This window comes from Lepisosteus platostomus, chromosome 9 (genome assembly GCF_059453375.1).
Source record: "Lepisosteus platostomus isolate fLepPlt1 chromosome 9, fLepPlt1.hap1, whole genome shotgun sequence".
Classification (NCBI taxonomy): Eukaryota; Metazoa; Chordata; class Actinopteri; order Semionotiformes; family Lepisosteidae; genus Lepisosteus; species Lepisosteus platostomus.
The window spans coordinates 7,149,330-7,359,144 of NC_142619.1; the positions used below are offsets into that span (position 1 = coordinate 7,149,330).

Consider the following 209,815-nt stretch of genomic DNA (forward strand, 5'->3'; position numbering starts at 1 on the left):
TCGGTAGAATATTTTTTGGGAACAAGGGTCAACAGGATAGAGGTAAAGAAAGGTGGCAGTCAATGTGTAAAGCTATAATTGTCAGTCATACAGTATCATGTATGTGATCTGTTTAGTATTGCTTTAAATAACATCTACCACTTTTATCAAATGCAATGCTTTCTATCATAAGCAAGGCTCTCACACTGTTGCACAATTCGGCCCCAGCTGAGCCAACAATAATGAGCCCTACATCTCTGGCGTAATGTGACAGTATTAGCCCCAGACAGCAGCTGGTCTATAGGAACAGCTAAGAGTAGAGTTGGACAGGAAACACACACTAATTTAATGAGAATGAGTTTTGTAGCTTTATTTCCAAATGTTGACGTTTTTTAAAATGCTATGAAACTCTATACTTACGAAAACATTTTGTATGGATTTCTTGGAAAGGAAACATCCTATAGGCAGACAAATTGAAACATTAAAAAGAACATTTCTTTCTTTTCTCATTCAACTTTATTTGACTTGCTTTTAAACCAGAAGTTGAAGTGAAATATTTGCAAAGGGTGTTCGTTTTTAGATCATTCCCAGTGAACCTCAGATTTAATCTAAACCATGAGATAGATCAATAAAGTGGTTCAGTGCAGCCTTTACAACTAAACACGCTGGCACATTACAATTCCATCACCAGTTTCAGTTGTCTCTCCTTCGACATTCATTTCCATATTACATTTAGCTAAAGCCCTCCTTGATCGGTCGATAAATAACACTGACAGGTAGGGCAATTAAAATACCATTCATTATGTTGTCTTTCGTATGTGAAAATATATATATTTTAAAATCTGTAAAACAAAAAATGATATTCAGTAGGTTGTCCTGGTAAGTCTTATTCATTTGCTAAAAATATTTTCAGTAGGGTAGACCAAAGCTCCATGATTTGTAACAGATTCAGAAGAGATGGCAGGACAAAGTGGTTTTAAAACAGAAAAGTTTCAGACAGAGAATTAAAATCCATCCTTTCAGGTTTCTTTCTGTAGCCCAGGAAACTTTTTTTTCTGGGCACTCCCAGCACTGCATATCCTCACATGCAATTGTGTAAAAATTGAATTAAACCAACAAAAGAAAAAAAAAACTATAAAACTAAAAAAAATTAGTCCATGCAATTTGTCTGGTGTTCGCTTTCATAACTAAAATAATCCAGAGAAATTTGAAAATTCAAATTAGTTATCAAAATGTAAATGCTTCATTTTTGTTAAATGTTCCATGTCTTATTTCTGGTTCCATTTATCCTTTTGTGGAAAACAATGTCCAGGCATTTTAAGAAAATGTGATTCCACTGAGGTCAACAGCAGCAGGTTGCCATGGCATTCGAGTGTAAAAGAGGAGCCATATCTGTCCCACAATGCCTCAGTCTTTGACAAGCCTGTAGATGTGATGCTGAGCACCATGTTCACTGGTGGATACTTCAAACACATAGGCGATGCAAAGTAGTGTCTCCTGTGTGTCTCTGTTTGTCACTACCTGGAAACAAGTACAGTTCATTACTCTACTGTGTACTGACAAAAACACTGTCAGAAAACTACACATGGGAAAAAGATTTTTCAATCTTCAATCTTCTTTATATGATACAAAACATGAACCACTGTGTGTTAAACATGCTTATTGCCTCATGTCTTTTAATAATGCATTCTGTGTGCTGCAGTTAACACTGCAGTTAATTTTTTTGTACTACTTTATTATACTACGTGTTTGCAAACATGGTTTGTTTTAACCAGGCCAGTGTAATATCACGTAATATATTCTAAACTGCTCAATGCCTTATTAATGCATTGTTTACTGGTTCAATACAATATACAAATGCAGACAGCCAATACATTTAGCAGCAAGTTCGCACTGAATTACTGAAAAAAAGTTAGAGCAAAGAACTTAACTATTGGAATTCACTTTAAGCAGTTCTTTCAATATACACTACTTCAAAAAACAAATGAAGCACTAAAAAAGAGAAAAGGGCAATCTAGACAGAATATTGCGCATCGGCGTTTCTGAGCAATGTGTAAACAGAGTTGCTGAGTGCTAACAATCTCTTGTGTTTCCGTCATGATAAAACTGATTAAAACATGCTGGTGCTGTCTGGGGTTACAAACCTGTAGGATAGTGAAGTTCTCCAGCACACTGTTCATCATGTATTTCTCCGGAAGGTGCTTCAGCTTATGGATAAAGTTGATCATGTATTCACAAAGAGGAGAGCGATGGATCCGAAACACATAGCGTCCATTTTCAAACCGCGCATACTCTGTCTGCCGGGACAAAACATGAAGATGGAGGCTACATTTAGGAAAGATTACAGCAAGGGCTTTGGACAAGAGTATCATGGACAGGCAAAGCTGCAGTGAGTAGAGAATGTGCTCTAAGGGTTCTAAAAGTGCTCTGAACGTTCTGATGTGAAAAACACAAAAGGTTTTAATAAATCTAGACACGAAGTTTAGAATATAAATGACTCCTCTCTTCAGTGCTGTCATCCATCCACCCAGACATTTTTGTATCGCTTTATCCAATACAGGGTTGCAGGGTAGCTGGAGTCTCCCAACGAAAGCGAGACTGGATACCCCACGGATGGGACATCAGTCCATCTCAGGGCATACACAGACACACGCATGCACACGAGGGAAAGTTTTCCCACAAACCAATTAACCTACCAGCGGGCTATGAGAGGAAACTGGAGCACCCAGAGGAAACCCATGCCAAAACATGGAGAATACACACACTCCTTGCAGATAGCACTGCAGGAAATCGAACCCGGGCCCCCAGCACTGCAAGGCAGCAATGCTTACCACTGCAATACCGTGCTGCCAAGTGTCGTCGTGAAAAACTGAAATGCATTTCTTTTTTGACATATGTTGTTATATAATTCTGATTGTGAGGCACAATGTGCTATATAGTGAACATACATACAGGTAACATGCCATACTTAACCCCATTTGCCCCTTCTAATTCAATATCACTTTTGTCATTTCCTCCTTCCTTTGTCAATATCTGCAGAGCAATATAAACAATTCTCAAATCATACATCAGATATTTTTGCAAAAGCCAAAGGAATGGTTAAGGATTAATATACAGTACTAAGAGCTGCCAAAAGCAGTGCAAGTTAAGCATGGAGGCTAGATTGATTCCAGACTGTGCAGCTAGGAGGGGTCGGAAGAACAGTCTAAAAAAAGGAGTTTTGCACAGATCGCTCCGTCACGGTTCTTGCATGGACCCCTAGATCACGAGAATCAACGGCGATTCACGTGACAAAATCAAGTGCCTACAGAGTCTAGGAGAGCTGATATTAGCAGTGAAAGTGATCTGAGTGACACTTAAGGTTTGCTTTCATTCTGATTACCCACTTGAGTTGTTGGTTTTTTTAATTAATCATGGGAGCTAATATATTTGGTGTGACAAGCCAGGATAGCTGGACTATGACTAGAGTTCTGTAAATATGTGTGGATGTGTCTTGTATGTGATAGAGCTGTTACTGAGGGATTTAGGAGTCTCATCAAGAATAGTTTAAAGGTGGTGGATTTGTAAACTAATTCTGATTGCACAGACATTCAATTCCTAGTGTACTGCATTTCAGACACAGCTTGTGTCACAGCTAAGTATGTTTATCTATACAGTGGCTATCAAACGTATTCACACACATTTAGGTGTGCCATGGTAGGGAGTGCATTTATATGAAACTGCTTGTATTCTGTTTTATATTCCTAATTAATTTAGGAGGATCTGTAGATCATATATTTTCACTATGATGTTTATATAAAGTTTTGTCTTGAACAATGGCAAAAAGATCCAAATAAATACATTTTGAATCCGTAACACAACAGATGTGAAAAACTCCAAACCCTCTCTATAAATTCACATTCACCATGCCAATCCAAACTGTTTCCATAACTACTTTTTTCTGTTTTCCACCAACAACGAAATTTCACGGAATCTTACAAAATTAGACATCATGTGAGTATTTGCGTGTGTGCTGTAGATGAGCGCTTTTCACAGAGCTGTCAGAGAACCTGTATGTACATTAGAGTCTAGTAACAGCTTGCTCTGAAGAGCCCCATGCCAGCAGGTTTTGTAGATCACTATTAGATAGCAACATTTTAAAGATATGGATCAATTTCAATTAAACATCCGATGAGTTAAGTAATTTAGAGATCATCTGGAACTAAAATGTACTGTAAATACTTTCTAGCCCTCAAGGACCAAAGTTGTCTTAATTGAACTAATTACTTACTTTAATACTTCTTTGATACTTTACCTACAAAACAAGACTGACTGGACAGTGTTGAAGATCCATGGTCAAACTTGTTCTACTTAGAAAACAGGCTGTTTCAGAGATTAAAAATAGATGGTTTTGCCCTCAGGTATTAAACACTAAATGTTGTTTTTTTTCTCTCGTTCTAGTTAGTGAAGACAGCAAGGAGGTGTCCGGAGGATGAAATGGTGGAGAAATGGATCATACTGTACTTTTCCTTTCACAGTTAATCTGAATCAGAACAGTAATGAGCTGGAATGATGCAGTCCTGTTCTCCATTACCCCCAATTGAAAAAACTAAACAAAATTATTCAATTAATAATATTTACATACCTGATTTTTTATTAATGTTTGTTTTGCAAGCAAATGTCTACAAAATATCTAGACAGAAAATATTACATACATTTAATAAAGAGCAGAAAGAAGGTATATTTCACTGATAGCAAAGCTTGGAACCCCTAAGCAAGGTGAAGTTAAGGTTCACTCCAGTACAGCAGTTCTGTGTTACTTTAAATGGAGAATACTCTTCTTTTCCTTCTGTCTGTTCTCTTTTGCAGCTCACTGAACAAACACACCTACCTGCTGGTTCCTGAGCACAGTTGCCCTGTTCTCCTTACCTCCACTTTTTCCACCACTTGCTTGCCAAAGGAGCACACTTTGGTTGAAGAGGTGATGATCATGTTTTCTGAGCTCTCGTACTGACTAGAAACGCCGTAGAAGGAGCCACTGTCATCTTGGATGTTCATGCTCAGATCGGCCTGCAGAATTGCAAAAAGAACAGAGCAAAAATGCATCTTAATCCCAGTTTACAGCTGCATTTTTACAAGATTTAAAGCTTTTGATCTTTGCATCAAAGAAGCCAAGGTATGGCTAAATCTATCGGCCTTTCCTTTCCAATAATACACAGTTTCTTACATTATGCAGTAGATAATAATGGACTTCAGACTTCAATGATGTTCTAATGTTTTTAACAATCACATCCTCTGCAGATGCAGTTGCTTCATCACTTGCAGGAAGTAATGAAAGGATTAATTAAGAAATCAGACTGGATCAGATGCCAAGTTATGTGCAATTAAATATTATTTCTACATATATTGCATATGATTATATATTATTTATACTTTTATTTTTTTTTTAAGAGAAACTTTGCAAGGGGAATTGATCAAAGTTATCAAACTCCAAAATAGAGGACATCTGCCAAAGAAACAAGCACAATGTTTTACACAAAAAGTAGTGGCACAGGCAACCAAGACAATGCTGGTTCTGATAACGTCAGATGACTTCCTCTTAATGGAGAGCCCGTTCTTCTCCATGGTTACATTAAGTGGTGTATGCCAAAAACATGCAGACTGAATATGAAAGACTAATGCTCAGAAGCAAGGCTTACAGTAAATTAACATTTTGACCCACCCTACTCGTACCAAAAACAGTCAACAGGATCTATAAGCCAAATCAATACATACAAAACATGAGCAAAATCAAAGAGTTTTCAATAATATCACAAAAAGATGTATATCAAACAATAAATGTGGAAAAAATATGTATTTAAAAATCTTTCAAAACAATGGTAACAACGGATAATAAATAATATACTTTTGTCTGTTTTGAAATAAAAATAGCATTAATGCAAATAATGTTATACCAAAAATATTGGCAATGATTCACGAATTTGAATAATATGACCTGTGACATCCAGATTAATAAGGAAACATTAGAAATACAGCACAAACTCTCACCATTACACTTTATAGTAATATGTAAAAGGCAATATATCCTCACTGGGATACAGAACAATGATACATATTCTTGAGTGCTATTCCAATATTATCAAGAGGCTAGCACTCAGGAATATGTACTCCAGTTGCCTTCACACTGACATAGGTTAGCACTGGTATACCCATATGGCTCTCAGACCTTATCCAGGCTTTGTCTCCAGATGCTTCTACTACAATTTATTGCAGACCTGGCCTATTAGCCAGGTGGTGTCATCTGGGGCATTAGTAACATTATAGTCAGGTTTTACCTTTTCCCCTCAGTTATCTTCTTTAATAAAGGCCCTTTAAATCACTTGCTGGCTCCCTTTATTTCCTTTTCATCTTTACTACCAGATAATTTGCTCATTTGTCTTGATTTCTGTAGCCCGTTAACTTCCTATGACCCAGGCCACCCCTCTTTAATAGAAGGGCTTCAATGCCCTGCAAGGGAATTCATCCGATTACAATCAAAACCCCACGATTAGTAAATTGAATCACCTAGGCCAGCCCCTGTGTAACAATTTACAATAGCTGGCAGAAATCCAATTCTCTCAACACTTCTAAGGTGCAAGACGATCTGCTAAAACAGGGCCAGTGGCAACTCTGCAGATGGAAGGTAGAAAATGAAATTCAATACAGAATGCCATCACTTTCCAGGTCGGTCAGCAACCTGTCACTATCACCATGCCAACCCACACCTCAGGACCCCAGAGGGCAGACCTGTGACTTGCCCGTGTTAAAACAATTGTTTTCTTTTTGTTTTGAAAAAGCGCGTTTCACAAGATTTGCTTTATCAAACTCCTGAATGTATCAGAGGTTCTGAAAATAAAAATGAAAGAAAAACTAAACTGTCATTTATTAAATGTACTTCTGTCCAGTTAATTGAAATAAAAAGAACAAACCTAAAATAATTCAGTATTTTTTTAACGATGGTATATTCTCATTTAAACAAACTGGCAAGTTAATTGGCTTCTGAGACAACAGACCCTAGGTGTGAGTCTGTGTCTGTGTGTCTGCCCTGTGATGGACTGGTGTCCCATCCAGGGTGTACCCTGCCTTGCACCTGGGATAGGCTCTGGGTCCCTTGTGACCATGAATTGGAAGAAGCAGTAAGCAATGGACAGATGGATGTTAGATTCAATTTTACAATGTATTACAATGACTTCATTTAGAATATTGTGTTCAGCAATGGTCATCACACAACAAAATTGGTATTATATCCTTATAAAATGTTCAAAGAGGTTTATGGATAATTCTTGGGCTCAAGGAATGATCTTCAAAAAAGATCTAGATCTCTTCAGCCTTGAATAAAGGAGACTGAGAGATTTGTACTACACATAAATACAATTATACAGGTGTGTAGATAGAGTTAATCCAGGGGACCATTCAAGACTCAGAAGTGAAACTAGGTAGGTCAAATGAAGGGGAATGAATTTGAATGAACAAGAAGAAAAGCTTTGTCACTCAAAGAGCCATGGGTATCTATAAAATTATATAACAATACATGTTCTAGGAGGGATCTGCATCATTATCACCTGTCCCCTTCCCTTCATTACATATGTGAGACATATTTGGGTCAACATGTTCAGTGTTCAGTGTGTGGTCATGTGTTTGGTGCGAGTGAAGTTTTATTTAATCTCTGACCCAGGGAAAAGTGTGGTGTGGACGGTTGAGGAGAGAATGCAGGCTCGAGAATGTGCCCGTTATTCTTGATTCTTTTTTTTCTTCTTCTGGTTTGGTCAGCTAGTTTTGGTTTTTGTTTTATCAATAAAGTTTGATAATTGGCCAGTGAAAGCTCTGTTGTCCTTTACATGAATGCCTGAAACATTTTACCGAACCAACGATTTTACACATACTATAGTGTCTATTGTTCATCATTTCCACTGTAATGTAAAATGTGAATGTACTTGTGTCTTGTATGTATTGTAATGTCTTCATGTTCCACACATCTGTACTGTACTGTGAGCACATATTGGGACTGCGTTTTTGTGTCTCCCCATGTTTTATTTATTGTCCAATGTAATGTAAGGAAATGTAATTGTTAATGCTCCTTTTGCACCTGTGTGATTTTTGTGTTGAGCAGGTTGCAAATGTGCCAAGGCACATTCCTGTACCTGAAACATATTGGTGAATAAAAGTGATTCTGATTCTTGCCTACTGTCTTTTGTTCCCCTATGCCTTATTTATTTGCTTCTTGGCTTTCCCTCTCTCCCTCTCACCTGAAGAAGGCTTCATAGCCGAAATGTTGTTTCTTTTCGTTACCTATCACCATGGAATGAACCTTTACCTCTTCCATATCACAATACATATAACTAAAAATATATATATATAGGTTTGCTTCCATTGAAAACTCAGAGAATAAAAGTTTACTGTTATTTAAGGAAGGTTACTTTAAATATAAAATATTACGATCATAATACGATCACCATTCAATAGCTATCACACATGTGTCTTCAATAGAATATCTTTGTTAATGTTAATGGTTGTTAATAATTTAAAAATGTTATTTCAACTCTGATAATATGATGAAAAAAGCCTAGTGATATCCCTCACTTTAAGAGATTGTTGTCTGCTTACTTATTTGGAGTGTAGCTAGTGTAACTTATTAGGAGTGTAGCTAGTCTATAGCTAGATTAGGAGTGGTGCGAGGACATGACACAGGAGTCGAGACAGGAACCTCTATATAAGTAGGCCGGTGGCTGGCCTTTTGTACAGTGTGTGTCCCTGTTCCCCCTTACTGTGCTTGTTCAGGGCCTGGGTCCTATAAATAAGTGTGCGTGTAGGAAGAGTTCAGTCTGAGAGCAGTGGGACAGGTGTCTGAGCTCGAGTTTCCCTCTCAAAGAGCAGCCCTCCCATTCTCCCCTCGGCTACATTCTGATCCAATACGCACATCGTGCTCCTCAACATTGTAGTGATGGGGAATGTGAGCCCACCAGACCTTGGGATACCACACAGCACGGCTTAAAAAAGCTGCCAGTCAAGCGCACTGTGACATCCCCATGACAACGGAAAACCGAGGTGTCAATTCTCTACCCCCACAAGTAAAGAAATAGAGTATTACGTAAACTGTACTAGTTCTTGACCTCACTTAAACACAGTAAAATACATTACTGCCCGCACTCAAAGCTCTTCTTTCAATATGCTTCATGCAATTACCTCAAACCTGTATTTCTGCATATAAAGAGTACAAACTATCCACATGCTGTAACCTCCATTATTCTATATTCTATATTCTATATTACCAGCTGTAGAAAAACGTGCCCCAAAAACAGAAAAAATAGCTTAAAACTTATAATTTTCAGATTTAGCTGAGTTGTAAACCAGACACACAAATGTTGACCTCTTATAGCTTTATGCCATCTACTTGTTAAGCATTGCTTTATTTTTTTTTTCTCAACTCAGTTTAATGTTAGTTGTCATGCAGTTCTTGGTAATTCTAGTTCTGTGTTTGATGGAAATATGTCATAATGAATTGTAAATTACCTAAAAAGGTTATTTTAATATATAAACCAATTTTATATTTAACTACTGTCTTGAATTAGGGCAGCACAGAGGTAAGCACTGCTGCCTCACAGCACTGGCCACTGGATTCAATTCATGGGTGGCTATCTAGTGGAGTTTGTATGGTCTCCCTGAATTTGCATGGGATTCTTCCCAAAGTCCAAAGACATACTGGTAGGATAATTTGTTTCTGGTATGCATGTGTTTTTGAACAGTATGTGTGTGCCCTGCGATGGACTGGTGTTCTGTCCAGGGTGTATCCTGCCTTGAGCTCATTGCTTGCTGGGATAGGCTCTGGCTCTCCCAAAACCTGCATTGGATAAAGTGGATGTATGGAATTACTACTGCCTGCAATGTCTTTTAACGTTTGTTAAAAAACAGTCTACAGATCAGTCTAATCTACTTGTTCATAGCAATATCTTTTTCTTATTTATGACAGACTCAAAAGCTCACTGAGACTTCCAGCTTAAACCTTTGGAAGAATTCAGAATTGGACCCTCAACACCTAAACATGAAAGAGGAGGGACATCCATTTTCAATTCATCTGTGGCAAAACGTGTATTTAATGAAACAAACAAACTCACCCAAAATTTGACCAAGAAGAACGCATTGGAGGGTCCCTTCTCAAACAGCTCTTTGAGGCCTCCTTTCTTCTCTGGGAATTTATCATAAATCTGCCGGATGTCAACAGCTTCCAGGTAAGGGTCACTGAACGTTGGGTTGGACTGGCCAATGTGGACAAACAAATGCTTGTTGTACTAGAAAATACAAGGGAGAAGGCACTTTGTTTCAGAAACTGTCATGGAGCTGTCAGAGGAAATAACAAATCACAGAAAAAAACAAAACAAATTGTAGTCTTGGTTGTTCATTTGATAAAGTTTAGCTTCTTTTTATAAGACAAATATTTGGGTAAGTCAAGAGTGTTTTTATGTACATGGTAAAGAACACCCTTGAAGAAGGCTCCACAGCCCAAACATTGTGTTTCTTTTCTTTTCTTTACTTGCTCCGAGTAAAGAAGTGGTTATGGATTAATACATGGGCACAACCCTGAATTACAGTAAAACACCAACCTAATGTATAACATTTCATGTGACTTAAATATGGCACTTGGATACCTGATCAGTTCTTAACATCTCTATGCTCTGCATGAAAAATGCTGACCTGAACCAGAGGCTGTGCTGGCTGTGAATATATAGAAGCGTGTACCATAGTTTGTAAAGATGTACATATGATTAATGTCTGCTGCAATCACATTTACTGTTGTAATGACAGGAGTCCCTCAGCAACTTTTCTCATCTTCAAAGTATTTGAAGAAAAGCAAGTATAAACGAATGACTGGCCTTTTTGCATCAAAGGAAAAAAAGAACATTGTCATAATTTTAATCATGACATCTATTTAATTATTACATTATTTTACATTATATACAGTATAATATTACATTATAATATAAATTATTACATTGTTTTAATTTTAATTATTTATATTATTTCAACAGTCCGTGTATTGGAATAATACATCATTTGTAGTCAACTGTACAATAAAAAATGCTATAATGTATAATCCCCAAAATACATGCGCTGTCAGGGCGACAGGTTCACCTTAGGTGACTCACACAACTCAATGGAACACGAGTGGGTGAACAACAGAATGCTATCCCTGTTGTCTGCTGACCATAAGGTCCTCAGTAAGGATTAGCACCTAAATAATGTCTGGCTGTGGATGTGGATGTTTTGCCCATTATGCCTCCCAGCATGTAGGGGCAGCAACATCCTGTTGCTGTTTCCGTAACATTAGTTTTTTACAGGACAGGGTTGTTAGCCTTGGGCCCAACCTCCAACATGGAGGACCTGGCGCCCAACGTGGGACACGAACCCTGAGATTATGGGTCTCATGCTCTACCAACAGAGCTAGTCGGGGCCTCAATGTCTGGCTGTGTTATAAAATAAATACCCCAACACCAGCAGTACTGAGTGTTTTTCCTTAGAATCAGCCAGGCTTTTCATCAATGGTCACTTCCTCAGAACAACATAGAGGCAAAAAGCGGGGCATGTTATACTTTGCTATTCACTGCGATTAAATCAGTGAGCTAAGAAAATCATTTTACAATGAAAACCAGACATCGAGGCCTTCAAAGGTATCTCTTTTGCCATACACCATGAAATTCAGTTCAGTTCAGTTTATTTGTCATGCAAATAAGCATTTCATTGCACCTGTGCATATGATAAATAAACTGAACTGAATTCCATAAAATACAAAGGACTCATTTTAAAAAATGCCAACACAATAGCTTCTGGGCTCTAGCTTGGTAGTCCATTTCATGAAATAATAATTTCCTTGTGTTGTAAAATATTTGCATAAAACTGATGCAAAATGGACACTTAAAAACACTCCCTGCTCTCTGCTTGTTGAGATTAATTTGGATTGACAACTGGAATCAGCTTTCTCCTTCAAACTGCAAAACTTCAGTCAAGTCTTCCTTTCGTATGTTATGCTATGTTTTAGCAAATCTATGAGGCCTTTACTTTTCATTTTGCCACAGTGAAACTTATCTAAATTCGATCACTCAGCCCTCCTACACAGAAAGAGGAGAGACAAACAGCAGTACACTATCTCTGTGAAGGTTCGCATTCAGGAGAGAGTGCCTCAGTCAGTTGGGCAGGGGTCCATGTGTGGCTTAATGGAGGTAGCTGGCACATTTTCAATGTATGAAAGTAAAATAAGCCTATGATACTTAACTGACCCCATCAGAGGCCAGCTGAAGGTCTGTACATTGAACTGATCTCTTTCCAGATCTCAGACATACCATGTGTCTGCTGACCACATTTGAACAATATCAATAACAATATCCTTATCAGTGGCTTAACTAGCCTCACTGTCCTTTAAGAGAAGACAGGCAAGGGTCTACCTGTTTGACTTTTCTATTTAAAAAGCATTCTTCTATTTGCTCTTCTTAATTATTTTAATATAAACCAATATAACAACCATGACACCATGAAACCATGATTGTAAAATGCTGTAATGAATGTTACCTTAAACATAAGCTCCAAAACATAAACCATATCTTTCAATGTGGATCTAGTGCATGCCTACTGGATTATACTGTAGGTGGCTCAGGCTAATCTTGCCTAGGGTATTGTTGTAACAGAAAGAATAAGGTTCTGGATCCCGAGATGAAGTAAAACAGATGAGTTTCTTGCATGCAAGGAACAATAAAGCCGAAGTGTCTTGTTTCCCGCACGAAACAACAAAACCGAAGTATTGTTCGATGTGCCAGTACAAACTTTTAGGTTATATAGTCCTTCCTTGCTGCTTCGGACGTCATTTGGTGTTATGGTAAGGGGGGGGTGGTCATGGTATTTGGCCAGTTAAGAGACCCTGGCCAAATGGTCAGTTTAAGATTATGCCCCCAGGGGGTTCCTTGCTCGCATCTGGAATCCTTATCAGTTAACCCCCTTTCCTGCCATAAACCCCTGTTGCTTAGAAGTCTAATTTTCAGGCAGAACTGACTTAAGTTAACCCTTTTTACATCTTGTCTCTTACTTCAGTATCTAGGGCAGTGGTTCCCAAACATTTTGAACAAAGTACCACCCCTGATCAAACCAAAGCATCAAAATACCACCTACAAGTCATCTTCTCATAGGAACCCCAGAAAATCTCAATGACCAATATGAGTGTGCGCACACACACACATATAATAAAAATAGCACTGAGCACTTTTCGTCCTGTACGTGTATGATTATGTCATGGGAGAGCGAAAGCGGGCGTCAATACCAGTGTCTTTACTCAGTCTGTGCAGTGCAGAAGCATTCCCTCGAAAGGCTCCCTATTCTGTTTCTAGTTTTCCTACCCTCAAACACAATGTCAAAGTGAAAGTACAAATTCACAACAGAACTAAAAATTAAATTTCCATGTTTTCGAAGTGGCAGAGAAGACTGGGAAGCTGAATGTTTGGTGTGGAAGCCTGGTACTTTTGCCTCTGTGGCAAATAAAGGTGTACTTGACTTGCAAGCTCACGTTGACTCAGGTAAACACAAAAGGGCAAATCGAGGAGAGAGTTCCTCAACCAAATTAACAGATTCTTTTGTAAAATCTGGCAGCAAAACAGAGGATACTGTTATTGAGGGGGACTTGTGCATTTCACACAGTTAAACATCATCACAGTTCCTTTACCAATGAACATAAGACGTGGGATATTTTGAAAAGCCTCTCCATCCCGACCCCCTTCCCAGATAAGGCAATATTAAAGTTCCTCAGGGTGTCCTCTTTTTTTGATGTTCAAATATGGTAACCCTAGTGGCTGATGTACAATCCTCTTCATTCTCAACAGGTGTGCGTGATCTATCAGACATGGCGTCAGTACTCTTGGCGTCTATTCCTTTCAGCCATGACATAATACTTGATTATGGCGAGGTATTCGTTTTCGATCACTTGTTCTGTTGGCGATTGTGGCGCAAAGCTGTCTCTCTGAAAGCTCGAGAGGAGTATGAACACTCAAATATTAGCGCGTACTGTATCGACGTAGCCAAGTACAGTATGTCAGCTGCGTATCTGACACAAAAACTAACTTGATTAAAATTGAAAATATGAAAACCCGTCTCAAGCTTTCTGAAACCAATTAGGTCAATTACAGGTGAAAAATGTACCTAATTTTTAATTATTCAATTTTTCAATTCCCAATTTTTCAGTGCACACAACACATTTCCAGGGTCATCTTGCGTCACCTGTGGGCGCTCCGTCCCACAGTTCGAGAACCACTGATCTAGGGAGTTCTTTTATCAAACTTCTAATCGTCAAGGAGCCTCTGCTTACTGTGTCAGGGTCTTGTTGATGCTCCAGGAAAGCGGAGAATTCCAACATGCGGAGTTTGCGGCTTCCGATGCTGCGACCCTGCCAGGAGGGTGCAGCAGGGGATGCTGTGAGGCCTACTGTGCTCTCATACCCTGTGAAGACAGAACGCTGGCATGAGAGGTAGGTTCAGAAAAGATAAGAGACTCGCATCTGAACTACATTCCCCAGCAGGCTGTGAGAAATGACCTGTCATCCTCAGTCAGCCAGCCAATTGTATTGTGCCAACGGGTCATGTGACTAAGGATGACGGGTTATTCCCCTTCTGGGGAATGTAGTTCAGACAGAAGTCTTCATCTCGTCTGAACCTACCGTCCTCTCACAGGCTTTACATCAAACAGGAAACTGAAGGATAAGACATTGATTAAAAGATGTCCTCTACCTACCAGCTGAGGCAAAATACAGGTGTTGTAAGGTTTTACTTCTACAGAGACCTTGAAAATAATGCTTTAAAGGTGTGTTTCACGAGCAAGTAAAATTCAAAACAAATACAAAAAAAGAAAATCATGTAAACTAAAATCCCTAAAATTTTGGAATTAATAAATGAACTACTGGTCATTTAAAAATATACAGTCTTTTACTGTTACATGCGATTCACTTAAGAAGAAAGGAAAAAAGAATGCAGATGTGCTGTCCGGTGAAAAAAAAAATGAAGAAAATGGCAGAAACAAATGGGCACTCTGTTTCAAAACGAAAGGGAGCCTTGCAAGCATCTCAACGAGCGATAATTTCATCATACTTTGTAAAAATTATCTTGTCAAAAGTCTTTACCTGTTATTGTAGGTGGCCCAGTTCCTTGAATGGTGTAGTTATGTTGTGAGAAAGGCTTGACACTGGAAAAACAAGTTAAAATACTGCATGAGCCTTGCTTCAAATGATAATGCTCCCCCCTCTCTCTAAATGTAAAAGCCTAAATGTCTAAATGACCATATTGAATGAGAATGCAACATGTGTCTGTTGTCCAAAGCCTCTCACATTTGTACCCAAATAACACAACTGAACATTTAACTGAAGTAGCTCGCTCAAGAGAACAACATCAGTGTCCTTGAGCTGTCGGCAGAACATTGTCACACTGTGCCAGGATGAACTGGGCATTCCAGACCAATATAGACTCTGGACACAGGGAATAACAGTGTTTCAGAGAAGCTTTTTTTTAATTGTAATTGCAAACTATACTGCATATGCCCCCTGTCCTTTCACATCTCTTCTCTCTGTCTCACTCGCAAGTCAGGTGTCCAGCCCCTCCGAGTAAGGACAACTGGTGGCCAGGGGGTATTAGGGGTCTCTCTCTGTTCCCCTCCCTCTCCACCAAGTCTGGAGTTCACTTGATATCTAAGTCTGGCATCTCAGGGATGTTTATCAGATGTAAACTTCTGGAAGCTGCTGTATAATATTCTGCTCTGAATAAAAGGCACAAATGTTTGCATGTCTGCTCCTTGCTTAGCATATTGACCGGCAGATTTATGTGCCACACAACTTTATGAACTAGGTTAAAACTTTATTTGAAATTTGTTTTCTATCAGTTTCTCACTGTGTGAAACGTTTGTACATGAGGAAAATAATGGAGAGAAGACTCTCTCTTATCTATGATACTTATCTATGTGCCTGTCGCTACTGTGAACCCAAAAGTACCTGTACTGGTTTCCTGAAAGACAGAAATGTATCAGAAACTGGTCTATCTGCTCATTGGCTTGGGGGAATATATTTAGGCAGTCACCCTCTGATGATTTCAATCATGTTATTGATTTTTAAAGGTTATGCGTGTAAAAACCTAAAAAAAACAAACAAAATATCCACAGCACAAATTTCACCTACTCTTCAGAAGCTGTTGGTTGTCCTGGTAGTGCTCCATGCCAAAACTAAAATGGAAATAAATTTCCATCATTAGCTTATGTGCAAAAACATGCAAAAATGACACATAAGACCTATCAGGTGCTAAGTAATTGCAAAAGGGTCACTTTTTGGCTGTGGACTCTGTACAAAATGCTTAGTGCCCAGCTTCCATTTTAATTTTTTGTGCTTAAAGATACAGTATGTATTTTACCTTTGACACAGATCTGTCTTTTGAGCAACTGAAGACACAGATTTGACTTTTAAAAAAAAAGTTTTGTGCCCAACCTTGAACATATTTAATCCTATGATTGAAACTGTACACATCTAAGTTTTCCTTCAAAACTATAATCTCGAGGTATTGAGACCTCTGTACCCCCACATTCACTTAAACAGCTTAATATATTTAGTACGGTATATGGTATATTTTGCAATAAGCCACAACAGATTGGTCCTGTCATTTTATTTAAAAAAACTGCAGATTGCAGAAACTGGGATTTAATTGCTCAGTAGTGATTTCTGTTTGCCAACCCACTGTTGAATACATCTACACAGAAATCCCAAAAGAACAATGTCAATTATTCAAGCTCTGCAGATGCCACAGAAGTCCATTTGATTAATTATTTTATTTAATCATTTCACAAAACAGTCACCGCCCCAAGACTCAGACAAGGTCAAAATATCAGGGCTGCAGTGTCTCTGTAACTGCACTGATCTCCAAGTTGACAAAAATGACAAATCCTGTTTGCATGTAAAGCAATTGTGACCAAAATTTCCCAAGAGGTGTTGTGCTGCTGGCCAAGTGTTTTTGATTGGATTTTGGAGCTTACTTTGGCCAGGAAGTATTAATATTTGCTAATAGTAATATACAGTATATACTCATTAATAATTGATCAGCATTTTGAAAGAAAATAAAGTAGATCCATCCATCCGTTTTCTAACTGCTTCATCCAGTTCAGGGTCATGGGGTATCCAGAGCCTATTCCGGCAAGCAACACGTGTAAGTTAGCGTATATATCCTGGAGGGGACGCCGGTGTCTGGGTCAGACACACAGACACTCACACCAGAGCGAATTTTCCCACGAGCCAATTAATCTCCCAGTATATCTTTGGACTGTGGGAGGAAACCCACACAAACCTGAGGAGAACATACAAACTCCACACAGACAGCAACTCAGGTCTGAAATTGAACTCGGAGCCACAGTGCTACGATACAGCAATGCTAATGACTGTGCCGCCCAAGAAAATAGATGACAGGCAGTATTTTAATGTTACTCAAGGTAACACTTGGGACACATCAGAACAGCACTGCCTCTTCTATTGTCCTAGTCCCGCCACAGTAGCAGTATACTCTATGAACCTAGAGATCATGGCACACAGGCTCTGTAGTATTCCCTTAGGCCAACTTCTCAGTTATGTGCCACGCCGAACATAAACAGGGTTTCCTGGTTCCACTCCAGGACCAGGGTTGCTCACTCCTTTTTTTTATTTTCACACTGGCGCCTCATTGCCTCAGTGCAGAACCGATAGTCTTCCGAGCGATCAGGAACGCTCACCCCAGTTGCAGCGGGGTAAGCCGGATGGGGCAGCCCCTGCAATGTTATTTTATTCTGGAAGGCAGAGGCAGAGATGATCTGGGCAGAGGACATGGTGGCCATGCTCTGTAGAGCCTTGTCCTTGGCTGCCTGGTCCTGCAAAAAGCCATAAAGAGCCAAGAGTAAGAGCAAGGGCATTGTATCACCGGCTGGGTGGCCACTGAACATGGAGTGATTTAGCTTAGGGGTCCATTATAGAACACAGCACACATTGGCCAAAATACGAGGAACCTCCATCAAATCAATACACTCAGTAGCAGTAAATAATAATAATAATTAATAATAATAATGCCTTACACTTATATAGCACTTTTCTAGACACTTCCCTCCACCAATGTGCAGCATCCACCTGGATGATGCTCCAGGACCCTCACCACACACCAGCTATCAGTGGGGAGGAGAACAGAGTGATGAAGCTGATTTATAGATGGGGATTTTTAAGGGGCCATGATTGGTAAGGGCCAATGGGAAATTTTGGCCAGGATGCCGTGGTAAAACCCCTACTTTTCACAAGAAACACCTTGGGATTTTTAATGACCACAGAGAGTCGGGACCTCGGTTTTACGTCTCATCCGAAGGACGGCACCTGTTTACATTATAGCTCATCATCACTATACTGGGGCATTAGGACCCACACAGACCGCAAAGTGAGCCTCCCCTGCTGGCCCCACTAACACCTCTTCCAGCAGCAACCTTAGTTTTTCCCAGGAGGTCTCCCATCCATGTACTGACCAGGCTCACACCTGCTGAGCTTCAGTGGGTTGCCAGTTGTGAGTTGTAGGGTGATATAGCTACTGGCACGAAAGGTGTGGACTTGAGGAGCACTAAACAGACTTCCATCACCTACCGGAACACAAACCCCAGATCTCAATCCTATTGAAAATTAGTGATATGGGCAGGTCAGCTCTACCTTCATCACAACCTCAAGTGAAATCCCCGTGCAAGAAGAAAGGGATGGAATTGGACTACAAAAATTTCAGACCCTTGTGAGGTACATGCCACATCCTCTTCCATCTGTTCTTATTGATTGAAGAGGGCCAATACATTATTGGTGGGGGGGGTGACCTGATATTTTTGTCATGTAGTGCAACCAGTGTAACCCACCACTTTGCTGTAAAGGAAATGGCTACAATCAGAGCTGTGACCTGTTGCATATTGATTGCTGTGTTAAATAACACATTGAATGTCTTAAATAGTGAAAGAATTAACGTAACACACCAAATACAGTGCAATATTGCTCTGTTACCTTTTTACAAAATAATAAAATGTGACAGGTTTTACCCAATATTGCAGAAAGTGAAGCACTGGACTTCACCCTACAGTGTTTTCTATAACATGTAATTAGTTACAGTTAATTCAATCTGGAAATAAATATTCATTAATGAAATGCCAGGAAATACCTGGTGTTTGAAATACCTGGTGTCGTGAAATACTAAGAGTTGTGACCAGAGTCATAATTCTTGGCCTCTTGGCTGAACAGGGTGCAATGAATAATAGGAATAAATCAAATTATCACTTTTAGTCGGTACACTGACAAAAATATACATAAATGATGCCATCGTCTAAATATTAGCTTTCAGGATAGCCATTTTGATCAGACCTTAGGATTATGCAAACGACAAAGTTGCTAGATGTTTTTCTGGTGTTTAGTTATGCTTATATAATGTCTATGACCGAGTGTCCTGCTTTATTATGAACAGAGACGGCTAAAAAAGGCAAAAGGAATTGTGGGTCACAGCACATCAGGGCAATTTCACAGAAAATCACTTCAATGACTCCATAAAACAGAAAGGCACATTTTTATTCAGAAATAGAATTCGCCACTTGTGGTGAATGTTTTACTTTGTGTTACGTTATACTGCAAGCAGATCTAGCACTGTAGCTCTTTGTGGTGCACGCATTGCTCAAGGCACACGACATTGATGCAAGTTGAAGAACGTAGCCATTCTTCCCAGTCTCATCAGCTATGCTTCCCACAAGGCACCACAGACTGTAAATCCTGTGGTGGGATGTTCAAGAGAACACTGTGAACTGAAGAAAGCCGCCAGCGTTTACCTTAAGCTTAACTTGGATTTCCCTGGCCTTCCGTCGAGCCAGCACCTGAATGTGACTAGACACCTGGATGACAAAGACACAGAGGGGACACAGAAAGGCAAGTTAAAAAAAGTCACATGATTCAGTCCGAGCTCAGTCCAACCCTGGAATCATTTCTGACACGAATGATTGGGAGAAACACTAGTTGAAAAGGTTACAAAAATACAACATTGAGATTCTGCGGTACACTCTGCCGTAACAAAACTGGGACGTAGAAGCAAAAACAGGGGGAAGCTGTTTTTGTCCTGGAAGCAACGCTATTATTAGATCCTGGCTCCCCTTATCTCTCATGGCAAGTAGATAACGGAGTTGATACACATTAGGGAGCATTCCACTCAGTCACACTCTTTTGATGATTGTATTTTATTCTGTCCATTTGTTCTGAAATGTGATGTATTACAGAGCCAGACCAACAACCTTGCATTCATCACTGTATCACAGCACACAATACATTCTTATCTGTTTAATAATCAATTTGCTCAAAATCCACTGTCATATTTCAGGTACGTGCCATGTACAACATAAATAATGCAAAAGCAGAATGTAATAAAAGTTAGAATATCATTTGAAAATGAAAGCTATGGAACATTATAACAATATATTCCCAACCAAAATGCTAAAGCTGATAGCATGCATGGACACACATTCAAATACTGATAGCCTTTACTTAACTCTTCCTTCTTTGGTGCCTATTTCAGCATGCAAATTTTATTTTGTAACTTGAGAAGAGTATCACTGCTGTGACTTTTTTCATGCATTCCTCAATGCAGGCAGCGTTGAGCTCATTAAACTGGAGAGACTTTTTGGCTGTTTTAGCTTCCTGCTTAAGATGGATACCTGTCTGATGGAGGCTATGAGCACATAAGATTCAAACCTGTCATAACACTATGGTGTCACACAACAGGGTGGGTTCAGGCTTTTCTAGAGTTGCATTGTCCTCAGACATGTATTGGATATACTATCATGGGCAGTAAGTACCTTTGTTTTAATGAGACCCAGTGTCCTTTCTATGAACGCTCATTCTTTTGAAAGCAAAGGTATTAAATCTACAGCCAATTTCCATACACATTCACAAAATCAGGCCTGCTTAGAGTTCCTCAATCAGTTCCTCAATCTTGATTCTTGTTTTTCAGAAACATATTTCCTAACCCTTTTGAGCTGTTGCCTGGTGTGCCACAGAGGAGGGGGCTGAAATTCCTTCCCTAAGGCGCTTGTAAACAGGGGAACGGGAGGAACGGGAGAAAGTCAGTTGGGACACTCAGTATTCATGACAATCAGTCTGCACAGCTGTGAGTATGGATCCCTTCATTTTTTGGTAAATTCCCAACAAGCTTTCAAAAGTTTAATTGGTGTCACATGCTACTGAATTGCAAACCTTTAGTAACGGCCAGTTTTTTTATTCATGACGTTATTTGGATTATATCAATTGACTGTTAAATGCCCCAGCGCCTTTACCACGTCTGTGTGAAGGCCTTTCCTACATAAAAAGCAAATGTTAATGAAGATTTCCCTATTTTTTTGTATACTTGTGCACCGGGGTAGACACATTATCCAATGAATAACCAATACTAGTATAACACATGCATTTGCTCTAGATGCGCAGTTTAACAAACGAATCACTTCGAAACGGAAGATGATACTTCATTCCCTTCTCACCTGTTTCCTTGTTCGGGTTTTTCCTGTTCGCAGCTTTATGTATCTTGCTATCAGCTCATTTCGCCCTGAAAGTGCAAATGGAAAATATTTTAAACAAAATAAAGCAGTTCAGGATACTAGACTGGATATTAGATAGACTGCATGTGGCAAATTAAATTTTCCTCATTAACAAACAAAATGATGTATTTTTATAGCCAGGGCTTTATGGTGATGCTATACTGTATGGCTCAAAAATGTGAAAAGCATATTCAGGAATTTTCCTTTGACTTCCCAGACTCCGATTACCACTTGAATGGTTTTCAGTGTTGTATTCTACTTGCCAATATGTTCTATAAAATGCAAAACAATTTCCCAAAAACCAACAAAGCAAAATAAATTTAAAAGATGTGACTTAACTTCCCCATAAAATCAGGACTGGAAAGATGATTCCACTGGCATATATCAGTCAGACTGAGTTCATATTTCTGAGCTGTAAGCTTTTTTAATGCAGTAAACACCAGGTGTCCCATATTTCATTCTTGTTATTGTTTGCAAATACACTTACATAGACAGACAAAATGATTCAAAAGAGTACATTTGCTTTTCTGCGCCCTCAGTATAAATTCTTCAAAGATTCTAGTCCCTAAGAATCAAATCAGTAATGGTTTGAGCTTCTAAGCAAAGAGGGTCATATTTTTCTAACCCAGGGAACCTATAAAAAGGATCTTGGACATGCGTCTACAAATACGGAAATCTTTATTAGCAATTCTAGCATCACTTAAATGCTCTTCTTTTTCTAACGCTTTTCAGACAAACGTTGGTCGCCGCTGTGTGGAATTAAAAATGTTTGTCGAAGAGAGCTCCCCGGCCAGGAGAAACTGACAAGAGACGTCAGGGGATGAGTTTTCTCACAGAGATCATTTGGTCCAAACGAGGACGCTGCTGACAGATGGGTCACATTGGCGGAGCAGGTGAGTGGCCGGCTCTCTGCTATGCGATCCCCCCGGGTTCAGCTCTCCTCAAAGGAGCCACGCTGGAGCTTACGCCGATGAAGGCCCTGGTGCTGAAAGGGCCGTGGCAGCTGCCTGTGTGTCAATGTTTATAGAATATGCCTTTAACGGGGGCAGTAAATCTTCGGCTTGTTCCTCCGTCAGGACTCGGGTTTCAAAGGGGGGGTGGGGGTTCAGTGTGACAGTCATGTTGCCTTCTTCCCTCCCACCATGAGGGGGTTCGAGGTGTGTGTGTAGACCTCTTAAACAAGCCCCAGTTCCCTCAGCCCAAAGTGCCGGGGACCAATATTAAACTGCCTGCAAACTAAGGTCTAGTCCCTACCATTGTTTCTTCAACCTGTAATGCACAACCTTCAGTAACTATATTAACTATAATAACCCCTCTGCTCTTCTTAGTACCACCATCCACGGTCTCCTCCATATATTCTAATTGTGTTTTATCTTGTGTATTCTTCTTATTTATTGTTGTTGTCATCCTGTAAAACGCTTTGAGAAGCCACCTTTAAAGGCGCTATAGAAGACGTCTGTATTACCAAGTTGACCTCCCTAAACTCTTACTGGTAGCAAATATAGCAGCACATTACTTTCATAGTTTGGCTGTGTTTAAACCTTGCCTTTTTGTACCATGTTTTCCCACAGTATGAATCATGATTTACCATACCTTATTCAGCTTTGTTGTGCATCAATTGTACTCTACTACAAGAAACTAATAATAAAGTTTATTTTATATAGCACATTTAAAGGTGGCTTCTCACAGAGCTTAAAACAAAGGTAAGACTCTTCTGATCTCCATCTAACCACAGGGATTGCCATTAAGCAGTAACGTGAAGGCTTCTCAGTCATCTCCAGCTAGTACAATCCTGCACAATTCTCAGAGATCTTTACACACTCCAGTCTTTAACTAGATCAGTCACTCAGGGGCACTAAGCCCGTTTTCTTTACTGTAAGGATATTGATGGGGCATTTTTCTCTGACAATGTGTCTATCAAGGTACTATGTTTTCGAATCTGTTATTCAAATAGAACTTCAGATTTAGGCTCATTATTGATGATGAAATAGTTGATAGTGGCTTCTGGTCTCTTAAGAGGTTAAGAGACCTTCCACTTAACGTATCACATTAGCCTTAACCGTCTTCTTCAGTTCTATACCAGATTCTCAGATGAGAGGTCATTTTCACTTCAATTTCCTCTCATAGAAAAAATCAGCTACTTCAAAACATCATTTAACTGAGCGTAACAATGACAGATTTCCAGTACAGTACCTATGGTTTGAGGGCACTGGGAATTTTTTTGTTCAAACTTACATTTTCAGTTGTTACACTCTCTACTGTTCTATGGTGCTATGACCCTCTGATTTACAAAAGTACTGCACTTTGAATCAAGATCAGACTTAGCTAAACTACTAAAATTGTATAATTTAAAGAAAGAAGCACTTTCTGAAAGTCAGGAATTTGTGTTGTGTTGTATTGGTAGACCTCTTTTGTTTAAAAAAAATTGGATCTGGCAAAATAGTATTTCTCCAAATTGAGAATCTCCATGCTGTTTTTAAAACCGGCTTTACAACTATCAACCTTGTAGTGCTTGTGGGAGAACAAAGACCTGTAGACATGTACAGTATCTCCAAAATAACCACCTGTCAGTACCATTCATCTTTTAAAAAGCTACAAGCCTCACAGTCCTGTATAGGATATTTAGCGATGAATGGAGGAGGAATGCATCTCTCACTGATGACACTGTGAGCTTGCCAGCACACTCCAGTCAACTAATGATATGCCCATCTTGAATCAGTGATATCTGGGCCATAGGTCTCAACCTGTGTTCTGCAGGAGCGCCGTTTGATCTACTTAGTGAGACATTGGCTTATAGAGAGCGCAATCAAGCTTCGTTGTTTTAAGCAAAGGCATGTTTCCCATTTTACTTTTAGATGCATTTATTATGTCTCCATCTACCTGCAAAAGCCAGAAGGGCAAAGAAAATCCGCAATTGCGAGCTTTGTATTTTTTGTTTTCCCACTTTAACAACTAAGCAGCATTAAATGTGAAAAATTGTCAGTTTCAAAACAAATTCACTTTAAAATGTAGTGTTTAAAAACACTGTCCCGTTGCAGGTTTTTAATAACTCCATACTCTGAGTTATTGACAAACCTTTTGTAAGTTGAGATTTATTACATGGGAGCATTTTTATTATCTGAATGCTGTGCCCCCCGAGATTAGGTAGTGATGGGATGTACTAAACTGGGAATTGCAGTAAACAGCAAACAGGCTGTTCCATTTCCTACAGGGTTCGCTGTATGAAGATCATACTGTCATACCAGACAGTGCTATTTCAAATATAGTCACGAGATTCTCATATCAGCAAAGGGCAAAGGCTTCATAAAATATCTAATCATTTTAAATGTTCCTTTATACTCCTGTTTTTATTATATGCATGACTTGGGTCATGTTTCCGCATGTTAATTATTTTAGCAAGTGTAAAACTTATCATGATTCATGAGAAAACTTACTATAGTAATATCTAGGCATTACTAGCCTTTAATGCCTTAAATACACCTTATAGCCTTTCTCATATTCTTGTGATCTACTGTCTAAATTACATATATGAAGTGAACACACTGTTAAAGCAAAGGGTTGGACCTCTTATACAAGATACAATGATCCACTATACAATGAGGTTTCCTTCTCACACGGTAAAACAAATGAGCCACACATTGCTAACCCACGTCATCTTTTAAGTGACAAATTAGTTACGGATAAGCATTGTTCCTTATGCAAAATTTAGTAACTAGTAACTTTGCATAAAATAATAATAATAATAACACTTAAAATGTGTGTGTGTGCTTCTCATCTAAAAAACATGTATTATATTGGACTTTCTATATATGAAACAAAATGAAGGGCATCAATTTATTTTGTGATTTGAAGGGATAACTCTCTTCCAAGAGACAAACTGATCTCCTTAATCTAGACAGTGCATGTCCAAAATCTGGACATCCTAAACTGGGATACCCCCATGCAATGACAACAAATGGCTGATCGCCACCTGGGACAGATTTCAGATTAATTGTGCAAGCTCTCGTGACTATCAGTGATGACTCTGTCCCAGGAGTCTCCTGGCTTGTGGTGACAACATTCATGGCCACTCCTCTCCTCCAAATGGCTTAGAGCTTCCACATACCGGAGGATTCCGTATTGTTTTAAGTGTGTCAAAAGATAAATAATTCGTACAGAGGATGAGGAAAAGGAACTTCCATACTTTCCCCATACTTTTACTGGGGCTGATGGCAGTTTGGGGCTTCTAACTCTAGGGAGTGAATATCCATCCTTTTTTCCAATCCAGCATCAAGTGGGAGATGGAGCCTATGCCAGCAAGCAACGGGCACAAGCCAGGATACACCCTGGATAGGATGCCAGTCCATCACGGGGCACACACAGACAGACACGCACACACGAACACCAAGGCCAATTTTCCAGAACCCACTTAACCTTCCAGTATGTTTTTGGACTGTGGGAGGAAGCTGGATCACCCAGAGGAAACCTACACAAACGTGGGGAGAATATACAAACTCCACGCAGACAGTACCCCAGATCCAGGACTGAACCCAGTACCCTAGCAGTATATAGCAGCAATACGAACCACTGCACTACTGTGCTGCCCTGGTGAGAGCACATAATAAAAAATTAAAGATCTTAAAAATGTGTATACCACTGAGTGGCTGCTTTGGTGTGAGTGGAGACATTTATAAAGTGACAAAGGCAGTAGAACTTGACAAAATATCATGCACTAGAAACATTGTGAAGGCAATCAAAGCTACACCATTCAGACTTCCTGACAAGAGAACAGCAGATCTGAAGACACTCACTTTTTTGGCTAGTTTTCAGTACATTACTTTGACAACACTGTAAAGTCCACTGCCTATCATGATGTTTGGGTCTAGAAATGTCTTATTGAAACACAATTGTTCTTCCACTTTCATGTGACATCAGTTTTAACTGGAAATCTTGGAATGTTTGGCAGCTTATGGCCATCTCTCTGTAAAACTGTGGCAGAACACAATACATATTTCACTTTTACTTCAGTTTATTAGAATGAACAAAAAAAAACTTTACAGATACTTTATTCTGTGGCTTCTGTAATTCATCCACATTGAGAATCCAGCTTTATAGACCTATAGAACAAAAATAAGTACTGTCATTTAATATTTGTTTTAAGGATTTAGTTAAAAATGATCTTTGATGGATACTGCCTCTGCATAATAGAGACTAAAGCCAAGAGTAGGTTATTAATAACACTAACAATAAAAATACTAACAATAACAATAACCTTTTATATAGTTCCATTAAAATATCAAAGAGCTTAACAATACATGAAATTAAACACAAATTAAAAATTAAAGCAAAAAGGTTAATGAAACCAAGTGAAAATTTCTCATATGAACAGAACAATCCCTTTCAGTTATTGGCTGACTCACTAACAGTAAACTACAGTGCATTGCGACCCTTGACTTTACTTAATCTGCAAGATTTTATTTGAAAACATGCCGGAATTTTTAACGATACTGCTTAATCATGGGACTCCTGGCATTGTTCACAGATGTCGAATTTCACCACACGTACCCTTCGCGTAAGAGCAGGGCGCTTTGTCTTTTCACTATAGAAGGACATTTTAATTAGTCCTAACAGACACCTCATGAAACAGAGAGAGACAGACAGGGCATGTAGAACGCTCAGCCCCCACCCCCACCCCCCAAAACCCCTGACACATCACACCCCCGGTCCAGGGCACCGAAAGGTCACCGATCTGTCTTGCAGGGGCTGCTTTGCTCAGGCAGTGTCACGCGAAGGTAGCGCACTCGCATCAGGCTGTAATAAATCTCCTTCCCTGCAGCAGTTCTCTCTGGCCCTTTGCATCACTGCCGCTGTCCTCCCCAACACATTCCAGGCATTCCTGCCCGCTGACTGTACAGTGCATCTGCTGCGCTCAGAAAGGACAGCTAAAAGCAAAAGGGAACACAAAACCCCACTGGATGCCCTCTAAAGCACACACAGTCTTGAGTGTGTGTAGAAAGCATGTGCCTTCCCCCCCCCAGTCATAAGTGAAACATCACATAAAATGTGTCTGTGCAATAATGCACAAAACGGCTGTGGGGCGGCGTGATTCTCTCAGCTAAGTGCCAATGAAGCTTAAGTGTATGTATCCATCTATCCATTTTCTTACCGCTTTATCCAATACAGGTGGATCCTATCCCCGCAAGCAATGGGAGCAAGGCAGGATACACACTGGACGAGATACCATGCCATCGCAAAGCACACACAGACACATACACTCCCACCAGGACTACTTGTTCTACAAGTTTTCCACCAGTATGTCTTCGAACTGTGGGAGGAAACCAGAGCACCCGGAGGAAACCCACACGAACAGGAGAGAACATGCAAACTCCACACAGACAGCACCCCAGGAATTGAACCCAATACTGTGGCGGAAATGTTAACAACAGCTCCACTGTGCTGCCCTAGTGTGTATATATTATTTTTAATTTTAAATGACCAATTAATTTTCTAATACTTAACTTGCATGTTATCATCATTATGCGTCACAGATAATACTTATTTCATCTGCTCCTTTAATACTGTGGGAGTATTATTATTAGAATTATTAATCTGCTCATGATTCACAGTTTTAAGATTATTCTATATGTTGTCAGAACAAGAAATAATGCTTATCAAATGTTTCCAAACAATTCACTTGTCCAACTTGGTTCAAAATCTGTTTTTTTTTAATACGAGAGGAAAGACGAATAAGAAAGCTATTAGTTATCGCACATTTTCCTAGTCTGTGCTATAGTTACTGCATAAAAAACATCTGAAGCAGGTGTTTCTTGTACGCTTATTTACATATGCAAACAATGTACAGCGATATAAAGAGGATGTAATATTTCATTCTGCTGAAATCCCTCAAGAACACTCAGTTGAACAAATTTCTTCAAGCTGCCCACCACTGAAACCACTAATGAAATCTTGGTATTATAATGAGGTGTAATTATCAGTGCTGATGATGTTGACAGATGTTTGACTGCCACAGCTAAATGTTTCAGTGAGGATGAGTCCAGATGAAATCACTATAATGCCATAATCCTCATCTTTGTCAAAAGACGTTGGAGAAAAATTAAAGAGATTTTGAAGTGTCTTGTAAGAATGCGTAAGACTGCTATTCTTTGCAATATTACAAAAGCGGTACAAATTACTATTGTTATGACACACATATTTGGACAATTATTTTCTCATCTCATCAACTGAATTGCTAAAGGACAAATGCTAAATCCTCTTTTATTCCCCCCAATTCTTTTCTTTTTTAGCCAGTCATAAAGTGGTACATGCTGATCAGCAAAATCCCTGGTAGTTTATTGCTAACCTTTATTGATGGGAATCACGGCCATTATTGCAAAACCCTAGGGGCTGTGAATGTACGAGACTGAACTACAGTGTCAAGCCTATTGATAACCACTGCAGCATAGAAGAACATGACCAGTGCAATTCTAGATTGCCATTGACATTATTCACGAAAGGAGGTATTAGGATATTAACGCAGACCTCAAATCATTCAAGGAGAGCCAGGACAAGACAATGGAAAAACTATAAAGACAGGAACGGTCTTAAAAAGCACAAAAATACTTGTAAAAACAGAATACATTAAGTTCATATTGAGAATGTGCTCATGGTGGATGGCCTAACAGTTGCGAAATCGCTGAAGACTATCACAGTTGGAATCTGCGGCCCATTTTTCATAAAATAATAACACCCTGTTATGAGTAACAAAGCCTTTATTGCTATAGCTTATCCATATTAATGCTTAAGCTCTGACAGATGCACATCTGCTGCCCATACGGTTTCCCACACCACATGCTCCTATCTCTCTGGGTAGAAAACAAAGGTCACATTTACTGAGAAGGAATCTGTTGGCTCCCTGTGATTTCCCCTCAGATACCAGTGAAGCGGCTCCTGACAAGCCCATTTTAAATATCCAGCTATTTCGCTCCCCAGTGTTATCGGCAGCCAGCTATCTGCTTCCTCTCTGGCTCTGACTTTAATTTCATTACCTTTCGGATTGCCTGGCAACTTCAGCAGTGATGAGGAGGCATGCTGGAGGAGCCTTAAGCATCCGTGAGAAAGAGCTCCGATAAGGGCCTGGAGCTCTGCACTCACCTGCTTGGCAGTTTAAGGAATTATGTTTACTTGGTGTGTTTTTTTTATCCATCTGTTTTCCCTATTAACAGCAGCTTGTTTGTCTGAAAATAAAATTGGCATTTTTATCCCCGGTATTCCTCCAACCCCACTTAGGAGCCAGTGACTGTCAATCAACTCAGCCTGCAGTTATGAATGTTCTACTAGCACAAGACTGATGAAAACAACATCTATCGTCTATGCCAAAATATGGACATCCAACCCACTCACCCCACCCCAAACAGAGACCTACACTACCACAGCAGGGTGGGTGGAGGATTAATGCAGCTCTCGTCGACAGCTCACAGATATCCAGCAAGTCACAGGGGTCCCTGAAACATAGCCAACCCACCAGGAACAATTTCTATGTGATTCGTTCACATCAGCATCGTCCAAAAATCCAAAAACCTAAAAAGCCCACTTGACCCATCTAGCCCACTTGCCCATTTGGTAGTTAGTAATTAATTAATCTCACTTTATCACACCTGTCTGGGTAGCTTGTTCCATAGTCCCACAACTCTTTGAGTAAAGATATGCCTCCTGATCTTGATTCTAAAAACGTCTGCTTGTTTTCAATTTATGTTCTCTGCTCCATGTTTCACTGTTCATTCTGAAGAGATCTGCTGGGTTGAGTTTGTCAGTGCCTCTGAGGATTATAAGCACTTGTACCATGTCCCCTCTTAAACCTCTCTATTCAGAGCTAAAGGGGTTTTGTTTCTTCATCTTGTCGGTGTAGCATATTTCCTTAAGTTGCAAAATGTACCTGGTTGCTCTACTCTGGACAGATACCAAAGCAGCAATATCTTTTCAATAACACGGCGAACAAAATTGTGAATATACTGTACAGCAAAGAAAGAGCAAGTTCACGAGTGGCAAAATCACAAAGTAATGCAAGGTAAAATATCCATCATCTGCAATAAAACAATTATTGTATGGAAAGATGCAGAACTCTGTGTTCAAAAAGGAGAAACACAGAACCTGACAAATGTTTAATTGTCACTAAAACGTCTGACAACATCTGGCAGACGAACTGATAAAAAGAAACGGGCTGTGGGAGTTCAGTGGGACCTGCAGGCCTGGAATATGTCAGATTCCAGCTGAGGCTCTGTCACTGGCTAAGTGGGACCAGAAAGTACCAGTGGATAATGGCAAACTGACTTGAACGCTGCCAGGGCTTGAGAGTGGAATCAGCTGTGGCACTCAGAGCTTACCGTACAACAGCAGTCCCGTCTTAACAAGTTAACAGCAAGAGGTGCATCTAACTCCTGGCTGGCAATTAAGCTTTGCAGTTTCCGTTTCCCAGCTTGTGAAAAACACTAGGTGGATTTTCTGAGAGGATTTGTGTGTGCCATCTCTCAAAGGTTTTCATGGCAGAATGAAACAGCCATTCCAAATTGTCTGGGACAATATAAGAGTGAAAACAATTACTGATTGCAAATTCAGAAATATGTACACAAATGAAAATATCTATAATGGGAAATGAGTTTACAATAATAATAATAATAATAATAATAATAATAATAATAATAAAATACTCCACTCAAAGCGCTTTACAAGTAATGGGAACTCCCCTCCACCACCACCAATATTCAAATGTTTGGGTTATTTGTAATTTTCCCATAACCTAAAACATATCGCTAATATACTTAAAAACGGAGCACTGAAAGGGATTGAGATGAAGTTCTCAGACATGTGAATGTTTTACTAGACATACTCCACCTACAGTACCCTACTTGCACACCAACATGAATTTCCAAATTCAAACTACAGTATAAACACGTAAATTTAACAAGTAGCAAAATGTGAACATACAAAGTATGTGAACTACTACATAGGAACTTGTTTGATAATATATCCGCATCATTCAAACAATTCATGTTTTAAAAGTTCACAATAATGTTTTATAAAAAAACTGGTAATAAGTCAGACGGCAAACGTTTAGACTTCATTAAAATAATCCAAACTACTACACAGTACTGTATATCTAATAACATATATATGAACAATCCTAAAGAAACATTATATATATGAACCTAATGAAATTCTAATACAAGTAACATGTATGTTTTTTGACTGTTGTTGCCTGGAAATTGTTTTGATGAAGCAAAAATGAGGACATTCAGCCCATCCTAGTGTGTTTGATTGCTAGCATCTCAGCAACCTGTGGAGTTCAGCTGTTTTCTTGATAGAAGCAACGGCATCAACTTGTCAAAAACTGTCTGGGCAGCTGGTTAGCTTGATCCAGGCTTCTACAACCCTTTGCGTAAAAACGTTTTTAGTTTTAAACGCACTTGTCCATAGTTTCCATTTGTGTCTGCTGGCTTGTGTTTCATTGTTGACAGCCGTCCAGTGCACCAAAAAGAAAGTCATATCTTGTTTCAGTGCATAGAACAGATGGTCCAGCCGTTTGAAAAATCTCCAGAACAAAAAAATACAAAACAGATTTTTACAGGTTTGAATAGCTTAAAAATGCTGTGGTAAAAGTGTTTTAATGCCATAATTCAGAGTGCAGAGGGGTTCCCATAATGCTGGGAAACAGAGACAGGTGAGTTACAAGGCAGACACGGACAGACCGAGCGAATAACAGAGAGATGGAGGGCAGACAGGGAGCTCGTAGAGCAAAGTGAGGGGGAGGGGAAGTTGAGGGGAGCCGGTGAATCACAGAAATAGCAGGAGGCTGAAAAGACACACAACAGGGACAGGTGCAAAGCGAGGAACAGATACAGCACAAGACATGACAAGTACCTTGGTGTTTATTTGCTTCACCCTCCCCCAACCAAACACTCAAAGGGTAAATGTCTATTCTGGTTTAGAGTTACACCCAGTGCTGCCTTGAACCGAGTTCGAACCACATACCATTCCTCAATGAGCCTCTACTCTTCACCAGGGTTCACCCTGCTGTAACCCTTGAGTGGGGTGTGTGAGCAGGCTGTTCAAAGGCCTACCCCATTGCAGAATGTCACACCTGCCTGGCACTTCACTGCCATCATTACTACAGGCTTTATAAGGTTGGAGGAATTACTAAGGGCTAGGTCTGATCTGGCCTTGAGCTCCAAAGTCACAGTGAAGGATAGAAAACAAGTGGTTTTGTACCATCTTTCTTACAGGCTCATGCTGGCTCAGATTGTTGTGTTTGTCTCATTTTTAAAAGGATCGAACCTTTTAAAAGCCACTGAAAGGTGCAGTACTTTTGCAAAACCTCTGCTTTTGTCACTTCTGTCGGTTCAGAAGTACTGTCAAGTACTGCAATTGGAACCGAGGGGCTCAAAAATGCTTGCAAATGTTCTTTACTAGCTAGACCAGGAATTTAGGAACCAGTGACACTGTCTTCCTTAACCTGTGACTTGGTTGACATTATCTGTACAGTGTATCTCCTGTGGTGTCACTCTGTTATTGAACATTAGTGTTAATATACTGTAGTTTAAACTTGGAAACTTAGACAAGAAAAGTGAGGAGACTACATAAATTAGACTGATTGCGGCCTCTAAATAAAAAAGGACACATCAATTGAACACATTTTAAAGAAGGAAGTTTCTATTTTATGAATCTGCACCAAGACACGTCTACCATGACATAACAAGGCAGTTTGAATGGCTCCTAAAATGTGATCTGATCATCATCTAAGTCATAATAATAAATAGTCTTATTTAACAAACAACACATACAACATTTTACACTGTCATATCTTTATTGAATAATCAAGGTAAGAGATGGAAAAAGTATGTGAACCCTTATATTTACTAACTAGTGGAGTTAAGAGGTATTTTGGCCCATTCCTTTATACAAAACTGTTTCAGTTCATGTATATTTTTGGGATGTCTTGCTTGAAGATGATGCTTGCTTGAATTTTATGACTTAGATGAAGATCAGATCAGATTTTAGGAGCCATTAATGCAAAAATCCAGATATATCCAAAGGGTTCACAAACTCACAACTGTAACTGCGAAGTCAAGTGAGATCTTGTACTACATACGCAGTTGTAGGTGTTTTTGTTCCTGATGAAAGCACCTAATAATCACGGGTTGCACTGAACAGAGTCAGGTGATCTTGCTGGCCAATTCATTTACTCGGACACCTTTTGCTGAAGATAAGTTGAAATGTAAGCCGATGTTAGCTCCAGAAAAAATTAGCATTGAATGGAATACCTCTTCTCACTACCTAAAAGCAATGAAGACGCTGTTCTGGATCGAATAGAGATCAATCCTCTCCCTGTACACTGCATTGCACCCAAACCACAAGAAGACTATAAGTATAACAAGACCTGTAACTGTGGTTATTCAGATAATACTCTGCCTTGCAACATACAAAAAGCTATGACCAGCACCACAATCTCACAATCCACTAATGAGCAATTCCTTACTCAATTCCTTGTTATGCTGACTGATAATTGAAGCTGACTGCATTGTAGTCTTAAATCTTACTTACAGTGGTTACCTATAATGTGTTTTTCCTTCACTTTGTAACTATCAATATTAGTTTCATCCAGCTATCTGATTGCTCTCAACCACGAGCAGAATCAGTTTAATGGTACTGTATACTACACCTTTTCTTATGAGTTAAACATACCATCACAATTTATATAACTATGTAATTAATTGTTACCTTAGATAAAGAAGTCAGCTAGATACATTTTTCAGACGTCATAAAGAAACTTAACGATCACAACTTGACTGAAAGTCAATTTAATACTAACAAGAGTTCCAGTAGAAGTCAACATAGCTTTGCAGAATACCATAAAATTCACCAGATTCATAAGATGCAGAAGAAGCAGTAAATTGAAGATTATTGAATAAAACACATTACAAATTTAAACTTGCTTCAGCTTCAAGACAACTATAGCAGACAATGAAGAACAGGAATCTTTTTTCTAAGAAATTGCTTGACACAGCCTCATCTTGGGTACTAACTAGACCTGCATAGTTGGCTAAAATTAACATCTCCTACAGTCTTAGTCTGTTCTATTCAACCTAATTATAGTACAATACTTTAGACAAGTAACAGCAGTGATAGTGTTTATCATGCAATCTTATTTAAGTCTCAAGCACCCAATTTCCATTCTAAGCCAAGGAAAATGCATTATACGCAGTAAACTTTTCTGGAAAAATAATACTTCTATATCAATGGAATTCTGCTGAACACAAGGAGTAACTAACTAGCCAGCATCTATATCACCCTGCAACTCACAACTGGCAACCTCCTGAAGCTCAGCAGGTGTGAGCTTGGCAAGTACCTGAATGGGAAACTCCTGGGAAAGCTAAGACTGCAGCTGGAAGAGGTGTTAGTGGGGCCAGTAGGGAGATTCACTCACTCTGCGGTCGGTGGGGTCCTAATGTCCCCAGTATAGCGACGGGAACACTACACTGTTAAAAGGCTTTACTGTGGATGTGACATTAAAATCGAGTCCCTGACTCTCCGTGGTTGTTAAAAACTAATAATTTACACACAACATTAATATGCTTTTTTTTCTTTACTTTTTTTTCCATGCATTTTTCTTACCTATCAATACATACATTCCTAATTATTATTTTCTTAAACCTTTACTATTTGATTGTAATTTACCATATGTAGTTTTTTTTCTTCTCATGTTAACTGATTGCTTCAAGGCATTTAGCTATGTTCACAAAAGTGTTAAAATGTCACGTCTGTTTAAGGTCAATGCCTAATGTGTGTATTTCACTTAATACGATGAAAAGCACATAGCCTAGTACATAATGGAATTGCTATCAGGTTTTACTCGGTGGAGGTGGTTCACATTATTTGGGGCATACTGTATAAACCCAGCTGTGCATTGTGACTTTGGGGACTACCTCTTGAAAATCTTTTGTGTTTTATAGAGAATAAGGGTAATATCCCCTCCTGTAGGGAATGTGATCCTAAATGATATCAAGTTAACATTTTCTGTGTAATACTTTTTTTCCATATAATCTGGAATAATTGTAGTAAAACGTTTTTTACTCATTCTGTCTTTCTGGCATTTCTGGCATTCTGGCTTGACCTCGGTCCTCACTTTTGAATCCAGAGAAGAGAAATGAATCTTTAATCTTAAAAAAGAGGAAATTATACTAAAGAGTCAATTTTAATTTCACCTCAACATTTTACCTTACACAGCATAAGCCTGCACACAATAATTTAGCATTTTGAACACCGACCTCTAAATAAAGATACCATCAACATACCTTTTTCGAAAAACATTGGAGGAATGTTCAGTGGAAAGCGACATTGTGTATACTTCAGGGAAATAAAAAATACCATTGAACTTTTCCTCTTTTATAGTGAACTAGATAAAGGGAAAGATTAATTTCCAGACACGAGGCATGCTGCTCATATTTTATTGTTGTAACATACACCTGTGCAGAGTGAACACAGTGACAGGGACATAATCTTTGATATAATAACCCGTTACTTTACACGGCTTGAAATAAAAATCGTTAACCTCAGGGCAGTGTTAAACAATTATTTGAATACACACCAGGAGCTCCAGGATGACTTTCACTGAGGCTATTACCACTAAAACACAAAAAAGCAGCACTATGTAGGATGCGATGAAAGAAGGACACCGATTCTCTTGGCCACAGTAGAAACAAAGCAACTATTAGAACAGCAGCCCACTAACAGTCCAACGAGGTCTTTAAACATGTGGAGTTTCTTTACACGAAGTGATGTGGGAGCTTTTAACAAGAAAGATGGCTCTCTCTCAAAATGGCTGGATGAGATTCTCAGGTCAGGTTCTTTCTAGCAACCAAACAAGCTAGATGGGTTGAATGTCTTCCCCTCATTTGTAATCTTGCTGAAGTACTGCCTATATTCTCAATTTTGGTGTTCCCAAGCTAGACGTTTTCTTTCCCCCAAATAAAACACTTGTGCCATCGTGAACCGACACATTTTTTATGACCCCCAAGAGAAATGACACACCTGGCAGGCGTTAACTTGCAATAATCCAGATTCTATGGGTAAAGAGCGTAGAATTCATCACCATTCCCTTGTGGAAGGACATTCTCCCCTCCTTAAAATCCAGCTCGCTGAGGATAGACACGCCGTCTCCTAACATCTCAAACTAACTTCAAACGCAAACTCCAGTACAACGACCCTATCCATGGGGAATCTGCGCCTGAAGTATGCTGCGGTCTGCGTTTATGATAGAGTTTAGACAGTATGGCTGCAACCTCTCCAGGCATCTGAGTAACACATGCTGACCATAAAGTCTGAACCACTTTGAACCATAAGATTATAAAAAGACATACAGCACCTCACAACTTCATTGCTCCTTGATACACAGTACATGGTGCTCAGTAAAGATTTTAATCTCAATTTAAAGCAGTTTATTAAGAATAAACCTTTGGCGGCTCAATGAATTTTGTAGAGAAGAAAGCAGATGAGCATGAAACTCTTCCATCCACTGCTTCAGATACACAACTGGCCCTTAACATCCATGCTGCTGAAGACCATCCAAATAAACTCAAAGCACTTAGAACAAGGACGTGCAATCGACTGGAATGGCAGAAACCAGGGCTGTCTGAACTTGTATGAGACACATTCTTAGGGAGCAATCCCTACCAGTAGTGAAGATGTGAGGGTACAGGCCTCACAGTCTGCCTCAACCAAGATATTAGGTGAACTATGTCGTTACAAAGCCACACACCTGTGTGCGGCATAAGGGTCATGGCGTACCGTACATCTTGCCCTCGTCGGAGAGGATGATCTTGCGGCGGCCGCAGGGGGGGTAGATGGCCAGGGCCTCCTGGAAGCTCTGCTCGATGTCGGGGCTCCATACCCCCTCTGCGTCATTCTCCAGGGGCTTGTCGAGCGACTCGTTCAGCTCCTCGCTGTTCCCCCCGGGAGAGGGGGCTTGGACCCAGTCTGCCGACGTGGTGCCGCTGGGATGGGGGGAGGGTGACGTGATGAGGGTGGAGGTGATGGGGAGGAGGGGCGGGGGTAGGTGAGGGTGGTAGAGATTTGAGGTGGGGATGGGCAGGCACTGGAGTTCCTGGGGAGATCAGAAAGAGGGTTATGTGTTTTTTTTTATCAAACTTTAATCCAACAGAAAAAAAAGACTTACATGTAGCTGATATGACTTTTTTATTACTATACCATCCAGATGACAAAAGAAAACTACTGGCTCTGCTTCACTGGATGGAAACACACTGCAGACATGCCCGTATTACAAAGATTTCAAGGCCTGCCTGTTTCTTCTAAAACTGATTTGATTTTAAAATTGCGTTCTTCAAGGAGCAGACCCATTACATCTCCTTCCTACTGTACATACTGCATGTGCTTTCCCAATGACTTCTGGTCATTTGAAACAGATCATGGACAAAATCTGAGGAGTGTAACTCAGCGAACCTGAGACAGAAATGACTTTTTTTTTAGGTGAGAAAAGTAATTTACTAGGCTTTAAGTTTAGGTTTAAAAAGGTAAAACCTAAAGGTTAATGGTTTTTTCTCATCTTTAAATCCAATCTGATTCTGAGAACATGCTATTTAAATAGAGGCTTTAAAATAGAGGATTCAACCAGACATCCACTTATTATCCTGTCATAAACAGACAAGGATAATATAGTTCATAAAAGTGGTAATGAAGAAGATGTTCACTGCATCCTAAATTACAAATCTACTTCTCTAATTTCTATCAATGATGTAGATTCTATTAGTACAGTACTTAATAAGTAATCTAGTTAATTTAGCAGGAAAGAAAATAGATAGAGAAGTAAACAGCTTGTAGAAACTGCAAAGGGAATTCAAAATGATTTAGACAAACCTCAAGACAAAGCAGACAACTGTTACACGCAGGTAGCAGAAACAAGTTATAAATTTAAGATGGGATACTTGGGAATGAGCCGAAAGAAGCTACCTTAGATGTATGAAAAATACTTAGATGTTTATACTGAAACTTCATTGTCAGCATTCTTCCAGCTTTTTACTACAGTAAATAGATATTGTTTACAATAAAATATGCATCATACCTAATTGTAATCTGCCTGGAGGGTCATCTGTCCTCTAGTTTTCATTTAATTCTGGAGTCTTTATGACTTAATTGGAAACAATTGTTCACTTAATTGTGATTAACTGTCACTTCACTACAGACACAATCACTTAATTGTGAACAATTGTTCACAACAATTGTTTGTGAATTGGGCAGTGAGGTGGCTCTGTGGCTAAGGATCTGCGACTGTGGTTGGAAGGTTGCTGGTTCACATCCCACGGCCGGCAGAGGAATCCTATTCCATTGGGCCCCTGAGCAAGGCCCTTAACCCCAACTGCTCCAGGGGCGCCGTATAAATGGCTGACCCTACGCTCTGACCCCAAGCTTCTCTCCCCGTCTGTGTGTCTCATGGAGAGCAAGTTAGGGTATGTGAAAAGACAAATTCCTGATACAAGAAATTGTATATGGCCAATAAAGTGATCTTATCTTGCTCTCTTTAAGCTGTTTCCAATTTTTTTTTACTCATTGAGAATGACAAGTTACCAAAATAAAAACTGGATGACAGCAGGACGCCAGGACCAGAAGTTAATATCATTGGCAAATGCTGCAGTTTTAATACAATACTACTGTAAATATTTATAACATTGGCAGCATAGCTCCTTCACAAATACTTAACTTCGAAAGGGGTGGTGTAGTACTTGTCCTGATGTGCTGGTCATGATTTCTTTTTGCCTATTTGTATGCAGATGAGATGGAGGGGTTAATGGTCCTAGAACAACAGAGTAAGGGGAGGGACAGCCAGAGCAGTGAGTCAGACCTCTGGCAGAGTGCGTCATGTCTGAGCGCAATCAACAATTGGTAATCAACCCTTTTCCTCTCAGCACACTCATCTCAGTGCTTCCCGTAAAGCCGGACAGACAGTGCTGTGTTAACTTCAGTTCAGTTGCCCATTTGTTCTCTGCAACAGGGACACAAAGAGACTATTCATTTTGTAGTGGATTTAGCCGAGTGCAGTACTGCTGCGCTGGAGCAAGGAGTTGGCATTCGCAGACGTTTAGAGACTGCAACATCAATCTGTGGCATCAATTCGATTTTGAAATTATAGCTAGTTTATTGTGATAACATCGAAAATGATTAACTGCACTTGAAAACATTGATGTTATGGGAAACCAATCTTCTAAAGGAAATTCCCATAACTTGTGTGTTATTTCAGCATTACTAAATTCCAAGCCTGCTCTATTTAATTAAAACAGTGACCATGAGGCTTGATTGATAATTTATGATAGGATAACGATTTGTCCAAGCAGGATTTGTCATTCTAAAAACTGAAAGCCCAGACACGTCCCTAGTTCAATGGTCATGACTGATTCTTTAGGGAGACCAAAAACATTGAGCACAAATGTCTGGCTTCCCTGATTTACCATGTACATGGCTGGGTTTTTTTTTATCTGGACCCAAGAACTACTTCATTTTGGACCCTGGGAACATCAGAAAAGGAGTGCGCTTTCCCTTAACAATATTGGAGGGTGGGATTTGCTCTGTACAGATTCTACTGCACTGAATCCAATCCATTTATAATAATTTCTAGTCTTTGGGATTCCATCCTTTGTCAATAGCTTGATCTGGAAAGGAGATCTACTAAACAAATGAATCTAAAAATAATAGAACTTGGAATCCAGTTGAAATTATAAAAAATATTTTTGGAAGTTGTCTGTTAGAATTCTTAGAATGTTTAAGAATGTTTGGCAGCAAGAACAACAGAAATGGAAGATACTCCAACATGGAAAACACAGAAAGAGCAACATCAAATTGTTCACTCAGTCAATTAAAACTTCACTCAGTTTTTGCATCCACGCTAGATTCAAATATGGAAACAGAAAGAGTTTTTTTAGAAAACCTTTCGGAACAAGCGGACAGAAATGTTAACTATTCCCTTTTAGCGTCTCTTTACTAATCCATTTTGTTTTTCATCTTGGCTTTGAGACTTGGACTAGGACTCTTTGAGACTCCTCTCCTGAAGCTTCCCTTAGAATTTAGTCTGCTACTTGAATCATTAGCTTCCACAGGCAAGGGGCCTAGGTATATGGGGCCTACTCCAACATTCCTTGGTGACCCTAAAAAGCACACTTATCTTCCAGAAGTACTTAAAGACAACAGCAGCTAAGGTCAAATCGGGGAACAATCTGATCTCCAAACTTGCTGGCACTGCTACTACCACCCTCCAGACCTCAGTCTTTGCACTGTCTTTCTCAGACGCATAATACTATACCCGCATCTGGTCAAGATCACCACACATTCACAGAGTAGACACCCAGCTGGATGTCACCATGCACATCATCACTGGAACCCTTCACTGCACCTTTCTCCGGGCTCCTGGTCCTAGCAAACAATAGTCTAATGACTCACAGTCACCCACAAAATGCTCAAAATATCCAAAACACCCTTCATCTGTGCCACTGCTCCAGGAGATATTTAATCTAACAAAGACACCTCTGCCATCAGGAAACCCAATCTGGAAAAACCCTCCCCAATAACATTTCAATGCAGACTCCACCTGGGCTCAAGAATGGGAATCACTGGACATAACAATCAAGCACCTCATCGCATGCCCAACTGCACAACCTCCTGGCTTTCACCTTCCAAGGAAAGAGTGGTCAACTCAGAACTGCTCTGTGACTGGCCATGGTTCATACCTTGCCAAGCTCTACAGATGAGGCATCAGCGTAAGCATCTATGCTCCTGTGGGATGGAGCAAACTACACACCACATCCTAGAGGATTGCCCAACCCCCAGACTCAGAGGAGGACTACGCACCCTCAACACAGCCCAACAAGAAGCTACAGGCTCAGGAACTTGTATTTGCTAAATAAGCTATTCCACTGAAACAATTTTCTTTATGCCACTGTTTGACAAGCCTCTCTTTGACGACATTCAGTCTCTGTTCCTGTGTGATCCAGGAACACCTTTATTCAACTAGATCCAAATTGAAATCATATGTATGCTGAACCATATAAACCCCACTGGACTGCTGCAGTACAGAAGGACAATGCTAGCAAGCCAGGAGAGAAGAAGAAAAACATCTAAATATGACCTTGAATGAATGAGTAATACAAATCTATTTAAATAAAAAAAAATCATTGTAAATAACCACTGTGTAAAGAGTTTGTAAGGGTATTCTTTCATTCAAGATGTGCTTTGTATTCTACTCTGTGCCTTTTCCGATCATCATTCAACAAACCTGAAAACGGACTGAATTCAAGTGAAATGGGTTTGAAAACCAGACATTTTTCACTTGGGATTTCAAAAATAATACAGCGCTTCTATTCTGCAGTGCAACACATAATCATTAACAAGGCGTGCTTATTCAAAATATACTGTATATACATTTTTACAGGACACACTTGATTTTCCTGAAATGTCTAGAGGAAAAAAAAAACACTTTTCAGCTTTACTTTACCTGTGGCAGGAAGTCACTGCCACAATCCGCCACTTAAAAGAAAGAAAGATGGAATAAATACAATATCTTACATAAGCATTAAAAACACGTCAGGTTCAGGGACACATTTTGTTTTACTTTACTATGATGGTGACACTGAAGACATTTAACGGCTTGTGCAATAAACTTTCTAACTGCAAATACTGCAGTATTCTAATAACTACGACTGCTGAAGCCCGGAATTTTTTCACTTTGCACTGACAAGAAGAAAGTTCATTTAAAACTTTTAATTACAATTATGTTTCAAAGCCTACTTGCTTATAAACCAAAAAACATGCACAGAACCATGGACTTGCAGAGGAAGACAAAAGATCTCCATGAACAGTTTATCACACGATCAACAATATACGTATTTATAAAAATATTTGATTCCCACTTCATTATTTTGTTAGAGTGAATATAAGAAGGCTTTTTTTTTCCCCCCATGCACAGGACGGCATGATGGTGTGACATTCAATATACAGTTGCATTGTTGCCTTAGAGTTTCAGGTTCCTGGATTCAAGTTCATCTATGGCAGTGGATACCCATTCTGGGTCTGGTGAACTGCGTGTTCCCAGCTCTTAAACATCTTAACCGTTGGATTTTATACATGAAAAAAGCCCCAAATTTGTGATAAGAAACAAAATGCAAATATTCCAATGAAGCAATTTCTTAGATCAATTAAAGGCTTCAGTTATCTAATGAATGTAGATAACTACATTTGAATGTAGATATGAATGAATTAATCAATGTACATAACTACATAATCTTAAAAAAAAAACAGGGGGCAGAGCGATGGCACTGTGGCTAAGGATCTGCGCCTGTGGCTTGAAGGCTGCCAGTTCAAATCCCGTGGCTGGCAGAGGAATCCTACTCCGCTGGGCCCCTGAGCAAGACCCTTAACCCCAACTGCTCCAGGGGTGCTGTACAATGGCTGACCCTGCGCTCTGACCCCAGGCCCCCTATCTGTGTGTCTGTGTGTCTCATGGAGAGCAAGCTGGGGTATGTGAAAAGACAAATTCCTAATGCAAGAAATTGTACAGGGCGAATTAATTGATCTTATCTTAATGTGGGAAGGTGTGTGGGGCACCAGTGGTTCACAATCCCAGGCTTTTACATTTTACCTTGCACCAACGTTCACCGGGATAAGTGGATGGATGGAAAGTATCTACCTCTAAATTAAAGTGACAAAATCGGGACTTATTATTTCCCCCAAAGAAATGTTGTTTAGCCAACATAAACATTTTGCAATATTTAAACATTACAAATTGGAGTTGCAGCATATAGTGAAGTAATTAATGAAGTGCAGAACAGAAGAATTAAACAAACGAGAAAAACCTAATGCAAGTAGATATTTTATGATTCATTCTTTGGCAACATCCTGTTTAGTTCATTGATTCATCCTGTTTGGCAACAGTACTCAAAGCAAATTTACCAACTTTTCACTTCCAGGTAACAACATTTTTTCTAAGTAATAAGCCCCAGATTTATGACTAGAAACAAAATACAAATATTCCAATGAAGATCAATCAAGGCTTCAATTATGTAATGATAATAATCCAGTCTTTTAAAAAGACAAATGTTCAAGCCGTACACTTAATCTAAACCTATGATAACATTCAGTAATCGTGTTTCAAAGACTTCATTTTCACAACTTTTAAAGTTGAATGGGAAGTTGCAAGATCATATAATAATTGGTTGGAATGTGTCGCGGATCATTTGCAAATATTTTTTGAAAAAGAACTGCAAGGAAAGTTTGTACCTTTACGCAAATACATCTTCAAGAACTGCGCTATAAAGGCAAGAAAACAGAATCTGGGACCCTTGTAGCTGAAAGGGCATGAAAGAGATTTCAGAACAAAAGTAAAAGAAAAGAGAAAAATACTCTTTTCATAATTGGAGTGTCTCTCAGCTGTCCTCACTTCTCTGTCCAAGGCACCTTCCACCTGTTGTAAGCGCCGGAAAATACAGCCTAACTGGCAACCAGATTCATAAAAAGGAAAACCACAGGGGACCTTCCAGACAGTTAACGACCAACGCGCCACTAAGGCCTTCCCAAAAATATACTCTGTCTCTTTCTCAGGTTGCTATACGATACTCCCAGTGTAAGCAATAGTAGGCTTGACTGTAAAACTGTAAAACTCAACTTTGAAGCACTAGCACGGTTCCTTTTATAACAGCTTTGTAAGGCAGAATTCTCTCACACTGCAGATGTATGTTACTGGAGCTTAGTTCTAAGCTCTTCGGCATTTAGAATTAGCTCTTTCCACTTTCCATTTGTTTAGAATTTGTTTTGTTCTGACAACAGGAGGCAGTTCCTTGCCTAAAGGATTGTGAGAGTATAGGACAAGCTGCCCAGTCATGCCGTTGAAGAGAATACCCTGGTTCCCTTTAGGAAACAGTTACTGCTACTAATTACCAACTAGCAAACGGGCTAGAACAGCCATTGCTTGTAAGTATTCTAATATATTAAATTCCCAGGAAGTCTCCATTGATTGACATTAAGAGAAAAGTAGTTCAGGTGGGTAGCTGCGTCAGCATGTGTGGGCTGCAAAGGAACAAGTTAAAGGTTTATTCCATGCTGAAAAGAGAAGAAAGAAAACACAATGTTTGGGCTGTGGAGTCTTGCCACCAGAAGAAGGCTCCACAGCCCGAAACGTTGTTTTTCCTTTCTTCTCTTTTCAGCATGGAATAAACCTATTACTTGTTCCATTAAGAGAAAAATGCACATCAAAAATGGAGCAACTCTTAAACTGTGACAAAAAAGTCAAATCTGGGAATCTTACAGTACACAGTACACAGGAAAGAATTTAAGATGATCATTTACCATTTAGTAATGCATCGTGTAACTCATTCAAGCCAGATCTCATTATATAACCTTCTTAGAGATCTACAGGTTTGATCCCTTGCCCCACACAAAATGGTTTAAGGCCACACAGGAAAAAGAAATGCAAAGTTTAGACAACTAAAAGAAAATGGAACATGACGACTCTGTGCTCCCAGTGAACACACCTTTCCACACAGTGATGTGTGGCCACTGTTGGAAACAATACAAGCTGTACATCTGTAATTTATGCCATACATCAGGTTTCATATGGTGTCTTGTAGAATCCTCTCTTTCCTGAAATAAGCCTGGAAACACTCTTCTCTGTGCCCTGGATGCCACATGTCATCCAATATCATCCTCCAGATGTTCAATGGGGCTTAGGTCTTGGCAATTACAGTATAGCCCTCACATTCTCATCTTGCAAGAAAGCTGCTGTTACATTAGCAACATGAGGACGGGCAGAATGAGTTCAAAGGCAGGGAAACAGGTGAGGTCCCAGGGCGTGATCAACATAGCGCCATTCAGTCAGGTTGCCATCAATCACCACAAATGGAGTTCTGCAGAAACTAGACACCCCTGGGCAAACCCTTCACACTCGGGCCCTCCCATCAATCTTGGCAAGGTGTCAGGGCTCATCATCACTGCCGGATCGTGATCTGTCATTGACGGGTCTATGTCTGACTTTCACATCTTGCCAGGTAAAGAAATAAATGTCAGCTGTGCTCAACCCAGATGACAAGGGACAGTGAGTCAGTTTAAGGCAACCTGATGGCACAAAATTGTTGTTGTTTTCCTGATCTTCCAAGTTCTGTTGTTCTTACAGAAATTTCACCAAGGATGACATTCACAACAGGATAAATCACCTTATCACCTGTGACCACAAATCTTTCACCCCGGTATATCAATATAAACAGAAAGTAATGGATAATCAAAATAACACCGAAAAACAAAAACATAATAAAAGACGAGAAACAAACATATACTTAATTTTTCTGAAAGCACACATGCGTAAATAAGGTGCTAAGTTTCTTGTGATATTCTATGCATTATGAAACAGTGTCACAATACTCACTCCTGCCCTCAAGGTATGAAGAAATACATCTCCCTCTAACACACACACAGCATTTTTTTTTCTATTTTATTGTTCTAGATCTCTGTGCCTGTTGCTGTCAGAGAAGCCCTTACCCCCTCCAGTTCAGATCTAAACTTAAAGCACATCTGTTCTCTCGGACTTTCCCTAAACGTGTTGCACTTATCCTAACCACCGAAATATTTGCTCCATTAACCGGTTCCAAACAATGAAATTTCAAATTTGAAAAAATCAGGGTTGTTTCTTTTCTTTTATACATTGATTATTTTAGCTAACCTAAAACGTTGTATATAAGTGCTAGATTTTTTTTTTCCTGCAACACCTTTTTTCTGCGTTCAGTAGATCAGTAGATATTTCATTATTACTGGTTCGTGCTTCCCAAATAACTCTTCTACTTCCATCTTTGCTGTGAAATGGTGTTCAACATACAATGAGCTCGTTAAACATAAAATGTATTGCTGATTCAAACTGAATTCAACTGATTCAACATAAGCAGTGAGTTTAAGTGGCTTTCCAAATGCCTTAATCCCCAGAGTTCCTTGCTAATATTGTTAAATATTTAAATGGACACATTCATTGTCAGATTAAATCAGCTTTCATTCTGTAATCTCTCTTTTTATTATAAACATAAGTGAGAATACAGACACCAGCTGCTTCCCAATTCCTGTCTGCGAGAGCCACAGACCAACATGTTCCACGGGTTTCTCCGAATCCCTAGGAACACAGTACCTCAGGAATTGTTAAGGAAGTGTTAAAATCAGTCATCTTAAGCAAATACTTAGTTTAGAACATGGGGACTCAATAAGAAACCCCGTGGTCCATAAGGACCAAACACAAACACAGATTTGTGGTATATAATCTAATTTATACTTGCCAGTAAAAAAAACAAACCTTAACTGCCTCAGCACTCTCAAGAAAACAAAATATGAAAATTGATCAGCCGTATTCCTTCAAGAGGATTCACAGCAAACTATTTATATTCACAGTTAACAGCTTTCTTATCCACAATATGTTTGTGGTAGATAAGATAATACCGTGGGATAAGTACTCAACAGAAGTTCCAGTAGTACTAATACTTATAGTTGCTTATTGACATCGTTACAATTAATACATTGTTCACCACTTTAATACTATTTTTGAAATACACGTGCGCTATGTGCATTTCGATGCAAGACACTTTTAAGGGAAGCGTGATTTTTAAAGTTTTAAAGTACTTTCAAATTCTGTTATTAGTTCAGTTCATCCACTTGGAGCAATCGAAGTTTGTAAACCAGGCCTCCATCTAAATTTTACCAATGAGTTTCCCGTAAAAAGACTTTAGATCTTTCATTTAATAAACTTAAATCAACATACGCTGCCTTTTTCAATATAACAATCGCTACTGGAAAATTCAGCCATAAAGCATTAGGTTTACGTTTACTCATTTGGTAAAATTTTACGAGAACGAAAACCCGAATAAAATTTTAAAAATACGATAATCACGTTTTTAGAGATTAGACCTCTAGTCATCAGTGGTTATAACAGAATCTCGGTTGTTTTCAAAATATACGGAAATCAAAATAACGCATGTTACGATTTGTACTGTGTGATATTACAACAAGACTTCTTCCGAAGCTGTTACTGTTGTGAGCTTTGTTTCCAGCTCAGTAATGTGGCCCATGTTACAACAATGTTACGTTTTTCCACTTTATTTATGAAAGTCACTTTTCTGGAAAATATTTACTTTTTGTACAATCAGTTTGCTTTCAAAACAAGGTTTGCAACTCTTTCCCACCTGCGAACACAATGCTTTTATTTATGCCTCAGAATCAGAAACAAAAACATGATGCAAAATAAACTATTAGCTATCTCTGTGTAAACTGTTACTAGTACAAACAGGTTTTACTAAAAATATTTTTTTTGTTTAAGAAATTAAGTTTAAAATAATAATTATTACTATCTCTGCTCTACATAATTGTAATAAGGAGAAATAATTTATTTTTGTATCACAAAGGAAGCCTGTACAGCAAAATATTCCAAGATTGTACCCACCTGTAGACGAATAACTTAACTACACTTGGACGATAGCACAGTCAGCTGATTTCTTTCAAGATATTTTCATGTGGTGTCCAGTTTTGCGCTCCTTTCAGATACAAGATGTAGAAATAGATTCTGTGCATCTAAAAAAATATATATACAATTATTTGATAAAGAAGCAACACTTCTATAAACACGCACGAAAGCAATTTGCATTGTTTTTATTAGCATCGCATGTTGGTTAAAGTGCGTGTCGATGACGTTTCGAGCTTTCTTGCAGTTCCGGCATAAACGTAACGAGTACATAGGAAAGGAATCACAAGGATTCGTCCAAAAATGTAAAAAATGTCAAAGACCCGAGATTTCTTGGAGAGCGAGAAGAAAAAAAACAGAGAGCTAATTGCGAAATGAGTGAAGTTTGTGAGGCATTTGTAAGTGCTTCTTTCACACTTTTAATAGAGTTAGTACTGAAACAAACAATGGGTTTAATGAAGATCAATGACAATAAAAACTTTTGAGAAAACTCACCTGTTGAAACTTAAGAACAAAGAGCTGGGAGCTGCCAGGTAAAATTGATTTGGGGGTATAGATTTTGAATGGAATAGCGGAGTTTTGTCTCCCCCCCCCCCCTTCCTATGTCGTTTGGAGCGCAATGAAGGTTGGAATTTCAGGAATTAGCTCTGGTATGGAATGAAGCTGGAGAGAAAGGCAGAGGGGAGAGGAAAGAGAGAGAGAGAAGCAGGATCGACCGGTAGCACGTAATGCAGAAGGGAGGTTTGCGAGGGGAGGTCTCCGGGATCTCAAAAGGAAAAAGAGATCGTGGCCGGCAGGGGGAAAAAAAAGGAAATTACATGAAGAAAAACAGACAAGGCTGGGAGGGATTGTCATAGGTGGATAAAGTAAACACATCCTGCTACTGAGAAACAATTGCATCAATTGAATACAGAGAAAAACAAATGAATTTAATTCAGGCCCTGTGGAATAATTCCTACCCTCTGGACTGAAAAAAAAATCTCAAAGTGTTATAACCGCCTGAGAGGAAACCCCTAATTTATTTTATTGATGGTTTAATAATGGCTAGTTATAATAATGTTTTCATAAGTAAATGAAAAAAAACGTTAAAATACGCTTCTTCTCTTCCAGTTTTCGATTTCCAGCAAATCGAAGATCATTTTTCCGCTTCAATCTCAGCATTTCGGAAAGCCATGACGTAGCAATTTCTTTCGTATTTTTACTAGGAGGTCGCCCTAGGGGAGTAATCTATGAAGCCGCCTAGTGGACAGTATTTGAAACTACCCCCAAAACAAGATAAAATTCATAGCATATTGAGATAAATCCCAGAAAGAACAGGCACAAAGAAAAAAAATATATAAAAAGCGGAAATGTTTATTGGGTGCGGTAATTATTTTGCAAATAAGTGGTAGAGTAATGATGATAGATCTACAATAAGTCAACGTTAAAAAAACATTATACTTGTATTTGTGAATTACACCTGAAGGGGGAAGTCTTCTCATTTTTATACGTTCCGAATTAATATGTATTAATGATTGCATAGCGGCAGAATGCATATCAGCGAAATGTTATGGTTAATTGTTTTGAAAGTAATTTTCAGGTTATATTTAAAAAAGGAATGTTCATTACCTGTAAGAATGAAATCAGAATGTTTTTGCCAGCAGCTATATCACCCTGCAACTCACAACTGGCAACCCACTGAAGCTCAGCAGGTGTGCGCCTGGTCAGTACCTGGATGGGAGACCTCCTGGGAAAAACTAAGGTTCTCCTGGAAGAGGTGTTAGTGGGGCCAGCAGGGGGCGCTCGCCCTGCGGTCTATGTGCCCCAGTATAGCGACGGGGACACTATACTGTAAACAGGCGCTATCCTACGGATGAGACATAAAACCGAGGTCCTGACTCTCTGTGGTCATTAAAAATCCCAGGGCGTCTCTCGAAAAGAATAGGGGTGGACAGATTTCCCATTGGCCCTTACCAATCATGGCCTCCTAATAATCCCCATCTGTGAATTGTCTGATAGCTGATGTGTGGTGAGCGTTCTGGCGCACTATGGCTACCATCGCATCATACAGGTGGGGCTGCACACTGGTGGTGGGGAGGCTGAGCCTCAGTGGGCTGCCAGTTGTGAGTTACATAGTGATATGGCTGCTGGCTATTAAAAGAGGCAAAACGGCCTCAGCTGTCTCCAATGAATGCAGTAAATGTGTTTAATGTCGATGTGAGTAGATGTGCTTATGAAGCTTTCATTAAGCTCAGTCATTTTGTTTGGGTCATGTTGTGTATTACAGTGAAATTGGATGGACAGCTTGGACAGTGGGAGTAATGTCACTCACTGTGAATTGAGAAAGGCTTTTATTTGCAATCCATATGTGGTTTCCTCTGGGTGCTCTGGTTTCCTCCCACAGTCCAAAGACATAATGGCTGGTTAATTGGTTTTTAGGAAAACTGGCTCTTTTGTGAATGTGTGTGTGTGTTTGTGCATGTGTGTGCTCTGTAAGGGACTGGTACCCTGTACCTGCCTTGTGCCTGTGGCGTGCTACAGTAGGATAGGCTTCAGCTCCTCGACAACCCTGGATTCAATATAGCATTAAGAAAATGGCTTGATGGATCTATAGAATGTCTGGGGGAATGAGAATTCCCAGTAGGGGAACATTGGTCATCAAGGGTTTTAAAATGTACTGTAGCAATGGTCCGACAATGGATGTTAATTGTGCAGGCACTAATTTAAAAAATGTTTTAGTCCCAGAAAGAGAACGCTATGAGGGTATTTGATTCAAATGTTAAAAACCTTCAAATGTATTGCCAAAGCAATCCAAATGACTTCAAGCAAAGGGTTGGCAAGAGAATGCGACAGCACCTGGTGATGTTTATTATTATTACCCATAATATCAATATTCATAATAATAACTTACACTTATATAGTGTTATTATATAATAATAATACTTACTCTCATGGCACTTTACAGGTAATGGGGACTCCCCTCCACCACCACCAGTATGCAGCCCCCACCTGGATGATGCAACAGCAGCCAAAGTCGCCAATATACTCCCCGCACATCAGCTATCAGTGGGGAGGAGAACAGTGATGAAGCCAATTCATATATTAGGGATTATTAGGAGGCCATGAGCCCTAAAAGCCAGGGAAATTTGGTTGACAACCCCTACTGTTTTTGTGAAATGCCCCAGGATTTTAATTGACAGGGAGAGTCAGGACCTCAGTTTTACGTCTCATTCGAAGGAAAGATTTTTTTAGACCTGTTTACTGTTTTTTTTTTTTACAGTTCAGTGTCCTCAACGGTATACTGGGACATTTGGAAACCACAGACTGCAGGGTGAGCGCAGGATGCTGGCATAATGCTGTTGAAGCTGATGTCCTGTTAATGACGCCCACATCACTTGCAAGAAACAAAAAGATCTACGGCTCAAACAGCCTGCACTCAGCAGTACCCTTTTTTATGTTCTATATTGTACAATAGTAAAGGAGCTATTTCAGGAATAATCCCTTGAGTTGCAACTGACTGTCAGTTACCCCCTGTAATTAGTGGGTTAAACCAGAGGCCAAACGGACGTGACATAGACATGGGTTTCTATGACCGCATAAGCAAAAGCCTTTGATCCCCAATTGGACTTAGAGACGTCTGTCATCACTAAGATGTCATCTGATTGATTGCACATCCGCATGATCTTTTTAAAATTGTTTTGTATAAATGTCCTATTTTTTTAAAATGGGGGGCTCTAAACTTTAAAGCCGAGTTCACCGGGAGTTACAAAAAATGAGCAAATAACACATTTATTTTGTATTTCTCTCGCCTCTCATGAAGTAGATTCAAAACAATGTATCAGCAGGTCCGTATTGTAAAGACAGAATTGAAACTAGCAAAGGATTCTTTTTTTTTTTCTCAACCATTCTTGAGAAACATTATCCACATCGTGGTTTGGTTCTAGTTTTTATATCAAAAGGTTTTCGCATTCAAAGATTATAATGAGAGATCCATAGTGGTAGAGCCCCTGGAAATGGAAAGAATTGCATGACATTTATGATGAAATCTGATTATTTAATTTAAACTGCACGTCATTTAAAGATATACATGGATTTATGATTAAATTTTTCAACCCTGTGATTGCTTGTTTCTGAGAACCTTAGATTGTATCGTACAATGTTTGTTTTTTTTACCTGTAAGGAATAATACTTCACCTCCATTCTTCTAAATTTAAAAATTCTCCTGCAATGAAAAATTATCCTACAATGTTAATAAAGAGAACCACAGATGTGAACAGCCTTATAGTACAGTACAATAAAAAAAGTGCTCTGAAACAAAGCCATGAATGCAGACTTTTCCATGGTCAACACCTTTCTTTTTAAAAATTGGTTTATTTGATACAGTTTCTTTGCTCCTTAAAATCAAATTAGGTTTAAAAGAAATCTAGTGGTCTTTCAAAATAGGCAATAACTGGCAAATAGTCATACAAAGTAAGTCTTAGGGAGCTGACACCCCCGTCTCTACAGCTTATTCATTCTGAAAAAAAATCATTTAACCTTCTTTAAGTCAACCACACGCTCCACTTTTTCTAGAAGTTTCTAGGCATTTCTAAAACATGTCTTTAAAAAGCATACTGCAACACTGTTCATACTTGTCCTTCCACCTCAATCCCTTTGGTACATTCTCAAAAATATCAGATACACTGTCCTTTGTTTAGACATAGTGGTACAGTCCATTGCCTAGTCAGAGTGGTCTTCCTTCCAAATATGCGCTAAGACTTGATAAATAAAAGCTCATAAGTTTCTTTGTGAGAAATTACAATAAATGTTTTTTTTTTAAATGGACAGAAAAAAAAATGTCAAAAAGGTAACATAAATTAAATTGTAGCCTCCTGTTGCAGAAGAAGTTGTACAATGTTAAAAAGTAAAATCCCGTTTAGTAGAAAAATGCTATACATGAGCCCGCTTTTGCGAAACGGTAAACTCTTTGATTCAGATCAAGGAACTTCCCAGTGGTTCGGAGAAGGAGGACGGCTGTCAGAGGTGATGTCGAAGGTGGAATGATGAGCAAGTCAATATTCAGTGCAAGCTGTTGAACTGCAACAGCCTCACACTGCACAGTGAAGTCTGGCTCGTTGATGGAGACAGGGATCATATACTGGAGACCTGAAATTAGGACCATATTGACAATTTGAGGCTGTGATCTAGATTACACTTGGAGAGCTTTCATATCCGAGATGTTAGTCTGTAATCTTTGTGATACTCCTAGAGATTTCTTCGGCTTCATCCCACTGTAGAAGTTGTATACAAGTGTGACAGCAGAAAGGCTCTAACAGTGTATTCTGAGTTTCCCCAGGAGGGCTGCAGTAGAAGGGCTGTCTCTTTCCTCCATGTCTCATTCGGTACTCAACACATCCCATCACAGGACACAAGCCTGTTGTTTCATTGCCAGTGTCTCCACAGCCATATATCGAAACCAGATGATTGTAATTCGTCAGGCTGCTTCCCAATTAAATTTACAGATGAAAAACAAATCCACAATCGAGAAATATGAAGGATCCATACATATAAATATCTATTTGTCCCCAATTCGTCATCATTTTTTGGACAGGAACTTCATTTTGTTACCTAGAAATACAAGAAGAAAATAAAGAGATTATTGTATCGGCATACACAATCAATTCCAACGAATTTTGTGAATGTATTACTGTGGTTCTTCGTAAACACCTGATAATTCATAAAACAATATAAATGTGCACAAAAACATACATTTTCAAACAGCAGTCTTGTTTTGTAATTTTGGATTGTGCTACATAACCTTTAACCATTCCAAACGTTGCACATTATACTTTCGTTAAAAATGTTTTTTTTAGGTTTATTATGGATGAGTACTTTAAAAAATAGCCCAGACCTATGATACATATTGATACATATTTATACATATTTAACCCTTTACATTTAATTTTAATATATCATTTGAAATATTAACTATTTGAAATCTGTGATTTTCCCAGCTTCAACAGATAACTAGGCACAGCTGGTTCCAAATTTACTCATATCTTTGACATTTCTTCCGACGATATAATTTGCCAAAAAAAGCAAGTGTTTGGTCAGTATTTGTTTCAGAAATGAAAATTTGGAAAACATTAAGGCTACTTGTACTGGAAACTACAAAATCAAATCAAAAACACTTGCATATATTTCATACAATGGACAAAATGGTCATTGTACCAAAAGACTTGAGTTTTGAAACTGCTTATTTTAGATCATACAGCGATTTTCTTTTGTGGCATTTTTCAGGTTATTTTAAAATGGTACCAAACTTGAGCTTTTAAGAAGGGGGTGTACATAACCACAACCGAAATTCCACTGGTACACACAACCATGATTCCTCAGTCTCCAGGCAACCACCCACTCAGCTTGTTACTCCACCAGTTACCATAGTAACACAATCAGGATGGAGATCACTACCACCTGAATGTAATGAATCTATTAATTACCTTGTTCATCAGCGGATATTTAATCCCCCTGAAGACAATACCCCTCACTCTGCCATAGAGTTCCACTTGTGCCTTTGCATGCGTTTCCCCCGGAGTTTTAGCTTGTTTCTATGTTACTCAGATTTCGGTTCTTGGATTGTCCCTTATTCCCGATTGCTGACACTATGACAATGGTTTGCGGCCCGTGTCCCGAACTTGACTGGCTCTCAGACGACCCTCGGAAGTTCCCTGTAAGTTGCCCTCTTAATATTCACAGGTCTACCCCTCGACAGTTATTTTTTTTCCCAGGCAAAGTTCACTTTGGTTTTTGTCCCCGTTGAACACCACCCCCTGTCTCAAGACTGTAGCTCCTCTGCCACTGAGTGCAACATTACAGGCAGAACAAGTTATTTGAATAAAACATGATGTTATACTTTGGGAATCATGTTCTAATAAGGGCTTGAGGAGCAGAGAATAGAAAACAGCATAGAAGGAGTGGTTATGGCTCTGTACTTAGAACTGGAAGGTTGGGGGTGCAAAACCTAGGTGGGATACTAGTGTCATACCTTTGGACAGTGGACCGCACTCTTATTGATTTAGTAAAATATCAAGCTGTATAAAGGGTCTAATATACTGTATAAAGTACTTTGGACAAAGAACTCAATTTTTTACAGAAGGGATGGTATTCATTTTCATCATGAGCTTTTATCTTATTATGCTAACTGTACCACTAGTGAGCGCAGGACCAATGAGCTTAACCTGGTACGTAAGGATGACAGATTTTTACGAGCAGTGGAATAACCACACAGCTTTTGCTCTGCAACAATGCCAAGCCCGAGTTTCTCTCTTACTAAAGAAGTGATCTTTAGATTTTTTGTTATTATGTAATTAGCATAACGAACCACTACTGCTAATTAGGAGTTTGAACTGCTTCCTCACCTAGACCTTTGAGAAATTTATTGACTCCACTCTGCTCACTCCCTGGCAGGGAATCCAGATAGTCCTGTGCCCGCACCTCGAACAGGCCTGGAAAGAGAGACATAGCGTTCTGTGAAAGATGGATGAGCCAAAATTGTCTTAATTTTAAGACTACACAGTATTTGGTAGAGCATTTAACTAAGCCGACAAGGTGTTCAGATACACCAATTAAAGTATTACTTAATTAGTAGTTGCTAACATATCTAGACTGTATGATAGTAGTTAATTGATCTGGGGATCTCATCTCAAGCCATTTCTTGAAGGAAGTCATAGTATTGGCTTCTACCACATGCCTTGGTAGCTTGTTCCACACTCCCACAACCCTTTGGGTAAAGAAGTGCCTCCTGTTCTGGATTTTAAATCCAGTTCCATGTAGTTTCCATTTGTTTCCTCTGGTTTGTATTTCACTGTTCATTCTGAAGAAGTTCTTGGTGTTGTGACTTTGTCAATGCCTTTGAGGATTTATACTTGTATCAGGCTTCCTGGTAGTAGTATTTTAAGTTCAGGACTGAAAAGGTTCAGTTCTTGAAACATGTTGGTGGAGAACATTCCTTTAAGTCCCAGAATGCATCTGGTTGCTATTCTCTGGACTGGTTCCAAAGCAGTCTTTGTTTAATCTGGTGACCAAGATTGTACACAATACTCTAAAAGAGGCCTTTATACAATTTTAATACTTTATCCCATGATTTGAATTCTATACTTCACAACCAGAGTAGACCTCTCATTTTTTCACCAAGGTTTGAGCTGATTATTTCTAGTGTAAATTATGACACATTCAAATAAAATGTTATTAAATCAACAAAATAAAAATATTTCCTACAGATTTCTCTCTGTGTTGTCAATCTGGTCTATGTTGCACTTTTGCATTTTATTCAATCACTTTTAAGAGTTACTGTCCCTTCTTACTAATAGCTCTACAGAGTAATATTAATATAATATTTTTTTAAAGAATAAGACCTGCATTTTATATCCACTGATTCAAGTTAACAAGTATTCAACCACGTTGTTGAAGCCAATATTTTGGCTTCTTTCAAGATGCAGCTGGTTAAGGTCCTCAAATCAATTACCAAACAGGCTAGATAAAAGTTGAATGGCCACCTGATGTTTGTAACCTTTCCAATTAAATTACATGATTCTAGATGTTTTGTTTCCCCACACGATCTTTCTTCTGAGTGGGAAAATTGAGACAATTTTCAATTCAAACAACCTTCAGTTCAAATCAAATTTCCATCCATCCATTTTCCCAATGCCTCATCCAATTCAGGGTGACAGGGCAGCTGGAGTCTATTCCAGAAAGCACTGGGCACAAGGAAGGATACACCCTGGGCAGGACACCAGTAGGGCACACAGACACAGACACACACACTCACACCAGAGCCAGTTTTCCCAGAAGCCAATTAACCCAACACCATGTCTCTGGACTGTGGGAGGAAACCACAGCACCCAGAGGAAACCCACATGAACACATGGAGAACATACAAACTCCACGCAGACAGAATCCCAGGTCCAGAAGTGGAGCCAGCCCCCTAGCGCTGCTAGGCAACCATTTCTTGCTGTGTTTTCCTGACTCTTTGTTTCCTGCCGGGCCTACCTCGCAGGCCCTGGCGCCTCAGCTCCCGCTCTTGGATGAAGCCAGTGAACATCTGCGTCTCCATGAAGACCTCCAGGAAACGCCGCAGGCTCTTGGAGGAGATGGCTTTGCGGAAGGCCTCCCGCTGGAAGGTGGTGGCCTCGTCCTCCCGTTCAGCCACGCTCAGGAAGAGTGGGTAGTGACCCATCATTTCCACAAAGAAACGCACAAAGGCCTCAGACACCACCGTGCTAAGAGAGCTGGAGTCTGATTGGGAAGAGGGATCAAATTGAAAGTCACACTTAGTAAATTTTTAAGTTAGTTCACACTTAGTGTTTATTTTTTTTAAGAAGTTCAAGTAGGGAGATGTGTCAGCATGCCAAGGATCAGGTAACGGTTTATTCAATGCTGAAAGGAAAAGAAAAGATTCACAATGTTTCAGCCGTGGAGTCTTTTTCAGGTGACACTTTCAGCATGGAATAAACCTTAAACTGTTTATTTTTTAAGTTTGTTAAAAATCTGCATTGCAATTCCGTTAGCTGCTGTAAATTTAAATACTCAAAGTGGGTTGCTAGCCTAGATTTACAGTGAAACTGGATTGAAAGGATACATTTCACTTCTAAAACAAAATTTAATAACCAACAATTTTGTTGAGGAAAAGAGAATTTCCTCCCAGTACAATTCTACATTTTTCTCTGGATTTTATGTCAGAATGTAAAGGCCAAGAAAATTATGCAAAAACGGCTTTGAAAGATGGTCAGGTATTTAATACAAATACTCACCATTTGAGGTCTCACATGCTAGTTCTTTCCTCTTTTCTAGAACATGCTCAAGAGCTGCTTGGAGTTTGTGAGGTAAAATAGAGTCTTCATCATCCATCTGAGAGAAAGATAAAAGAAAAGGCCTAGAATGAGTTATCAGGTAGACTGTATTTTGAATGGATTTCAAGCTTAACATTTCTTGAGATCAGCAATCTCTCACCAGCTGATTGTATTAACCAATTTTGAGGTGGACAAAAGTCCTGATCAAAAACAGTAAAAGAATTCTCTACTGTTGACTCAACATAAATTGTGTGTTCAGTCCAAGAAAATTCTGAACAGCTTTACTTAGAATGAGTCTAGTAAAATCATATTTTAAAAAAGAATTTCTCTGAAAAAATGATTTTGTAAAGTGTTTTTGGAGATTTTTCAGATAAGTAATATATTTTATATACTGCTCCAGCACCTACACGTTTGAGAGTAACAGTCATAATTTCGTACTTTAAAGTAAATTAGGAGTAAGAAATTCGAAAAAATTGTAATATGAGAATAGAACTTGTAAATAAAATATATTACTGCTAAAACAGAACTCTTCGAATCATGTTCTTTTTTCCCCTTTTCAGTGAGACACAATTGACCGAACTATACACTAGCAAAAAGATTGTAAACTGTTATAGGAACATAAATTACTATTTGACTGACTTTGCTTTTGTGATTTGCTGATAAAAAATCTAGATATTTCCTTGCAAAATTCCAATTTGGTTTTAAGTGTTCAAAAACCATCTTTACCTAAATAAGTTCTGTGTACAAATCTACATCAAGTGAAGCCTCTCCAGCAGTTTCATTTACTAAAGGGCCACCTCTTTATTGCCAACAACCATTTTAGTGTTTATGGAATTGAAAATACTGACTTATCTTGTTCCAGGTGGCTGCTTTAGTAAAAAAGGACTGTTTGCCTGACAAATGTGAAACAGCTATGCATGTGACATGGGAGCAGGTGTCTGTTCAGATGTATTGGCTGTGACTCAAGCAAGAGTGAATCACACACAAGGCCAGCCTACCTGTCTGAGGAAGCGATTGTTACCAAGGTCAACCACCAAAACCTGGGAATTAGAACAGTAGGAAAGATTATGTAATTTCCTGCGAGTGAATGAACTCAGCCCTTTTCCTGTGCTTAATGCCCATCTTGGCCATTGTTTTGAGGAGGAAAGAGCCAAGGACCTTTGATGTCTAAAGTAAATCACTATGGTACACAATGCCTTTAGCTGGAAGATCACATAAAAGGAAAGAACCAACGCCTTTTATCTTACACACAACATGTGAACATAACGCAATTCATTATTTGTATTCTTTATGTAGAATACCCCACTCTCCACAATAACTAAAATTGAAAATCAATGTGTCAAAGAGAATCCTGGGATATATGTGAAACGTCTGTAAATATTTTGGAAATACTGGAGTAGGGTTAAAAGACAAAGAATTATACCATCCAATTGTAATTTCAGCTCCATTTGCAACTGTACTTGTACCACTGTGCACACTAATTATAAAGGTGGTTATGTGCCTACTTATACAGTCAGCAAGAAACAAGAGCTGTCAGTTTAGAGCTGCAGAAATAATAACTGTGTTTACATTAAAAACATCTTGGAAATGGAATGTGCACAGTGCAAAAACAGTACTTCCGGACAGCAGGAGACATTTCTTTTTTTCCCTGAGAGGGAAGAGTGGGCCTCTGGTCAACTCTGTACAAAAAAAGACACTGCTGACCTGGCAAGACTTCAAAGAACAGTGACCAGACTAAAGCCAAGTTTTATAGGAATGTTACACACATACAGGTTAAAGGAAAGGCTCCTCTTTCAGTCTTGAATGCAGGAGATTGTGACAAGTTCCCAGGAAAACTCAAAAGAGAGCAAGTCAACCCAATGGAACATCCATTGCTCAGCAATGAGACAGAGAACCGGAGGTACAAGTGGAAGTTATGTGGAAGTGTATTAAGGGTTAAAAACAGGAAGCTCTTCTTTAAATAATGTGTGGTGGGTGTTTGGCAGGAAGCCATTTCCAGACATGTTGCTAAAGCTTATTCCCTGGGATCCTTCAAGAAGCAGCAGGATGAGGAAGAATAGGCTGCTCTCGTCTCGCTTGTAACCCTTTCTTACATTGTGAAGACGTGACTCACCTCCTCAATGGGCAGCTCTTTGAGTCTGGGCAGGGAGCTGGAGAGCAAGCCCACGATGAATGGGGTGGGCGTGCAGACGATGTCGATCATGGAGGGCGGCAGCACTGGGATGTAGGTGTGCTGCCAGGCGAAGGGGTAGAGCAGGGCCACCATCGCATGGCAGCACTGGGACAGCGTGCTGCAAAAGAGAGGGAGTGACAATGGTGTCACCGTCAGCCAGTCGGGGTCACTCTCACCGCATGAGGACACTGGGAGAATTTAATTTCCACATTAAGTCAAGCAGCACAGAGGTTGATAAGGAGTTTCGGTTATAATGACAGTTTTGCCCAGTATTTTATCATGACGGCTGCATTTTTTGGGGTAGGTTGTTCTTATTTTCACTGTGGGTCAACTACTGACAGATTTCCTCCTCCGTAATGAAATAGTAAGTGCACGAGGTTTGCCGCGAGACAAAAGTGCTGGTTGCGATTTCTAAGTATCTTTAGCAATGCGGATTTTAGCACGCATGTCCAAAGGCTTTTCTGTACAACTCATCCATTGTGTGTCTGGGCAGGGGCAACATTGACATTGACCTGTTTTTGGACTAAACATTAAACTCTCTGCTTACATCTGTTTTTTCCCCCGTTTACAACCGATTTTTGTGTAATATATGCTAGGGACTTGTGCAATATATTTTTAGATTTATAATGTGCAATACAACTTTTTGTGTACTGTTCTGTTTTTTGTATATTCTGTACCGTGAGCAACTTTTTTTTAAGTGCACTTCTCACTGACTGTACTGACGGTACTGGATGTATTGTTCTGTTGTATTATTTCGTTACACTGTTGCTGTGTTGACTCTGCTAAGCTGCTGTTGCACTGCAATTTCCCTCAGAGGATCAATAAAGTGTCTATCTTTTCTCATAAGGCATTCAACCAGTGAAACCTCAAACCTCCTTCCAACAGGGGTCACTCTAGTCATGCTAAGCAATCCATTAATTTGTCACTATGCTTGCAATATCTGAGGAAGGCCATCTCTATATGACAAGTGAAAAACCACAGTTTATCCACATACTGTACTTAAGCCAAGATGCGTTCCACTACATTTCTAACATTACTAGGTTAGCGGGTAAACATGCTCCACGTTTAAATGTAACCTGATAATGCTGAAGTCTACACCACAACTGAATGTTTCTTTATTTAGAAACTAACTGATGTATATTTCAATCTAAAATCAATAAAGCAACAAACATTTTTTTGCAACAGTACAACAAATGGCAGAAAAGATGGGCAACATATTTTAATAGGAAATGTGATCACCTGTATAACGCGAGAGGCAGATTTCAAAAAGAGCGTGGAGTGTGTTACATTCTTGCTATGGCTTTCATAACCCAGCATTCATGTGCAGTATTACAACTATTTGGCATAGTTATGCATAGTTCCTTTCTCAGAATATTGCAATTCAGTCGCATTGTATTAGTACACCCATCATTCTGAAGGGAGGGGAGGTTTGAAAACTCTTGATGAAAACCACATGCACACACAGCTGTACATTTAGGTTTTTGCCTTTCACCCCAGAAGGTGGCAGCATGCTACCAATCCATAATAAAAAAAACTATTCATTTGTGATCAGTGAGAGGACAGAGCACACGGTAGAACACTATCTCGCAGGATGCATAGACAATTTAGAAGTCTCAATTAGCTACACGAGAATGTTTTTGGAATGTGGATGGGGTCTGCTGCATCAACTGAAAATTCACCATGCAAACTCCACACACAGAAGGGACCATCATCTAGAATCTAGAGCCCAGGACCCAGAGCAATAAAATCCAAAACAAATTCAGAGAAGTGAATTAAATCCTAAATTTTGCAGAAGACCTGATTGATATTATTATTATCTAGCACCAAATAAATAAATAAACAACTTTAAATAAGAAGTCACTGAAAACACCTTAAGATCCATGAAGCGAGTACAGAATAGGTCTCATATCCAGGTAGTATTCAGTTTTTAAGGTAGACTTGAGAAGGCAAGGTCCCCAATTTACAGTATGTATCTGGAAAGGTATATGACTAAAATTAAATGTCTTTAAATTTGCTAAAAATCTCTTCTAAATGCAGCAAAGCTCTGAGATTCTTCTAGGGCACATTGTTTTAATGTCACAGAACGAAACGACACATGATGATGTCATGTGAGTCCAAGTGCAAATTCAAGGAATTCATTTTCCAGTTTTTCAGCCGACTGCCAAGAAGGCAGATCCACAGTCAGCCACTGCCCTGGCCCTTGGCCACTAGGCCTCAGAGCCACTTCACAAACCATCTCTCTGGCTTCTGTGTGGTTTTTCCAAAATGATTGTTCCCACGGCAACTCCAAAAACACAACAGCATTCTTTCCTAGCTCACCCGGCAGAAGTAAGAAAAAAACAAAAAAGGACCCTAAAAACTGCCGGTCATTTCTTACGTTTTATGATAGTGTCACATTCTTTCCTGTTTTGCACAAGTCTGTAACAAACAGCCAAAGGGCTTATTCTTTGAAGGAGAAAAAAATGATTGCACTGATCCAGCAGTCCGGAATTTATTTTCTTTATCTAATATTTGTTTTTTTCATTACTGTCACCCACTACGTTAGGCTTAAGATGCATCCCGCCATCTGTTAAGATCATTCAGCTTTGCATTAAGGCATTTTTCATGTTTAACCGCATGTGTAAAATGTCCCCTGCTATACAATGCAATTGCCCTACAAACTGCGAGTTGCCAGGGATAAAAGCATCAGCCAAGTTAAATAATATCATACGGCTTAGCTGCAGCCAAACTGCCTCCACATCTGGACTGCAGAATGTTCTGCACACATTAAACCAGGAGAAATGCTGAATTCTTAGAAAATCCCGTTTCTGGCATTCTGACACACATGATAACAGGAAATGGCATTGCTAATAATGTGTGGAATTTGCCCTTTTCGTAAAATGTACATGATGCAAAACAATCCTTGAATATCATTGAGTTGAATATCATTGAATCCCAGTGAAACTGAGCCTGACACTTTCTCACAAACTGAAATTCACATACCGTATAAAGTGAATGTCAAGCTCTTCCTAAACTGACAATAGAATTTCGCATCAGACAAAACTATGATGAAAACATTGTTTTTTTTATTGTTTATGAAATTAAGTGAAATTAAGTAAAATTCCTCTTATTTTAATATATTGCACAGACTTTCTTTTAAACTGTCAGAGAAATTCCCAGATTAAACAATTCACATTGACCAGCTGGTCTAACAAGGTCAAATAAAACAGCTTTAGACTGAATAATCTTTAAAAAAATGTGTTGTAATACAAATCCACCAAAATTAGAAGCGTGGTTCATTCTGGATAATTCCTGTAACAAAGAGCATTAAAAACTTCTTAACTTCCTCTGCAGACACACAAGTGAACAAAAATATGTTTCTGCTTCACATTTATCCTTCTCTTGCCTGAACCAATGCTTGTCTTAAAACCATGGCCCAGGCACATACACCTCAGTCCCTAAAACTGAATTAAAAGGGTTCTCTAGTCCCCTGGGGGACCCCACACCTCACCTCAGCTTGTCCGCGGTGAAAATGACCCTCCTCTCCAATAGCAAGGAAGCAAAGACCCGAATCAAGAGGCGAAGCTGTAGTGAGGAGAACAGGCATTCAAAATCCACGTGTTCCAGACGCGAGTCTGAGGGTCGACACAGCTCAATAACCTGAGGACAGGGCAAAGCACAGCAGATTCACTAACCCCCTGGCACAAGCTGTCTAATGCAAGCTGAAATGCAAAGGATTAGTGTCACAGAAGCATGGAATAGGTTTATGATGAGAATCAATGTTGTTGTAATTAGTTGTAGGCAATACCTCTTTTATTTACGTTAAAGTTTCGGTCACTCTGTATTTCGTTTTCATGTGTCTTTATGTAGGTTTCAGTAGTGGGCTAACCTGTTACCCTTTCTTTAAAATAAACCTTAACTCCTTACTCATTTACTGTATGTCAAAAGACCACAAAGGATCATGGAAGCATGGAATAGGCTTATGATGATAATTGGTGTTGTTATAGTAAGGTGTAGGCAAGACCTCTTTCATTGATGTTAGGTTTTCAGTTGCCTTGTATTGCAACTCACAACTGGCAACCTACTGAAGCTCAGCATGTGTGTAAAAATAGGGCTGTTACCCCGGTGTCCTGGCCAACTTTCCCATTGGCCCTTACCAATCATGTCTTCCTAATAATCCCCATCTCTGAGTTGGCTTCATCATTCTGTTCTCCTCCCCAATAATATTATTATTATTTTTATTATTAATAAAAAAATAATAATAATAGATTTTTGTATTTCTTTATGTAGCAGTTCTCCTTTTAAGGTTTCATTACTGGACTATACTGTTACCCTTTATGTAAAATGAACCCTAAACCTTTACTCACTCACATCAAACAAATAAAGGGTTACATTTTTATCCCAGACCGTGCGCTTTAATGTTTGTAGTAAAAAGAATTACACTTGACGAACCTTTTAATTAATACAGATATATAGGAATGGCCAGTTGGTTTTCTACAAAACGTTCCAGAAATTGGCTAGGTTGCAAGAACCAGCCTCTTTTAACTCAATATACAGTACTGTATCCACACACAGAACCCCACACAAGAAAAAGCAAAGATATGAATAAGATGTGTGCAGATGCTGCTCACAATTGTGCCTGGGTGGTTCGGACTGAGTGCAGAGATCACTGTTGATATCAGTCATGACATGGCTATAGGCTCTCACTGACAAAGATGTCTGGCCTTGACATTATTTTTGACAAAGGTCACAAGCTCCATTTTGGAGCACAAGGGCACACACCTCAGTTCCAGAGCCCGGCAGGAAGTTCTTGACAGTAATGGTCCTGCCAGGGGCAGGGAATGGAGCCTCCATGATGCTTCTCATGAAGGGCTGCACGAGGGCAGGAGAAATCGCCCGTCGCTTCTCCACCTCATCCAAGATCTGTTGTGAAAGAGCAGCACAGACACCTCAGCTCTGGACAGTGGGACACAGCACAAGCCACCCTCCTGCAGAGCAGTCTGAAAAGAACTATGCTACAGCCCTGGGGAGAAACTGGATTTCTCTATTTCCTCTGCGGGTGTTCACTATTACCATACTCTATTGTTATAACAAGCGACTCCCTTTCATAAATGCAATCTAAGCTCTTCCCAGCAACCTAAATTTGTAGCTCATTACAAATTAAACACCAAAACAGAACAAAATGACACAAGATAATGATACTAAAAAGGATGTTACATTTTGGTAATAATTCCTTATTGAATATTTAAGCACTATAGTCCTTTAATGAGTACTGATGTTATAAAAAACACTGTGGTTTAGAAACTCATTCTTTCTGCTTGTACACCGCAATTAACCCCAAAAAACTTCGGGGTAGTTATAGAAAACATGATTTGAAAATTCTGTTTTTCAGTGTGGACTTTATCTTTTCTAGTTGCTTTGGTTTTTTTGTTTTTTTTTTGGGGGGGGGGGTGTTTACCACAATCAAGCATTTATAATCTCAATAAGAGTTACCATGATATTAAAGTGGAAATACCTATGCAATTATTGCCCCTGCTTGACTTAGGTTTGTCCAAAAAAAACACACCAGTAGACACCCTAAAGCAAATAATTCCTATTATTCAACTGATTGTTCCAGTAAAGGAAATAAAGTATTTGAGTGTGTGCTTTCTAAATATTTTAGACAAATAAATTAAATGACAAATGCTTTCACCTCATGCAATTGATGCTATCATGCTTGTTGGTTTTGGAGTTGTGGAGGTGTGAATATGTTATTATACATTAATGGATTACAATATTGATCCAGTCCTAGACAGACCAATCAAAGACCAGCATTTTCCCCTCCGATTTCTGGGGGATACGACCTGCACTGCAGACAGTCATGGAAACTGCCATTACCTTTGAAAAGAGGTCAAAACACCCCAGCCGGCTCACAATACAGTACACCTCAGGCAGACGCCTTCCCTTTCCACTGGGCTGCAATGACAACAGAGCACAAGGGTGACCTCATCTGAGATAGTGAAGACATAATACATCACAAGATGCACATGGTGCTATGATGACATCATACCTAGGTCACTGGGCACAATACCACAAGCATTATGATGTACATTCTAGGACTCAGCATTTTTCAACATACAGTCTGGATTGAATTCTTCCAATGCAAAGGATTGTTTAAGTAAAAGAAAGAAATGTAAGTTTGTGTTTGCTTTCTAAATTTGAAATGAAAGGCAGTAAGCCTGGTCCTTCAGAAAGGGAAATCTTTTCATGCCTCTTGGTTTTGGATGGCTGGATGTACAGTATAAGTCTGTTATTATCTATGAAAGGATACCATTATGGATCCAGTCCCAGACTAACCGATCAGAGCTTTTTTTCTTGCCATTGGCCATTGTATAATCATCAGTAATTTCACCCACAGAAAAATAAAGCAAGTGCTCAGGCTTCTATCAGTCCTATGTCTGTGAGGCTTGGCTAGCAGGAACATTTCTCTAGGCTACTTATTCCACAGATGTATATTGAGGCATACTACTTTTACAGTTTAGTTTTAAGTTAGCAGAAGAGAATTTCAACACAGTACTGGTGTTATATACTCCTGGGAGCATATGTGTGTCTTCATATAAGAATTAAGCAAATGAGATTGAGAGAGTAAAGTTTATTCCACTTAAATCGTAGAAATAAGATGTATATAATTGACACCACTTTTATGTTAGTTTTAATGTAGCTTGCATTACAGCCTCGCTCTTAACAAGCTAAACCAGCTGACTACTGGCTTAAATTGATCAATTAAACAGCTTCTTACAGCTACTCAGATGCTGCTTTGAAACTTTGAAGACACACTTGCCCTCTAGGACCTAGATTGGACTCTCCTGCCCTAGGTTCTGTATGGATGAAGCTGTAGCCCTGTCACATCAGGTTAGGAAAGTTATTCCCCAGCTGTCTGCAGAACTCAGGCAATGTAAATAAAAGAGCAGGAACTATAAGTTTTAAAGAATACACTCACTGTGGCAAGTTTACATGGCAAAGCAGATGATGTGCATCACTACTTCACTCAATTAGAATGAGTCAAATTTTCACTTACCAGTAAACGTCGGCAATATCCAAACCTCCTACTCCCATCCTCACCAGTCAAGACAAAAGAGAACGTTTCGCTGAAAAACCAAGCCAAAACCATTTTACTGGCGTGCACTACCAACTTGGAAGTGGTCAAATTTACTTCTTTTTTTTTTCATTTCTCTCTGGGATATCCTTGTGCCTGCAGTCACTACCAAAATACTGTCACTGGCACAAGAAAATGCATTTTATGAAGATCAGAAGATACAGACAAAACCTCAGGGACAGCTACCTGTCCTTATGGCTGGACTTCAGAATGCATCTCCATGATATGACACAATGCTGTTGCATTGGCATGGATCTGGAGGTGATGGAAGGAGTGAGAACTCCAGGAAACACTGATCTAAAAGTCCCCATTTATACAGTAGAGTGGGTGATTGATAGGAATAGGGGCCAGCCTCCTCCTGAACTTTGATCCTCAACTTTTGTGTATTTAGTTTAACAGGAATTATTAAACTTATTTATGAAAGAAATAAAGTTGACGTGGGTAGCACAGTGTCACAATGGTTAGCGTTGTGTCCTTGCAGCAATGTGTTCAATTCCTGGACTGCTACCTGTGAGGAGTTTGTATTTTTTCCCCAGTGTTTGCACTGGTTTCCTCCAACAGTCCAAAGACATACTGGTAGGCTAATGGACGTCTAGGAAAATTGGTGCGAGTCTGTGTGTGTAAAGTAGAGTAATAGTAGAGGAGTTTATCGCCATACAGTATGTACATATACATTGGAATTTGCGTTGATCTCTCAGGATACTCACAGTACAACAGACAACACGACACAATGTAGACAGTACATTACGAACATAATAAATAATAACATCAGGAACAATAAATATGTTGTGAGACAATAAATATGTAGTACATGGTGCAAAAAGTGCATAGTGCAGACATGCATTGAGTTACGAGGCATTGCAGTGAGTTGTTAAGGATGCAGTCGGTAAAAGCTGATCTTAAAGCCTGGTGCTCCGTGCTTTAATAGTGCGGTACCAGAGTGCAGGAGGGAGAACAGTCCTGTGGCTGGGATAATTGGTATCCTGAATGATGGATTGGGCTTCATTACGACAGAAGATGGTGTGAATCTCACTGATTGATGGTGAATCATATCCTATAATCCTGCCACAACCCTTTGTAGTGCTTCACTGTCGCAGACTGTGTCTGTGTCTGGATGTGCCCTGCAATGGACTGGCGTCTTATCCAGGGTGTACCCTGCTTTGTGCCCGTTGTTTGCTAGAATAAGCTGCAGCTCCCCTGCATTCCCGATTTGGATAATTGGGTTTGAAATTGGATGGGTGGATAAGATCGATGTTCTGAACACTTTTTACTCCTAGTTAACCATATAAATTATTTTCATTCAGATGTTGCCAATGCGCACATGTGCTACTCCTTGGATATCTAAATGATAAGAGAAAAAAATAATCTGAGAACACTGACTTACTTCTAAGAACTTAATGCTAGTAAACATTGATAGTTAACATTTGCAACAGTTATAGAATGATCTGAGCTTACACAACAGACGCATAACACTGGATGTCTACATTTTGCTCAGTATTTCCTTCATACTTGCAGCAGTTTCAATTCCAACCTTTGCTGCCATATTTTCAGAAAAAAAGCCCAAAATAGTCTAATATTGCATATTAAAAAACAATTCCAAAAGTATTTCTTTTGGCCTCTTCTTAATGTTTCCTAAGCCTAGGTCACCCACAGGTTAAGCAATACTGAGTTTAAAGCCATACCATCATCTCAACAAAGAGAACCAAGCCACACTTTGTCAGTCAAGAAAATGAGGCCGGCATTTACAATCTCAACAGTCTCCTCGGGGGAGAGATTATCTTTCCAAACAACTGCATGAAAAGGCATTAAGTAAAAAAAACAGTTTATGATGAATGGCATATTCTGAAAGAGAGGGGAGAATATCATTATTCTGAAAATATTATTTTGGTATGGATGTGTCATGCCTGTACAGGGTTTGTTTTCGTCAGCTGAGATAGTAAGCTCCATATGAATAATATATTTTCTGATACAAAAACAACAAAAGAGGTTTTTAAGCATCATACACTGTAAGTCTCTGTAGGTGAAACTATTTGAGGGCAGGTTGAAATATGTTGTAGCCCTTTAGCAAATGCTTTATAAATAAGTTTTCCTATGTTTATGTAGTTTTAACAATCCAGAATCCAAAAATCACTACATGCAGAATCTGAAGGTACAGGAGATTGTGCTGTAGAATGTAGGTGTGTAAGTGCTGTTATTTATCGCTATTGAGCATTAAACCATAGAATTACATTTAAATAATAAGTGGAATTAATTCTTTTCATTTCTATAACTTGTTTGGGGCAAAGCGGTAGCCCTGTGGCTAAGGATCTGTGCCTGTAGCTGGAAGGTTGCCAGTTCAAATCCGCAGCCGGCAGAGGAATCCTGAGCAAGGCCCTTAACCCCAACTGCTCCCGGGGCAACATACAACGGCAGACCCTGCGCTCTGACCCCAGGCTCTCTCCCTATCTGTGTGTGTGTGTGTCTCATGGAGAGCAAGCTGGGGTATGCGAAAAGATGAATTCCTAATGCAAGAAATTGTATAGGGTTAATAAAGTGATGTTATTATTATTATTATTATCTCAAAAGACACCAAAGCACTTTACGTATAGGAGGGGATCAATGTTTTCCGAGCCTAAAAAACAACATTCACCTTGACATGTGGCTGCCATTATGCATCAGCAGCCCCACTACAAACCCCATGAGGAAATGACTACACCTTAAAGTAAAAGGTGAATTGGGTTGAAGTAAAGAGTGAAGGTTAAAGTAAAGGGGAATTTTAGGTGAGCCAGTTCATGCAAGCCCACAGCGGAAGTTAATCATGTTAGAAACTCTGCTATTACAAACAGTGCCATGGGATCTTAAATGAGCAAAACTATGTCTCCAAGTTCTTGGGATGTATTTTTAAGAAGCACAGTAATTTTATAGCATTTATATTTGGGATCTGCGTGATCCTAGAAATGTTTGGGCAGATACTCAGTGGCAGATTTGTAAAGTGCCCAGAATGCATGTAAAAGGTTCAAAATGGACAATGTAAGCCATGAGGAAATAAAAAAAATGCAAGTATTAATGCTGGATATTTTTGGAAAGAGAAGGAGATGGCTATAAAGACTTTTAACCACAGATTTATTTCACACTTTGTAAAGGCAGCCACAGCTGAGAGAGGGAAGTGTAGAAAAGTAGCTCTAACCTGGCAAAGTTCTCCACTGGCACCCAGTCCTTGGCGTCAGGGAAACAGAACTGAGGGATGACTTTCAATTGGTCCTCAGCCTCCCGCATGAACTTGAAGCTTCGCTCCAGCTGTTAACACAAAAGCAGCTTCCTATGAGTCCAACACTGCCACACACTCACCACTGACACTCCTATACCTCAGAAGCAGCCTTTCTCTCCAGACGCCATCAGGTGAACAGCTGTCTAATGTCACCATACACAAAAATACTATAAACCAAAATTCAGAAAGAAATTTTAGGTATGACCTACTTAAGAAATACATTGTTCAAAGGAATGCATTTGTTCTTGCTAACATTATAATATTTCTTATGTTCGTTACAGTAATAAGTCATTGGTCATATTGATGAAACTTTAAGCATTAAGCAAAACTACTTAAGAAAGCACTAGATCGAATCTCACAACTGACTTTCAAATAGCTCATTGTCAATCTTTAAAGTCCATAGCACCTTTTTTGATAACTGGGTAATAGTATTACATTATCCTGGTGTTATTTTTTATTGGACACATCTCAGGAAACAAAATTGAGTATGTTGTTGAAAACCCATTACTTCTTTACCTTCAGATAAACGTCATTTAAGAACTAGTTGGAGGCGAGTTAAAGTTCTCAACTTAAAGAATCTGAATCCATCTCAGTGTTGGTTTCCCAGCATTTCATTTCATCTATTTTCTCACCCTTTCAATCAACTCAGGGTTGTGGGGGAGCTGGAGCCAATCCCAGCAAGCAGTGGGCACAAGGCAGAATAAACCCTGAACTGTCCATCTCAGGGCACACACAGAAGACACAAACACAGACGCGCACACACTCACACCAGGGCCAATTTTCCCAGAAAACAAGTAACCTATGTAGTATGTTTTTCAACTGGGGGAGGAAAATGGAACACCCAAAGGAAATCTCAGCAGACATCGAGGGGGGGCGGGGCTGGGGTGCCGTTAAGTCGGTGTCGACTCAAGGGGACCCTATGGATAGTTCCCCCATCACTATCCATGGAGTTTTCATGGCAGGATACGGAGGTAGATTGCCAGGCCTTTGATCCGCGCAGATAGTGCTAGTGTTGTTGCCGTTGTCACAGAAACATGATCCTCTGCCGCCAACACTACCTCATACTCCTGCTGCCCAGTATAGGTTATTAAAGAACCTTGCACCCGATGTGGGACACGAACCTACTACACTGAGATTATGAGTCTCATGCTCTACCAACAGAGCTAGTTGGGGCACAGACCTGGGGAGAACATACAAACTCCAAGCAGATAGCACCCCAGCTCCAGAATTGAACCAGGGGTCGCAAGGTGGCAATGGTAACCACTCTGCCATCACTCATGATTATAGATGATAGGTTAAACAGAGTTCCCTTTGTGAATGAGCACGGTACTACATCACTGACAAAATGCCAATGCGCTATTACTGTACACGTCACTACTGTGCAACAGCCCCTTAGCCCCAGCAAACCACTCTCACCTTCAGGGGAAACTGTTGTGTGACCTCAGGCAGGTAGGGCGCTCCAGCCTGCTTCTTGTGGAGCGCCACCACCAGAAAGTACTCAAAGAGCCTGCGCTCCTGTAGCTCCATCAGGTCTCTCTCCAGGGTGCGGTAGCGGCCTGTCTGCTTCAGCATGGACTGCACTGACACCAGGCGCTGGCTGTGAGCTGGGGGAGAGAGAGAAGAGAGGGAGAGGAAGGAGAGTCATCAGAGAGTAGGACAGGGCGGCAATGAAATGGAAAAGAGAGGGTGTGATTGTGACATTGCGTTTAACAGAACAGCTACAGAAGCACTGCACAAACATACACACAGAGAGACACACAGCGCAGCCATGAGCTTAAATTGCCCCCTTGGGGATAAATAAAGTACTGTATTCCGAGTTGAAATGAATAAAGAGGGTCATGTTGTGAACTTCTCTCCAAATGCTATTTTAGTTCTTGAAAGTCTTAAGCAAGAGTTCTCCTGAATTATTACTTTGGGAAGATTTATAACAAACTTAAGTTTTTGAAGTTCTAGTAGGGAGCTGTGTCAGCATGTGCAGGCTGCAAAGGAACGGGTCAAGGTTTATTCCAAGTTGAAAGGAAAAGAAAAGAGAGACAAAGTTTTGGCTGGGGAGCCTTCTTCATACCTGAAGGGCACGCACCTGAAGAAGGCTCCACAGCCTAACGGTTGTGTCTCTTTTCTTTTCCTTTTGGCATGGAATAAACCTTGACCCGTTCTTTACTTATGTTTTCATTCACTTGAGCAAGTAGTTCATTCCATGGAGTCAACTCTGGCTCGGGAAAGCTGCAGTGTATTAATGTTTTTGGTATAAATGATCTCAGAATTCCTTAATTTGGCACATCACCTGGGATCGTGCAAGAGAATTGCTACCCATACCTATAAATTGATTAACTGAAAGTGACTTTTTCTAAACTCTTCGGCACGGTTCTCTAAGACCATGAGTGGCCACTGAGCTTAGACAGAGTGATGCCTATTGAACTGAATTGTCACAAACACAAATCTTTGTACAGAGCAAAATCCAACAAACTTAACTAATATGTTTGTTTTCAAAAACTACAGTTTCACTGCTTTGAAAACAAAGTTAATGGCTGAGTTTAGAGACAATTGGAGGTCACTTACATGTGCAATACTCTGTGGAACAATTGAAAAATAATTTGTTTACTTTATGGTGTTGAAACCACATTGTCCTGTAGGCATCCAAGACTTATACTATGAGACTATTTCCACAGTAGTAGCATTATAGATTTCTTTAAGCTGCTTTTGTTAAGTTTCTCAAGAGCAGGGTGGTTCATTTCTGTGTGCTGACAAGTTCTCACTCGAAGAAAGTAGGCACTATAAAGTAAATCATACTTTCCAGTTTAACTCTGTTTTTACCTGGGTGATGCATGTATTGTGGTTTTGGAGCTAATTCAAAAAAAGTGTAATTAAATCCACTTCTTTTGTTTGTCACCGCTTTCAATCTTACTGTAAAAACAAAACTCACCAGGAACAAAAGCGCTCTTGAACGACAGATCATTTTTCTTACCTTTCAGCTTTTCTTCTGTGTCGCTCTCAGACTCGCTGTTTTCATCCGTTACTGCAAAAGAAAAGTTAATATATGGACAAACAGCAAAAGGATAGATATTCCACAACCATTTCTTTTCGACTGTCATGTTCTAGACACATCAGTGGTTCAGTGGTTGATATTAGGATGCAGATCAAATGCCAAATTCACCCCGAACTAGAATATAAACAGAATTAAAACACTGCTTCGGGGATAGATATTTGACTTTGGCACAGCAGAAAGGCCCCAAAATGCTTGTAGGCCCTCTGGCCCTCCTGCTGCTCTTGCTGAACCGACACATACCTCTGCCAGAGCTAGTCTCCGTGGACTGCGAGACTCTCTTCATGCGTTTCTTCCCTCTGCGGGCCTCAAAAATCCCATTGATCTTCAACACAAGCTGCCAGCAGAGAGACACATCGTGAACATGACACGCATATCCAACGTATCTCAGCTCGATCAAAAAATGTCCTTAACTTCTCTAAAAACCAAGAAAGCCTCTTTTTCTCACGTAAAGATCCCAGCTTTAAATCAATAGCTCAAAACACACTTCTTAAAAAAAATTACGATTTTACAGTATATTTAGAAATATATTCTTTACAGGGCTTGCTTTTCACTGATTAGTCAGTGATGTGACTATACAACTTTCCGGCAGAGATATTTTTCTAAAAACATTTATTGAATTAGGTTATTTTTAAGAGTGGTAACCTAGGAAACACAAGCTATGAAATCTGATCAGAGCCAGCCAGAGATTACTGTAGACCTCCAGTGGCAGGAGTCCACAATACCGCATTGTACCATATTTTCCAAAAGAAATTCACGGTGACTTCAGTTCCCACCTTATTAACATGCATTTAATTAAGCAACTGTTACAAAAGAAGGCAGTTCTGACAAGTTAGACTCCTTAAACCATCGTGCCGTGTTCTGATTTTCGAGGGGAAGTATATGGCATGCCAACATACATTTCAATCACTATGTAACTAGAGGCAAATTATGAATTAGAGGCGAGTTATGGTCAGCAGCCATATCACCCTGCAACTCATGACTGGCAACCCACTGAAGCTCAGAGGGTGTGAGCCTGGTCAGTACCTGGATTGGAGACCTCCTGGGAAAAGCTAAGATTGCTGCTGGAAGAGAGATTAGAGGGGCCAGTAGGGGGTGCTCACCCTGTGGTCTGTGTGGTTCCTAATGCCCCAGTATAGTGATGGGGACACTATACTGTAAACTTTGGATGAGACGAAAAATCAAGGTCCTGACACTCTGTGGTCATTAAAAATCCCAGGGTGTATCTCAAAAAGAGTAGGGGTGTTACGCTAGCATCCTGGCCAAATCTCCCTTTGGCCTTTACCAATCATAGCCTTCTAATAATTCCCATCTCTGAACTGGCTTCATCACTCTTTTCTCCTCCCCACTGATGTGTGGTGAGCATTCTGGGGCACTATGGCTGCTGTTGCATCTTCCAGGTGGGGCTGCACATTGGTGGTGGAGGGGAGTCCCTATTACCTGTAAAGCCCTTTGAGTGAAGTGTCGGGAAAAGCACTATATAAGTGAAAGGGATTATTATTAAAAAATACTTGCTAAGTGTTTGTAAGATTGTGATGAAAAAGTGAGGCAGCACAGTGGCGCACCATTTAGCATTGCTGTCTCGCTGTGCTGAGGCCTTGGGTTCAGTTCTTGGGGAGCTATCAGTGCAGAGTTTCCAAGTTCTCCCCAGGATCACATTAGGTTGCTCCTGGCCTTGGTGTGTGAGTATATTTCAGTGTTTGTCTCTGTGTTTGCCCAGGGGTGAACCCTGCCAGGCTCTGGCTCTCTGTAACCCAGTATTGGATAAACAGGTTAGAGAATGGATGGATGATACAAAAGTAAAGACAATGCTCCTAAAATATAAGCCTTGCAGATCTTACCCCCAAATAGGATAATGATGTTCTTAATTTTCTACATCTCTAGTCCTGTATGCGTCAGCCCCTATTCCCTGTGCGACCCCCCTACCTTTGGGATCTTCCGTCGCCGGCGGTTGTTGGGGTCTCCTGAGAGGCAGGGGGTGTCATCGGGGCTGCTGGGAGTGGAGGGGGGGCTGATTTTGGAGGGCGACACCCCACCGCCATCCCGGTTGATCTTGCGCAGCTCGAGCAGCTTGAAGCTGCGTCGTTCCGAGTTCTGCCTGAAGAACCCGGGTTTGGAGGAGAGCTAGGGAGAGACGTTGAGAGACCATGTCCAGGCGCCGCAGACAAAGCTGACCGTGTTCCTTTCAGAAACAATGTGCAGTTTTCCTTTAACTCCTGTCAGCTGTCTGCTCATGCTTGTGCCAAGCTGGCCTGTTTACTTCCCTATCTCCTTTTTTAAAGAGTGTGGCCTCACTGCAAAACTGTCTTTTCTATGAAGAAACCAAAATTTGGAGATCTGCTGTACAATTGATTAAGCATCTTCTAAAATGTCACTGAAATAAGCTTGTTGTGAGTTCAAGCAACAGTTGACCAATTTATTTTTAGGATTGTATATTAGTTTGTATCAATATGTACCCATGAAATATTGGTGTCCCCATCAATAAAAACCTGGTAATTTAATTTTACTATTAATTAATTGCTAGATTGTGATTTTGCCAGTAATATATTGGGAGTTTATCATTTATAAACTCCCACATTGTAGTCTCGAATATTCAGTATTGCACCATACCCATCTCTTTGTGATGTGATATGATATTGCCAGTACAGTGGTACAGTGATTATCATTGCTGCCTCACAGCGTTGAACCCCTGTGTTTAATTCCCGGGGTGCTGTCTGTGTGGAGTTTGCATGTTCCCTGCTTCTTCGAAGTGCTCCGATTTTCTATCACAGTCCAAACACATGCTAGTAGTTTCATTGGCTTCTGGGAATTTCGGTCCTGGTTGTGAGTGTGTGTTTGTGTCTGTGTGTGCCCTGTGATGGACCAGCATCCGATACAGGGTGTACCCTGCCCTCATGCCCATGACTTGGAAATAAATCTCATTATCCCCTTCAGATTTTATTGATCCACCAATGGATGAAGGCCTCTCCAATAATCTTCCAAAAATGTCTACTACCTTTATATTTTAACAACATGGCTAAAACAAAGAAAGAGTATACTTTCCAGACGTTACCTTTGTGGGCGTGTCTGGAGCTGGTGATGATTGTGTGAGGGGAAGGGGGAACTTGTTTCCGTGGCAGCGGCTCTCCATCTCTATGTCTTCATAGGGATTTTCCTTTGATGGAAGATCTATATAGATGGAAAAAATGCAAACACTTAAGCAATGGAACAGCAGCACTGAAAACGCGAGCAAAAATAGGCTAGGTCTGTCTTGTATTCGTATTTTCACTACTTTTGCATATATTAGTACCATGGAGTACAATTTACTATAACACTGGTGTATACATGGCAAGTATATGTGATATAATCAATACTTCCCTTTTGAAATAGCTTTTGTTATTATTTCTGAGTCTTCACAATTACTGGATAAGGCAATGATTGGTTTTCACTAAAATCAGTTCAGTCTATTTGTCACATGCACAAGTGCAGTACAATGCTTATTGGCATGTATGTTCCAATGCAAGACATTAAGGAAACACCAAGCTAAAACACAGAACAGCAGTGGCAACAACGAAGTTAAATAGCATGCGTGCGTTAAAAGTCAACACAATGTACAAAAGAAAAACAAAACATCAGTGCGAGTCAGTGGTAGAGGCAGAATTCAGTAACCCGACAGCTTGCAGGAAGAAGCAGTCTCTGAATCTGGAGGTACATGCCTTTATGCTACTATAACGATTACCAGAGAGCAGTGGAGAGAACAGTGAGAAACCAGAATGATTGTTATCCTTAGCAATACCTCCTGCCTTCCTGAGACAGCAAGTTGTAAAGATGTCCACAACAGAGGGGAGCTGTACTCCAGTAATGGACTGGGCTGACCTGACCACCTCCTATAATGCCTTTCGGTCAGAAAACAAGTTGCTGCCAAACCACACTGCAATACTACATGTGAGCACACTTTCAGTAGCGCACCTGCAGAATTGTCTGAGGAAGTAAAGGGTGCAATTGCACCTTCTTTGTAGCTCTAGTTACATGCTGGGATCACGTTAAATCGTTAGTGATGAAGGTACCCAGGAACGTGAACCTACTAACCATCTCTACAGCCACCCCACTTATGTGAACAGGGACATGGTCCCCACCCTGCTTTCTGAAATCAATAACTAGCTATTTGGATTTGCCGACATTGAGGGAAAAATTGTTGTCAAGTTACCACTCCACAAGGTTCCTGACCTCATCCCTGTATGTCATCTCATTGTTACTAGTGATTAATGTGTCGTTGGATTCTATACAGTGCAGAGAATATGTCTCAAGTCCACCGAAGGGCACCTAGACCTTTTATCTACAATGAGAAACATTTTGTTTGGCAAAAGAGCAAACTCCAACAGAAGAACCTCATCCCGTCCATCAAGTATGGTGGGAAGACTATCGTAGTTTGTGCTGCTTTTCTGCTTCAGGACCTGGACTGCTTGACATCATTGAAAGAACCATGAATTCAGGGTTGTACAGCAAATTCATAGCCAAAAGTGGGTCACGCAGCAAGATAATGATCCTAAACGTACAAGCAGATCTATAGCAGAATGGCTAAGGAAACAAAATTATGCATTTTGGAGTGGCCAGAGCAAAGTTTAAACCCCACTGCAATGTTATGGCAATATCTAAAGCAAGTTGTTCATGCAAGGAAACCCTCACGTCACAGACCCGAAACAGTTATGCAAGGAAAAGAATGCAAAATTCATATAAAAACAGATATGAGATACATGAAGTCATGTCTGCTCAGTGCTCAATCTTATTGTCTTTGTGCTATACACACACAATGATCTGATTACTGTTTAGGTCTAATAGACACTAGTATGCCGACTAACATTTTCTCAGCCCTGTAGATGTATACTGACAGTCAGCATGGTGGCATGACAGGTAATGCTGCTGTCTCAGTCCACGGTTTGTTCCTCCACTTTATGTGTGGAGTTTGCATGTTCTCTCCGACACCTACATGGGTATACTCCTGATGCTTAAGTTTCCTCCCCCATTCTCAAAACATGCTGGTTTGGTTTACTGGTGTCTCTAAACTATCCTTAGCAGGTATAAATATTCTGATAATGGAAAAATGTAATTGACCCGACATGAAAATACATCTTTGTTCAGCCTCACATAAAATAATACCATACACAACACAGTATCCACAGTCTTTTATATTTTAAAATATTTTCTTTTTGTGAACTGGTCTATAACACACAAGAGGCATTGATTTATTCAAGGTTAAGCAAATATATTAGTGTAGAACAAAAAGCAAAACAGCTCACAACTCCATGGTAACACATTCTCAAACACTGTTATCAATAAACGTATGTACTTGACAGGGATTCTGGGAAATGCAAGCCTGAAAGGTTTTAAAGCTAAACATTTTGGATATGGCCCCCGTTTACCATACAACGGGCATTAAGGAGATAAAAACCCAAACACTCTGAATGCAGAGAAGTACCAGATTCAAATTGATTATGCTGAGTGTGTTGTGAAACTGTAATGGCTTTAACATCTGTCCAGCTATGAAGACTGTGATATACTGTAACAAACCATAAAAAAAACCATGACATGTGAAGCTAAATCATAGTAAAACTTCCACAATACATGCCAGTTCCACAGCACTCAGATTTGTTCGAGTAATTACCATAAGACTGAGCTATACTAAACTTTAGGCGATGCAGTGAACCACACTAATTGTATTTTATTAAATGTAATTAAGATGGCACACCACTGCTTTCTCTGGGGATATTTTCCACTTAGAACCACACTAACTCCGATGTACTGAAGTAAAACAAAAAAAATGAATTCTGTAAGCAAAACAATTTCACTTTTGCTTAAGTTGCTCAGCAGAGACCATTTCTCTGAGGGTTTATAAGGAAGGAGCTTAATATATCAATCACAACAAAAAAATCCCATAAACCCATGGGCTTGGCCTCTGTCTCGAACCCAAGCACACCCCTGTGCACAGACCAATTTGACTTTGAAAGTGAAGCAACAGTGTGAATTTAGACAGTGTCCCGGGTGTGATGGCATAGTCTGATCTAAAATTAACTTAAGTAATGTGTAAAAGGCTCAGGCAGAGAAGAATACCTTAAGGTACCAGACTGCTTGTTACTTCAGGGCACCCCCTCTGCTGTAGACAGTGATAATTATAAGCTGTTTTTAACATAAACTCTAGCCAGACAGCTATTTTCTTTGACCAGGGATAAAAGGAAGACAGCTAGGCTGGTAGTTTGTATTTCAAACCTCCCTCAGTTGTCCGATTTTTTTTTAAAACCACATTTATTGTTTTTGCTGAGAGGGTGACCGTACAGATCATTATATAAATAACAGAAGGGTTTTTTTTGCAAGTACAGAGAAAAAAAAAGAGCATTGAGTACAATTTGTTGAGCATTGGTGAGGTTTCTGAGGTTTGTGAAGTTCAATACATTCTAGAAGTGGGGTAAAAGTGGATAACTTTTGGAAATTGGAAGTGGAAATTGGATGGAAAACAAAATTAACTATAAATCACACCAAGCTACTGTTTCAAATGTATTAGGTGTTGTATACTAAGCACATGCTTCAAAAGATTTCTGTAATGCCACACTGCTGATCTCAAAAATTGGTTCTCTCAGTCCAAGAGAAGAGATACTTTTCAGAAAAACAAGGAGACGTACTTTTACCACCATATTCTAACAAATCATGTCATTTGCAGCTTACAAAAGACACCAAAGTATCTGTGTGGAATTAACTGATTTTTTGGTTAATTTTGGAGCACACAGCTATTCTAAAATTACTTAATACATTCTGAAATGCAGTTTAGTACAATTTATGTTTTTGAAATTTGTGTTGGACCTAAGTTTGGTCTAGATTTCCCCTTCAAGTTCATTGGATGGTATTCCTCTTGCCTGAGGACAACACTTACAAGAGAGTAAGCACCTAAACACTTTTAAAAGCAGGTATTCAAAAATAACATGATGCCTCACAGCCTTATATTAAAGGCTGCATGCAGATTTTATTTAGACATTACCATACACACTTCAAAAAACAATGAAATAAGTTATTATGTATAATATTAATCTAAAACAAGCACACAAACAAGTACAGGCAAATAAAGTTTAAGTAAAAAATATGTTGAATTCTATTCTAAAGTACTATGTCTTTATTTATTTTTTAAATAAACCCCTTTTTGGGATGGGCAACATGATAAATCAAAATTTGATGCTAACTTGGAGGGATAAAATACTTTAGCATAAAAAATCTTAATTTAATGGATCAATAGTAATAAGTTTAAGTAAATACTAAATTTAAGTAAAGTTTACAAACCCTCATTGGACATTCTCACTTTCTCAGATGAAAAATTAAGGTACAGTTAAGGTACAGCCAAGGTACAGTTTTGTCACCATTTTGAAATGATCAAATACTGAGTTAATATGACATCTATATATAGCTGAAATACAATAGATTCCTGATGTCAATGTGATATTAATGAAGAAGAAACATTCCATCAACCCTGATGTTAAGGTACTGAGCAACTTACCCAGGATGTCTTCATAGACATTCTCCTCTGATAAAGTGCGAGTAAGTGACAGCTTGGACTGGGCATACCAATCAACTCTGCATCCTTCTGTAGAGGACTGGAGGACATCCTCAAACTCGTAAGATTTCCTAAATCAATAAAAACACAGAGAGCACAAAAACATACACAAAAGATTAGGCCAAAACAAGGAGACGTGTGGCGATTTAAAGAGGGAATGTGTAAGAATCTTGGAGACTGTAATTTATTTAAATTTACAGAATTAACATTGTTTTCTTTTGATTCGCCATTTCTTGTACAGAAAAAAAAGACAGGCCTGCCTGAAACACCCTTGATCCCTCATCTCTTTAGAACTATTACTCTGTTTCCCTTCCCTGTCTTTTTTAAAGGGAAACTGCAGTCCTAATTTCTCAGACCAGTTATTAAATCTCTGTAACAAAATAAATTCATTGACGGTGTTGAAAAGCTTTACAAAGTTTCGAATTAAGCATAAAATCATGATCTTAGGGAAAGTACTCTAAGTGGCCATGCTGTTGCAAACTCATGATCTCACTATCACTTAGAGCGAGACATGAAGTGGCCCTTCCTGCTCACTAGCCACTGTAATGACTAACGTAATGTGCGAGCGAAGTACAGGTTGTGCAGCAGGCATTTCCCTGCAGAAATGTGATCTGCATGAAGAGTTAACAAGCAGAATTTGCCGGCAAGATTTGTCTCGAAGTCGAGAGCAATATTTCTGTTAGATTGATAGACTTGTATTCACAAGCCCGCTTGGTTACAATGTAATTGTTCACATTACCAGACGTTTTGTTGCCTCGTTCTGCATCACAGAATATGGTGCTGTGCATACCTGGAAATTTTGTCAATTTTGTGATGTAAATTGGAAGTTTTACAAATTACGGAGTACATTTTATTTTTTACAGTTTCCTTGTATAATATAATTTATAGTGGTTTGAAATGCACAGAATCAATGGTGATTTTTTCTAACTCAAAAATATAAAAATAGCATTGCAGTTCCCCTTTAATACTTGAGCAGTGCGCCTCCCACTCTCAGCTTTCCACTCGTTTTAGCACTCACTGTCTGAGCCTCTCTGATCTGGGTTTTGCTTGGCTGTTTCAATAGAAACAACCTGTTTTCCAGAGACAAAGAAGAGCTCTGTGAAAATTTAATGAAATATACTTTGACAGGTCACTTCTTTTCACCTCCACTAAAAATAAAAGTATATTTCCGACTGGCTTAAAACAGTACTTTAAAAAGGCCCAATATTTAAACAGAAATGGGACTGTTTGCTTACGTAAATTCCAAGCTTTTGTTTTCCAGGAGGGAAATTATTTTAAACCTTGGTTCTGCTTCCTAGATCACTTGTAATTACTTGAATGATTGTCAATGTCAGCCATTCCTTAACATGTGGCGAATATGTCCAAGAGCACAGGGCCAAGTAGAAGATACCTATCCATCCCATGGCTTTGCCCCCTGTTGCTATGTTACCTGTTGCTGGCATTACTCCTCTGTCGGTCTGTGCAGGGTCTCCGGCTGACACTAGGCGGAGGACAGGTGGGCAGTGGTGGTGGGGGGACTGAGGGCAATGGGGGCAGGTTCCTTCGTCCTTTCCCAAGCCCCAGGGCAGAGCCTGAAGCTGCCCCCTGTGTGTGGTGCTGGAAGGTCCGCTGAGGTTTGGGGAGAGGATTAATGGAAGGTGCCCCTGGCTCAGTGTATACATTCTCCTGGTCCTGCCTACGTCTTACGCCAGCCCTCACCACGTCCAGTGTCCCAAAAATAGGCTCTGCAGCTCTCCTCTCGGCCTCCTCCTGCTCTTCCTTGGAAGGTGGGCTGAAATAATTGCCAGGCAATACCAGTGGAGGATTGCTGGGGCTCTCCTTCATCGCTTGCTCCAACTTTTTGATGTGGGTCAGAACGGACTTCTTATCCTGGGTGCCTTCTGCGTCTTTCCCACTGTTCCCTCTCTCTAATTTTCCCTCTTTCCCCTTTCCAGGAGCCTCTGGGGATTTAGGCCTAAAATCCCCCAGCTTGCCTGCGTTCTCCTTCCCAGAGTCTTGTCTCTCCCAGCTCACAAACCTCTTATTATCTCCCCTCAGGATATCAACAGTTTTGGTCTCCTTGTTTCGCACAGTTTCGGGCTCCTTCCTAGCCATCAGAGGAGAGGACGCAGAACATTCTTTTTTCCCTTCCCACTGGGATATTTTGTCTCGTATGCTGGCGTTGATTTTGAGACCAGCCACGTTTTTGGGGTGTTTATTGCTGCCAGCCAGTCCGTTCTCATTGGTCCGGGGGTCCATGGCCGTATTCTTTTGGGCAAGCATAGTGCTACGCCCCAGGCTGTCACTTAGGTTGTCCAAGGAGGACAATGGGGTCTTAGTTTCCCCGTCCCGCTGCAGGCCCTGTCTCTGAGGGACTGCAGTCGGAATCTCCCCTATCTTCAATCCGCAGCACTGAAGCCTGCAAGAAGAACAGAAATAACATTACAGAAGCTGCTCATTGGTCCTTTACTCACAAAGGAAGCTGGCCATTGATGGATGTCAGCGGGCGTGGTGTAGATATACAATTGGATACCCTGTTTGTCATGTACTATACAGTAGATCAATAGATGGGAATGTCCAAGTATGATGATCTGGGCAGGAATGTCACTACAGATACCCTGTAGTGATGAATAATAATCTGACTGCACAGCTCTACATTCAACTTGTCCTGGGACTGCCCATCCTGTAGGCTCATTCTGACACTCCAATATTCCCACAGGACAATGCTCATCCATATGTTACCCATTTAATAAAGAGTTTGTTTGCAAGATTAGAAAGTGATAGTTATAGCCTGAATGTCCTACTCGCTAGACTAACATTCCCTTTGGTGGGATGAGCTGGGACATCCTTTTCCAGACACTACAGGAGCAATAGAGCAAAATCTCTCAAGACATCATCTGAAACTGGTACAAAGCATGTAGCAGCCCACACCACTAGATCGGAATTTTCAGAGCAGACCCCTTTTCGATAAGAAATCAGAATGCTGGTTTAGCTGAAAGTTACGTTCAACAAAATGCCAGTGCCAAAAAAGATTTCATCTCCTTTTCCTGATAACGTTTGGAATTTGTTGTGGTCATAAGCGGTACATTGAGTGCTTGTTACTTTTGTTACTCCGTGCCTGTCGCGAAACATCATGCAGTGCACTTTGATGAAGAGTTCTTGTGAAAGCCACAAGAATTTCATAAACAATCTATAGATTTTATTAAGGGTTATTTATAAGTCATTTGCAAACCTATTACCCCACAATTTGTATCTTTACATACTTTATAAAATATATGCCTTATGTGCAATATATTTTAACCTTGGAGCAATGTGGTGAAGCAACTGTATGCTCCATCAGCTTATACCACATTCTTTTTTCAGGAATACTGTCATTTTAATATGAGGTATTGAAATATAATTAATTATATACATTTTTCACCTCTCCTGTCATTTCACAGCTCTGCATGGCACTCAGCCACCAAATACAAGCATTAAAAAGTGAATGCTTTGCCTTATTAGGACCACCACATTGATCATGCACTCTTTAGTTTCCAAATGCAAACTGGCATATTGAACTAAAAAAAAGCAAAATATTGTTTTTTTATGGGGGTTATTTTAAATCATTCATTTACCCATCAGATTGAGACGCTTTGATAACATTGTAACCTTTTTTTACAAAGATCTTGATCCATTACAAAGATACCCTCACTCACACAAAATATCGAGGGTGTGTGACTCTATTATAGCTAGTGACTACAATACTTTCTTTGTTGGATTATTTTTGTTCATTTTCCTGAACACGCAAACAATGGCCTGTAATGTCATACAACAAAAACCTAATTTTAAAGGGGTTCCTGGGCACACCAGAGGAGAAAACTACGTCCCCCTGAACACAGTGCAGAAGAGAGAAACTCCTTGTCAGTTTTTATTTTGTAAAAACAAAAAGTAGCAAGAGAAATTAAAGAAGTGAAAGAGTAATACTGAAAACCTAAATAAATTACTCTTGTGTTTTGCCATGAATACTTTCTTTTCACAAAACAATAGATGACACACATGCTGTTAGTCCCATTTAACCTTATTCACGGAATGAGAAACATTAATTATGGACATAACTGTAGCTTCCTATGGGGTGCATTTGTTGTTTAGTGTCTCCCTTTGTTGGACATTTTTGCCATTTTTGAAAGACAATGGCATTTGGGAGCAGATCAGGTTTATGTGAATTCCCTCTGTGTTTTTGGAACCAGTGTTTATTCAAGACATGATGACCATACTGGATTGGAAATCTAGGTCAAATGCTTCAGCCAAGAAAAAGAGGGGAGGGGACAATTGGGGAGAGAAGGCAATCTTCTTTTCAGCAAAAAAAAGACTGTTTAGTAAAAGAAAAGTCCAGCCCACAAAACAGATGTTGTGGGAAGGCCAACTTTCCCTGTGAGTAAAGGGCCATAACAGGAGAACTACCGGGAGTCGAGGTAGAATGGGCATAGGATTTGAGAGCAGCTTAGAGCCGATACTCAAGAACATTTGAAAAAATGGTCTTTTGCTTGGCCTTTTTAACTCCAATCTAAGCCAACCAAACCAGTCCAAAATTGTGAATTACACACGAAAGATAACATAAAATGGCAATGGAGTTTGGCTAAAGGCTAAATATCAGAATTTCTCCTATAACATGATTTTCATGTCTTTATTTGAATTTGTATTTTGTGTTGGTATTGGCCAGTTTCTTAATGTGAAAACATTACTTTGTAGAAGCTGTGATGTTCCCCTTCTGTCATTTTGTTTACTTTTGCCATATGTTTTCTGTAGGACTCTGCAGTTCTTCACAAAATCCCAAATCTTTCCAAAGCAACAAAGCAGGAAGTGGCAGAAAATTCTCAGTGTCAACCCAGGCTTCTGCACACAGATGAACGTTTTGCTAGTTCGCATTCCCTTGCAGTGATCTCTCTGATGACAATGTCCTGAAGATATTTTTGGAGAAGAAAATTCTATTGCAAATAGGAAAATAACAGAAAAGGCATTCCAGTTAGGAGAAGGACATTTTTTGTCCAATTGGTGTACATTTTTACCAATATAGTAGTTTTTAAGACATATTGGTAGTTATACTGTATGATATCATCATCAGATATCAGTCTTGAAATTTGTACATTTTTTTTCATTCACCCATTTTAAATCCCCTCTCAGATTATGACTGCACCTTTGAATCTGTACGTAATCAAAGAGAAATGTTTCTTTAAAAGAATGGCTTTGGCCCTTATTATCCAACTAAACTCCGCAATTTATTGCGTCAGATGAGTTCAAAGTAAAAATCTGTCTGGAATGCCAGCAGTGTCTCAGTCCCGAATTTGTAGTCTGTGTATCAGCTGAATTCGGAATAGCCCTCTTATGTTGGTCAGCTGAAGGCTGCTGGCTTAGAGTTTAGAGTTCCCAGGGTTTTTGAAATTACAGTAAACAAGGATTTTCTGAAGTCTCCCAAGCCAACGAGTGACATTAGCTGGGCACAGGATGCCAATGCAAGAGCCAAACACAGGAGCTAGAAACCCAGACTCGTTAGGCAGATCTCACTGTTGGGGGTTGACAGCGCCGGACAGCTGAACTACTGTGGTCATGACAAGCCACATTAGAAGCACTGTGTTGGACAAGCTTTCAGCTGCGGTCACAAAGCAGCATGTCAGCGGGCAACACTGGCAGGAAGGATGTCCCCTATGGTTGCAGAGGCGGTACCGTCCAGTGACAAATCCCAGAACTCAGGCACTACTGCAGTGGCTTCCTAATTACAGTGTGTGACAAAGCGAATGTCAGCACAAGAGTGGTGACAATGGTGGGTGGTACAGTGTCTAGCATTGCTGCCTTGCAAATGCTGATACCCTGGGTTCGATTCCAGACCTGGGGCTCTAAACGTGTGGAGCATGCATGATCTCCCTGTGTTTGCATGGGTTTTTGACAGAAAACCCCAGTTTCCTCCTGCAGTCCAGAGAATATTGGGAGGTTAACTGACTTCTGAGAAAATTAGCTCCAGGTGTGATTGTGTCTGTGTTTGTCTTTGTGCGCTCTGCATGGGACGTATCCCATCCACGATATATCCTGTCTTGCACCGGTTGCTTGCCTGGATAGGCTCCAGCTCCACTGTGATTCTGATTTGGATGAAGTGATAAGTAAATGGATAGATGGAGCTAATTACATAGTTACATTGGGTTTCCCACACTGCATTGCAGGTTTCTGCAGTACTAGCAGAAAACCTGCTCTCTCCTGTTACATAAGCTATGAGCAACATATCCTTACACTTATATAGAGCTTTTCTTATTTCTTTTTTAATACATATTTCTTATGTATTCGTTTGTATACATAATAATACATAATATTAGTATGTATTATGTGTATATATTCTGTGTAACAAGGTTACATGTTGCTTCTTTAAATTACTTTAATTATACCTTATATTTCTATAGCGCTTTTCTGGACACTCCACTCAAAGCACCTTATACTGTAGGTAGTGGGGACTCTACTCCACCATTACCAATGTGCAGCCCCACCTGGATGATGCACAATATTAACAAAGTATTAGTATTCGTGTTAACATAATAACATAGTTTAGTAGCATTAATTAGCATTGACAATTTGAGTTGAACAATCAGTGAGAATAACAAAAAACTCGCATGAAAATAAGACTGTTGACACATGCCATTTTCAGGTTCATGTTTTTTTCATGTTTTCAAAATACTACTAAATGTATGCGACGCTAGTTTACATCTTAACACAAAGAAAGCAGGAAAATCATATTAGTTGTGCTGTATACATCATATAGGTTAAAGGAACAAGTAATAGGTTTATTCCATGCTGAAAAAAAGAAGAAAGAGAACACAACGTTTCGGCCGTGGAGCCTTCTTCAGGTGTGTCACACCTGAAGAAGGCTCCACGGCCGAAACGTTGTGTTCTCTTTCTTCTTTTTTTAAGCATGGAATAAACCTATTACTTGTTCCTTTGCAGCCTACGCATGCTGACGCAGCTACCCACCTGAACTACAACCGCCATATAGGTTAAAGGTTGAGCTACTGGGCAGCAATATCCTGACAGCCTTATAGGAGTTTTTCTTATTACTGTAGCTGACACTGTTGGATACTTGGGAATCAATATTTAACCAGAAAACTACTCTTGGCCCATTCAATACATCCATTTTACTCTTGGTTACCTTCATGCTATAGAAACGCAGTTAAACCCAATAAAATACAGTATCCCACAATATGGCCACAATGTGCCATCTCTTTAAAAATCATAAAGAAACTTAACAATAGCATAACATTATACTACTGCAACATATTATAGCTCTTATTTCAGACACTTAGTGCTAGATGATGCAAATTAAGCTAAGAATCTGTTACAAGTCTTAACAGCCTTTATTAGGGACTATTCAAGAAACAGCTTCTTACTTATGGTATTTCCCTAATCAATACCCCTTAAACATCTTCAGATAATTGACTCCTAGTAGTTTCATGGTGAAATTATCTTTATCATTATCGTGGTGCTTTTCAGTTTCTTCAGTCTGATCCCAGAACCTTTCCTAAAAGGCATGGTGTTGTAGTCCTTGCTGCATTCTAGCAAAACCACAAGGAAATAAAGTTCCCTTTGAAAAAAGACCAAACTTAACCGCTATTTCACCTGAATGCACCTCAATCACCTCTAGCACGTCTTCACAATTTCTACCCGAGTTTGTTTACTTCATCATAAAAGGGAGTCTGAGACTGTTGCTTCCTTCTGTCACTGATTTCGCTCAACAAAAATTCGCCACGTACCAGTGCGGGGGAAAAAAAAAATCCCCACTCCTCCCATGCTCACATTGCCCTTACCCGTTCACAGATTGGTAGATGCAATTTTCAGAATCCCGACAGAGCAGTAGCACCCTACCGCCAGTCATGGTGTTAGCAGCAGGCATCGTCAGCACACGCCTATGGGTACAAAACAAAGAGAGAGATATAGGTCAGCCTTACACTTACGGTCATATTTCCCAGCCTGTGTTTAAGGTCTTGGGAAAGAGTATCATTTAAGTACCAATACTGCCACATATTTTGACGTCCTGATGGGTGGTACAGTACAGACACTAAATTGAACCCTATGGAAGGGATGTTGATGTTGCTTTATAGTACTTTACAAGCTACACAAAATATATACAGTGCACAGCCCACATTTACACTCGGGCCAATTTTTCCAGAAGTCAATTAACCTACCTGTATGTAACTGGACTGTGTGAGGTAGCCAGAGAACACAGAGGAGACTCATGCAAACACAGGGAGAACATTCAAAGTCCACAAAGACAGCATCAGGTCAGGAATTGAACCCAGAGTCTCTGCACTGCCATCTAAAGTAAATAATTGCCAATGATGGTTTTCAAACTAATGTGCAAAACCTTACATTTAAAAGCCTACATTATTTCACTTGTACATTAAAATATAAACAACCAAATTCTACCTCAGTTAGGTGCTGGAAAACAATCAATATATTATCAGACCCCACCATAACAGTTACAGTTATGTAAAAGTACAAATGGAAGAAACCTCACAGGATTCAAAACCACACTTTAATTCTGTAAAGAGTGGTTTATAGAACAGCAATTATTATAACAAGTGATGGAAAATGACAGTCAGCATTTGGCAAGCCACATTGATGTGTGAAAAAACACCAAGTCAATCTCAATGTAAATGCATTTTAATAATTGTGGAAAGTCAAGTGCATTATATACATATTAATTCTGAACCACATCCAGCCCTCTGCAGTGCCAGTTGGATAAAATGTTATTTCTCCTTCAAAGCAAAGTTATTCTTCAAACACATGGAAATTGTGACAAGTACAAAGTGCCTCTGACATCAGATTTGTAGATCCAATTAAACTGATGTGATGTGTAACATCACCAATAACCTCTTAAAAAGTTGCTGGGGCACAGTGATGTGTTAAAACCAATATAAAGTGATAAAACAAGATTCCAGAAATGCTCTTACCAGAAGTCAGTACAGAAACTTTAAAGGACACAAAAAAACATATTGGTGTTTCTGATGTTTGAATTTTTTTTTTGAGTCAAATGGAACACATCTGAACTAAATAGGTTTATAGATTGCTTATAAATATATGGCAAAGTGTACTCCTAATTCTTTGAATCTAGAAAGCAAAACAACAGTTTGCATTCTGTAGGCATGGAGTCACTCTTAATGACTCTCAATTCGCATGTTGCATCCAAAAATGCAAAATGGAAAGTGAAGATATACTACTGCTTCTCTTTATGCCAAGTGTTTTTCACAGATTCAACTTTGGGTTGTTGTATAGACATTGTTAGCATGTCAAAATGTTACCCAATCCACAACTTGCAACTGGGCAGTGCAGCAACATCACCTTAATGTTAGACTGTGATTGTGACGATGTTGTAAAGAATTATTTTAAAACTGCAAAATGTACAATTAATGGTGTGACATAATATAGTGGTGTGACATACCAGGACATTTAGAAAATACATCAAAAGCACTGTAAGCAAATGCAAATTGATATACTATCAAATGGTGACATTACTGATCAGTGGTGTGTGAACACTGTAACACTGTAGTTCACTTACAACAACAGAATTATATAAAACTGAAGAGATGGTTTAACAACTATAATCATAGCTGTTATTGTGACAAATGTAGTTTGACAACTATATAACACAATTATAGTGTGACAAATGCCAGCATACACACCCTAATTCCAGCCCTGCAAAAGTATCACCTTATCTTTGTGTGTATTAGGTGGTCTGTCTTTATCTTTCTGAGCCCATCAAAGAATTTAGTATTTTAATAGGATTTCCTTTTCAGGGAACACAACATGGTCCTCTTTGTTCTAGGTTGTTCTTTAATTTGATATACTCAGAAATGTCACTAGATCCTCACATTTACCCTTCATATTTTGTCTTCATTAATCTCCAGACACTAGAGTATTCACCTGATTAGCTCACAATCTTGCTTCTCTAGTAACTTCAACACAATTGGGCATTCAAGTATTCAATCAGATTAATTCTGTTCACCACATTAACCACTCCAACACTTCACAGATACACTTCACTGTACACGAGAACCAGACTCTAACAACCAGCAACTCTTCTGGTCACGAACTTTCAGTGGCTGATCCTGTTTGGCCATGGACTCCACTCTGTATCTACCACGTGTGTTCCTGACAAAGGAGCAGGCAGTTTGCTTTTTTCTATCTCAGCCCTCTGGGCCTTCCACTCAGTGTGCAAGAACTCAGAACTCAACCTGTGCCATTCTCTATCTCCGCTTTGAGGAGAAAGTATGATGCTACCTTGCTACCAACCAATTGCTCCCTCCTAACCCCTACCTGGACAAAGGAGCAAACACTTCGTAAAACAATTTTCCTAACAGCAAATGTACCTTTTAATTGTTTACTTTTATTGAATACGTTCCATGGGGTGACAGTCCAATGTGTTGACTTTATCAATGCTCTTGAGGATTTTGAATACTTGCAATTAGTTATTTTAGCCTGTCAATGGATAACATTCTTTTAGGACTCGTAATGTACAGAGAAAATCATAATACTGGCACACTGAAATGAATTTCTCCTATGCAACAGTAAAATCTGTATTTCAGATGAAAAGATTTAATATGAAACAAAAGCATAGAAATCAGCTTTGTTTCTGGGCATTTTTTTGTATGCAGGTTTAGCCAAGTTAGAACAAAGTTATTTGCTGTGTTGAATCCCGCCACTCCCATTTCAGGTGAGCATAAGTACAGGGAAAAATGGCTGACAAGTGTCTCTAATTGTTCAGGTGTTCCATGTAAGATTGTGAACTTTGAGAATATAAAAGATCTGTGAATATACAGTCTTGGTTCCCAGCTTTGGAGTTCATATTTTGGTACATTCCATTGACTTAGAAGGCATAAACCAAAATGAAGACTACAGAGGTGTATACTCAGGAAAGCAAGCAACTAGGATGAGAGTAAAGAAACTTCCATTTAGATCCATTGAAGAGAGATTGGGCATCTCAAAACCCACAAGACGGAATGTCTTCATGAATAAAGAAATTATACAACTGGTAAATGACCAGATCATCCAAGGAAGACAACAGCAGTTGATGACAGAAAAACTCACTAGAGCTGAAAAGAGAAGAGGTTGCAGACAATCTCAAGTGTCCAGGTGTCTCATTTCACTGTGCGCCGTAGACTTTCACAGGAGAATTACAAGGCTACAACATGCCAACCTCTCAACAGCACCAAAAATAGAAATACCAGCGCAGAATTTGCAAAGAAGTACAAAGATGGGCCTCAGCAGCTCTGGAGTTTTACGGACAAATAAGACACAAGATAAATCTGAAGCTAAGTGATGGAAAGGAAAAAATGTGAACAAAGAGAAAAACATCAAAGGATCCTCAGTAGAAGTGAGAACTTTTGAACTGGCCAAGCCAATCCCCTGATTTGATTCCTATTGATCATGCATGTTATTTGTTTAAGACAAAAACTAGGTCATTTGGTCATTTAAAATTGCAGGTTGCTGCTCAGAAAGAATAGGAGTATTAATAATAATAGTCAACTTGATTTGATATAGCACCTTTAAAGGTGGCTTCTCAAAGCGCTTTACAGAATGACAACAACAATAAATAAAAAGAATACACAAGATAAAACACAATTACAATATACAGAGGAGACCATGGATTGTGGTACAAAGAAAAGCAGAGGGGTGAAGAATGGAAGTAAAGGCTCTTCTAAAGAAGGTTTTGAGTCTGGATTTGAAGGAGTTTAGAGAAGGTGACTCTCTGATATCCTTGGGCAGAGAGTTCCAGAGCTTGGGGGCATAACAGGAGAAGGCCCTGTCACCCACACAATGTAGACGGGCTTGGGGGACAGTTAGGAGACCAGAATAAGAAGAGCGAAGGTTGCCCCGGTGTCCTAGCCACATTTCCCCCTGGCCTTTACCAATCATGGTTTCCTAATAATCCCCATCTAAGAAATGGCTTATTTACTATGTTCTCCTTCCCACTGATAGCTGGAGTGTGGTGAGCATTCTGGCACACTTTGGCTGTTGTCGCATCATCCAGGTTGGTTCTACCACCAGATCATGGTGGGGGGAGGGGAGTCCCCATTACCTGTCATAGGACCCACAAAGAAACAACAGTGGCTGCAGTTAAGGCTAGTCAAAGCATCTCAAACGAAGTTCTCTGGTGATGTGCAGTAGGGTGCAGAAGTGAAGCAGTCGTTGCATGTGACCGAATATTTTACTTAAAAGATTTACACTAGTTTAGTTTGATTTATCGTTATACTTATGTTCAGCAGATATGGGGAGATTGTATACAACAAACGACAATGTTCCCACATGTATGCAAAATTATATCCAGAAGCCAAATCAGAAATGCCACACTTTTGCAAAGATATTAATGTTTTGATCTAAAATCTAACATATATATTTTATTAGTACACAGCATAAATGACAAATGTCATGTATTGTTGCAATACATAAGCTTTTCACTGTATCTGCTTGCTTTTCTCTGGACAGATTCCAGAGCAACCATGTCTTTGTTGTCATATTATGACCAAAATTGTGTAGAATATCCTCAAGGAGATCTTACTAGCGCACTATACATTTACTGTATAATATAACATCCCTTTGGGCGGTGATGCAGTGTTTAGTATTCCTGCCTCACAGAACTGACATACTAGTAGGTGAATTGGGTTGTGGAAAAATCAGCCCTGGTGACGGACTGGCATCCCATCCAGGGTGTACCCTGCCTTGCACCCACTGCTTGCTGGGATAGGCTCCAGCTCCCCCATGTCCCTGAATTGGAAGAAGGGATTAGAAAATGGATGGAAGTATAACATCCCTTGATTAAATTCTATGCTTTGAACAATATATCATTATTATAGATTGTGTTTTCTATTACTTCTTCATGCTGAGTAAAAGTAAATGATGTCAACATAAACTCTTGTCATTTTCATAAGAGCCCTCTTCAAGATTGGTACTTCCTATTTTTTGTAGCTTTTGTTTGTTTTTGTTATTCAAATGTAACATTTTCCACTTGTCTACTTTAAACGTTAACTATCATGTTTGCCCTGTCTTTAATTTTATCTAAATCTTTTGGAATTTAATTTGCTGTTTCTACAATGTTAAATATTGGCATGGTTGCAAACATGACTAATTTCCAAACTTTATCAGAATCTAGATCAGTGAAATTATATATATTAGGAAGAGCAGTGGTCCTAGTACCATGGTACTCCACTAATTATATTAGCAATATTTGAGCATTCTCCCCTCAACTCTGTTTTCTATTAACGAATTCTAAATCCAAAAACACATTTCTCCAAAAGCCTCTCACCTTGGGAAATAACTTGGTAAAATAAGTTATTTTTTAAAGCATACTTGAATCTAGCTAAATAGCCTGTGCTGGAGCATGTCATGTTAACCACATCTAATAATGAATGACCGCAGAACCCATTTTGTTTGACCGAATTCATTAAAATTAATGTACCTTTTCATTCCTTGCATTTTGTTACTGTAGAATAATACTGAAATATATTAAAGAAATGGCATTTTAATTTTATTAAAAAATATAATTTTAACAATGTTTCTTGGCCTCTGCCAATATGAATTGGTGTATCTTTCATTCTTTCTTAGCTAGATGTTAGCTGGGACAGAGCAATTGAAAAGATCATTTTAAAGCAAGACCAAAACTGTTTTGTTATACCCTGGCATGAACTGCAAGGAAATTCTGCTCAATCTTTCTTGGAAATAATTACCTCTGAACACATTGCAGCTGAGTCTCATCTGTGTTAAAAACGCTGAGCTTTGAAATGCTGCAAAGCATTAAGTGCACATTTAAAAAAATAAATTGAAGGCAGTTATTTCTGTAAAATGGCCCTGAGTTTCTTCTTTAATTTCTCATTCTGGGGTAGTTTTACATTTTTGCTGTTAATCAAAACATATTTCCTGGTGTTTTTTTTCCTATTCAACACTTTCTCTTTTTCGATCTTTCTCTTCGCCTCTTCTAAAGAACATGTGAGCAGCCTCTCTTTCTGGATTCTTTCCCAGTGCATCAGATGAGTCAAGAAAACCCCAATCCCTCCCCTCTCACTGCTGATGCTTAACCCTCCTTAAATTTGCCTCAGCCCCCACTGAGAGTGGGGAAAGGGTTGCGTCAGCGCATTAAGGTCCTTTGGGGAAAAAATGGCTTTCAGCTGTGATAGGTCACATGCTCGAGAAAATCGTAAACTTTTCTCTTCTGAGAACGAGAGAGGCTGAACAAATGAAAACCAGAAGACTGCTGTTGAGTGGGGCCTGGAGAATGTACATAACTCCGGATAAATGAAGAAATGTTTTGGAATGCTAGGCTGTGGAGAGGTGGGGGGGGGGGTGGGGGTTTGTTTAGTACCTCTAAGGTACAGAAAGAAAAAGTGCTGGGCCTCAGTTTGGAAGCCTTAGGGTGTGAGCAACTACAATTACAGAAAGAAATGTTTTTTAGGTTGCAGGGTGAATGGCTTTGGTGTGGAAATTCTCATTAGTTACACATGAAGGCAGGAGTATGTGGTAAAAACATTTTTAAAACTGTTTAACGTTAGCAAAGGTACGTATACCTGCAACTCCAACACATCCGACAACTGTTACATATCTCTTCGAAGCCACGTTAGTAGATGACTAGGTTAAAAGCATTAAATATCAAATACTTGAATATTATGGAAGAAAACTGTAGTTTGCGATTCAGGTTTTGGGTTGGAGATTATACAGATTACTAAACTTTGTTTGAGCTGCGGAATGGAAGTTATTGAGTTGGAGCAGCAAAAGAAAATCAGATACAAAGAAAGGGAATGGGAAAGGGTGTGAGCCCGTAATCATGTAAAGCAGTAAATCTGACAACATTGCCATTTTTATTGCTTCTGTTTCTATGGTAACTTCATTTTCCTGTTGAGAATAAGTCCAGTCCTGGCCACCTTTTTGTTAAAACGTACCTTTGTTGCACCATGGCAGAAAAAGAGGGCTGTTTCACACTGAATTAGTGAAGAGGCACCATCTGCTCTGGCCTATACAACCCTTTAGGGCACTTTGACCTCTCTGACCCCTACCTGTCTCACTCTCTTGTTCCCTCTCCCTGAAATCTGATTGGTTTGACAGAGTGTGTAGGTCTTGACAGTAGAATGTTTCAGTGGCCTGATGCAGAGAAACATCCAAAAATTTTGCAAAGTTTTACTGATCTTTTGTGAGTTTTAGCACTGCTTTCAGTAATGCTAGCATTTTTTTTTACCAAGGATAAAAATATAGTTTGTTATTACAGTGACGCACAATGATTTAAACAGTTTTACATAACCAAGGTAAATTCTTTTAAAAGGTAAATTTACTGTTTATTTTTGTTTCAATTCGGTCATTTTCAGATTAGCTAAAGTTATTGGCCAATTCCCTTTAATTAGTAACAAACACCTCAAATTGTAGCTTGCAGATCAAATCAATAGCCGTATAAACCCCAATATAAATCCAAACTTTTCACACAAAACTATAAAAACTGTGCCCTAAATGGGAAAATGTTGAAATTCAAAAATGGACCATATGTGGCCTAAATCAAATGACAAGAAAAGCATGTTATAAAAACAACATAATGCAAAATGATATTAACATTCTGGGGTAGTGCACAATAGATACTGTAAATGTATTCAAAGTAAAAAATGCAAAAATTGGGTAATTCTCATCTTGCCCAAATGGTTGCAAAGGAACCTATTGGCTCCAAACTTCATCAAGCCATTTCTCAGGGGATCCTGCAGAACCTTCAAAGAAACTGGTCTGGAAATTAATATCTATGCATCTAGTTCTTTGTCTGAGACCTGAGTAAGTACTCAAGGCTGTGCATGAGATCTTTCGTCTGGACCTTGTCTGCGTGCGGAGTTCTTTGGTTGTTTTTGTTCCCCTCTATGGACCTATGAACTCATCATTGGCATCTGTGCAAAAGAATTCACTGCACGATAGTGTGGCGGGTTTTGCACTGATCTTCGTTTCTCCAGAAACTTGCAGAGGTCCAACACAAAGGGTTTGTGTGCAAAGATGTGTGGGCGTCTTGAGCCTTCGACCAGCTGCATGCACATCACAAATCCCCCCTGTCCCACAACAGCCACCAGCCACTACAAACAAAGACCAGGTCCAGCACATTAGGCAAATGTAAGATGATATAAATTATAAAGTATTAAGGACATAAGATGCTTCTCTTCTACCATCTACAGTAGCTTGTTTGGTTTTCAGTAGCTTATTGGGCTTAGGATCTTGAAAGAAGCACTTTGCCAACAAAACTGAATTACTTGTTCAAGATACCTACAGCCCTTGGTATAAAACAGTGCTTTGCGTTCTCCGTTTTGAATGCCCTTCTCTGGGTTCTCTAGGTACTTGTTTCCCTTTTGATTCTAAACGCATAACAGAGCACAGAAGATGGAAGAAAAGGAGACCAGACTTTGAGATGTCGAGTTTAAGACAGTGGAAGTGCATCCAGAAATGAGTGGAGAAGAGCTGCAGAGTTGAGCGTTACTAGCATTGAAGCAGAACTACAATGCGCTTTTCATATTTCGGCCTGTGGCTGGAAGGTTGCCGGTTCAAATCCCATGGCCGGCAGAAGAATCCTACTCTGTTGGGCTCCTGAGCAAGGCCCTTAACCCCAGCTGCTCCAGGGGCGCTGTACAATGGCTGAGCCTGCGCTCTGACCCCAAGCTTCTCTCCCTGTCTGTGTGTCTCATGGAGAGCAAGCTGGGGTATGCGAAAAGACACATTTCTAATGCAAGAAACTGTATATGGCTAATAAGGTGATCTTATCTTATCTAACTTGTAAAACCACCAATTTACATAATAAAATAGACAAAATTTCCAGATATGTGCAGCGCCATGTTCTGAGATTGAAGGCAATAAAACTTCTGGTGACATGATGCAGTCTTATTACATTGTAAACAAACAGGCTTCTGAATACACCTCTTTTAATTCAATAGAAATATTACCTTCGATTCTGAGACGGTTTTGCCAACAAATACTAGTTAACTCCGCCTGCAAATCACATTGGAAACTTTCTGCAGTGAAATGTCTGCTGCACAACCTGTACTTATTCACTCGCACATCGCATTACATTGACCAGCAAGCAGGAAGGGCCACTTCATATCGAAATTTGTAGGCAGTCGAATGCGAGTTTGTGTCAACATGGAGACTTAAGAGTGCTTTCACAAAGTTTACGATTTTGTGCTTAAATTTGAAATTTGTGATTTTTTTCTATAATGTCAATGAATTTATTTTGTTACCAAAATTTGATAACTGGCCTGAGAACTTGGGACTACGGTTCCCTATAAGGTGATACAAACAACCATGTTCACAACAGTGGACAGAGAGAAAGAAACAAGTGAGTTTCACCAGGACACCTGGAGGTTGGGAGTGTTGGTAGGATAATTGTATTTAAGGGAGTAGATAGATTGAGAAACATTAGGATAGAGGAGAGAGAGTCCACTGAAAGAGTCCAGTGAAAAGATAAGATAAGATAAGGTTACTTTATTGGCCATATACAATTTCTTGCATTAGGAATTTGTCTTTTCACATACCCCAGCTTGATCTCCATGAGACACACAGAAGCTTGGGGTCAGAGCGCAGGGTCAGCCACTTATACAGCGCCCCTGGAGCAGTTGGGGTTAAGAACCTTGCTGAGGGGTCCAACGGAGTAGGATCCCTCTGCCAGCCACGGGATACGAACCTTAGCCACAGAACTACCTCACTGCCCAAAAAAGAATCAGTAACAGGCAGGAAGGCAGTGTTAGCTGGGTATGTCCTATGAAAGGCAGACTACAGATAGTTGAGCAAGAGTAACACAGACAACTGTTATTGCACAACTACTACACATTATTCCGTTTTTACTATGTAAAAGGTTACAATGGGTGTTATAGAAATAAGTTATTTTTTGTAATGGGCCGATTGCCTTTGAAGTTAGTTTAATGTCTCTTAGCATTATTAATTTATAGTATTCCAAGTGTTAATCATTTTGGTCAAAGGCAAGAGAATGCTGATGTTCATACACAGCAATTTCTGTGGCAGGAACCCAGAGGATCATTATCAACGGTTGTGCACAGTATGGTCAAAACATCCCATTTCACTTTTCCTTTCAGCATTTCTTGCAAGGATGCCAGTAGAAATGAGGTGAAGCTGATATCTTCTAATCAGTCGAGCTCTAGTGCATGCCTTTAGTTAAATCAGCCAATTGCTTTGCCCTTTTTGAAACACCCCTTTCCAAAAATCGTATTTTCATTCCATTCCTTTGGCGTGCTACCAGCTTTGTTTTCAACCACTCTTCATTTCTCACCGCATACGTTATGTTTTTCAGCACCCAAACTTGTGAAAACAAACATCATAAATGAGTGCTGACAACACACTAAGATGAGACAGATAAGAAGGAGTTACAATCTTTGTTCATGTACAGATGACTGAGAGAAAATCAGGTGCATAAGTTATTTCACGAAGAGAAAAATTTAAACTTCTTTTTAATAATACACCACACATTTGGTTATTGAATAATTATAGTTTCCCAGTTTATATTACACAAGTATTCACTGCAACATTTTGTAGCAAAATCCTTTCAATCTAATGAAGCTGCTAATGCCCAGAGCTGCTTATAAAAGAAAGAAAATGCGAGTGAGTACAACACAGTGTATTACATGCTCCTCCTGAATGTTTTGATGTTGTGGCTTTCCAGATTACAATATCTCACAGTCTCTCAGTTCTAACTACAGGCACAGTTTAGACTACTGTAGCTCACTTCGGATTTCATAACCCACTGACTGACTGCTAACCTCCACAATTAAATCATTAACAGTTCTTAAAAAGAAAAAGGTAATACATTTTTCAACCCTTTCATAAAACACATTGCTCTTGCTGCTCACATCTGCATTGAATAAAGATGTCATCTTTCAACACCAGTCCCTAAAGGAATAACTAACAGGATGACTTCACTGTTTCTCAGAAGGGGCATACATCCTGCAAACAAGAAAGTACTGTAATTTTCACATACCTCAGAAATATACTTCAGTTATTATAAGCCCAGGAGCCACACATTATAAACCAGTACACCTCCACACGCTTGTCTGTCATCCTACACAAATTTCTCTTTAGTTTATTTCTCACGATAAGGAGCACCATCTAAAGTAAGAATAGTGATTATACCAGGAGGTTGAGATATGAGTCAGTTCAAAACAGGTTTTGTATGCATTATAATATAAGATGAAAGGATACAAACAAGAGGTTGATCGATCCACCTGGCTCATTTGGGTGGTTTAGAAACTTTTTATTTTAAATTTAAATTTTTAAATTTAAATTTTCATCTAGCGTTTTCTTGCAGGAAACCCAGAGACTCAATCACCTGGCCGAGAAATATGTTTCAGATACTTTGCCTTTAGAAATTTGTATAAGTAGATCCAATCTCCTCTAATACGTCTTTCATTTAGACTAGTTTTCACATCTTTATCCTGTCCTTATATAACAGTCTTAAGGCTAGGAATCTTTCTTCCATTCTGCTTTGAACAGCTAGAATATCCTTTTCTTTTTATGATAACCAAAACTGAACAGAATATATCAGAATAGAACAGAGTCCTATCGGTGCATTGTAAACTTTGAACATAACTTGCCTTTATTTTAATTCCACACCTTTTGTTATATACCCAAACATTATGTTGGCTTTTTCTAATGCTTCCCTTCATCGTCTTAATGAGGACATTCAAGACTCTGCATAGACACCCAGACCCTTATTAAGTGCAGCTTCCTGCACTTGGAATTGCCCACACAAAAAGTGTAGCGTATGTTTCCACCTTGCCTGCCCAGTCCAAAGCTTATCCAGATCTTTCTGTAATTCCCTTATCATGTTTTTCTGTCTGCAACTCCCCTTACTTTTGCATCACCTGCAAATACTGTACATCTAGGTCACCAACTGTAGCAGAATCTAAGTCATTGATATGGCTCAGAAAAAACAATGGTCTTAATGCGCATGTCGACGGTGCTCACATCTGCGCAGTAAGGTTTAATGACCTTTAAAATGACAATTCTTTTTACTCACTAGTTCTCGATCCTTGTGCATACATTCATTTAGAAACCTTTTGCTTTTTTAAAAAACTTTTTTTTTATTATTATTATTAGGGACCTCACCAGATGCTTTTTTTATATCTGTTACTTAATAATGGACCTTTTTTCCCCCCCAAAAAAAGAGTCTTCTGTAAATTCTGTTTAGTTTTTTTTAGAAAGACAAGTTATGATTAACAGGTCTACCTCACAGTGCCGGGTACCAGGGTTCAAACAAACACAGACTCCTGCAGGGGGCTTGTAAGTCCTCCCATGTTCATGTGGGTTCTCTCTGGGTGCTGTGTGTTCCTCCCACAGTCCAAAGACATACTACAGTAGGGTAATTGGCTTCTTGGAAAACCTACCCTAACTGTGAGCATGTGCGTGTCTGTGTGTGCCCTGAGATGGACTGGCGTCCCAACCAGAGGGTGTTCTGACTTGCGTTTGAACCCTGAATTGGATGAAACAGTTAGGAACTGGCTGGATAGACTCTGAAGTTATGGTGGAGTGCATCATCCAAGCTATTCTCCCACCAGGGGGTGAACCACCATGCAGTGGAGATTAGGACTGAAACAAAGTTTTGTGTCACTTCACATCCATCAGACTCTTTGTGGACAGAACAAGGTGTTTTCGTTAAGCAAGATGCATCTCAAATGAAATGTAGCTGTTAGGTTTAAAGAGAAAGACAGGTTTTGTTATGGTCTTGATCCTGTAGCATTAGAGAAAGAGTTCTAGTTTAAACACATTCCTGAAATATTATTTAACAATCCTCAGTGGCATCTCTAGTGGTTTAGAAACCATACAGATTAAAGGTTTGAAACTCAGGCTGTGAGCATGTCACAATGTACTACAAACAAAATCGACGTGGACGAAGTCTATGAATGTTTTGTAACTGTTTTGTCTTTCTATGATCCATACACTGTAAGCAAGGAAAGTGTCTTAAGCAAAGACAGCCTATATACAGTACAGGTGGCCACAAGGAGTGCTGAACGGGTCATAAGTTTAAAACACTTCATTAAATTGAGGCTTCGGGGTTTGCTTATTCAGAACAGGTATATGCTGAGCCCTGTAGTCCAGACATCATTGGTTTGGTTCTAGGCTATGTCATTAGCTGACTATAACCAGGAATCCCCAGGCACTATATTTGTGGTTTGGGTGTGTTTAAATTGGCCTGGGCAACTTCAGCTCACTGTGTATTAGCGACTCCCGTGACCTGCAGGAACATCTGAACTTCTGGTATTGCAAATGTTGTTTAAAGCTCCTTCTGCTTTAGGCTAACTGTGGGGTGTGAAGCAGATGATTCCAAAAAGTGCACATTTTGAAGAAAAACGGGCACAGTTCCCCTTTCCTTGTACAAGGAGGTGGTAAAGTCACATTGAAATTAAATACTAAGGCACAATATTAGGATACATTAAAATGGCAAACACCTTATCACAAAAATAAAACCTTCTTCTGATCACTCATATTTGTTATTATACCATGGCATTCTCAGTGATTAACATTGCTGCCTTGCAGCACTGGAGCCCTAGGTTCAATTCAGAACCTGAGGTGCTATCTGCAAGGAATTTGTATGTTATCACTGTGCTCACACAGGTGCTGTGGTTTGTTCCCACAGTCCATATTGGTAGGTTAGCTTCTGAGAAGGTTGATCCTGGTGCGAGAGTGTGTGTGTGTCTGTGTGTTCACCCTCGCGTCCCACCCAGGGAGTATCCTGCCTTGCACCGGCTGTTTGCCGGGATCGGCTCCGGCTCTCCCGCAAGCCGGAATTAGGAGAAGCGGTTGGAAAACGGATGGACGGACTATGCCGTTGGAAAAAGCTGCATAATGTCTTGTAAAACACAATGAAATCAAACCGCAACTCAAAAATGAATATCTACAGCCAAGTGATATAAATCATCAATGAATTATAAAACCACAGTGAAGAGTGCAATACTCCGCAATACTATGAGAGTCAAAAAGAATGAGTTAGAGATGACTGAAGTGCTAGCCACCAATGTTGTCATGTAGTGTTCTGCGTTAATGTTTAGCTCAGCGCTTTCTTATAGTTTTTGAACTGTTTGATAAAGGATTATTCATTTCTAAAGGGAAAGATTAGTCTTTTTTTTCTCAAATTGAAGGCAGGCAGGCCCCAGCTAGTAAGGATCATTGTGTAGGTTTTCTAAAATTACACCAAGAAAAGTTGGTGTAATTTTGAACGTTGGTCATATAGTACAGGTTTTTGTAGGTTATAGATTTAAATACACATGCTGTATGTGAGCTATTGTTTCCTTAGGGAACCCTAAATATCCTGTATATATTTTAACCCGGCAGGGTTTGGCAAAGAGCTGGTTTTGTTAAAAAAGGAGTGGTTAAGACATAAACAATGGAGTTTTATCTCTCCTCAGCAGAGACTGGTCTTTTCGGTCTGGGGCCCATATTTCCCAAGCAGGTCTCATAGCTGGCTTCTGGAGCCCAGCCAAGCACTGTGTGTGCATGTAGCTCACCTCTCACTGTGGGGATCGATTCTTCCGGCGCTGGCGGATGGTAATCACCACTTTCAGTCAGCTATTGGGAATCACAATCACAATAACATGAAAGCGTGTGGCATCTACACTCAAACCTAGAGGACCTAGCTGGATGCTCCCATGTCCTCCTGTTCTATACCTAAAAAAAAATTTTACGGCTGGTGGTACAGGATTAAGACCTTGCAAACAGGCAAAAGAGCAACTCCGACACACCTGTGAAACTAATAAGCTTCTTTGAGAGATTGAGATCATCAGAAATACTCTGGTGTTGCATAGAGAATGCTGTATAGGCTGAAGGCTGTACAATAACTCAGCTGTAACCCTGCCACTGTTCACACTGATATCACATACTAAGTAATTTACATAATTTTCTTTTTTTTGTAAACAGAAATTTTAAACTATTTTCATTTTGCTAGGAGGTGCCACGTTATATACCATAACTTGTAAACTTCAGCTGACAGTCCCCTAAAATACAGACAATTCCATATTCTCCCCGTCATCAAAGGTTTTTCGCAGCGTTTTGGTGAAGAGACGCAGACAGCAGCAAACGGCTTGGACGTCGCAGCACAGCGAGTGTCCGAGGCAAGACCTCCAGAGCCAAAGCAAAAGACAGGGACGAAAGAAAGAAACATTGGCTCCACTGCACGCAGAGCTAAAGGCAAGCGGGGTTTCTTCTGAGTGTGAGTGAATACTTGATACTGGTGAGGAAGAGGGAGGGTGGCAGCAGAAATGATCCCATCTCCCATCTGGAGCAATGGATCAGGTTTCACTTGCCTACAGTGTAGAGGAGGCTAAAGCTCTCCCCCTCCCCTCTGCCGCCCATACAGCTCTGCATTTTGCTTTTCAATCATCCCCCTACAGGACAATCTGTTACCAATTAGCAAATTGGTTGGAATGGACTGTGCCTGCATCAGCTGATTCACGTGCTCTCATCTGACTTTTTGCCTTCATGGGACTGCTAAGTTAACGAAAGGAAGGAATTACTGAAACTTTCAAAAGAAATCATGGCATTGGAATAGAGAGGAGCACTGACACTGTTTCGGCGAACTGGAAGCTGGGGCAGTATCGAAGACCAAAGATCTCACTACCTCTTTTTTTTTTGCTCGGTTTTCAGCCCCCTTCATTCAGGGTACAGTGGATCATCAATTATACGGCACCCTTGCAGGTTGCTGGATTTAGAAAAAGCCAATCTCATCAAGAGTCTATAGTAGCTTATTTTTGCAGATTCTTTTATATCATTGTTATATCAATAGTTTTTGGAAAGTGTGTGTTATGAAGCATGGAGCATTTAAAAACACACAAAAAGACTACATTTAAATTACAGTATTTCTGAAAGAGTGCTGTATAGTACGCATTATGTCAGCTTGTTTAACACAAAGTAAAATTGAATCGTTTGGTAAGACTGAATTATAAACTTAAATTTAAATTAAGTGTTCTGTGCTTGTCTGAAGGACTGATTCTGACCTTATTTAATGAAAATATGTATCAAAATAAAAAAAATGCATTTGGCTGGGAAATTTTCATCCTGAATTTTCATTGTTCAACCTGTTATCTGGCGTCTAAGCTTTGCTCACTAGCGTAATAAAAAACACAGCATGCATAAAACTTGTGTTTCTCCCATGCAGTGCCCCAGTGGACAGACTGATACTGCCTTATTAGGTTTTGCAGTAAACGCCAAATTACACACTGCTTTTGCCTGCTGTGAAAACTATTCTTAACATCCAGTGTGCTGAAGTGTCACATCTTAGAATCAAATCTGTGTCCTCTTTCTCTTAAACTGTATCCTTCCATCCAAAAAGAAGCATGTATCCGTCTGAGGATGCTAAGATTTGCCATTGTAAATAGCACCAATTTTCTTGCCAAGCAAGATGATGGAGAGCGTGTACGTTTTTGTTTAATGTAACTCACCCAAAATCATCTCAAGATGAAAAAAGGAAGAAGCCGTTTCCATAAGAAAAAGGACTGTTGGCTAACAGAAAATGCTATTTTTCCATTCTATGCTTTTAAAGGCCTAACTGGAAGAAAAATAATATTTAGACTGCTTGGGGTCTGGTTTGCTTCCTCTGTGATCTTCGCCAAGGCCGCCCACTACACCTGAGAACAAGAGCCAGAAAGTTTGTTCAGCTGTTGTGGAGTGGTCGGCCTGTAGGAAGAGGGAAAACCGTACTCAAGAGTCACGGCTCGACTTCAGCCCACCACGGCAGCTCGTCGAGCTCATTGCCTTTCATCCGCCTTCCAAAGTCAACCAGGTCTTCTCAGACCCGGTGGGTCATCTTCCAACACTGGGTGCAGCTCCTGCTCCCCCCACCACAGTACCTTGAGCCTTCACAAGCTGAATAATTCTTCCTTTAGCAAAAGAATCCTGCGTGCTCACCCAGATATATAACAAATGGCACTGAGAGCATAAGGCGGCAACTGTATCTGTCACCCCCAAAGCCTTAGCTTTCTCATCAGCCATATAATACTAGATAAGCAGAATATGCTGAAGAATGTGTTGGCAAACGTTCTTATAACATGCTCTTTTTTGCTTGTTAAAAACTATATAATCTTTATAAAAAGGCATTCACTAGTATCTGAATGATATAAATGAATATTTTGAAGGAACTGGAGATAGCTATGTCACAGGGTATACATACAAGTCTTTCATTGGGAGCTTTGATTAAGGTATACAATAATGCTAATGGGGGAATTAAGAGATAAAGCCTGTAGTCTTCTTCGTTTAAATCATTTAGAAGCCTGAAACATACACATATCTCAAACACACAGCCCGTCCAAAGTTCTTAATATAGCAGTGAACTTCTTTTCAGTGCCTAAGCTCTGTTAAAAACATTCCATCAAACCATTCCTGCAATGTGCTTTCTTCTGATTAAGATGGAATTTCTGCACTACTAGAGCATTATGATCTCATTTGTAGAACCCTAGCTTGGGTGTTTTTCAGCAGCTCTATTTTTTTCTCCGCTAATTCTTTTCTGCACAAGCACATGAATATCACATATCACATACCTGCACATCCTTAAGACAGTGGGAGGAACACACAGATGAAACCTACACAAACACATTGGGAGAACATACAAACACCACACAGATAGCACCGCAGTTTCCTGAATTGACCTGGGGTGCCAACGTGTGGAGTTTGTTTGTTAACATTGCCCTCATACAGTCTCACGGCGGCACCCCCGTGTTGCCCCACCCTGCTCAACATCACGATGAAAATTCATGTGAAAGATCGGCTTCAAATTTGCTGTTGGTGTATCCAGAGAAACAAGTTATTTTTTTGTGTATTATGGATCATGACTGTAGAAAATATGCTTAGGCCATTTTACTTTAGATTATGCAATGCCCTTTGTGAATATCCTTTGGAAGTAACTGTTTTTACACACACACACACACATATATATATAAGGCAAATATATGTTTCCATTATAATTTGCTTTTGCAGTGTTGTGAACGTTTTGCAGCATTCAAGAGTAGAAAACATGATATAGTTAAGACAACGTTAAATAACACTACCTGGAACTTGATTTGTTGCATGCCACACAATGTATTGTGATTGCCAGACAGCCCTGTGCACCTTTACAGATTAGCAACTTGTATTTGTGATCATTTGATTAATATGAATAAGTACAGTATGAAATTCATATTCACTTTAATTAAATCTACAACCTACCGAGTTACCAAACCTCAGGTGCTCTGTTCTTGTCCACTCAGCCAGCAACAATATCACCCTGCAACTCACAACAGGCAACCCACTTAGGCTCAGCAGGTGTGAGCCTGATCAGTACCTGGACAGGAGACCTCCTGGGAAAAACTAAGGTTGCTGCTGGAAGAGGTGTTAGTGGGGCCAGCAGAGGGCACTCAACCTACAGTCTGTGTGGGTCTTAATGCCCCAGCATAGTGACAGGGACACTATACTAAAAAAAGGTACCGTCCTTTGAATGAGACGTAAAACCAAGGTCCTGACTCTCTGTGGTCATTAAAATAAAAAGGGTGTTTCTCAAAAAGAGTAGGGGTGTAACCCTGGCTCCCTGGCCAAATTTCCCATTGGCCCTTACCAGTCATGGCCTCCTAATAACCCCCATTTACGAACTGGCTTCATTACTCTGCTCTCCTCCCCACTAATAGCTGACGTGTGGTGAGTGTTCTGGTGAAACTTTGGCTGCTGTTACATCATCCAGCAGCCAGCAGCCATATCACCCTGCAACTCACAACTGGCAACCCACTGAAGCTAAGCAGGTGTGAGCCTGGTCAGTACCTGGATGGGAGACCTCCTGGGAAAAACTAAGGTTGCTGCTGGAAGAGGTGTTAGTGGGGCCAGCAGGGGGTGCTCACCCTGCAGTCCATGTGGGTCCTAATGCCCCAGTATAGTGACGGGGACACTATACTGCAAACAGGCGCCGTCCTTCGGATGAGACGTAAAACCGAGGTCCTGACTCTCTGTGGTCATTAAAAATCCCAGGGCGCTTCTCGAAAAGAGTAGGGGTGTAACCCCGGTGTCCTGGCCAAATTTCCAATTGGCCCTTACTAATCATGGCCTCCTAATAATCCCCCTCTATGAATTGGCTACATTACTCTGTTCTCCTCCCCACTGATATCTGATGTGTGGTGAGCGTTCTGGCGCACTATGGCTGCCGTCGCATCATCCAGGTGGATGCTGCACATTGGTGGTGGTGGAGGGGAGTCCCCATTACCTGTAAAGCGCTTTGAGTGGAGTGTCCAGAAAAGCGCTATATAAGTGTAAGCAATTATTATTATTATTATTATTATTATTATTATCATCCAGGTGGGGCTGCACACTGGTGGTGGTGGAGGGGAGTCCCCATTACCTGTAAAGTGCTTTGAGTGGAGTGTCCAGAAAAGTGTTATGTAAGTGTAAGCACGTGTTTCTCACATCTTTTTTTCAGCCTGCAAAATGCATTCTCAGTAGGCTATAAAGCTTTAGGTTTGGACTTGGTAACCATACGGAGTGAAAATATCCTGCAACACCCTTCACCATCAGGTAGCTCATATACTGCATAAAATCACTACCATTTTTCCTGCTTCATGTTGAATCACTCCAGAATTTGAGGACAATCATATTTAATCTCTGCTGGCATTGGCTGATTTTGATTATTTTCTTTGATTCAAAGAGAATTATACTCTTTATCAGGAAACTGGTCAAAGATAACATTTGAAGTCACAATAACCAGAAAATGATCAGAATGACTTTAATCAATTCCCAAAACAGTTGTACCGTCTCACCTTTTATTGGATTTGTTCAAGCTTGCTTTTCATAGGTTGAGTTCTTTAAGGGTTTATCTAAGACTTACATTTTGTTCCAATAAACTAATTCCACATGCTGCTGAATTCCTGGGTCTACAGGCTGCATATAAGCTTGGTGCCACATGAGACCAAATTGCAAACTATTTTCCAGTTTCACCTTGCTGAAAATGCATTTCGGATCTCGCTACAAACAAATCAGAAAGCCAGTGCTCCCTTATTCCCTGGAGTTGAGTACAGTACTCTAGGGATCAATAGTATAGGAATAGACACCTTTGGTGTTTGAGCCAGGAAAGAATGTGAATCCAGATCAAAGAGAGACCACTGACATTCCTTTAGTCCATTTCATGCATGTGAAAAACCAGGGAAAAAACACTGAACGCTCATATTAGAGAAGATCAATCTCCCAGCATTGTGAAAACCAGTTTGGATCAGAAGCCAGGAGCAGAAATAAAATTTGCTTTTGGGTTTAAAAAGAAGCTTCAGAGGTTAAGAACAATTTGTCCATTTCTCATTTTTTAGGACTGTTGTTTTTAGGTGTAGTGCTTGTCCTAGTTTCCTTTTTCTGTATGCATACAGTTCCATATATTGTCTTTGCAGAGCTGTACACTAGGCTGCAGTCCCTGGACAAAATGCTAACCCATGAATTAATTTTCACTGGCACACTAAGATAAAATTCTCCCAAACCATTATTCTTCTAATCAAACTAGATTTGCGTAAAGCACAGGTACAGTGCCTGAGACATTCAATATGTCATTCAAAGACAAGATTTTCCTATGTTTGTGGATTTGAACAAACTGCATTTGTTGATCAGTGCGGTTTGTAAAAAAATACTCAATTCTATTAAGAAGGTATAAGGTATAACTATGTATAACTGTATACGTTGGATCTTTTAACCTTTGTTTGCTACAGAAAAACTTAGTGAGGATGCTGTGCACACACTCACACCAGGGACAATTTTCCTAAAAGCCACAACCTATATTATTTCCCCCATTTTGCCAAAGTCTTTGATAATGTCACTAAGTATGTCTTTGGATGTGGGGGGAAACCAGTTCACCCATTTGAAAGCTACATGAACATGGGGAGAACACAAAAACTGCACACAGAGAGCACCCCAGGTCCTTAATTGAACCATAGGGCATCTGGCAGCAGTGATAACCACTGAGCCACTGTCCTCTATCTTATCTTGAGAAACTATTTTTCCTTTTCATAAATTAAAATGTCCCCATTAATTTTAAGTGTACATTTAAAAGATAATTTCTTATGTAATGGACATAACGTACTGAAATTCAGAATAAGCTGAAGGACACAATGAAGAGAGACAAAAACAAGACCAAGAATACATTTTATGAGAATAACTTTAGTTTGAACAAAATATTATAGTCAAGATGATTTGAGAAACGTTCTCAAATGATGAAGTAGCACCCAGATATGTCATTGTGACATTCCTAATCCTAGTAAGACAGGAGATTATGGTTTTCAACAGACCAAATTTAATTTCGCTATCAGGAGTACTCATCCCATTCATCCAGGAACTACAGTGATTTTTGCCTTTTACACACAAGCCAAACAATAATAAGCAATTCTACAAACCCACTGGATTATGGTATTCTCACGACAGATGCAATACACTTTCATGTAATGTGTGATGCTTCATTGGGAGGGACCTTACTAATGTTTGTACAGGACAGTAGATGTAAACAGATTTCTGGAGTGTTAACAGAAACTAGTAGAAGTGTAGAACAATTCTAGAGGTAAACATCCAAAACTGCTGCTGTCAATCCAGTCCTAAAACAGTGCTGAAATTCTTTGGATTTGAGTTCAAGATCAAACATCAAAGGCCAAATTTTGTAACTTATAAGTTCAGGAAACAAGCTGTGGTTATTATTTTTGCTAATTAAAACTGTAAATAAAATCTCTCCTCCTTCTCCGGCTTTGTTTCTTGACTTTATTGTAAAAAAGTACCTGACACCTATTTTCCATGGAGCAAATAAAATTTTTAAAGACCATATCTTCTTTACCATTTGTTATGTACAGTATGTGATATTTCATTCCTAAAATGGAGCCCCTAACAGGTTAAAAGACAATTTGCTGTAGTCAGAGATCTGCACATTCCTTCATTTGTTTCAGTTTTTAACCAGTATAACAGCTCCCTTAGCTGTTTCTCTGTTCCAAGATATTGGTTCCAAACTGTTATTCTGCCAAGATTAGATTTCTTCAATAGCAGTAGTAAGACAGCACATGAGAGCTACTTAAAGTACCAGATGCAACATATACATCTCTGTGAATATTCTGCTATGACAGAGGGACAGAAGCAGGTTTGTGTGTGTTTGAATGAATGGGGGAAAAAAACAACAACTGGTTTCTAAGAAAATGTATTATTAAATAATACTCTGGAGATCAAAACAATGCCATGCCCAATCAAAAGGTTTTTAAGAGTCACTTCCAAAAGAGTTTGGAAACAAAACCCTAGAAACAGGAGTTTTATCCCAAAGTTCTTAATACCACCAATTTCAAGCCTTTAAAGTATGGGTTTACAAAAGTACACATATTTTAATGCACTTAGTTTCTGTAGGCCAGTTTTAGAACATTTTTACTTCATGTTAACTTAGTCCACGGACTAAGCCCTCAAGTACAGTATATTGCATAAGAAGTCATTGTGTGTATAAAAAAATGTTTCAGTGATAAAACAACTGAATTGTGTAAACTAGGTTCTTATCATTTTTCTCACCTGAAGTTGAATTGTTAAAAGTAGGACAATTCAATTTTCTGTGAAGCTTGTCAGTTCCTCATTGTAATGAATGTTTAGTGCTGCTCTTCCCTGTGGTATCTGTTATTCCGGGGATCTGTATTGTACTTCCCATCACTGTTCTAAGCCCCCAATTTGCATTTATGTGGAGAACAGATTTTTCTAATTCCCTGCTATTCCCAATAGGGTTGTACAAGGCAAAAGCTTGGGAAAGCGATCTTCTGGACACAATAATCCAGTGTACTTTATTTGACGTGAGCTACAGATGGGAGGTTTTTTTTTTTTCTGGGAAAAAAAAAACTTAACGATAAACCATTTGTGAGTAAAGGAGGAGATAGCCCTATGGATTAATTCACTGCAAGAAGAACGTTACACAGGAACAAATGTAGTGATCAGCTCCAGAGTTTGTTTTTCAGATCAGCCTTTTCATTACAGTGTGAAATGCTGTGACTCTTCTTTTTTAGTCGTTACAATGACAACATAAAGTGGATTTTATGAGAAACACTGTCCCATTTTCCTCTTCGTTCTCAAACTCTTTAGGCTATTTGTTGTGTATTTAAACCTTTATTAAATCTTTATGTAACCATATAAGTCAATAACTTCCCACTTGCAACCAAGAGTACCTATTTCATTAAAAAGGGGGCATACTGTATACGAGTATATTCACCGAATACAATTTGTTCTAGACTTTCAGATCTGCTAAAACAATCCAACATTTTATGATCTATTTGTGTCTCTAGTGTGGTTCACATTTACAGGACTTTAAAAAACATGCCATCAAACCACCACTGCAAAGATCACAAATACTATACGCTCATGAGGCACCATTAATAACTCAAAACATTTTCCGTTTTAAAAGGTAGCCAAAGCTAGGAAAACTGGAGCCACAGGGATAAGACATCCCACTCTCTTCATCTTTTTTTCCCCAAACTAAAAAATTCCTTCCAAGCTGAAGCACACACATAACTTAATAATTATCAGTTATAATACATTTTGCCACACACTTGTAAAGCCTTCCAAAAAATAAAATGCTTACATACAACACCTTGCAAACTTATTCACCGCCTTCCAATAAGGTCTCATTTTGTTGGAATTCAAATGCTGCACATACTTTGCTAAAGTGAATACTTTTAATCAAAAATTGGATGCTCAAACTAAACTGGTTTAAGATGTGAGAGGTTAGCAAACAAAAACACAAAGATTAAAAACTAAATAAATCTTGAGTGCACAAACCTCCTGAGTTAATACTTTGTGGAAGCACCTTTGACAGTAATTACAGGAGTGAATCTTTATGGACAGGTCTCAACCATATACACCATTTAAGTTTAATTAAATTTAGTCAGGACACAGGGTTGACACCCCTCTTATTTCCAGAAAATCCCTGGGATTTTTAATGACCACAGAGGACTTCAGTTTTACATCTCATCCGAAGGACAGCACCACTTCCATCACCTCATCCAGCAGCAGCCTTAGCTTTCCCAGGAGGTCTCCCATCCAGGTACTGGCCAGGCTCACACCTACTGAGCTTCAGCGGTTTGCCAGTTATGAGTTGCAGGGTGATATAGCTGCAAGATATATACTGCAGCTTGTTGGTTGGGGATTGTTAACATACAGCTCAAGGACCCTTTGGCCCAGAGTAACTTTTGGGTCACTAGCCTGCTGAAAGGTGAGTTTTCATCCACGTTTTAGGTCTTTAGCACCAACTGAAGCTGGTTTTCTTTTAACATTTGCCTGTACTTTTTTCTGCCCATTTAGCCCTCAGACCTCACAACCTTCCCAGTCCCTGCAGATGAGAAGCAGTCCTATAACATAATGCTGACACCAGAATGCTTGACATCAGGGAAGGAGTTGACTGGTTGATGCTTTGTGTTGGGTTTCTGTGCCAGACATTTTCCACATAGACCAAAAAGTTCCATTTTTATCTGGTCTTGCACCACAACCTTACACCATGTGTTTATTAACATACCCTGTGACATGGGGTAGCCACTCTGCCAAATCCTTCTGTGTGGCACTATATATTTTGAGTTGTTTAACAGTTTTTCTTAAAATAATAATTTGTCTTTTTTTAAAATGAAACAATTGATGCCAAAAGGTATTTTGGAGGCAAAAAGGCTTTCTTAAAGAGTCTTCTACCGGTACTCAAGCGACTAACATACAGGATGACTGGGAACTAATTTTGCCTTCTCCTCCTAGGTCCAGCCCCGCTCACAGTAACAGCTTGCAAGGAAGAGCCCTCCGAGAAAGGTCGAGGAGAGGAGGTGGGGGAGGACAGCTAAGGACAGAGAGCTGACAATAACTGCATCTGGCCATCTCCTGACGCAAACAATGCACGGGGACTCCAGGAATTCCTGGGAGCCGAAACTCTCAGGCCCGCCATGGGACCATTCAACCAGCCTCACCATAGAAACATCTGGGCCTCCTTGACAAACTGGTCTCCCCTGGCAACAGGCACTCCTTGAAGGCCTCCTGCAGAGCCCGGTCTTGATGCCAGTTGTAAGGCCAGTGCGCAAATGTGAATCAACACTCGCTTAACCCTTCGATGCCTTGCATCCTACGGCATTTCTTGCAGTGAAGTATGGCTAGCCCAAATCTTCCATTTTCAGAATTCTTTGGCAGCATTTTTCCTTACTTTACGCCTGTAGAAAGCTTCACAAAACATTGTTTTTTCTTCCTTCTTACCTTCCAGTGAGGGGTTCACCTCTGCTCTTTCTTTGCAGACTGCACGCTAATGCAGCTGCCCACTCGAACATATTCCTAAGCCTTTGAACCAAAGGCAAATTTGAAATGTTAGCAAGAAGACACATGGTTACACCCAGAGGTATCTAGGGTAAAAAAAAAAACTAGACATGAGAGGTAATGATGGGTTTCTCTTACTTTACAGTAAACAACAGTCTTCGATTCCCATGTGCATTATTGAGAAATGTTTAGACCTCACCTGTGATCTCTCGCGGAATTTCGTGAACTTTTTACCTCCGAGCAATACTGCACACCTCTATTGTATACGATTACTGCCTGGATGATCATCGTTTTTACTCTGCTCGGTGATTCAAACATGTGCCTGCCTCTCTGTTCTGCATTTCTTACCAATTGTATTGTTGGTGATTTTTTTACCCTATTGGAAGGAGTTGTTTTTTTGTATTTTTGCATGTTGGAAGCCACCTTAGATAAAGGTGTCGACTTAGAAAATAAATGATTGTATTAGGTTGGGTGTACTACATGTGGTATGCTAGAAGAGAGGGGGACAGGTTCACTTCTGGCTTTCCAGTGAACTGAAAATGGCCACAAAAGTCCTAGCCAATTCAGGAGATAAACCTAACACAATCTAAACAAATCCTGGTTTCTAGCTAGACCTCAAAGGATATCATCATGTTTCCTTGCTATTGCCGATTTGTTTGATAACATGAAAGCAGAAACAGATTAGTACAGGTTCAAATTACATTTCAGATTTCAATAACATGAAAAGCTACAAATGAGGAAAGGTTATTTCCGCCATTTTGCTGGTTTTTGTTACAAGCAGCTCTTTGAAACACGGTTCTCACTCGGGCTTTAAAAACTTTGTTCCTTTCTTCAAACCTGCATTGATCTCTCACAGTAATCGCACCTCTTTCTTTTTGTGGGGGCCTGTTGATTCGCAGCTTGAACAAAAGCCTTCAAACATACCGTCTCTGTGTAGCCAACCTCTCTGATGAGTATGTAAACAATACAGCCCGTTAATGAAGCCAGTTAATCAATGATAACACTCAACATATGTGTCGGTTACACACAAATACAGTCAACAGGCAGCCAAAATGACAGGGTTTTTGTCTCAGTGGCCATGACTCGAGGGACTTAGCATCTGTAAATATTCTGTAAAGGCCAGTCTGATGAGCCTTGACTGACATGAGCTAATTCCAGCCAAACCACACTCCCTCAGTGGTGTGGTAAAATGGTTACAAATATGTGTACTGTGAACAGACGTGGTTAGAACAGAGCGGGTGACAAGTACAGTTATGGCAGAGGGAATGGAAGAAGGGTTCAGCTGACTCATGAACTGTGTTCTGTTCCAGACAGATAAAGACCATTAAGGAGCAAAAAATGACTCTTCTCATGATTTAGCTCAGGCTGCTGCACCGAGCTTGTCTCACAACCAAAGAAACATTTTTCCCCCCCCTTTTCTTTTTTTCCATAACAAGACATTGGAATTCCTGCGGGATGGCTCCGACAGAGAGGCAAGGTTCCCTTAATTTAAATCAGCAGGAGACCAAGTTACATCTTCCACTGTACCGAAATCTCAGAGACTGAAATTGCCTTAAAAAAAAACTGAGCTGGAAGATCTGAATTAAACCAGAGAAAATATTATATTGCTACCAGGGACTTGGTTTCTCAAGACCGAGAAAGGATTAGATGTATTTTTTAAAGGCAATTCACTTTCTTAAAGAATTCCCCCCCCCCCCCAAGAAGCAGTTGGTAAACACAGGCCACTTGATGGAAGAGGATTCACACAGTTTAGTCTTTGTCTTCCTTCCCCTCCTATCATCAGTTAATTCAATTTGCCCTTTCACAATCTTTCCATAGTGTCTCACCAATTACAGGAATAACCAAAGCTGCAATTGGAGATGGTCTCTGCTTGTCGTTACAACAACAAAAGCACCTATTTTGGCATCATTTTTAAAGATGAAATCCGTTAAATTAAGGAAAGGAAAAAGTGGCCTGTTTTTAAGAAATTGCGTCAAGATTTGACTAAAGAAACATGCATTTTAAAATCAGTTTTAGTCGACTCATGTCTTTTGGCCAAACTAAGGCCACTTAAACATACAGTATAACTAACAAAGGAAGAAGTAAAGGTTTATTCCATGCTGAAAAGAGACGAAAAGAAACACAACATTTCGGCTGTGGAGCCTTCTTCGAGTGTGTGAAGAACCTGAAAAAGGCTCCACTGCCAAAACATTGCGTTTCTTTTCTTCTCTTTTCAGCACAGAATAAACCTTTAATACTTCCTTTGCAGCCTCCGCATGCTGAAGCAGCTACAGTACCTGTTCGATATAATTAACAAGTTAGTGTAACCTGAAATTTTTGTAACCGGAATAGATTTTTTGTAATCTATATTACCAAGTATGAGCTCAAAACACACAATGTCAAATGTACCTTAAACAATTATATAGACAATCTTTTCATGAAGTATTATTTAATGCAAATCATATCCTTAAGACAAACTTATTTTCTACAAAACCATGTTTCATTAGGGTCTGTATTTTCACAACTTGAGCACTTCTTAGCTTAGACCAATGTAAAACAACACTTGTACAGACTGCAGAATTTAATTTTTTTATTAAATCTTTTATCAAATATAGTACAAATCTTTTTTTTGTTCCCTGAGTAAGCCTTCCATTCCTAATTGCTTGATTTGACTGTTAACAACATTGGTGCATCATTTAAAGAGGTTTTTCGATGTTTACTTCACTCAGTTTAAAGCACAACCTAAAGTGATTTGTAAGCGTTACAGGAATTAATCAATTCCTGCTAGGTGATGTTCATGATTAATAATAATAACATGTTTCACTTATATAGTACATTTCATTATAGTGAATCGAAATGTAATATCTATGAAAGAAAAAGTTTTTTAAAAAAAACAGAAGCCAAGGAACTTAACAATAATTAAGAAGGAATAAGACAGGAAATTACGTTTATATTACTGGAAGCTGATAGGCTTAACAGATGACGTGGGCCTTTTTTCTGACAAAAAATGAATGGCACTTCTTTTTAACGGTTATAAAAACCAAATAGAAAAAGTTGACTATTTCAACCTCTTACTTAGCATGCTGGTAGAACTTCTGTTGTGCTTCATTATCTTCAATGCTTAGTTTGCTTCCTATTGTAAAACGTTTACTGCCACACTAAAGTGCGTTTTGATTTATGTGCTATTCTAGGTTTTTGATATTGGTGGGAAACCCATATGGAAGCACTGTCACACCAGTTTTATTGTTCCAAACAAATTAAGGTTAGAAACAAAAGCAAGTGTGAATAAATGAGCTTTTTCGGGTCACAGTGACCCCTTGCACAGAACCAGGTAAGACGAGACAGAGATTTTCCCAACCCATACCACATATCATCCTCTCAAAGTCTGTTCTGGTCCAGGGAACATCAAATTATTTCATCAGACAACGAGAGAAAAGGTTGACACAAAAATATCCCTGATCCAAGTCCTCCATTCCTGCTTGAGATCTGGATTTGGCATCCCAAATCAGGGAGAAGTGTCAGGAACAATACTGCTGGATAGGCTACATCAACGCAACCTACAGTACACTACCAACTGTACACCTTAAAATAAGTAAAGGTGGAATTGGGATTATACACTGCATTGGTTCATTCTAAACTTTTTCAGTGAAAAAATTGATTTGTTCCCACTTTTATCATTGTTTGGCAATCTTGTACCTTGAATGAAAGCAGATTAATACTGAGCCGAAATTCATCAGGATTCTCCATCTCGTCAAGTATAAACTCTCACCTTGGCATAGCCGGGGGAAATAGCTGGTCGCTTAAAAAAAAAAACTACTCAAGAAACGTTTACAAGCTCGTGGGTTTTAAATAACCAATTGTCTAATTAAAACAGATGGCTTTAAAATGTATCAAGCTTGCTAGGAAAACTGAATGTCTGCACAGTGCATATACAACACACAAAACGGAGACAGTTTAAGAAAGCATGTTTTGACGTAAAGGAAAAGTTATGAGAGCAACTGACATTCATTGGTTATGTTGGCTTATGAGAGTTTTTTGGGTTCTAAACATTCCAATAGGTGTCATAAACACACCGCATTTAGCCACCAAATGACAGACCAGAAGGAGCCCACTTGAGCCTTATGCAAACACACTTAGGTCTAGAGATTGAAGAGGTGACTTTCGAAGGAAAAAATAAGTACACAGAAACAAAGCAAAGGAGGGAGTTTCTCCTCCACCCCAGTTCCCCTACCTTTCTCAGCTCAATGGACCCTGCAGCAGCACAGTTGCAGTAGGCTCTCATTTTCTGAAACCTGACACTGGATAAGGCAGCATCTGCTCGCATGATTTCCTTTTCAAGCAGTTTTTTCTCTCTCCCCCCCCCCCCCCCCCCCACAAAAAAAAGAAAAACTTATTTTTCTTCTTCACTCTCCTGCCACTGACTTGAAGATCTTCCAGTTCATCCCTCACAGAAGCACAGACCTCAACTTCTGAACAAATCCAAGGCAGATTCCAACAATGCAGACTCTTCCCACTTTGTTTCCTGCCTCAGGCTTCAGCTAGTTTTCAGTTCTCTTTTTTTCTCTCTCTCTCTCCCCTACTCTGACTATGTGGCTATCTTTCCTTGCTATGACGTCGCTTCTCTCTCTTTTCTTTCTCTGGACTTTTCCCACCCCTCCCTCCCCTTTCCATCATCAACACCACCCCCACCCCCCACAACAGAGCTAATCTGCAGCTGGCTGTGCAAATGGAGCCACGGTTGCCACGGAAACCCAGTGTCCTGCTCAAAGAGGAACAGAGCAGGAAGGAGCAAGCTAAGCGTAACTGAATACATAAATAACCGGCTCTTCTGGGAGCAAATTAAAAGCACAGAAGGTTTTCCTTCTTGAAAGGACTTAAAAAGTCCAGTTTTCGTGCCAAGTACTTCTTTTCATTATATACTTTTTCTCTTTCTCTCCTTTTTTTCCCCCTCCAAACTACTCCAGCAGACACTGCCAGAGAAAAATTCCACACCTTATCTTTCACTTTTTTTTTTTTACTTTTTCCACCACAGGTGCAAGCTTTTGAAAGGCATATTTGTTTTCTTTCTTGTTCTCTGATGCATTAAGTGGTTATGTGTGCTTCTGCCAGCCTTTCTTACAGTTTTTGAAACCCACAGAGGCGGGACGTTTATCTCTAAACAAAAGGCGTTCTTTTGAATCTGGAAATGAGAGGTGGTGTCTTGCCTACTTTGCAGGTTCAAACAAAAATGAAAAAAAAATTGGATCTGATTTTTGGTGGTCTGGACAGAAATCATTCAGACTTTGACTGAAATGAGAGTAGCAGATAGAACTGAGTCTGCAGCATTACATCAGTTATCTTAATTTCATCTAATCAGTCACCCAAATTGAAAGCCTCATAAGAAGAGGATCGAGATTGTTGGGCTGAAAAACTACATACTGTAGTGATGATGATCCCTCCTCTAACAGAACTACAAGCAGATTTTGTCAAAGAGGAATAACTTTCCTACTGTACAGCTTAGTGCAGACAGATAACCGATACCAAAGTGCACAATTCATTAATTAATGACACTGCGATTCCATATGAGCCAACTTGAAACCAGCTTAGAATATAGTAACATACATGTAATGTATCTTTTCTTCTGATATAGGCAATGATGATGTCTGCAGTGTTCATTTGTTCTCTTGTTTTGAAGCTTTTTCCAGTGTGTTAAAGTCATTGTCCTAAACCCATTTTTGATTTGACAAAAGGTGCTGGGAAAACCTAAAACATGCCCTTTGGACCCTGGATGAAAAGGATGATAAACTCATATCACAAGAAGGTCACATTGTTTGTTGTTCTCAAACAAACTTCCATTTCTTGCACTCTTTGGTGGCTGTATCAGACTTAGTTTCTATGAGGCCAAGTGTCCTCTGGGTCACCACCCCCTACCCAGACTGAGATACAGTTACATTGGGACTAATAATTTAATTAACTGCATAAGAAAATACCTGTGCCTTGTACTGAGGGGTTTTGTTTAGACATTAATGTTCATACCTATCTCTTCAAATTATTTCCTTCCAGAAATTATACATTTTGAAATATGTGTTGCATCTGGGAAAATCGTACGCATAGAATCTTTTGCCTACTTCACTTTAATGAAGTTGGGTTTTTTAATTGTTTTGAGCCACTCTAACAGACCCTATGTAACATCCTGTATATGTTGGCCTAGGAAAATCCATCCATCCATTTTCTAACTGCTTCTACCAATTTAGGGTCACTAGGGAGCTGGAGTCTATCCAGGCAAGCAATGGGCACAAGGTAGGGTACACCCTGAATGGGACACCAGTACATCAGAGGGCAGACACACAGTGACATTGACACCAGGGCCAGTTTTCCTAGAAGCCAATTAACCTACCAGTATATTTTTGGACACTGGGAGGAAACGGGAGAACCTGGAGAAATATCTATGCAAGCAACGAGAGAACATACAAACTCCATGCAGGTAGAGCACCCCAGGTCTGGAATTGAACCCAGAGCCCCAGTGCTGCCAGTGTTCCAGTTCTCCTGCAACCCTGAATTGGAAGAAGTGTTTAGACGATGGATGGCCAGAATGAGAATTCTAACAGAAGGATATCCATTAGCATGACAGATCGCTGTTAATCTACTTAGATTCAAATTGCCTGGTGGTGCTATTTACTTACGTGTACATGTCTAGTGCACCATGTTTAGGCCTTGTTCTTGCACATATGTCACACTGTAAAAGCTAGGTCATGTGAATGTTAGAAATATTTTTGGAATGAACTAAGCTAGTGACTGATCCCCCCCTTGTTTTCTGACAACTGATTTCTCTCAACATCATACGGTCCAGCCAGTCTACTCCTTATCAAGGTCAGCCAGTTCTCATGAACTTCCTGTTGGTGCTGTTCCTGTCAGCAGTCAAACTTCCTTCATTGTGTCACCAAAATGGCCTGTTTGAATCTCAAGGGGTGCCTACATAGTAAAATACCACTTTATCCACACATCCATGTACTAGCTATGTACTGTACACGCACAGCCACTATTAGTAATTATTTTACAATTGAGGGTAATCATTGACCTCGTCTTTTTGGATTTCTTTGCAGTGCACATATGCATTTTCTCAAAAAGATATTTTTTCAATTTCAATTGTCATCAGGATCCAATTTACATTACATTATTTTAAATTAAGCTATAAATGCTGTCACATTCTATTGAACTGACATCTGAAACTTGTTTTGCTTCTAAATGTATTAATTCCTGATTAAGGAATAGAAATCCTAGAGAAATATCTTGTTTCTTCAAATTCAAATATGAAGCAATCTAACCTGTTTGGATTAAGATAGATTTTAGTACATTGTCTGCTCCTGGTCTTCATTTTCCTTCAGGTTTGCAGAATTTACTAGCTACTGTTTACCTTTAGTTTTTTCCAAGGTAAGAGAAACATAAGAGCTTTTTTCCCCCCATTTACAGTACTTTTAAGGTTATCAGAGTATAGCCACTACAGTGGGACAGAATTGTAAAGACTCCTGGGTATACCACAGGCATTTAAAATAATATTAAATGACTGGAGATAATAAATAAATAACTTCATGAAAAAAAAACTTGGAATGACAAACACCAAGGTGGGTCAATTCGGTTAACTTAGAGTTCAAGCAGAGACAAAAACAGTATAAATAGCTGAAAAAAGGTTTTTAGAAGACGTGTTGTGTCACTGTGTTCTACAGAAATGGCTTACTTTTCTTCTTTTGATACCAAGTGCAATTTGTTTCCTAATTTGAAGAGCTCCTGGCACAGCAACTCATAGAGGAGCAAGGCAGACATTCTTTTAAGTCTTTAAAATAAAGACACTTTTCAAAAATGTGCATTCTATTGCAGAGAATACCTTACTGGTTTGCCTCTCCTCATTGACATGAATATAATCTTTGCCTCTTACATATTTCAGATTGAACAGCGCACTCAAGCTACTCAGTTAGACTCTAAAGAAACAGAGGTCTACAGTCATTAAAAGGAAATTGTAACATGTATCTTTTCACAGGAGACAACGGGCCATGCAAACTTCAGCACGTACTGTAAATCGAGGTGGTCTTTGCCAAAGTTTATGCCTAACACTTGACATTTTAAGAAAACTAGAGATCAAACCCTGTCTCCTAAAGACTAAAAATGAGAACACATCACTTCATGCATTCACCGTAACGCGATATGTTCTGTTTTTACCGATATACTAGAATAAACTGCACTTGGAACACACAATTTTAGGTTAGACGTTATGAAGTCTGAATGTTATCTACTCTGGAGCCCCCTGGCGGGAATATTCCGCTATTTAAACTCTTGAGTCGTAATTTTTGCAAGTTTATTTAAAGCTGTTACATAATTTATTTTCTTCGCCGAGACATCTATTGGACGGATTTCATGAAAAACGAAATGCAAGTAGCGACATCTAAGTATTACAATTGCTATTAGAGTTTAGGCTGCGTTACTAAAAAAAAAAACGAGTTGTTCCTTATTTCATATTGAATATAGTTTCAAAAAAATGGAATTAAGTCGATACATTTGGATTTGGAGGTATTGATTAAATGTTTTGGCGTCATTTAGAGTAATTGATTAATCATTACAGTCCCATTCAGAGAACAATCGTGATTGTTCATGGCTGACCGCCTCGTTAGCAAGAGCAATCAATGTTGATTGGGCATAGGGTTCTGGAGTGAGTAGTTCCTACAGAACGTTACTTGTAGCGGTTGATAGCAACCTGACTGTACGGAGTATCGATATACTACAGTCCTGGAATCTCATCTGCTGCTCGCGTATGAAAACGGCTTTTTTTTTTGCGACAGGAGAATGTGACAGCTCAAACATGCACTGAAGCCTCTTCCCGCCACACTTGAATCCTTTGAACACTCGAGGAATGAGCTGGAATTGAATGACCTGCATTCCCGCGATTTAGAAATGGGAAAGAGCCTTCAAAACAGCATCACAGATACAATACATCTTGTATTGATCCCAGTTGTGGCCACGAACAGTATTTGCTTATAACTTTCACAGTAGCAGAAGGTTCCTGCAGGCTCAATCCGTTTGATGACAACTGCCAATTAGGATCAATTATTGGTACGTTTTAAAAGACTTTAGGAATAAAGAGAAAAAAAAAACAGAGGGTATACATACAGTATTTCCATTATATTTCAAAAATTTAATGAGTAAATACACTGCTATGTCAATTGAATGTCTGTACTATATTCCCAACTCTAAAATAAGAACCAATCTTGTAATTACAATATCCATTAAAACCCATTAGTTCCGATGTCCAGTTAGCTTGTGGAAAACAACAACAAAAAAATGATTTACACTGAAATACGGAACATGCAAATGTTTACTGATCTAAAAAAAAGTACTTACCATTTTAACACAATAACTGAAATATGACAATCAATTAGTTATTTGTCACACTAACACTTGTTTGCGGTGTGTTTTAGTTTATCCAGTTATTCCTCTGAAATGCGAAGAAATAGAAGTCCGTGTTGTGGACAAATGCCTATTGTTACATACCAGAAACAGTGCAGTCTCTTATTGCTTAGTGCGGTTTCCGTGGTTTTTGCGTCAGCATTGAAACAGATGACGCTCCTTGAGCAGAGAAGAAACTACTGACAACTGCGTCAAACAAGTTGTTGGGAAACCAAAGTCATATTTTACAGAAATCTCTTGAGCTCCGTTAAAATAAACGTTTGATCAAATGTAAACGTCTAACAAATCTGAAGGATTTAAGGGACTTAATTTGACTCTTATGTTATCACATAGAATATCTCACCCTATCCAGTGACTTTTATCCGAGTTGATCGCATTGCCTCTGAATGCATATAGGATGAATATGTTTGTGTGGTCCATGTGTTTAGTTGTTTTCTGTGTATATCAGTGTACGAAGTTATGAAAGAGAGTGAAGTGTAAGTTATATTTCTATCTACAGTATGTACCATACATATAAATTTAATTTTGACCCAAGTCACAAATCAGGGATAGATTCATCTCCTGTTATAGCCATGCAAATAGGGATATGCCAAATCAATGCATCAATTTGACATCTTGCCAAATATTATTCAGAAAGAATACTGGACATCTGATGAAGAAAAGATTTTACACAAATCTCTGCAGGTAGGTAGAGACTACTTTTTGGTTTAATATAATCCACACGCGCGGTTGTAACATTTCTAACACAAGAATTGCAACTACAGAAACAGAGCAAATTGAATTTTTGTCATACAAACTGAAATAAAAAGACGTTTGTTTTGAAACGGTGGCTAATTTACCGCTAGAGTTGTTTTAAAGACTCATAGTTCTCTTGCTAGTCCATAACTACTGAAATGCACGCAGCTTTAAATTGTTAATGAATATGTCCATTTAACAATGTCCTGGTAGATTAATTGGTGTCAGTGCTATTGTAGGGGCTATTTAAAATATATTTTGGATCTATGTTTAAATATGAAATCGACTTTCCTTCCCTCCAAATTATATCTATGAATGGAACAGCTGGTTGCCCACTCTAAAGCATGAAGGTCGTGGTATGTCAGCTGTCTCCCGCTAATTTCTGAGTACACTGGATACATATCCATGGATATATATCCATACGAATGTTGGACTAGTTTCGCAATTCTCAAATTAAAACTAATGTTATGCAGCTTCCCCACGTCACCTTGTATTGTCCTTGTAGAGCAACGAAAATACAGTCCTATGTATTGTTTGTAGTCAAATAGTCAAATAATAGGAAAAGGTCAAATCAGCCGATGCGAAAAATGATTACACTCATTTGCATTTGCCTTGCAATTCTCCAATTAATAAATATCTTGAGTAATGTTAAGACGCATCCTCCCCTATCCGCTTTTGGTACGAAGCAGCGCAAGAAAATAAGCGAGATCCTTGCTTTAAAAAGTAAAATACGAGCCTTACCTGTTTTCCATACCTCACACAGGACGGGTATCTTTTCAATTAAATGGAAAATCCCCGCGCTTTCTCCCTGTCCCTGCTGCGCGCTAGTTTATTGCGAGCAAGGCGCTGCGGACGAGCCAATCAAAGGCGAGGCGAAACGGCGCACTGCAACAGGTGTGAGGCAGGACTGCGGGACAGCGGGAAGGAAGCTGGTCTACAGTGAATGCAGTTTTGTCCTATCACCAGCCCCATATTAAACCCTCAAATTAAAATGCTGGGATGGCTCCACGTAGTATTAAGTTTAATCTCTTTAGGCACGCTTTTTTTCCCTTTATAAATTTAAATGCATGTTTTAATCCCGAGCTGACCCTGCAGATTGGTTTATGATCATATTATTGAATGAGACATACAGTGTTAGCGTTACAGCCATTTAATGATATTTATAGCGTTAGTAATCAGCAGTCATTTAATTCCCGATCATCACTCATGCGCTATCAGCGGAAATAATCTTTTTTTTTCTACGAATCGGTGGTTTTATACGTAAAGGAACTGACAATGACCATTATGTGCCTTACAGTCTATTAACAGAGCGGTGACACTATATTAGAAGCTATTTTTCTTATAATTTCTTATAAGTATTTTTCTTATTTTGAAAAAAATAAAACGGGCGATAAATGGTGACTTTATTGATATCAATAAAAATTGTTTGCCAAAATATTGTGATTCTAGTATCAACGATTAAAGAAACAGATCTTACTATATAATTATCAGTTACTCAAAACATCAATAATTACAATATGAAGGCAATTGGAATAGTATAATCATCCATCCATTTTTGTACATTTCATGCTGTTGCCTGCTAGAAATATCACACAGGCCAACAGATTAATATTTCTATTCATCCCAGATGCATCTAATACAGTAACAATAGATACCCTGTGCTGTTATTGTATGAAAAGTGAATATTGACCATCAGGTTGTTACTCTTTTTGCAGTACATGAACCGAGATGCAGAATCTCAGACAGAGCAAATCTAATATTTTCTTAATCCACATTACTATCTAAAGCAGCCCAATACCATTACTGGGAATTTTTTTTTTATAAACGAGTCAAATTTTAATGAATCAAAATGAAACATTTTCAAATGTTAATCCGTCAGCACGACACTTAGATGAGGACAAAGTGGACAGAAAAATACGCCAGCTTTCAGGGCCACTGCAGACCTTTCTATGGCAAAGGACATGTGAGGGGATGTGACAGAAGACATCAAAATAAGATGAGAACTAGTCATCTGGGCCCAAGAGTCCACAGACCAATCCAGCAACATTTAAAAAAGAATGGCAAAGATGATCTAAAAGGAAGTTATATTGGGAAAAAAGACCAAACGAGAACCAAAGAGAAATAAAAAATGATTATTAAGTAATTAAGTGCTCATAAACACTTAGAATACCAGAAACAAATTAAACAAGATAGATGTTGCCACATAAGAAGGCAATTATGACTTTATTGGAATATTAGAAACATGGCTAACTGAAAATGATGGAGAGGAATGTAATGTTTGTTGATACCGGTCTGGAAAAATAGAAAACAGGAAGATTAGAATTCTCAGAACATAACCCCTTTCTTACAAACATGTACTATAGAAGTACAGACCTGTGCTAATGAGTACATATACCCTAAAACTGTTTAAAAACTTCAGGCATATACCATTGTATACACCCAAACCTTTAGATTTTCATTCAGATTGTCCTGTAAAATCGAGGATTTTCAAGGACAAAAACATTTAATTAATCGAAAATAAAATGTGAAATATCATTCACTTCAACGTTCAACGTAAAAGGCGTCAGTTCTTTTAAAAATAGCGGCCAATAAAAATAGAGCAAAATCAGGTTATTGTATACTGTGTATTGTATATATGGCTATGACAAAGCCTACGAACAATGTTTACTTTGTCCAATTTACAGTCACAGGAGCAAGCAACAGGCGCAAGGCAGGATACACCCTGGACAGGACAGCAGGCCATCACAGAGGACATACAGACACAGACACACTCATGCCAGGGACAATTTTCCCAGAAGCCAATTAACCTACTACAGGAGTTCCCAGAGGAAACCAATGTGAACACAGGGTGAACAGACAAACTCCACACAGACAGCACCTCAGCTCCAGAATTAAACTCAGGGCCCCAGGGCTGTGAGCCAGCACAACTAACCCAGCCACACTAGCAGTGTCATAAACCTATGTCTTTGAAATGATACATCATCTGCTATTTTAAAAATAAGAAGCTGTTGCTATCTTCCATAAAAGGAGAGCTTCCATACCTTCAGGTCTGGGGTGGTGGCCAACAGCTGTAATTTTTGTCTTTACAGCTTAAAAAAGACATGTAAGGAAGTCAAACAGTATTCCCGGCTTTGACTAAGGAAAAACACTTCTCTCTATCAGCTTATCGTGTTACTTTTCTATTTCGGGCAGCTCTATAACCACTGGAGAAGAGCTGAGGCTGTCATACAGTACAATAATACTCTAGGTTCCATCCACAACTGTGCAAGTTTGGACAGACATCTACTATTCCTTTTTTAGGAATATGTTTTATTTAAAAAATCCATTGTCAAAAATGAAATTAAATGGGGTTTTTTGTAATCCAGAGATAATAATAAAAATGATTTTATTATTTCAGCATAAAACATTTGCTTGATATTTAGAGTTTGGGGAGAATAGAGAATTTCTTTTTTCAAAACACGAATATCAGATTCCAGGTAGAATATTGTTCAGAAAAACAATCTTTGCAAACCTTAAGATCATCTTACTTTTTATCAATTTTATCGTTACAGCGACAGTTATATTCTTGGGAGTTTCTCTTTAATCTGTCATTTTTTATTGCTTACGGTTATGATAATTTTGCCAGAGTTGACCCTTTCTGATAAAGGCAGACTCTTATACTTATAAACATTCGATTACGTGTTTTTGATAATTGCATACGATTACATAATTTTAAGAACCACTGGTTAAAACGTTAAACGTTTTCTGCAGTTTTTCACTAAAATGATAGAATTTCAAAGTCTGTGGCAGTGGGTGTAGTGTAAAAACTATATGATTACAGCCGGCAATTGCTTCAAGTAGTTTTAGTGGTAATTTATCAAAACCACATTTCTCGGAAATGAATGTGTACCTTGCTCCTTTAAGGCTTCAGCTGCTGTCCGGAACACTTTGTTAGATGTGCAGGAAGTAGGTGGAGAGAGACACTGTGAGAAAGCAGTTTAAAAATATGCAAGAAGAAACGCGTTTCATCGTTACTACAGAAACTGGATGGTGTGTTATGCCACGAAGAACTGCAATAGGAAACAAGTAAAAAGTGTGTCTGGATGTTCCGCATTACATGTTTGTTGTCATTGCTGAAATTCACTCCCAGTCGCAGTGGAGTGTCCCCAATGGGGAAGAGGAGAGCTTTGGCATTTCGAAGGACATTTTTGCTCAGACATTTGTATACACTTTATATGCATCCGTAAAACAACGCTGGATCGGTGACCCGTTTGCGCTTGTGCACTTCACACTGTGAATGACCATCGTGCGCCTTTGAGACGAAAAGAGAGGAGAGGAAAATAATTGCTGATGCTTTTCTAGCAACCCTTAAACGCAAGTTAAAGGTTAGGGGGGTTATAACATTATTACGGAAAAATATAGGCAAAGTGTATACGACGTGTGTAATTTCAATTGGTAAATTGCCATAAGTCGTTTCGGCAAGTTTACAGATGAATGCTCTTAAACCGAACACAGCGTTTCAACCTCTTATCGGCTGCAAATGAATGTTAAGTCCTATAGTCGTTAACCTCGTAGCAATAGCTACATGAAAATAGAATGAGCTTTGAATGTATGAATCTCCCAATGTTAGTAAATGGCAGCTGCATTTTTCAGTGCCTAAGTCATTTAGTCTAATAAATGCGCAGTAAGGTACTCATATTCTGTATATTACAAAAGACAAATTCCTAATGCAAGAAATTGTATATGGCTAATAAAGTGATCTCTTATGATGAGAATTAGTATTGTGCATAATATGACTACTATGACAGCACAAAAGAGCTGATCGACATGAATTTAAAGTTTGTTGGCAGAAATACAAACTCTGTGTTAACAGCACCCATGATGATTTAAACATTAAAATACGTAAATATTCGTTTGTCTAGAAAGTGATTCCACATTTTGACGCTGTTTTTAGCTAAAAATGAACGTAAAAATCTAAGTAGCTCGTTTACATATAACAACTGTGCATTTATACAACTTAAAGTTTAACTGCTTACAATACGAATGATAGAGATTATGATAAATAAGGTATCATTTTGAGAAAAAAAAGCGGACACGATCTCCGTTTCTTCATAATGGCTTCCTTAAGTGCCAGACGTTTCCTATTAAAGTTGAGGTGTTCTGTCCATAAGGTCACTGGCTCTCCCATTGCAAGACTTTGCTACAGGCCTGTTCCATTGTGCTGGAATAAAACCAAAAGCCTGACCCTGGTTCAGGTTCCCAAGTTTGCATTATTGTGTTGGGGTGTAGAGAAGACCGTATTTCCTGCAGCTGGTTGCCAGGATGCTATTCCGAAGCAGCCCGCGGCAGGACGGCAGGACCAGAACTCGATCCTGAAGCTGCAGGTGCACCGACTAGCCTACGGCCTGCGCCTGGGCCTCCGGGCCTTCGTCCTGATGCTGAAGTTCGGCCCCCTGTTGTTGCTGTACCCCCTGTGCCTGGTGTCTCAACGGCTGAACTCTCTCTGGTTGGAGCTGCTCCTGCGGGTGACAGAGTCGTGTGGTCCCGCCTTCGTCAAGCTGGGCCAGTGGGCCAGCACGAGGCGGGACCTTTTCTCGGGGGAGTTCTGCGACAAGTTCTCGCGGCTGCACGGGCGCGTCTGCCCCCACGCCTGGGCCCACACCAAAAACTGCCTGAAGAGGGCCTTCGGGGACACCTGGAAGAAGGTGTTTCACTTCGACAGCACGGAGCCGGTGGGCTCAGGCTGCGTGGCCCAGGTCTACAGAGCCGCCATCAACGTGGACAGCGTGGGGGACGCTGGGTTCCACCAGCTGGTGGAGGAGCTGGAGAAGGAGGACCTGTTGGAAGCCTGGGAGATCCCTGGGCTGGCTGGGTCCTGGGGGGCCCTGTGGGGGAAGCAGGCAGAAGATGACAACGAAGGCGTCGGCACAGAGGTTGGGAACCCGCCAGACGAACGTCCCCTGATACCAGACAAGTCTGCTCAGGGCTACAACGACAAGGAGCATCTCATTCCAGTAGCTATTAAGGTGTGTTAAAAGCATGCAACAGAAAAGACAGGAGATTCTGCTGCTGAGATTGGACCTTTGTTCCTAGATAAATAACTTAAAAGCTGGTTACAGTTATTCAATTTGATATACGGTACCCAGAATATCTGTTATTAAACGGAAAAATGTCAGTGGGTTCCTTAAAAGATTTAATGTACTGATATTTGATTTGTTTCTTGTCCTGAAACATGGGATGAATTCTGTAAGTACCATAAATGAATGAGAAAGGTGGACTTTTTTAAGAACTAAGAAGAAGCAGATATGGATAAGATGTTCCTGGTTTATTGTGTGACAATCACGAAGACGTTAGGGGTCTCTATGACTTTTTATAGTGTGTGGTTGGTTGCTTTGTGGGTCATTCTAAAGATTTGTTCCCCTTTGTCTTTTGGTGGCTGAATGATTTTCTTTTTAAATTGAATTAACTCTCAGTGACTTGTGGATAAAACAAGCAAACCGCAGTCTTGCAGATGAGATGTTAAGCCTGACTCTCAGTGGTCATTAAAGATCCCCAGGCATTTCTCGATAAGAGTAGGGAGTTATCCCAGTTCCCCCCTCGGCCTTTACCCTGGTCTCCAAATTGTCCAAATGTATGATTGGCTTGCACTTGCCCTGCGATGGACTGGCGCCCCGTCCAGGGTGTACCCTGCCTTGTGTTCGTTCCTTGCTGGGTAGGTTCCAGCTTCCCGCGACACCTTATGGTATAAAGCAGTTTGGCAAATGAAATGATGACAAGCAAACCAAATGGGTAACCTTATATTTGTTCATCAATAGGATTTGACACATATTGTATTTTGTTACTGGCCTCCTACACAAGATGTCTGTGCAGAGAGGTGTTAGCCTTGCCAAGCTTCTCTCTGTCTGGCTGCCTGTAGGTCCTGCACCCTGGGATTGCACGCCAGGTGCAGATAGACCTGCTCCTCATGAAGCTGGGTAGCAGGCTGGTTGGCTTTCTTCCCGGGATGAAGTGGCTCAGCCTGCCAGAGATTGTGGAGGAGTTTGAGAAACTCATGACCCGGCAGGTAAAACCTGATTTTACTCTTTTATCTAAATGCGATATTGCTACCTGCCAGAAACCCTTACAAAGTCAGTTAACCTTTCCACGTGAAGATCATTTCCCTCCACCTTTTCAGGTTACACTATTTCAGTGTCCATCCCCTATCTGTGATAGACAGGGCCTTCCTGTTATTCACGTCATATAATTAATTCCCTAGACTTCCTATGCTCAAGCAATGTGAAGCAGTTATGCATTTCCATTATCAACCTTTCTGGATCGTTTACCTCGGTTTCTAAAATGCCAGCAAACAGCCTTCAAAATTGGGTGGAATATACAGTACCAGATGATGCATGGTTTCTGAACTCATGTCCCTGGTGTTCCAGATAGACCTGAGATACGAGGCCCAGAACATCGAGCGTTTCCGGGAAAATTTCCAGGATGTGGACTACGTGAAGTTCCCTACACCTCTTCGGCCCTTTGTGACAAGGAACATTCTAGTAGAAACCTTTGAGGTAATGAAGTTGGGCAAGAAATGCAGAGCAGAAATTGTGGCTGGTGCTTTTCCCAAACTAGACAACGACCTGCTTTAAATGCACACATCCCCTATAATCATAGCAGAGTCTACCAAGCAGAAAGGAAGTTTACTCTGTGAAAATATCCATCCATTCTAGCCTCTTCATCCAGGATACACCCTGAACAGGTCACCAGTCTGTTGCAGGGCACAGACACGAACAAGAACACACTCGCACCAGGGCCAATTTTCTCAGAAACCAGTTAACCTACCACTATGTCTTTGGACACTGGAAGGATACCAGAGCTCACACAGGAAACCCATATGAACACTAGGAGAACATTCAATCTCTACACTGATAGCACCCCATAAATTGGACCCATTGCCTCCGCACTGTGAGGCATCATTGTTGCCTCCCTTTAATTAAAACACCTGTCAGTAATTAAATCAGGTGTAAATGACCGATATGCTCATGAGAAGGAGTCACAAAGAAGACTGATAATATGCATCCAATTTCTGTTATGATGTCAGTTTCTACCTTTTTTGTTCTTTTAGGAGAGTCAGCCCATTTCCAGTTATCTTACTCAAGGCGTCCCAGGAGAACTGAAGCACAGGATAGCCAGGATGGGTGTTGAAACTATCCTGAAGATGGTAAGGGGTATCTAGAAGACACTTTGAAGGAAGTCAGTACAGTGTCATGGAGAGATCAGTAGTATAAGAATTGAATTAATTGAGAGTTTTTTGAGTGAATTTATTGAGGTGCCGCTCATGTTTTATTGAAATGCCCCTTTAAAATTTCCACCCAACCTACCCAATCATTTTAGAGTGGTACTAACAGGGTCCGCTTCATCCAGTTTAGGGTCATAGGGGAGCCGAAGCCTATCCCGGTAGTCAACAGGTTTGAGGTGGAATACACCCTGAAATGGACACCACAAACACGGACACACTCACATCAAGGCCAATTTTCCCAGAAGCCAGCCAACCTACCAGTCTGTCTTTGGACTGTGGGAGGAAACAGGAGCGCCCAGAGGAAACCCACACAAACACGGGGAGAACATACAGATTCCAGGCGTATAGCACCTCTGGAATTGAACCCAGGCCCGAGCTCTGCAAGTCAACAATGCTAACCACCTTGCTCCCTGGTTTTTATTATATATCTTTATTAAAAATAAATACTATATAATATATATCTTTGGCACTGTTATGTCCAAATCCAGTGGTTGTTTCCTTGCACTGCTGTGCTACCACAGGTATCTGCAGCCTTGACCGAAGCTACAGTGCCTTCACATTTTAGTTTAAGCTAACGTAATTAGAACAGTTCTATTCTTACTTTTAATTAGTGCACGTCGACATGTTTTCTAGATGTCTACTCACTGAGCTTCTTTTAAAAACTGTGGTGCTGCGGTTGCCCAGGTCCATTCAAATATGTCCTTTGGACGTGCGTTCCTTTGACCAGGTGTTTGTGGATAACTTTGTGCACGGAGACCTGCACCCAGGGAACATCCTGGTCCAAGAGGAGAAACACTGCGACCCCCTGGGCACGGCGGCTCTGACAGACCTGTGGGACACGGTGATCGTGAGCGTGAGGCCCCCCCTGGCTCCCCTGCACCTCGTCCTGCTGGACGCCGGGATCGTGGCTCAGCTGAGCGAGAAGGACCTTCAGAACTTCCGGTCCGTCTTCACGGCTGTCGTGCTCGGACAGGTAAGATCGCACGAGCTGTCTCGGCTCCATTACAGAAATGCTTCTGTAATGATATAAGCAGAGACGTGTGACGATTTTATTGTCATTTTTCCAGAGGGTCCATTTTATTTTTCCATCCATCCATCCATCGTCTAACCTCTCCTTCCAATTCAGGGTCACGGAGGCGTAGCTATTGCGGCAAGCAGTGAGCGCAAGGCAGGGTACACCCTGGGGGGGACGCCAGTCCACACACACAAATGCAGACACGCACACACCAGGACCGGTTTTCCCAGAAGCCAACTAACTTACCAGTATGTTTTTGGACTCCAGGATACTGGAGCTGGGACAACACTGATAGCACCCCAGAACTTGAACCCATGGCCTCAGCACGGCACGGCTACCATGCTAACATCATGCCACCGTCCCACCCTTCAGTTAAAACAAAAAGGAGCACCTGGAGGAAACCCACGTGAACACGGGGAGAACATAAAAACTCCACGCAGATAGGACCCCAGGTCTGGAACTGAACCCAGGGCCCCAGCACTGCAAGGCAGCTATGTCATCCTCATTTTATTTTGATCCTCTAATTTTTGCAAAACATTTTTAATTCATAATTTAGTGGTGTATATTTTGAGAAAAGGCTTTTGGAAGCACCTGGTTAATAATTCGTTCAGGTGAGCATAAATCAGTGATTATGGCAGTGCCCGATTGTTTTGGCATGAACGATCTGTGTTGAAGGTCTTCCTCAGCCTCTCTGTTCTGCTTGAGGTGGAGCTTGAGATTACTGACAATTGAGATTACAATTAGTCAGAATCAGCAGGAATTTACCGGACCTTCAGTGTCTAGGTTATAAGTAGGGTTAAGGACATGGAAGTTGTAACTAGCAGTCATTTCTGCCCTGTACACAAACAGCCCCTTTCCCTGTTAGTACATTTTGCCATCTCTTATCTCACAGTGAAGATCTATACAGAGCCTCCGTTGCTGCACTAGTCTACTAATCTACTAGTCTTGACCGTAACCTGTTTAACTCCTTTTGAGGAGAATTTGGTCTCTCTTCAGAGCTGTGGGTGCTTGCTTCAGATGCCCGCTGGGTAGATACTTTACTTGTCCTCTACAGTGGAAATTTGTCAGTAGCTTCTCTCATTAAATTACAAAACCAACAAGCATGTAAAGTCTCATGAAGTATGAGAAATTACAACCACAATAAATGAAATACAAGAATTTACCAACTATACCAATAAACCCTTCGCGTTCTTCCTACTCGGTCCTGTTCCGACTAACCTGAGTGCCCTCTAGATGTGGACCCCTGCCGCCCAGTGTTGGAAAATGATCGACAGTGAATGAAGGCCCCTTCTCTTGTTGGGTTGGCAGGGGGACAGGGTGGCAGAGCTGATCCTGCACCACGCCCGTGCCAGCGAGTGCCGAAGCGTGGATCGGTTCAAGCAGGAGATGGCGGAGCTGGTGAATGAGGCCCGGAGCAACACGGTTACCCTGGGCAAGGTAACTGCCTGCCGCTGGCCTGTAATTCCTGTGTCTTTTCCTTTTGTCTTTCTAGCTATCAGTATTTGTGGTCTCTTGAATTTATAATTATTTATTATTGTAATAATAATGCCCTACTGCAGTGCGCACCCTCAACAGCTAACTGCAATACCTCAGAACTCAATGCACATCTGCACTATGCATTTTTTGCTTGGTTTACCATGTTTTTTTCAGTCCTACACTAGTAGTAGAACCACTGTTCTCCACAACATTTTTGTTGTTCTGTTATTATTTTTGAGTTTGTTTGTAATGTACTGTCTACATTGTGTGGTGTTGTCTGTTGTACTGTGTGTATCCTGAGAGATCAACGTGAATAAGAATTCCAATGTACATGTACCCCTCCTCTCTGCTCTCTAATACTACTACTACTACTAATGATGATGATTCCTTAGACATAAATAGCACTTTTCTGGACACTAAAAATGCTTTACAGGTAGTGGGGACCTTCCTCCATCATTACCAATGTGTAGCCCCCACCTGGAAAACACCATCAGGGCTGCCTTATTTTCCTCCATTATAAACATTTTGGATGAATCCTGTATCCAGCCTGACAACACTTTGGAGCTGTGTTTGTCCACATAAGCCAAGAAATACATATCACTTTCACCACGGCAGTGAAAAAGAGGATATATACAGTATACAAATTCATTTTTTGTCACTCTTGCAGTTGGTCACTTGATGGCGCTGTGAGCTTAAAAGATGATTGTTTTTGATCTCCTTAAGGTTCAAGTTGGGAAATTGCTCTCTCGGGTCTTCAAGCTGCTCATTACACATAAGGTACACTGTTTCAAGCTAATTTGCAGCATACTGTATTGATTATATGATTAAAGACAGCGAAAAGAGACAATCATTGTTTCAGTTGGCTGGAAGTGATGACTAGAATATGGCCTGACTTTTAGAGTCCTGCTGACTTTTATTTTGTAACCTGGGGAACTGTTGTTTTTTTTTCTTTTGGTGCAGAATACAAAAAATGAAGCAATCCTTCATATTTTCCTCCCCAGTCATGCAGTTTTAAGCAAAATCTGATCTTAGATTTCTATGTTTTATTTTTTTTCTTCTGGACCACAGAAGCATAATGTCTACGGGAATATCAGAAACAAAATATTTCATAGTTACATGCATGACACAATTCGCATTGTCATATTTCATAGCCAGGAAAGTCCTTGGCCTGTTTTACTTTGTGATCCAATGTTCTTCATCGTTAAAGTACTACAGCAGGTGTCTGTGCAGCATTGACTTGATCACCATGCTGTTTGCATGAAAATTTTGTAGCGTCTTTCCAAATCACTTTAGAGGACACCGGCGTATTTTACCTAGTTTACGTTGAGCTGTGTTGTGCATTTAGTATTTTAAATCTAAATGTGAAGTTTAGTTAAGTGAACCTTTGTTCTTACATCTTTATTCTGACTTGCAGGTCAAGCTGGAGAGTAACTTTGCCTCCATCGTGTTTGCAATCATGGTCCTGGAGGGGCTGGGAAGATCTCTTGACCCTGATCTGGACATCCTGGAGATCGCCAAGCCCCTCCTGCTCAAAAACTCTGCCTCCACCCTCTGAAATGTCCTGTTTTCACCCCATCTCCCTCTTTTGGGGTCTGTAAAGTGAGTGTTGTACAGTACTTGTTAAAGAAAACGTTTCCTTGGTTGTTCGCCTGAAGAATAACTTAATTTTCTGCTTCTGTTCCTTAGAAAAAGAAGAGCCTATATTGTATCATCTTGTCTAATTGATGGGCTCGCAGATCTTGAAGTCTAATTGCATAAAGTGGCTTAAAAATGGATAGGTAGATTTTGAATCACCGTTATCCAAAATCCATCCTCGAAAATTAAACGTTTCTGGAGATTTTTGATGGGTCAGGTATTCAGATACAGTGGATATAAAAAGTCTACACACCCTTATTGAAATTGCAGGTTTTTGTGATGTAAAGCCAGAAATCAAGATAAATCATGTCAGACATTTTTCTGTCTTTAATGCTACCTTGCAACCGACAAAATTCAAATGAAAAACAAATAGATAAAAATAATTGTCCTAATTCTTTCAAGTGTGTTCACAGGACACGTATGAGTGAATCACTTAAGCTGCCTAAGTTAGGCAGTGATCTAAATCTGGACTGGAAATTCACATTTCAGCAGCACGATGACACATGACAATGAAGCTTGGGTCCAAAGTCACATCGGATTGATCTGACAAGAAGAAAGTGAATTTTCCCGTGTCAAAATCCTCATTTGAATCCAGTCAAAAATGGAGACACGGCTTAAAAATTGCAGTTCATCAACTATCCTCGATAAACATGTTACAATTGTATCAATTCTCCCTGAAAGAATGAATAAAATGACATACCTGTGCATACCTGCTAGAAACCTTTATTAAAATTACTGAGAGAAGCTAATTATTGCCAAAGGTACTTCTACAAAGTGGAAAATTTAGGGGGCTGAATACTTATGCAATGTGTAGATTTATGATCTTTTTGCCTTTTTTACCGACATTCGGTCTCCACAAATCAGTCCACTAGTACATTCATATGAATGCGGATACTAAAAAAATCTCTTTTAATTCAATCTTTTAGTTTTCATCTCTTTTATTAAATCTGTTACTTTTTCCAGATTTACTGTAATGTCATGTTTCCCATTGCACTTCTAGTTGATCCAGACGGTAGCGAACTTTGTAGCCTTGTCAGATCCTATTTTCAGTGTACAGTATGTGAGAAAAATTACCCAGCATTGCTGTCAAAGCTGACACTCCGTCTGTTCTTCAGGAAATGCCTTGAAAAGACTCTTGGAACACTTATGTACTAGCTAGTGTAACAAATATGCCCCTGCGTATAACAGGGATCTCAGCCGCCCAGGCTGGGGGAGTTCTCCTTTAGCTCAGCTGGGAAGTCTTTTCCCTGTTGCGTGAAGCCGGAGACCTGGGTTCGCACCCAGGCTGTGAGGGACGAACTGGCTGTGCAGGAACGGCGAGGGCGGAAACCCCAAGAACCGTTACACTAGCAAACTGGCAAATAAATAAAATGACCTTTTTGGGAAAAAAAAAATAGGTTTGTATGTATATGTATGTGTGTGTATGTAATATGTATATTTTTACTAAGTAACAAAGTCAGATTTATTCCTAAAACAGACTTGTGGGTTGTTGTGAATTTTATGTGGTGTGCTCAAAATAACAGATACCAGAAAGACAGATACAAGAGAAAGCAAAATACTAAATAACACACACGTATCATATACAGAATACATAATGACATTACATGTACAGTAAAGATAGTATTCACACATTTACGAATAAATACTTTAATACTTTTATAACGGTGTTGAGTTGAGAGAGCGAACTGCCTCAGGGACGATCCGTTCGGAACAGATCTGTTCGGTATTTGATACATCTTAGCCTTCTTCCTGAGGGAAGGAGTTCAAGAAGGGAAAAGCCGGGTGGGAGTGGTCAGTCTCAGCCAGTTATTCTAGAAGCACTGTGGACTGTTCAGCTCTTTCCTCTCCTGAGTGGCTAAGTTCCCAAATCTGACCGTCACAGGAAAAGTTAATATGCCCTCAAGGTAATAAATACACAGACCCACTGACATGTTTTTGTCATTAGCATTAGCACTTGATATCCTAAAATAGAGGTGTCCAGGCCAGTACTGATCCTGGAGGGCAAGAATGTCTGCAGGTTTTCAAGATCTCTTTAAAGCCAAAGCATCTGAATAATGGGAGCTACTTGGATCAATTATGACAGTCACAGATTATTAAGAACTGACGTTGAATGAAAACCTGCAGGCACAGTGGCCATCAGGACCAGAATTGGACACCCTGCCCTAAACAGTTTTCAAAAAGCGATAAATGCAACCCTTTTCCTTGAATTTCACATATGGCGGTGTATAATTTTAGCCACTGTGTTAATGTCCAAGTCACTGCTTCCAAACCTTACAATGAGGCCTGCCTTCCAAGACTCTCCCCACTGCTGCCTCCATCGCTTTCTGATCCCTTTTGAGAGCCTCATGGACTCTGTCAAACATTTGTCTGTGTCTCTCGACATGGGATAAAGGAAATCCTGAAAAGACAGTTGGTACAGACTTTTCAGAGTCATATTTTCTCCTTGTGTGGAAAGAGACGCTGTTTTTGCTCCTCTTAGTCTTTTCTGTCCTATGGTCTTCTTCTGCCAGGCTACCATGTGGTATTATTTTTTATTCATTTTTTCACAATTGAGCAAAACATAGTCATTAAAGACCCAACCCCCTATTGAACTTTGTATGAGTGAGACAGGCTTAATTGTCACTGAAGTCACTACTGTTGCTCATTATAATGCTGACAATGGTGATCTTTCAAACAACTCCGTACTAGCTGGTAGCGCACACACCTACAAAACAACTTCTGAAGCTGTTTTCTTTAGAGTAAAACGTATTCCACATGTTTCAAACCAATAAACTGCAGCTACAAGTAGACTTTCACTGCACATGGTCAGTAATGGCTTAAGAGAGGTTATGGGTTCAAATCCAGGGAGAAACTAGCAGCTTAAGACATTTCATTGCCAGCAACTACTGCTGCATGCTGTATTGTTGTGCATTTGATAAATAAACTTTGATTTGATTTGACAAAAACTTTTTTTCATACGTGTCTTAAGTCTTAATAGAGTTTTTTCAGCAAAAATGAAGCTTCCCCCTTTAACAAAAAATTCAAAAAATCATGCTATTTAGTGGCCAATTTAAACATGATCTACCATTTCATTAAATACAGTAAGGCTTCCTCTCCTTTTTTTTTCAATTTTCACAATTTAATTTAAAGTGAGTCATCTCTTTGAGTTGGATCTATCTAGAATAAGTGACATACTATGAATTGGCTTCATTATTCTGCTCTCCTCCCCACTGATAGCTGATGTGTGGTGAGCGTTCTAGCGCACTATGGCTGCTGTCGCATCATCCAGGTGGGTGCTGCACATTGGTGGTGGTGGAGGGGAGTCCCCATTACCTGTAAAGCGCTTTGAGTGGAGTGTCCAGAAAAGCGCTATAAAAGTGTAAGCAGTTTAATTATTATTATTATTATTATTGCAAACCGCAGTGTGGGTTTCTACTTGGCACTTCTCTCAACAGTGAAACACAAGATTACAGAAGTGGAAACCTAGTAGTGTCTTTATGACTGAGAACTGGACAGCAAAATGGGAATGTGGAGAAGGCTACCCAGCCACTACTCTGAAAGTGGTACCTGGATTCTTTCACGAAATGGCTACACGAGACCCTAAGGACAATCATTTGATGGCAAACATATGGGACAGTCATTCCCTTGTCTCCTTGTATTTGTATGTTCTCTTATGTTCTTATTCTCACAATACTTGTTTGTTAGTCCGATTACTGAGCATGACATGCAAAGTAGGATCACTTGCAACACCGCGGACAGTGTGTTTCTGTGCATTTATTGTGTGCATAATATCACTGCCGTTTAAAATAAATTAGATGAATCACAGGAGGCCAAAGGGAAAACCAGTTCATCTAATTTAACAGTAGAAAAACAAATCTTGTGTTAAAATCCATAGCAATCCTACCAACAATTAAATATAGTGGAGATGATTAAAACGTATGCCAATAATTACAAATGGGAGTAATAAATCAGGGTTCCGCTCCAGAGCATTTAATATTTTTTGTCTGATTTCAGAGGCTTAATAAAATATATTGTTATAAACAAGGGGTTACGAAAAATAGAGAATTACAGAAATAACTAACAGGATAATCAACGATTGAAATAAATATTTATTTTTCAACTTGCAATTTTTATATACACCATAAATTAGGTGAGTGTTTCTTGCAATGTCTTTTCATATGACACTTTAGCCCTTTGGGCTCCAAATGGGAACCCCCAGCAAAAGGAGATATTGGCAAATTACCTCAATAGGTTTACTTCTCTCAAAATAAGAAAGGGAAGCAATTTCTGTGCATTGCTCATGAAGATTATTAGCACCGCAGAGAAACAAAATGCATTTGAACAAGATAATTTAGCGTTTAAATGATATACTTTTTGCCTTTCTGTAATTCCTAACATCTGTTATAAGGAAATACTTTTTATGTAATGGACTGACACCAGAACACTGTGGATCACTGTATATGTTTAGTCCACATGTGTAAAACAATGTCTTGTCCTGTATACAATCTCCTGTTCTTGATATATCAGAAACAATCATCCCACATCTCAGGAAAAGGGGGTTCATTGTGGCACCTTGTCTTGGCATTTACCTGTGGTTGCTTTGTAAGACTCCATAGGTTCCTCACTAGATCTTCGGCTAAACGAGGACAAGTTTGGACAGTCCCACTGCCTCCACTCATCATGTGCCTTCTCAACTCTGGGCTCCGCACACTGCCCCTGACTCCCACCTTTGTTCTCCACCCTCTTTACCGCGGTATTTTGTGCCCCATGGCTCCCCGGAGGAGCAGCGTACTCTCTCTGCAAACAAGGAACATAGTTTCACAGCGTATCTGCATCATCAGAACCCAACGTGGCGCCATGCTACAATATACTCTGAAGAAGGAAATCATTTTAGTCTTCTGTTTTACCCGATTGTCCTGATTTCTAAGGTTAAATGGCATTTAATAGGAATAAGTTCCGTTAAACCTGAAGTAAATAAATCATCATTAAGAGCTGTGCATAGCTCTTGAGTAAATCGTATAGAATATGCTATTTAAGATGGTTTAGAATTTTATTTTCCTTTGTGTTTTTGCAGTGTTAACTTAGGCCTTGTTGGCTAATTTATGTCAGGATTAATAAGGCAGATGATGGCATGTGTCTTGAAAGACTTGATGTATATTTACTCGTTAATTTCAAAGCAACCAACAAAGCTGATCAACACTTTTCATGGCAAAATGTCAAAGAACATCCACTAAGAACGGCTTTCATTCCATGTGTTGGCAGGTTATATTAACTTTCATGAACTTCCCCAAGGCTAGGTTTATAATCTTCAATTAAGGAGGCTGGACAAACCCCGATTAAGTTGGAGGTTATGAGCCTTTTGGTGTAACTTGTCTGGCTGAGGAGAACGACAACCTGTCTGTAAATGCCTCCAGAATCCCACTTCCCTTTCAGACGAAGATTAAACTTTTCTCAGATGAAGAAGAGAGCCTCTGCCAGGGCGAAGATGGGGGAAGAGAGCGGTTTGCAATATGAAACATGCAAGTGAATCAGCTGGAAAATTATATTTATACCTAAGTAGGAGGAGGTGGGTGAGATTAGGGTTAGACCTCCTCCTGAGCTTTTGTTTTATACTCCATATAAAGCAAATTGGTCTTATATAGTTGCCTTTCCGGATCTGTTATAACTAGATGCTACACAGCATGTCCTTAATTCATTGCTGCTTTATTTCCCATTTTCTCATAGCCTCTGTTTATTTTAGAGTAAAAGAGATCATTCTTTCACAGCTAATATGTGTCACGATCGTACTCCTCCTCTTAAGGGCGCTCCAGCCCTTCCTTGTTTGCCTTACTCCCCGCACCTGTCCCTTGTTCCAGCCTCCTTCCTGTCCCCCTTTAAAAGCCAGACGCAGTCGCCAATCGAGGCCCTGCATCTGATTTCAGGGACCTGGATTCGTCTGGCTCCGTTATGCTTTTAACTCTCTGCTCCTGTTCCTGTTCCCCCCGCCGGTTCTGACCCGGCACCTGTTTTGAATCTCTTGTTTTGGATGGATCACCCAGCCATGGACTTTTGCTTTCATTTGGATTTTCCTTTGGACTTTTTCTAGGATTGTTTGCCTCGGCCACACCTCCCCGAATCACCAGCACTCTATGGACATGCCCCCCGTCTTTATTCCCTTCTCCTGCATGACTTTTCCCCTCGTGTTTTCTCACTATTCCGGATTGTGTCATCTGCATAGGGTCTGAAAAGAACTGTTTGTGACAATATGTTCTTAGATGGGATTTTATGTTCAGGAAATAAGTAAGTCAAAGGGAATTTACGTTTTTTGTGCGTTTGTATTCTTTTCGCTGCTGCTTTGTCCCTCTGCTGACTCCTCTCTCAGACTTTCCCCCCTGGAATCTCACCATGCTGGCCTTCTTCACAGACACAGAGGGCTTGCTGGTGTCAGGTTCACTCTCCCGAGGCGAGGGTCCTTGCCCCCGTGCCCTCGTGTCTCCGTCAGACTGGGCCATCTCCCATGAACCCGTGGGGCAACCAGAGACGGTAGCTCCCGGGCGGCACTGCGTCTCCGAGGCAGTCGGAGTCCGGCAGCCACCTGCGAACGGAGGTGGGGCGCTCCTCGATCCCCAGGATCGGTACCCGGGGGGCGCCTCCCTTGGGAAATCCTGCACGGACTCGAGGAGACTCCTCCTGGCGGAGGCAGGCATCTGGAGCTCCAGGACGAGGAAGTCGTACAGCTGGCGGGGGATTTTTATGGCCTTCCTCGGGGGCACGCTCTCTGTGCGCCCATTCCAAAAATTCACCACCAGCCCCTGCTCCTCACCTTGCGAATCTGTGTAAAATCAGAGGTTAATAATGGCGTTTAAAGCTTCCATTTATCTTGATAACCATATCAAAGTAACATTCAGTTTAAGTACATGTGAACGTTTTGTGGTGCAATTACGTTATTTATTCCCATAATTGAGAAACATCTCCATTACCCCTGTGTCCTGTTCCATAGGAGGCAAAGAGCTGCACACAACTTAGAAAATGTATATTGTATAGGTGACAGTATTAGACCCTTTATACATCAGGTCTTCTTATTCTTTCCTGAAAAAAGTGACAGGAAAAGCAAACAATTTGTTCGCAGCACTAACGATTATTATTGGAGTTCTCCGTCTAGATTTTCCTAAATCACTTTTCATGTCACGACCTTCTGGGTTCTCTGTAGCTTTAAAGTTCATTTACTTAAATGATGTTCAATTTCATCAACATTATGCTGTTTTCCTACGTTTTACAGGTAATATTGTGCATATTTATTTCCATTTCTGATGTGTCCAGATCTGACATCATTAGTTCTGGTGCTACTGGTTCTGGATCACCAGAACCAATCTGGTGCCATTCGTTCTGGATCACCATTAGATCTGGTGATCATTAGTTCTTGAGAGCCGAACAAAGACGGTGGGCAAGACCCGGCACAAGTACCTGACAGGGGGCTTCTACTCTCCCGCCCTAGCAGGACGGTTCCTGGTCCGTACCGACATGCGCTGGCTTCCCAGGGAGCCAGGACAGCGTCTCCTGGGGACACAGGGTGCCGCTGGGCCTCGGCCAGGTGCAGCAGGTCACTCAGCCGAATCTCCTGCAGTCGACCACCTGCTCTGCTTCTGAACCACCTCCCTCGGTCAAACTCTACCACGAACCGCTTTTCTACCCCCTGTGGAGAGAGAGACCCTGGGGTTTACTCTCTGTCCCTTTTCACCGTCCCACAGCTTACATGTCATGGGCGTGAATGGTGGCAACGTACTTATGTCTGCCGCTAAAACACCTTGAAACTCCTAACTGAAGCTCAGCAGGTGTGAGCCTGGCCAGCACCTGGATAGGAGACCTCCTGGGAATAATAATAATAATTATAATAATTGCTTACACTTATATAGCGCTTTTCTGGACACTCCACTCAAAGCGCTTTACAGGTAATGGGGTCTCCCCTCCACCACCACCAATGTGCAGCACCCACTTGGATGATGCGACGGCAGCCATAGTGCTCCAGAACGCTCACCACACATCAGCTATTAGTGGGGAGGAGAGCAGAGAGTAATGAAGCCAGTTCATATATGGGGATTATTAGGAGGCCATGATTGGTAAGGGCCAATGGGTAATTTGGCCAGGACGCCGGGGTTACACCCCTACTCTTTTCGAGAAATGCCCTGGGATTTTTAATGACCACAGAGAGTCAGGACCTCGGTTTTATGTCTCATCCGAAGGACGGCACCTGTTTACAGTATAGTGTCCCCATCACTATACTGGGGCATTAGGACCCACATGGACCGCAGGGTGAGCGCCCCCTGCTGGCCCCACTAACACCTCTTCCATAACTAAGGTTGCTGCTGGAAGAGGTGTTGGTGGGACCAGTAGGGGGATCTCACCCTGAGGTCTGTGTCATCCTTTGAATGAGACGTAAAACTGAGGTCCAAACTCTTCGTGGTCATTAAAATTTCCTGGAAGTTCCTCAAAAACAGTAGGGGTGTTACCCCGGTGTCGTGGCCAAAATTCTCCCTGACTTTACCAATGGGGCAGAGCAGTGGCTCAGTGGCTAAGGACCTGTGCCTGTGACTGGAAGGTTGCTGGTTCAAATCCCGCAGCCAGCAGAGCCCCTGAGCAAGGCCCTTAACCCCAATTGTATAATGTACAATGGCTGATCCTGCGCTCTGACCCCAAGCTTCTCTCCCTGTCTGTGTGTCTGTGTCTCATGGAGAGCAAGCTGGGGTATGCAAAAAGACAAATTCCTAATGCAAGAAATTGTATAGGGCTAATAAAGCAACATTATCATTATTATTATTATTATCATGACCTCCCCTGCAGTCTTTTATGCTTGTCCAAACATCCCTGTGATGAGATTTCTCACCGTTCCTCGGTGGATTTCAGCGTGCCTACCTGGACCTCCTGGCAGAGGTATCCAAGGTAGTATAACCCATCCTGGTGTCTCCTAGCCAGGACGCGGGCACCCCTGACAAGTTTGAACCCTCCAGAGGCACCATCAAAAGAAGAGCTTTCTACTGCTGAAGTCACAGGCAGCCTGCAGATCAAAACATGTAGCTAAAAATGTTGTTAAAAAAAAACTGCAAACATTTAGGCTTTTATAAAATCCTCAATTTACATCCCAATTTATGGTTTGTCTTTTTTTCTTCATTACACTAATGATGAGCAATGTTTTACCACATTCATATCTTATCTACATGCATATCTACAGTACAATACTAGAAAGGACATCGCTATTGATATCATTGATCACCCCACAGGCACTGTGACACTTCTCTCAGTTGACTCACTGTGAATGGAGACTTTTGCACATGTCTGTTACTGGCAGCCCTGCTCCACTGCATCTTGAACAGCATGTAGGGATGCAAACCCAGGGCACTGCAATGCCCTGTACAGGCAACAGAGACAATCAGATCTAAGACAGACATGTGAGGAAAACCACAATCTAGAATTCAAACCCCCTGCAGATCCAACGTTTTGGGAATGCGGAAAATAAAATGATTAAAAGGAACAATAAATATATCAGTTAATGATCTGGGATACCAGCTTTAAAGTTTTGTTCTACTGTGTTTTTTATACACCGCAAAACACTGTACAACCCAAGTCCTAAATGTGCAGAATTTACATCTAAATAACAACTATGATATGAAAATGGTCAGACTGTTAATCAAATTAGCTATATTTTGTGCATGATATGATAGTAATGAAGTAGTAATTCTAAGTACGTAGTCTTCATGTGGCCTAGTGCACAGTTTATCCTGTTTATGTTCTTTTCAGTTCATTTTGAGGCACAAAGGGCCTTTCTTCTTTTGCTTGCTGATGTGTGTGCTTTGAATAAGGGCACAGAGACAAAACAATAGCGAAGGGCCGACACATGTAAGAGTAGTGAGATTCGGGAATGGAGATACACACCTCTGCCAGGGCCGACATACTGAAAGTACCTCCCGTTCTAGATGCAATTTCCTGCAGCAGCCAGGTGGGGGAGCTCTGGCCTCTCTCATAGCTGAGATAGATCACGTGGACTGGGGGCCTGGGTTGTAGCCAAGTGTTCACTGCGCAAAGGGGGCTGTCTGGCAGCCCATCTGTGACCAGGCACACAGCATGGCAGGCTGGGTCCTCCTGGGCAGCTCTAAGGGCAGTGAGGGTGGCCCTGGAGTCCGAGACAGACTGACTCTCCAGGCAGTGAATCCAGGAGGCAGCTTGTGACAGAGCGAGCAAACTGCTCGGGACACAGCGGTTCCTCCACTTCCTGACCTAGCAGAACGGCAGAAGAGAAGGTCGTTTTGTTCCTTGCATTTTTGCCAAGGAAAGAGATATTCCAAATAACAATTGGCTTTCAAAGTTTTCATTTTGAAATAATACCAGCAGTACTTTCGATCCACTTGTCTTTGACCACACAGATAAGGCTCTATCCTTCATTTCATTAACTCTAGCTTTCTGTATGTCTCTTTGTTTCCATCTCATGAGCTGCAGTGTTTCTCCCAGCCTTCAAATTCAAATCACGCCACCGGCAGTTTTAACTGTCTTTGCACACTGGTGTATCTACATAAGTGTGGTTTCTTAAGAGGACGGGCGTCATCCTTGGGACACAGCTGAAGTCTGTGCAGGACACTGTACAAAAGCAGAACCTGAGGAAGACCACACTTATAGTGGGGAATGTGTGTCATCCTCTCCACACAGTGATTTTGGATCACAAAAGCCTCATCAGCGTCGCTGTTAAGCTCCCTGATGCACCACAGAGTGGTTTAGGAGATCATTTTTACCCATGACCATCTGTGCTCTGAGTAGCTCGTGAGATTTTCAAGATTTTTTATCTTGGACGTTTACTGTTTTTTGACTGTTGTTTTAAGAAGAGTGTACTACATGTCGTGGTGTCAATGTAAGGCATTATATGTCTGTTTTGGAGTAGCTGTCATGTCTGTGTAGTGTTTGCATGCTCTTTTACTGTTTGTCTATGAGCTGTGCTGGCAACTTGATTTCTCTCCTGGGGAGTAATAAAGTGTACTGTAATCCATTTGATAAATGAATTAAATGGCACAAACCTAGAGGAGGGTAGTTAAAAATAAAACAGATCATAGATGGAAGATCCATTTGATCATTCAGTCAAAATAGGTGCAAATCTCCCCTGACACAAAAACTGAATAAGATTAGTACAAATATCAAATAATTGGTCTATAAAAGGTTTTAAACAACACATAGAGACAAAAAAGTAAACAAGGCTCATTTATAGATGCACTTGGGATCAAAACACATATTTAATTCTAATGCATAAATCAGAGAAGAAGAACTGCCAGTGAGCTGTAAATGCTTGTATGTGTTTTATGTGAAACTACAGTGTTATATACAGTACATTACAATAGCAGAATGTGCTAGTTGTGTTTCGGGTGACAACGATAATGAGTGCATGTTTTGGTCCTTAAATGATCTACAATGCCCACAAGTGAGCTTAGTATACTACATGTAAGTTTAACTTAAATTGCTCTTTCAACGAAACTGTTTAGGTGTATAATAATACAAAGTGTAAATAAAAAAATGAAGAATCCAATTATGTTTATAAACAAACTTCATGTTTCGCACTTCTTTTGCAAAAATTTACTGACAATTGTTTTTGTTTAAATAAACAAAATGCAGTACAACCCTTTATCTAGAGATGCCGTATGTCTTTATCAGAATAGAGGATGCGGAGATTCTCCATTTAAAATAACAGCCTATTGTGACTTAATATACTTTTGTTATTAATCAGTAAATTAAAGATGCCTCGAATCCCTTAATTCAGTCGAGGCGGCTAACGAGACTTGGGATCAGCCAAACGAGAGCGTGAGGAAATCGAAGACTGGGACTTTTGTGAATATATTTGCAAAACCTGTATACAATAAATATTCTGTGGTAGTTCTTAAATACGATGCACGTGTTTTTAGTCTGATATTCGCTCACATTGCAGAGCGTAGTTAAACTTAAGTAGTTAAACACATTAAGCAAATCAACAGTCATTTTAGGGTAAGAGGATGGTGTTTTGCTCCGGTATTTTGCGCCCTGATAAAACATCAGGTCGAAAATGAGCATGTTAATAGCATCATTCATGGTGTTTAACTTACCTTAGAAGTATTCAGACATTCAGGACATAAATGCAGAGAACGCGTACATGCACTATTAATAATTAACCCTTTTTTAAAAAAAATACAAGTAATACTAAGTACGATTTTAAAAAAGCCCATCTAAAATCAGATTTTAAGGCTCCGTGATCTACAGCTTTAGTAGATCCCGTTACAGAAATACCCAGAACCCAGAAATGCCTAACTTCAGGGCAAACACTGTGTTTTTAATGCCGGTGTAAATAAATCCGAAACCCACATGATGGATATAGCAAAGGCAAAAAGTTTTTTTTTTGTTTTTTAATGTTTCTGTGCAGTACCTCGCTGTTGAACTCCACGATGTTGAAGCTGAACTGCGGCTGCGCGCCCGCCCTGCGGAACAGCGCCCGGACGAGCTGCTCCTTCACGCCCCGCAGCCGCAGGTACATGCTTCCCGAGGTGTCGAGCACAAACGTGATGCCATCTCCCACAATCGTCTCAAAAAGGTTCGGGGGGCCGCAGGCAAGGCACTGCAGCGGCTGATGCGCCAGCATGGCGATGGGGTCCAGCCTGACACCACGGGGACTGGTGCACCCCGAAACCTGCACCGAGAATGCTGAGCTGTGAAAATAAAAAAAATACAACAAAATCCCCGTGAACTCTCCCAATCTGGTGTTACATCAAGATGGACTCGATTGATCTTGTTGCTGAAGAGGAGTGCAGTCCATCAGGGTTTAGGTCACGCCTGAATTAACAATCCCATTTACACCGGTGATCCAGGCAAATTTGTTAAAGTAGCAATTTACACAGACTTCTGAGTTGAGCTCGTAAAACTTTAATGTCCCGCTTGACTAACGGGGGTAATTTATAGGGTTAATGTGGTTCTTTCTTTACTAGTTCCGAAATAAGTCATATCAGGAATCAGTTCTTTTTACAAAAATGTTTCTTGGTGTTTTTGTCCAGATGTCGCTGAGTGAACTGAAGCCGTGTGTGTCTGTTGACTGTTGCCAGGTGACCGAAGACTCGCCCATAGGGACTGAAAACTATCAAGGGGAGGTGATAAAGTAGGTGCAGTAAGGAAAGGTGGGCTTTTGACGGACAAAAACCCAACATAATATTATTTTTATATTATATTTAAACATAATACATATTTTAAGTAAGAGATTTGCCGTATTTAGCATTTTAATGATGTCAGGCGATGTCAGGAGTTTTAGCAGTTCCCCAGCATTTAAAGGATGCTTAGTCTGAGACCTGAAAAATTGATGACATGAAATACTGAAAAACCTTGCAGTTTCCTTTTTTTAAAAATGCGACGTGCGTTTCAATGGTGTTACGGGGGCGTAATGTAAAAATCAATAAGAAATGACATTTTTAATGACAGGCATCCAAAACAAAACTTTATGTGTTCTTTTGGATGTGGGACACATTTTGATTTGTCTAGTGCAAAGTTTCGCCCGAGCTAAAAACTCCCAAGGAGTTTATTATTAATAATAAAAGTATTATAAAGACTTGACACAATTTTAAAAACAAAAACTGACCATCCATTTTCTTAAACAGCTATTTAAACGAGAACAATGTAAGAAATACGTTTACCATACAGCCTGCCTAAGATCACTAAATAAAAGTCTTCGGTAATTCCTATATAATGATACAGATTTTATTAAAGCTCAACACTTGAACTTTGACCCCGGTAGCTGTGTGGAGCGGACCAATAGCAGCGCTCGTTATTGAGAGGTCGCTTCAATAGCGAAAGGAAGGTGACATTTTGCTACAGCAGGAGTTTCAAGAGTGAATAACCCTTGAAAACCAGCAGGATAGAGCGAGCTAAGAAAACACCATGTCTTCTCTTGTGAGGGCTGTGGCGCAGCTGTTTCGTCGCGGAGCCTCGAGAGCAGGAGGGACGAAGTAAGTTTAATTTAAGGCTTGTATGAAACCGCTCAAATGCAATAGACAGTGGAGTGTTATTTTCACGACTTGCATGTATATATACACACGTATACATACGTGTGATCCTTAATGTAGTTGTTAGTTATCCAAATACGCTTCTAACAAGAAAAAATTAACTGTCTTCCATTTGGTTATGTCATCTAATATGTGTTTATTGAAAGAACAACAGCTGCATTAAGCTTTAGATATGAGATTATTGTCTGAGAACGTTATCGAGGAGGCTTTTTTTGTATCACCTTTCTTATATATTTGTCTTTGCTTCAGCTGCCTCTAATGTGATGTGTAATGATAACAACGTGCATTTCTAATGCGCTTTTCATCCCCTAGGATTCCAAAACGCTTTACATAAGAGGATACCCACATCATCCACCACTGAAGTGCAGTATCCTGGCTACACAATAGGTCAGATGGTGAAGTTGCTTCACCAGTTGATTTAAGGGCGAGCTTTGGGCATGTCCGATATTACAAACATGAAATTGGATTTAACCAGGACATTGGGGTTAACACCTTGACACTACTGAACAGTGCCATGCCATACTTAAAGATCATGTAGTAGGGGTTTAGGAAAATGTCCTGGAGACATTTCAGAATGCTGTATATTTCAAGTATTTGCATAAAGCCCCTTAAATCATATCATAAAAAGCTAAGCATTTTTCAGCAACAATGCAATACAAAGTACATTTATGGAAGGTTATTCACAATATAGGTTATAATGGTTTAGTGTTGTGAAGTAGCCCAGCAGTTATATCACCCTGCAACTCACAACTGGTAACCCACTAAAGCTAAGCAGGTGTGAGCCAGGTCAGTACCTGGATAGGAGACCTCCTGGAAAAGCTAAGGTTGCTGTTGGAAAAGGTGTTAGATGCAGTATAGTGATGGGGACACTATATTGTAAAAAAAGGGTCTGTCCTTCAGATAAGAAGTAAAACCAAGGCCCTGACTGTTACTAAAACATCCCAGGGTGTTTCTCAAATAGAGTAGGAATGTTAACCCCGGTGTCCTCGGCCTTTACCAGACAAAATAATCCCCATTTATGAATTGGCTTCATCACTCTGCTCTCCTCCACACTGGTGCACTTTGGCTGCCATTGCATTATCCAGGTGGGGAGTCCCCATTATCTGTAAATGAATGTGAACTGATCAAGGAAGAGGAATATGTAGTGACTGAATACATAATTCAGTTCAAACCTTCATTCAGGTTGCACCAACTCTGAATTTTACAGTATTTACATTGGTGGTTAGGGGAATAAGGGTGAGTACGTGTGTGATAGCTAGGGATGAGGCTTGGATTAAAAACAACATCCCTCTGTTGCTCCCACACACCACATTTAAGTCTATGACAGTGCACAATGCACAGAACAGTCAAATTAGAGTGCATAATTCTACCTCTTTGGAGATATGTTGCTATTCAAGGACATGTAAAATGGACTAATTAAGTTTTTTTCACTAAATAAAGATATATAATAAAGACCAGGCAGCGAGGTGGTTAGCATTGTTGACTTGCAGAGCTCGGGCCTGGGTTCAATTCCCGAGGTGCTATACGCCTGGAATCTGTATGTTCTCCCCGTGTTTGTGTGGGTTTCCTCTAGATGCTCCGGTTTCCTCCCACAGTCCAAATACATACTAGTAGGATTATTGACTTCTTGGAAAATTGGCCCTGGTGTAAGTGTGTGTTTGTGGGACTGTCCTGGAATGTATTGGCATCCCATCTAAGGTGTACCCCACCTCTTGCCCGTTGCTCTCCAATTACCCTGGAGTGGAAGAAGCGATTTGAAAATGATGGATGGCTGATTTCCTACGTGTTCTCTCATCACAGCGTTTAATCCCGCCTCAACAGGGTCCGCTTGTCGGCACGCCCGTCTCCATTTGGTGGTTTGAACCCAATCTTTAAGCTGACGCTGCCATTAAATGCGACCGAGAAATACTCCAACCAGCGCGTCGCTATGCCCGCCGGCGCGATTTCCTACGTGTTAATATGTTTCATTTTCTATGTGAGGTCCCGGAAGAATCGGGCCTACTGTCAAGACTGTAAAATCCACTTCGTCACCAGTGTAAACTGGAAAAACAAATTCTAAGAATCCTAAGCCTGTGAACATAAGAGTACTTTCTAATGTTTGTCTTGAGATTGCAGGACCCCTGGCGCAGAAACGGGGATGGATTTATTCCAGCGTTACGTGTTTCGGCCCTTCTGATTTCCGCGCTGGTTCTTGTGTTTCAGTGCCGGAGGAGCTGTCCACGTCGGCTTTCGGTACAGGGAGTTCCCATACATCTCCCGAAAGGAGACGTTCCACGCGGAGTTAATCAGTGGTGCCATGTGGTTCTGGATCTTGTGGCACTGCTGGCATGACCCGGATGAAGTGACGGTGAGTTATATTTAACGTTGAGATTTAAAATGGGGGGAAATAAAATCCGTTTGGTGTAGAAAACGGCAGCACACTTCACACAAAGAGCACACTGTGGAGCTGAAAATAGCTGGGACTTTGTTACAGACTTATTGTTGAAACTCCCTTAGTAAGATACTAAGATGGCTGAAACATCTTTCTCTGTTTGTTACCTCTTTCCTTGGACAAACTCTCACTGCACTAACAGCCTGTATTCTTCTTGGTATTGTATCAACTAGATGTTGTAGCTCGCTATCCCTGTGTTTTTTAAAAATCTGGGGAGAATTGAATCTAATTAGAATATATTGGTGTTGATGTGGACCAGTTGCCAAACACTGAAGATTAAGGTACTGATTGGATGCACGTCTTTGGACTAGCCAGGGAAGATGTAAATTGTTTTTACTCCGTTATCAGACAGTTGTCACATGCAAGATCTGTCTTGTGACACCATCATCCTGAGGAATTCTGCAGACATACCTCAGTGCAGCGTGTCTCTTGCGTACTATTCTAGTTGACAGTTGTCTAACTAGATATGTCTATGTAAAAATGAGACATTTTTCCTGTCCAGTGATATCTTGTCGAACCACGTATCCTGCCATTTCACTGGATGTGTGTCTATTGATGGAATGGCTTCACTTTGAATCCGATGTTTGAATCAGTTGGTCAAAGGATTTGCAACCAAGTACAAAACATGACAATTTTATTTAAGATTATGTCAATGTGTCCAATTACTTTTGGTCTCCTAAAATGAAAGGACTATGCTTTGATTCCTATATGGTTCACCCAATATAGATGTAAATACCCTCGACTTAAAGCTAACATTCTGCACTTTAACTTCATAGTCATTGTTTCATTTCAAATCCAGTGCGCTGGAGTACAGAGTCAAAACAACAAAAATTGTAACACTGTCCAAATACTTACGGACTGCACTGTATATTTTATGAGTGTGCTTAACACCTTAATGCAGAGAACATATGTATGAATGTGTGTGGATATTGAAGATAAGGAAGACATTCTTGATGCTGATAGTATGTTGCAGGATGTCTGTTTAAAGTATTACCAGAGTATAGAGGGTGTTATGTGATCAGGTAAGAAAACAAGTTATTTTTTTAATTCTTGTTAGGGTCACTTCCCCTGGCCTGACCCATCAGAATGGACTGATGAGGAACTAGGGATCCCACCCGATGATGTGGAGTGAAGAAGATTCTTACTTCAGTTGTCACAAAGGTAAAAGTGTTCTGCAGTATTGCTTGAGTTCTCTCCAATATTCCTTTGCTATAACTGCTTGATTTGCTGACTGAGATCCAGCAAAATGTCTGTCACTGTGAGCCACACCTGTTGACACCATACTGGTTTTGGGGGTAAAAGTGTCATTGATATTTTTAGAAGAGTTTTCCTTTTCTGTTTTCTGTTAGATGAAAAGAAGACATGCCTCCCACTGCAGCTCTGCCTGACAGCATTATAGATTGACCCAAATGCTTGTGAACAAGATCGATTAAAATAAAACAAAAAAAAAAGTTTCTTTGCCAAGCAGTTAGTGTGCTCTCCAGGAAAGAAAGAAAAAAATAAAGGTGTTGTCAAATTTCTGTTTCTTAGGGGGTGTAGTGGATTGCTTAGATTAGTCATTACATTGAATTTGTCAGATTTGTGTGCCACTTTGAAGAGGTTTGAGGGTCACAGCATTTTCTTGGCTCACTTAACATCCAAGCACTTCTCAACCATGTGCGTTTACAGCAAGTGAAGCTGCAATCTCTTTGTATAGGTGTGCTTGTGCAGCTGTTGTTACATAAGCATTGGACGCCTTGATTGACAGTTTGTGGAAGTTTGAATTTTTTTCTAGAGCATTATTAAAAAAGTCTGATAGGTAGTGGTCTTTTGATATTTGATACTAGTGACATGTTCGCATGTTTTTGTGTAATATTTCACTTTTGATCTGCTACTGATGATATCCTTATTCTTGCTGCTCAGTTACCAACCTTTTTTAACACAAATCTTGTGAACTAAATCTTCTGAAAAATAAATACAGCAGGTGAGATTTGCATTAAATTTATTACTCTGGATTTTGCAAAACATTTAGTCTCATTGTTTGATTTCAGTGGTTTCCAACAAATACATGATAGCAGCATAAACAATGATATGTTTAGTCTTGTTGCATAGATTTAGAATAATTTAGAGTGGATTTCTACTTAATGTAGTTCCTACACCTAAGTATGGTATAACAAGGGATGACTCTAAACATTACTTATAGGCCTATTACTTGTTCCTCTGCAGACTACGCATGCTGACGCAGCTACCCACCTTAACTGCTGTTCATAGGAAATATCTTAATATTGTTACATTCCTTTAGATTCTCCTGCTGGGGGTTGATGTTGAAGAATGAAGGAAGTGGCCTCCACCCAGATGGTCTTCAGATCTTCAATATTGTATATATTATATTAAATTTTGGTTCTGTAACTTGCTTTGCATATGCTGTTTTTTCTTACATTATAGTTCAGTAATTGAGTGTGTTTTTCTGCTTTCTGACTAAAATTAGACTTAACTTAAATAGAACTGAGCTAAGGGTCTGTTTTTAGTGACAATTGGATTCAAGAAATGAAACTGGTTACTAAGAAATCTTTTTTAATATTTACAGGCAATTTTGTCAAATACATAAAAATTAAAATATTCAAAGATGCATTGCAATGAGTAACAGTCACAAGACCTAAAACGTTTTTTTCCCAAATCAAAATATGAAAATACCTTTAAAACATCCAAACAATTTTAGAAAACCAAAAAAAAGGAAGAGAATACACAATGACCATCAATAGTTAACACAAAACTTGCAATTAAATTGATCTAAAAACAGAATTAAAAGCCAAATAAATACTGTACAATTCATAGTACTGCATAATACATACCCTGCCTGCAGGCCAGTCATTGATGTACATAAGCTCTATCAAAAGATATGACCAAAGAGGAAATTATTTGAATGTGATATGTGAAAAGCAATTAGTGTTCAATGAAACTCAATTCAGAGCTAGAAGAAGAAATTGGCAATGTGAATTTTAACACTTCAATGCAGCATACGTTTATGGGAAAAGCATTATATATACTCTGCTTTGTATCAGGCTTCTGATTTGTGGAGCAGGCATACAATACAGTACTAAGCAGTAGAGCCAGTCCTTTCCCTTGAGGCCGACAAGTTGACAGCCCTGACAATTGCAGCAGTGATCACAGAGCATACAGTGTGGCAGGTCATGCTAGGAGGTCCTTGTTCTAGCCTAATAACAGGGAGTTCAAAAGCCACTTGACAGGCTCAAGCTTAGGAGAAGTTAGTGCAATATATGTTGCCAGTTAAAAACCACAGTGCGTGATCAAGCCTGAACACCTCATTTTACATCTTGGGTAAGGAGGAAGTCTAAAGATTTTAGGTAGAAAAAAAAAAGAACTGCTCTTCCAAGTTTAATATCTACTTTGTCGCAATGATCTCAAAAGTGGCCGGGTCTACAGATGGCAGGCAATGCACTGATTTTCTACACTTGCAGTACCAGAAAGCACCAAATGGTCATATGCTATCTGGACAGACTGCACCAGATCAGCAAGCATTGGGATGACTGTGGTTTTCTCATGCAAGTTGGCGTGGGTTTTTACAACTCACTCGCGTCCTTTAACTAAGGATCACCGTCAAGTTGTAACATTCGTCTGAAGCAAAAATGTCATGTACTAGGAAAATTGAAATATACCTTTATATAATGTATGAAGACTAACATTAAAACGTTGTTTAACCTCATTATACTGAAATACAACTTGACATGGAGAAGATGGGCCCGATAAGTGCCATACTATGCCAATGAAGACTTGTAAATATCTATCCCATTAGGGTAGCAATGCCCAACTGGTCATGGAAAGATCTCGTACATTTGTGTTCTCATTCTATTTATGTTTAACTGAGCCAGGTGTTCTGTTAAAAACTTGTATCATGATTACCATGATCACCGCTGGCTGACTGAAATGAAGGCTTTGCTAAACAAGGGATGATGGGAATGTACTAAAATAGTGCTACTAATTACTGCCATGCAGGATGACAACTAGGCTTCAGGTACACTTGTGGCTTTATTACCACTCGCTCTGTTCTCTTGTGGTTGTGACTGTATAATGAAAGATGATTCAAAAGTGATGGATGTAGCACAACAGTTTCTTTCAGCCACCAGAACTCCTCCATCATGCAGTTATCTCCATGATCAAGTAGGAAGGAAATAATACCTCCCACGTAGCTTTCCTTAAAACAGAATCCACAATTTCAAGGGCCTACAGAGATAAACCAGTGCCTAAATATGCAGATCTAGAAAGGTAGCTAGTACAGCCGAGTATTGTGCAGTCTACAGATCCACTTACATGCCAAAGCAAGCTTGTAACTTTCATTACCAGAAAATATTCAAAAGTCTTCTTGGGGTAAAATTCTCTTGGGTGTCTCTGCAGTATGGGATGACAGCCGCCCACACTAAATTTATTCTTATTACATAATACAATCTTAATGATTCATATCTTATTTGAATGCTCTAATTATACTAAAAAATGTATAACACTCAAGATGAATATGATTCTCATTCAAATAGGGCTGTATTACTATCTACAAAATCCTTTTTACTTGCTTACAAATGGTTTTAAAACTTTAAGGAACAGTTACTGAGGATCAAAGTTTTTCGGATGCTCTGACTGTAAAGTGAAAACAAAACCAAGCCAGGAATCCGATGAAAGGGCTCCACTCTGACATTTAAGCTACTAACAAGGAGACTTTAATAATGTCAACCTTCTGTCATATTCATTCAACAAAATGAATTTCTTCAATGACTATCAGTCCCTGAGAAAGACCTGCCATCATCAAAAGACAATGCTCTGAATAGCATGAAGAAAACAGAAACCTTAATAAAGCAATGTAATCACCTGAAATCAGCACACATTGGCTTGAAAACTGCATTCTCTCGCATAAATCCTAATACTGAGTAAGAACTACACCTGGATCTGCAGCAGTGCCATGCTGCGTCACAGAAGGAACATGAAAACAATAAAATGTCCAAAGCAATAAGTAGCTTTCTGATATGAAAATCAAAAGGGATATATTAAGAATGCAGGCTAATGTATGCTACACATTAAAACAAATCTCTTTACAAGCTCCAGACGTTCAGGAGCAATCAACTTAAAATAGATTTTTTTTCCCCCGTTTAGTTATGCTTTTGTACTGTAAATGTACCATGAGAAAAGAATCCAATATTATAGAAATGGGAATAAAGGTCATTAATTATAATGACATTTGTTTTGCAAATTTGTAGACTGGAGCAATAACAGAGAATCGGACATCTAACAGTGCAGCACATTTGGTTATCTTTTTCCACATATCTCCTTAGCAATTAGAAGGAAAAATAAAAAAAAGTGAGGAAACTTTGAAGAACTGATGTTCAATGTTGTCTTAATTCAGCTCTTCATTACAGTGTAAAAGGGGGATTTGCACTTCCAAGTTTTTTTCAGGCTGGTAGCCAATTAAGCAAATGCTTTTTTGATTATATGATGTTCACTACGAAAGAAAGAGAAACAAACAGAAACAGTAGTAAAATCCTAGAACAAAACTGAGCTTATACAACAAAGCAATTCAAAATATCAGCTACACAAGCTGAGGAGGGCTTGGCGTTGAAAGCAGAAAAGACTGGATGAGCAGTAATTATTTCTGTGAATCTGACAGGGACTGAGTTGCTGTTCATGTCCAGCAGCTTGGGTATGAATGCATGAAAAACAGAAGCATTTTTCTCTCTACCACAAACCCAAAGACAAGAGAAAAGGTTTCACATCAAAACCGGAACCGGAAAGAAAATGAAAACTAAAATAGACATCATTCACCTTTTTTAAATAAATAATTCAAAAGTCATCAAAAAAAAATAATAAAAACAAACAGAAAAATTAAAACTCTGACTGAAATAAATTAACTGGAAAACCACGGCTTCGTTTCTCCCCTCTATAATGTAATGCTTTCGGCAAAAGTAAACCAGTTTTTTTTTGCCATTTCACAAATCATTTTGACAGCAGCACTCCCAGACATCACTGCTCTGCCTTCACAGTGGATGAAATGAAACCAGCCTGTCTACGATTTCCCAGAGTAGCCTTACTCTACTAAAATACCAATTGCAAATTATGTCTACTCCTCGGGTTTTCTGAAACTGTTCTGCCACTAGAATATGGCTATGGTATATAGTATAACTGCAGTGTATGGCTTTGAAGAGTTACATCATAAAGCCATTCAGGGCATTTATTTAAGAGCTACTATATACTGTAACTCAACCATGTAACTCAACCATGACTTACAGTATACCCACTGTCCAAAATATTTAAAAAAGACAGATCCAATGAATGGCCTGTCTCAGTAACAGGTACTTCATAGTTCGATGATAGAACATGAAACCACCTTGATATTTTGACAAATACATTTTTAAAAGGCATTTAGATTTAAAAGACTCTGTGTGGGCAAGATTATATTTCTACATGTAGCTTTAGTTTTGTCAATGAAAATGATGCCCCCCCCCCCGTTCGGGAAACGTGAAGGACTGGTAACACTGACAGTGATGCAGAAGCAGGAAGACCTTTTGGGAGTCTAGGGAGTGCTTTTATCCTGTCCAACCACCTCTCCTGTATCTTATTGCTGGTTTGAATGCAAAAAACGAGGGCAAGGGAGTGAGGGATGAGAAAACAGCACCATTCTAAACCAGCCCTGCACCTTGCAGGTACAGACGAGGCACCACTGTTTGCCCAGGGCTGTGAATTTCAGGGTGACAGACAAACATACCCAGTCTCAGGTAGCGTTTCTCAGGGCTGTACAGAACAGCCTTTTTACTGGCTAAAGCGCAGCACTTTCATGGTATTGCAATTTGCAGGGTTTTTTTTCCCCTTCCTCTGACATAGATCTTCCCCAGAGAAAGAAAAAGTCAATGCCGAAAGCAGCCTGTGACTAGAATGCAAAGACATGTGGCATCAATACGGAGTTGGCAATATAAGATTAGAATTCATCTTCCATTCCATATCCCCACTGTAGAAGCCAGGGGCAACAGAGTCCTCCTCTTTCAGTTGAGAGATTCCAAGCATGTTTCCTTGAGCTCAGATCCGTTCTTCTCTCCCAGAGTCAGCTTTGTGACGCACAGATTTCCGAGATGAGTCTCCTCCCGTAATACGGCTGCCGAAGATTCCACATGCTGCCTTTTTTTTTTCCTCTCCTTTGTCTGGTCTGAATTGTGTAGTGTGCAGCTGTGTGCTCGCTAGTGTAAATCTGATACCCTGTCACCTAAACTTGCACAGTGAACGTGTAGTGTTAAGGTCATTCCTCTTCTGTGCTCCAGGCAGTGATTCTACAGCACATGTGTCTCTCAACAACAGGACAGATAAACCCTCAGGGCCTGTCAGGACCCGAAACCCACCCCACTACTCCCCACCCACCCCCACCCACCAGCTCAAACTGGAAAAACCAGTGTCTTTTTTTTTCTTCGATTCTTTTTTTCCCTCCCAGAGTCTCCTCCGTTTGCGGTTAAACGAAGAAGCGGCTGTGCCGATTCAGCTTGAGGATTTTCCCCAGTCTCTGCTTCGCGGTAGCCATGCCCTTTTTAGGCCGCTTGCCTGCAAAAAAAAAGAAGAAAAAGAAGGATATGAAAAGTGACCTGTCTCTCAATCTGCAACTCACAACTGGCAGCCCACTGAAGCTCAGCAGGTGTGAGCCTGGTCAGTACCTGGATGGGAGACCTCCTGGGAAAAACTAAGGTTGCTGCTGGAAGAGGTGTTAGTGGGGCCAGCAGGGGGCGCTGACCCTGTGGCCCACGTGGGTTCTAATGCCCCAGTATAGTGACGGGGACACTATACTGTAAACAGGTGCCGTCCTTCGGATGAGACGTAAAACCGAAGTCCTGACTCTCTGTGGTCATTAAAAAACCCAGGGCGTTTCTCGTAAAGAGTAGGGGTGTAACCCCGGCGTCCTGGCCAAACTTCCCATTGGCCCTTACCAATCATGGCCTCCTAATAATCCCCGTCTATGAATTGGCTTCATTACTCTGCTCTCCTCCCCACTGATAGCTGATGTGTGGTGAGCGTTCTGGCGCACTATGGCTGCCGTCCCATCATCCAGGTGGATGCTGCACATTGGTGGTGGTGGAGGGGAGTCCCCATTACCTGTAAAGCGCTGTGAGTGGAGTGTCCAGAAAAGCGCTATATAAGTGTAAGCAATTATTATTATTATTATTATTGTTATTAAATTAATGCCAAAATTGTGACAAAACGTCCAAAACCAAAACACAGTGCACGCAACTACATCTAGTAGACTAGACGTTTGTGATGCATCAAATGCTTACTAGTTGAAAGTGCAAGGTCTAAAGTCAGCTAGATGATAAATACAACCAGGGCAAAGTACTGCCTGGAAGGTCTGAATGAAGCAACATTACTCCTGTGCTGGAGTCCTTGCACAGGCTTCCAAATCAGGTTGCGTGTCAACTTCAAAATCCTCATGCTCACTTATAAGGCTCTACATGGCTTGACACCCCAATACCTGCCTGACTTATTGTCCTCACCTCGCAACCTTTGTTTATTTAAATCTCCTGTCTGTCCTCCAAGCCCGTCTACACTCTAAGGACAACGGGGCCATTTCCTGCTATACCCCAAAGCTCTGGAATTCTATCCCTCAGGATATCAAAGAGTCACCTTCCCCGAGCGCCTTTAAATCCAGACTCAAAATCCTCTTCTGCTTTGCCTTCCTACTGTATTCCAAACCCTTATTGTAACTGTGTGATCCTTCTCTCTCCACTCATTGTGTTTTTTTTCCCCCTTTGCTGTCAAGCACTTTGTGAAGGCACCTTGAAAGGTGCCATATACAATGAAATGCATTATTATTAAGGGAAATCATGAAATTAACATTCACATTTTACTGGCTCCTGTCACTGTCTTTCACATCCCTCAATGGTAATGGACTGGAAAGCTCATGAGACGTACTAGTGCTTTGTCACACAACAGAACAGATGAACGTCACTGACCCTTTGTAGCTTGGTTGCTGATGGGAGGGGGGTTGGAGGCAGGCCTCTTGGAGGGGTGCAGGGGTGGCGACAGGGAGGTCTCGCTGTACTGGAACTCTGCCCCCAGGCTGCAGTCGTCCCGCAGGGGGCTGGAGGAGGAGGAGGTGAGGGGGTGCCTGTGGTTGACCCAGGCGTCGCTGCCACTGCTGTTGCTGCTGCTCTCGCTGTCCATGAAGTTCTTGTTCTCCTGGATTCTCTGGCTCAGCTCGGCAGTGCACTCCTTCCTCAGGTGCTTCTGTGCCTTCGTTTCATCCTGCCGGGAGAGACACGGGGGAGGGAGGGCGCCGTGAGGCGGGAACGGGGCAGGAGCTCCGCGGGCGGACTTAAGAGACTGGCGCGAGAAGGAAAGGAAGGTTCGGCAGAACGCTACGTCGACAGGTATTCCGGCAATTTTATGTCCTAGGAATGCTCTGCTGGTGCTCTCACACGTGGACACGATCCTCGTGATCCCGTTCGTGTGTGCACCGGAGTTTATTACTTCACAGATTTAGAAGTGTGCCAGAATAAACCAACAAACTTTAAAACGACCCTATACAGAGTACATCTTGTCCCAATTACAATGATGCTTGAAGAAACCTAGCAGGACCGGTCCAATGGAGGGTGTGTGGAGCATCCCAGTAAACCTATGGCCTAAGATTCAGCCTTACCTGGTGACTGGTGCCAAAGCCACCTAGGCTGTCCTCCCCTGACGCTGGCTCTCCTCCACCTGAAGGACACCAAGGAGAAATGAAGTCAGATCCCGTAGAGCCCTTGTCATTCCTCTCCGGTGCCTCACATAACAGGCAGAGTTTGAGGTTTCAGAACTGGTAGACAGCTTCCGCCCCCATCCTCAACAGCTTACACAGGGAGAGAATCTCTGTCAGAGGGCTCGATGCAGGTAAGGCAGAGGAAAATCGAAGTCAATTGATTCAAGGAGAAGAAAGAGCTCAGAGGTGATCCTCTCTTATGCCTTCAGACCTGGATCACAAATTCTTAACTTATTAATTTGGTCCCTATTTTACAGGAAAGTAGGCATAAAGAAAGCTAGGAACCGTGAATCTTCTCAACGCGTTTGGTTGCTTCAGCAAGATTTTTGGGAAAGCGGGCTATCTAATCACCGGAAATAACCTCCTCCACTAACGAAAAAATAAAGAAAAGCACAGGCCGAGACCAAGTTCGTCCCAGGTCTCGGCTCTTGCCCTGAACGTGTCCGGAGTGTGGGCACCCGGGTTTGGGTGGAAGGAGAGGCATACCGCTGTCTGCTGTTCTGTGAGCTGGGCTTGACCACCACTGCTCCCTTGAGGAGTCCCAGGGCTCCTGGGAGCTCCCACTCTCCTCCAGATGCCCAGGTAAACACTGAGGGTACAGCAGCCCTGCCATTGACAGCATGCCCTGAATAGCTTCTTCTGTGCTTGGCGAGGTAGGACGTTCTCTGTAATCACAAGGGGGTTTTTTACGGACAAGGCACCACAAAGGTGCACACTTAGACCTGCTAGTGTTTGCATAATTGAACGAAACCATGCAGAACACGTCTTCACATGGGTTTCCTCCCCCAGTCCAAAAACATACTGTGAAACCCGTTTCACTTTTTTCAACCCAATATCGCACTGGAAAAGGCCTAGAACTCTTAGTATTTACTCCATATTTTTTTTTAACAACAACGAAAGGAGCATTTAGAATAAATTTACAAACTACAACCATGATTAAGAAGGGCTTGTTACCAGCAGCTTGGAAGCTCAAGCCCTCAATGTCTCCAATTAATTTTGTGTTCCTCTAAGCAGGTTAACCTCCTTGTGCTCCGTCCTTTAGATCAGGCCTAAAACGTATTCCAGCCATACCTTCTGAGAATAATTTAGATACAAACATATTCTAAAATGATGGAATAATATTGTTTCAGACCAGCAGGATAAAATTCAAGAATATAGTAGATTTATTTGGACATACTACAATAAATAGAATCTGTTACAGCTGCTGATTCCTCACACACAGTTTTAAATGTGAAAAGGAAAACTGCTAAAACTCAATTAAAGCTACTTTAGGCTGTGTTACACTGCTGTACATCACAGTAGTTAGGATTAGCTGATAAAAGCCCTTATATAGTCATTGTATGCTTACAGTTTGAGTGGTTTCTCCTGGTCACTGAGTCTCTGGCTGGCCTGGTACAGGTCCATGATGCCCCCTGAGTCTCTCTGGGTCTCACTCTTTGAGGAAACCTTCTCGTCTTCCTCAGAGCTACCTGACTCTTCCTCAGAAGAATCTTTTTGCTGGGGAAAAGGACACCAAAGGTAACTTCGTCCGTTTGTCAGCATTTCGGAAGGACAGCACGGTTTCATTTAAATTGCTTCTCTCTTTTTGTTTCTCAAGACTGCAAAACTGAAACAAGGCAGCTGTGTTTTAATTTGATATCCAGACGACATTAAGCACAGCTGTAGCGTGAAAGCTGCATTTAATCAAGTATACTTTTATGAAGAATTCCAGGAATGCAAAAAGAGGAATTTCAAACACTAAAGTAAAATGAATGACAGCACATCTAATCATATGCTGAATCTAAAAACATTTAATCTTTTTCCAGCCATTGCCCTATATAGGGAATCGATATTCAATTTTACATACAGCATATTAATTCCATTATGAAACTTAAAAATCTTGCCAAAACTACTTTGTAAGTGCTATTTATTGCCAGAAGCTTTTCGCAGAGGTTATGACAGGGTTTTTAATCTCAACATAGGATATGAAGTCTGGACACATACCTTTATAGTGCAACTGTCTTCAGACTCTGCTTCTGAGTCAGAAGTATCAGAGTGCCCTGATGCTCCATTCCTGAGTTCAGATTTCACACTTTCAAAAAACTCTGAAAGCAAAATTAGACAGGTTTTATAACTATGAGAGCAGTAAGAATGCAACTTTACATTTTTATACTTCCGTCATTAGTCAAGTATTCAAATAAGCCACTTTATAACATAAGATTATATGTATTCACGATTACAATGAACTTCATAAACAATCAAGTGCCACACATTGTAGTTTCTTATTTTATACCATTAACTTTTCAGTCATTCAATTGGTCTCATTTCTCATATCCACATATCCACTACAATAAGGGAGGACTGAAAATGTTTGTATTTATCAACTTGTTTATTGTAGAAAAGGTTAATAAGTAAAACCTCAAACATAAAGTGATCAGCTTTCATTAGTAAGTTGTTTTCTGATATTTACAAATTTTTACTTTTTAAAAGTTTAGAACTTTTTATATGGGGCCAACAAAAATGTACAGGGGGTGGGGTGTTAAATACAGAAATGCAAAAGTGCAATGATCAAATCTGTTATTAGCTTGGTCAATAACAAACAGCAAATAGCCCACATAGAAATAGACCATTTTAACAGAAGAATTTTATATCCCAACCCAGCAAATGGGTAACTGATAACTGCACAGTCCTACACTAAATCCTGATTGCCAGCAACTATATCACCCTGCAATAACTGGCAGACCACTGGTGTGAGCCTGGTCAGTATCTGGATGGAAGACCCCCTGGGAAAGCTAAGGTTGCTGCTAGAAGTGGAGCCAGTAGGGGGCGCTCACCCTTCAGTCTGTGTGGGTCCTAATGCCCCAATATAGCACATTTGAAAAAAGGCACCGTCCTTCAGATGAGATGTAAAACTGAAGTCCTGACTCTCCATACTCATTAAAAATTCCAGGGTGTTTCTCAAAAAGAGCAGGGATGTTAACCCTCTGGCCTTTACCAATCATGGCCTCCTAATAATCCCCATCTATGAATCGGCTTCATCATTCTGTTCTCCTCCCCACTGAGAGCTGATGTGTGGTGAGCACACTGTGCACACTGTGGCTGCCGTTGCATCATCCAGGTGGGGTCTACACATTGGTGGTGGAGGGGAGTCCCCATTATTTATTAAGTGCTTTGTTGAGTGGAGTGTCCAGAAAAGTGCTATATAATATAGTATATATACATACTCTCATACATCCTGACCTAATGGCTCCTGATGAAATCCAATGAGGATTAAAAGCTGGCCACTCTGGATCTGAACCTGCAGTCCCCTGGAGGAAGGACTCATTGCACAGGTCAGGGAAAGACTGACTACAGCATCTTTTCAAGGCCCCACGGTGGAGCTTCTGTTATAACGCCTCCCGATTACAGTCTGCGCTGTCCTGCACTTACTGTTGAGTGGATTCTGCTTGGCGTGTTTTTCCCCGATGCTCTCCTCCTCCCACTCCTCCTTCTCGTTCTTGATCTTGCTGGCCTCTTTTGGCCTTCCTGTGTTACCTTCACCACCGGCAGCACTCGAGCTCTTGTCTGGGACTTGCTGCCTTTCATCTCTGACACAGGGACACAGACACAGGTGAGTTGGGCCCATCAAGAAAGAGCAACCAGGTCATACGGTCAACAAGATGCTAGTGAAGAAATTGTTCTGGGGCTGGGAGTAATCCTATATACCCATTTTCTATCTGATGACTTCTGAGGAATCTGAGCGTCATCTTTTTTTAAATAACCTCAAAGTACAATTAGTGCGTTCTCACCACTGCTCACAGCTAAAGATAAAAGACCTAAATTAGGCAGACTTGCATGCGTGTCACCAATCATCGTTTCAACGTTAAAACACAGACAAAAGATATTTGAACTGATGAGAAAAGGTCTACATGCGTTTAGCGAGCCCAGAAGTCTCAGATCAGTCAGTCAGAGAACTGTCTATGTCATTTCGTCTTTGATATTCAAGAAATTTCTGCTTGCCTCATAATCCTGCCATTTGAAAGAACTAAGCGCAGATTATTGTCAAAGTTTCTCCGCTCAGGTGTTGAGGACGTGGCCTGGAAGACCTTATTATACTTTCCATTCATCCTGGAGCTGTACACCAGATCCTATGGGGTATAAAACAATAATTAATTACAGAATTGTCTTTTTAGAGTAGAAGAGTACACTCTACATGCTATAATACATTGTCTTCTGAGTGCAATTTAAATACGAATTAGACCTGCTAGTGTTTGCATAATTGAACGAAACCATGCAGAACACGTCTTCACATGGGTTTCCTCCCACAGTCCAAAAACATACTGGGAAACTGGCTTCTGGGAAAATTGGTCTCGTGTGCATCTGTATCTATGTGTGCCCTTCGATAGACTGGCGTCCCGTCCAGGGTGTATCCTGCCTTGCACCCACTGCTTGCTGGGATGGTCTCCCGCATTTAGCTAAAATGGTTGGAAAGTTGCTAGATTGATGGGATGGATATTTAAAAGGGGGGCAGGCATTCCTTTTTGTGAAGCACGACAAGGATATTTTGCAGTTCAAGCAGGTAGCTGCGTCCGCATGCGCAGGCTGCAAAGGAACAAGCTCAGGGTTTAATCCATGCTGAAAAGAGAAGAAAGGAAACGCAACGTTTCGGCCACAGAGCCTCCTCCCTGCCTTTCCTTTCTCCCCTTTTCAGCATGGAATAAACCTTAAACTTAAATTAAATATTTTGCACCCTCTTTTGTTTTTCAAAAAATCCTTAAAAAGGACAAGGCGACGGGCAAAGAAGAAGGAGTGTGTTGTGTGCTGCAAGCCGTCAACAGGAAAGGTGCAGGCCCCGGGCCCTCTCCCCGCTACCTCCTCCCAGGGCGACATCTCCAGGCGCCGCAGCACCTCCCTGGTGTGCAGCTCCAGGATGTCCAGGTTGGAAGGCGTTTTGGTGCTGTGGTCACGGAGCCGCCGGGCATTCCTCCGGGCCTGGGAGCCCCTCTCCAGCGAGGAGCGCGTCATGGGGCACGAGCTCCCCATTCCCTGAGATTTCGCTGGCCTGCTGCCGCTCTGGTCCTCCTGTTGCCGACCACAAGAGTGGGGTTAGAAACCCTGCTGACCGGCTGGCTAGGCGCTCAGTCGACCCTCCCTCAAAGGCCGAGTGTGTGGGATAGAAAGCGCTGCGCAATACAAGTTGGGCAGGAAGCCCTCGACATTTTATACAACCAAAGATTGTCTGTTCTGACCACTGCTTAGTCAAAAATGTAATTAAAATAACACTTATATAGCGCTTTTCTGGATACTCCACTCAAAGCGCTTTACAGGTGATGGGGATGCAACCACCTGGTTGATGCGACGGCAACCATAGACCGCCAGTACACTCATCACACATCAGCTATCAATGGGGAGGAGAACAGAGCAATGAAAGAGATGGGGATTATTAGGAGGCCATGATTGGTAAGGGCCAATGGGAAATTTGGCCAGGATGCCAGGGTTACACCCCTACTCTTTTCAAGAAAAACCCTGGGATTTTTACCACAGAGAGTCAGGACCTCCGTTTTGAGAAATGAGTACGATTTCTCAATTTCACAGAATGCTGGTACTTATGGTAAAGGCTGGTGCTAAGGGCTTGTTTTCCACTGTAGCCTAGTCAGGGCTCACCTCTTGGTAGCGGATTTCCTTATTGAGTTCTTTAATGAGATGGTTGGGCCTGATATGGTCTGGAACTTCACCGGTTGGCTCTGTAGCCTGTGGAGAGAAAACAAAGCTGGTTAACGAGGAAGAGATAGAGCTCTAGCCTCAAGGACACAAATATCAGCCTCTAAACCATATTTAAGGCAGATCTTAACTTCGGTAATTATGATAAAAAAGGATCACTTAAAATGTGAAGATAGATTATTTTCTATTTTTCTATCAAGCACTGATATCACCCTTTTACTGTGTTCTCTTTTCATCGGTTGCCTTTATGGGCAAAATGCTAGGAACGACACCTAGCTTGAGCTCAAGTTTTGGTTCAGTATCTGAGATTTTAATTTCATATCATAGGCTTCATAATCACGTAAATGAAAATTTCAATACACATCCTATCCCAAAATAATATCTTTAAACAATCCATTTCTGTTTACAATAAAGCACATGCTTCAACAAAACACATTTTGCTACTGTATTCATTTACATCTGTTATGAAACCAATGCATATGCGACATGTTTTTTAGATACTTTAACTAGACTGCCGATTGGAATGAGTGCAACTGAACGGAGGTCACAAAATCAAACGTCGAGATGGTTTTGCCGACAAATACTACTTACTTGTTGAATCTGCATGCAGAACACACTGGAACATTTCTGCGGTGAAATACTTGCTGCACAACCTGTACTTATTCGCTCCTACAAACTCTTGCTCTCACCCACGGAGAGATCAGGGGTTTGCGACAGCATGGCGACCATACAGTACTTTCACAAAGCTCATGATTTTCTGCTTAATTCGGAATTTGTCATATTCTGCGATACCATCAACTATTTTCTTTTGTGACCGAGATTTAAGAACTGGTCTGGGAAACTGGGGACTGCAGATCCCCTTAACTAGCTTCCTTGCACACATGAATGTCTGTTACTCTACACGGTGACCTACCTCTCTCTTTAGCCAGGACTTCAGTGCAGTAGCTAAAGCTTTCACTCCCGCTATCAAGTAGGCAGGAGGCTGGCAGTTGTCTTCTCTCAACTCTGCAAGATCATCGGTAAATCAACAATGTTTATAAAGCTGCACAGCACACACAGTGGAGAAGATTGGAATGTGTTTGGAAAAGATACTTCTAAGGACTCTGCGGTCTTCCTGAGTTAAAACTTTAGCCCTAATCCTTTACTACCTCGTGTTACCTATAGTATATAAAGTTTAAAAAAAAGGAAGAATACAAAACTGTTTGTGAATACTATAAACCTTTTTGTGTTTGTCTATTATTGTGACTTAGTTGACGATCAGACCACATTTTTTATGAGTAATTAATGCAGAAATCCAGGTAATTCCAAAGGGTTCACAATCTTTTTCTTGCAACTGTTGCATCACTATACTGGGGCATTAGGACCCACACAGACTGCAGGGTGAGCGCCTCCTACTGGTCCCACTAACACCTCTTCTAGCAGCAACCTTAGTTTTTCCCAGGAGGTCTCCCATCCAGGTACTGGCCAGGCTCACACCTGCTGAGCTTCAGTGGGCTGCCAGTTATGAGTTGCAGGGTGATACAGGTACTAGGTGAAACAGTCATAAAAAGGATGTATGGATGACTTTTACTGTGAAGATGATGACTACATTTGTGGGTTTTCATTACCTTTAAGCGTTTCCAGCAAGTTCTTGGCCACATACCAGCAGATAGCCTCAAAGTAAGGGAATTTAAAGAGATCAGGTGTCTTTAACCGTCTCTCCATCTCGTAACACCTGCCAGGAGAGAGGGGCATTAACACCGTGGACACAGGGCCACATTTCAATCTCAACCAAAAGCTTGACACAGTCATAAAAATACATAAATCAAACAAATATAGTTTGTAGTGCAGTTGTAGATACAAGATTATGTACAAAATTGAGAATTTTCCAAAACATATCTACTTAATTTATGTAAGCAATAATGCCAAAGATTTTTCAATGCTTAGTTAAAATGCAACAACCAATTTAAAGTCCATTTTCTATCAATTACACAAAGTCTGCAAGCAACTCAATAAAGATTTAACGACAAGGTCTGATGTGAAAAGTGAAATGACAGCAGAACTTGACAAAAGCAAAGGAACACATTTCGACACAAAAACTGCACTTCATCATCTTACCTGAGCTGCATTTCAATATTAAGATTGTGTAAGAAATTCCCGCCAAAAGCCATGCAATCCTGAGAGGTGAGAACAGCATGGATCCACCCTGTTTAAACAAAAATGCATTAGTTGTTCGCCAAAACCAACTGGGCATCTTTGAGACATGAGTAATTGAATGCACAATGTACACGATTGTTATGAAGCCTCAAGCTATTCAATTCCCTACCTCGTGAAGCAAGTCCACAATGATGTCTGCAAAGGACTATTTTGAAACCTATATTTCTGTCAGTGTATCCTGGTACAATGGATCCAGAACATTTATACACATTGCTCTGCAATTGATATTAGGGGTTTCAGTGGCTCTTAAGACTGCAAATACACCAAACATGGACATGTGGATGAGGTAACTTCTCAGAAGGACAGAGTACGCATTTTGAGCAGCAAAAGACAAGGCTAGATGGAGATTTCTCAGGCTGTGTGAAGGTCCCCTTTTGAGTTCTTTTATTACCTCCACAGAAAGAAGAGAGGACCAGTTAGTATGTAACCTGAGACTGAGGTGGGAAAGCTCTTTCCAATCTCTGTTAGTCAGGAGGCTGGCTCCTGCAGTAGGCTGAATGTCTAAGTAAGGGGACAAAGTAAGAGGACAAAGAGTGGACAGGAAAATGACAAGCATCGGTAAAATAGCCCCAGGTCAACTTAAACAAGAGTCAGCCTTTCTTGGGAGGGGAGTTTCCAATAAAAAAGTTGAGAATCGGTTCAACAGCACAGAGGTTCAGCACTGAAGTCTTTAAACCCCTTCTTTATGTGGCCACACATTCTAATAACCATAATAATGGTAAACTTAATGAATGCTTCCAAGGAGGCTGTTTACTATAGTGATGACGTGAAAGAGTTGGTGGCGAGTGGAATTCGACACCCTGCTGATGTTTACTACACTAGTAATTTAGCACATGTTTGTCATGCTGACTGTGCTCAGGAAAAGATTCCATCTCGAACAAGTACTGTTTACTTGCTGTGGCCTAAAGCCTGCTACTCAAATTTAAAAAGTAGGGGGAGTTACTGTCTGTGTCAGTCAAAGGAAAGCTGAATCTGAAAAAAGCGTTTTGTGCTAATTGTTCAAAAATGCTGGGATAACCAATGTCTGAGAAAACAAGACAGTCCTGGTATCAGTGCTCAATTAACCACTTTTTCATTAACCACTCAACGGAACAAATTATACCTAACCGATAACTCAACAAATGTTTCTTTAAACCAATATATTATACCCTCTAGCTTCTGATACAATGTGCCTTCTCATAGTCCTCATAGATAGACAACAGAAAAACATAAAAACTGCAATAACATAGCCATTTAAAAGTGATGGTAAAGAAAAATCTTCATATTTTATTCCCTTCAATGAAAAATCACTAAGTAGAAACTGGATACGTCATGGCAAAATTAAACTAGGAACATATTTTTCAATATTTTGCCAAGAGTCATGCAACATTTTGTTTAGCTGGCAAAAGGAAGGTTTTCAATGCAGAAGACAACATTTTGCACATTTTTAATGCAGAAGTAAAACACCATCTTTATGTTAGGAAGACATTTTAAGATGGCTTTCCACGTGGCTCTGACTGAAATCTGTTTGCTATCGGGATTTTTGTTTGTTAGCATTTGGGAACAGCAGGTGGGAAGAGGAATTCTTCCAGGGAAGGGCTGAGTATCCTGGCCAGTTCAGACCCAGAGCTACAAAGCAGGAAACACTGATTAATAAATCCAGCTGTGGCCGTTTTCATACAATTTTCACGACTGTCTAACAACTGATGCCCTTCGCCGGCAGAGAAGAGCCCTCATTTAGAATCGAAATCGAAAAAAAAATAGCCGCACAAAAAGCGCCAAATCCCGGCTTTGCTGTTTTGCGACTCCAAGGATAAAATATATTCAAGTGCCGTCAAAAGGAAATGTGATAACCAGCTGCAGAAAAAATCAACAACTGTATCAAGTATCAAGGACTTAAGTGTAGGTAGCTTCCACCTTGTGCCTATTTGATACTCACTGGTGAAACTTTGGGATTTTCTGATTGTGATACAAATGCGCAATGATACTAATACTACTAATCCAACATTCTACATTACAGCGATCACTATTTTAGAAATTCTAATTACAATTCTTAAAAGGAGTTCCTGGTGGGGCTGTGGCACAGTAGTTAGCACTGCTGCCTTGCAGCGCTGGGGCCCTGGGTTCGATTCCAGACCTGGGGTGCTCTCCGTGCTTGCTCCAGTTTGCTGTCCGAGTCTAAAGAAATGCTGGAAGGTTTATTTCCAGAAGGCAATTAACATTGCCCCCTAGTGCAAGTGTGAGTGTGTGCATCTGTTTGTGGCATACCACCTTGACCTCTCCTGTACTCCCACGACCCCGATTTGGAAGAAGCGGTTTGAAAATGGATGGATCCGACGAACTGAACCCAGGGTCCCTGTGCTGTGAGGCAGCAATACAACCATTGCACTCCCCTGACACCCTTCGATAAGTCATTTGTTTAAAAATACATCAATTTCAAAAACTACCCACCTAAATAAAAATACCTTAAAAAGGATGAGAAGATTACCAAAAGCCTCAACTACTTTCAGAATCAAACTTTCATTCCACCCAATTATAAAATAGCATAAATAAACTGGTTAACTGGTTTGCAGCATTTGACAATCATAGGTGACACCTGATATGGTATTTTTACACCATTTACATGAGATTTTCTAAAAAAAAACATCTTTGTTTTAATTCCTCACCTACTCTCTTATTAAACAACTTAGCACCGGCCTCTCTCTGTGCGAATCTAAATATTTACAAGAAATGCCAATAAACTAAAAGAACTGCAGAATTCCATATTAACACAAAATCACCGTGCTGCTGTGGAAGACTGGAGGCTAGTCATTTAAAAAAAAATAGATTTTCATAAATAAAACTCCAGTGCCCTTTAAGGCTGAATAGTCTTAATTTGACTTTGGACTCCTAAAAAAAAATCTAACAGCCAGCCACAAATGTGTTTTTTTTTCCTTGGCAGCGACACGGGAATTCGACCGTTCGAAATGCACAAACGACCTGAATTTTCCTCGCCGAGTAGAAAACCACCTTTAAAGGCCTGTGTTCTGCGACATGTTTGTGCGTCGCTGAGGTATATAAAGAGTAATTACAATGCGTATTCTTCAGCAGGAAAAGTATAGAGTCCCTGTCTGCTTTCGCTTGCCTAGAGCTGCGGTAGGAAACACAACGTCCAAGACGTCTGCTTCAGCCTGAAAAGAGTTAAGGGACCTGGTCAAGGAGGCGGCACAGGACACATCAGTCATTTAAAAAAAAAAAAAAGAACAGCCATCATAACAACACAGTACAAGGTCAAAGCAATGAGGAGGAGCAGGAGAAACAGGACTGGAAGTGGGCCTTTCCCCTTACCCGTGGGAATGAGAAGTGTCGTCCCCTGCCGCACCACACACTTGTAGCACTTGTCCACCTTCTCCCCGAAGAACACCTCGCTCTGATTGGGGGACGAACTCCACGCCTCGTATAGTGCAAGATTCGCCTCGGTGGGCTTTATCAAGTAAAAAATCTTTTCACCCTTAAAAAAAAACAACAACAGATACACGCCGAATCAAGAACCATTCCTGCGGAGTGTGAAACACCGTCAAATCCACTGCATTTGCAATGAGCAACAAGAATGACTCTGGATGTTCTTTTCATGTGAGGAATCTCATCTTCTGGGGTTATTCTATAAAAGGAACTCTTTTACCATGACGCACTGCAATTAAAGGGATTAATCCTGTCCGGCTCCAGGATTAACAGTTGAAGACACACTGGAGTCAAGAATTAAACCGATGGAAATAATTTCATACCCTAAATTTTTTTTTTGAGGCAAACTGCAACATGGAAAAGGATTGGAAAAATCATGTCGCTGACAAGCCCCAACCTTCAAACCACTTGTTTCCTCTCGCACTCAAATATCCCTCTTTGCTTAGGTTTGGCTTTATTTGTGTTCACCTTTTCAAAGCAGGAGACAAAACAAATCCACACACAAAAAGAGGGGACAAAGGGAAATTAAGGAGAAGTGCATTTCAAACTGGGTTAGCAGGCACTTCTTGACACAGAGGGCTGCTGGAATTGAAAACAAACCAGCCGGGCCTTTGTTGCTGAAGTTGACACTGTGCCTTTCTTCAAGAAACAGCAGGACGAGATCCCCAGATAAGCTGACTGGCAACTAAATGAGCCAGATGGGTTGAATGGCCTCTCCTGCTCTGAAACCTCTTAAAATTTATCCTTTCCTGGCTCCACCATTACAGAAATGTCGGTATTTGTCTAAGATTAGACAACAGGGTGTCCGTTTGCTTACCCAGAGGACATGGTACCAGACTGAAGTGCCCCCGAAGTCTATGTGGAAGTCTGTGTAACTATCTTTCACCCCCATCAAGCAGTACTTCTGCACAAAGGGCTTTGGGAAGACAGAGTCATCGGGCCAGTAGTTCTCCACCCAGGACATCTTTTGAGCTATATCCGGAACCACAACCAGATCTGCCATTCTGGGCGGACGGGCAACAGAAGATTCTAGTTATTGATCTTTTTACACTTAACATTTTTTTTTTAATTTCAACAGAGTTTTTAATAACTGTTTGCAAAATGTTTATTTCACCGGCAACTCAACATGCTTTTTTACCTCCCTCGTGCACAATATTATTAGTTTACTTTAGGAGGTGTACAAGGTGCACAAACACTCAACGTTTTGAGCAGCATTAATGGGAGAAACATTAGACACTAGCATTAGGGCGATAGATAGGTCAATACAGGTCTGAGCATGATCAAGCCGTTTATATTATCATCCCTCCAAACTATGCAGTGAGAATTTGAAATATAAACAATTCAACTCAATCCAAATCAGACAACTATCCACAAGGAGAGTCTCAGTTTTGAATTGTAGACATATCTGGACCATTGTGTTGGCAGAACAATGAAAGAAAGGACAGCAGGTAGAGTTGAAGGGATTGTAGCAGACTAAATATGTCCTCCTGTGTGAGGGAGACAGTCCGAGCCCTGGCTACCACAAATTCTTTTATATATTAGATATGGTTACTTGGGAAAAACACCGATCCCTGTTTTTCAACCAGGTGGCAGGTCTGACTCACATTAAGGGGTGAGGCCATGCTTATTTCACGCACTGTGAGCAGGTAGAACAGGAGGATCTCTGCTTTAAATGAGACGAAAAACAGCCAAGCATGCTCTAACCTGAACACTACATTTATTCAGAATATCTGAAGCCTTCAGCCAAGATGTGGGGCCTGCATTCATAAACGCACAGCAAGAACTTACCTTGTGTCCGAGAACTCCAGACTGATGACATTTAACACTTTTGGCCGGTGGGAGCTGTAGTAATACTTCACAAACTCACTGAGTTTTATTTTGCTGTCTGCTTGCCGGGCCACATCAATGACATCAATCACTTTATCACCGCCTGGAAACAACAAGCGTCCCCACGGTAATTATCAAAACAAAGAGGATGAGACCACAAGTCAGGTTTTCATATTATAAAAAGCAAATCGGTCTTTAGTGTACACGCCAATAAAATAAAAAAAAAAACACACTGCTGTTTTTCAAATGGTTGAGCATGAAACGGCTAAATTCACTTCGCAGATGTGACGGACGTCCATCTGTGGCAACCATTATTTCTGGGGATTAAATCAGATCCAGATCTCTTTGCTCTCGTTAAAGGCTTAGATAAACAAATCTCTTTCCTGTTGGTTCCTAAAAAGTCAATCCAATAGACTTTAAGATCAACAGTAGCATGAAACAGAGGACGCATCTGGAATTTAGGAGGCAGTGAAAGACTGAGAACAGAAGGCACTTCTTTACACAGAGTGTAAAGCCATGTTTTTGAGGTTGGTAGCCTGGACTCCCTCCAAGCAAAGGCTAGGAGAAATGACCAATTCTAACATATAACATATTGGAAAACAAAACACACTGGGCCTAATACCTGCCCTCAATCTTACGTTCTTACAAACCCGATTCAGATGCACCAGAAATGATCACATCATATCACTAACAAATGCTCGTGTCGATCAGCTACGCAGTGTAACCTACTGCACCTATCAAAATTGTCGAAAACATCTTTAAAAAAAGATGAAAAGACGTCGCAGCCACAACTTATAGAATAAATATTAAACCGGATAAAGCTGGGCTTGTCTTAAATCTGGAGTTGCATAGTTCCCCTACACTCTCAGCCAAGAAATAATTTGGGTTTAACAACTGTTGTGCAAAAAGAAAAAAAGCTTTCCCCTGTTCTCTCAAGCCATGTAGCAGGCAGCTGCCAAGCTGTGTCAAATGCCCATCTACCCCGCTTACATTTGAAGGAGCTCATGGAAAGTACTCGTACAAGCTCACTGACATTTTCAAGGTCCTGCAGGAGATCTAATGAAAGGCAGAACCCAATGTTTCCAGATCGCATTACTTACAAAGATGAGAAGGGTACAGATAGCGAGGGGGGGAGGGGGGACATGCACATGTCTTCTTGTGTAGATAACATTACTAGTAGACAGCTGTGAAGCAGCAAATCAATATGGCAGGGAGGTTGGGCACCACGGACAAGTCCAGTGTAAAGCTAACGGGACAGCTGGCAGCTGTAAAAGGCCTCCCCGATCAGCCCAGCTAGTCACCAGCCTCAGCCGGGACAGGAACAGCTGGAGTGAGGCCTCCACACAGAGACTGCAGTGTTCGGAGGCTGAACAGAGTCACGGCCGAGGTGCAGAGGGAAATACTGGACGCACTGAAGGCAACTGACATTTCAGGGCAGTAAATCCTGAAATCCCCCCTTTTTAGAGCCAAGAGAAAGGTTTAACAAACCCAGAATGCCACCAAGGTTTCTCAAATCTGTGTTTCCACCTAAGCACATTTTCTGTGTAACGTTCCCAAAGTGGAAAAAGGGCTACTTTTTGTTTTACATTATAAGGGGGGGAAAAAACGTTCTAAACGGTTGTACAGTGACTGAGTGCTTTTTGCTGCCTCACAGCGCTAGGGCCCTAAGTTCAATTCTGGACCTTGTATGTTCTCCGAATGTTCATGTGGGTTTCCACCGGGTGCTCTACAGTCCAAAAACATACTGGTAGGTTCACGGGCTACTGGGGAAAAAATGGCCGTGCTATGAGTGAGTGCATGTGTTTGTGACTGTCTGCCCTGAGGTGGACTGGCGTCCTGTCCACGGTGTACCCTGCCACGTGCCCGTTGCTTGACGGAATAGGCTCCAGCTCCCCCCACGACCCTGAACTGGATAAAGTGGTGAGGAAATAGATGGACGGAAAACTTTCTACATGAAGCATAAACCTATGATACTGGTACATCTACATAGTTAATACCGAGACAGCTATGAAAAATAGATCCTGGAAAATATAACCAGCTCATGTTTGGTATTCGCTGGGCTAGCAGATGGGTTGTTTAAGTGTTCAAAGTCAAACAAAGTTGAGTTCAAGACACCTTACCTCATTTTTACTGAGAAGCATCAAAACTAATGGTGTCCGCGCTGGATTCAAACATGAACGTGTACACTGCATGCTTACAAGAAACCTAAGAATTGTTCACTTGCTATTTATCTTTGTAATGGTAAATGCTATCCCTGACAACGAGTTCGTGTTTTTCAACTCTAGGCTGAAGACCAGGCAATCACTGAGATTTAAAAACATAAAAATGTTACAGCAGCCACAGTTTAAAATGGAAACAATTCACACAGGCTACTGCACTCTTTACATTCTCCGAACCAATGAGACTAGCACAAATAAAATAAAAAAAAAACAGACTGCTTATGTGTGACAAACTACACTTTTTTCACCTAGACAGAATCCTGGGTCTCTTTTTCCCTTCAGACACAGATTTTCATTCCCAAACTTAAAAGGGTAGCATCCAGACAGAAGGTACTCCCCTTACTAACTGTTTCTGCTTGGAACTCTAACCTTCTTCAGTCTGAAAATGCAATTGAAACATTGAAACAACAAGCACAGAGCAGGCAAGACTGCAGGTTTCATTTCTCACAGCAAAAACAGAATCAAAATGTTTCCTGTTGAAAAAGGCGTGACAGCAGAGGTAGCTGTGGTCAGGCCCAGCAGGTACTGAGCCTCACAGCTGTGGGTGTGCATTGCAGTCTTGTTCTGAACTGCTAAACCTTTCAGTGCCTGGTTTCCTTGAAATAAAAATTACTATTATGAGCGTACTTGTCTGGTGGCTTCTGTAATTCAAGATAAAAATCATTGGAAGGCTGATCTGAGATTACAAAAAATCCTGTAGGATGTAATGGAACCTCAAGCAAACCGCAATTTCTATGAGGAGCAAGATAGTACAGCACAGTACTATGAGAACTCAAAGCCTATTCGACTTTTTTTCACAAACTGGCTACATACTCTAAGCCATATGTATCAGATCCAATAGAGACGGCAACAACATATCCACTACATTTTAATCACCTGTCATATGCTGTGTTTAAACTCCAATGTATGCTTTTTAAAATGATAAAAGAATGATAATCACTTAATAAAGAGTCAACAAAGATAACAAGGAAATAAACTGAGCATCAAAAGAAACCTATCGCTCATAATTGCAACAAAAGGCACTATGTTATTACCAGGATAATGGCATTCTGGGGAGCAGGCGCACTGACATTGATAATTGTCATCAACAGGATCAACAACTGCAGTCTCTCAATGTTTCTCAGACTGGTTATTAAATCTCAGTAACAAAATAAATCCACTCATGGTATCGCAAAAATTTGACAAATTCTGAATTGAGCACAAAAGCGCAAAGTTTGTAAAAGTAATGTATGGTCCCCGTGCTGTAGAGAGTTTAAGAGAATTGTGACCTAAATCAGCCCTTCCTGCTCACTAGTCAATGTAATAACTAATGTAATCCGATGTAGCAGCGAATACGTACAGGTTGTGCAGCAGACATTTCACCTCTGAGCTAATCCAAGGTGATCTACATGCAGAGTAAGTAAGTAGTATTTGCTTACAGCAAAACTGTTTTTTTATACTCATTCTGAACTGCAGATGATGATGGCAATACGGCGCTGTGTATACTTGGAAATTCCGTCTATTTTGCGATGTAAATTGGAGGTTTTACATGTAACTGTGTACATTTGACTTTCACTGTGGTCTGAAATGCACTCAATGTTGATTCTTTCTAACCCTGAAATATAAAAATAGCATTGCAGTTCCCCTTTAATCTATGATGCGAACTTTGCACCAGGATTGTAGATCCTGTGCTTCCAGAATTCTGACCCATTTCTCTCAGACCCTAGAAAAGTGTCTCTGCTCTAGACGCAATTGTCCTGGTTTGTCCTGCAAATCTTCAATCAAAGTGGCCTTCTGGGTGGCCCGAGTACAAATGTCTCCTTCTGATCCAGGTGTTGAGGGTTTGAGCCATGTCACTAGCTGACTGTGACTGGTGGTCCACAATTTCACAAGCATATACTTTTCAAAGATGGAAACAAATCACTTTAGTGGACTGAAGGATTCAAGAAAGTAGACAATTTTTTTTCTCCAAAATAACACCTAAATAAATATCTTTACCCATGTATGAATAACTAAGCCACTGTTCAGAACTAGTCACAGTACTTTTGATGTAAGTTAGTAGAGAGTATTCCGCTCTCTTGGACTTTTTTATGATGTTATAATACTGTATTTAATTAGGATTTTTCCCCCCCATTGAAATTAATTCACAATTCTAAAGATCCTCCTAGTTAAATCTTAAACAGAAAATAACTGCTGAGGTATTCACCCCCTTTGCTAAGACACACCTAAACAAGCTGGAGTGCAACCAATTGTCTTTAGAAGTGACATAATTAAGTGAAAATAATTACTTTATGATTCCTTACTGAACACAACTGGATGTTTAAAAGTCCAAGGGGAAAAACTACTATTTATAGCCACTATATTTTGCCAGTAGAGCAGAAATCCTCTTTATGGACTGTATTTGTTTTTCCTTAACATGTAAATCCATCGGAGAGTACTCACCCACATAGTGCTGCACGTCTTTGACAGAAAAGGTGGGGGGAGGCAGTCTGAGTCCCAGGCCGTCCAGTTTGTGCACCGCGATGGGGTAGTCAAAGCCCTGCTTCTCCAGGTAGCGCTGCGTCACCTGGCTCCCTTGCATCTTCACCACCATCTCATCGGCACTACCACAGAGGGAAACAGAACACAGAAAAACCAAAGGGTTCCATCACTTCAGTTCGCAATTCTTTACTTTGAAAATCATTTCAGGTTTTTAAGAGTCCGCCCATTTTCTAATAATAATAATAATAATAATTGCTTACACTTATATAGCTATTTTGTGGACACTCCCCTCAAAGCGCTTTACAGGTAATGGGGACTCCCCTCCACCACCACCAATGTGCAGCATCCACCTGGATGATGCGACGGCAGCCATAGTGCGCCAGAACGCTCACCACACATCAGCTATCAGTGGGGAGGAGAGCAGAGTAATGAAGCCAATTCAGAGAGGGGGATTATTAGGAGGCCATGATAGGTGAAGGCCAGGATGCCGGGGTTACACCCCTGCTCTTTTCGAGAAACACCCTGGGATTTTTAATGACCACAGAGAGTCAGGACCTCGGTTTTACGTCTCATCTGAAGGACGGCGCCTGTTTGCAGTATAGTGTCCCCGTCACTATACTGGGGCATTAGGACCCACATGGACTGCAGGGTGAGCACCCCCTGCTGGCCCCACTAACACCTCTTCCAGCAGCAACCATAGTTTTTCCCCAAGAGGTCTCCCATCCAGGTACTGACCAGGCTCACACCTGCTGAGCTTCAGTGGGTTACCAGTTGTGAGTTGCAGGGTGATATGGCTGCTGGCTTAAATGAAAAGACTAACTGAAAGCCCTGTGCTGAACTGGCGTCCAGTCCAGGGTGTACCCCGAACAAGAAGAAGGAGTGAGAATGTGAACTGATGGCTAGAACACTAACAGAAACACTGTTACATTCCTGTCTGTTCACCCTGGCCTTAACTTCACACCGGTTTTCATTCCTAACAAAGAGCCCAGACTGAAAAACTTGTCTCACCAAATATTTATTTTGTGCGTTTTATTCTTTATTTCCCTGAAGGCAGGATCATGCCAAGAAGACAGTTCTTCCAAAAAAACAGCCAGTGGCCCAAAACACTCATTTACTCAAAACACGCAATTTATTTTTGTCTGTTAAGGTCTCGTGGCACTCAAAACATTGAAGACGGGAGCACAGAAAACTCCTGTTTTATTTCTGAGAGACCTTGCAGTCATCTCTATTAAGCAAACAAAATAGTCCCTGTACTATTCACATTTTCTGCCATCTTAGATTGAACCCTGGGAGCCTCATGGTAGGCATTTATACAGCAGTTATAAATTTATTTTCTGGCCAACAAGGATATTCCTTGTTAGGTGCGCACATCATATTTAAAGCACAATTACTATTACAGAAATGCAAATGTCGAGTAAAATACGTAGTCATTTCCAGTGAAGGGAAGCAATCTATATGCTAGTACTCCCAAATTCAACACCGAATCTCAGCTGGGATGCCTGGGCTTTAAGTACTGATATCTCAGTAGGAGCTGTGGCAGCGTGCGTAGGCCGCAAAGGAAAACCTAAAGTTTTTTTTCCATGCTGAAAGGAAAAGTAAAAAAATATACAACTGTTTCGGCTGTGGAGACTTCTTCAACTTCACCTGAAAAGGGCTTCACCACCGAAACGTTGCGTCTCTTTACTTTTCCTTTCTGCATGGAATAAACCTGTACCTGTTCGTATAGATATTTACGCAGCAGTAATTGTAACAACCGAAGAATCAAACGGTGTGTCCTTTACAGGACAATCTGTCTGTGCCCATTGCAACACCATGTAATAATAATGATAATATTGCTTTATTGGCCATATACAATTTCTTGCATTAGGAATTCGTCTTTTCGCATACCCTAGCTTGCTCTCCATGAGACACAGGCACACAGACAGGGAGAGAAGCTTGGGATCAGAGCGCAGGGTCAGCCATTGTACAGCGCCCCTGGAGCAGTTTGGGGTTAAGGGACTTGCTCAGGGGCCCAACGGAGTAGGATTCCTCTGCCGGCTGCGGGATTTGAACCGGCAACCTTCCAGTCACAAGCACAGATCCTTAGCCACAGAGCCACCGCTCCGCCCTACGTACGCCCTACAAGGCCCTTCTTACCTCAGAGTGTACAATAAATCGAGTGCAAAAACTGACAGGGCCCACTTCAACCTTTCTGATACAACAACAAGTATCTATGTGACAACTTTTTCAATCTTTCAAGTGCTAACACCCCAACCTAACTGAACTTGGGTATGATAACGACAGAGAAGGCACTGATGGAAGATAGAAACTACCAACTTATTTTTAAAACTCCAGTCCTTAGTGTCCTCCTGGGCACCCAGTTCTTTAAAAGGTAAGGCAATTTTATCAAAAGTGGACTGGAATTTCCCAATGGGCAATGTCTGGGCAAATTGCCTGGGTAATTCTTCTCCTGTATGGTTGGCCATTGGCCCAGTTTGCCTTCAGGGAAAAAAAAGAACAATTATGATTTCAACTCCCTACCTGATCTTTATTGCGTTACAAAAGATGGTGGAAATGTTGAACCTGTCCCCAAGTATGATGAGAACTGACAAATACCCTGGACAGGATGCAAGACTTCTTCCAAGGAGATGCAGAGAAAACTCGAAGGCAAACACGAATCCCACTGAAGACCAGCTTCATTAAAAATGTGCTCAAAGCTGACATGACGCCTTATACAATCTCTGTCAGCACCTGGAAGAACCTTTCAGCACTGGGAGCTGTTTTTTTTCCAGGAACAGATTTTCAAACAAATGCACCTACAATGAACAATTCCCACTTAACAGGTTAAGCTACAAAAAAGGCAGTATACTAAATAGAATTAGAATGCAGGTTGTGGCATGAAGCCATCTTGACACCTAGTGTTCTTCCAAGAAGGATCAGATGCTTAATTATAAGTACACTATAGGTAAAGGCAGCTAATAGAGTCTTAAACTCATTTTTCAGGGGTATTTTACCTCAGCTGTTTCAAAACGGATCACTGCATTTATTGTGCTAAGTGAAAGCTTTTTACATTCCATAAAAATCCATCTAGAAGCTTCTGAGTTATCAAAACATTTCCAGAAATTACTGAGTATTGTACAGACTGTTTAAAGGACCTGCAATGGAATGGAAATATTAAAATCGCCTACCATGGAATACGCTTTTAAGTGTCAAACTCAGAGATCAGTAGAGTTGCTAGCCTGAATTTACCAGGTGTGGTAATGTATCAACAAAGAGACAAAAGCTTCAAACGTGCCATTAAAATGAACATATGTGCACCGTTCGGTGGTGGTTTCCATGACAAGACGCGAATCTCAGTTGTTCTACTGCAAAAAGAAGGCTGTGGTACGGCAGGAAAATGACATCTCAGGGTGTATCAGGGTACAAAGCTGTTTAGTCCCCGCTGCCAAGGTCTAACAGCACAGAACTTTCATCCCCTACCTTGGAAAGGTCCGGGCCTGTAGCTGCCGAACAAACACAGAGGTCCCAGCCTGAACTGGTTTGGTGCCATCGTCGGGCTCAGTGTAGTCGTGTCGGTGCCAATTATTGCGCTTCTTCACTGAAAGAGGACACAGGGAGGTCAGTTCCATTTAAACGCGCGAAACGCATTCCGCTTTCTCTCCGTTTTACGTCAACAACGTCGGTGAAATCAATTCCACAGCAAAACCGGGAAAGCCCAAAAAAACTATATTTAAGGAAGCTGTATCTATGACCTTTTAGATTCCCAAAACTCCAAATATGGTCCCGGTTTGTGGTGGAATGATTCCTCTATGTGACTGAATATTCAGACATCTGTAAAGAAGCATATAACAGGTGGCCAAATAAAACAAAAATCCCCTTTTCGTATAATATGGAATAGAAATTCTTCAAATGGACCTTTTTCCACATAACGCAGATAAAAGTCTTAACACAAAAGAGTGCTACAAAATTCCTCTGTTTTTTTAGACCAAGAAGAGCATTTTGTAGATGTGTCCACAGTTTGTGAAGTCATTCCTCCTCCTGTAATAATTCAGTGGCCAAAAGGGCTTTCTGAGAAAAGAAATTAGCTAAGAGTCAGTTAGCTAATTGTTGAACACAGAGCAGCTCTACTCATATTGACTTTTATTCAATTTCTATTACATCTATTATTATGTAACCTTATTCTCATAACCTCAATTTTGTGATTTTTGTGTTTTTGTGATTTTTGCGAGCTCGCGGAAAAGACATTTCATTGCCAGCAACGACTGCTGCACGCTGTATTGCTGTGCATTTGATAAATAAACTTTGATGTGATTTTTGATTTATAAGGAATTAGGAACAGAATGGTGATTTGCTTTTTATTTGGTAAAAGGATTGTTGTCCTCATGCATCCTCTTGCATTGAACAGTTCCACGATCTTCAAATCTGATTTATTAGGATTTTTTTATGTCTCTTGCAATCGGGATCATTAAGCAGTGAAAAAGGTCTGTGAACATCAGAAGAGTCACCACCCCTTTTACAATAAAGGCATTTTTATTCTTATTCATTGATTAGAGAGCTATTCAATTACCCATCGTTCACTCATACTGACCCATGACGGACTCTCGGAGGGCTTACCGGTTCTTGGAAGCGTAAATCAAAGGACGGAGAGCTCGTTAACACTCGTTATACCCCTGCGACCATTACCGCGTGCGCCGAATTACAAAGAGAAGGCACTTACTCAGGGAGGCTCCATGTATTTTGTCACAGTTAGGACAGTGGTAGACGTCAATATCAACAGCATGGTGCTCCTCCACTTGAACACAGCTGAAGAGGGGAAACAACAAAAGCAGTCATGAGAAGAAATTCTGCTAACAACCATCACAACAAAAGCATGCTATGATGACCAAAGTGTCGCAGGTAACAGAGAGCTACAGGACTATCTGGTCTTACTGAGTCAATTAGTACAGCTGTTCTTATGTGAACCACCTAGAGATGTTAACCGCCATTTCACAATGGCGGTTAACAGACAACTTTCAAACCAAAATGAGATGCCATTCTAAGAGAGATAAAGTGTGTGACAAGACTGTCTACGAATGTTATAAACACCAACTTCTCCTCAAAGAGCTGCACTACCCCTTCTCTTATGGAACAAATCTTCAGTAGTCAAGAGTCAAGGTTTACCAAAATACCATATGTTGGACTTGTATGTAGGCTGTTCATATTTCACAGCCCATTAATGAACTAAGTAAAAAATGTTGCCAAACACCGGGTGCTTTATAGAAAATGTAATCAAAGGATATTGCAATCTGCAATGGATTAGAGCAGAACTCTCCTTATTTGCTCATTTACAAACAACTTATGTGGAATTTTGTCTACGTGGACATCTTAGTAGTGCCTTAAAAATTTTGAATAATACATTAAAGTCAAACTATTCAATACAGAAGGCCGGAGGACTGTTACGCTTAGATGCACGGACTCCTTTAACTACTCCTAAACAGCACAGAGTACCTAAATGGAGTTTAATGTTTAAGCAGTACATTCTTGAGTTGCACAGTTCTGTTGTCTGAAGAGATGCATAGTCACGTAAACAACTGCCAAACTGAACTGAATTACTGCGAGGTATGTACTGTAGCCACTATGTGTGAAGAAGTTAAAAGCATAAATTAAGAATGTCCAAACATAGGAATCAGGATACACAGGACAAATACCATTTCCCTCTGTCAAAGCTTACCTATATGAAAGTTTTTGACTGTCATCTTATTATGAATATCATAGTCATCTTAATTATGAGTAATCCAGGGGGGGTAATTTTGTTAATTCGTAACAGGATTTTAAAATGAAACTTGAGAAACCTTACCTAAACAGTGGCTACTCAACTGAATGCATTTGATCATTAACTTTTGTGTAAGTCTGTGTGCAGACATGAAATCGCCTCAGTCCCTGTACAGTCACTGTGCGTTTCTTCTTCCTGGCTGGCGTGGGCTCTGTCTCACAGAGGGTCTCCTGGGTCCCGTCTTATTCCAAACAACAAAAAAATTGCCCCATTTAAGGCTCAGCAGCTGCTGTTTTATACCAATTTCCAGACACAGCACTGTCACAGCTACGCCAGTCAGCTTAGTAGGTACAGCAGTACCAACCAGCGCAAATCAACAAGGTAGCTCACAGATCCATTAAACGGTCATAAATTGTTTATATGCATGCATACCAACCGCCTAAAAATCCAGAAACAAAGCTAACAAGTTCAGTTGATATCACTAAAATGAAGCAGTACACAGAAGTTAACATACTGTATATGCTTCTTGTACTAAGGAACCATGAAAAATTGTAAATTGGATACAGAGAAGGTTGTATAATACAGTACATATACAGTATTGTGTGTCAAAGCTACAGTACTGTAATAATAATAATAATAATAATAATTGCTTACACTTATATAGCGCTTTCCAGGACACTCCACTCAAAGCACTTTACAGGTAACGGGGACTCCCCTCAACCACCACCAATGTGCAGCACCCACCAAAACGCTCACCACACATCAGCTATCAGTGGGGAGGAGAGCAGAGTAATGAAGCCAATTCATAGACGGGGATTATTAGGGGGCCTTGTCCCCGTCACTATACTGGGGCATTACAATCCACATGGACCGCAGGGTGAGCGCCACCTGCTGGCCCCACAAACCTTAGTTTTTCCCAGGAGGTCTCCCATCCAGGTACTGACCAGGCTCACACCTGCTGAGCTTCAGTGGGTTGCCAGTTGTGAGTTGCAGGGTGATATGGCTGCTGGCCATACTATCTAGTCTTAATGAGTTGAGGTTTAGCTCTTGTTTCAAAAGCAACCTACTTACAGAAACTTTGGAATTAAGTTTATGCTTCCAGATGAGTGCCAGCTATGCTTTCTCTGTATAGTCATTTCAAATGCTAAAAGTTGTGCAAATGCCAACTCAAAATCAGAAGCTGGTTTGCTGCTTTTCCCAGTTTTTCAGGCTTAACTTGTATTCACAGACACAAGTCAGAGGGTTAGTAAACCAGTAAATCAGGTTAGATGCAGTGAAGACTGAAATTTTATTACAGTAATCACAACAGCTGAAACTGGATGTTCATACTCATTGAACTAAACAGTACATACAATTAACTTTTTTTGCTCTATCTGTAGGGGGATTATCCATAAAATAAACCATAACTGAAGACTAATTTGTCTTATTACATATTTTAGATGCTCAAAGAGGAATTGCATTACTAAAGGACATATCATGAGCAGAAAACAGATGAGAAAAACAAGGAAAAGGACATAATTCAATACATAACTTGTATTAGTCGATGAAAAGCAAAAAAAGGCAAACGGATTAGTCACAACTTTATTGAAACACTCTTTAAAGTACACGGTACAACACCATGTTGATGGCAGCCATCTGGGGCAATCTGAAGGCAAGGGAAAATTGCTAGAAAAAGGACCATTGAACATAATGAAAGATATGGAAATTCAAGGAGTAGCAGTGCTTCCTCTACTGCGCGGCACAAGAGCTCACGTTCTGAAGCACTGCAGGACAGGAAAATCAACTCTGACCTGTGGCTGCAGTCATCTGTGACTTTCAACTCTCAGCAACTTACTGTTCAAATGAAGAGAAACTGATTGGACTTCAAAAGGGGTTTACTTAGCCAAAGCTAATGGCAACACTTTCCAGAGAACAAAGGGCTTTGCAAAAGAAGTGGGCTGCAAAAGTGAAAGACAGCATAGCACTGACATAAAAAAAAATGCATGATGCAGATTTCCAAAGCTTCATCAGTCTTTGGCTTTACCGACAAGAAACTAGCATAAACCACCTTAGTTCTGGACAAACAAAGCATCAACCACATATCGAGCGTCTCCCTGCTGTGTGACAACATACAGTACAAGGCTGATGGTCTCAGTGAGCTTTATCAGAGCAGCCGGGTAGTGGGATTAAGATTAAGACAACACCAGGGGCGCGTTTTAGTGGAAAAACAAAGGAGTCACCAGTTACAGTAACAGCCTGGTGAAAGGTCCAGTAGATGTATTTACTGGGAGGACATTAACATCAAGAAATATGGATGAAAGGATTGCTGAAGGTCCTGTACTGTTTTCTCTTTGCCAAGTCTGTTGTGTGATCAGATGGAATATTTTGATATATAAAATGCAAATGGGCTCAATGGTTTTAATCGACCGAGCTTCACAGTTTTGGACAATTATACGGCACAGCGCTCTTCCCTGGTGAACACGGTTGAACTCATTTGATCATTTTCCCCCCTGTTTTTCTGCTGGGATGTACACACTGCACCATCAAATTGTGCTTTGTTAAAAGAGGGGAAGCTTTTACTGGGTGGAAAAGATTCTCCATGGCAATGATTCGAGTTTAATTTAGGCGTTTCTACTCAAAGATTTATACTGCAAGATCTACATTAATGTTAGAATTACAATCTTGTCCGTGCTGACCCAGAGTCAAGACACCTCCTTCTCTACAAGCTATGCAGTCAGCTCTTTCATCTAATTTAATCAAAGCTTACAGAACAGGATAAAAAAAAAACATTCATCAATTCAGTCCTTACCCCTGCTTTCCTCTATAGGCCAATAACCAGACAGCAATTTGAATCCAGAAATGCAACACTTCTGATTCTTGTTTCCAATCCAAAAAGATTTCTTTTAGTGCCAAGATTCGCATTTTCCCCAGTTGTGCTTTTTGCCGTGCTGTGGAAGCTCACTTGGTTAGGCTTGATGTTTAAAAGTCTGGAAAGCCACGCTATAGCAACGTGTTCGCTTGAGTAGCCACTGTTAAAAAAAATGATAACGATGAACTCCTTAGACGTAGCTCTTCTGAACAGTCCACTCGAAGCGCTTTACAGGTAAAGGAGACCCTACTCCACCAGCGCCAATGTGTAGCCCCACCTGGATGATGCAAGAGCACCAGTACGCTCACCACACATCAGCTATCGGCACGGAGGAGAACAGAGTGATGAAGCCAGTTCTGAGATGGGGATTTATTAGGAGGCCATGACTGGTAAAGGCAGGGAATCTGGCACCGGGATTAACACCCCTACTCTTTTCGAGAAAGGTACTGGGATGAAGTCAAATCCAGAAGTATCTTCTTTCTGTGACACTGTGTGAACAGAGGCTGGGGCAACAGTGGGGGGGGAGGGTGAGGTCACAACCCCCGTGGGCCCCCCCTGCCTGACCCCCAGCACCACAGCGACAGTCTTAAAGGAGAAGGAAAGAGGGGGAAGGGCGACCCCCTCACCAGGCCATTCACAAAATGAAGAGCCCTGCTCGGGAAACAGAAAGCAAACCCACTGACACCCTTCTGCAAAATGAGCTGCAGCGCACATCCCTTCAAACTTTTTTTTTTAATATTCTACTCTGGAGTGCAGCGTCATTCCGGCTGCAGAGAGAATGACAAGCGAGAGGCGGCACTAGGGCCCAGACCTGAGGCTTGCCCTCCCACACACCTGCTGCCCCGTGTCTTCTCTCCCCAAAATCATTTCCCACTCTGCCGACAGATTCCACGCACGGGCTCCGACAAACATTGAAGCCAACTTTAACCCGACACCGGCAGAGAGCAGCTGACCAGCCCGAAGCACCAGCAAGGTAAATAAAACCGTAGGGACGGAGATAAGGAGCTCAGATTTCACACAGAGCTTTTTGAACACAATAGCCTTTTTGCTCTGGAAGCTTCCATTCAGTTTGGTCCTCAATAAGGAGAAGTGGTTTTCACCTCTGTGCCGCACAGCCCCTGGCAGCGTGGGGACCCTGGGTTCAATTCTGGGTCTGCTGTCTGCGTGGAGTTTGTATGTGATCCCTGTGCTCCCCTGGGTGTAATCCAGATGCTCCAGTTTCCCCCCCACTGTCCAAAAACATACTTGTAGATTGCAAAGGAACAAGTAAAAAGTTTATTCCATGCCGGAAGGAGAAGAAAGGAAACTCAACGTTTCGGCTGTGGAGCCTTCTTCGGGTGCGAGGCTTGATACTTGATAGCTTATTTGGCTTCTAGGAAAAATGGACCTGGTGCAAGTGTGTGCTTGTGTCTGTCTGCCATGCAGTGACCTGGTGTCCCATCTAGGATGTACCCATTGCTTGCCGGGATAGTGTCAGAAGTGGTAAAAAAAAATAATGCCTGGATGATTCTACCTCCTTCGACTCTTTCAGCTGCCTTCAAGTGAGCAACAAATATAGAACTGGCTCGGTCTTCTTTGACCACCTTGTTCACATGCCTGAGATCTTGTCCTGAAGGCAAGCTAGCAATTTACTAAGGAACTCAGGCCGAATGTTTATTGAAAAGAAACTGCATGCACCCACAGGAGTGTTTGGGCTCTCTGTATCGCTAGGAAGTCACCTGTGGCATCTTTCACACTAATTTGGGAGCAAAGGGAGCTACTTTGTTTTTTTTTAGTAGTTCAGGTGGGTAGCTGCGTCAGCATGCGTGATCTGCAAAGGAACAAGTAATAGGTTTACTCCATGCTGAAAAGAGAAGAGAGAAAAAATGTTTCGGATACACCTGAAGAAGGCTTCACAGCCATACGCGGTGTCTCCTCTTCTCTTTTCAGCATAGAATAAACTTATTACTTGCTCCTTTACTACTTTTTTTTTGTTGTCGTTTCCACAGCAAATAATTTGGTCTCTCCAAACAACAGGTCTCCGAGGGTGGAGAGGGGTTAATTTAGCTGTGGCTAAATCGATCGTGCCTGAGAAATAAGAGCAACAGGTGAAACAAGGTCACGCTGAAAATGAACTGTATGTCCACTGACACTTTAAAGACTGCTGTACAGCACAGACACTCGGAGAAAAAAGTGTGCTGCAGACAAAGCCAACCTTAAATGATGCTATTTCGAGGTGTTAGAAATGATTTCGTGGAGCAACACTGATAACTATTCTGTCCATACAATGCCCACTATATTCAGCCAAGTTTCTGGATTTGAGAAAAATTCGCCAAGGGAGAAAGGGGGCCGAAACGATTATGCACACATACCAAGATGAAAGCAAACTGCTTCATGGTACAATCCAAGAAGTATTTGCTTGTTTTTCTAGCTAAAAACCACGGGGATCATGTCTTACACACATTTACAGTAAGAGATGTCTTCTGAAATTGAAAGGTTTTTCAGTGGACAAAGTTATACTGTCCGCTACACAATAAAGGATGGATTGAAAACAGGATTTTTGCTCAAATTGGATTATTTCCTCAAATTCAGAAAAATGTCTACAGTAATGGTAGCTGCAGCTCTATCTCTAAATACTATATATATAACGTTAAGATGTTGCAAACAACTCGCAAACAGGGACATACAAAAACCGAATGACTCATTGTTATAAGTCCAATGTATAACACCAAAATACGCTGGGAGAAGGGAGCGGAATTCAGCTGTAGAACTATGGTTCATTACCAGAAAGAGGCTGTTACTTGGAAAGAAAATGAGTCTCTTGTAACGTTAGCTCTTCACTGATTTTCATAAACCTTTTCGGCATTTATTCAGGAAGGTACAGTTCAAGTACAACTTTAGTCTCTCTCTCACACCTGAAGAAAGCTTAATAGCAAAACTGAGCCTTTCAACTTTCTGTTTTTCAGCGTGGAATTAAACTTTACTTGTTTCTTGGCTGCCAACACAACCTGACAGCTTCCCACTCAAACACGTAAGAAACCAAGTCTAACAGGCATTAGAGGCAGGATGAATATCATGCTGATTTTAACGCTGAAACTTTTGATTTGAATTTTTTGTCAGATAGCCAGTTAGCCAGACAGATACTTAGTCTGCTAGCCAATCGGACATGCCGGACTGAGCAGGCCCCGATCCCTAAGGATCAGATCCGTTTGGAGACGTTGCAGTTAAAATTCCAGACTGGGCTTACAGGGATTGAGGCAGCACGCCTTCCCTGGTTTGGGGGAAGCCCCACTGATCGACTAGGAGGGGGGTGATGCCCACATCAAAGCTCTGAGAGCTGACTCCTCACCATTGTGGGTGGGAAGCGATCAGGAGAGGAAACTACCTTTGAAACTCAAACAGGGCTCCTTTAAAAGGGAGAAACTGCCTGGAGGAGGGAGCTCGGAAATCCTCTGGGCGCTTTGATCTAGGTGGAATTGCAGGAAGTGTGTTTGGTGGGGGGGTGGGGGGGGGTGTGGGGAGTCACAAAACAAAAACATCTTTAAAAGCTGCGAGGAAGTGTCAGGAAGTGTCAGACCGCTGGGATCCCCAATATACAAAGCAGAAAGACCCATACAAAACCGAAGCAGTTTCTTGAAAGTCAAGTCTGCAGTTACTAGTAACTATAATATGGAGCGGAGCGGTGGCACTGTGGCTAAGGATCTGCGCCTGTGGCTGGAAGGTTGCAGGTACAAATCCCACTGCTGGCAGTGGAATCCTACTCCGTTGGACCCTGCGCTCTGACCCCAAGCTTTTCTCCCTGTCTGTGTGTCTCATGGAGAGCAAGCTGGGGTATGCAAAAAGACCAATTCCTAATGCAAGAAATTGTATATGGCCAATAAAGTGGCCTTATCTCTTATCTTACTCGACAGAGCACACCACACATACTCCTAACAGATGAGGACGAACTAAAGGCAATCTTCCACTAAGCGCCGTTCCGTATTCTTCCTCCGAGACATGTGCCCCTCTGGCCCTGCTGCCTGCTGACCTTATGATCAGGAACCCAAACAATGGAGCTTACATGTCACCCAGAGGACAGCGAGCGGCCGAGCCTCGTGAATCCTGTGACGCCCTACAGGCCGCACAAGCCCAGAGCTTCTCCGAGCCCCCCTGGTTTCCTGCTGGCCCCAGAAAGCAGCTTCGTCCTTAACAAAGGTGGAACTAAACGGTTTTCAGCACCGCTCAGCTCATTCTTACTGCCATTGCCAAGGATTAGTAATAATAATAGCAGTTGCTCACACTTATATAGTGCTTTCTCGGACTCCCCTCCACCACCACTACCAATGTGTAGCCCCCACCTGGATGATGTGATGGCAGCCAAAGTGCGCCAGTACGCTCCCCGCACATCAGCTCTCAGTGGGGAGGAGCACAGAGTGATGAAGCCAGTTCACAGATGGGAGATTGATTATTATCATAGTATTGCAGGCCCAGAGTGAGAAAGCCCTCATCTAGGAGGACAGCTGAGAAAGTAATAAGCTATACTGACCCTGGCTTGCCTTGAATCCTGCACCCAAGATTTTAACGTCCAAGCTCAGAGCAAATAGTCTGTTCTGTCCACCCATCCATTTTCGGAATGGGCACAAGTCAGGGCAGGCCCCAAACGAGACCCCAGTCCATCGCAGGGCACGCACGCAGACACACACTATCCCACCAGGGCCAGTTTTCCTTGAAGCCAATTGACCTACCAGTGTGTTCTGGGACTGTGGGAGCACCCAGTATAAACCCACTGGAAGACATGGAGAACATACAAACCCCACACAGACAGCACAACCAAGTCTGGAATTGAACCCAAGGCCCCACTGCTGCGAGGCAGCAATACTTATCACCATGCCAACCATGAAAGTCATCCTTAGGGTAAAACAGGGTTTGACCACACTTCAGCTAGGCCATGTCAGCATAGAGGAAGGGGACCGGAGAGTCCCAGTCTATTTGGTGACTCTTGAATGACCTCCTAGCGATCTTATGAAACATTTAAATAGTGCAGGAACACTCCAACAGTACCAAGCCAATAAACTGATCAGTTCTGGACAAGTCAAACTTTGTATAAAAGACCACACAAAAATAGTTGTCAGTAGGCAGAGACGTCACATTTTATTGTGTAAAAAAAGGCACGAAAGCTGCACAGTACCTCCATATATACTAGGTGATAGTGACTGCTACAGTAAAGTATCAGTGATTCACAGCTGTAAAGCTCTTCGGTAATTCCAGAGATATTGCTGCTGAAGAGTTTTACATCTTTGAAACACTGTGGGGCTACAGTGCTTTCTACAGTATTGACTGCTTTATTTGAGTGCAATGCTTTTTTTTTTTTGTTGTTGTTCTATACCTCCAAAAGACGCTCGGAAAAACACAGAGGAGGTAGGCATTTCAAAAGCAGGGCTCTCGGGCATGACGCACTGTCCCTGAGTACTTGAATCAGAAAATACTATGCAGCTCTAGGGAAACTAAACCTGACTGCCCAACAAAGCAAAGGACTAAAAGGAGCAGGGAGGCTGAACAAGGTTTTCCCCTGGCTGGGGTACCTGATGTATAAACCACACTGTGATGCCAGTGAACTACCCTCCCAACTTTTCCTGCTATCCACAAACAAGGGTCCATCCAATGTACAACCACATTAAGGGAAGAGAAACCGCAGATCTGTGTTTGCCAGCTACAGTAGGCCCACTTAATACAATAGTCTGTATTCCATTAATTCTGCAGCCATTGACTACTTCATTAAAGCACTGAATAGTGTTAGTCCTTAATGTCAGCAGGCGGATATAAACTGCAATGTGTTGTGCTTCAACTGATTTATTGCTTTGTTTCTTTTTGGATGGATCAAAACTCTCCCTACACACACAAATAAATACTCCTTGGAGAAACACAGGTAACGGGGCAATTTAGAGCAGCCAAATAGCCAAGTTATCCTGCATCTTTATGAGATAGGGAGCAGCTATAACACCTGTAGAAAACAGACATGAACATGCAAGCTCATTTCAGCAGGCTCTCAGAATCAAGCCCATGCTAACTCGAACAACACCGTGCTGCCCAGTTAACAATTCAACCATCGGTTAACTTAGGGCACAGCACCTAACAGCACAGGAAAAACACTACTTCTCTATGAATTGGCTTTATTACTCTGCTCTCCTCCCCACTGAGAGCTGGTGTGTGGTGAGCGTTCTGGCGCACTATGGCTGCCGTCGCATCATCCAGGTGGATGCTGCACATTGGTGGTGGTGGAGGGGAGTCCCCATCACCTGTAAAGCGCTTTGAGTGGAGTGTCCAGAAAAGCGCTATATAAGTGTAAGCAATTATTAATTATTATTATTACTTCCAGAAGAGAAAAATCCACAGACGATGGAAACCTGCACAACATTTTCTGTCTTTAAAAATTCACAAATATGTTACAGACCTCAAAGTTTGTACAAAACACGGGTCTGAAGGTTTTAAACTTCCATTCACACGAGAACCATCACCCCCGAAAGCAAATGCGGCCCTCAGGTCAGCCTCTCCCTGTTGACTCTCCACAGAAACATCAGCGAGAGGGGAGCCTTTAACTAATGTTTCTGTAGAAAGGCTCTGTTCACCCACTGCATACTGTCCCTCTCATTGCTGGGGTCACAGCTCCTACCCACACACACCAGTCTATTTTTAGACTTCAGCTTCCTGTTAAAAGCCGCTCCAGGCAGAAAATACGCCGCACATGAAAAAATAATTATTTTAAAATCAAAACCACCGTCCATTTCCTTTTCTATTGTTGCCCCCAGTGAGATTTCTAAAGCAAAGTAGATGCTCCTGCAAGAGCTACCGGAAAGAATTAAGCCCAAATGCACAGAGCAAAACTACAGGCCGGGAAATTTCTCACCGATATTTCAGGAAAGGCCTTTTAAGTGCACCGCAAAACGATTACAGAAAAATATCTAAGAAATAATCGAAACTCAAGCAACTGCACTAGCTACCTTAGGCTGGAGGCTACAATATTAAAGGCTTGCATGTGACATTTTTTTTTACACATGCCTACTCAAAGAAAAAAACAATTATTGGTATTTTTGCGGGGGGGTGGGGGGTGGGGTTAACACACATAATTCTGTATTTTTATCATCCATTTGCATTGTAACAGTGCCTTCCTGTTAAGTTATAAGCCATGGAAAAATCCCTCTGCACCTCACAGGCTTTATTTAAGCACTCAGAAGCTGCTGCAGCACAGTGTGAAAATTGCCAGTAATCATCCACGCTGATTATACAATAAAAATGCAGAGCATTTCTCTGTCTGCTGTGATACTACAAACACTCATTCCCATACTATATTTTCAGTCTGATTAAGGGCCCCAAAGTGAGTCTGTGAAGCAGATGAAGAACTGAATGACTCCAATTCAATTTGCTTTGGTTTCGTTTTAGAAGGGTGTACAACAGACACAGACTGATTGCACTTTGCAAGCCAACCTCAAAGGCTGCAAAGAAGCACAAATGGTTTTCAGAACTTCGCTACGACACCATTGACCATAAAAAGACAGGACACCTCTTCCCCCTCAGCTGGATAAACATGCCAGTGGCACATACCTCAATTTTGGAAACTCTTGGTCTGTCACAGGGATGCAGTTTCTATTCATCACATATCGTTTCTGTGCACTTTTCAAGATCTTCCAAGAACCGTACAAATAAGTCAAAAGAAAGAAAAGCACAACTGACCTAGTAAAGCAATTACACAATAAAAGCCACTCCGAAGAGTCTTTAAATGAGATTAAAAAGTGGCCGTGTTTCTGAGGAATTTGGCAGCAAGATCCACAAGCACACACAAAGTCTCTACCGCTGACTGATTGAAGTCTGGTCTTCATAGGTCTGACCCCAAACCAGGCAATTTTATGGAAGTGGAGAACTAATATATCTGTCATGAGCTTCAAATTTCCAAATCTGTTTGTAGCCTAGAAGTGGAATTTGTCCCGTCACAATTTAACTAAAGAAAGGCTGCATATCCATGTCTTGATATTGGACAAAAGCATTAGTTAGCAGGTTATCTGTTAAAAATCAAATACATATATATATAATTATTAATAGGTTTATTCCATGCTGAAAAAAAAAGAAGAAAGAGAACACAACGTTTCGGCCGTGGAGCCTTCTTCAGGTTTCTTCACACCTGAAGAAGGCTCCACGGCCGAAACGTTGTGTTCTCTTTCTTCTTTTTTTTCCAGCATGGAATAAACCTATTACTTGTTCCTTTGCAGCCTACGCATGCTGACGCAGCTACCCACCTGAACTACTATATATAATTATTACTACATGACGGCAGCACAGAAGTAGGTCACATTTCGTAAAGGGGTGTAAAACGATTGGGAGAAAGATCACAAGGTAAACAATTCATATCTACCTTACAACTTTAAAAAGTAGCTGTTTATGTGTCTCTGCTGCTTTTCTCTCGTCACGGACCAGAAGGAATAATGGAAAGGTAGCAATACGATTGGCAGTACTGCGCCTCCCATGAAAACGTCCTCCGCGCTTTCCCTGTGCATTGACACTAGCACACACCTCGGAGAAAAGCATTCAAAATACAGAAAAACGCCACAGTAACCTTTCGGCCTCTCCTCCAAGAGTATTTGCGTCAAACGTAAACTCCATCCATCTGTTTTCTTACTTCTCTATTGAACTCGGAGCTGCAGGGGGGAGCCGGAGAATATACTGGCAAACAGTGGGGCGCAATGGGTATATCCTGGATGGGACGCTTGTCCATTACAGGACACGCAGACACGCACACACTCACACCAGGTCCAACTTTCCCCCCCGCTAACTACTCGTCAGGTTTTCGAACTCACGGGAACACCGTGAAGAACGTGCAAACTCCACGCAGATGGGAACCCCGCGAGGCTAACCACTGCGCCAGACCGCTTCACAAAGGGGAAGAACGCCACGAATTCAAGGCTCCTGCCAAAGACAAATGGCGAGCAGCGGCTCTGAAAGCCGGGCAAGCTAGCGATCTGTGAAGTCACGTTATTCATTCGGCAGCCCGGCTTCAAAGGGTCATTGTGTTTTCCAGGGGCAGCCAGCAGAGACTGACAATGGCAGAGAAGGGGAAATAGTTGACTGTCTAAATAGCAACCCCACAACAGGGGCTTTAACAACGGCTGAAATAGGAGCCTAAGATCTCTGATGGCACTGAAGATAGCTTTCAGATGGGGGGGGGAGGGACGAGGGAATCTCTGAGAGATAGCACACACCTGGCAACACAGAGAATTCCCACAAAGCCCAGGCAGCCCATTCAACCCACCAGCAGCAGATAGATTAATTGCAAGGTATTGTACTAATAACCACGATTTAGCACAACACTACTCTGCTTGAGACTCGATGGGAGGGGGGAAACCGCAGTGGGAAGAGGTTACAGGGCTCTTGCTCGAGCCACTGCACAATGCAGGTGTTATAATGGTAATTAATTATTATAATTCCTTATACTTATATAGCGCTTTTCTGGATACTCCACTCACAGCGCTTTACAGGTAACCTTTACAGGTTCATAGATGGGGATTATTAGGCCATGATTGGTAAGGGCCAAGGGGAAATTTAGCCAGAACGCTGGGGTTACACCCCTACTCTTTTTGAGAAACGCCCTGGGATTTTTAATGACCCCAGAGAGTCAGGACCTCGGTTTTACGTCTCATCCAAAGGACGGCGCTTGCTTACAGTATAGTGTCCCCGTCACTATACTGGGAAATAAGGACCCACACAGCCCACAGGGTGAGTGCCCCCTGCTGGCCCCACTAACATCTCTTCCAGAAGCAACCTTAGTTTTTCCCAGGGGGTTTCCCATCCAGGTACTGGCCAGGCTCACACCTGCTGACCTTCAGTGGGTTGCCAGTTGTGAGTTGCAGGGTGATATGGTGGCAACAGACGTGTGTGCCAGCCCACACGTATGGCACAGGCCTTACAACGATGCACACATCCCCTTACAGTTCTTCAGCCTTTTTCTAATTTTTAACAAGTTGTAGAGTGTGGTACGGTTTCTGTGGTGCGCCTATACTGCAGGACACACGGCAGGGCAATTCAGGTGTAAACAAAGATTAACTTTAAAAGGGAGGCTGTACCATCAGCTCGGTGATGCCTGAAAAAGCCTCACAGCCGACTGCCTACAGGATGGTGATAACTACGAAAAGTGTTAACCATTGGTGTTTACCCTGGTGTGCTGATGGAGTCCCAAGTGGCATACAGGACATTTTTTTGTGTTCAAAACATTATGCAAATGTCACACACAAACAAATCAAAAGGACACGTGTGTCTAAGGAAGGACAACAAGCTGTTGCATCATGTTGCGTAGTGTGCGCTGTATGGTTGACACTAAAACTAACAGAGAACGCTGAAAAAAAACCTCAGCGGGCAAGCAGAAAACTGCACTGCGGCTTGGAAAGAAAGTAAAACCTGGAGACAGAAAAGTCTCTTGGCCCACCATTAATACAGATTGCATCACACCGAGCTGTGTGACAAGGTCGCAAAAGATCACGCACTGACCTATTTGAGTACTTGAGATATTGCAGTCTCTCCCAGGGGTATCCCAGACATGTTCAGGCAGATTGAGATCAGGCAAGCTTGAGAGCCAATCCTTCATCCCCGAGGAAGCCGCTGGCCTAACCCGCTAAAAAGCAGCTCTTATCATCTAACATTACTTATGGTCCTTCCGTACAGAGGCTGTTTGTGGAGCACAGCTTACAAAAGAGTCCGTTCAACAGTTAATTGTGCAGCAGGAAATGAGCCGAAGGAAGGAGGACAGGAAATACAAAAGGAGACTTCCTCTTCAGGACCCAGACAGCCCCCCAGGCTCGAGCTCGGCTTGAGAAAATAAACGTGCCGGGGAGGCCATCACCTCTGAAGTCCGAACCTTGCTGTTCGATACACAACTAAACCCTGGGCTGACAAGGTCAAAAACCTCAGAAAGCAAATTCCTGGGTTCGCAACAATGCATAATGCTTGGATTTGTGAACCGCAGTACAAGCTACAGTTAAAGAGCTAAAACCAAACCCTTAAAGGCATTTTTAAGTAAGTGTTAAAACTTAAAAGAATTAACCTACCTGTCAAATAACTTTCAATTTAGAACCACGTTTGTATTCCGCGGTATACACTCCCTCAGCTCACCGAGAGTTAATCTCGTGAACCGATGAACCCACTGAGGCAGACACTGGAGTGTTTGACTGCACAAAAACAGTGAGCATTTTGAGCGTGCAGGTCCTTTTCTTCAGGTTCTGTTAGGTTTCTGTTTCTGGGCCGTAAAGGTACACTGACGGGCACAAAACCACTTAAAGTTTGTCTCACTCAAGCACAATTGGCTTTTGCTGTGAGAAAGTAGAATTATCCCGATAGGGAACTCTCGTGGGACAGATCGGAGTTCTATACTATTCAAAAGGGAAGGTAATTGTGCCACGGAAAAAGCCATAGAACCAGAAAGAAAAGGGGAATGAATGCCAGGCGCATCGTTGTCGCAAAGGCAAGGAATGCGGGATAATGCCAAATGGATCTTTTTTTAATATCATCATCAGCACGCCTCTCTGACAAAAGCGTATGCCTGGAACGAACAAGGCTTGCTTCTCCCAGCAATAAGGGCCTAAAAATCAATTTCAAAGGTGGCTGGCCCACAGCCTCTCAATCGGATACGACTTCGCACTGTCATACTGCAGAACAGGAACACGAACTGCCACCCTTCAGTCACAGGGATATGAACAGGTAAACATGCAACTGGTGAAGAGAGAGAAACAGACAGAGAACTCAAAGGAGGACTTGGCCCATTTTAGGGAAACGCAGGGACGTGCCGCCGCGGGACTGAATCGGCACGACACCCGATCAAACAAGACACCCGGACTTAAAAAGAAACCACCGACTGAGGAGGACTGAGCATTCTGGAGCTCTGCTGTTTCTTTTTAAACCAATACTGAACCAACCGCACACCAAAACCCATGATTAAGGATAATGGATGACTGACTCCATCCATCTCTGTTCAGCACTTCCTTGCGGCGGGGGGCTGTGATGGATGGGGCTTTGAACTTGCACAAGGCGGGAGGCGTGCTTTAGTGCGATCGCAAAGGCACGTCTCGGAGCCGGACACCAACAGGGTCTCCGGAAACAACCGGAGCACAAGCACACCGCGCCTCTGAGAAGATTTTTCCGGAACACGGACACCCACACAACCAGAGCAGATTTGTGAACGGTCCAGTTTGAGATTTGACGGACACGCATCAGCATGACAGCTTCCATCTAGCCATTTTCTAAACGCTTTATCCAGTACAGGGTCTGGGGGGGGGGGGGGGGGGGAGGGAGCCGGAGCTTATCCCAGCAGGCAACAGGCGCAAGACAGGGTACACCCTGGATAAAATGCCAGTCCACCGCAGGGCACACACTCAAGTCAGGGCAAGTGTGCCCAGAAGCCAACTGACCTACCAGTTTGTCTTTGAACTGTGGGAGGGAACCAGAGCACCTCGTGAACATCCATGTGAACACAGGGAGAACATCCAAACTCCACACAGACAGCACCCTTGGAACTGAACCTAGGCTGCGAGGCAGGAATGTTAAGCACTGCACCAACATGCCACCAAAGTCAGCATCCATCACCACTGAAGCCTATCACTCTATCACTAACTGGAACCCGGGGATGCTAACTTTAAGAACAGTAGAAACATTTCCCCACACCAAATTCCAAGACTCGCTCCACAACCACTTGGGTTTCTCGAGAGCCATCTTAACCTTGACTTTTGTTTCTGTTGAATTCCCAACATTAGAAGGATACTGGATGTTCACGTTTTTAGATTTGGGGAGTTTCTATTGGAAGTATGACTTGAAAAAGAGGCCCCTGCGATGGGAAACTGCCAGTCTGTAGGCCCTCAATTTGGAATCTCCAACTAAGGCTCCCGGAGAGCCCCAGCCGAGCGAGATTAATAAGAAAACTTGTCATTGCCACTTCCTAACTTGAAAAAAACTTGGAACAGTTTGTGGAAATGTGCCGCTTGTGTGTTCAATTAACAATCCTTGGGGAGAGAAAACAATACACTTCAACCTTCAAGGATCAGACCGCCTTAGTTGAAAAGTTCCTGAAGGACTCCATAATGTGCAAATATTCCCAACCTTTAGAAACCCCAAGATTTTGGGTGACCTATAGGACTTACTGGACTGGACGGACTCTCTCAAAACTGTGAATAATCGAATGCGCTAAAAGCTCTCTGATTAGGTCAAACGATCATACAGTGCATGTGTTAAAAAAGAAATATCAAGTCCTTTTGAATGTAGTCCCGATTTGCACGTTTTGTAATCCAGTCCTTTGGGGATCACAAAAAGGCAATGACAGAGAGTTAAGTCTTTGACATATACTCCAGGTGTTACTGTAATAAATACAGTATGGAACAGAGAAATCTTGGCACATCCTAAGCTTTGACAGGAGTTGCAAAGAGGCTTATAATCCTTCAAAACCCCTGATGGGCCTGTGTTCACAGCCTGATAATAACACATCCCACTGACTGGCTAGACAGTATAATCCTATTGGTGGTGAGCTGAGTTGCAGACAAGGGAGTATGAACAATAGGAACACACTGCAGAAGAACAGGGACCAAAAGATGCCTAACCCACTTAATCGACTCTACCCAGAAGCAGGCCAGGTCTTTGGGAGGCTGCTGAGAAGGCAAAAAAAAAAACCTCATTTGCAATCCTCTTACAATGAAGCAATCCCTCCTCAATCACCCTGCACATTTTCTTCAGTGCTACAAGGAAGACAATCTGATTGCTGAAAAAAAAAAAGAAGAACATCCCGTTTTGGGCTTCTGTCAGCGTTTTGTGACACGTGTACAACGAATCAAGAACGCATCAAACCAAAGTGAATAAGTTTCATTGCTGTTTGTTCGGGTGTGAAATCTTCCCAGACTTCAGCTTCCTTTCCCAAGGAGTGCGTGATCAGGGAAAAAAAAAAAACCTCTTCTCATAGTTCCCCATCTTTGACCCCGTGCGCCATTGAAAATTTGACAGCTGCTCAAAGAAATTACAGTTTTGCTCGGTAGCATCAAATCTTGCGACAATGGCCTAAAAATTGAGATTTTTAATTTGCACAAGGAAAAAAAAACACATTCACGTACTATACATATCAGTTCATTGAGGGCTGAAGTTTTAAGCCTTCCTTTAAAAGCAGGGGTGTGTATATTTATTGCAATAATGATAACAAAGCTGAGCACAACCTCAAGGTTGTCTGGTTTGAACAAAGACATTAGAAATAGCCTGGGCATTTCTGACACAGTCTGTACACGCGGAATACAATGTGGGACAGTACAGCCATATCAACTTTTTTTTACCGGAAACCCATTTTCTCCAAATAATACCGCACCAGGCCGAAGGCAGAGCTGGGTGAAAAAGTATTCGCTCTGAATTTTAGCATATTTTCGTCGTGGAGTGCTATCAGAGCTTCACATGAGTTCTAGTGATATACAGAGGGAATGGGAGTGAACAAGTAATGAAGTTATTACAGTTATTTTAGCCAAAGGTGGTGCAACCAGTTACTGAATCTAAAGAGATGCTATCTTTATCACACAGGGATATTTGTTATCAGATGACCGCTTATGAAATCATTTTAATGTATTTAAACACTTTGGTGTTATCTGTTCATTCACGCTCTCTTTATACAGCACTAGGAACCGCGAGACGCTCTGGTCACATCCAGTGTCAAAAATATACAAGCTTCAGAAAAAATATTTTCCCACGGAACCAGAAATAAGGCTGGTCAGGGCGCCATCTCCAAAACCAACTATTTTTCAACTCCCCTGTTTAAAACAAATGCAAACCTTACAATGATCCCAAACCAAAAAGGGCAACCTTTTTATTATCAACGCGCAAGATATTAAAACTTCCGTTAACTGTGCAATTATGCATCGCGCAAACCTTTCTTCCCATTTTACAAGCAGATAGAAGATGGGAGTAAGAGCACAGATTTGTAGACCTACTCCTACATTCTGCCTATTAAGGGTTTTTTTTTTCCCTTTAAGAAAGGTTCAGCAAATCTTATGCCAAATGTTGTACTGAGGTTTCGAGCTCATACATCCTGTACTCCAAGCTTAGAATTCTTGGCAGCCCACACCGGTTATGTAAGACTTGCTATTACAACACAAACAAAATAGAATTTCCAAATGGTTACTGTACAGCCAAACATGTAAAGAGTACACAGTGTGCTGTGCGTACTTTTCTTCTAAAACCTACTTCAGTTTGGAAGGCACAATGGGTCACGACCAGACGCCCCCTCAAATCTGGTTGAGTGCCTTCTAAAACAGCCAGCTCATCGGGAACATAGGAGTAGTAATTAGGCTACACATATAAAAATACTAAGTCCAAAGGCCTGTGTAGAGCCTTAACTATGTATGACCCTTCAGTGCTCTACTGTAGAGGATTACGAGTCGTAATCCATTTTTCGTGCTTCAGCGATACAGCGGGAATTTCTCTCATCACTTGAACCGCAATCAAACTCCGACAGCTGTACTTCGGCCTGCATGTGACTTGAGTTTAAAGGAATAAGAGTGAAAGTAACACAGGACTGACGTTCAGTGATACGCTGCGTTATTACACAGTTGACGGCCTGTAGCTAAGCCCAAAAACCTAAAAATACTTACGGGGCCTTTTATAGCAGGCAGTTAGTTGCATTGGAGGATTTTTCAGTAGACGTTTCTTTTTTATTTATTATCTGCTTGCAAACCTCAGATCTACATCTTCGCACATTGGACAGATCTTTAAAGTTAATGTTTTAGATGTAAAAGCTGAACAGGATGCAACTGATTCTGTCTCTTATTGTATATATATCTAATGGCCCACGGAGATTACTAAGGATTAATCAGAAATCACAATCAAGGAACTGCAGGTCTAGGACGAGACCTAACTATTGTACATTCACCTTTCAGCCTTTCAAAATGTTGCCTCTCCTTGATTTCTCTTTCTAAATACAGCATGCCTACTTGGGTGAAAGTACCAGGCCCTTATCTGTAACTGGTATCTTAAGATACAGAGTTCTTCAAACAAACACATCTGGTATTTGCACAAAGGGCAACGTTCTCCAGTGCATTCTTGCGGGAATGACTCTGTCCTGTATTTTCTCAGAATGGAAAAAAAAAGTATTTTGACAGCCGAAACACGACATTAAAGAAACGCTGTCTGGAATTGTATCGAGCCAACCGGACCAACTCTGTCTTTCAAAGCACAGTAGGTGCAGCTGCAGGTCTGACGCCTGCATCATGCCACAAGATTTGGCGAGCTGCAGCACTCAAATGACGAGGGTCACAGCTCTCTTCCAATCAGCGTGGAACCTGCTTCCTGTCCATCAGTAATAATAATAATAATAATAATAATAATAATAATAATAATAATAATAATAATAATTGCTTACACTTATATAGCGCTTTTTTGGACAGTCCCCTCCACCACCACCAATGTGCAGCATCCACCTGGATGATGCGACGGCAGCCATAGTGCGCCAGAACACTCACCACACATCAGCTATCAGTGGGGAGGAGAGCAGAGTAATGAAGCCAGTTCAGAGATGACGATTATTAGGAAGCCATGATTGGTAAGGGCCAATGGGAAATTTGGCCAAGATGCCAGGGTTGCACCCCTACTCTTTTCAAGAAGCACCCTGGGATTTTTAATGACCACAGAGAGTCAGGACCTCGGTTTTACGTCTCATCCGAAGGACGGCGCCTGTTTACAGTATAGTGTCCCCATCACCAGTACAAGTCAGAAAACAAACTGCCCCATTCTCCCCAAGTGGAACCAGGGATAAACGCTCTGAGCAGAGACAGAGAGACACATTTGGGAATAGAACAGGCAATTTTAACTTGAATTTTAAATCAAGTCAGAGGTTCATCTGTTAGAGGGCAGGAGCAGAAAGCTCTTGATGGTACTGAAATCCATCTTTATGTATTCACAAAGCCCAAGCAGGTTAAACTTGTTGGCATGAATTACTCAACAACTTATAATAGTGAACAGACCAAAACGTATGTAATGTGCTCAGTGCAGTTGATTCAGAGACTCCGAGAGAGTGTTCACTCAAATCTGGAAGAGGCAGGGCAAAAAACTGTCTGAACTATGGTTAATCTGGTTGCAAGAATTGACAGAAATGAACAAGCGATAAAGATACGCTCATTTTGTGTGGAATTGCTTGAAATTTTGTTTTTGAACGATACTTGAGGTGGCATAGTGATCAGCATTGCAGCCTTGTAGCACTGGGGCCCCGAGTTCAAATCAAGACCTTGGGGGCTATCTGTGTGGAGCCTGCATGTTCACTCCAAGTTTGCATGGGTTTCCTGCTACAGTCCAAAGACTTACTGGAAGGTTAATTGTCTGCTGAAAAAGCTGGCCTTGGGGTGACCGTGTGCTTCTGAGTGCCCTGCGACGGACTGGCATCCCATCCAGGCTGTAAACCTATTTTGTACCCATTAACTTGCCGAGATAGGCTCTTTTCACCCACGACCCTTAATTGGATGAAGCAGTTATAAAAGGGATGAACGATACTGAAGACCATTAAAACTACATAGTTAACAATACCGGCAACCTCATACAATGCAGCGCTACCTAGAAATATATAAAGTCCTCAAAACGAATACTGATCAGCCAGAACTAATCAAAATAAAAACTGAAACTCCTAAGCAAATCAGTGAGGAAAGTGAGGCATATTCCAAATGTCTTGTGTCAAGTGTTCAAATTAAAACAAAAAACTATTTGGCACTCAAGGCTAAGGTTATTTTCATATTTGCCTTATTGGACAAACCATCTTTATCCCTTAAAAATCACAACAGCCCAGGGAGAATCAGACAGCAGCTGCAGAAGAGATCTGTGTGCGCCAGGTAAGCTGAAAGTCTTTTTTTGTCACCTGATAAATTGTTTCTTGGCTTGAAGTCGTGTTTTCGTTAGTTCGCGGGGGTGAAAACCTGTTCCGCGAGTCAGTGACCATATTTGAGAACTTTCCAAGCATTGTTTTGGCGTCAGTCGCCTGCTACTTCACAACAACAAGAAAGAGGGAATAAAGGGCGACATTTACAAAAGCTGTGATTCACTTTAAAAGAATAAATGCTTTTCCAAATTGCCACTGGAAAGAACTCAGCCTGCTTCACCATATTCAAAACAAGGCTCCACTCAAAGTGCTTCACAAGCTAACCCGTTTCATTTGTTTGTACCGTTTTTGAATGCTGACAAATTTCAGATAGTTTCCAGGCTTATGTGTTATCTGTCAAAAGTCGAAGGTACTACGGAATTGGGTATGGACTGCCAGGAGGATATTAGTTCATAAATTTTGGTCATGGAAGCTTCCGTGTGTTTTTTTTTTCCCTCATGGACACGTCAGAAATGCTGCTATCTCTTTAAACATTCCTCCTTCGGTCGCTAGATGGCCCCCCTCCGTCTACCCGAGAGTATTTTTGTTTAAAGGGGGGTATTTAAATGTCCACCCTGTCAATCAAAAAGATCAACAATCACAACAACCTTTTCTTTCCCCCTTCGTCTCGCGTCTTTTTATTTCCCCTCCCACCCAACAAAAATAAACAACAACGCGAAACATTAAAAAAAAACAGCCATACGGGGCCGGTTCTGAAGCCGAAGGAGACGAGGGAAAGTCAACTTTCGCCGCGTCTCAACTCCCAAAACACACGCGTCTTTTGTTTAGTTCCCCAAATCCCTACTGAAAGACACCCCCTACTCCCCTTGCTCAACCGCGGCTTTCAGTTACAAAACAAAAACACAAAACGAACTACGGCTAACCATATCATTACCGCTTTAAAGCCCCAATTTAAAAGGGGGGCAAATCGTTTCGTTTGGACCTCCGGTCAACTTATTTGGATGCCTCGCTGTAGATACTCCCCGTCAATCAATGCCGAATTGAAACTTCTAAAGAGAAGCTGGACGCCGTACATGAAAAAGTTGACATGTCCAGCACGTTTCTCGACGTTTTTTAAACCGGTCGCCCCGGTCTTCGACGTTAACTTGGGTCGTTTTGTTTTTCCAATCGCCACACGACCGTCTTGACACATCCAGCCGACGGGGGTTACAAAAGAGGCAGTGAAACGGGGTTTTATCAGCTACCTACTTGTCCAAGTAGACCCCCTTTAGTTTCATCACGGACGTTAGCACTTGGCCAAATTTGCCCCCCCTCTAAGATCGCCCGATCCTTTTGTTGCGTTTATTTTGGACATTTATTTTTTGACTCGAACGAACAAACAAATACTAGACACGGCGATTTCGACGCTGTTGTCCCCCCCTCACGGTAGTAATTTCTGAACTTGTAGTTGCGGTCGTGGGACACACACAAGCTCCCGGGGACTGTGTACAAACACCATCCCCGGTCAGTGACAGCTCCGAAACATTCAAGCTACAAAGGAGGAGCGCCGCTGGGCTCCTCGGAAATCAATAACTTGGTACAACTGTCCCAAAGTCCCCCAAACTGTGTCTTTCTCCACATTTACAGCTCCGCGTTACACGGCGATCGGCAAACCAACGCTGTGAGCTACCACAGAACAGAATCACGTTGGGCTGTTTTCTTTTTCTTTTTCCTCCCCGAGGGCAAAAAGCGATATATGAAATAAAAAGACTGCAGGCTAGAAGCTAAGACCGATGGGGGGGGGGGCGGTGGGTTACGCCAGTCTTCGTGATCGCCTTGTGAGAATAAAATATTAAAATCCCAACGGTCAGTTTCGCCTGTGCTCCGATTAGGGGTAGATGATGCCAATGAAATACAAACACGAAGACCCCCCCAAAGCCTAGGGATCGCGTTTGACATCGCATTAAATCTCCTCGGGGGTTCGCCGGGGCTGTAAACGGGGACGCTCACCCCCGCCTTCAGCCGCGTAACGAAATAACCGGACTGTCCCCTTACCTGCCATGAAACCAGTCTTTGCAAATGTCGCACTCGATCATAAACCGGCTCACATCGTAGGGCTGCCGGCAGACACAGTACAGCGGGGCCGCCGCCATCTTCCTACTGTCCCCAAACAACGCAGCGCTCGAGCGGGGCGGGACTCAGCGCTCGGGGCCGGAAACAGCCGAGCGGAAGCCCGAAGTACTGAGGCAGCCTGCCCCAGGCCCTGACGTCATGCCCATCCCATTCTGCACGGTTTCTGTACCTGTCTTCTGAACCGCAGCCTTCAAAAACAAAAACAACAACAAAAAAATCTTTGTACCATGAAAAATATGACTTATCGCAGTGTTAGATGATGAGATTAAATAAGTCCATTGAGCTGATAAAGTGATGAATAAACTTCCCGGTTTTTCATTAGCATATGCGAAATGAACTGCAGCGGTACTCTACAACTTAAATCAGAACTGTGATTTAATTGCTATTGGTGATTATTATATTTAAATGGTAATACACATAGGAAGCGGAGACTTAAAGGGCATTGGAGACTGAACT

The 209,815-nt window shown here is 40.8% G+C and overlaps 6 protein-coding genes across 14 annotated transcripts; 2 read left to right on the plus strand and 4 right to left on the minus strand.

Moving 5' to 3' along the window:
• Positions 1-334: 334 nt before the first annotated feature.
• Positions 335-48,865, minus strand: tead4 (TEA domain transcription factor 4). 4 transcript variants are annotated; one of them, XM_088646722.1, is made up of 13 exons: positions 48,608-48,861; positions 48,095-48,222; positions 37,391-37,735; positions 21,547-21,611; positions 19,852-19,914; positions 17,758-17,892; positions 16,187-16,230; positions 15,143-15,204; positions 14,336-14,466; positions 10,110-10,283; positions 4,888-5,028; positions 2,124-2,276; positions 335-1,500 (listed from the first exon to the last, which is right to left on the minus strand). In XM_088646722.1, exons 3-13 carry the CDS (start codon positions 37,518-37,520, stop codon positions 1,387-1,389), a joined length of 1,212 nt encoding a protein of 403 aa, XP_088502848.1. In that variant the 5' UTR covers positions 37,521-37,735; positions 48,095-48,222; positions 48,608-48,861; the 3' UTR covers positions 335-1,386. The 4 variants fall into 4 exon arrangements, with proteins under 4 accessions (XP_088502848.1, XP_088502850.1, XP_088502851.1 ...); XM_088646724.1 differs by lacking the exon at positions 17,758-17,892 and having other exon boundaries at positions 48,608-48,865; XM_088646725.1 differs by lacking the exons at positions 48,095-48,222; positions 48,608-48,861 and having other exon boundaries at positions 37,420-37,735.
• A 3,577-nt stretch (positions 48,866-52,442) lies between these two features.
• LOC148654486 (DENN domain-containing protein 2A) lies at positions 52,443-125,316 on the minus strand. 4 transcript variants are annotated; one of them, XM_088646730.1, is made up of 20 exons: positions 125,226-125,316; positions 88,868-88,966; positions 82,498-83,466; positions 81,012-81,139; positions 76,548-76,663; positions 75,422-75,619; positions 73,739-73,832; positions 73,418-73,468; positions 71,869-72,056; positions 70,372-70,481; positions 67,128-67,197; positions 65,948-66,025; positions 64,853-64,993; positions 63,582-63,655; positions 60,032-60,209; positions 58,917-58,958; positions 57,880-57,976; positions 57,119-57,364; positions 55,489-55,575; positions 52,443-53,698 (listed from the first exon to the last, which is right to left on the minus strand). In XM_088646730.1, exons 1-20 carry the CDS (start codon positions 125,234-125,236, stop codon positions 53,667-53,669), a joined length of 3,009 nt encoding a protein of 1,002 aa, XP_088502856.1. In that variant the 5' UTR covers positions 125,237-125,316; the 3' UTR covers positions 52,443-53,666. The 4 variants fall into 4 exon arrangements, with proteins under 4 accessions (XP_088502856.1, XP_088502853.1, XP_088502855.1 ...); XM_088646727.1 differs by having other exon boundaries at positions 63,582-63,730; positions 125,226-125,314; XM_088646729.1 differs by lacking the exon at positions 125,226-125,316 and adding an exon at positions 123,684-123,820 and having other exon boundaries at positions 63,582-63,730.
• Positions 125,317-128,385: 3,069 nt separating this feature from the next.
• adck2 (aarF domain containing kinase 2) lies at positions 128,386-139,812 on the plus strand. The gene is made up of 8 exons (XM_088646735.1): positions 128,386-130,489; positions 131,380-131,526; positions 131,885-132,013; positions 132,568-132,663; positions 133,469-133,714; positions 135,065-135,193; positions 135,956-136,009; positions 136,647-139,812. The coding sequence occupies exons 1-8, from the start codon at positions 129,578-129,580 to the stop codon at positions 136,785-136,787; spliced, it is 1,854 nt and encodes a 617-aa protein (XP_088502861.1). The 5' UTR covers positions 128,386-129,577; the 3' UTR covers positions 136,788-139,812.
• On the minus strand, positions 137,788-149,915 carry LOC148654488 (uncharacterized). Of its 3 annotated transcripts, XM_088646734.1 has the most exons (9): positions 149,253-149,914; positions 146,753-147,094; positions 146,131-146,228; positions 145,736-145,877; positions 144,290-144,518; positions 143,146-143,657; positions 141,436-141,643; positions 139,143-139,265; positions 137,788-138,616 (listed from the first exon to the last, which is right to left on the minus strand). In XM_088646734.1, coding segments are annotated over exons 1-9 (1,869 nt in total). In that variant the 5' UTR covers positions 149,466-149,914; the 3' UTR covers positions 137,788-138,614. The 3 variants fall into 3 exon arrangements, 2 of the variants coding, with proteins under 2 accessions (XP_088502860.1, XP_088502859.1); XM_088646733.1 differs by having other exon boundaries at positions 137,788-139,265; XR_015941462.1 differs by lacking the exons at positions 137,788-138,616; positions 139,143-139,265 and adding an exon at positions 142,772-143,066 and having other exon boundaries at positions 141,563-141,643; positions 149,253-149,915.
• Positions 149,916-150,629: 714 nt separating this feature from the next.
• On the plus strand, positions 150,630-155,692 carry ndufb2 (NADH:ubiquinone oxidoreductase subunit B2). Its single transcript, XM_088646736.1, has 4 exons — positions 150,630-150,816; positions 153,076-153,220; positions 154,362-154,465; positions 155,586-155,692. Exons 1-3 carry the CDS (start codon positions 150,749-150,751, stop codon positions 154,434-154,436), a joined length of 288 nt encoding a protein of 95 aa, XP_088502862.1. The 5' UTR covers positions 150,630-150,748; the 3' UTR covers positions 154,437-154,465; positions 155,586-155,692.
• Positions 155,693-155,840: 148 nt separating this feature from the next.
• On the minus strand, positions 155,841-209,436 carry kdm7ab (lysine (K)-specific demethylase 7Ab). The gene is made up of 20 exons (XM_088646731.1): positions 209,282-209,436; positions 185,553-185,638; positions 184,316-184,433; positions 180,818-180,978; positions 176,139-176,280; positions 175,168-175,354; positions 174,237-174,399; positions 170,832-170,919; positions 170,342-170,448; positions 169,648-169,739; positions 168,678-168,764; positions 167,886-168,095; positions 167,034-167,161; positions 166,464-166,621; positions 165,039-165,139; positions 164,404-164,552; positions 163,542-163,720; positions 162,957-163,015; positions 162,271-162,562; positions 155,841-160,870 (listed from the first exon to the last, which is right to left on the minus strand). The coding sequence occupies exons 1-20, from the start codon at positions 209,377-209,379 to the stop codon at positions 160,782-160,784; spliced, it is 2,694 nt and encodes an 897-aa protein (XP_088502857.1). The 5' UTR covers positions 209,380-209,436; the 3' UTR covers positions 155,841-160,781.
• Between the last annotated feature and the right edge of the window lie 379 nt (positions 209,437-209,815).

What these genes read in the sequence shown, in the direction of transcription:
- LOC148654488 (XM_088646733.1), bottom strand. Translation starts at nt 149,465, where the DNA reads ATGCTGGCGCATCAGCCGCTGCAGTGCCTTGCCTGCGGCCCCCCGAAC. An exon ending in ACCTCTGCCAGGAGGTCCAG is followed by an intron (nt 144,519 to 145,735) that starts GTAGGCACGCTG and finishes CTCTCTCCACAG; the next exon opens with GGGGTAGAAAAGCGGTTCGT. An exon ending in GTCTTACAAAGCAACCACAG is followed by an intron (nt 139,266 to 141,435) that starts GTAAATGCCAAG and finishes CTGTCTTTTCAG; the next exon opens with GATTTCCTTTATCCCATGTC.
- adck2 (XM_088646735.1), top strand. Translation starts at nt 129,578, where the DNA reads ATGGCTTCCTTAAGTGCCAGACGTTTCCTATTAAAGTTGAGGTGTTCT. An exon ending in TTCTAGTAGAAACCTTTGAG is followed by an intron (nt 132,014 to 132,567) that starts GTAATGAAGTTG and finishes TTGTTCTTTTAG; the next exon opens with GAGAGTCAGCCCATTTCCAG. An exon ending in CGGCTGTCGTGCTCGGACAG is followed by an intron (nt 133,715 to 135,064) that starts GTAAGATCGCAC and finishes TTGGGTTGGCAG; the next exon opens with GGGGACAGGGTGGCAGAGCT.
- LOC148654486 (XM_088646727.1), bottom strand. An exon ending in AGGAGTAATGCCAGCAACAG is followed by an intron (nt 81,140 to 82,497) that starts GTAACATAGCAA and finishes TTATTGATTTAG; the next exon opens with GAAATCTTACGAGTTTGAGG. An exon ending in AAGAGCTGCCCATTGAGGAG is followed by an intron (nt 58,959 to 60,031) that starts GTGAGTCACGTC and finishes TCTAATTCCCAG; the next exon opens with GTTTTGGTGGTTGACCTTGG.
- tead4 (XM_088646722.1), bottom strand. Translation starts at nt 37,520, where the DNA reads ATGGAGCCCCGACATCGAGCAGAGCTTCCAGGAGGCCCTGGCCATCTA. An exon ending in AAACCCGAACAAGGAAACAG is followed by an intron (nt 19,915 to 21,546) that starts GTGAGAAGGGAA and finishes TTTGTCATCCAG; the next exon opens with GTGTCTAGTCACATTCAGGT. An exon ending in AGAACTTCACTATCCTACAG is followed by an intron (nt 1,501 to 2,123) that starts GTTTGTAACCCC and finishes ACTTGTTTCCAG; the next exon opens with GTAGTGACAAACAGAGACAC.
- ndufb2 (XM_088646736.1), top strand. Translation starts at nt 150,749, where the DNA reads ATGTCTTCTCTTGTGAGGGCTGTGGCGCAGCTGTTTCGTCGCGGAGCC. An exon ending in TCGAGAGCAGGAGGGACGAA is followed by an intron (nt 150,817 to 153,075) that starts GTAAGTTTAATT and finishes CTTGTGTTTCAG; the next exon opens with TGCCGGAGGAGCTGTCCACG. An exon ending in ATGACCCGGATGAAGTGACG is followed by an intron (nt 153,221 to 154,361) that starts GTGAGTTATATT and finishes AATTCTTGTTAG; the next exon opens with GGTCACTTCCCCTGGCCTGA.
- kdm7ab (XM_088646731.1), bottom strand. Translation starts at nt 209,379, where the DNA reads ATGGCGGCGGCCCCGCTGTACTGTGTCTGCCGGCAGCCCTACGATGTG. An exon ending in AGTCCTGGCTAAAGAGAGAG is followed by an intron (nt 168,765 to 169,647) that starts GTAGGTCACCGT and finishes TTCTCTCCACAG; the next exon opens with GCTACAGAGCCAACCGGTGA. An exon ending in CAGGAGAAACCACTCAAACT is followed by an intron (nt 163,721 to 164,403) that starts GTAAGCATACAA and finishes TTGTGATTACAG; the next exon opens with AGAACGTCCTACCTCGCCAA.